The sequence below is a fragment of the Typopeltis vanoorti genome, chromosome 4 (assembly GCF_054136105.1).
Source record: "Typopeltis vanoorti isolate ZY-2024b chromosome 4, IOZ_Tvanoo_1.0, whole genome shotgun sequence".
Lineage (NCBI taxonomy): Eukaryota > Metazoa > Arthropoda > Arachnida > Uropygi > Thelyphonidae > Typopeltis > Typopeltis vanoorti.
The window spans coordinates 19,362,104-19,586,365 of NC_143552.1; the positions used below are offsets into that span (position 1 = coordinate 19,362,104).

The 224,262-nt window shown below is 35.5% G+C and overlaps 1 protein-coding gene across 1 annotated transcript; it reads right to left on the reverse strand.

The window, feature by feature from the left end:
• Positions 1-35,234: 35,234 nt before the first annotated feature.
• On the reverse strand, positions 35,235-223,073 carry LOC150107148 (thioredoxin reductase 2, mitochondrial-like). Its single transcript, XM_090391030.1, has 14 exons — positions 222,957-223,073; positions 213,930-213,998; positions 205,144-205,200; positions 197,767-197,986; positions 185,174-185,252; positions 168,847-168,980; positions 150,492-150,511; positions 138,960-139,051; positions 116,414-116,591; positions 98,086-98,225; positions 91,624-91,719; positions 84,662-84,826; positions 62,247-62,344; positions 35,235-36,551 (listed from the first exon to the last, which is right to left on the reverse strand). Exons 1-14 carry the CDS (start codon positions 223,066-223,068, stop codon positions 36,422-36,424), a joined length of 1,590 nt encoding a protein of 529 aa, XP_090247156.1. The 5' UTR covers positions 223,069-223,073; the 3' UTR covers positions 35,235-36,421.
• Positions 223,074-224,262: the final 1,189 nt, after the last annotated feature.

A 224,262-nucleotide genomic window follows, 5' to 3' on the forward strand; every position in this document is an offset into this window, starting at 1 on the left:
ATTGATCACAGACTCCACACTTTCAGACAATAACATTGTGTTAGGGACCATGAGGTGGCAGGACCTGTTTGCCATCTCTTCACTGGATGTGTAACTTAAAATTAGTGATAGTCTTGGTCCAGCTGTCTCTCTTTCAGGCCTACTTTCTGCCTACTCAGTCTCCAAAAGTTAGGGCTAAAATGTCCTCATCTACTATATATATATAAAGTTCTGCTCATACCTGCTTAATCCTATGGAAATGGCATTTCCTTCCATAGTGTTAGGTGACTCGAAGAAATACCATTATAAGTTTGAATTTAGTTGCAAACTAGAACTTTTTTGTAGGCCTGTCTTCAGCTGGTTCCAATGTTAGTGGTTTTTTTTCTCTTAGAAATTCGGATTCCTAACTCTTATTTCAAAAATTGACTGCAAAAGAATAAAAATAAATAAATAAATAAAGTTATTAAATGTTTAAACCACTTCATGATTTATGGCATTAACTGTAATGACACTATCCCGAGGATATATAGCTGCTGTTCTCTCCCCTCCCCTTCCAGAAAGTCTTGGTTCATCGATAGCTTGAACTCACTGAGTGAAGGTAGAAGGATTGAGACTGCCAACCTGTCTACAAAAAGTTATGTCTAAAGGAGCTCCGCCTATTTACTCTCTTTGGAGAATAAAAGGCATTAGAGGATTTCTTAATATTTATTTATGGAAGCAGGTATTTAATGAGGAAAATATCGCTTTCAAAAACACTACACAAGGAAAATGTACTTTAAACTCTATCTGAAAATCCTTAATTAGGATAGTTTAAGACAGCATTATAGCAGTATGTGACTTAGAATTAAGTTCTGTTTACACAGATGTGTAAACGTTTCTTTATCTCATTTCGTTCATTTTGTATGGTGATTCAACGGCCATGAGCCCCTTTTACGAGGAGGTATGGCACCACCTCAATATCCCCTATTTTTATCCGGGTTCTGGACTGGTATAGCTGACAATTCAGACCTATGGCTGGAGGGATTGTCTTAAGTATTCCTGACTGCATCCGTGTGTGTGTTCACGGGGCCGGTTTGCCTGCTTGCGGGATGAAAACCCCCAGCTAAACTGGTGTGTGTGTGTGTGGGGGGGAGAACCCTGCTGTCCATGCCCAAGACTGGCTAACTTGGCTATGGCTGAGGAAGATCCTTAAGCTCCTCACGTTGTCGACGGAAATCGAACCTAGGACACTCCTTCCCCAGGCATATGGTTATGACGCGCAGTTTATCTTAATCGTTTTAATTTAAGTTATTCACTCTTTGACACTAGTTCTCCCAAATCTAGATGTCTATATTTTATATCCCATTATCTCAATCTGTGCTACTATCAAGTTCTCTCTCTCTCTCGAATAGTCTCCTCACCTTGTGAGCTGTGAGATAAGATCCCTTAGCTTCTGCCTTAGAGCCACTCTACCTTATCATAACTCTTTGATAGAGCCTCCGTAGCTCAGTTGGTATAGACCAAGCCCTTTGGTTGAAAAAACATGGGTTTGATTCCCATCTATGATGTGAGGAGCCTTTATCTGATCTCTCTCTCTCTCAACTAAAGGTGAGTTAGCCAGTCTCATACGAAGGTAGAGGAATTTTTTACCTGGAACTCGGGGTTTTAGTTCCTGAGAACAGACAAATCTGCCAGTGAACACACGCGGATTCACAGTCATAACAATACTTAACTTCCCCACTCAACCCATCATAAGGGATGGGGAAGAAAGGGGGTAAAACTCCATATGAAATAACTCTTTGATCTGATTACCAGACAGCTATAGGTTACCTGGATGTGGGAAGGAGCATTTGAACAACACTTCTTCTTCCCACATCCAGATTATCTGCTCTATCAATTTAGCATTGCAGCAACTATTGCTGAACATCTGTTTTTGTTTTTCAGATCAAAAGTAGCTTTACTACAATTGACTTAAAGGGAGACTTGACTCCTTTTTTTAAAGAGAGAATAAACAGGTAATATAAGGTAAATTTAATGAAATACAGATTTTTTTTCTGAGCTGTCATTATCATATAGGAGCAAGACATTAGATTGCATAATACTGTTGGATGCCTATAGCATCTCAACTACCACTATACTTTGTTTCCATGTGAACCGGTTAAGTTATATATTCCAGTTCCTATTCTCTTGAGACCAAACACCATAACTTTTTGAGCTACTTCAGGCCTACAATAATGATGGTATGGTCTCACACTGGACAATCAAAATCACCTATCACTGACATTCGTGCTTCAATGGGATTCAAATGCACATGTTGTAAGAATGCTGCCCACTGCCACCTCGGGCATTCAGTCTGACCAGTGAGGTTTTTTTTTATTCATTGTTAAGCACTTCAAGGAGGACTGAGGAATAAGAATTATTGATATACCTGGGCATTTCTAAATGATATTGCAGATTACTTAAGGAGGATATCTTTACTCATGTTGAAATGTTATATAACAGAATAAAAAAGTGCAGATCGAATGAACAATTATGAAGAACTCCATAGAAAAAGGATCTTGGATTTCATTTCAGATGACTAGAGTATTATCTAAGACATTTGGCTAGGAAAGCAATCTTAAAAAAAAAAAAAAAAAAGCACTTACTACAATCCAGTGGCGGCTCGTGGCTACTGTATACGAAATATACAGTGTATTCGTATTTATCCAAACACGTATACACTGTAAATACAGTGTATACGTGTTTGGATAAAATATCAAAATTATGGTAAAAATTAAACATGAAAAAATATTGTTTATTATCGATAAAATTGTACAGTATGGTATAATTCAAAATTACTTAAAAATAAAATATATTCTTCTTGTTTTGTTTCATGAAAAAATAGTTTATTATCTATAAAATTATGCAGTTTAGTATAATTCAAAATTACTTAAAAATAAAATCCATTATCATAACCCCAATAATGTTCTAAAATAAAAACTGTAATAAATGTTATGTCTTTAATTGTAATGTCCAAATATTTAAAGAGACGGAGTAAACACGTTAAGCACTACAAACACTCTATTACTGCCGCAAACTGCATGTAAACAACAGTGGAACTGCGCGACGGACGGTGCCGCATTACGCTAATAGCTTGCATCTCACTATGATGTACATATGCTTGTGCGCGTAGCAATATGACACTGTGGTAAACACAGTGCTGCTAGCATCCTTCGCCCTATAAGAATTGTACAGGATTGTTGATGATAAAATTAAATATTACAAGCAAATATAAATAAATTAATAAATATATTTATATATCGAGAAAAATTGGGGGTACTGCAGTTCCGCAGTGCCTATGCATGAGCCGCCCCTGCTACAATCTCTTCCATCACTTATTTGGAAAATTAAAACTGGACAAATGGGATAAAATTCACCATGTTTGAAAACCCTTTTAAGGCAATTAATAAGCTATATAAATCAGTAACACTATTACTATTGAGTGTAGGACAACAAAATACCAACAGCCTTTTTCTGGAATGTAGATATTTCATAGAGTTTTAAATCTTTTTCCAAGTCAATCAGTAGGTTTGTTCCAAAAGACACCCGAATAATGAAGAAAAATTTGTGAATTTGCAGTTGAACAGCTACTTCTCCTGCATTTCAAAGGATTTAGTAGAGCGCAAATGAACAGCAACCATGGAAGCATTTGTAGAAGATAGAACATCTGGCTTTCCAACCACTAGCATGTTGACATAAATTCATCTCATTGAACCACTGAAGGAACATCTGCTTCCCAGCCAGGTCTTTCATCAGTAGCCCAGAGATGCAAATTACTGGGTGCAAGATCTGGATCATTCTGCAATGGTCCAGAGCCTCTGGTTGTAATGACAAAAACACTCAATAATCAGTTGGCAGCATGGCACAGCATTCAGGGAAACCTGAACTGCACATACATCAATAGCGGGTAAGCCTACTTGTACTCCTGATTATATTTTCCACCCTTCTAGGGCACACTCAGGGGTGGCTCGTGCAGAAGCACTGCGGAACTGCAGCACCTCCCAATTTTTCTCAATATATAAATATATTTATTAATTTATTTATATTTGCTTTTAATATTTAATTTTATCATCAACAATCCTATACAATTCTCTTATTTTGTATAAAAAATGATGAAAATCCATCTCTTGTAGCACTTAGGAGGGCGAAGGACGTTAGCAGCACTATGTTTACCACAGTGTCATATTGCTACACGCACAAGCATATGCATGTCATAGTGAGATGCGAGCTATTAGCATAATGCGGTACTGTTCATCGTGCAGTTCCACTGTTGTTTATATATATATATATATATATATATATATATATATATGAAGTTTGCGCCAATAGTAGTGTTCGTAGTGCTTATCGTGTTTACTCCGTCTCTTTAAATATTTGGACATTACATTAAAAGATTTAATTGTAATGTCCAAACATTGTAAATCCATTCCTTTAATTACAATTAAAGGAATGGATTAATTTTGAATTATATTATGCTGTATAATTTTATCGATAATAAACAATATTTTTTCAAGTTTATTTTTTTTTTAAATTTTTACCATAATTTTGATATTTTATCCAAGCACACATACACTGTGCTTACAGTGTGTATGTATATTTCGAAAGTTGCAGCACCCCAACGATTTCAAGCCACGAGCCACCGCTGGGCACACTCTACCCTGATTTGTGGTGCACACTGATCTGGTTCAGGCCTAACATTTTAATTCATTCTAGAAGTTATTTGGGTTCAGACTGAGCTGCATAGGTCACTCCTGTTTTTCTATGTCACTTTCTTCAAACTATGTTGCAATATCACCTGTAATATTAACAGGCTTCACTGTCATATTGAGGAGAAACAGCTTGATTGGACAATAATTAAGGAGATACAAATCCCTTGTTGTTCAACTGCCAGTAAGCAAAACTCTAAGATTGAGAACTACGAATCTATGAGTTTGATATATACCGAAAAACTATCGGCGAATTTAAGTGTAAATGACCACTTGGTAGTACAACACCAAGGCAACTCGAAGCAAAGGTGGAGCAAGCTCCCTCACTATCCTTGATATTTTCTCATAATGTGAAAACACAGCCCCTAGGGGATGTAATACTGTAATTACATTATGAGAAGAGGTCACTACCCAGACCGGTTTCAATATTTTTTGAGGTCTCATCAGTGAGTAGGTAGACCTGGAAGATAAGGTTTAAGTGAAAAGAACTTACATATCTTTACTATACGAATGCCATAAAGGTGTGTGTAAGTTCTTTTCACTTAAACCTTGTTATCTTCCAGGTCTACCTACTCACTGATGAGACCTCAAAAAAGGTTGAAAGCAGTCTGGGTAGTGACCTCTCCTCATAATGTAATTACAGTATTACATCCCCTAGGGGCTGTGTTTTTACATTATGAGAAAATTACTATTATTACGGGCAACTCCAGGGAGTCATTGGACTCATCGAGGGAGGCCCCAAATCATATTCATCACAACTATTTGACATTCATACAGTATCTATCATACCTCGCCTTAAACTCATTCACTGTCACAGCATCCACCACAGACTCAGGGAGCGCATTCCACTCATTCACCACTCTAAAAGTAAAGAACCCAGCTCTAACACCTTTACTAACCACACTTTTGCCCAGTTTCCATGGATGTCCAGTAGTCCTCCCAAAACCAGCCCTGTTCTCAAAAATATCTTCTGAATTAATTTTATAGAAACCCTTCAGTAATTTGAATGTCTCAATCATATCTCCCCTCCTCCGCCTATCAACCAATTTTTGCAACCCACAAATCCTCAACCTGTTCTCATATGGTTCATTCCACAGACCTGCTATCATCTTGGTCACTCGCCTCTGGATCCTCTCCACCTCCTCCCCATCAAGAAGAAACCTAGGTGACCAAATCTGAGCACAGTAGTCCAGATGGGGTCTTATCAAGGCTCGATACAGAGGAACAATAACCTGCTTGTCATCGTATTCTTCAGCAACCAAGTGATTTGATGAGCTGTTTTGGTCACTTTTGCAATGTGTCCCCTAAATTTCAATTCCTTATCTACCAACACTCCTAAATCTCGTGCCTCATCAATTTCCTGGAGCACGGTTCCACCAATGCAGTAAACTGCCGCCAATCTTTTCACCCCAAAATGCATAACCTTACATTTTGCCACATTAAACTGACATCCATTCTCCTTAGCCCAGACCTCCAATCTATCCAAATCATCCTGCAAAATTTTGACGTCATCTGCATTCACTATTGCCCTACCCAACTTCGCATCATCCGCAAACAAATGAACTGTTCCTCTCAGATCATTTCCTATATAATTTATGAACAAATTAAACAGCAGTGGTCCAAGAACAGATCCTTGTGGCACACCACTAGTCACAGGCCATCTTGTGGACTCTACTCCCGAGTAAACCACTCTCTGATATCTCTCCGTCAACCACCCTCCTATCCATCTCACCAACCCTATGTCCATTCCCATATGCTGCAATTTACTGATTAGAATTCCATGTGGAATCGTGTCAAAGGCCTTGGCAAGGTCCAGTAGAATCACCGTAAACCCATTACCCTTATCCAGTTCAGCCGTCACTGTGTTATAATACGTGAGCAAGTTACTGAGGCATGACCTACCTTTCACAAAACCATGCTGTCCCCGATACAGTATCCCATTTTCTTCTATCCAATCTTGTATTTTCCTCTTGACTATTTTCTCTAAGACCTTGACAATGATTCCTGATATGCTAATCGGTCGGTAATTTACTACAGCAGTCTTGGAACCACCTTTATGCAGTGGAACTATTTTCCCCTCTTTCCACCCGCTCGGGACTAACCCAGACCCGAGACTCAAATTAAACAAAATGGTCAAGGGTACTGACAATTCTTTAGCTGCTTCTCGTACAACACGAGCTGGTATACCATCCAATCCCACAGATGTATTGACATTGAGGTTATGCAATAGACTACTAACCTCCACTTCATTAACCACAATTCCCGTATAATCTACTGGTTTATTTGTTTCTGCAATGTCACCACCTGGATGATATACTTTTGCAAAGTGCTCACTCAGTAACTCAACTGATTCAGTTATCTCCCTACCATCGGCATTCTTTAAAATCAATCTGCCATGTACATTTTTCCTTTTACTTGCTACATATCTAAAAAACTGTTTAGGATTCTCTTTAGCCTGCATGGCCAATGTTCTTTCGTAATCCTTTTTTGCTTTTCTTACCACACTCGTCACCCTTCTGGCCTGTGCTTTATACCGTTCATGTGCCTGCCGGTCACCCTTCTCCTTAAATTCCCTCCATAGTTGTTTCTTTTTTTGCAACTCAAGCTTAATGGTGTTATTCATCCATTTAACCCCTACTTGATTTATTATTCGGACTCTAGGTATACAGTCAGCCATTGCTTCATGCAAGCACTTCTTAACTACCTCCCATGCACTATCAACTTCTAGTCCTTGCAGTTGTACATGCCATGGCACTGAACCAATCAAACTCCTAAGCTTGTCATACTTTCCAGCCCGATAATTCCACATGTACCCTGTCTTAATTGAAAATTCTACACCTTTAGCCACCTCCCAAGTTATGACCCTATGATCACTCTCACCGATTGGTGGCAATGTGGTCATATTTGTTACAGCCAAATCCTGAGATGTAATTACTAGGTCAAGCACTCTCTGACCCCTAGTATTTTCCATTACATGCTGTCACAGATAGTTATCCCTTAATAACCGCATAAAATCCAGTTCCTTCCTCCCGTGTGTCCTCTCCTCACTCCAATCAATGCGACCATAGTTGAAATCTCCCATAATAATCACCCTCCTTCCACCCATTTCTTCTATTTGCTTGTGCATACTGTCACCACCATCTTTTCCATCACCTGGTCTATAGCAGCACCCAATTGTATATTTAGTTCTGCTAGCCACAATCTCACACCAAATGGCCTCAAATGTGCTCTTTTCTCTATCCTGCAATTCAACTTCTATTCTCCTTGGCTGGAGCTCATCAGCTATCATCAACAATACTCCTCCCCCCATTTTATTCTCTCTGTCATTCCTGAACACACTATACCCATCACATTCAATCCCACTAGTTATATCATCTACAGTCAGCCATGTTTCACTAATACCTATAACCTGTGGTCTGGAAGTGCCAACCATGGCCAAAAACTCTTCCTTCTTGTTCCTAATACTCCTAGTATTAGTGTACATGAATTTAAGACCCCCATTAGCCCCAACCCTACCTTGATGCCTTATATTAACTATCCCACTCAGATTTGTTGTCCTTATTTGCTCTGGCATATTATATTCATTCTTACATTCAACTGCCTCCATAAGGACTGTATCTCTACTCCCCCCCCTTAACAAATCTAGTTTCCCTGAATTTGCACATCCACTACATTCAGCAACACTTTCTCAAGTCTTCTTACACCGTAACCATTCAAATGCAAGCCATCCATCTCATATAGATCCTTTCGCCCATCAAACTCACTCCACACATCCACAAATTCCACACCACTCGTCATACATAACCCACGCATAAAGTCATTTGCAATTATAGCCCTCCTTTTAAACATTTCACTGTCAAACCGTGGCAAAAGACTAATCATTCTAACTCTCTCACTCTTTTCTTTTGCTACCTCAAACAATTCATTCAGGTCTTCTATCATTTCCATTTTATCTCCTTTCAAATCATTCGTACCTGCCACAACAATCATTTCTTTCACCCTTTCCTTTTGCTCTCTAATAGACGCAGTTACGTCCTTTATGGTCGCACCAGGTTGGTACGATTTTGTCAAATCCTCTACTAACACACCTCGTACTAACGAGTCTCCATACAGCACTCTATCCTTCATTTTGTTCATGTTCACATTCATACGTCTATTTTTCCTGTCATACCTTTTATTATTGGTTGGTTCATTCAGTCTACTTTTGTTCATGCACTCTAGCTGCTGTTTTGCTCTTTCTATCGCACTATTCAACAACGCGATCTCACTCAATGCATCTATCTCATCTTTTTTGTTCTCTGAGAAACCATTTATACTATCATTCACACTTTCTACATTCACACTCTCACAATTTTCATGTACAACCTTGTCGTTTCTTGTCATATCCCTGTTTCCTTCATTCTGAAGGTTGACAAAAATATCACACTCACGATCCGAAATACACTTCAATTCTGCATTCTCCCTACATTTTCTACACACATTCAATCCTTTATTATCATCTAACCACACTCCGCAAAGCGTACATTTCACAGCTAGTACACTGACTCATTTCTTTTATGCTACCGTTCTTTGATAACGATGGCGAACCTTCATTACTGGCCGCCATTTTCCTTCGCACAGGTGCCATTACTTATCTGTGACGTGTTTTGTCAAATTATACCCTAATCTTTAATAATTATTCAATTAATAAATAAGAGGAAAAAAAGTACAAACATCAGAACATTTAAGTACTAAATATAATTAAATAAAATGAAATATAACTAAATACAGTAACTTAGCTTCGTTTTGTCTTCCACCGTTACGCGTTCGATTCCGACAGTACCAAAATATATTATATCGCGACAGCAACTAACTTCCAAAAAACAACCACTGAAGTACACTCGTATTCAGAGAAACAATTTAGCACTGAAAAACGGGGAAAAAAGCGGACTATTCACCGATTAAAAATCACTTTCTTCTGCACAGCTCAAATTCACCGCCACGTGCTACGGCGACGCTAGCGCCACCAATATGATAGCCACAAATATCAAGGATAGTGAGGGAGCTTGCTCCACCGTTGCTTCGAGTTGCCTTGGTGTTGTATTACCAAGTGGTCATTTACACTTGGATTCACCGATAGTTTTTCGGTATATATGAAACTCATAGATTCGTAGTTCTTGATCTTAGAGTTTTGCTTACTGGCAGTTGACCAAAAAGGGATTTGTATCCCCTTAATTATTATTAAGGATGCCAGAAAAATAGCCGTTTGGCTATCAATTTAAGCTTGATTGGACATTGCAACTAAACTTCAAAGTTGAGATGATATACTCAGGAAAGAATTTTCCAGGGGTATCTGTATGATATATCCATCTGGAAAAGGTGAAGCATGATTCGACCACTATTGAAATGACTAATAATAGATAGAACAAACATTTTTAGTGCACAGAAATGTATATCCAAGATTGATATTGGAATGGTATGGATTTGTGGGAACTCAATTAACTGGATATTGTATATTCAATCTCAGTAGGGAAGCATGCCTTAATGTTTTTCCGAATGAGCTACCAGGCTTTTCAATGGAATTTCTTTACTAACAAGCATGTGCAAATAATCATGGAGCAAAATCTAATTTTTCCAGACAGGCATCTGATTATGCGAACTTATGTTACTTATTAAATTTACTCAATCAGTTAAGGAATTTATCCTTGAGCAGCTAGGATGAACTCCTTAACTGACACACCAAATGGCATGGGAGTGTTTCAAATGGATGGGACTTGATCCATTGGCAGATGGATCCAAACCATGGGGTCTGATGGCTACCTTGACAACTTCATGCTTTTGATGCTGTGTAAGTATTTTGGCATTGACCCTTGCATGTAGGGCTAATTCTCCATGCTTGCTACGCAAGCTCATTAATTTAGAAAGAAGTAATATTTATTTGTTAATAAATGCATGCTTTTATAAGCATTCCATTTAGGCTTTTATTTTTGTAGACAGAAGACGTCTTAAGCTTGCGTGGCAATAATTGAGCTTTGTGTTTTGTATCGAAGGCCGATGCTTGCTCGTCTAGTTAAAGCTACCTTGGCTTGCTCGGTTGTAGGCACTTCCAGGTCCTCACAGCAGCACTACGATTTCATGCGTGCACATAGTCATTTCATGTCGTCCCATTCTGTTGCTTAAACACAGGCCATAGTGAGCTTCAGCCAGCCTTTACAAGTGTGCGTGTTGCTTGAGAAAATTAAGTTACAACCAACTTTTTATCATGATGTTATTGACCAGTTCATAAAGAAGAACTGTAGGGTAGAATTTGTATTCAAGTAGCTAAATTGAAAAAGATAGATTATCATTTGTAAAATAAATGTATTTCTATGATTAAATGTACATAATTCTCGTGGAAAGGCTTAGACGTTGGTTATGCATTTTCACTATATAATTTAAGGAAATTACAACGTACTAGGATATACATTAAAATAAATTTTAATATATTTCAATATTTCGGCAACGTCACGTTGCCATTTTCAAGAACTTATGTACAAGACACGTGCATGCAGGCACAACAAAACAGTAAGTGAGGAAGAAGTAGGAAGCTATTATTTCTCCTAAAGTCCTGAGTTGTGCCCTCTAGCAGGCAATGTTGGTATTCTTGGGCGATTGGGCTGAAGGTCTTCTGATGTAGGTTTCCCAAATTTGAGGAAGTCTCATGCAGCCAAATTTGTTGAGGTTAGGATCGTTTCTTAGGGCTGAAGCTGATTCCATGAAAAGCCTTTCATATCTGTATTTGCTATGGTGTATTATCCTGGCTTTCTTCCACCGTATTCTATGGCAGGTATCCAGCGCAAGACCAGAGTGGTTGTATTGGTGAAAACAGATGTAGTCCTTGTGTTCTGAAATTCTGATATTTGCTGTCCTGCCTGTTTGGCCAAAGTAGGACAGCTTACAGCTGCAAGGGACCTAGTATACACCAGGTAGGTCTAGGGGGGGGGGGGGAGGTTGGTCTTTAGTAGAGCAGATATGGGATGCCAATTTTTTATATGGTCTGTAACAAGAAGTTATGTTTTTTAAGTTTTTTGTGATTTTTTCCGAGGTGCCTGGGATGTAGGGTATGGTGATGGATTTAGAGTAATCCTTGTGAGGGGGGGGGAAGGTTGTGGTTTACTGGTTTCAATATTTTTTGGATTATTTTTTTTTTGGGGGGGGGGTTTGCCATTGACTGAGAAAGTGTTGAGAATGTGGTTTAGTTCTGTGGTTAGGGCATTGTCATCCGAGCAGATAAGTTTAGCCCTGTTGTGTAGTGTCTTAATGACTCTATATTGTTGTGAGGGGAGGTGGTGGGATTGTTGGTGAATGTATCTGCCTGTATGGGTGGGTTTTCTATATACTGAGAAAACCAAGGTTCCATCAGGCTGGCGGGTGGACTAGTGTGTCTAAGAAAGGAATCCAGTTGTTTTTTTCCTCTTCCATGGTGAATTTGATTCTGGGGTGTTGGTTGTTTAAGTGTGTTAAGAAGAAGAGGAGTGCATCAGAGCCATGTGGCCAAATAGCAAATACATCATCTACATAGCGAAGCCAAACGGTTGGTTTTGTGGGGCAGAGTTTAAGGCGTCCTCTTCAAAAGTCTCCATATAAAAATTAGCCAAGGGTGGGGCCAAATGTTTAGCTAGTATGTATGTGGGGGAATCATTGATTCCCCCACATACAAACTAGCTAAAAATTAGCATACCAAACTAGCTAAAATACAAACCAGCTATAATCAATTGCTTTTAGCTAGTTTTAGCTAAAAGTAATTGATTTTAGCTAAAACTAGCTAAAATCAATGTGGGGAAATCATTGATTCCCCCACATACAAACTAGCTAAACATTTGGCCAAAGCTCTCTCACATTATACTGGCAACACACCTTCATACATAAAAAACTCAGCCCACTTCAAAGCCAGCATAGAAAACTTTACACTCAAACACACTGACATAATGGTCAGTTTTGATGTCTCCTTCTTATTTACAAATGTCCCACTCAAAGAATCCTTAGAGCTAATACAAGCTAAATTTCCTCCCGATATCACAGCCCTATTTCAGTTCACAATGAACTCAGGCTATTTTGTTTGGCAAGGAAAATTCTACAAACAAATAGAGGGGACAGCCATGGGTTCTCCATTCTCCCCACCCTTGGCCAACTTTTATATGGAGACTTTTAAAGAGGAAGCCTTAAACTCTGCCCCACAAAAACCAACCGTTTTGGCTTCGCTATATAGATGATGTATTCGCTATTTGGCCACATGGCTCTAATGCACTCCTCTCCTTCTTAACACACTTAAACAACCAACACCCCAGAATCAAATTCACCCTGGAAGAGGAAAAAAACAACTGCATTCTTTTCTTAGACACACTAGTCACCCACCAGCCTGATGGAACCTTGGTTTTCTCAGTATATAGAAAACTCACCCATACAGGCAGATACATTCACCAACAATTCCCCCCCCCCCTCACAACAATATGGAGTCATTAAGACACTATACAACAGGGCTAAACTTATCTGCTCGGATGACAATGCCCTAACCACAGAACTAAACCACATTCTCAACACTTTCTCAGCCAATGGCTACCCCCCCCCCAAAAAAATCCAAAATATATTGAAACCAGTAAGCCACAACACCTTCCCCCCCCCCTCACAACAAGGATTATTCTAAATCCATCACCATACCCTACATCCGAGGCACCTCGGAAAAAATCACAAAAATCTTAAAAAACATAACTTCTTGTTACAGACCATATAAAAAATTGGCATCCCTTATCTGCTCTACTAAAGACCAACCTCCCCCCCCCACCAGACTTACCTGGTGTATACCAGGTCCCTCGCCCCACTGTAAGCTGTCCTACTTTGGCCAAACAGGCAGGACAGCAAATATCAGAATTTCAGAACATAAGGACTACATCTGTTTTCACCAATACAGTCACTCTGGTCTTGCTGACCATGCGCTGGATACCTGCCATAGAATATGGTGGAAAAAAGCCAGGATAATACACCGTAGCAAATACAGATATGAAAGGCTTTTCGTGGAATCAGCTTCAGCCCTAAGAAACAATCCTAACCTCAACAAATTTGGCTGCATGAGACTTCCTCAAATTTGGGAAACCTACATCAGAAGACCTTCAGCCCAATCGCCCAAGAATACCAACATTGCCTGCTAGAGGGCACAACTCAGGACTTTAGGAGAAATAATAGCTTCCTACTTCTTCCTCATTTACTGTTTTGTTGTGCCTGCGTGCACGTATCTTGTACATAAGTTCTTGAAAATGGCAATGTGACGTTGCTGAAATATCGAAATATATTAAAATCTATTTTAATGTATATCCTAGTATGTTGTAATTTCCTTAAATTATATAGTGAAAAAGTAAATGTACATAAATTTCTAAATATATAGTTTTAAATGGTCAGTAATTCCTTATTCCTCTAATCAAACTCCAATCACACCTCTCACTCCCTGAATGATAACAAGAGCAAGCGTGAATTTTAAGACCAGCATTCGCCCTTGCTTGCATGTCTGATTTTCTGACCCTCTTCCCTTAGGCTAGCTGGGGATTAAAGATGGTTGAATGCCATACTGTTGAAATGACTAACAATAGGTAGAATGCCAACATTTCTAATGGACAGAAAAGTATATTATGTTGAAAAGTATTTGGACACCCTGCATGCCATGCAAATTTCGGATCCTACCACATGTAAATATTCAGGTAGTGTTTTGCACAAGTCTGGTAATAAAAGGTAGTATGTACTGCATGTTTTGCACTGTACATGATGTCAAAATGTCATGGTAAATTGAACCAACAGACTTCCAATGTGGGATGGTAGCTAGGTGTCACATCAGTGGTCTTTCTATTTGTGTCATTGCTACTCATCTCAGTATACTGAAATCCGCCATTGTTTATGTCATTTGTAGATGGAATGTTGATGATGCTACCACACCAGGAAAATGCTCTGGGAGGCTACCGACACTCCCCAACCGAGATTGATGAGCTGTCTCGGAATGTTTGAGCATCTTGCACGTCAACCTGGAAAATGCTGCAGGTAACTCTCTGCAGACAGTTCCAGTACTGACAGAGGTACCTGCAGCATTTTCCAGGTTGACGTGCAAGATGCTCAAACATTCCGAGACAGCTCATCAATCTCGGTTGGGGAATGTCGGTAGCCTCCCAGAGCATTTTCCTGGTGTGTATTTGAACTAGTGTCTTTCACACCATTCCTGGACTGTAGATTGAAAAAAGGGTTGTGAAGCAATGAATCATGTTTTTCAAATCTTTTGCTCTGATGGTCATGTTTGGATTTGGAGATATCCTGGGGATCAGTTCCAGCAGGACTGCATCATTCCAACTGTCAAATTTGGTGGAGGGGTGTTTCAGTTGGATGGGACTTGGTCCATTGGCAGACATGTCCAAAGGAAGTACTTTGACATCTGATGGCTGCCTGGACAACTTCATGCTTCCAAAACTGTGGAAGTACTTTGGCAGTTACCCTTGCATATTTCAGCACGACAGTGCTCCATGCCATACTGCATTGCTTATCCAAGACTTGTTTCCACAAAAAACTTCGAAGCATTGAACTGGCCAACTCAATGTCAAAACCTTAACCCCATTGTACATCTATGGGATGAATTAGAATACCAAATTTGCTAAGAGGGTGGGGGTATATTTGTGGAAGGAATGGAAGAATGTTTCTGTTGCAATGGAGGATAGTTGCTGTCATTCAGGCCAAAGGTGATGGTCCCCTTTGGTAATGTAATTAAAATGCATTTACTGTGATTTTCTGTGAAAATATTAGTGGTGATGGTGGTGGGTAGTAGATGCCATTGGTGTAGATAATGCAGTCAGTTCACTGTAGTTATTATTATTAAAAAATTATTATTATTACATGACACCTCCAGGGAGTCCAATGATGCATTTAGGGAGGGCATCTCCACCACTCAATCTAACAACTACAACAAACTACTACTACCTTCATCATCTACACCAATGCCATCTGCTGCTGACCACCACCACCACTATTAGTATTTTCACAGACAATCACGAACATCAATGCAGGATTTGAACCTGCAGCCTTTTGCTAATCAAGTAAATGATTATTATACTTGATATGCTAACCACTCATCCTACAAGGCTGGCAGTTGGTGGATTGAGTGGTGGAGAGTTGTAGAGTAGGTACCCTCCCTCAATGAGTCTTTGGACTCCTTGGAGGTGTCAGGTAATAATAATAATATTTGGAAGTTCATGAGATGCTTAAGGACCTGTTAGAACCACCAGTAATTATATATATATATGACTTGTAGTGTTGACTCGGAATTGGGATATGTTCATGCTTTTTATATACTGACTGAGATCCGAGAATTAGAATAAATAATGCAATTTATTAAAATACACAACATGTTTCATCGGGGTAGCCGACTTCTTCAGGCGTGATAGAACATAGAAAACCAATAAAAAACACTGTAAAGAAACATTGAGTCACTATAAATCCATAAATTGTAAAATTATAAAATCGACTATAAACTACAGTCATTTTGAACTGGAGCTACAGTCCGTGTTAAAGTTCTATTGCTAGAAACCTGTGCGCATGTGATTTCACGAGCAGTAGCGCACTCAGGATTTAATCTTGGAGGGGGCCGAGCACTCGAGATTTAATCATCGGGGGGGGGGGGGGGGAGTACTCATGATTTAATCTTGGGGAGGGGGCAAGTTGAGTAGACGATTTGAGAATGCATACGACCTATGACTGAGCATCTGCAGTGATTGCCAATACATGATACCCGTGATATCTTCTGGCCCAGCTCGGGCAAACGAAGTAGCGCTCGGTCCTCAAGAGCACTACTTCATTCGCCTTGCTTTCACAGCGGCCGGGATTCCAGAGAGCTATAGGGTATTCCCACTTTATGTGGCTGCTAATTCATAAGTGGTATAGAAATAGAAGACACGACACAACATAAATTTAAAAAAAAATGAATATTAATTAGGAAAAGATTTTTGGAAATTTTTCTAGTGTTTTTTCCTTTTTTTGGGGGGGGGGGGGGGAGGGCAGGGCCCCTGGCCCCCTCCCTGGGTGCGCTACTGTTCACGAGTGCACCAATATCTGACAGCACTAAAAGAGCCAGGCAAATTATAGCTGAGGTTACTGTTTATATGAAGAGGGTCCATGACAATCTCTTTAGACTCGATTATGCGGTGTTCTACCTCGTCGTGGCATATATGCAGGTTTGAAGTTGTTGTCCAGTTTCAGATATAATATATATACGTAGAAAGTATTTTACCTTGGGTATAATAAATGTTAAAGATACCAAGCTATTTTAAACCTGGTTTTACTCCATTTCCCAAGTAAGCAAACAGACAAACAAGTCAAGTTTGCGCCTGCAAGTGTTGCAAGTCTAGCTGATCCTACACGTAGTGCAAGACCAAGGCAAGTCATGGTAAAAGTAGAATAAGCTCTGATCACTAATCTTAATATTTACCCTTAATACAAAGCATCATACATCTCCTGGAGGAGATGTATGATGCTTTGTAGTAAAGGCAAGGGGCCACTACCCAGACCGGTTTCGACCTTTTGAATAAGTGAAATAGGTTCTAAAAATAAGACGATCTCGAGAGATCGCCCAACTCCGCGTTGTTCCACTCAATGACAGGCTCACCCCGTCACCGAGAAGAACTTCTCAGCATTGGCTCTACCCAGTGGCAGGCTCGCCCCACCACCACCAAGCAGAGCCATAATCTCAGCGGTGGCCCCACTCAGAGACAGGCAAAAACCTGTTCCCAAGCAGAGCCTCTCAGAACCCAAGCCTCACCCGCACTGGTTTCGACCTTTATTGAGGTGTATTAAGTAAAGACCTCTCTAAAAATTAGGACGATCCCTAGACCACTCCATAGTGGCCAAAAGACCGTCCAACTCAGCGTTGTTCCACTCAGTGACAGGCTCATCCCATCACCAGCCAGAGCCATAATCTCAGCAGCGGCACTACTCAGAGACAGGCAAAAACCTGTTCCCAAGCAGAGCCTCTCAGAACCCAAGCCTCACCCGCACCGGTTTCGACCTTTATTGAGGTCTCATCAGTGGGAGCCAGGTTAGAAATACCAAGATTTTAGTAATACAGAGCTTATAAGTATTTTACCAGAACAAGTTACCATAAGGTGTTTTAACCTTATTAAATAAAAATCTCAGGAGGAGATATAAATGTAGAAAGTATTTTATCTTGGGTATAATAAATGTTAAAGATACCAAGCTATTTTAAATCTGGTTTTACTCCATTTCCTAAGTAAGCAAACAGACAAACAAGTCAAGTTTGTGCCTGCAAGTGTTGCAAGTCTAGCTGATCCTGCATGTAGTGCAAGACCAAGGCAACTCATCTACATTTATATCTCATCCTGAGATTTTTATTTAATAAGGTTAAAACACCTTATGGTAACTTGTTCTGGTAAAATGCTTATAAGCTCTGTATTACTAAAATCTTGGTATTTCTAGCCTGGCTCCCACTGATGAGACCGAAAAGATGAAAAGACCACTGATGAGATAAAGGCCCCCTTGCCTTTACTACAAAGCATCATACATCTCCTCCATGAGATGTGCTTTGTATTAAGGATAAATATTAAGATTAGTGATCAGAGCTTATTCTACTTTTACCATGAGTTGCCTTGGTCTTGCACTACGTGCAGGATCAGCTAGACTTGCAACACTTGCAGGTGCAAACTTGACTTGTCTGTTTGCTTTCTTGGGAAATGGAGTAAAACCAGGTTTAAAATAGCTTGGTATATATATATATATATATATATATATATATATCTGAAACGTATCTTCTGTTAATCTTATGGCCTAAACAGTCATTTGCATATACCATGGCATATACCATATACCATGCCACTTATGCAAGTTCACTCTGAAACCATCCAAGGAAACTTAATAAAACTATTGTAAAATCAGTGCATCAAAAAATCAAATATTGTGTCATGATAATATCTGATTTTCTAGTGTATGCCAGTCAGAAAATGCTAGAAAATGATAAAGATAATTACTCTATTTTTTTTTAAGTGCATAAATAAAAGCTGTTAAAGGACTATATATATGTGAATAATTGGAGAGTGATATAAAAGTTTGGAACTAAAAATTGAGATCACATCTAAAAAGAGAAACAGAATGCATATTATACCTAGAATTGGATTACACATGGTTAGTTTTTATTACTTACCACGTGTAATCCAATTCTAGATATAAATACTCAATTGCTAAATCCTCATTGCTCTGCTGTCCATCATGCTTTTTATAGCATTCTGTTTCTCTTTTTAGATGTGATCTCAATTTATAGTTCCAAACTTTTATGTCACCCTCCAACTATTCACATATATGTAGTCCTTTAACAGCTTTTATTTATGCACTTTAAAAAAAAAAAAAAGAGTAATTATCTCTATCATTTGCTAGCATATATTCTCACTGGCATACACTAGAAAATCAGATATTACCATGACACAATATTTGATGACTACTACCCATAACTTTCTTCCAAATTGGTTTCAGATTATTTCTTAGCTCTCCCATTTGATTGTTCTTAACATGCCAATGTTTTAAAGCATTAACAGACATATCTTTGTCTTTTCCCAAATCTTTTTCTGTTATTTTTACTAAAACACTTGATTACTAATTTTTCATTTCTTATTATGTTCAGATGATCATACCATCATAGGGTGGTTTCACTTACACATTACTGAATATTAATAATGTCAAGTACTTTTCTGATATCTTTATTTCGAATATGGTCCTGCTATTGATGCTACTGCTTATGGTTTTTCTCAAACTCGTATATGGACTACACTTTTGACTGTTTTATTTCTAACCTAACTCAAACAGATAACTGAAGTTGGTTTGAATACCATCTACTATACTGCCAGCTTGATCTTTCAGCTAATGTCACTCCTGTCTTCCTTTTCAACAGTGTAATGAACCATTTAAGTCTAATACTGCCATCACTAGGTGTCTTCAGGTGTGTCTGTCATAGGTTGCATCTCATGTGTGATAAAATGTTCATCCAGCTGTCTTAGATCTTTTGTTACGACATCCACTTGATTGAGCTTGATGTCTTCCAACAGGTCTTTTCAATTTTATGAAAAAAGTACTTAAATGGTCATCTGCTCCCCAAATATGACCAAATCACTCAATTCTCTTATAAATGATGATACATTAAGTCTTTCAATTAACTTCCACATCAGTCTTACTCTGTTATCTGTTTCTATATTTAATTTGTACTTTTTATAAATTGGCAAAATGAGAGCTTTACTCCAACCCATATAGAATTTATCATTAAAAAAAAAAAAAAACTTATATCTTTATTTTCATCTTAATTTTACTGAAGTACAAGCAAACATAGACTACTTGTATAGAGCAATTAGCTTCACAAGATGTATGTGATTGCATAATGGATACTTCCTCATCAGACATGTATAATGGTATACATTATGGTGAGTCAGAACTAAAACTAATTTTGATACTGAAAGCTAACTCATTGACACAAGTGATTTTTCTGTATTGTAATAGCATGGCATATTACCTTATCCTAAACATGAAGAACTGAAATTAGGCCTGTAATAGTAGGTGATGATTAGGATACTGAGCAACTTGATGTGACATTATCTTGTCCATTATGTACAATTCGCCTAATTATAACTGTCTGCTTATGCCTGTAAAATATCTTTACATTTAGGCTAACAATAGGTTATAATAGAGCAAATAACTTCAAATTGCTCTGTATCCAAGACATATCCAAACATTTGTTTTTTACAGTTGGTATGATAGTTAAGAAAAGAAGAATATGATTTGTCATCTATAATATATTTCCTAACCTAGAGAAAAAGCTTGCTGCTTCTACTCCAGCTGTCTTTTCACATTTCAGGTTTCTACCTCAATTACTAATACGTTTTATACACACTTAACTGCATTCTTCTTGGTTATTTTTTTAAACATTTTTATTTTTTGTTACTTCATATAATAATTTTTCAGAGTAATTACTCCAGATATTCAAAACATTCATCTCTTTAGTCTTTTTATGTCACCTTTGTCATCTCATATCTCAAATTCCTTTTGTTTTACTGTTTCTTTCCATTTCCAAACTTTAAAAAAGAAAAAGAAAAAAAAGAAATCTCCAAAACACTGTCATCTTCATGATTTTTAACTTCTGTGTTCTTCCCATGAAGTTTAACTTATTACATCACTTACTTGAAAGTTTATTTTTCACTTGGTCAGACTATAATAAATTTAGTTTAATCCTTTATCCAAGTGTGTGCAAACAAAGTTTGCGCCTGAAAGCATCTTCAGGACTGGGGTAAAGTGGTACAACACCAGGCAACTCCTTGCAAAGGAGGAGCAAGCTACCAACACTCCTATCTCAGTATCTCCCATAATGCAAAACACATCTCCTTGCGGATATATATAATGTTATGCATTAAGGGAAGGGCCACTACCCAGACTAGTTTTTATTGAGGTTTCTTCAGTGGGAGCCAGGCCCAAGTGGAGATACCAAGTTCTGAAACATTTCCCCTACATCAATCCTATAAAACCCTTTAGTAACTTAAATGTTTCTATTATATCTTCTCTTTTTTCGCCTATCAACCAACTTCTGCATTCCATACACCCTCAATCTATCCTCATAGGGAACATCCCACAGGCCACTCATCATCTTACTCGCTTGCCTCTGGATCTTCTCCACCACTTCCACATCCCCAAGAAACCAGACTTGAGCACAGTAATCCAGATGTAGACATATAAAGGTCTTATAAAGATAAATAACTTTCTTTTCTCTACTTCTTAGTGTGTTCTTCAATAGCCAAGTAATCTTATGAGCTAGCTTAGCAACATATCATCTAAACTTAAATTCTCTGTCTATCACCACCCCTAAATTCCTAGCTTCATCTATTTTCTATAGTACAGTTGAATCAATGTGGTGCACAGCTTGTAATCTATTTATCCCAAAATGCATAGTTTTACATTTCTCTACATTAAACTGATAGCCATTATCTTTTGCAATACTTGATAAAGCATATTTAAATCATCCTGAAGGCTCTCCACATCTTGATTCACTATTGCTCTACCTAATTTTGCATCATCAGCAAACAACTGAATATTTCCTTTTAGGTTATTTGTTATATCATTTATGTACAAATTATAAACAGTAGTGGTCCTAGCACTGAACCTTGCAGCACGCCACTAGTCACCAGTAGTCACCCTCTTATCCCCTTAAACAGTGCCATGTCCATCCTCATTTGTTCTAATTTGCATAACAGAGTTACACGTGACACTAGTCACCAGTAGTCACCCTCTTATCCCCTTAAACAGTGCCATGTCCATCCTCATTTGTTCTAATTTGCATAACAGAGTTACACGTGATATTTGGTCAAATGTCTTTGCAAAATCCAGCAGAATCACGTAGGCATTTCCTTTGTCCATCTCAGCTGTTACTCTATTATAAAAAAGTTAGCAAATTATTTAGACACGATGGCCCCCTTCACAAAGCCATGTTGTCCTCTCAGAGTATCATATTCTTATCCGCCAATTCTTGAATTCTGTTTTTGACTAATTTTTCTACACCACTCCTGAGATAGTTTGCTACTACAGTCTTAGACCCTCCCTTATGTAAGGGAATTATTTTGCCCTCTTTTCACTCCACTGAAACTCTACCAGAGCTGAGACTTAAAGAGTCAGCAGAGACTCGGGTGCAAACTTTGTTTGCTTATACTTGAAGGATTAAACCAAGTATATAATTTCTTGTTATCTTTAATTTATAGTATAACCAAGTTGAAAAACTTCCAACAACATGAGACTTAAAGAGCCTAGTTAAAGATATTGTCAATCCCCTTGCACATTCCTGCAAAATGTGAGCTGATATCCCATCTAATCCCACATCTGTATTTACATCGAGATTCTTCAATATCCTAAGAACTTCCAATTCATCCACCTCTCTTCCCACATAAGTCTCTGTCACATATGTAACAGCATTAATCTCATTCACATGGTAAACCCTTGCAAAGTGGCCACTGAGCAACTCAATTATTTTATCTGCTTCTTTCACCTTATGAACGTCAGCACTTGTTCAGGTTAATCTTTCTCTTACTTGGCACATAACAAAAGAACTCTTTGGGATTTCCTTTGGACTGCTTGGCTAGCTTCTGATAATCTAATTTTGCCTTCCTTGCCATGCTGGTCATCTTTCTTGCCTGACCCTTGCTATTCATGAGTTTGATGGTCACTTTTCTTCTTATATACCCTCCACAGAATTTTCTTTTTCTGAAGCTCATGCTTAATGATATTACTCATTCATCTAAACTTCTACTTGATTAAGCTTCCTCTAGATCAGCGCTACCCAAACTGTGGGCTGTGGCCCCCTTGGGGGCCATACGTTTTGTTGAGGGGGGGGCATGAAATAATGAAAACAAATTTAAAATGTTTTAAGACTAATTAGATTTTTTTTAATCTTAAGAGAAACATATTTAATTTTTATTATTTCTTTTTTGTTCTTATATTTGAATGGAAAAAAATCACACATTGGTATTGGTTCACAAATTTTGCTTCTTGTGTATTTTGACACTTAATGAATATTAGTAAATATATGCTTATTCATATAAGTTTCATTTCAAAGGTATTGATAAGAAGCACAAAAAAGATTACAAATGCAAAATCTTGAATATAAATTGTATTGAATATAAATACAATAAATATTATAATATATGTCTGTATTAAGATTTTTTTTCGATGGGGGCCATTAAAGATTTTAATTTTTCTAAAGGGGGCCTTGGCATCCATAAGTTTGGGAAGCACTGCTCCAGATGACCCTTAACTATCTCCCATGCACTACCCTTGTAGGGTTTTATGTCATGACACAGCTTCAAGCTTCCTACTGAGCTTGTCGTAATCACCTGCCTTGTAATTCCACATATACCCCTTCTTGACAGATTATTCCTTGTTTTTTACAATCTCCCAAGTCAAGACTACATGGTCACTTTTCCCAATCAGAGGCAATGTGGCACCTTAGTTTACGAATAGCTCTTCTGATCCTATGACTGAGTCCAATACTGGTACACCTCAAGTCTCTCCATCACATGTTGCCTCAAGTAATTATCTCTCAGTAGGTGTATATATTTCATTTCTTTCCTGCCACGTGATCTCTCTTCCTTCCAATCCATATCCCCATAGTTGAAGCCCCCATACCAATCACTCGACCTGCACTCATACTACTTTGCTGATGCATATCTTCCAGATAATCTCTGAAACTGCCCTAGCCTATAGCAGCAACCAACTGCATATTTTATCTTATTGGCCTTGATCTCACACCAGACTTAAAATGAACAGCCACCCTCCTACCATCTCCTATTCTTTTTTGCTGCAATTTGTCTACTATCATCTGCAGTATCCCCCCCCACACACACACATCCTATGTTCCCTGAAAATACTAAACGCTTCACATTCTGTCCATGTAATTACATCTGCTATTATCCAAGTCTCGCTAATGCGTATAACTTTGTTGAAATTGCACTAACCAATGCCAGAAACTCCTGTCTTTTGTTCCTAATACTCTGGCATTAGTATATAGAAACTGTAGCATCCCCTCAGGCCCTCAACCATCTTTACTTCCTAAATGGACTATGCTATTCAGTATTTTTGCTTAAGAGACTAGATTCCACACTTGTGGGTCCTTCTTACACTCACTCACCTCATGAATGTCTTCACCCTAATTGCTTAAGTTTCCTGAATTTGCACTTCAGCATACTAGGTGAACAAATCTCTCTCAAGACACCAAACCCATTTAGATGCATCAGCATTATACAAATCCTTCTCTCCATCAAACACAGGCCATAGGTCCACAAACTCTACATCAGGGGTGGTCAACCTTTTACATGCCCTACTCCAATTTTTTCGCATACTGGTTCAGATGTGTCATACAACTCTTGTACCCTTAAAAACTGCCTGTAAAAATATGTTAATATAGATATGCTATATTTACTTGTATTTATTAGAATCTACTCATAGATTTTCTATGCATGATTTTACTTTGTCAAACATGCCTGATCCTCTTGTTTTTCCATGAAGCCATTCAAAACCAATAAATTTTTCAAAAATGTTAAAATTATAATCAGTTCCTCTTATAAAAATACTTAACTGGGCTAGCTACATCACGTATGTCAGCAGATTTGTCCAAAGCTAAAGAAAAGAAAGTACAAGCACAGACAAGGTCTTTCAGTTGCTCAGATCATGGCTTTTATTATGTGAAAAAGTGTTTTCACAAACAATCCACAATGGTTTTCTTGATGAATTCACTATAAATAAGAACAGATTTTCCCACTGTTCATTGAATTCACACTTATTATTACCTTGTTTTTCTTTGGCACTGTAATGGGGGTAAATGAATGTAAAAACAAGGCTTAATTTTTGAAAAAGTACAAAACCACAAATGTTCACAAAGCACAACTCCATAGTGCACAAGTATCAATTGTAAACTGACTGACAAAAACTTGCTGGAGCTATCACTTGGGCCTCAGGAGCAAACAAGTGACTATGCAAAAGATGTGCACAAACAATAAAATCGCTAAAAATAATGACTAAGTTTTAGCTTTTTTCTACAAATCGGTTTTTGGTTAATATTTTTTTGCACAAATAAGGCCTACATTTTTATTATCATTGGGATCCAATGCACCACTTTTGGTGCATGTGCCATAGGTTGACCATCCCTGTTCTACATGATTACTTCTGCACAACTTCCATGTTGATTCGTTTGCCATCAACACACACCTCCTCACACTTTGCCCCTATGGCACATGCACCACTTTTGGTGCATGTGCCATAGGGGAAAATACATCGATTGCCTTAGTATCCGATAATGCAGCATACATATCCTTACATCACTAAAAACACACGTAATAACCACAGGAATGACTATTTAATACTTGCTCACGAACATAAATACTTGCTCACGTTTTATAACACAATGACGGCTGAACTGGATAGGGGTAATGGGTTTACAGTGATACTACTGGACCTTGCCAAGACCTTTGATAGGATACCACATGGAACCCTAATCAGTAAACTGGAGCAGATGGGTATAGATATAGGGTTGGTGAGATGGATAAGAGGGTGGTTGAAGGAGAGATATCAAAGAGTGGTTTATTCAGGAGTGGAGTCTAAAAGACGTCTTGTGACTAGTGGAGTGCCACAGGGCTCTGTTCTTGGACCACTGCTTTTCAATTTGTTCATCAATGATATTGGAAAGGATCTGAGAGGAAGTGTTCACTTGTTTGCTGATGATGCAAAGTTGGGTAGAGCAATTGTGAGTGCACAAGATGTCAAAATTTTACAAGATGATTTGGATAGTTTGGAGGACTGGGCTAGGAAAAATGGATGTCAATTTAATGTGGCAAAGTGTAAGGTTATGCACTTTGGGGTGAAAAGAATAGCAGCAGTATATCGCATTGGTGGAATCATACTCCAGGAGATTGATGAGGCCAGGGATTTGGGAGTGTTGGTGGATAGGGAGTTGAAGTTTAGGGGGCACATTGCAAAAGTAACTAAAACAGCTCACCAAATCACTTGGCTTCTGAAAAATACTTTAACATGCAGAGACGAACAAGTTGTTGTTCCTCTGTATCGAGCCTTGATAAGACCCCACTGGACTTCTGTGCCCAGCTATGGGCACCAGGGTTTCTTCATGATGGGGAGGAAGTGGAGAGGGTCCAGAGACGAGTGACCAAGATGATAGCAGGTCTGTGGAATGAACCTTATGAGAATAGGTTGAAGATTTGTGGGTTGCAGAAATTGGACGATAGGCGAAGGAGGTGTGATATGATTGAGACATTCAAATTACTGAAGGGTTTTTATAAGATTGATCCAGAAGATATTTTTGAAAATATGACTGGTGGTGGGAGGACTAGGGGCCATGCATGGAAGCTGGGCAAGAGCGTGGTTGACAAGGGTGTTAGAGCTAGGTTATTTACTTGGAGAGTGGTAAATGAGTGGAATAAGCTTCCAGAGTCTGTTGTGGGTGCTACGACCGTGAATGAGTTCAAGGCAAGGTATGATAGATACTGTGTGAATGTTGAATAGTTGTTCTTGACATGATGTTAGGGCCTCCCTCGATGAGTCTGTCGACTCCTTGGAGTTTCCCAGAACAATAATAATAATAATAATAATAATAATAATATTTCATCCCAAGTACCTTGAGACATCATCAATACAGTAGTTTCAACAATACTATGAATAACATACAGTTAGGGCACATGATTACAATGGAATCTCAATATGCATGCAGTAACTTGTTATAGAAGTAAATTAAATATAACTGAAAAAAAAAATTGAAAAAAATAAAATAATTTATATATATATATTATATATATAAAGATTATTTTACACAATTTTATATGACAATTTCCCATACTTTAGGAATAGTAAGAACATCGTTGCGGTTTAAATTTGGTCTGTGTAGTAGGGCTTCAGCACTTTCTTTATATAAACGTTCATTTATTTATATAAAGATCTGTGTAAAAGTTTTGACTTCTCCCAATGGATCCTATGGTTTGGATTTTCAACTCTGTGTTGGGAGAGACCAGATTTCTGCAATTTGAAAAGACGAATGTGGTCTTGATGTTCTGAGATGCGTTTCTGAACAGACCTACCTGTCTGACCAAAGTAAGACAATTTGCAGGAGCATGGGATCTCAAAAACACCAGGTAACATCAGAGGTGAGAGTTTGTTCTTAGGAGAAGGTAACAAGTTATAGATTTGGTTGATAGGTTTGTAAGTAGTGGCAAAATGTATTTCTTCATAATTTTTGAAAGACATTTGGAGATGGCATTGATGTAAGGTATGGGAATCCTATGGACTTCTCTTGTCTGGGTTGATGTGTGGGAAGGTGACTGATGTTTTTTGAGTTGTTTTAAGATTATATCCATTTAGTATAGCTGTATTTTTGATTATTTCTAGTTCTTGGTTTAGAGAATCTTCAGAGGAGCAGAATTTGTGCACTCTGGAAACTAGTGATTTAATGATACCAAATTTCTGAGATGGATGATGAGCGGAAGAATTGTAAATGTAGCAACCTGAAAATGTAGGCTTGCAATAGACAGACATGGTGATGGAACCGTCTTCTTTTCTTTGAATGTGTAAATCCAGAAAGAAGATATACCCTGTGGAGATGAAATATTTACGAATTAAATAGTCATTACTGTGGTTATTACATGTGTTTTTAGTGATGAATTCACCACAGGCTTCATTATATTAAAAAAAAAAAAAAAAACATATCCTTACAAACATGTATAATGCAATGCATTATGGGAAGGGTCACAACCCAGACTAGTTTCAACCTTTATTGGGGTGAAAAAGTAAAGGGTTGCTCATCACAGGCCTAGAGTAGTTAGTATAGGGGTGCAAGAGAGCCTGATAGTATTAGGAGAAAAAAAAGACAGAATGATAGCATGAGAGACAGAAAAGACCTCAGCTCTTTTATATCATCATATAGCCAAAGGCTATCAGTTTTCCTTTTTCACCAATCTCATATAGATGAACAACCAAAAAAACCAATTGAAACTAAAGCACAAAGATGACTGATACTCAGGTGGTTAACCACCTTGAGTTGGCCTTCTCTACCTGGGATTGTTCTCCAGTCATCCCTGCAATTGACTATAAGACTACATTGAATTAAGAGGATGGAACTATTTAAAAATCCTCTCATAGCAAGAATAGACAGAATTTTATCCCCCCCCCCCTGGTGAATATTGCATAATGTGGGTGGTCTACACCATCTAGTCAAAAATTTGATATCTACTAGAATGCTTCTTTCTAAATACAAAAAACATCTGATGGAACAATAACATTTCCATAATACAATATTATAAAGCATTTGGATGTCATATTGCAGGTTTTCAAATCCATGTTTTTTTCTAACCTTCCATAAATGGTATTTTAATTCATTAATTATAAAAATCAAAATTCTCTTCCCATTGCTGACAGGTGGTGGGTACTGTAAAAAAAAATGTGGAACTTTGCAGCAAAAGAGATTAAAGATTTCTTTATACCAAATTTTACTTTTTTTAATGGAAAGAATGTCAATTCTTTCCATTAAAAAACTGCTTTCCAGCCAAAAGGCTGTGGGTTTGATTCCCTCCGTGGGCATGGATGTTTGTGACGGTCTGTGGAAAAACGTGGTGGTGGTCGGCGGTAGATGGTGGTGTGGTTGCGGTCAGTTGGTGGAGACAGAGTTGTAGTGCAGGTGCTCTCCCTCGATGAGTCCTTGGACTCCCTGGAGGTGTCAAATAATAATAATAATAGTTGAAGAAATTCCTTTTTAACTTCTTGGTATCAGCTAGACCAAAAAAATTGCAGAGATTTACTATATAATTGCTTTTCTTCAGCTTCTGTGATATCTGTAATATTTATTATGTATAACTGAGCAGGAAAGATTATGGTTTTGAGTACTACGGCTTTTGGCCCTATTTTCCGGTCTTCTAACATTTCCAAGTTCTTGTATATAAGTTCTTGGACTGGTAATATTGGGTAAGTGGAGAAGGAATTCCAAGTATAATGAGGGGGTTCAAAAGGAATGCCACCAAGATCCCACTTTCCATAAACTTTTAATTTTGTCTTGTCTTATCTGCATTAATAATTAATCTGCTGCTTTTGCTGAATTTTTCCAAAATACCAAAAAAAAAATATATATGTGGCATCATTATCCTTCAAAGTTCCAACTACATCATCGGCATATGCTAATACCTTATTTGCCTTTTTTAGTTAAAGGAACTGTCATTCCTTGCACAGCATGCATATTGTTGACTTGTTGTAAGAAAGGTTCAAGAACCAATGCAAACAGCAGTGGACTGAGAGGGCAACCTTGCTTGACTCCTTTGATAACAGATAGCAGTTTTTTACCTACCCCAATTTGCTGGAGGATGTGAAATAGAAAGGGATGCCAGACATTATCGAATGCTTGAGTAAGGTCTACTGATTGCACCAATCAATTGCTTTTTCATGTTAACTAAGCAGATTAGATCACGTAGCAAAAATAGATTAAATTCTACTGCTCGTACTCCACACACCTGCGTGCTTTTAATTATATATTTCATTCCCACTTTGAGCCTGTTATTGATAATGTGGAAAAATATTTTGTAGTCAGTATTAGATAGAGAAATAGGTCTGCAGCTGCTGATTAAGGTGTGATCTCTATTAGGTTTAGGAATGAGGATAGTATGGCTTGCTACAAATTCAGCTACTGATTAAGGTATGATCTCTATTAGGTTTAGGAATTAGTATAGTATGGCTTGCTACAAATTCACTTGGTATGTGTCCTGATGAGAGAAAGGAATTAAATAGTGTAACTAGAATGAGAAGTATAAAATCCCAGGCCTCACGATAAAGTTCTATCCCTTTATTGAGGTCTCTTCAGTGGGAGCCAGACCCAGAAGTGATACCAAAGTTGAAGTAACGCACAAGTCATATTTCCATATACAAGTAGTCAAAAGGCCTTATTATTAAAATACTCTGTATTAGAGCTAGATGTTGAACATTTTTTACTTGGTTGTACTATAAATTATAAATTAAAGATGCCAAGAAATTATATTCTTGGTTTCATCCTTTATCCAAGTGTAGGCAAACAAAGTTACAATGTAGTTTCATGAAGTAATTAATTTCATGACTGGGTATGGCTTCTACTGATGAGATTAACTATTCACTTTTGTTCAGCTTGCAAAATAATGACTTGATTGTAAAATCATACAAAAGATCTGATTGTTTTACAATCAGATCTTTTGTATGTTCCTTGTAAATCTTCCTGAAGATGGTCTCAGTCAAAAAAGCAGTGAAACACAGAAGAATTATATAGTTTTTAAAAATCTACAAGTTCAACCTATTGTAATTATTTATATAGTTGATAAAAAATCCTCATATTGGTTAGAAACTTTACATGTTAACAGGAATCTTTAATTTAGTTTTCTTTGGTTTTCTAATGGCTTTGCTTTTCTTCAGTAATTTTTATATTTGAATCGTCAAGTTCATCATGAAAGCTGCTCAGTTTTGTTTACTTTTAAAATTTTTCCACACATATTTTTCTGTGTGATAATCAGTATTATCCTGCTCAAAACTAAATAATCATTCCTATTTCAGGTATTCTGTATATTCTTACATCCTGAAGACATTGCAATCAACAATTACTTATTATTTCGTGGTGGGTGTTCTCTTCATGTAAAGTTATGCATGTTTATATTGTTTAGTAATTACTAGTTTATGTCCTAAACAGAAATCTAGCAGTATGTATATATCATTAACTTTTTCTCCAAATTATTGAAAGAAAAGTTGACTCTCATTCCCAGACGAGTCTTTGACTCCATGGGATCTTGGGTAGTAATAAAAAGGGGCTTAAAAGGCTTCATTTCAGAGAAGTAAATTAATAGAAACAGGGAATATTATAAATCTATTTATTTCATAGCTAAATATATAGAAACTTAGAAAGTTGTGAAAAATATACCAGAAAATAAGATAACCCTCAGTCTTGGATTTGCACTACTTAAAAGACAAGCTCTATTCAGAAAGCCTAAGTATTTGCTTGTTATTAGTACTTTTAGGTTTCACTGGCTTGACTTCTGCTTCAAATTGTAATATCCCCAATTTCTATTAATGTACTTCCCTGAAATGGACCCTTTCAGGTGTTTTATTACCACTAAATATATAGTTAATCGTATATGTTCTTTGTAATCTATCTGAAATGTGATGGCAACAGTGCTCTTGGATTCAAAGAGATCTGTGTTCGATTCTCTTTATGGATAAAGTGGAATTTTTATATAGTTTTTTTTTTTTTTTTCCAAAATAAATTCCTGTTACCTCTAGATAAGATCAACTAATTTATCTAAGTTTTCAGGAGAAAAAAAATCCCTGCCACCTCCACATAAGATCAGCTAACTTAGATAAATTAGTTGATCTTATCAAGAAGTAGCAGGAATTTATTTTTTGGAAAAAAAAAAAAAAAAACTTTAAAAGAGAATTGAACACAGATCTCTTTGAATCCAAGAGCACTGTTACCATGACATTTCAGATAGATTAACAGGGGCAGGTAATATTTCAAGTACAACATAAAATATTATACCATAGTTAGGAAAGTTTTTTAAGTAGCAATAAATTGCAAATTTCTGTTTAAAATTTTGCCTTATTAAATTAAAGACACCAAGTAATTATATTCTTGGTTTCATTCTTTATCCAAGTGTAACCAAAAACAAAGTTTCCCCGTGAAGTCACTTCACAACTGGACTACTTGTATATAGAAGCCAATGGCTTCACATCGATTGCCTTAGTATCCCATAATGCAATGCACATATCCTTACAGGCATATATAATGCTATGCATTATGAGAAGGGCCACTACTCAGACCGATTTTGACCTTTGAGGTCTCATCAGTGGGAGCCAGACCAGTCTGGATTGGATTGGCCTTTCCAATAATGCATAGCATTTACATGTCTGTAAGGATATATACATTGCATTATGGGATACTGAATGAATCAATGTGAAGTCATTGGCTACTATATAAATTGTGAAATAACTTCATGGAGAAACTTTGTTTACTTACACTTGGATAAAGGACGAAACCAAGAATATAATTTCTTCGAATCTTTAATTTATAGCTATATAATTTATAACCAAGTGAAGAAACTTTCAACATCTCTAATCCAGAGTATTTTAGTAATAAGGTGTGACACCTTTTGACTACTTGTATATGGAAATATGACTTCTGCATTACTTCAACCTTGGTATCACTTCTGGGTCTGGCTCCCACTGATGAGACCTCAATAAAGGTCAAACCTGGCTGAGTAGTGGCCCTTCCAATATTGCATAGCTTTATACATGTTGGTAGGGATATTAAGACATCGATACAAAATTAATAATGGAAAAAACTCACGTACAAAGATTTAATAGTATAATTTTCGCCTGTGTGTCACAGGCATCTTCAGTACATTAAGCTCAAATTAAACAATAACTGACAATTACAAAAAGCGCCACCTAAGTAGTTGGTGTAAGATAACTAAAAAGGTCAATAACTTTCCTAAAAATAAAAAATAAATAAAATCAATACAATAAAAAGTTAGGAAAGATTAGCTGATTTATAAATCAGCTAATCTTTCTTAACTTTTTATTGTATTGATTTTTTTATTTTATTTTATTTTATTAATTTTGTATCGATATGTCTACTCACGGTATACCTCTTTTAAAGGATATTAAGACAATCGACATGAAGTCATTGGCTTCTATGTACAAGTAGCCCAGTTGTGAAGTGATTTCATGTGGAAATTTTGTTTTCTTACAGTTGAATAAAGGATGAAATCAAGAATTACCGTTTTTTCGCCTTATAAGATGCACTTTTCTTTGGACCAAAAATTTATCTGAAAATTAGGATGCATGCTATAGTGTGTCTTATACACTGATGTGTTTTCTAATGTATGTGCAGTTATGGTGTGTCATTGCTTTTTGGTAATGTGTGATCAGTTTGAATAGTTGCATGGTTGTTAACAGACATGCATTTAAACAATTATCACTACATTATTACATTTATTTTTTTTTATAACCCATGGATTTTACGAAGCACAGACATAGCTATATGATTGAGTATGCAAAAAAAGAATTGCAATAGGGCAGCAGAGTGACACTTTGTGCTTCTGCCTACAGAAAAAATGGTACGAAGTTAGAGGAGACAAGAGCAGAAATTAATAGGAGCAAATTCTAAAAAATACAATCTCCGCAGAAAACTGCAAAATGGCCAGAAATTTTAAATTAATTAAAAACTTGGATAATGAATCAAAGAAGATCAGGTTGTTGCATATCTATAAAAATTATTATTCAACAAGCAAAATTATTGGCAACAGAAAGAAATATCGATTTTACAGGATCGTCATCATGGTGCTTTAGATTTATGAAGAAAAATGATTTATGCATGCGTGCAAAAATTAAAATATCGCAAAAATGCCAGACAAATTCGAAAATAAAATTCAGTTTCCCAGATTCATCATAAATGTTAGAACAAGACAGTTTTGAACTTGCACTTTCACAGATAGCTAATATGGATTAAGTGCCTCTGACTTTTGATGTGCCCTTGAACAAGATTGCTGACACCAAAGGGGAAAAAAACATTGTTTAAACTTCTGGTCATGAAAAAAAACCACTATGCTGTGTGGATGGAACAAAACTGCCACCTTTTTTAATTTTTAAAAGAAAAAAAAACAATGCCGAGAGAAAAACTTCCCAAAGGAGTTTACATTCATATTCATCCAAAATGATAGATGGATGGATGAGGAAGGAGCGAAGTTATGAATAAAGAAGGTGTGGTCCAGATGTACTGGCAGTTTACGTCAGACACCTGCTTTGTTAGTATGGGATCAGTTTAGATGCCATAAAACCGAAGCTGTTATTAATGAACTTCGCAAAATGAACATAAAAACCCAGAGAGGTGAGTCCTCCTGTAATCCCAGGAGGACTCACCTCTCTGGGTTTATGAGGAAAAAATTAGTCAATTGGATGCATCCTTCTAATTTTGAGGAATCATTCACAGGCAAGAGAAAGAAGGCCACAATTTTGCACACATGTGAATGAGTAAAGAGTTCATGGAATGAAGTGAAATCCGAAATTATTATGAAATCTTTTCAAAAGTGTGGCATTAGTAATTCTCTTGACGGTACAGCGGACGGCTTATTTCAAGACAGCAATGACTTGTTTCTGATGAAGAATCTAGTTCAGAAAATTTTGAGAGTGAAGATGATGAATAAAGATTTAAAAAGATGAATGAAATTTATAAAAATTTTGTTTATATTGTTATATATATACATTACATATATTATTTGGATAAGAAACCAAACCAAAGTCTCTGACATCATAGGAAGAGTGAAACATCTGAAGTGGCAATGGGCTGGGCATATTGCTTGAAGGCAAGATCAATGATGGATAAAAGAAGTACTGGATTGAATTCCACGAGAGGAAAAACGACCACGACGCTGACCTAAATCACGATGTATTGATGATATCATCAGATTTGCAGGAGTGACATGGGCAGACAGATAGTTTTGGAGTAATCTTGGAAATGCCTTTATCCAGCAGTGGGTTAATGATGATATATATTATTATGTTAGATTTTTTAAAAATTGTTTATCTAATAAAATGATAAATATATGTATTAAAATTAAAAAAAGAAAAATTAATATTTACGTGTAAAATGTGATGCAGAATTTGTGCATCTTATACTGCAAAGAAGTTTCTTCCTAAAATTCAACATGAAAAATGTGATGCATCAAATACAACAGTGCATCATATATGGCAAAAATATAATTTCTTGGCATCTTTAATTTATAGTATAACAGTGAAAAACTTTCAACAGATTAAAACTTTTTTTTAAATAAAAAAGTAAATAAAATAATAAAAACTGCTTATTATCTATAAATAGTAATTCTTCATACCACAGGTGAGATGAATGAACAAAGAAGAACTGCCTCTAAAAAATTATATGACTAGCTCAACATAGAAAAGCAATGGTAAAATTGTCAAGCAATTTTTATATATAAAATGAATATACATGGTTCCACAGAATATGCATCAAGGTAAATTCTAAGTTCCTGGTATCAAATAGTTATATATACATGAACATGAAAAACAGAATATTTTTTTTTAATACATTAATCAAGGCAATATAAAAATTGCTCAAGTATTATTTCCAGTTCTCATAATACATTTAATTGATAAAAAGGCTGAATAAAATTATACTAAGCAACTATAACTCATGAGAGTAGAAATAATCTTCAGTCACATTTAGCCATTATTAGGTTTTTAAATATGACATCATACATATCCACCCAAAAATTATGTAATATAAATTATATATACCCTTGCTTGAAAAAGGGGGTCTTTATTGACGTCCATGAACTTTTTCAACTTAAAAGAAATCACAACTTTTCCTCTTTTTCTGTTTAAACATTATGCTTCCAACAGCATTTTATAACCATTACATATTAACACCTTTAATCAAATTAATATAAGAGGTTATATATCAGACATTTTGTAGATGATATTTTTTACAATTCAGTTCCAACATTAAAGGAATATCTTTGTGTGCAGAAATCTTCACTCACAAAGCAAGTGCATCTTTAGTACAACGGATTTTAAAATTAGATAGTAATTATACTCAAAATTAGTAAAGGTATCTCATTATGGTCCATACTTGTAACATGGCTTAAAACAATGTTACAAGAAATTATAAATTTCTTTGCAAACTACTTGGAAAATAATAATAATAACAAAACTACAAAATTTTGACCAGCCTACATATCATTCTCATCATTACTGTTAAAACATAAGACAACACTGCAGTTTCAAGAAATATTAGAAATGCTGTTAAGTATTATTGAAGTTTGAAGATTATGCAAGACATTCATCAAATAATATGTTTCCTTCTCTAATCTTATGTACAGCCATCGTATAGTAAACTTTCACTATAGTTTTCCACTATAGATTAGTAAGCTCCCTCTAGAAGAGCAATGATGTTATTAGGCTTTTAATAACATGGATACTTTCAGAGTCAGTTTACTATAAACATGGTGTTTTCTAGAGTGAAAGTTGACTCAAAAAAAATTATGGAAGATTTTGTAGAAAGATTTCTTTAAAATCATCAGCTAGATTTTTCAGTAATAAAGACCCTCCTCATGCAATATGCAGGGAAGATTTCTTTAACCTCAGCATCCAGTTACTGTAGGATCTTGTCCAGATCGTTTTGATATGTTCAGTTTGACTATTTCTTCTGCAACTGTTGGATGAATACCAATAGTCTGGCTTAGCTGCTCTTTTGTTAATCCACACCTAATAAAAAGAAGTAATATTTAAAAGTAAATTCAGTTCAAACCAAGAAAAATGTGACCTCATTTTTTGCAGTTACTTTTAAATGCTACACATATGCAACTAACTAAACTTATTTAATATATTAAATCATTTTGTTGAAAGTTATTTCACTTCATTATACTATAAATTAAAGATGCCAAGAAATTATATTCTTGGTTTTTCATCCTTTATCCAAATGAAAGCAAAGAAAGTGTGCTCATGAAGTCACTTCATGACTGGACTCATTGTATATAAAGGCTTATGACTTCACATCAATTGCCTTAGTATCCCATAATGCAACACACATATCCTTACAGACATGTATAATGTGATGCATTATAGGAAGGGCCACTACCCAGACCGGTTTTGATCTGTATTAACGTCTCATCAGTGATAGCACACAGAAGTGATAGCAAAGTTGAAGTAATGCAGAAGTCATATTTCCATATACAAGTAGCCAAAAGGTGTCACACCTTATTACTAAAATACTCTGGATTAGAGATAGATAGATATTGAAAGATTTTTTCATTTGGTTATACTATAAAATAAAGATGCCAAGAAATTATATCTTTTGTTTCATCCTTTATCCATATGTAAGCAAACAAAGTTTGCATGGAAATATCTCTAAGGATACGTGTGCTTCATTATGGGATACTAAGGCAATTGATATGAAGTTATTAGCCCCTATATAAGTAGCCCAGTTGTGAAGTGACTTCATGCACAAGTTTGCTTACATTGGATAAAGGATGAAACCAAGAATATAATTTCTTGTCATTTTTGCCAAGAAATTATATTTACATTAAACCATCTTTTCAAATCTATAGAACTTAAATGTATATCCTTATTATGTTCTCATGATAACTGGTTTTCTGGTTGTCCATCCGTGTATTGCTTGAACCCAACATGTTATTTTATCTGGGAAGAATGCTCAGTAGGTAAAAACTTTACTACTAGCAAATTTGGAAATTTCGGGTCAAATATTACCTAATTAGTCAGTTACTTTTTAAAATTTCTGCTTTTTTTTTTTTTTTTTTTTTTGTCATTTCAACTACTGATATGCACTACCTCTTGACTGCATTTCGAATATTTTCTATCTCTTCCTCGTCACCACTTATCTCATGTAACAATTTTTTTTTCAGGCAATTACTTTGGACATCTAGAATATCCTTATACAACTTCAATTCTGCCATCTTTATTATCCAATTCCCATTCCCTCTAGTTCTAATATTTTTAGTACTCTCCAAAACATTTTAAAATCTTTGATATTTTCTTCTAAATTTGTCTACACTTGTTTAACTACTTTTATACACGTTTTAGCTTTCTTATATTTTTTTTTCCGTTCTCTAAGAGAACACATTGAGTTAATTTCCAGAAACACTTGAGCAGCCTTTCCATGATTTTACTTCTTGAACAAGTAAATCATGTCCTGCCAGGTGAATTACTTGAATTCCTGTTTTCAAATTTCAACACCCCCCACTATAATAATTATTGTATATTTGGATGTACAGTTCACCTATGAAAGCTGTTTGACCTTGATTCCTTTTGTAAGACTTATTTTTTGTGTGTTTTTTCTGTATGCACATCTTTATGTTTAAATATTTGTAATGACCAGTGTATGTTCCAAAGAGAAATCCAGCAAGTACTTAGAAGTATTATCTTTGCTCTTTTTATCAAACATTTGTATATTGCCTGAGATTCATTTCCTACTATACTGTTCAAGTCGCCAAGGAGAAGGAGCTTTCCTTTTTTCTTTAGGTTTGCTGTCCCCTTGTAGTTCTTAAATTAGTTGCCTTAAAAGCTAATGATGACTGCCAAATGCTTTACCCATGTTTGCTACAATATCTACACATACACTAACATGATAATTTTTTGAGAAAGATCAGTTCTGGAGGGGTTTAAAATTTCAAACTGAACTGTGTTAAAAATGTATGAAAATTACACAATATCTGCAATTAATTTGTTTGAGCCTTCTGAAAAGCAGTACTGATTTCAAAGAAAAAGTTAAGGATCTGTAATAACAATCTTCTTTGATGTTGACATCTTTATTCACCAACATGCTACTTCAAGAAACTCCTAATTTCTTACATTTCCTGAATATATTAACTGAATATATTATTCAGGTGAATATATTTATTGCACTAATATGAACATATTATTGCAATGAATTATTTATTGTAAATAAATGTGTTTATAGAGCCTGTGTAGCTCAGTGGATGTGGCGTTTGCACACCACCGCGCTTGGCCGCACGAAGGAAGGCTTGGTTTCGAGTCTAGTCGGCGACTAGAGGAAATTTTTCTAAGCCTTTTTTCGACCGGTTCCCGAGTTAGTCGATCTCTGGCACGGGCAAGCAGGTTTTTCCTCCCAGAAACTCGGGTTTTTCGTCCTGTAAACTCAAGAAAATCGACCGTAGAACCCACATTATTTCAGACATTAAAAAAATATATTGTGTTAGGGTTAGGGACCACGAGATGGCGGCACATTTGAGCCGTCTCTCTTCACTGCGTACCGCTTAATTAGTGATAGCCTTGGGCCATCTGTCTCTGATTGGGTACCAGTGGAGATTGAACTGCCCACTCAGTCTCCAAAAGTTAGATAGGGCTAAATGGCCTCGCCTACTCCTGTATACGGGAATAAAAAGGCGTTAGCTGTTTTTTTTTTTTTTTTAAAACTGTGTTTATTTACAATAAACACAGGCTATTTAACACTTGTAAAAAAAGTTATACAAGCAAACAGAAAGAACCTGAGTAGTCCAAGGGGCCAGAATACTATTTTATGTAATTTCTAAGTATATTTCCTCCACCTCACATCTGGCTTTGTTTTGTGAATGAAATCTTTATAGTGTGGTCACACTCAGAGACGGAATTGCTGCAATTTTTAAATAAAATAAACTCCTTACACAACTATATCAAGTTTACTGCTGAATGTGGATCAAATAGCTGCCTTAATTTCCGACATTTTAATAACCTGTACTTCAATGGCCAAATACATATTTGTCTTCACATCATCATCCGTTACTAGAGGGACGTAAGGTGTGTAGTGTTGGAAAAGAGCTCTGGAAAAGATAAGTGTATTTTGAGTAATAATCAGCAATATTTCTTGAATTTTAGTGTTGTACTATTTATTTTTGAGAACAAAGTTTGTCTGCATGATTGCTGGTGTGATTTATTAACACAATGGTGGTACTCACAAGGGCATCGACCGGTGCAACTAGGTGAACGCTGCAAAAATTAAGTGGCATTAACAACATAGACTTTTTGAAATTGATTCGCTGTTGTGAGTGTAGTATGTATGTATGGTGGAATGTAAGGGATGTTTTTGTGGAGACAATGGATGGGAGATAAGGGAAGGTATGGATTTGTAGGAAGTGCAATATATTATTTAAACCACAAAGCAATGAATGCGAAACAGACTGAAAAGATAAAAGATGGCATAAATGAAAGAAATGGAAATAAAACAAAAGCTAGTGAAACTGAGGGAGTGAAAGAATGCTCTAAGATGTAGAAGCAAAAAGTTAGCGAAAGCAAGAGTTTAGTGATAAGGGAGCAAAAGAAAGAAAGTATGAATGAGGAAACGTAAGTACAGTGCAGCAATATGAGAGGTTGTGAGGCTATGGGAGTGACAGAGAGTGAAACTGTCAGAATGTAGAATTTGATGAAACAGTTGAATAAAATGAAATGAGGAATATGAGATATTTAGTGGAAACTAATGAAAGTATGCAAAAGAATTAAACAGAGAACTAAAATGGAAGGAGGAAACTCTCACAAATGACCTTGCTGTTATGCATGCCTAGTTTAAAAAATGGAGACTACAACCAAACCAAAGTAAAATTGAAGTGTCAACATTCCATCCCAGCAATAAACTGGCACATGATGAGCTGAACATCCGATTTGCAAATTCAGTTCTACACCATAACAAATATCCTAAATACCTAGGAGTTACACTTGATCGCACCCTATCATATAAGAAACATGCTGAAAACACAGCTGGAAAAATAAGAACTAGAAACAACATCATCCAGAAATTATGTGGCACTTCTTGGGGTGCAGCAGCAACCACATTAAGAACATCCGCACTCGGATTGGTTTTTTTCAGTGGCAGAGTACTGCGATCCAGTTTGGCTCAATAGCTGCCATACCAAACTAAATGACCACCAGCTTAACACCACAATGCAACTTATCACTGGAACCATAAAACAACTCCTGTTTACTGGCTCCCAATGCTGAGTAACATAATACCACCAAACCTACGAAGACACGATTCTCTACTATGAGAATATGATAAAACACCCAGAAATACTGAATTGCCTATACAATGACATACTAGAGCTACAGCTCAACAGACTGAAATCAAGAAAGCTCCCTCTCTATGAAGCTAAACACCTGAGAATGGCCAACTACAATACCAGAGAACAATGGAAATGAATGTGCACTATAAATATCAATGCCCAACTCCAAACTTGGTTTGATAGGCATTGTCTCAACATCCCAGGTATGGAACTGAGCTGAAAGAAATGGATAACACTGAACAGGACTCGCACTGGACATGGAAGATGTGCAAGTTCTCTGTACAAGTGGGGAAAAATTCCCTCACTGGAATGTGACTGTGGGCACCCGAATCAATCAATCCACTACATTTCTACTGAGTGCAGTCTTCGTGCATACACAGATCAAAGAACAACTTCCTGGAGGCGACAATGCCTGTTATAGACTGGATCAGACAACTTGATCTTAACTTATAAGTGTTTTCTTTGCTGAAAATACAAGTGTCTTTGTTTTATTCTAATTGTTTGTCACTTACTTTTTACATATTTATTTTGACTTATGTAGATTGCCATACTTATGTAGTAGGAAGAGGGGGTGATGGAGAAATTATTGGCGAACATGGCTTAGGCACCAGAAATGACAGAGGAGATCGCCTAGTCCAGTTCTGTCAGGAAGAAGATCTAACAATAGCAAATACCTGGTTTAAACTTCCACCCAGAAGACTGTACACTTGGAAATCGCCTCAAGATAACCAACGTAACATTGTCCAAAATCAAATTGATTATATACTGATAAATAAAAGATTCTACAGTAGTATAAAGAGTGCAAAGACTTATCCTGGAGCAGATATCTCATCAGACCACAATCCCATAGTTGCAGAAGTACGTCTTAGATTAAAATCAGCTAAAAAATCACAAAAGAAGAAAAAGAAAATTGATGTAGAAAAACTGAAAGACCCGAACATAAATAAAAGTGCCAAGACACAGCTTAACCTGCGATTACAACAGATTAACATAGAAGAAAATAAAAGTGTGGAATCTCTTTGGAATAGCTTAAAGAATGCCATCGTAACAACAAGTATTGAAGAAGTAGGTTATGTGAATAATATAAAACAACAGGAATGAATGACAGATGAGATTCTTTCTCTTATTGATACAAGAAGAATGTACAAAAACAAAGACCTAGCCAGGTATATAGAAACACATAACATCATCAAGAAAAAAATAAAAGAAGCCAAGGAAAATTGGATGAAAAATTTATGTACTGAAATTGAACTGCTTCAGAAGAAACATGATAATTTCAATCTGTATAAGAAAATCAACGAAATTTCCGGAAAACTGAGGAAAAAGCAAATAGTGTCTCTAAGAGACGAAAATGGAAAAATAGTTTTAGAAGAGAATAAAGCACAGATTTGGATAAAATATGTAACAGAACTTTTCAATGATACTAGACAGAAGCCTATAAATATAAAATATAACATTCAAGGACCAGCAATCATGAAATGCGAAATAGAGAATGCTATACGAACAAGTAAAACAGGAAAAGCCAGTGGACCAGATGGTGTGCAAACAGAATTTTTAAAATTAATAGAACCAGATAACATCAAACTTCTTGAAAAACTATTTAATGAAATATATGAAAGTGATGAATTTCCATCAGATTGGCTCAAATCTACATTTATCACTATCCCAAAGAAATCCAAAGCGAATTCCTGTGGTGACTTCCGACTTATTAGTCTAATGAGCCAAACATTAAAAATATTTTTGAAAGTAATTCAGAATCGCATTTATAGAAAAAGTGAAGAAACTCTAAGTGAAACACAATTGGGCTTTCGGAATGGTTTTGGTACTAGAGAGGCCCTTTTCTGTACCCAAATATTGATACAAAAATGCATAGAAAAACAGAAATCTGTCTTTATGTGTTTCATAGATTTTGAAAACGCATTCGACAAAGTCAGACACACTAACTTAATAGAAGTCCTTCAACAAATAAGGCTAGACGAACAAGACATAAGACTAATAACAAATCTGTATTGGAATCAGTCAGCTACCGTTCAAACAACATTACCACCAGTGATATTAACATCAAAAGAGGAGTGAGACAAGGATGTGTGCTCTCACCACTCCTGTTCAACATATATGCAGAGGTAATCTTTAAAAAAGCATTGGAAGAATGTTCAGAGGGAATCACAATAAATGGAAAGATTGTTAACAACCTACGATATGCAGATGACACCGTGCTAATTGCCGATAACATTATGGATCTCCAAAAACTCATTGACAGAGTATACATAGAAAGCCAAAGAATGGGAATAAATATAAACATCAACAAGACAAAATACATGATCATCAGCAAACATCCAGCCTCATCAATGAAACTGACACTCAATGGGAAAAATTTGATCAAGTGTCAAGATATAAATATCTTGGTTGTTGGCTTAATGAACAGTGGGATCCAGAAATAGATATAAAGACAAGGATTGAAGTTGCACGGCAGTCCTTCATGAAAATGAGAACACTATTCTGCAATAAAGACATGGAAGTCAGATGCCGAATGCTGAAATGTTACGTGTGGTCTATTCTGCTCTATGGAGTTGAAACATGGACATTGAAGGTGACAACCATCAAGAAAATCGAAGCCTTTGAGATGTGGCTATACAGAAGAATGCTAAAGATATCATGGACAGAAAAAATTACCAATGAAGATGTCTTAAAATCCATTGGCAAAGCTAAACATCTTGTACAAATAATCAAGAAATGAAAAACATCATATCTCGGCCACATCATGAGAAACAGCAAATACCAACTTCTACAAACTATTTTGGTAGAAAGAATTGATGGCAAAGGAACTAGAGGAAGAAAAAGAATATCATGGTTTGACAACATCAAGACGTGGACAGGAAAGAGCAGTGCACAACTGCTCAGATTAGCAAAAGACCGCAGTTTGTTCGTCAAGATGGTCGCTGACCTTCGATAGAAGATAGCACAATAAGAAGAAGAAGAAGATTGCCATATGCTAAATAAATAAATAAACATGCAAAAGAATAGAATGAAAGAAAAAAAGGGTAAAAGAGGATAGCAGTTTATGGAAATTCCGCACCGGACATTTCCGCACAGGTTTAGATAAAGAGTAAATCTATTCTGCTATCCTGGAGGAAGAATAAACAGGATAATTCAGGCATTGGACATGAGGAGAAAGCATGCTAGAGAACTAATAATACTTGTGGGGACAAATGCTTTAAGGAGTATGTAAGGGCAAATATCAGGAGGTTATTGAGAAGAGTGAAATAACACAGTATAGTGGGAAAGGTTATCAGTGTGTTGCCAGGGTATGATGATGATAAGTTGAGACGGAGCTGGAATCATGAATGGTATGCTAGCAGAGCTGCGTGAGGAGAAGAAAGTACAGTTTGTGGATGTATCACATATGTTTGAGAGAAGAATGGAATTATACAGGTATGATGGGTTGCATTTAAATGGCTTTGGACTGAGTGTACTGGAGAAAGTGTTGCTAGATGGAAGTATAGTGTGTATTGCATGCAAGAGATCTAAAATAAGAGATGAAGTGAAAGATCAGGAGAGTGGCATTGAAGAGACAGAAGTGCTTGTCAGTGGAAATGATGGTAGTGTAAGAGAAGAAGAGAGAACGGGAAAGCAAGAGGAACAGGGAAATGAGAGGGAGCCTGGGAAACATGGTGTTGGGAGAGTCATCCTCATCAAATTCTTGACATGTACCCTCAAGGGGTGTTTAGGATATTATGATTTAGGATATCATATCCTATCTTACATCATTACTAACTTCCTATCGACAGTCTTCCTCCAAATCAATCTGTTATCTAATATTTCCTCTCCCATTCTGATTAAGTGACCATACCATCTGCTAACTAAAATCTGATTAGCTCTGCTTACACACATTCCTGGTTGATAACAATATCAACTTCTTTCCTAATATCATCGTTCTTAATATGATATTGCATTGCCATTGATGCCATGTGTTCAAGTCCCCTAATTTTTTTCAGTACTCTCATATCTGTGGTCTCTAGTCTTTGGTCAAGTGTTTTATTTCTTACTCAGCTCTCAGATCCATAAGTTAAAATTGGTTTGAACACCATCTTGTATAGAGCTAATTTAGTGTTTTGACTAATTTCTCTATTATTCCATATAAATTTATTCAGTTGACTTCCTACCATTTTGGCTTTGTTGACTCTGTTGTCTATTTCCATATTTACCATATTTTTCAGACCATAAGACACACCTTTTTACATAGAGAAATTGACTTAGAATTGGGTACGTCTTGTGGTCCAAAGATAGGTGATACCATGTAAGTCTTGGATTCCCATGTTTTCGATGCAAGCCAAACACGCGTCTCGCTGCATATGTCAGAATCCCTAATTTATATATGAAAACTTTACCAGTGTCAACTGCAGTTAGTGGGCGAGTGTATGCAGTGTTTTGAATAGACGAGACGATTATCAAGTCTTTTAAAAAATACTGCATAAGTTATGCAATGGATGGTACTGAAGACGACTTAGTTTTTAAAGAGAATGATAACAATAGTTCAGACAATAATTTGGGGTATGTCTTATGGTCTGAAAAATATGGTAATTTACTGTCTTCACTAAAAACTGTGTCTAAGTAGCTGAAATGTTTTATGTATAGGTTCTCCATTCACTATGCAGTTGATATTTTCAATGTTTCTGCCCATTTTCATTGTCTTGTTATTACTGATTTTCCATACTAAATTTATTACAACAGTTATTCAATTTCTTGCAGACTGGTACTGGATTTATTTAAAAGTATAACATCATCTTGCATAAAGTAAAGAGCTAAGATTAACATCTCCAATTTTGATATCAGAATTTAATATCCCTTTCCCTCATAATGTGATCCATATAGATAATGAATAACAGAGGGGATAATGTACATCCTTGTCTGACACCAGATTTAACATTAAACCATCTTCCTGTACTTCAATTCTAACTGCTGACTTACAACTCAAATATAGAGACTACGTAGCATTTTGAATAGCTTTTCTCTTGGCACCTTGTCATATGCCTTTTGCAGGTCTACAAAACTTAAATATAGATCTTTGTTATATTCTCACGATTTCTCAACTAATTGTCATAAAGCGAAAATCTGATCCTGACAGCCTCTATACCTGAATCCAAATTGTTCTTCACCAAGCTTCCTTTCTACAATCCTTCTCAAGTATACTTGTATAAATATTATCAAGAACATTCAGTAGGGAAATACCTCTGTAATTCTCACATTCAGTTTTATTTCCCATTTTTTATATGGGTACTATGATAACTATACTCCAATCATCTGGAATTCATCTCTCTGTCCAGGCCTTCTGAACTATGCAGTGCAGCCACTGTAAGACTTTTATACCTATATAATTAAGCATTTCTGGTCGAATATCATCTACTCCTGCTGCCTTTCCACATTTAAGGCTTTTGATGGCTTTTTTTCTACTTCAAGTATGAATATGTATTCCTGACTGCACACCTGTAGAGTGTTCTTTACCACTGCTTGTTTCATTTGGCAATTTTTCGAAGTAATTGCTCCAGACATTAACAATATGTTTTTCTACAGTTTCCATGTCACCTTTAACTTTCTAATTCCTTTTACAGCACTCTTTCCTTTATTTCTGATATTTTTCAACAGCCTCCAGAATATTTTGCCACATTCCTGATATTTATTTTCTATGTGCTTGCCAAAGTCTTCCCATGACTTTTGTTTAGCTAGTTTTACATAGTGTCTCTGTATTCTCTAAGTGCACAAGCTGACTTATTTCTCAGGAACTTTCAATATGCTTTCTTCTTTTCCTTAACTGCCTCTTTAACTTCCAGTGTCGACCATGGAGTTCTGATTTTTCTATCCTTGCAGACAACCTCATCACATGCCTCTCTGGCTGAATCAATCAATATTTTCTTCAGGGATTGCTACTGAATCTCCATGGTTTGGTTCCTGTTCTCAAACTCTTTCATTTTTTCTTCAATAATGTTTGTGTATTTTAATCTAAAGTTCACATCTGAGAGCTGCTCAACATTTATTTACTTTAAAACTTTCTTACATATTCTTCTTTTCAATACGAAATTCAATTTTATCCTGCTCAAGACTAAATGGTGATCACTTCCAATTTCAAATCCTCTGTACACTCTAGTGTCCTGCACCAGTGAGAAAACATCACTATCAACATTACCAATAAGACTTTTCTTATTCCTTGCCTCTTCTCTCCATGTGAATTTGTGCACATTTTTATGTTGGAACACGGTGTTAGTAATAACCAGTCCATGTCTTGAGCAGAAATCCAAAAGGTATTTGCCATTATTATTAGCTTTGCTCTTTTCTCCAAATTTTCCCAAAATATTTTTGTATGTCTGACAATCATTTCATACTCTGCTATTTAGATCTGCAACAAGGACAAACTTTTCTCTTTTCTTTGTGTCATCTGCTTTTTCTAAAGTCTCAAAAAATTCCTCCACTTCTAGCTTAGTAGAACCTTCTGTGGAACCATAGGCCCAAGTAATTCTCATTGTTCAGTTCCCCATTCTGATATTTGCCCTCATCACTATATTTGATATTGCCTGCCATTCCAGAAGATTAGCCTCGTATTTTGTTTTGAATATAGCTACTCCATCTTTTCCCTGATTGTTATTGCCTGAATATAACAATTTGTATTTATTGCTTAGAAAGATCTCACCAGTTTTTGCTTTTTTTACTTCAGTCACCTCTGTTATATCAATCCGGTACTTATCCAATTCCTCAACCAGCTCCATTTCTTTGATATTCATGCTTCTTATGTTGATAGTACCAATCTTGAATGCTGGTGATGCTGAGTTCGGGTGTGTTTCTGGATTTGTTCCAGTATCTGACTTTTTGCTGTTCATTTTGTTTCCTTGGCAAAAACAACGAGGTCCTTGTTTAAAAGGACAATGCCCCAGCCAGCATGAATGGATATTGAAAATAGCAAGTGAATGTGTTTTTGGAGATGGAGTATATTGCGATGTGGGTGGGAAGTTGAGACAAGGAGATATATGTGGTAAGTGGTGATAAACATGATGGAAGTTTTTCACTTGGCAATGCTACCAATTATATATTTGGTTTAATCCTTTATCCAAGTGTAAACAAACAAAGTTTGCACCTGAAGTAGTTTCAGGACTGGGGCAACTCATGGTAAAGGTGGTATAAGTTCTCATCACTTGCCTTAGTATCTCTCATAATGTAAAGCACATCTTCTTGCAGACATGTATAATGCTATGCATTATACATGTCTGCAAGAAGGGCCACTACCCAGACCGGTTTCGACCTTTATTGAGGTCTCATCAGTGGGAGCCAGACTCAGAGGTAGTGATACTAAGGTGGAAGTAATGGAAAAGTCATATTTACCTATAAAAGTTGCCAAAAAAACTTCCATCAACTTATCTCTAATTCAGAGAATTTTAATAATAAAGTGTGACACCTTTTGGCAACTTGTATAGGTAAATATGGCTTCTCCATTACTTCCACCTTAGTATCACCACCTCTAGGTCTGGCTCCCACTGATGAGACCTCAATAAAGGTCAAAACCGGTCTGGGTAGTGGCCCTTCCCTTAATGCATAGCATTATACATAGGTAGGAGATACTAAGGCAAGTGATGAGAACTTATACCACCTTTGCCACGAGTTGCCCCAGTCCTGTGGAAGTGGCTTGGAGAGGACTGGTTATAGACCTGAAAATTAACTGTTGTGTTTGTTTATGAATGCCAGAAGCATCAGAAATAAGGGGGATGAAATGATTTCAGTGATTGAGTTTATTTTCTCCAAAACCATCGGAATAAGTGAAACATGGTTGAATGAAGATGATATCAAAACAGGAATAGAAATGGAAGGATACAGTATTTTTTGTGAGGACAGAAAGAGCAGTAAGGTGGGGGGGTGTGTGGGGGGTGCTGGTGATGACAGAAGAGGAATTAAGTCCATATAAGGCAGCCATGAAAGAGGGAAACAGTGGCACTGGTTATGAGGCAGTGTGATATGATGTGGAAGTTGACAGGAAGACATCTTTAGTTGGATGTTGCTATAGTCCAGAGAATGTGGAGGATGGTGATTATTAAGGGCGATTTTAATTATGGCAGTATAGACCGGAATGAAGAAATAGCATTTGGGAATAAGGAAAATGAATTTCTCGAGTTCTTGATAGATACTGTATTTACTTGAATATAACTCACAACCCAGATTTTACTTTACGAAAAAATAAACGAAAAAGTTTCACATATACCTCGCACGCACACAAAAAAAGTTTAAATACGTTAACGTTGGGGTGATAATACCTCACTCCCCCCACGATAAACAACATGCCCTCCCCAACAGCCACTATACTGCAGATGCAAGAAAAACAACTAGTTTTATTGTATTACTGAATAAGGTACAGAGACATTTGCAGTCTGTGTAATATATTTCTCAACTAATAGTGCAATTAGAGACAACTGGGATAAAAATGGCAGTAACTAATGAATCACGTCCTCTCCCACAGAAACTATGCTGTATAGACTCAAGCAAAACCATATATTGCACCGGTAAACACAGTATCTAACTAAAAACTATTGTCCAATTTTTCAATTACATATAATAAGTGTTTGTTTGATTGCATTTGAAATTTTCAATGTGATCATTAAGACAGATCACAAAGGCTAACTTCAAATAAAATTTTACCTCAAATTGAAACATGCCATGTAATATGTTGTGAGTCTGCCTGCCAGCTCACTGCGGAAGCTGCCATGCAAACAAGCAGCAATAAAATTTAACCAAAGGGCTGAAGCTTTGTGTGAGTTGAGCTAGCCCACGACATGGAAGTGGTACACAAACGGTAATGAGAAGTTCTGTTGGAACAATAAATAAACGGCGAAACACCACCCCATCATGAATGTGTTAAAACTAAGAAATATATAGTGAATGTTGTTATGGCAGTTTCAGATATTAAGGAATTCGGTTGAAGAGCATTTCAACTCAACTGTTGGCTTGCCTTTGTCATTTGGTAGCGTGTTCTTTTGTTAATATTGCACCAATCATACGCATGTCTTCATAGCTTCTCTATCTCTACTAGTCTACCACTGTTGCCTGTTTTGCAACAGTGGTAGGCCAGTAGAGATAGCGAAGCTTTCACTTCTCGTTAGTCATTTGTGAAGGACTGTTCATGACGTATCTCAAGTCTTGTAAATTAGTAGTAATTTTTGCTTGAAATAATGGGAAAGAAGATGACGCTATTTGGACTTTGACAATGCACACAAGAAAACTGCTCTCGAGGCCGGAGGTAGCGATAGCTAATAGGAGATGCTTAGTAAGTCCCATTTGCAGTTTTTTCTTGAAAACTTTAGTTCCTGGAAAGTCCCGCATCAGGTACCTGAGGCAAATAAAGCCCACCTTATTTAAAATTTGAATAAGTTAGACAATTGTTTAGATTAATTGAAACAATAGTGTTCATATTAAAGTTTGTATTATCACTAATTAAAAAAAGCACAAATAAGAACAATTCTTGCAGTAATTTATATTTTAACCAAGTCTTGAAAAAACACCTTGTGTGGGCCTTATTAAACCATAGTAGTTTAAGGGCATACAAATACGCCACATTTTTCTTTGGTGAGACCAACACACTCTTTATGGTACTGTTTAAGACAGTGTGCATTGCCTCATATCAGCAACACCACCCATCTTTTGACACTCTGTTTGTTCCTTTATATATTTTTTTTGGTTCTTCCTGTTTTTTAGTGGCAGCTTTCTCTTTCTTACTATCCTTTTCTTTGAAAAGATCTTTGATGACTTCAAAGAGTTCTTTGTTTTTAGATTTGCCAATGGAATCTCATCATCGGGGTTATCTGAATCACATGATGGAGGATTAGAACATGTTCTTACAGCTCGAGCAGGATTCAAAAATTGAGCTTTAAGTTTAGAAATTAGGTTTCTCTTTAAAAATAGTTTCAACCAATCTTTTCCTGTGAGGCTACTTTCTTTATTGAAGTTATTCCTAATTTCATTTTGTTCGCAAAATATAAAAGTTTGCCTGCGTATAGCTTTTGGAGTTAAAGGGATGCCAATTGAAGCAAACTTTACTATTCTTTCTACCAAGTTCTTCTCTTGTTCTTTTGTTAGCACAGTATTTCTTCCTAATCTTTTCGTCGTCTTCTCTGTCTTTAAATGGTTTCTCAATGTTCTTCTAGGTACTCCATAGCGTTCTGATGCTGCACGTTATGATAGTTGTCCTCTTTGCACAGCTTTTTTCATAGCTGCTTCTAGTCTTTCATCAGTCCAAAGACTCCGTTTCTTCTCAACTTCTGACATTTTCAGAGGCCTTTAGCAATAAAATAAGTAACTATTATGAGCAATCACCAAAAAATAAAATCATAAATTATAACAGTTTAATAAGGCCCATCAACAAATTTACTGGGCCTTATTAACCGCCGCAAACTAGATTAGATCAGATCTATTTTCACGTAAAATATGAATTCAAATCAATTAAAACATTTTTTATCATAAAACTGAATGTTGAAAGAACAATTTAAATATAAAAACAATGTGAAAAGAACAATTTAAATATAAAAACAATGTGAAAAGAACAATATTTTAAATTAAAATTTATGAATTATTGCGGCGTAATATTATTAAACGGGAAGACACAACCACCTCCCACAAAGGTCTAGGTCAAACTGACACAATATAGTCTACACAATACGGCGCCACTGATTTGCCATTGCTTATTGTGTCCTCTGTGGTGTGTGTAAGAAACCAAACCGCGCAACTTACCGTAAATGTGATTTTTTTTAAACGGGCTTTATTAGACACTGGGCCTTATTTGCCTCAGGTACCTTATATCTCGTACCACAATTTTTTAGCTTTAATTTTATGGAAAAAGTGCGAGTTGTATTCAAGTAAATATGGTAACTATCTCAAGCAGCATGTAAAGGAGGGTACTTGGGGATCAAGAGTTTTAGTATAATAACTTTAGTTTAATCCTTTCTAAACTTTCAACTTTCAACAAGAATTTTAGATCTGATCATATCATCAGATAATGTAATTGTGAGTGCGGTTTCACACTTTCCTCCAGTTGGTGAGGTAAGGCCTCAAATAGTCATGTTAGTTATGCCATACATCTTAATAAGTTGAATCCAGTAACATCTGCCACCTTTATGCCTCTAAATGGATGTGGATACTCTTTTCATATAACCAAGGAAGAATGCAAACTTTGTAGTGTCTTAAAAGGTGGTAGTTAGTCAGTTTATAGCAACCAAATCCTCTGCCTACACCTTCGCAATGGTAAGTCTGTTAAAATCCTTTATAGAAAAGGACAAAATGAATTTCTCACCTGGTATATCACTATTTTACTTAACATAAACCTGAAGAGGTCAAACCATGTTTTCATTCTAGGGATGTGTCCAGGTTTTCTTTTTGTAATGTCTTCTACCATACAATACAAGAAATGTTGTCAGTATCATGTCATGATTGGCAGGGTTTCAACATTTTTTTTTTTTTTTTTTTGAGAGTACAACTTTAAAAGTTAGCAAAACAATAACTACAAAGATAATAAGCCGAAAGGCTATTTTTACCGGCGAATTTGTTAATTAAGAGGGAGATGTTTTTCGGCATTGAAACTCTACGGATGTCGATGGATTTCGACCCGAGTTTCGTACCCGGCTATAAAATAAAACGGGATTTAACATCTCCCTCTTAATTAGCAAAACAATATTATTGCTATCCTTCTTATAGGCATGCAAGGAGTCCAAGTGGGTTGATGCTGTCAAACCCATGATTTGTGGAAGTGATGAATTTTCTTTGTATGTATGGCTCAGTATATATGAGGTGCTACCCAAAAGTTCAGGGAATTTGAACAGCACATGAACCAATATGCCAACAGCCGGCAAACTTGAGAAAGAAGCAGCATTCTTGGATTACATGTTTAGTTACAGCATCATGTTTAGTGTCTGGGTGATTTTTTTCTGCAACTGAAATGGGAGATTTTAAGGAGAAAATAATCTGCATCAAATTTTGCTTCAACCTCAAAAAAACTGCTGTGAAAACCCACCAAATGCTTAAGGAAGCATTTGGTGATATCGGCCAAAGCTAAACATTTTTGCTTTGTCTGATAACACTTCACAGATGGACAAACTCAAGGACAGATGGAATTCCTTCCTCAATTCAAACTGTCAATGGCAAGTTTGAATGTGAGGTTTTATAATGGCTAAGGGAGGGGGTATTGGAGCATTCAGTGCAAACGTCCAGACAAGTGAAAGAACAATGACTGGGTTCTCTGACAGTGTGCCCACACATCACTTGTTATTTGACAGTTCTTGGCTTCCAAAACATGACAGTCATTCCCTATTCAGCTATTCGCCTGACCTTGCCCCTGTAACTTTATCCTGTTCCCTAACACGAAAGAAATTCCAGCTGAAAGGGCATTGTTTTGACAAGATCCAGACAGAGTCACAGAAGATACTCAACACAGTCGCACTTGAAGACTCCCAGGGGTGCTTTTGTCAAATTCTCTGAACTTTTCGGTAGAATTTTGTATCTCATCATTATATATACCATGCTAGTCCTAATTTTAATTTACCAAATACCTTAGTGGTTTGTGTCAAATATTTCCTTGTTAAGAGAGAAAATAGACTACAAGCAGGGGGGGGGGGAAGAAGCATACTCTGACTTTTATTTTTTTTAAGGTGGCATTTGGACATGTATTTTCTGACTGTTAGTGTCTCCTAGCATCTATTTTTGATCTTTGCAAAAAAACTGCTTTACCTAATTTTATCATTCATTCATTTGTTGACTCATTCACCCCTAGAGCCACTCATCATTCTGAACTTTATGATTTTGTTTCTTTAAATCATTACTTTCCATAATCCAATGTTCACAACTTCAACTGGCATCTTTTCTCCAACTGTTCTGATCAAGCATAAGGAGATACTGGGATATTATTATCAGTGATCCCACACAAATTGTTCATGTCTACCAAGAGACCAGGCAATATTCACTACTCTCCTATTACCCTAACTGCTCAGTACATTGTCTTGCTGTTTTGTCCTCTTGACAATGCCAACCTGTTATCAGTTTCTTTTTCCAATGGAGTATTACTCATACTATAATAAATTTAGTTTAATCCTTTATCCAAGTGTGTGCAAACAATGTTTGCACCTGAAAGCATCTTCTTCAGGACTGGGGTAAAGTGGTACAACACTGGGCAACTCCTTGCAAAGGTGGAGCAAGATACCAACACTCCTATCTCAGTATCTCCCATAATGCAAAACACATCTCCTTGTGGATATGTATAATGTTATGCATTAAGGGAAGGGTCACTACCCAGACTAGTTTCAACCTTTATTGAGGTCTCTTCAGTGGGAGCCAGGCCCAACTAAATTTATTAGAGTATTACTCATATAGTCTTCTGAACATTATATTATATTATATGATGCTATAACAATGTCAAATGTAATGATCTCTGCAGTTTCTATTCTGCATTTCCTGGCTGGACTATTATTTGATTCTACTAATTTAAACATTTTAAATGATCACTGAAACGATTGTTACAGGTCAACAACTATTTCAATTGTTACATGTGTTGAGGTGAATAAAGGAAATAATAACTATATAGTGATGCTGCTGGACTTCTGCACAGGGATTTGACAAGATACCACATGAATCTGTGTTACATAAACTGGAGCAAATGAGGATAGATGGTGAGTCGGGTAACTGACAGGCATCAATGAACAGTATATAAGGAATGCAATCTAGAAAAAAAGATAGGTGACTACTGGTGTACTGCAGGGTTCATTATTTGCTTCTCCCTGCTGTTTCGTACAACATTGTTTATGATTTAAAGAGAAATATTCATTTATTTGCTGATGATGCAAAGCTAGAAAGAGAAGCAAATGATGATGATGTATTAATCCTGCAGGATGACAAACAGACTGACAGTGCAAAGGATAACAGCTGCTGCCAAGTTTAAGGTATGCGCTTTGGGACGAAGAGATCACAAGCTGTGCACCACACTGATGCAAATAAGCTGCAAAACTGATGAGGCCAGAGATTTGGAAATGAATGTGAACAAGTTGAATTTTAGAGAGCATAATGCAAAGGTAGCCATAATAGTACACCAGATTGCTTGCAAGCTGGGAAGAGATATTATTCCCCTTCATAAGGCTTTAATAATTATGGTCATATTTGGACTGCTCTGTTCAAATCTGGTTGCCTGATTCCTTGAGGATGAGGAATGGTGAAAAAGAGAGGACATAATAGAAATAAGTTATTACAGGAGTTTTATAGGAATGACTCTAAAAATTCAATTCTTGACAGAAAGGGAAAGAAAACAAGGTTCATTCCTGAAAATTATGGAAAAATTGGATTAGGATGTTGCTGTTAGGACTATAAATTTTTTGCTGGGAAAGGTGGCAAATTAGTTGCCAGAAAAGACTGTGCGTGCTTCATTAGCAAATGAGCAAAAAGTATGATAGATATTGTGTGAATAATGGTCAGTATAGACCTCCTGCAATGAGTCTCAACCCCTTGAAGATGCCTGAGAAAATAATAATGTCAAGAAACATTTATTTTGCATTCTAATTTCAATAAGTGTTTGGTTCTGAAAGAAATGTGCTTTGATTCTTTGGATATGAATGAAGTATAATTACAATTGGTTTTTTATTAAAATCTTCAACTTCCTTTTGTGCTTATACTATATATATATATATATATATATATATATATATATATTAGGGTTACCATGTAATTTTATGAGCTTGGTTATTTAACTCCTAATCCCAAGTAAGCAAACAGTTAAGTTTGCACCTGAAACATAGTTCAAGTCTAAAGATGGTACAACATCAGGGCAACTTATTGTAAAGGTGGGTAAAGCTCTGATCACTATTCTTAGTATTTCCCATAATGTAAAGCACATCTCACTAGAAGATGTATACTGCAATACATTATGGGTAGGATCGCTACCCAAGTTAAAAAATTAATTACATCTATATCTCCTCCAGAGATTTTTATTAAAAATAAAAACACCTTGTAGCAACTTGTATAGGTAAAGTTGATAAGGCTCTGTATTACTAAAACCTTGGTATTTAGGGTCTAGCTACTCACTGAGGAGACCTCAAAAAAAGTTGAAACAGGTCTGGGTAGTGACCCCACCCAAATTTATTGCAATATACATCTTCTAGTGAGATGTGCTTTACATTATGGGAAATATTACGAATAGTGATCAGAGCTTTACCCACCTTTACAATGAGTTGCCCTGGTGTTGTCCCATCTTTAGACTTGAACTATGTTTCAGGTGCAAACTTAACTGTTTGCTTACTTGGTTTTAGGAGTTAAATAACCAAGCTTATAAAATTACTTGGTAACCCTAATATACAGTATCCATTTTTTAATATAAGTTAAAAAATGAATTACATATATATATATGCCTTACAACCAAGTTATCAGTACATCAGAGAGTGACAAAAGCAAGAAATTTGCATCCTAATCCATTGTGAAGGCTACTGGACAATTTTTTTCCTCCTGTTTTCACATCAGTTGCATCCAGATGGTTTTACTGTTCTACTGCATCATGAACCAGAGCAAAACCAATCTCCTAGCATTTTATCTCACCTCTGATGGACCAGCTAAAAGTTCTCATACCATTTTAAACATAAGAATATTCAATCTTTCTGATTTTTTTTTTCTCCAGAAAGAAATTAGAAGAATCCGGTAAAGTCTAAATATTTTCTTAGTTTTGATGGAATTTTTTAACTTATTCAAAAAGTATGTGCTCCCAAGTTGACTATTTTACTGCTTATATCAACAGCTTAGAAATCAGCACATACTAAGAAGAGTAACAATTTTTAAAAATCCAATTACTTTCCTATTTTTCCCTCGCTCCAAAATTTTCTAAGAAATTGTTTAAAAGTTAATTTTCATTCCCTTGAAAATAAATAAATAATCATAACTTTGGATAAACACAAGAAACTAGTTCTTTCATTATATAAGTCAAGTGGATATTAGACCCAGCATTATTTCAAAGCCAAATGTAGAAACTATGAAAGTTTCATAAGGTAAGTTGACAAGAGAGCTTACGGGAATACACTTCTCATTGTTGCCTTAGTATGGACTACTTAGAAGACATAGACACTGCCTAAGCGTCTATATATTCACCTTTGATTAGTCCATTTTGATAAAGTTTCGCTGACCTGACAGCTGTTTCGAAATCACAACTCGTGAATGCTGGGGAGCGTATTCCCGTAAGATCTCTGGCCAACTTACCTTACGAAACTTCCATAGTTTCTAAATTTGGCTTTGAAATAATGCTGGATCTAATATCCACTTAACTTATATAATTTTGCATTGCCGAACCTTTTGGCTCTTTATTTTAGTAATTACTTTTATGCACCAACTGAGAGTTTGCTTACAAAAAATCCATTTCTCTGACATTTCAAGTTCCTTAGTACTGAAAGAGAGTTTTTGCTCTCTTAAGGTTTCTATCCTGATCTCTGGGGAGAACAAACCAGTTTGAAACAGCTGTCAGGTCTGTGAAACCATATCAAAGTGGACTAATAAAATACTAATACATAAACACTTGGGCAGTGCCTATGTCTTCTAAGTAGTTCATGCTAAGGTAACTCGTGAATGCCAGGGAGTGTACTGCCGTAAGCTCTCTGGTCAACTTACCTCACGAAACTTTCAGAGTTTCTGCATTCAGCTTTGAAATAATGCTGGATCTAATATCCACTTGACTTATATAATTTTGCATTGCCAAACTGAAGCCTTTTGGCTCTTTATTTTAGTAACCAGTTCTTCCATCTTTCATTCCAGGCATTACTTGACCACTGATAATCCTATATACTGTAAATCCATCAAAACCATGAAATACCATTCCTACATATGGACTGCAATAACAGTGCATGTAATGATGTGAGCAGTGGCAATATGCCATCCGGTTTACTGAGAGATAACTGTGCATTATTCATTCTGTATAAGTAACACAAGTCAAAATATTTCATTAAGATAGACTAAATACAGACATTTCCGTTCACATATCATGAATCATCATTTGTATAAAACAGTTGGAAATCAAAAAATGGAATGAGAATGGAATCTCTCCTTACATACATTCATGAGACAGCCAGGTAAAAAAAATAAAGTATTTTTAGGATCAGTTGAAGTGTGCTTGCATGTGACAAAAATTGAAGCATATGTGTACATGTAATAAAAACATATAATTGAACATTATTAATGTAAATAACTATTTGGGAACATTGATCAAGTGTAAACAGATAAGTATTTTAATACCGACTAGTTTCACCAAACTTAAGCTGTTGGCATCGTCAGGGTACAAGTTAAAAACAACACACAAGACATATCAGGCCTGTCATCACATTTCTCCATAACAAACCACATCATTGAGTGGGACAAAAGTTGTACCCCTTAGAAGAAGACTACCACTCTCGAATGTTTAAAGAAGCAGCCACAGATAACCTTAACAGGAACCAAGGTTTAATAATACTTCCAGAGATATGGAAAACCCTAATTAGATTTCTGAACACATAAGAAATGAACTTTAATGCTAACTATAGAACGTTCCTTAGCAACAACTGGTAAATCATGTACACGCGATACGTGTATTATTCACGTTCAATGCTATTTTAGTTTGTAACTATAATTTTTAGAATTTACAGTTAAGATCTATTTTGTTTTAACCTCAGTGCTTGTACCCTGATGATGCCAACAGCTTAAGTTTGGTGAAACTAGTCAGTATTAAAATACTTATCCGTTTACACTTGATCAATGTTCCCAAATAGTTATTTACATTAGTTCTGTGATTAAGAAAATACATGCTCATTAATTAAACATTACCGTGCTTAATAATAATTTCCTAGATTTTTGGCATGGAGAGTCAATTGTTAAGGTTGAGATTTGGGTGATGCTGAAGTACTTTGTAACTTTCTTTAAAGAGACACTCATATTTATGGGAACATTTATATAGTAATTTGGCATCATTCCAAAGGATCCTGTGTGTCTAGTATTAGTAATCCCATGTTTAACTGATTAAAGATACCAAGCAATTTTATAAGCTAGGTTTTAATCCTTTTTTCCCAAGTGAAGCAAACAGACAAATAAGTCAAGTTTGCACCTGAACGTAGTTCAAGTCTGAGGCAACTTGTAGTAAAGGTGGAGTAAGCTCCGATTTTCCCCCTAATGCAAAGAACATCCCCTTGCAGAGATGTATGATGCTATATTAGTCTGTTATATGTTGGGACTTCAGTATTGTCAGATCTTATATTTATTTGGCTTCGGAACTTCTAATTGCATCATTCATAACTTATTTTAATGGTATCACAAAACCAAACGAACTAAACTATAAAAAAAGAGTTTATTAACTGGCTTATATTTTGCTGGATTTCCAACCAGTGTCTTCAGAGAGCATTTGCTAAACAAACTCCTATCATTTGGTCTGTCCCAGGACTTCTGCAGTTAGATTGCCAACTTTCTGCCTGGAAGTACACTAAGTGTGACAGTGGGTGGTTCCCTATTCTTTCACCATTTAACTAATGATGGCATGTTTAGATAAAATCTATAAGCTCTGTATCACTTCAACCTTGGCATTTATGGGTCTGGCTCCCACTGACGAGACTCAATAAAGGTCGAAACCGGTCTGGGTAGTGGCCCTTGTCTTTAATGCATAGCATCATACATCTCTGCAAGGGGATGTGCTTTGCATTAGGGGGAAATACTAAGGAAAGTGATCGGAACTGACCCCACCTTTACTACGAGTTGCCTCAGACTTGAACTACGTTCAGGTGCAAACTTGACTTATTTGCTTCACTTGGGAAAAAAGGATTAAAACCGAGCTTATAAAATTGCTTGGTATCTTTAACATAGTATACCCAAGTTAAAAAACTTTCTGCATGCTCTACTGGATCCAGTTTGTTCCATTTCTTGGAGGAAAAATAAGATTGGTGTTCAAAAAACCATATAGAAACAGGTTGGCCTACAAATTATTCTACTTTGTACAAAGTAGAATAATTTGTAGCTGCATGGGATTGAATGGAGACTCCATGTAACAGAAAAGATGGAATTTTATATTTTGGACATGGTATCAATGAGCTAACTGAATTTGTAGCCTTGAAAGTTGTGGAAATGTTAAACCTCTTTAAGGTGCAAGCAATTAACCATTAAATACCTTTAATGTACGGGATGGCAATTCTGTGCAAGTCTTTTCTTCTAATGGAGGGTGGAGAAGAATGGTTGATAATCTTCTCTACTCTTTTGGGATTATAACCACTGAGAATGGCAGTTTCTTTAATTGTAAAAATTTCGTTGTGAAGTAGATCAAACAAAGAACAGATAATATGAGTTCTGGAAAGAAGGCATTTAATAATGCCATATTTTTGTGAGGGATGATGAGCCAAAGTCTAATGATATACTGACTCAAAAAGGAAGGTTTGCAGAAACATGCTGATAAGGAACCAACCAATTCTCTTTTTATAAGAACATCCTGGAAAGATATAGTTCCGTTTGATTCAAGTCCCATAGTGAAATTGATTATGTGAAAGGTTATTGATTTTTTGTAAGAAGATGTCTAGTTGTTCACATTAATTATTCCACACAGTAAAGACATTGGTCATATAGTGAGGCGATGTTGAAGGTTTTCGATTATTTGGATTACTCATCAAAATTTTTTCAGTTGTTCTAAACAAACATCATCTCCAACATTGGAGATATTGGAGACTCCATTATAATACTTTCTAATTTGTTGATAAAGCTTTTCATTCCAGCTAAAATATTCAGAATTCATGATGAACTTGAAGAGGTCTAGAATATCCAATGGAATCTTAGATTATAAAAATTCTAGGGTGTCAGCTAGAGAAAAATTTGTAAAAAGTGAAACTATGTCTAGTTAATCTGCAGAGTGAAGTCTCAAATCTTTAATAAGAAAAAGAATGTAATTTCACACTTCCTAGATTTTACTACTACCCAGAGTCTATTCAGTCACCCGCAAAAGGATCATGCATTTTGTACCATGGGTAGGTTAAGAATTTTTTTCCCCCTATTTTTATCAATTTGATTTATTTTTGCATTTTTAATTTACTTACACTGTCTAGAAATCCTACTCTCTATAGACTTTTTTTTCACTTTAGGCCTGTAAGTGGGGTTGTGGTCTCACACCAGCTGATGAAATTCATCTTAAACCTAAAGGCAATCACAAACATCCATGCCCCACAGTAAGATTCGAACCTGCAACCTGTTGGTCGGAGAGCGGGTACATTAACCACTCAGCCAACCAGGCTAACAACACTAATACTACATTTCTTCCAAAAAACAGAATAAATCAAGTCTAGTAGAACATGTGATTACTAATACTAGCCACAGGATCTTTGGAACGATGCTAAATTACTACAGCAACGTTCCCATAAATATGAGCATCTCTTTAACACTTTCATTGCCAAGCTGAAAATTGGAATTTCGTGTGGTGGCCAAATTTTTTTTATTTTTTTTATTTAGTTAGCGACGTCCACGCGATAACGCGTGACCGGCCGCTCAGTGAGAACTCGCATAATGCGATATCGCATGATTGGCAATGAACATGTTAAAGAAAGTTCTGAAGTACTTCAACATCGCCCGAATCTCAGTCTTCGTGATATGGACTCTCCATGCCAAAAATCTGGGAAATTATTAAGAACTACACTGTTTAATTATTTAAGTTTTTATTACACATTTCACCTTTTTTTGAAAAAATCACACGCATATTTCAATTGATCCTAAATAGTATTGGTTTTTTTAACCTGGATGTCTCATATCTGCATATAAGGAGAAATTCCATTTTCCATATACCTTCATTATTGTTTAATATTTTATGATTTCCAACTGTATTAAACTGACGATGATCCATTGTATGTAATCTATCTTAAATATTTTTCAACTGTGTTGCACGTACTACTTAGAAGGGGGGGGGGGGTCTGGAAAGTTCTGATAAACACTAGAACAAAAACGAGATTAAAGCAACTGACATAAATACAAGATAGAACATTGAGGATATAAGAACATAAGTTACCTTCATAACTCTGCTTCTAGTATGTTCTTTTTTGTAGTCATATCAGTTGCTTTAATATCATTTTTGTTCTGGGTGTTTATCAGAGCTTTCCAGTGCCTCCCCCCCCCCCCCAATGTATACAAATATGCCATTAAGCACCCACACAAAATGCATAGGAGGCAAAGGACTTTATCTAGGCTTGGAGGGGAGAGTCCAAACTTTTCACTACCTTGAAATGATTTCTTCAAATATTTTAAACTTTGGAAAATGAAAGTTCTTATCACATTTAGAATTTCTGTGAAGGTGCAAATAGTATCTATAGTTCAATTTTTGTATTTTAAACATTTTAGTTCATTAAGCTTAGCATATCATCTCACTTACTTCATTGCTACTGAAAATCCTTGAATAACTTCTCCTGCAGAAGGCCCAGTTATATGAAGACCAAGAACAGAATGAGGATACTCTCTTAAACATATAGCCTGAAACAAAAGACACAATAAAACCTGTATTAACTGTATATTAAACATTGCTCATACATTTAAGATTAAAGAACAATGCAAGAAATAAATAATAAATAAAGATACAGTATAGCATCATTCCATAGATAACTAGGCAACTTAAACATCATAACTAGGACACTAGCAAAGCTTTTTCAATCAGCTGCTTTTACTTAAATATATTAAAGTTCATTATCAACTACTAGAAAAATGCAACTCCAATATTTCTTTAATTTAACTAATGTCTATTCCATAGATGGTCATCCCATTCATGTGTCATTTCCTATCTAGGAGGTTGACTACGATGATGTGACTCATGATTAACTACAGATGTAATGACATGTAGTGAGGACCCTATATCTTCCACATGTAAGTATTCATGGCTGTAGACCCGTGTGTATTCACAGGGCCGGTTGCCTGTTCTGAGGGATGAAAAACTTGAGTTTCAGAGAGAAAAAAACCCTCTACCTCTGTATGAGACCGACTACCTCACCTTTAGTTGAAAGAGACCAGATAAAGGTTCCGCACATCATAGACAGAATCGAACCCAGATCTTTCTGACCAAAGAGCTTCATCTATAATGACTGAGCTACAGAGGCTCTGAACTGAAAGCCATTTCATACACAATTCCAGTAAATTTCACTAGCTTGGAACACCAGACTCAGGATTCAAATTGACCAAGTTTGAAAAAACTTACAGGTGGAAATGAAAACTAAAACTCATTCAACACTCTAATTAAGCTATGTCAGAAAGTTAAAAAAGTTAAATTCACCATAAATGATCTTTAGGTGGGTGAATAATAAAATATTAAACTACAGAATGGCCATAATATCTTTTTATTTTGCCATCCCATCTTAATGATAGTATTTACTGTGCAGTTCTTTCTGCTGTTTCTGATGTTCTCTCTGTCAAGCCCATTTACTGTCTTTTATTATTCTTACAATATGTATTATTACCTGTGTCCTTATCCACTGATTCATTTTCTGTGTTATTACCAGTAAAAGCTCTTTCCATGTTTGGTTATTATTTTCATTCTCTCCAAATGTTTATTTTATTTTTTTAAAGCTCCAAGTTTCACTATCTTATGATGCCTGGGAGCACAGACTTATTGTAAACCATTCTTTAAAAATATTTTAATAATTTTTTTACAAATAAAACTCGTTTATAAATAAAATTCATTTAAAAAAAGAAAACTCATTTAAAATGCATAATTATATATTTGTATAAATTTATTTATAATGTGTTATAATACAGTAATATAGATTTGAGCCTCCACAGCTCTGTTGTCATCATGAAGCTCTTTGGATGGAAAGACCTGAGTTCAAATCCCATTCAAGATGCAAAAAACTTCATCACACCTTTTCAAATTGAAGGTGAGTTAGCCAGTCAGTTTCATACGAAAGTGGGAGGGATTTTCCTCGCAGAAATTGAGATTTTTCATCCAGCATAACAGTCAAAGCTGGCTTGAACACGTATGTACAGCCAAAGCTAACCACCCTTCATAAACACTACCAGGGTTCTAAGAAGCTAAGTTAGTTATGACAGGCCAGTGAGAACCTAACATGAAAAAGAAGATGAAATTATAGATTTAAAATCGAATAAAATTTAATGCTTTTAACATTTTTTATTCTCACTTAAAAGAAAAAAAACAACAACATGAGTCCTCCATTGGTCTTATTCCAATCCCAAAACTGGAAAAAGGAAGTGGATCAGCCAAATGAGTGCAGAAATACTGACCATAAAAAATGAAAAATAAAACATAAATGACCAGTATGATTAACAGAGGAAGATTCTATATTCTCTTAAGCATATAGCCTGAAACAAAAGACACAAAAAAACATTCATATTAACTGTATTAATCTTTTAACTGCTGAGAACGTATTATTACGGGCTTGGAAATACACATCTGCTTTGCTGAGCCTATATATGTACGGTTGGTGCTCTTTATATATTTTGATTAATTTCTACATAAATTAATGTGTGTAATTTGTATAATCAAGTGGACACCCCCCCCCTTGATTATGCAAATTTTATAAAACTATTATTGCCATTTTTGTGAGTGAACAAGTGTATATCAAGAATGTATGATGCTCTGGACCTTACTTCAGTAAGAATTTTAATTGATTTTATTTATAAATTTTTTGCAAAATTAAATCAGCACAATTAAAATCTGGGAAATGCTTTCATAGACCATCTGCAGATCTACAATACCAGCATTATGATATTTTCTATGAAGTGATGTTATGCTATATCTATATTTATTTCCTGCATTTAATCTTAAATGTATGATTAATGTTTAACCCTTTAACTGCTGATTTTATATTCTACTGACAATATCAGTAAAATATAAAATCAGCAGTTAAAGGGTTAAACATTAATCATACGTGTTGAAAGTTTATTTTTCACTTGGTTAGACTATAATAAATTTAGTTTAATCCTTTATCTAAGTGTGAGCAAACAAAGTTTGCACCTGAAAGTATCTTCAGGACTGGGGTAAGGTGGTGCAACGCCGGGCAACTTGTTGCAAAGGTGGAGCAAGCTCACAACACTCCTATCTCAGTATCTCCCATAATGCAAAACACATCTCCTTGCGGATATGTATAATGTTATGCATTAAGAGGAGGGTACCACATTATAGTCTAACCAAGTTAAAAATAAACTTTCAACATCTTTCTCGAAATCCAGAGTAATTTAATAAAAAGGTGGCACACCATTTGGCAACTCCTATAGGTAGAGATGACCTTGCTAATGCTTCTGCCTAGTATCTCCACTTGGGCCTGGCTCCCACTGAAGAGACCTCAATAAAGGTCGAAACTAGTCTGAGTAGTGGCACTTCCCTTAATGCATAACATTATACATATCCGCAAGGAGATGTATTTTGCATTATGGGAGATACTGAGATAGGAGTATTGTGAGCTTGCTCCACCTTTGCAACAAGTTTCCCGGTGTTGTACCACCTTACCCCAGTCCTGAAGATACTTTCAGGCATAAACTTTGTTTGCTTACACTTGGATAAAGGATTAAACTAAATTTATTATTAATCATACATTTAAGATTAAATGCAGGAAATAAATATAGATATAGCATAACATCACTTCATAGAAAATATCATAATGCTGGTATTGTAGATCTGCAGATGGTCTATGAAAGCGTTTCCCAGATTTTTCCTATGACGGAACACTTCACAAATTCTGAAATTTTCACGGAACACCTTGGTTATTTTGTAATGTATTAATAATTAATTATGGCATAATCATAAAGAGTAGGTACATTTATGTATACGGTATGACATGTTGACAAATATAAAATTACATTAAATCAGTTATCAATCACTGGACTAATGAAATTGTATAGCATATTATAGTTTCCTCAGGCCAACATCATTAAATTAATTTGTGCTGATTTTCATTGACATATCACATTCCGATCACCAAAAATTTATAATATTATTATAAGTACTTATGAGTGAATGCAGGCTTTTTCTCCTGTGTGCTGGTAATTTTCCCCTCCTATACATCCTGGAGATGTCACTATCTGTTGCATCACAAACACCTTCAATAAGAGATTTCTTTACACCAATATTAAACAAAGTCCCTTGTCTCTTATTCATATTAAAATTTAAATCTGTATGCCTATTACTTTTAAAAAATCACGGCACTATGGTTTCGAAACAAGCACTTTCACCCTCCTACAATACGAACTTGCGAAGAAAGTATTCTGTATTACTAGATTTGAGAACTGCATACAGATTACCTCATCATCATCATCAAATTCCTGCCATGTATCCTCAAAGGGTGTACAGGATATGATAGTACTACATGAAAAAAATTACATCATTATTAATTTCCTATCTACAATTTTCCTCCAAATCAGTCTGTTACTTGTCAAGACTCCAACATTATCAGATCTTATATTTCTATTGTCTAAGGCATTTTGTACCATATCAATCCACCTATATCTTGGTCTACCTCTAGGTCGTTTTGCTGCCAACCTGGCAGAGAACACTTGTTTTGCTAATCTTTCCTCGCCCATTCTGTTTAAGTGACCATACCACCTGAGATTAGCTCTGCTAATGCATTCCTGGATGCTGACAATGTCAAGTTCTTTCCTAATATCCTCATTTTTAATATGATATTGCCATTGATGCCATCTGTTCACGCCTATAATCTTTCTCAGGACTCTCATATCTGCAGTCTCTAGTCTTTGGTCAAGTGTTTTACTTCTGACCCAGCTCTCAGATTGAACACTGTCTTGTATACAGCTAATTTAGTGTTCCGACTAATTTCTCTCTTATTCCATATGAATTTATTCAATTGACTTCCTACCATACCAGCTTTGTTGATTCTGTTGTGTATTTCCATATTTAATTTGCCATCTTCACTAAAAATCGTGCCTAAGTAGCTGAAATGTTTTACTTGTTCCACAGGTTCTCCGTTCACAACGCAGTTGACATTTTAAACGATTCTGCCTATATTCATTGTCTTTGTCTTTTTATTGCTGACCTTCATACCATATCTATTACAACAGTTATTCAATTTAGTCAGGGAATCTTGCTAACTTGTAGGGGATTTATTTAGAAGTATAACATCATCCGCATAAAGCAAAGAGCTGACATTAACATCTCCAATTTTGATATCATGTTTAATACCACTTTCCTTCATAATGTGATTCATATAGATAATGAATAACAGAGGGGATAATGTACATCCTTGTCTGACACCAGATTTAACATTAAACCATCTCTCTGTACTTCCTTCAATTCTAACTGCTGACTTACAACTCAAATAAAGACTAAGTATTGCTTGATATAATGCCCCACTGACACCATATAACTGCAGCATATTGAACAGCTTCGCTCTTGGCACCTTGTCATATGCCTTTTCCAAATCGACAAAACTTAAATACAGATCTTTATTATATTCCCATGATTTCTCGACTATTTGTCGTAAAGTGAAGATCTGATCCTGACGGCCTCTATTTGGCCTGAATCAAGCTTGCTTTTCTTCTACAATTCTTCTCAACCGTTTCTCAAGTATACTTGTATAGATCTTGTCAGGAATACTCAGTAGGGAAATACCTCTGTAATTCTCACATGCAGTTTTATTTCCCTTTTTATATATGGGTACTATTAGAGCTCTACTCCAATCATCGGGAATTCGTCCCTCTGTACAGGCTTTCTGAACTATGCAATGCAGCCACTGTAAGACTCTTATACTACCATACTTCAGCATTTCTGGTCGAATATCATATACTCCTGCTGCCTTTCCACATTTCAAGCCTTTGATGGCTTTTTCTACTTCAAGTATGGATATATATTCCTGACTGCATGCCTGGTCAGTATTTTTTACTGTGCTGTCACCACTGCTTGTTTCATTTAGCAGTTTTTCAACATAATTAGTCCATACTTCAAGGATATCTTTTTCTCCTGTTTTCATATCACCTTTATCATCTCTAATTCCTTTTACAGCACTCTTTCCTCCATTCTTAAGCTTCTTCAACAACCTCCAGAATATTTTGCTGCCTTCTTGATATTTATTTTCTATATTCTTACCAAAGTCCTCCCATGACTTTTGTTTAGCTAGTTTTACCCAGTGTTTAGCATTCTTGCATTTGTCTCTATATTCTCTAAGAGCACAAGCTGACTTATTTGACAGGAACTTTTGATATGCTTTCTTCTTTTCCTTCACTGCCTCTTTAACTTCCTGTGTTCACCAGGGAGTTCTGATTTTTTTATCCTTACAGACAACCTCACCACATCCCTCTGGCAGAATCAATCAATGTTTTCTTCAGAGTTTGCCACTGAATCTCCAAGGTTTGATTCCTGTTCTCAAACTCTTTCATTTTTTCTTCAATAATCTTTGTGTATTTTAGTCTACAGTTCACATCTGAGAGCTGCTCAACTTTTATTCGCTTTAAAACTTTCTTACATGTTATTCTTTTCAATATGAAATTCAATTTTATCCTGCTCAAGACTAAATAGTGATCGCTTCCAATTTCAAATCCTCTGTACACTCTGGTGTCCTGCACCAGGGAGAAAACATCACTATCAACAATAACATAGTCAATGAGACTTTTCTTATTCCTTGCCTCTTCTCTCCATGTGAATTTGTGCACATTTTTATGTTGGAACATGGTGTTAGTAATAACCAGTCCATGTCCTGAGCAGAAATCCAACAGATATTTGCCATTATTATTAGCTTTGCTCTTTTCTCCAAATTTTCCCAAAATATTTTTGTATGTTTCACAATCATTTCCTACTCTGCTATTTAGATCCCCCAACAAGGACCAACTTTTCATTTTTCATTGTGTCAGTTGCTTTCTCTAAAGCCTCAAAAAATTCCTCCACTTCTACCTTAGTAGAACCTTCTGTGGGACCATAGGCACAAATAAGTCTCATTGTCCAGTTCCCCATTCTCATATTTGCCCACATTACTCTACTTGAGACTGACTGCCATTCAAGAAGATTAGCCTCGTATTTTGTGTTGAATACTATGGCTACTCCTTCTTTTCCTTGATTGTCATTGCCTGAATGTAACATTTTGTATTTATTGCTCAGAAATATCTCACCAGTTTTGGTCTTTTTTGTTTCAGTCACCCCTATTATGTCGATCTGGTACTTATCTAATTCCTCAGCTAGCTCCATTTCTTTGCCATTCAGGCTTCTTATGTTGATAGTACTGATCTTTAACTCTGGTGATGTTGAGTTGGGGTTTGTTTTCGGATTTGTTCCAGTAGCTGACTTTTCGCTGTTCGCCCTGGTTCTCTGGCGAAAACAACAGGGGCCTTGTTTAACCGGGCGATGCCCCAGCCGGCATGAAATTTTGTCATGTTGTACCATCATGTTTTATTTTGGTTTAACCAATAAGAATACAATTTGGTTGGCTAAATCCCAAATTGTCAGCCCATCCTCGTTCATTCAGTATCCAAGTAGATACTCAACAGGGTGCACCACGAGAAGGTGAAGATTGGATATTAGGTCAGAAGCTCTGGTCGGTTCTACGCATTCCTTTAAAGACTATGTGGAGGTCTCCTCTCAGTTATACAGCTTTGACCCTTAAGCACCCCTACAGACTACCTTGATCTTCAATTTCAGTGGAAAAATTTTCTTTATACTTCCCTGCTGATTGGTCACTAACATTTGCAACACAGATGTTATTTCGTTCAGTTTTGAGAACAGAGGATACACCACCCATTGTTGTAATCGGCTTGCAAGCAATTTTTATGACCAGTCATAAACAGCGGTATTCCCTTTCCCAAATTACTTTCATGTTTAAAAATATACGACTTGGTCGCTGACATCAAGGAACACTTATTCACTTTCTGTAGAACACAATTTGGGAAACCCTGGTCTATGATACCAATCAAACAATAATCTGAGGTGGAATGATAAGTTAACCACCAAAAGGAAAGTGAAACTAACAACATGTATTGTCAACTGAAACATGTTCAAACACTATGGATGATTGGATTATCAGAGATGCTATGAATACCACCAGGAAGGATGGGTTGAGCTGAAATAACCTGATTGGAAAATGATGCAAAACATGAAGCAGGAGTTAGATTTCTTCTTGGTAAGAGAGCTAGGCAACATTTTAGATTTCACTGTTATGTTTGCTGAAGTTAATGAACTGCTGTCTATAAAAGGTGTTTTATTTTATTTTTAATTTTTTTTATTTTTTAAAGGAGGTAAAGATTAAATAACTAAGGATTTAGTATGAGTGGAATTAAGACAGATCCATATGTCATGTTTGTTAGTTGCTTATATCCTCTGAAAATTGCTGAAGGAAGAGTAATTATGTATGTTGTGGATAACACTTGGAAAAGTAAAGCAATTTTCCAAACTGGTTGACCAAGAAGTTAAAATACCTGCTTTCCAACCAACAAGCTGTGGGTTTGAATCACACCATGGTATGGATATTTGTGATTGTCTTTAGGTGGGAGATGAATTTTGCTGTCCAGAAAAAGTTTCATATCTGATTTCTAGAGCAGCATTTCTAGACTATGTAAAAAATACTCCTAAGGTACTGATATATATTTGTTTATAACCTTTGTAAGTAAGAGACATAATAAATTATTCGTCACCATTTTCTTCCTCTCAACAATTTCTTCAAATCTGTTATGTCAGGACTTCAGTGTTGTCTGATCTTACATTTTGCTGTTCAAGGCACTACTAACTGCATCCATCTGCCTAGATCTTGGTCTTCGTCCAGATCTTCTTCTGCTATCATGTTTTGCTAACCTTTCTTCTACCATTCTGTATATACATTGGTTTTGTTCTGCTCACCAGTTCCATTCTAATATCAGCTTTAATATGATTCTGCAAGTGATGCTACATGTTCACTTCCCAACAAATTTTTTTCTCTACTTTCATACCTAGTCTTTAATCTTCAATGTTTTATTTCCAATCCAGCTTTCAAATGCATGAGTTCAAACCTATCTGAACACTTTCTGTATATATTGGTTAGTGTTTTGTTAATTATATTTAATTCCATACAAATTTATTAAACTAGCTCAGCCAGCCACACTACCTTGTTACAGTAGTCCACCACTATGTTTCAAGACCCCCAGTGAAACCGTGGATAGTACCAAACCCTATATATATATACACTCAGGGGACCCTGTAACCCCTAGAGAGCGCGTCCCCTGGACGGCGGATAGGAGAGCCCACCATGTGTGTGTGTGTGTGTACATGCGCATGCGTGTGTGTATATATATATATATGGTGGGGTGGTCCGAATATACTGAATAAGGACTCGTGGACCAACAGGGCCATAAGGAGCAATCATCTTGATTGTAAGGGAAGCGACATTCCCATGGACTCCTAGCTGGATCTATCCTCTCCTCCTTCTACTTTGAGGAAGATCCACTTACTTTAATCTTTCCTATAAGGCCTCATCAGCCAACTCTTCTTACTTTATGACCCTTATGCTATTAGCATAAGGGTCATAAAGTAAGAAGATTTGGTCCCCTGAGTACACGAGGGCCATGGGGTCTTTTCATTTCTGGCCTTACAACTATGCCCTCTCTATAAACCTTACTATATTTCTTCTATAATCTACTCTTTCCCCTTCAATATACCCTATTCCTCCTATGGGTTTAAATTCGGAAGAAGGCTAGTTCAGAAGCCTTAAGGTAGCAGCCCTACCACTGAACTATTCCATCGTCAGGCTAGTCCCCTAACATGGAGAACATAATCCTACTTGTAAGCTGACAAAAAAAGATAATTGGATTGAATCTATGGGAAACGACCCTGGAATGGAAAATGGAAAACGAAAATGGAAACGACAAAATATAATACACATAGCAAACTGGAATGTAAGAGGAATAGCATATAAAGAAATAGAATTAGACCAGTTATTAAATGAAAGAAATTTTAAAATAGCAGTAATCACTGAAACAAAAAAGAAATTAAAAGGAACTATGAGAACTGAAAATTTTAATGTGATATACAATGGAGTCAACAGAGACCAAAGAGCACAAGCAGAGTCATGATTTGGATTCATAACTCCCTTTCAAAACAGTTAAAACATTATAAATTATGGAATGAAAGAATAATAGAAGCTAGAATAAAAATAGATAGAGGCTATTTAACAATAATTGGTTTATATGCCCCAGAAAGAAGAGAAAAGGATAATATTGATTTTTATAATCAGCTACAAAACATATATAATAAAATAAATAAAAATGATTACATAATTTTAGCAGGAGACTTAAATGCAAGAATTGGGAACATGAAAATTAATAATAATATAGGAATACATGGAGAACACACTCTAAACAGAAATGGTAAAAAATTGATTGAATTTGTAGTTTATAATAACCTAAAAATAATGAATTCCTTCTATAAACATAAAGACATACATAAATATACTTGGGCAGCAAGAGGATGGAAATCAATATTAGATTATTTCATATTAAATGAAAAGACATCAAAATTTTCACTAGATGTTAGAGTTCACAGAGGATATGAAATAAGCAGTGACCACTTCCTTGTTAAAATAAAATTAAGATTACCACCTAAATGGCTACAAGTAACAAGAACAGAAAGAAAAATTGAAACATTTGTTTATAAAACTAGACTATTGAATGACACAAATGTACAATGGCTATATGAACAAAGAATTAACCAATATCTAGATAAAATAAAACAAAATGAAGAAATAGAAATAGAATGGCTTAATATAAAAACGATACTAAATGCAGCAGCAAATGAAAGCTTAGGAAAGACCAAAAAATTCAATAAAAGAAAAAACTGAAGATCTGGGATGATACAATCAAAGAAATAATCAAAAAGAAAAAAGAAGCCTATCACAAATGGTTAAGCAGTAAAAGATTAGAAGATGAAATAGAATATAAAAGAATAAGAGCCATAGCTAAAAGAGAAGTCAGAAAAAGACATAGAGAATCATGGAATAAATTTGTTTCTAATTTAGAACATGATTTATATAAAATAAGACCCAATGTATATAAGATTTTGAAACACTTAAATGCAGATACCAAAGAAAACATAAAATTAAACACTGAATTGAAATTAGAAGAATTTCTAAATTACTACACAGAACTGTGGACAGACAGATATTTTAAAAAAGACAACTGGCAAACAATTAATGAAAAGGAAATAACTGAAGAAGAATTAGAAACCAGCCTGAAAGAAACAAGAAACGGAAAATCACCTGGAGAAGATAAGCTAGGTTCAGAACTATATAAATATGCGGGAACAAGATTCAAAGAAAGACTCTTATTATTTTTAAATAAAATTTACTCAACTGGTATCTCTCCAATAGAATGGAAAAAAGCAATTGTGATTCCTATCTTTAAGAAAGGTAATAGAGATGACCCTAAAAACTATAGAGGTATCAGTATACTAAATTCCTGCTACAAAATATATAGCAGAATCTTATATAACAAACTAATGAAATATTCCGAAAACTTTATTCTAGAGGTACAGAATGGATTTAGAAAAGGACGATCATGTATAGACCCAGCCTTTTGCCTAAAATTAATAATAGAGAAAAGAAGAGAATATAATTTAGAAACACATATTGCATTTATTGACTTTGAAAAAGCATTTGACAAAGTTAAAAGAAACATATTATTTAACATATTAAAAGAAATATTTAACAAATACCAAATAATATCCTAAAAGCTATCACAAGTATATATGAAAATAATCAAATACAAATAAGATTAAATCACGAGCTATCATATACAAGAGAGATAAACCAAGGGGTCCGACAGGGATGCCCCTCTCCGCAACTCTTTTTAATATCTACTTAAATGAAATAATAATAAAATGGAGTAAAAATTTACATCAAGGAATTAAACTTTCACCTACAGTTAACTTAAACACTCTCCTCTTTGCAGATGACCAAATAATAATTACAAATTCCGAAGATAACTTACAGAAAGCTATTTTAAATCTAAATGAGATATCCAAAGATTATGGTATGATAATATCAATGGAAAAATCAAAAACTATGGCCTTTAAAGGACAAGATCCAGCAAGAACTAAAATAGTAATAGATAACAAGATCTTAGAACAGGTGAATTCATTTAACTACCTAGGATGCATGATCACATATGAAAATGAAAAAGATATAAACGTAAAAATTGCAAAATATTTAAAAATATTTAAACCAAACCTAGTTCAAAAACAAACCAGGCTAAAAGTATACAATACATTAGCCTTACCGGTCTTAATGTATGGAAGCGAAATCTGGACAATAAAACAAAAAGACAAACAAAGATTAACAACAGCAGAAATGAAGTTGATGAGAAAAACTACAAAGTATACCCTATTTGATCACAAAAGAAACGAAGATATGAAAAAATTAAACCAAGAACCAGTAATAGAAAAAATTAAAAAATATAAACATAAATGGATGGAACACATTCAAAGAATGAAAACAGAAAGATTACCAAAACAAACCTTAAAGTACAAGCCATTAGGAAAAAGAAAACTAGGATGTCCTCTTAAACGATTCAACGATGACTTCTAAGGCCGGAACAGGCCATGCTAGGCCTAAATCCTTGATACGTATGATGATGATGATATACACATTATGTTTTTTTGCAATACATAAAGTTTAATTTATAAATTAGGCACAGTTAGAGATTAACAACAATAATAACAATATACTGTAATAAAAGTTATGTGAATGGATCTCAGCAACTTCAGCATACAATTTTTTTTTCCTTAGGAAAGTCAAGAACTTTCACCTTTTCACTTAAAGGAAGCACTTTATGGCTTCTCTTTGGCATATCTGAATTACTAGCATCACTACTCATGCACTTTGGGGCCATTGTTAAGTAAAATAAGGGTCACTTGAACACAAGCACAAGCTGATAACTGAGATGGCTACCAAGTGACTTAACAGGCAGGCAGTGTATACAGCACATCGTAGATATGCTGGACAAAGGTATAATTCACGTCCAGGTGAGGTGACACAGGATTTCATCACACTACTCAGAACAGTGTGCAATTTAAAACATATGAACTGTTTATTTCTGGAATTTTCCATTTAATATTTTCAGAGTGGAGTTGACCATGGGTAACTGAAATCATGGAAAGCAAACCAGCAGGTAAGGGGGTAACTACTGTATATAATATTATCTATTTCCATATTTAATCTGCCACCTTCATTCAAAATTGTGCTATGGTTTACTTGTTCTGAACCTTCTCCAATAAGATGGTAGCCTATGAATATGAATTCCATGTTTTGCCTTTTTTTTTGCTGATTTTCTTAGCAAATATGTTTCACAGTTCTTCAAATTTAGTTGAGTCCTGAAGACCTGCAGTAGATTTAAGATTATAAGTGAATGTAAGAATGACCAAAAAAGATGGAATCTAGTCTCTCCAGTGACAAAATTAAATAATTAACTGATATAAGGAAGACAGGTCTATGGATGGCAATTCTTCATTTGAAGCAAACTGGCATGGCCAATAGGAGAAAAAACACAGCAAGTTGCTTTAATTGCTTAAACATGCATCAGCAAATTAGTACAATGAGTAATTATGATGGGAGACTAAGCTAAGGAGCCATAAATTGGATTCGAAAGAGCTGTGTTTATTTATAAATGCTAGGAGCATCAGAAATGAGGGAGATGAAACTGTTTCACTGATTGTAAAACATAGTTGGATGAGGATGATATCCTGACAGTAACAGAAATGGAAGATATCACAGAGATAGAAGGGAAGAGGAAGTGCTGCTAACGACAGAGAGGAATTATGCCCACATAGGGTAAAGATGCAAGAGGAGAAACAGTGGCAATGATTTTGAGGCAGTATGGTATGAGATGGAGGTTGACAGGAAGAGATACTTAGTTGGATGTTAATATAGGCCTGGGAAATGTGGATGGTAATGATGAAGAAATGTATAAGCAACTTGGGTTAATGAACAAGGGAAGGGTGATTTTAATGATGGTAAGATATATTGTGATGAAGAGATAGCATTTGAGAATACGGAAAGTGAATTTCCTGAGTTCTTGACAAATAACTATCTTAGGCAGTATGTAAAAAAAGGGCACACAAAGATTGAGTGTCTTAGATCTGATCATGAAACAATGACTTGGGTGGTAGCTAGCCATATAATGACTTCTGTGAGGATAAGATATGTGAAACTACAAGGTTGATGAAAAGAGTTTGGAGCTATGGCACAGACGGAGATATTTAACAGCATCAGTGCGTGAATATATTCCAAAGGTCACTGAATAAAGAAAGTTCCAAATAGATAAATTAAAGGATTAAGCATGAAATTTGGAAGAAGGCACTATGGAAGCAACACAAGATGAATAATGGTAATAATCAGTTGCACAAAGAGTATAAAGGGCAGGCCAGGAAGATGACTTGATAAGAACAGCAAAAGTACAGTATGAGCAGAGATTAGCAAATGGGCCCTAGAAAAATCCTAGGAATTTTGTTTCGATATGTGACGAGTATAAGGAAGAATGATTATGGCAAGATGATGTTAATGGATGAAAACAGTAGATTGGTAACTGCTGCAAAGGATATAGTTGAGGTATTCGATGAGCCATGAGAGGATGAACCATCAGGATGGTTCATCCTCATCACTGAAATAATGAGAAACTCATGTGTAGAGGAAATAGGAGATGACTTACTGATGAGTAAGCAAAGGTACATGAGGAGTTAAGTAAGCTTGATGTCAATAAGGCAATAGGAAATGATGACATATCACCACATCTTAAGGGAATGTTCCAGGGAGTTAGCATTAGCATGGTTTGCCTGTTTAACAAGTCTTGCAACAGCACAAGTCCCAAAGGAAGGTAAACTGTTCCACTTCACAAAGGTAGTGTTAAAAAAATGTTTTACCAATTTACTTATGTACTATAATAAGGTGATATATATATTGAACATGGGAGATGCATATAAAGTGATATACTTTGCAAAGACTTTTGAGAGATCGTTACACAACAAGTTGGTAATTAAATTGAAGTAGATGGGATTCGATACCAGATTAGTGAGTTTGACAGATTAGTGAATTTGGCTGTCAGAGATGTCAGCAAGTTGTGTGGGGGTGCTTTATCTGATAGTTATTTTTGATTTTTATGGCACAAAGACATGAAAGGTCATACTGTGCCAGGACAGATTAATGCAGCACATATGGTAAACGATTAGTACAATCATAACCATCCATGTCCCTAGCGGGATTTGAATCTGCAGCCTCTTGGCTGGAAAGCAGATATGCTAACCACTCGGCCAACCAGACCAGCTGCATTATCCTGAAAGAGGACAGTCACTATTGTATGCTGCAGAGTGTTTGGAAGCCACATCATTGTTTACCTTATATATTAATGATATTGGGGAGGATGACAAGAACTCAAGTAGATGTTGTGGCCTTACAAGAGGATTTGAATAGATTGCATGTATAGGTGGGCAAGTGAGTGGAATTATCAATTCAATATTTCAAAGTGTACAGTTCTAAAATTTGGTTAGCAACAATGGGACCTCCTTCAAAATTTTGTCCACCAGTTTCATAATTTAATTCTCTTGCCTGTTTTCAATTATATTTAAATTGCATATGTTTTCTGGCAAGTGTACATGTTATCAGATAAAAAAAAAAAAATACTTCCTCTACATGAGACTAGTGAACTTACCTTTAGTTGCAAATCCTTTATAAGAGATTTTCACAGATTGCTACAGGAATCAAAGTTATGTCTTCCAGCAAAATGACAATTTTGCTATTAGCTGCATTACATGCACTGCTTTTAATTCCCTCATTTTCACTAATAGGATTAAAGAATAATTTGGTCAAGTGCCACTAAGACAGATGAACTGTTATTAAATTAAAATGTCTGTGTTATAAATATCACTTTTCTGTAAAGAGACACTATGATGACAGGATATGAAAGATTTGACAATAAATCTCACATTTTTTCCATCTTTCAGGGAAAGAAAAAAAAAAAAACAGTAGATGATTGCTGAAACAAACCCCCAGGTACCAGAGACACAGTTCATTGTAACAGAAGGTTTGGCACAGTGAATTTAGGGTAAAAATATTATCCTTGCGCATTCCCTTAACACAAAACAAAAGAAATTGCAAGAAATAAAGAAAATTGTAAAAAATAATCATAATTTAAAATTCTGAACATTTTTACTTATTATTTATGTTAGTACGTTTATTAGTTTTAGTTTCATAACACGCATTGTAGGCACTTGAGCTGTGCCCATTATTGATGTTATTTGGTTAAAATGAAATGTAAAGCAGTTAAAAAAATTGATGTACTTACCAGATTTTAATAGTTGTGTTACTTTAAACAATATTTTTGTAGTTTACAATATTATATGTTGTGTTTTATGAAGACATTCTCTTGTCGCTAATGGAGACGTGTCAACCATTATATTTAGTTTCTCACTTACCAGTTTCACGGAGTGCGCATGCTCGTCGAGAAGTTTGACGTGTGATTGACAGCTGACAGACAGCATTCGGTATTGCAGTAACGGAGAGTAAACAACACAGCGTTCGGAGAGAAAATTAAAACACGGGCCGGCAGATATTGAGGTTCAGAGGAACCTAAGTTTTTTTTATGTGACAGTCGGTGGAAAATTAATAGTATATTCTGAAAAAGGAATCGTGGAACTATGAAGTTTCAAAGTGGAATAAGTATTGACAAATAAAAGGAAAATATTGTTATAGATCGTTTTAAAAGGAATATTTGAGGAACGCTAATTGGAAGATTTATAATAGATTCCGAAAAGGGAATCATAGAACTGTGAATTTTTTAAAGTGGATTAAGACTGTCAATAAGCATTAGTGAATAAAAGAAGAAATTGCTATTTACGTTCTAAAGGAATGTTCGAGAAAACTCTGATTAGGAAGTTTCATCTGTATTAAGGACGTCGGATCTAACTATTATTTCTACTAAAAAGGAGACAGAATTGAGTCAGGAAGAATTAATGTGTGCTACATGAGTGATGAAAAAGGATCCTGTGAAAATGAAGAATAAAGTCATATCTTTGGAAAAGGGCCTCGACACAGAGAGAAACTAGCTATGAACATTTTGTCATTGTGAAAACAAAGTGTTTAGTCTAGTCTTAAGTGTAAGTTTATTTTTAAAAAATGCCTTGGATCGAGTTAATTCTGTAGTTATAGTGTTACACCTGATATCTTAGGAATATAGTATTCTCAGCTATCATGGTGTAACATGAAGAATAAATATCATAAATTAAAACCCCTGCATAAAAAAAATGAATTATTTAATGGAAAATTTCTTGCATCCAGTAATATGTATAAAACATAAGGGTTGTTGTTAAAGTAGCTGATAAAGGAAGGAATGTATTAATATTGTAATATGACTTAAAATAAGGAATTCTAACTAAATAAGTAGCTGACAAAGGAAAGTATAGATTAATATTGTAATACGATTAAAAATGAGAGAGTTAAGTAAATAAGTAGAAATGGGTGAGTCATAAAATACATTATATGAGAGATTAAGTTATTAAGTAGAATTCATAGAAAAGGTTTGAAAGGGGATTAAGTCAGGCTAGCACAAGAAAAGCAAAGCTATCACTTAGGGCCGATCCCCAGATTGAAACATTGAGAACGGGCTTGCCGATCAAATGACGTTTGGCGAGAAAACGCCACCCTAATTGGTCAATGATTAAAAAACAAGTAGAAGGAGGAGAAAGGAAGTAAGAAAAGGCACCGTTAGGGGAGCAGCTATAAAAGGGTTGGTAACCCCCTGGGGAGGATTCTTTTTGGATAGTCGCTTTTGGCCTTGGAGTTTGGTTTTGGTTCCGGTGGAGTTCACGGGGTTTTCCTGAGTGGCGAAAGGGGTGATATCTCCTCGTCACAACACGGAAACGAAAGTGAGCGGGATTTCGATTCCCATTTTCCCGAGTAGGAAGCAAAGGAAAAATTGCCATAGAGTCCTAGAAAAGGAGGGATCTTCTTCGTTTTGACGCTAGTGATAACTACGCAAAGCAGAAAGCTGTAAAGAAATCGATGTCCTCATTGCTGATAGTAGAGCAAATATATGTGTGTTAAAGTATTCCAGAGTTACGAGAAGTTATACCAGAGGTTCGTTTGGAAAAGAATAAAGGCCCATACGAAGAGCTCAAGAAAGGTACTGTAAATCATAACCTATGTTAGCTAGAAATTTGTCTGTGAAAAGTATTGTGATTCCAATACAGAACTGTTGAAGTTATACTAGGACTTTAGTATATGATAGAATGTGTGTGTGTGTGTGTGTAGATTGACTAGTGTTAAAGATTTGTGAATGATTTAGAGTCCTAAGGTATTTTTGCATGTCTATTATATTGCACAAGATATTTAAATGACATAATTGTGTGTTAGTGCAAATAACGGTATAACGGAATAGTGTGAATTAAGTAATTACGTATCCTAAGAATTGAATGCCTAATGTAATGTATAAAATAATTGAAATGTCACAAGTATGTGTTAGCAGTGAATAATTTGTTAATCTACTTCAGTATGAATAATCAGATAGTGTGAATTGATCTAATTTGTTCACATCAGGTGAATTTATGAATTAATGTGTATGGCGGCATAATCACAAATAGCCATATTGCTTGTAATGATTTAATGTTAGTCTATAAGTATTTTAGTTTAGTATTTGAATTGTACCATGTTTAGAAACTTAATAAACCTTTTGTTCAATGATAAAAGAGTTGTCTGATGTTGCTAATCCAATGCACCGCTTAAAATCATCGTACCTAATCACGCGGAAAATTTAATGTTGAGGAAAGAGATTAAGAGTCACGACTGCAATAATATTTAAATACTAAGAGATATATTCGAGATTGACTTTCTCCCTATTTATGACAACATAAATGGTGCAGTTGATAACCACTTGAAAATATTGTACTTAGTCACATGGAAAATTTAAGTTGAGAATCGAGTTAAGTGTCACGACTGCAATAGTTACACTTTCAGATATATTTGAGTTCTTTCTCCTTGTTTATGTATGTAATATCCTAAACTAAGTATCCCAAAAGGCGCAGTATAAATACAAATATTAGGGGTACTACGGGGAGCAATAACTTAGATATTGGTATAAGTTTTGGTAAAATCCCGGGCATAGAAGTTAGAAGAAAATAGATAAAAGGAATTCGTAAGATTAGAGTAGAAATCGTAAATTGGGACACAATAATAGTTATGTAAAGTTGTTTGAAGTGTATATATATATATATTGTTTTTGTTATATTAAATGTTTTTTTTTTTTTTTTGTATTTTGGTCTTGAGTCAGTGATTTATTGATTTTGAAAGCAATAGTAAAAAAGAGGTCATTGCACCAATCGGAGTGAACCCTTGTGCAATAAATAAATAAGGTACACTCCGAAATAAAAAAAAAGAATTGTTGAACAGAGATCATCTCTATATACAGGATTAAAATAAAAAAAAATCCTATATTTAAACAATGAGGCGGCCGGTAGGATTAATATTATGATAATATCCTCTATATAAAAATCTCTTTCTATAACAGGTAAAAATATTATCCTCCCGCATTCCCTTAACATAAAACAAAAGAATTTGCAAGAAATAAAGGAAATCACGAGAAATAACAACACAAAAGAAATCACAAAAAACATAAAGAAAATTGTGGGAAAGAAACGAAGTGTAGGCGGAACAAAGGAAATCGGCCAAAAAAACAAAAGAAATCACTAGAAATATAACAAAAGAACTTGCGAGAAATAAAATAAATCACCTGAAACAGAAGAAAGGAAATGGTGAGAATTTGTACACTGATGACAGAGCACAAAATTTGCAGAAACCTACAGCACAAAAAATTACAAAATGACAAAATACAAATGCAAACAATAATGGGAGACAAAGGAAAGAATGCAATTATTAAAATGAAAATCCAGAATTAATGTTAAATTTTGAAATGTCACATTAGCTTTAATTAACATCACTTACCTGAAATCATTATTATTATCATTACACCTCTATGGAGTCAGCAAATTCATTGTAGGAGTTCATTCAACTGACAACATATTCCCATAATACGTTCCATTCACTCACAAATCTCATGTAAAAAATATACTCCTCACACCCCTCTTCACCACACTATTATGCAATTTCAAGGGATAGCCTCTCATTCTACTCTTTTTTGTAATTCCCTCTGGTTTAATCTGATAAAATCTCTTCACTAGCTTAAATGTCTCTATCATATTACATCTTTTCCTCCTATCTGCCAAACTCTGCAATCCCCATTCACTAAACCTCTCTCCACAGACAGCATTCCAGAGTCCTGATATTGTCTTATCACTCTTCTCTGGACCATCTCTAATGTTTGCACATCACAATGAAAACCAGGTGACCAAATCTGATCACAATAGTCCAAGTGTGGTCTGATCAGTGCTTTATACAGTGCCACAGCCACCTCCTTATCCCTATATGTTGGTATACTTCTTATCATAGTGGTGCTACACTGTGCAGTCTTCATAACACTTGCAACATGCCTTCTAAACTTCAGTCCACTATCAACCATCACTTCCAAATCGCGAATCTTATCTACTTCCTGCAGTACAGTGCCATCAATATAGTACACAGCCTCATATATCCAAGCCTTATCAGCCAAGTCGAAAGCCTATCAAAATGTTTCTGAAGGGAATTAACGTTAACAGTACTACTTATAATTTGCCCCAACTTTGCACCAACAGCAAACAACTAAATATCTCCAGTCAGTCCACATAATATATCATTTACAAACAAGTTAAACAGCAGGTACCAAAGAATATAGCCCTGGTCACACAACTGGTTACCCTCCATTTTTGAGAGACTACTCTATCATATGCAACTTGTTGCTATCATTCAGAGAACAATCACCAATCCATCTAACCAGTATACTGTCTATTGCCATCTTCTGCAGCTTATCGTGTGGATCTATTAAATGCTTTTACAAAGTCCAAGAATCACTCTATATGATTCTCATTTATCTAACAGCTATCTTATCATAAAATGAAAGTAAGTTGCTGAACTAAGATCTACCCTTTACAAATCCATGCTGACCATCACAAAGAATACTGCTGAATCTTGTATTCTATTCCTAACAAATCTTTCCAAAACCCTAACTACAACTGGTCTAAAATTAGAAACCTCTGTCCTAGAATCATATCTGTGGAGTGGTACTAATTTACCTTCTTTCCACTCTTTAGAAACCTTACCCACTGCATGACTCATTAAATAATCAGGTCAAGTGCATATCTAACTGTTGTGCACATTCCTTAAAAATATGTGATGTCATCCATTTCTGCAGCCTTATTAACATATAACCCAATCAACAACTGGTATACTTCTAATTCTTTCACTTCCAATTCTCCTAATATTTGTCTCCCTTCTACATATTGCACAGTATGTTTACACCAGTACAATATAAGCTGATAAAGTGCTCATTCAACAGTTCCACTATATCCTTTGTGACTGTCATTCTGCTGCCATAACTATCCACCAGTGTCAACCTGCCATAATTATTCTTCCTCTTGCTTGCCATATAGTTGTAAAAATTCCTTTCAATTAACCTTGGCCTGTAGCGGTGGAAACAGATGCAATCCTGGTGCTGTGATATACGGATGTCAGCTGTCCTACCTGTTTGACCATAGTATGAATAGTTGTATGATCATAGTATGAATGGGATATATAGTATTTCTTTGATTCATAATTTAAGTTATGAAAATTGTATGGGTAGTAGTCATTTGAGTCTGTGCAGTTTGCCGAGTGATTATGCACTTTGCAACCATAACTACAACTGGTCTTTCTTGGGAAAGGAGTGTCCTGCATTCAATTCCCGTTGCTGACGTGAGGAGCTTAGGATCTTTCTCAGACATAGCCAAGTTAGCCGGTCTTGAGCGTGGACCACAGGGATTTTCCTCCTGCAACCAGGCAAACAGCTCAATGCCATATCTCGATGACGACTACAGGCATCGTGTATTTAAGGAAGCCACAATAGTACTAATAACCGGCAGAAACCTCAACAGAAATCAGGGTATAATTCTCAACAGTTCGTGGAAAAACTTGATCCTCTCTCTCAATCAATCTGAACTACAGCTAGCCAGTAATCACATTACAAGTCTACAACAAACACGCATGCGTGATAATGAATAAGAACAATAAGCCATCTTTGTCACGCGAAACGTGTAACCATAGATACTAGTTTGGTTTACAACGTTTTTTATGTTCCTTTTAATTTGCATTTACTTTCATATCTCCGTAATACCTTGAAAAAGCCAGACAGTTTGCTGGCGAAACTGGTAGGTTTTAATAAATGTTTATTTGTAAAATACTGGTCTGTATTAATAAAAGTGTATTTCTATCTATAAAAAACGACCAAAAATGTATACCTTGAATATGTCAGAATATGTTTTCAGTAGTTCATTATGAAGATTTCAGTAAATGATAATTTAAGCTAATTAACCTTTCAAAATTTAAACATGAATTTTAGATTTTCATTATTGCATGCTCTTCTAGTTCTTTCTATATCTTTCTCCTATTATTGTTTGCATTTGTACATTTTCACATTGTCATTTTGCATGCTTTATGTATGATTCCTACCAATCATTTCTAGTCCATCCTCAATGTATGATTTCCTGTTTCCTGACTGCGATGCCATTTTTGGGGTGGGAAATTCAGTTCACTATTGTGAAGGTTTTCAGCATTTACTGCTTGTAATAGTGAGCTTAAAACAACGTTGGTTCTATGGAACTTAGGCCAGGGACTTTTCCATCCTGTGTTATGGTGCATGATTTCATTACGACAACATTCACTATAGCATGCGCCTACTGTATGTAAAAAAAAAGGCTAATAGACATATAATAATTACCTTAATATAACAATGAGCTGAATTTCTTTCGGCTACTGTGTATTCTAAAGGCTTGTAAAAGGCATGATATACTTCTATTTTATTCTCTGTATATTGTACAATGGCATTTTCTTCTGTCATTCCAACACAGCCATAGTCTAATGGTGTAAATACAGTTGTTGCTACCTAATAGGGTAGAATTGCAAGATTTATAATGAAAAACTAAGAACATTTCAAAAGAAAATAGATTTATTAGACTAATGCATTAAGTTATATACATATCTGTGATGGTTTAATAGATTTAGATAACACAATAGGTAAAGAAGTACACTTTTATTTCATTTCTGGTTATTAAGAAATTCTTAAGGTAGAGCAAATAAAATGTATTCAAAAAAGGCACCTTATAAAGAAACAAGTAAGGACATGTGGAAATACTCAAACTAGTATAATGATTTCATCCCGCAGTTGATGAAGGGCAAGCTAATGAAAACATTTTGCATTAGCTTGCCAATCAGGCAAATATCTCACTTGTCGGGTGCAATTGGTTTGGAGCCACAGTCTTCTAATATATTTTCAAGCAAAGTGGTAGGTGGACACTAGGCAATTCCACATGTAGTCAACTTTCACAGACTGATAAATGCACTAACTTATAAGTAGTTAAGGTATCTTCTTTAACACTGGCAGTTAAGAAAAGAGTGGAAATTAAACATACACATTAACAAATGCTTATAAACTGAACACGTCCAGGAATAAACACACTATGATATATCACATAACCATGGCTCCAAACAGGCTGTTGTGCATAACAGTGATAAGTGAGTTTAAGATTTTTCAAGAAAATGCACACAACAGACAACTGCCACCATTTGTGGTCATAAATCCTAACAGGTGTACAAGGGTGAGATAATACAAGTTTACCATCAGTTTTTGAGTTTTAGGGTTAAAAATTTGAGTTTATGGGGGTGGCAAAAAATTGCCTTATGCCAAAGATTGACTCACTCAGGAACTGGCTGAAGGAAAGAAAAGCTAGAGAAAGTTCCTCTAGCAATTCTTTCTTATATACAAATATACAAGGACAAGCTGAGTTACATTACACACAGTAAGCTAAAGAAACAATGATTTGATCACCGGTTATTCTACTGGCATGACCTCTAGTGAAAAAAAAAAAATTACAAATTAATTAATTATTTAGAAACTACATCAAAGCTAAATTTTATTTAAGATAACATAAGAAAAACATTCTTTCTTATAGATAGTCTTCTTTCAGTAACAATGATCTCCTGTTTTTAACATTACAGTTGTTATTTTAGATTTAGATTCTGGATTATCTACAGTCCTGTTTATAGTTAAACAGTATTTCTCTCTAACTCTTAGAGAGAAATCATGTTGGAGGCTTAATGGATTTTTTACAACACTCAAAAAATCCATTAAGCCTCCAACATGATGTCCTCACAGCACTTAAGCCTCTACACACGAATTCTTAGAGAGAAAGGTTCCATGGGTAGAATATGTGCTTTCCATATGCTTGGGATTTTTAGACCATCATTATTGTTCAGACTGGGGTTCCTTAAATTTGCGTTCATACCATGTTTTAGTGTGATGTAAATAACTGGTTCTTTTCCAGTCAATTCTATGTCAAATGTTCAGGGCATGATCAGAAAGGCCAGCTTTACCATTATTATATTTAATGTATGTTCTTTTTGTCTGATAGGAATTGTGCATCCTGTTTCCCTTATATATGGTATTTTACAGGTGCAATAAATAAGGTATACCAGGGTGGGCCAGCAGAGGGAGTGGGTCTTTGGATGAGTTGAGTAAGCTTTTTAATTTTGCAGGAGGTTTAAAGATGCTTTGAGGTTGTATTTTTGTAGTATTCTGTTTATTTTATCTGATGTCCCTTTAATGTAAGGAATGGTTATAGTTTTATTGTAATCTGGTTTTTCTTTGTTTTTTATTAAGGTCTTGTAGAGAATTTTATTAACAGTGTTTTGGCTGTAACCATTTTTTAGAAAAGTATTGCTGATAGCTTTAAATTTAAAGTTATCAGCAATACTTTTCTAAAAAATTGTTACAGCCAAAACACTATTAACCACGCTACCGGCCCGGACGTATATATACGTCCAAATATCCATGGATGCAAAGTGCATATTAAAATTGTAATATTGTAATACAATTAAAATTGTAAAATTGTAATTGATATTACATTGAAATATGTGATGGATACGAAGCGTATAAGGATGCGTATTTGATCCATAATGGCTGGTAAGGTGGTTAACAAAATTCTCTACAAGACCTCAATAAAAAACAAAGATAAACCAGACTGCAATAAAACTACAACCATTCCTTACATTAAAGGGACATAAAAGTATTGCTGATAACTTTAAATTTAAAAATATTAGCAATACTTTTCTAAAAAATTGTTACAGCCAAAACCCTATTAACAAAATTCTCTACAAGACCTCAATAAAAAACAAAGATAAACCAGACTACAATAAAACTTTAACCATTCCTTACATTAAAGGGACATCAGATAAAATAAACAGAATACTACAAAAATACAAAATTAAAAAGCTTACTCAACTCATCCAAAGACCCACTCCCTCTGCTGGTCCACCCTGGAGTATACCATATTTATTGCACCTGTAATATACCATATATAGGGGAAATAGTATGCACAATTCCTATCAGACAAAAGGAACATACATTAAATATAATAACTATGGTAAAGTTGGCCTTTCTGATCATGCCCTGAACACTTGACATAGAATTGACTGGAAAAGTACCAGTTGTTTACATCACACCAAAACATGGTATGAACGCAAATTTAAGGAACCCCAATCTGAACAATAATGATGGTCTAAAAATCCCAAGCATATGGAAGGCACATATTTTACCCATGGAACCTTTCTCTCTAAGAGTTAGAGAGAAATACTGTTTAACTATAAACAGGACTGTAGATAATCCAGAATCCTAAATCTAAAATAATGATTGTAATGTTAAAAACAGGAGATCATTGTTACTGAAAGAAGACTATCTATAAGAAGGAATGTTTTTCTCATGTTATCTTAAATAAAATTTAGCTTTGATGTAGTTTCTAAATAATTAATTAATTTGTAATTTTTTTTCCACTAGAGGTCATGCCAGTAGAATAACTGGTGATCAAATCATTGTTTCTTCAGCTTACTGTGTGTAATGTAACTCAGCTTGTCCTTGTATCTTTGTATATACTCCAGATGATGATCTTAATATGAAGATCGAAACGTCGAGAAATTAAAAGAATTATTTATAACATGGTTGTAAAGTCCATAATTTCTAAAATGAATTCCTCTAGCAATGATTAGAAATGAACTTATGTCTTTATAAGAGCTAAGAAAGTAAGTGCCATTTGCATAGACCTACCCAAACACTAAAAAAAAAAAATTAAAAAAAAAACTGAAAACCAATTAGTTTTCCTATACTCGAAGTTATAGTTTTATTTTATTCATATTTTAAGGATAAAATACGCATCCTCATAGGCTTCGTATCCATCACATATTTCAATGTAATATCAATGGTATTACAATTTTAATATGCGCTTCGCATCCATGATAATCTTGACGTCTATAGACATCTTGCCCGGTAGCGTGGTTAATATACACTACTAATAATTCAACTCTGCATATTTCATCAACAGTTACAAAATACACTAACTGTTGCTGTACAACTATTCCAAGTTACCATGTCACACCTGAATGATTATGCTGTGGTATGCTAAAGATAAAATCATGTATGCAACTACCCTCTTGCTGGTCATATACCATTATGACAAAATCAGTGATAATACAAAAACTGATGTTTCTAATAGCTGCATGTGCTAAAAGGCACAATAAGTAGGGTAAAATATAATATGCCACAGAATTTTATTTATGTGAATAAAACTGATGATTAAACTGAAGCTCCTCTTTCAGATTTTTAACTCATCAACTAAAAATTCTCATTCATTAAAGGTGAGCAGATGATTTTTTCCCCATCCACCCTGATGCCCTCATTGGATGACTAATTTTTTTTGATTTTACTAGGGAGGAAACACTTTTCCAAATCTTTAGTGGTGGCTTGCAGCCAAACTGTTTTTCAAATTAGGAGTATTTGGCAGTAATCTGAAGAAATTTGGCTGCAAGAAACTGTCAGTGTTCTCAGACTGTCATTCCTCTTCCAAAAACAGCAGCAAAATTGGCCACCCCTGGCACAAATAGAGATATTAAGGATAGCTTAAGAATTGTACCGTTACTTGTATCTGTGTTTTTGTGATCACATTACAACTGCTGGACTCACTGGCTGAGTGGATGTTGTGTCTGCTCACAAACATAAAGGCTTGAATTGACAAAAAAGTACTGTGTTTGATCTGCAGACTGGATTCCTTAAGGCACTAAATGCACTACATATTCAGACCTACAGGTTGGAGTGATATATATAACTAGAAGTGAATATTAGTTTAAAAAAGGTTTTTACTTCTTTGCCTGTGTGCAAGAGGCAAATGGTAGGTAATCATTCAAACCCAAACCAACAAATTAATAAGAAATTGGAAGATATACTGAATTAAAAGTAACAAGTTGGTGGTGGGGGGGGCATTATCAGCATACAAATAAATGCCAGTGATATTAAAAGTAACTAAATGCTGGTCAGGAAGTCTGACCAAAATGATGGTTAAATTTGTTAATCATTACAATATACTTCACTATGTGTTAATAAGAATCTCAAGACTAGAATTTTTGCTGGCCTGGTTGGCCAAGTGGTCAGCATATCCACTCTCTGACCAATGGGCTGCAGGTTCAAATCACACCATGGACATGGATGTTTGTGATTGTCTTTAAGTTGGAGATAAATTTCACTGCTTGATGTGAGACCACATAGCCAAAAGTGGAAAAGTGAAAATTTTCCACTTTTGGCTATGTAAAATAAAAAAAAAAAAAAATATATATATATATATATATATAAAATTATATTAAAAAAAATTTAAATCCTTAGCCCACTCACAGGACTAATATACCATATAGGCTTACAACCTTTTGTGAGTGGGATCAAATTAAACAAAAGGCCTTTAGACTATTTTAAAATCTGAAGCAGCCTAAAGGTCAGTTATTTGATCTACTTTGCTATCTGTTATTCCATGATCCACTTTATCTTATTTCTTGGTTCTTAAGTTTTCAGAATCTCTCCCCACCCAGAGATTAGATTCATTTACTTATTGGAGATTCAATTATGGATAAATCATTTAGAATCACTGTAGTCTTGTAATCACTAATGTAGTTATATCTGCATATAAATTAAATAAGATTAAATAAAAGGGCAGTTAGTTCTGATGAAATTCCACCCACTGTGATCCAGAGATGTGCTCCTAAACTAACACTTGTCCCCATCATCTATTCACTAAACTATACTCAGTGACATCCACCTTTCAGCATGGAAGAAAGCTCATATAGAACCAGTTCTGAAAAAAGGAGTTACATGTTTACTATCAAGCTAGTGACCCTTTTGATCTTACACCAGTTCTGTCTAATGGAGAAGGTTATCAATGTTCAGCTTCTTCAACAACTTGAGAACTGCTAATTAGTGACCACCAGTATTGATTTTGCCACTCCAGATCCACAGGAGATCTGGCATATGTCACTTACATTTGGAGTCATTCCATGGAAAGGTTTGGAGAAACCTGTGCGGCTCTCATCTCCAAGGTTTTTGATAGGGTCTGGCATTGAGGGCTTCTCAACAAGTTACCATCATTTGGATTGTCTTCGTCCTTGTGTAAAGGGATTGCCAGTTTTCTCAAATCAATTCCTATGTGTAATGGTGGATGGTCTTCTCTCCTCAGACTTTCCTGTCAATGTTGATAAATGACAGTCCCCCAAGGCTCTGTCATTTCACCCACCCTCTTCCTGATTTATATAAATGACCTGCTCTCGTTGATTACAAACCCTATTCATAGTTTTGAATGTCTGAATTGATGATAGCATGCTCCACTTGTCCTACTCATATGACAGGCCTTGAGCGCTCAAACATCTCATGCTTCAAGATCTATAATAAGTGCTCTGAACACTAATCTTCACAGAATCTGTGATTAACATGAAAACAACCTGGTCAACTTCAATGCCTCCAAAATGCACGTTTGTTTTTTTGTAAAAAAAGACCTGAGATCTTCTCTGCTTACTTTTGATAATGCTGAGCTCAACAGTCAAAACCAAATCTCTCTTCTCAGACTGACTCTTACTCCAAACCTTTCCTGACAGCACTTCTATAGCATCAATAGCTTCCAAAAAACTGGGAAACCTTTTCTGGTCAAGATGGCACTTCTCTGCATAACAGTTACTTACTCTGTACAAATCCCAAATCTGACCAACATTGGAATACTACTCTCATGTATGGGGTAGTGCACCTAAGACCTCCTTAAAATTCTTGATGCTGTTCAGAAAAGGGCAGTCCAGTTGATAAATGACACTTATCTTATGGACTCTCTTCAGCCACTATCTCAAAGAAGATCAATTTCTGCATTGTGTCTCTTCTACAGATATTTCCACGGCCATCGTTCAGCAAAACTAGCACCCTGTATGCCTCATATTTCTACTGGATCTACAGACACTTATACTACAGCTGCTCGGCATCCTTTTACAGTCGAGCTGCAAACTCACCTAACCTTCTACTCCCAGTCATTTTTCATTCCTTCCACCTCAATTCTGTGAAACATTCCCCCTCATGAAGCATTTCCAAAAGATTAAAATCTTCAGCAATGCAAGAAGAATATCAAACAGATTACTGTATTACTGACCCCTCCCTCACACAGCATCTGAGCTGTGTGAGGGAGGGGTCAGTAATGCCATAGGCTATTCTGCCTTTCATGTATAGGATAAAAAGCTAAATAGGTCACAACACAGACTAAATAAATTAAAGATATTTCCACATATAAACAGTGTTTTACTAAATAAAATAAAAAAAACAAACATAGTTTTCCTTACATTTTTATAGTCCATGTGTTCTGAAGCACCTCCAAATAGCCTTTGTGCCAGTAATTTTCCTGCTTTTATAGCAACAGGAGTTAATTCTGGTTTGCCCTGTAATAAGATTATAGATCTGTTCAATTCAGTTATTACAGTAGCAATGTTATCAAAAAATATAATTCAAGAACCTTTTTGCATCCCAGAGTTTAGCTCAGAATTCTGATTCATTTTAGAATCAGGACTGTGACTGCAATTATTTGATTGTTATCTAAATTTCAGAGTTCATCTTAGACTCATGGCTGCCTTGAGCCTAAGATATCTTTTTTCTTTTTATTTTCTGCTAAATTTCAGAATGTTAGTTGTTTTTTTTTGTTTTTTTTTTTTGATTATGCTATAAGAGAATGGTTAGTTGAAAAAAAAAAGTGATAAACTTCAGAAATAGGTATAACCTTAGTGAGAGAGGTTACTACTTATATAGATATTTTATGCATATAATTAATAAATATCTGAAGCTGATAAAAAAATCATATACAAAGTCAGTTTCATAATAGATGCAGAAGTCTATATTATGACATCGCTACATCACATAACATCATTCAGGCATATTGTCAGAATGATATTATGTAATGATCATTTGGTATAACTACCTTCCAGACAGCTGGCAATAACTTTAATGCTGATCGGAGAAGCCAGTTACGATTCTTCTGAATTTTCTTTATTTACTATAAATATTTTGTCATTAATTCTAACTGCAGACGGTTCTAAATGTATGTGCTTCCTTCAAAATATGACCCATTATTGCTTGCCATATACTGAGGATTACTTGTGTAACAATCAGCAACACTGATGGTCAAAAGTAAAAATATGCAAAAAGTTTGGAAACTTATTAAAGAAAATAAAATACTTATAACTTAAAAAACTCATACAAGTTAACAACGATGGTTGAAGCCATTATTTTCCTTTCACATATTTTTCTTTTTTCTTGGAAGAAATACAGAAAAGTTGCTACCTCACCCAAGTTTTCTTTTTTTATGGAATGCCACTCTCAGCCCTCATGTCCTTTGGCAACCACAATGATGTCAAATGGTTTGACCTCCATGTTTTCACTCTTTCTTCCTATGGCTGGACTTGATTACTGATTTTCACTTTCCTAATCCACACATCAGCACTGACTAAATCACTAAAATGATTCTTGGTGGAATAAAGGTTTAAGAGAGTCAAGGATGTGGGGTGGCATTTAGGTCTGGGGAGGGGTGTAATATCAGTGATGATAGACAGGAATGGATAGGGAAGAGTGGAGGAGTCATATCCAATAAATCGGGTTAGTGGGACTTATTACAGAAACAAAATGAGCTAGTGTGTATGTTTACAAATGCTAGAAGTATTTGAAACAAGAGGAATGAAATTGTAGCATTGATAGAGTTCATTTGCCCAAAAATTGTTGGTATAAGTGAGACATTGTTGAATAAGGATGGCATTCTAACAGGAATAGATGGAGGGATATGTAGTCTTTCATGAAGACAGACAAAGCAAAAAGGTAGGAGGAATATTACTGATGATAGCAGAGGAGTTGTGCCCATCTATGGTGGAGATGCAAAGAACAAATGCTTACAGTGGTTTTAAAGCAGTATGGTGTGAAGTGGAGGTAGACAGGATGAAATGTTTAGTAAGGTGTTACTATAGACCTGGTAATGTAGAGGACAGTGAGAAGGAAATGTTTAGGCAAATTGGTCTGGCTAATAAGAAAAGAGTGATCATTATGGACAATTTCAATTATGGTAATATAGACTGGAATGAAGAGACAGCATCAGGAACAAAAGAGAATGAATTTGTTTAGTTTTTAATGGATAACTACCTTAAAAGTACATACCAGATTTCACACATGGATCCCACTGGTCATGGATTTGATTATCTCATCAGAAAATATTGTTGTAAATGAAGTGTCACATCTTCTTCCAATTGGTGAAAGTGACCATGAAGTGATCACTTGGGTGGTAGCTGGCCATATCAGGACTTTTGTGAGAAAGAGTTATATGTGGAACTATAAGACAGGTGATTATGACAAATTCAGGAGGCAGCTTGCAGCAATGTCATCGAATGAGGAATTGTAGGTGAAGGAAACCAAATGCTGCTTGGTCTATTCAGGGAAGTACCTGGCAAAGGCAATGACAGAGTATATTCCAAAGGTTAGGAGATTAAATAAGGTAGGTGTAAATGGATGACTGAAGAGGTGAAGCACACAATCTGGAAGAAAAAGGCATTATGGAGGCAGCACAAGATGAGTAGAGATAATCAGTTAGATGAGGAGTACAAAGAACAAGCAATCCTAGGGAGTTTTTTTTATTCTTCCAGCAGAAGGAACAATGATTATGGGAGGATGATGTTGGTCAGTGATAATGGGAGAATGCTAAACACTGAGGATATAGTAGAGGTGTTTAATGAGCAGTTCATTAAACTATTCCATCCTTGAGATTTTAACATATTGCAGAACTTGAGAGCAGTGGGAATGGCGAAGGAACCACTGATGGTGAGTGAGCAGGAAGTATATGAGGAACTGAGTAAACTTGATGTCAACAAGGCCATGGGACTTTGATGGTATATCACCATGTCTTGAGGGAACGTTCCAGGGAATTAACAACAGCTTTAATGTACATTTTTAATGAGTCTTAGATTAGCCCAGATCCCAAAGGAAGTGGAATGATTGTTCCGCTTCATAAAGGGAGTGATTAGAGTAAGGCTTCAAATTATAGAACCAGTCTGCTGGTCTGGAGTTGTGGTCAAGGAGTTGGAGAAGTTGGTGAGGACAAGGATTCAGAACTGGGTGGACAGCAGAATTCTCTTTAATGGACAGCATGGGTTTGCTAAAGGAAGATAGTATTTTAGCAATCTGCTTACTTATTATAACAAGGTGATGAATGCATTGGACAAGGGGGATGCATATACGATCGTATATTTAGATTTTGCAAAGGCTTTTGATAGATTTCCATATGACAAACTAGTAGTTAACTTGGAACAGATGGAATTGGATAGTAGATTAGTGCATTGGATTGGAGATTGGTTGTCTGATAGGTATTAGTAGGTTGTGTATGGGGGGAGGGATATCCTAGAAGAGGAAAGTCACTAGTGGCATGCCCCAGGGATCTGTTTTGGAGCCATTGTTGTTTAATTTGTATGTAAATGAGATTGGAATGAACTTAAATAGTGATATACAGTTGTTTGCCGATGATGCAAAGCTGGGGAGAGTTACGATAAGTAGAGCAGATGTTGTAGTTTGCAATCTAAATAGACTGAATGAATGAGTGTGTGGGTCATCAGTTTAATGTTGCAAAGTATAAGGTTATAAAATTTGGAATGCAAAGATGGGGATAGCAGAGTATAGCATTCGTTGGGATATTTTAGAGGAGGTGGAGGAGATGAAAGATTTGGGGGTTATGGTGAATTTGGACTTGAAATTTAGTGGACATTTAGCTAACATTGTAAAGACAACACAGTGGATTATGGGAATGATGCAGAGAACACTGATAGAAGTAAGGATGTTTTGATTCCATTGTACAAGACTTTGATCAGGCTGCATATAGATTACTGTGCACAGATTTGGTCACCAGGTTTTCAAAAGGATGATGAGATGCTAGAGAGGGTTCAGAGACAATTAACTAAGCTGGTTTCTTGTCTCTGGAATGTGGAATATGAGGACAGACTGAGAGAATGCAAATTACAAAGCCTAGTGGAAAGAAGGAAGAGGGGGAGACATGATCGAAACATAAGTTGATAAGGAGAGTAGCATGGATGAGAGTTTTCATAGAATATCTGGAGATGGGAGGGGAAACGAGAGGCCATCCCTGGAACTGTATAAGGTGGGGATGAGAAGTAGATGTTTTGCATAAATAGTGGTAGGTGATTGGAATGCACTGCCTAAGAGTGGTGATGCAGGGACAGTGAATGCATTTAAGTCAAGGTATGATGAGCTGTGTATGTGAGAGTGGGACCTCCTACAATGATTCTCTTGACTCCATAGAGGCCTGTTGATGATAATAATAATGGCCTGCCATACTATTCAATCCTTAGTTCACTAGCAAGCACAACAAGGCAATCTAAGTAAAAATTCTGCAAACCATAACCGACACAAAACAAAAAAAATCAATTTATCCGGTCTACACTGCAGCTTGCAACAGCTGCACAAAACATCCCAGTCGTGCTTCCACTTTTTTCACATTAAGGCAATACAGCAGAACATTATTCAAAGACAAAAAGACAAAACTGACCTCCTGACATAATTTTCTTCTCCTTTCCAAACTTCTGCACAGATGAACTAACCAAATCAATTCTTACTATACAAGGACAGAAAAGTGAATATCTCGAGAGGAGATATTCAGTTTGCTGTCCTTATATATGAATGATGTCTTTCACCAGAAAGATACCATCTCTCAGTTTTCTGAAGTATTTTTCCTCATACTGTTTTCTCCAAGGAATGCAACCTAAAATACATCCTCTCTAATTTTAACTGCCCTCTCCCTAGAATTAATTGGTCATGACTTTGCCGATGCAACTAACTTGCTTCTTAATATTCCTAATATTAAAAAAAAAAAAAAAAAAAATCTTGCTAATTTAATATTTTAACATAAATACACACACTTATTTTTAATCCCTCCATGAAAATATAGACTACTGTGGGTGAGCAAAGATAAAATAATTTGATTTCCCTGCTCTGTAAACTTTAGGCCTCAATAAGCAGGATAGTGGTATCTCACAGTGGATGATAAAAAAACTACAACCTAAATATTTATCACATTTACCACTTCATTTGAAGGTACTATAATAGCAACATGCACTGTTACCAAATAACAATGCCATACAGTATTATTAAAAGATGTCAAAGTACCCATGATACACAAAACACAATATGCTGTAATACCAAAAGTATTAGTGCAATTTATGAATTATTCTGTTTTAATTTTTTTCTATATCCATGGTAACTTATAGTAATATATAAGAAACTAATATATACATGAGGAATATATTTTCATCAAGACATTCTCAAAATATTCAGCTAGTAGTAATTTAACCCTTTAACTGCTACGGTCGAGTTAACTCTAGCATGGAAAAAAATGGCGACCTTGCTACAATCGAGTTAACTCGATTTCAATGGTTGGTGCGCCTCCCATATTCAGACAATTTTTTAGTATGGAAAGAATCATCATAAGATATTCAAACTTCGCGGGTAGGTTCCTCCATCTATTGCCAACCAATTGAAGTTTATTTGACTTGGATTTCTGTCCTTCTGTGACGTCTAAAGAGAAAAATTTGAACTGGTGCAACTAATCATATTAAGCGCCTCCATAACACAATTGGAAGAACGACAGTACATTGCGCTCTTCGATTGGAAAAGGCCTACGTTCAATTCTCGTCATGACGGGAGGAACCTTCATATATGGACTTTTTCAATCGAAGGTGTGTTAGCCGATCTCATACGGAGGTAGCAGGGTTTATTCTCCCAGAAACTTGGGTTTTTCAGCCCGCATACAAACAAATCGGCCCTTCAGAACACATGCAATTTACAGACAAAAAATACTAGTTGTGGCAGAGGGCAGTAGATGGCATTAATGTGGATGACTGGTATTAGAGGTTCAGGTGGAGACTGAGAGTTGTACAGTAGGTGTCCTCCTGCGATGAGTCTTCAGACTCCTTGGAGGTGTCACAAATAATAATAATATGCAGCACGATGCATAAACCACGTGACTGCGGGGATTTCCGGGATGTTACAATATGGCATCTACCAGTAAATATCCGTGTTATCTTACTGATGATCAAATTGATGAATTGTTAACAACAAATGAGTCGGGAGAAGAATTGTCCGAGTTAAGTGAATTGTGTACTTCAGATAAAGAAGATCCTGGTGATTCTACATAAATTAATGTGTGAAATTTGCATAATCAAGTGGACACCCCTTGATTATGCAAATTTTATAAAACACTATTATTGCCATTTTTGTGAGTGAACAAGTGTATATCAAGAATGTATGATGCAGTCCAGACTTCTTACTTCAGCAAGAATTTTAATTGATTTTATTTATAAATTTTTTTCAAAATTAATTCAGCACATGGGACAATGTCAATAGAATATAACGTCAGCAGTTAAAGGGTTAAAGAAGACTGATTTTCACTAAAGAAATTGAAATAATTTGTGGAACAACTTTGGTTAGTATTAATTCTTCGTGGAAACTTTTGACCAGTTCGTGATAGCAACCAACTAGAATTTTGTAGCATTCATTCTTCAGCTGTAAGTGTTAAATTTCTTTGCCTGCACAAACTTGCCATTACATGCCAAGTATCTGAATAGATATACACTCAGATTTAAACTTTTCTTAGTTAATGACAGGATGAAGATTTATGCACTTCAATGTCATTAAGTATGCACACAACATCTAATTTTTCTATATGATAATAATAATAGTGATAATATCTAAAGAAAAAAAAAACTTACATATAATACATCACCAACAGCATATATATGTGGAATAGAAGACTGTTCACACCCTTTACTTCCAATAACTTTCTTTGTATTACCATCAAGCTTCACTCTAATTTCCTCCAAATTCAGATTTTTGGTATGTGCTTCTCTTCCTGTTAGGAGAATATTTTTGCACGTATTATGTTATTAAATTATTATCATAATCGATAATGCATAGGTATATAGATAATACATGCAATGATCACACACTAATGTAAATCTTTCTTCATGAACATGTCATAATATTTTGGATTAAAGAGGTTTAGTGAAACTTTAAAGTGAAAACATCTTTAAATATCAAAATTGAAAACAAACTGAAATGCTATCATATATCATCACATATAACACAGAAGCATAATATATTTGTCATATGAGAAAAATATATAATTACATTCCTTAAATCCATAAAAATGTCACTTTGTGAGAGACTTTGTGTATACAGTGAGATCTAAGTATACAAAGAAATGATATTAGACAATCTTATAATAAAGTTGAATTTCATAATAACATTTTTTATAGTGACACCATTCATGTTCATAGCAAATGAACCTGAAGCCAATTTGGGCATAAAAAATACTGCAGATATAATTGTTCTACTTAATTTTGCCATTATAATGACCCAACTGAAACCAAAATGAAGGAACTGTTTTTTTATTTAAAAAAAAAAGGAGAAAAAAAGACATCTTAAATACCAAATTCCATTAAGTCAGAGAAAAATTATCATTTTAAATTATTTTGCTAATATTTTCAAGAGGGAGAGGAGACTTTCATCGACCAGTCTTGAAAATGAATAACAATGAAAATACAGTTGGGATAAGGAAAAAAGAAAGAAAATCAACTAATCTGAAATTTAAGGCTTATTTTACTTTATTTTACTGTTCCATATGCAGATATGGTCAAACATTATTATTACTGCATGGGTACCTCCATGTAGTATGAAAACTCACAACAGACCCTGACAATCAATTCAACTCATTCACCACTCTCCAAGCTAAAAAAAAAAAAAAAAAATCTAGATCTCACATCATAAACACATTTTTACTCAATTTCCAGGGATGACCCCCTTGTACTGCTCCTCGTCCAAAATGCAAAAGTATTTCCTTTTCGATCACATCCCTGTTTTTCAACACTTTTTCAACTTTTTTTGCAAAGCCATCATTCGCAACCCCCAGCCTTCAATCTATCATCATAAGGTGCATTCCACAGGACCGTTTTCCACCTTGGTCACTCACCTCTGAATCCTCTATACCACCTTCCTCATCCCCAAGAAATGCAGGTGTGCTGAAATCCAAATTTAGCCATATCAAGGCCTTACAAATGATAGCATCCTTATATCCTTGTTAGTGTACTCTTCAATAACTAAGTAATCTTATGAGCGACCTTGGCCACTTTTGCAGTATATCCTTGGAACTTCAACTCCCTGTCCATAAAAACACCTCCAAATTCCTAGCTTTATCCATTTTCCAGAGTCCATTAATGTGTTGCACAGCTTGTTGTCTTTTCGTCCCAAAATGTATAACCTTTACACTTTTTTACATTAAACTGGTTGCCTATACTGTCAAGTCTATTTAAATCACCCTGCAAGCCCCTCTACATTGTTTTAACTAAAACACCCACACAATTTTTCATCATCAGCAAACAACGGAATTTTTCCCTTCAAATCATTTATGTACAAATTAAACAGTAGTGGTCCAAGCGTAGAACCTTATGACACATCACTAGTCACCTGTTTTCTCCTGGATTCTATTATTCCATATGCTATTCTTTGGTATCTGCTAATTTGCAATCTTATATCCATATCCACCCCCATTTGATCCAAATTTGTGCAACAGTCTCATGTGGTAACTTATCAAATGCTTTCAAAAAATCCAGAAGTATTATCATGTAGTCATCATTCTCCATATCCAACTCCTCAAATGTCACTCTAATATAAAAAATAATAAGAATAAATAATAAATCAGTGATTTAGAAAATTACTGAAGTATGTTATACCATTTATAAAGCCATGCTTTCCCCCTCTCCCCACAGAGTGCCACATTCTTATCTTGAATTTTTTTTTTTGACCAACTTTTCAATACCTTTACCATCAACTCCCATTCCAAGTCTTCTGCACCTTCTTGTAATACAAGAGTGGATGTCTCATTTAATCCCATGGCTGTAAATATGCATTGCACCAGAAGGATTTTTTAATTGTTCACATAAAATTTAATTCTGAAACAGTTCAAAGTGAATTCTCATCTGTCAACATTTCTGTATATTAATTTTAAAAAAGTGATATGTATCAAAAGTTATAGCATGGATAAAACAATCACTTGTTTATGGAATCCTTTCCTGAATAATGAACACGTGGTTTTGACTTATACACTTAGTTTTATTTCCTAATTTTGCAATTGATGAACTAACTGATAAATTTTAATACATTATTAAGAAAGAGAGCTCCAGGGAGTCAAGAACTCATTGAGGGAGGCCACATTTAACCTGCACCAACTGTCATATCTGTTCTTCAATTCATTTACACTACTTGCACACTCAACATCTAATGGCAACCCATTCCAATCACACAGCTAGACTCACATAGAAAAAAATCTAGCTCTCACTCCCTTCTTGATGGTATTCATTCAAACTTCCAAAGTTGCACTCTCATCCTTTCCCCCATCCTCCATAAAATGAAAAATTCCATCTACTGAAATTCTGTATGATTCTTTCAAAGGTTTTTAAGTCTCAATCATAAAACCCATCTTTCTCCTGTTTGCTGGTGTCTGCAGTCTACAAATTCTCAATCTGTCTTCATAATCAATATTCCACAATCCTGATATGATTTTAACACTCTCTCCACTGTATCAGAATCACCACAGAAACCAGGAGACCAGACCTGCCCACAATAGTCCAAGTGAGATCTTGTCAAAGCCTTGTATATGGCCCTTGAACTTTCTCTGTCTAATAAAACTTCAAGATCTGTAGCCTGATCAGTTTCTTCTAGCATAATCCCATCAATATAATATGACACAGAATATCTAATCACACCAAAATGCATGACTTTACATTTACTGACATTGAACTGACAGACATTTTCACATGCCTACAATACCAGTCTATTCAAACCATTCGGCAAGTACTACATATCAACACTCTCCTGATTACCCTACCCATCTTTTCATCATCAGCAAACAGTTGTATGTCACCTGTCAAATCCTTATCAATGTCATTAATGTATAGAATGAATAATAATGGACCAAGGACTGATCCATGTGGTGTACAACTGGTTATCTTAAATTGTGCAGACTCGCATTCCCTTACCACTTATTGATATGTTAGTCAGCCATCCTCTTATTCATGCCAATATTTTATAATCCAATCCCATATTCTCAAATTTATACAATGGTCTTCCATGCTGTATTCTGTCAAAAGCTTTATCAAAATCCAAAAGTATCATTGTGTTCTAACTCAATGTTAACATTATTATAGAATATGAGCAAATTACTCAAACATGACCTTACCTTACCATTCATTGCAAAGTATGGATTCTCTGCAAACTTGTTTCTGTATGCAAGCCCTAACCAACTTTTCCAAAATCTTCACCACCACTCCAGAGATACGGATAGGTCAGCAGTTATTGACATCAACCTCTGCACCACGCTTTCCACTCCTGTGGAATCTTCAATGTTCTGAGACTTAAATTATATAACCTGGTCAAAGGAGTAGCCAGTTCACCTGAACACTCTTTTTGCATCCATACTGATATCCCATCAGTCCCTATTGACAAATTTTTATTCATTTTGTGCTACAGCTCTAATACATCCTCCTATTCATACATCTGAGTTTCTTCATCTGGTTAAGAAGTACTAGTCAGCACAATGTTACATATACCAGGTTGATAGCTTTTAGAAAAATGGACACGCATTAGTTCAATCATTTCTTCTGCATCTGTTACCTGCATACTATCTTCATTCAGCAGAGTTATTCTTTCATATTCAGTTCATTCTTCCTTTTACTTGCAGCATAACAATAAAATTCTTTTGGGTTGTCTTTAGCTTGAAGAGGCAGTTTCTTTTTATACTCAGACTTAGTTTTCCATACAACAGTTGTAACTCTTCTGGCTTGATTCTTACACTTCTTCATAACTGACTTCATTTTTATGCACAGGGTATTCCTTCCACATTATCCTTTTCTTATGAATCTCTTGCTTAATAAGACTACACATCCATTTTACTCCCACCTATTTATTCTTTAAACACTAGGGGATACATTCTGATATTACATGATATAAGTATTTTTAAAACATTTCCCATGCACTGTTGATATCCTTCCAATCCAACAACTGATACCATGGCACAGAAACCAGTAAACACCTCAGCTGGTCATAATTTCCTACTTTGTAGTTCAGGATATAATCTTTATTGAAAAGAACATTCATAAACTTACCCACTTTCTAAGTAAGCACTACATGATCACTATCACCAACCAGAGGCAAAATAGTTATGTCTTTAACTGAACCCCCCCCCCCCCCGACACTATAATCAGATCTAACCCTCTTTGCCCTCGAGTTCCTTCTGTTGCATGCTGCTTGAGGAAGTTGTCTCACAACAGCTCGATAAATTCGGTTTCATTCTTCTCATGTGATTTCATAGCTGTCCAATCAATGTTTGGATAATTAAAGTCCCTCATTATGATTACTTGTTTCCCACCATCATCTTTATTTAGTAATGCATTTCTTTGTCACTAGCAACCAATCCACTGGGTCTGCATAACACCCAACTATGTGTTTGATTTTGTTAGACTCCATCTCACACCAGATGGCTTGAAACTCACTGCCACATGAAAAACTGCTACTAGTATTGCTTCTGACAGCCAGGTCTCATTAATGTCAACAAACTGAGGTCCCAACATATACACCATGGCAACAAACTTAGCCCCTTTGTTTCTTTATACTCTTTGCACAGACATACCTGTATACTTTTTTGCATAGTCTTCTCTATAGTTGTAGTCTGCATGACACAGTTAGCAAACTTACAGATTTCTTATCTAGTTCCTTACTTATGCAGACATTCTTGAACATGTTTTATAGATCTGAACTGGATGAACATAAAATCGTTCTATCCTCATAATCATTTCCATGATGATGCACATTTCCCATCATTAGCACAGCTATATAACATTGTCACTCTTGCATAAGTAAAGAACTAAGTAAGAACAGAAATCTTCAAGTTTGTAAATTGTATCATGCAGAATACAACTATACATAAATGTATACTTTGCAAATGGTCACTAGTTTTCCTTAGATGTGTGTGTGTGTGCGCCAGACTATACCTAAGAGCTCAGTACTTTTAGCAAACATATATTAAGGCTTAGTTTATGCTCATAATTAGGCTTAATGGATGCACAAGAAAAAAAAATTAAACACAGGTTTAGGTTTAATAGTTTATTTTGTCTTTCTCACAGAGATGTCTTCCAGGAACACACAAAAAAGCACATAATAAGTGAAAGATGTTAAGACTAAAAGCCTTAAGAGAGGCTTAACCCTTTATAGGTGCTGGTCTAATATGTCTAACATTGGCTCAGACACATTACTCTTTCCTCCTCCTCAACAGCCAGTACCTACCTCAAAATTCAATTCACTACAGAACAAATGAAAATAACAATGGTCTGTTTATTCTAGACACATTAATCACAAATCTTCCCATTGGCTCTCTTTCAAATCTATCAACATAGGTAGATTATTATTATCTGAGTCCTCCAGGAAGTCAAAAATACAATCAAGGTAGCCAACAGCACCACTTCAAAAAAAAAACTGTGGAAAGAGTGCAAAGAAGAGTTACAAAGATTATATCAAGATTATAGAATGTGGACTGAGGACAGATTGAGAGCAGGTGGACTGTATGAAATCTGTCCTCAGTTCACATTCTATAATCTTGATATAATCTTTGTAACTCTTCTTTGCACTCTTTCATTTTTTTCTTCTTATCTCACACTTAGTCAAACTCTAATTACAAACTTAGGAGACCAAATCTTCACAGTCCAAGTGCAATAATTTCAAATACAACATAACTCCACTTATCAATTTCTCTAAGCATAATCCCATAAATATATGCTGTTGGAAATCTTGTCATGCTAAAGAGCACAATAACTGTACACTTACTAGCAATGAATTGATGGATACTATAATTTGCACACATTTCCAGATTATTCAAATCATTTTGTAAGTGCCAGATATCAGTAGCATCTCTCTCTCTTCCAATTTTGCATCTTCACCAAACAACTAAATATCTGTCAGATCCTTTCCAACATCATTAACTTACAGATTGAACAACACCAATGGTGCAATGACTGATCCCCATGATACGCCACCTTCATCCATAATATCCTCTTGCTGATACTTGTCCTAACCACTCATCCTAATCATAATTTATACTCCAATCCCATATTCTCCGCTTCATGAAACAGAAAACCTTTTGTGGTATTCTATCAAATGCCTTAGCAAAATTCAACAGCATCATAATGCATCCATTCCCTTTATCTAACTCAGCCTGTAAGTTTATTATAAAATATAAGCAAACTGCTAAAATATGACTTCCCCAAGCTGTTCCTTGCAAAGTATAGCTTATCTGTCAACCCATTTTGGTATGTAAGTTCTCACTAACGTCTCTAAAATCTTCACCACCCCAGAGATAATGATAAGTCAGTAGTTAAACATCAGTTTTGAACCACCCTTCTACAATGGAACAATCATACATTATTTTCATTTCTGTGGTATCTTTCCAGAGCTGGAAATATATGACTTGCATTACTTCAACCTTGGTATCTCTTCTGGGTCTGGCTCCTACTGATAACATTTAATAATATTCATCTTTGGGCTTGTTTCCTGGGGAGTAAATCAGTTCTGCTTGGTGATGGGTTTTTGCCTGCAGCTGAGTGGAGCCACCACTGAGTTTCCTGTCCTGGAGTGATTCAGGTCAAGTGTGATGAGTTTAGCAGTAAACTTTCATGGTTACTCAGTGAGATTTAGAATGATCTTGTAGATCACTCAAAGCTTTTGGAGATGTACTCTCACACTTTAACAGTACCTCAATAAAGGTTGAAACTGGTCTGGATGGTAACCCTTACTGTAATGCATGGCAATATAGACACCCAAAAGGATGGGTGCTTTGCATATGGTGGCGCTGTTGTAGGAGTTCAAATTTCTTTAGGTGTTTGCTTTTTACTTTTGTGAATTCTTTTTTTGCTGCGACTTCGGAGATGTGCTGTAGGACAGTCCATATTTCAGGATTTAACACGTTTATTAGTTCTTGTTGTAGAGCTGTGATAGAGCTGTTTAGCTTACTAAGCTTTATGCGAGTAACTGCGATTTGTTCTCAAAGAAGCGCTAAACTCGCCCATCGATAAATACAATGTGCCTTTGCCGATTGCAACTTTTCTTTGAATTTCAGAAAAGATGGAATAATATCGTTGTCGCGGCATCGTTTAGGGAAGGCTAACCTGTTCAATATTCTGGACAATTTCAGTTTCAACTTACCGAACCGTCATGCTTTGTAAACAATATCTTCTCCGTGCAGAATCATCAATCTCACGAGTATCCACGATCTTCCGCCAGCAATGGCCAATAACGTGCGACTAGATATAGCAAGTATTATAAACAAGGCTAAGCCTCCAAAAAGCAATATGCCACGTAAGCAAATAACTGCCCTAAAAAAGTTATATAATAATAAAAATATTATTATTACAAAAGCCGATAAAGGAAATGCAACAGTTATCATGAATAACTGCATTTTTCTGTTATACTTTTCTTTATTCATGAAGAAGAGTATAACAGAAAAATGCAAGATCTCATATGTGACAGTTCCACATATCAAATTATACATCGAGACCCTACGATGTCGCAAAAGAAAAAAGTCCAAAAATTATTGAAAAAAGTGACATCGTGGCCCAAAGAAATCATCAGGAAAATAAAACCAATTCATGTTAAAACACCCGTATTTATGGATTACTAAAAATCCACAAAACTAATATTCCCCTATGCCCCATAGTTGATAGCATAGATAGTCCCACATATAAACTGGCCCGGCATTTAGCTAAGTCGCTTTCCCCCCTTACTGGCAACTCCTCTACTTTTGTAAAAAATTCAATCCATTTCAAAACACTGGTTAAAAATCTAATCCTAAAAGATTCAGACATAATGGTTAGTTTCAATGTCACCTCCTTATTTACCAATGTACCACTTATAGACACTCTTGATTTAATCAAGTCTAAATTTCCCCCAGATATTTTTGAATTATTTCAATTTACCATGAATGCAGGTTACTTTACATGGGGGGGAATTCTACAAACAGATTAATGGTACTGCTATGGGTTCCCCCCCCTCTCTCCCCCGTTAGGTTACTTTACATGGGGGGGAATTCTACAAACAGATTAATGGTACTGCTATGGGTTCCCCCCCCTCTCTCCCCCGTTAGCAAATTTTTACATGGAACACTTTGAAAACAAAGTACTTATCACAGCTACATACAAACCACAAGTGTGGTTACGCTATGTAGATGATGTGTTTGCCATCTGGCCCCATGGACAAGACACTTTGGATGCTTTTGTCACCCACCTAAACAGCCAACACCCCAAAATTCACTTCACAGTAGAAAAAGAATCAAATAACTGTTTACCATTTCTTAACACATTAGTCACCCGCCTTTCAGATGGATCACTATCTTTTTCTATTTACAGAAAGCCTACACACACAGGAAGATACCGACATAAACAATCACATCATCATCCAGTCCAACAGTACGGCATTTTAAAAACACTTACACACAGAGCCAGAGCCATTTGTTCTAACGATACAGCTCTGACCACTGAACTCCAGTACCTGCGCCATACGTTCTTAGCCAACGGCTACAATCCCTACAAAATAGGTAAAATACTACATAGGCCCATTACTCTGCCCTCCCCTAATACACAAGAATACAACATGACCATTTCTATTCCCTATATCAGAGGTACATCGGAAAAGATAGCCAAAGTATTGTTGAAATATGACCTTCGCACCACCTTCAAACCTCATGTCAAGCTTGCAACTCTGATCTGCTCGCCTAAGGATAAACTTCACCCTTTAGCACACCCAGGAGTGTATGAAGTTCCATGTGACTGTGACGTGGTCTATTATGGGCAAACAGGAAGATCAGTGAACATCCACCTGGAAAAACATGAAAGATACATTCGCTACTATTACTATGGCAAGTCGGGACTGGCAAACCACGCTTTGGACACTCCTTCACACAGGATTAGATGGAGGAAAACGAATGTGCTATTTAGGAGTCGCTATAGATCTGAAAGATTATTTTTTGAGTCGGCAATGGCTTTGAAGAATTCTCCCAACCTTAACAAATATGGTTGCATTAATTTGCCAAAAATTTGGGAGACGGTTATCCTAAGAAAAACTCCTGGATAACTGCTGTTATCCAGGAGTTTTTTTTTGTTTTTTTTTTCGTTAGAGGGCACCAAAAAATAGGACTTTAGATCTTTTGTCTTTTGCAATTATATTGTTTCACTCACTCACTGTCGCGTTTACATGTGTGTTGTGCTCTGATGATGCTGAGTTGAAAATCAGTGAAATATAAGCGTTAATAAAACATCTTGGTTGATAAAAGTGTTTGTGGTGTTGTTAATACCGTGAAAAATAAGTCATGAATAAACCATCAACACCTAAGCTTATCTGTTAAATTTAGTTACTGATTTAAAACATTTTACGAAGTTATTTTTTAATGGCATATAGTACTACACTATTTCCATGTACACTATGTTCCAAATTTGCCACCAAAATTTATCATGTCTGCTAATTACATAGCATTTTGACGATCATATCTCGTGCCTCCTTTGCAATTGTTTTCCTTACTTTTTTTTATTTTCAAGTATATTCCCAGCCTTTCATCATGAGTAAAAGAATTAGTGAGCAGAAAAGTGGAAGTGTGAAAATGATTTAAAAAGTAATCCCATTGGAAGAAAAACTTGAAATATTAAAAAAAAAAAAAAAATGAACAAGACAAGTCCAGAGCAAAGATAGGACAAGAAAACAAAAATGGGTGAATCAACTATAGAGCAATTTTACGCAAAGCTGCTTGAATACAAAGAGCAAGGTAAGGTTGCTTCAAGTCCATCAAGCATGCACTTGAAATAAAAGTATCATAATGATTGAATTAGAGAGACTTCTTTCTACATGGATTGAAGATTGTAAACAAAAACGGATCCCGCTAAGCACTGACCTTATTAAATCAAAAGCATTAAGTCTCTCTGCAACCTTGAAATAAAGGGCTATCAATGAAAAGAAGAATTCCATGCTAGTGCTGAGTGGTTTGAGCATTTCAAAAAGATAAATAGCCTACATAATGTTCTGATCACAGGTGAAGCTGCAAGTGCAGATAAGGAAATTATCTAGAGATTTTTGAAGGAAATTGTAGAAGAAGGGGACTATTGTGACCAACAATATTAATGTCGATAAAACCAGCCTTTTTTTTGAAAGCGAATGCCTTTCAAGACTTTCTGGCCAAATCAGAGAAATCTCAGCTTGGTTATAAAGTCACAAAGTCGAATGAAATTACTGCTAGCAATATGCGAGCTGTTTGAAAGTACATTCTTCCACATTGTGCAAATGATCTTAGAGGCTTTTCAAATGAATTTAAGTTAATTAAATCTCATTCTGAGAAAATGAGTGATTCCGACCTGCTAAATTATATGCAAAGCAGGAAGATCCTGAAGAATATGAAGAAAATTTAACCACTGACAGTCGGCCAAAAGTGATTTCACAGAAACAATTTGAAAATATTTTTCGTACAAGTTTTTAAGCAGCAATGCTTAGAGGCAGACCCTGGTAAAGAGAGAAGCAGTAAAATTTACAGAAAACTAGAAGAGGCAACAGGACCATACCATCAGTTGTATGAAAAAAAGAAACAGAATAATAAATTTATATTCTGAATATGTTTTACTGTCTTTCATCTTCATGGTTTTACTTTAACTAGGCCCTGAGACATATCCTAATTCTTTTATAAAAAAATTAAGGATCAAAAAAGAAATTTGAGGAATGAATTATATACTTTTTCCCATAGGTTATTATATTCGATTAGCGTGTTTTCGATTAATGCATGTCATCTGCATTTTAAAGAACGCATTAATCAAGGGATTGCTGTAATTTCTTGGCATTTTTAATTTAAATGCTTCCCTTATATAGTATATCATCCTATATTGTGAAGGTTTGTCTTACATTGTATATCATCTCATATTGTAAATATTTTCTTGCATTTAGTCTTAATTTATTTGTACTATGCATTAATATGGCATACTATATTAAATATTGTAATTCTTATCTGTATTTATCTGGTCTTTTATTGTGCTCTATGCACTGCATTATACTATGTGTTAACATTAATAGTCAATTAAAAAAGCAACAAGGGCACCATCAGGATGAAATTCAAATTAAACAAGCACTAGTGATAGACCCTGTCACTAGTGCTTGTTTGTATAGTATAGTAAGTTTGTATAGTAAGAATGTAAACTAAATGTCAATAACAGAGGCATGATTTAAGTATACTTTTAGGTCATAATGACATCTTTTAAACATGTTATATGTATATAGAAAATGAAAGAAACTACCTATGACAGGATGTATGAAGAGTAAGTCTAAACCTGGATTTTTCTAAAACATGAAGCATTATTCTCTCTGAAGAAAAATGCAAATTTTTTATAAAGTGTGATAAGTAAAAATCAACCATTGCCCAAGGCAAGAAAGAATGCTAGAAACAATGTTCCCTCTAAGCTGTGTGCATGTGCACATGCATACTGGTCAAAAAAGGGAGTGCAAAAAAATGCCTAGCAACTGTATGCACAAATTTTTGCTTTCAGAATTTCTAATTTACAGTCAATAATATTTGCGTATACTATAAAAATGAATTAAATATCATACTTGTCACTTATTTTATTTAGTAATTTCTCCAATATCTCCACTGCAACAGTTCTTCAATATTTAAATCCATGTAATTTAATGCTCACAATTTTACAGGTTATAGCCAGGTAAACAAAGGGCAACATTAATATGATAAATATTACATTAGAGATTTAAGTGTGTTAAACTTTAAACTCTCAAAATGTCATCGAAATTACAGTGGAAAAGAACTGCAAATTCACTTGAATTTGAGTGCTAGACAAATATGTTAAATGGAAATGCTCATGTTGCTGTGAAATTAAGATATTGTAGCTTGTGACTTTCACTATTGTGAGCACACTGCAAACATTGAGTCTGGGACAGAGAATCTTGCACACACAAAATGTTTTTCATGTGCATGAGCCAGCAAAAATTAGAGAGATATTTTCCATGATCCTACCACCATTAGTCAAATAAATAGGTTAAAGTCATAAGTAGTCATCTGAAAAGTCATTTGAACAGTGACTGCTATACAACACTATTCCAGACCTTCTGGATGATGAAAAAACATTGTTGCAACTCTCCTACACTGTATTAATTTTCAAAGTCTACAAAGTAAATCTTCCATTAAGATCCATCATTGACTGCATTAATTCATCTTGTTAAAAAATCACAAAGCATCTCTCTAATTTACTCCCAGACTTCACAGGTAAATCCATATCCTTCATATTTATACTCCAAAGAAAAAAAATCTTGAAGCTTCGTTTTCACCCTGATGATCTCTTAATAATCAGCCTGCTGGATATCTCTCTCTTTGCAAAGTGTTTCCTTTAAAATGAAATATTAGAATTACTCCAACAAGAGGTTTCAGAGATACTCTCCATCTCTTCAAACTACGTGTCTAAACAAGTTTTACCAGCAAATATCAATGGTTAGTCCTCTTACTCCTATCCTCACAAGCTATTTTATGGACAATTTGAACAGTGACTGTTATACAACACCTATTCCAGACCTTTGATACAGATATGTGGATGATATTGTTGCAGTAAAGCATGGTTCACTTTCTGAACTTCAAGATTTCATTACAAAGATTAATGCTGTTCATCCTTTCATACAGTTTACTTTTGAAATAAAAAAAAAGATTATAGTACATGGTATCCACATTGGACCTCCCTAGTTTCAATGTGTTACTACTTAAGTGTATGGACCATGGTGTGGAAATTGTACAAATGAGAAGGAACACTTATCAAGTTTTTGTAAAAAAAAATCAGTACACTTTCACGTGTGTTCCTTTAGTAGCACACACAATGTCAAGTCGATAGTCTATCTCCAACCAGGTTTTCTGAAGCATGTCAGGGGCGATGGAGGACGCAGCAGCAGAAATACGATGTTTCAGGTTCTCTAGGTTGTCCACTTTAGTTGTGCAGACTGTATCCTTCACATATCCCCACAAAAAAAAAAAAAAAAAAAAAAAAATCAAGTGGGATAAGATCCAGCAATCATGGTGACCAGGGAATCGGTCCTCCATGTCTGATCCACCAATGAGGGAAGACCCTGTCAGGAGTTGCACAGTCCTCCAAATGCCAGGGTGGCAGAGCACCATCCTGTTGAAAGAGAATGTACGGTTGCAAGTCTTTCAGCTGTGAAAAAACAAAACTGTCGAGGTAAATCATTTCGTCGATATTGCTTTAATGGTGGAGCAGGGTATATCTGCAGTTCATGTGACTCTCTCTCCTAACAGATTTTGTCGGGCTTTGTGCAGAGGTCTCACGAATCATCTCTACCTTCTCTTCTGACATTGGCTGCTTCCCTCCTCCACGTTGTTTCAAAATATTTCCTGTCGTTAGGAAATTTTCTTTCCACAAACAGATACTCTTGGAGTTGGGTGCTGTCTCTTTGTACACATGACAGAACTTATGCTGCACTGCTTTGATTTCAGCTCAGCTAACCACCACACAATTCTGGGTGAAACTTGTAGAGTCTTTTGTAGAGTGAAGACAGTAATGATACATAATAGGACAAGGAAATCTTAAGTCACAGAAGGTCAAAAAGAGGAGATTGAAGAGTCAAGATTTTGCATTTTCTCACAAGAAATGTGTTATCTGGAGAAAGTGGATTTTTCTTGTGGCCTATCTTGCCAATATAACAAATTCTGCAAGCAAAATAGATTTTGTAAATCTCTGGTTTCTGTAATGATGGATAGAGTGGCTTCAGTAATCATAGTATAATGGATACTTTGTGTAGAGAAGTGAAGGCAAGTTTATTTTGCAAGATCTAGGCTCTCCTGTCAGTAATTTTCCAGCACACACCCTTGTTCCAGATGAAATCATGTAATGTAGTTTGGATAGTTATGTTGGACATGGTGGTTGCAGTTGTGATATGATGTTTGCTAAAAAAACAGGTGGCCAGGCATGAATGCTTGCAGGTGGTAGTGTACATCATTTAAGTTGGTATTTATGCTGTGAATGTAGAAGTGGATGTAGGGATAATTTATTTATTTATTTTTTTTTTTGTGAGGTTTTTTTGAAACTTTTTTGGGGAAGATTTTTTAGGGGGCTTTGTTTTTTTATTTTAACATTTTTTTATTTTAACAACAGTGTCATTATACCTATTTAAGTTTACTTTTGTGTTAAGTGTTACATAAAAAATATGACTGACAGGAGAGTCTAGATCTTGCCACGACAAAGACAGGCCATAAGAAAAATCCATACCAGGGACCACCATACTAACAGAATGCATAAATCACGTTAAAGTTTCCACAAATTGAGGGAGGAAAGTGTTATTGGCAGCATATCTGCTTTCTCCAGATAACACAAATAACAGCAAATTGGAAAGCTATGTAGTAAAATTTGAAAATACATTGGAAATGATTTATTTGCCCTCAGTGCAATAAAATCAGGTTAATATCCAACCATATACGGTCTGCTTTAGCAGAGATGAGATGTGAATGGCATCAGCCATTCACATCTCATCTTAAAGGTGCCCTGAGAGAATACAGAGAAAAATGTTAAGATATGTGTAAAAAAGAGTTAAACAGAAGGCATACGAAAACACTGATAATAACATAGAAGATAACTATAATAAAGAAGAACTGAAGGAGATATAACATGATTTGGTGTAAAATCAGGTGGATGTAAAGACAAGCGTGCATGCACACTTGTCTTTACATCCACCTGATTTTACCACTACTGTTCATCATTGATGTGGATCCCATTTAAAAGAAAGCATTAAACCTGATATCAGAGGAGATATTTTTACTCTTTACTTTATATTTTAGCTCTTTACTTTATAAAGAGAGTGTTACTCTTCAATAAATTCAGTACAAGTCAGAAATTTGGCGACTCTCATTAAACTGAATAACTGCCATACAAAACTGGTATGAAAAATTAGAAAAGTTGTTTTTGTGGCAAGCAAAAGAAGAATTATTACAGAAGGATAACTTTAATGGATGCTGATAGTAGGGAGGTAAAAAAATAAAAAAATAAGAGAACTAGTTGAATTATTGAATTACAGGCACAAACATGAAAAACAGTAACTGTATTCTTGATGAGAATTTACAGAAAAGTAAAATATTTCAGCTGTGTAAGCACAATTTTGGGTATGCTTGTATAACAGAAACACTAAATTAGCAGTAGACACAAACCCAGCAATTACAAGAGAAAAAGTTTTCAAACCATTTTGAACTTATGGATCCAAGATTTGGGTTAAAAATAAGAGTTGATCAAAGATAAGAGACTGCAGATATGAGAATTCTAAGAAAAATTAAGGTGGTGCATAGACTAGGATCACTTTATATAGGAATCATAGTAAAAATGAAGATATTAGAAAGATACATGATATTTTCAGCATTCAACAATGTGTGAGAAGACCCAGTCTCAGGTGGTATGATTATTTAAACAGAGTAGTAAAGGTTAAAAAAAAAAATGCTAAGATGGCAGAAAAGAGCCAGAGAAAGACCAAGATGTAACATGGCCTAATGTAGTTCATAGTGCCACAGAAGACCAAGATGTAACATGGCCTAATGTAGTTCATAGTGCCACAGAAGACCAAGATGTAAGATACGAGAGTGAGCTGAAAAGTTGTGATAATCACCATGAAGGAATTGAGGTGAGGTGTCTGACATAACCTAAAAGAAAAAGAACTATCTATCCCAATGGCTTTAACAGGCCTTTAAGGCCCACAACCTTCCAAGCATGCTTAGATTTCGTAACCGAAATACGAGGATAGAATGGTCACTCCTATGCCTCAAGGTATTCTTGGCTGTATCCCTGTGTGTTCACGGGGCCGGTTTGTCTGCTTGCGGGATGAAAAACACCAGATAAACTGGCGGAAAAAACCCTACTGCCCGCGCCCAAGACCGGCTAACTTGGCTATGGCTGAGGAAGATCCTTAAGCTCCTCACGTCTCCGACGGGAATCGAACCTAGGACACTCCTTCCCCAGGCATATGGTTGCGAAGCGCAAAGCCACTAGGCTAACCGCGCGGACAAAAGAAAAAGAACAAATTATTATAATTTGATGAAACATGGGAGTTAAAGTGTTTTAAGATATGCTCTTTCTTGTGGTTATATCAGTTGCTTTAATGTCATTTTCATTCTAGGTGTTTATCAGAACTATTCAGGTCCCCCCCCCCTCCCTCTCATATAATACTGGTGTGTTGACAAACAACAGATAAAACTGTTGACAGGAAGCAAGTAATAAACTTAATCATTGAGGATGCATATCAGAAATATGATGACAATGATGATTAGTAGCTCATGAGCAGTTTGGAGTGGAGGCAAGAAGAGTGAACTGAATGGAAAGAGGACAAAATCAGATTATGAGAGGAAATTAACCAATCAAACCAAAGGATATTCAAAAGTTTTTTGTGACAAGTAAAAGAATAATTATTATAGATCGATAACTTTAATGGATGCTGATAGTGGGGAGATAACAAAAAAAGTGAGATAGTTGAATTATTGAGTGTGAAGGTGTATCATCTAGACTGAGAGCTGCATTGGCAGATGTGACAGACAGATAAATACGAGATAAATAAATTCGTACTTAGGATATTATGAAATCACTACACAAATAAGAGCTTCCATAGCTCAGGTCTCTTTCGACTAAAGGTGAGTTAGCCAGTCTTATACAGAAATAGAGGGTTTTTTCACCTGGAAACTTGAATTTTTCATCCCTCAGAACAGGCAAACTGTCCCATGAACACACACACACAGATCTAGAGTCATAAAATACATACATACTTAATCCCTTATTAGGAGGGCTCAATCTGTCCTAAGGGATGATGGAGGTAAGGGAGAAACCCCACATGAATAAATAAACTACACAAATACAATCATGGAACTAAATAGGATATAGGAACAGTATGCTTTAAAATAGTTTAGTTGCATTACATAAAGGAGACTATGAGAGAAATAGCAAATTACAGACTATCTGTATCCTGTGGGGGGGGGAGGTGTTGATTACATTACTAGAAAAGTTGATTAAAGGCAGATTTTAGAAAAAGGTGGATAGAAATAAGATACTTAATGAGGTCATTATGACTTCATGAAGGATAGGTCTTGAATCAGTAATTCACTTGCTTTCTTTTTATTTTTTTTTTTCATATACTTTCATAATTAATATGGCATCTTCACTAAAAATTGTGCCTAAATCACCCTTAGACAGAATTTTTCCTTCTTTATATTTTTTTTAAACTTGTTCTATACGTTTTCCCATTGATGTTCACCATACCTTCCTATATTCATTTTTTTTTTCCCCTTTATATTAGCTGACTTCACTAATGATCCAAAAAAATTCCTCCACTTCTTCCTTTAGCCCCTTCTGGGACCATAAGTACAAATAAGTATCAATATCAAATACTCCATTTTGAAAAGTCTGCATCACTTTATTTGAAACTGTCTATCATTCAAGAAGCTTAACAAGACTGTTCTTCTTCTTCTTATTATTATTATTATTATTCAGGCCTCCATGGAGTCAAAAGACTCACCGTGGGAGGTCCCTCTTAGGAAACACAAAGTCTATCATTCTTAATAGGTAAATCACAAAGTTATCAGGATATGTTATACACAAACATCCACAGAACCCACAACTGTTGGCTGTGGGTTCAAATCCTACCTTGGGCATGGATGTTTGTAAAAAAGCCTGCTCTAGATGAGCACGACAGCTCTTTGAGTTTATAGGGCTTGTCTTGAAAAAAAAAAAAAAAGTTTGTCTGACAAATGCTATGGTCTGATATGGATGAAAATAATATAATTTCTTGTCAAGTATATACCACAGGACTCAGCTCAATGGTAACAGTATGGAGGTTTAATCTAATTTTTTTTTTTTAATCTGACAATATGGCATTAAAAAAGAATACCTATGAAAAATCAAAAACAGACATATTTTAAATGAGATTATTATTTACCTACAGCAAACATAACTGTGTTAAACATATCCTGTTTTTCTTCTCCATGTTTATTCTTCCAAGTCACTTTCAAGTGCAACTCTCCAGTAACAGCTGTTTCGACCCTTACAGGTACTGCTTCCCACAAAAATCTTATTCCTTTATCAGCCATACTGTCTGTTACTAATTTTACCATTTCCTGCAGAATATAAAAAAGCAATTATTTTTAAGAAAAATTATTCTTAATTCCCAATTACAGTCAAATCAGTTTTTTTTTCAAGTATATCTGAACCAGGATATATATAAATAATCTGCATCCTGCTAATGATTACCATCTGGCACACAAGAAGATATTGAGAAGTTGGTTTGAATTTATACAGCTATTTTTTAAAACCATCAGTGACATGAGTGCACATGTACACATTTTCAGGCATCACCACAAATTGCATACAAGAGTTTAGGACACTCACATGAGTACCAAATGTGATCAATCTGTTGCTTAACTATAGTATATTATTTATATTTTAGTTCCTATTTCTGATTTACTACATTGCTACTTTTGCATTAAAGCTTTTTCTGATACAAGAAAAATTGAACAAATCAAAAACTACGAACAGTACGCTATCTACTAATAATTGTCCAGACACTTTAGCAATTTACAATTGATACCAGCAGGTGAATCCTAATATCAGATATGTCCATCTCCTGCACCCTTTGAGGAAGGCTTTCCACCAATGTGCAGCAGACAGGTGGAATTTGTCTCCATTCCTCCATTAAAACTGAGTTCAGCAACAGATTGGGGATGTGCTACTCTGGATCTCAATCACTGCTCCAATTCATCTCACAGTTGTTCAATGGGGTTGAGAGGTCAAGACTCTGCGCAGACCAGGGCGGTCGTTTAACATCCATCTCTTCATACTATTCCATAACAGCTGCAGCTTTGTGGCATGGGCATTGTTGTCTTGATAGTAACACGGGTCTGTTCCATAAAATCTCCACAGTGTAAGCAGCACTGATTATCCAAAATATCAAGGTACTGAGCTGCCTTCATGGAACCACAGAAAACCAGTGGTCCCACTCCAAACCAGCTGATTACTCCTCCACTGCTAAACTTTACTGTGGATACAACAAGCATTCACCAGGCTGCCTTCCACACCCTGCCAATCAGACTGGAAACAGGTGAACCTTGATTCACTGCTCCAGATTACTGTTTTCCACTGGTTAATTGTCCAGTTCATATGCTCTTTGCACCAGGCCAGATGAGACACCTTGTTCGTTTGTGATACCTCATGTACCACTGCTCTTCCATGGAAACTCAGTAAATGGAGTTCTTTTCATACAGTATTAGTACTCACCATGGTGTTACTGGCACTCTGGAATTCATCACGGATAGTCTGTGCTGATTGTAGCCAGTTTTTGTATGCCACCCATTTTAACATTCTCCTGTTCGTGGGTATTTTCCTGCACTAATGATGCCAGAACGTCTCCACTGTTGATTTTGGATGCTCCAGTTCAGTGGCAATGGCACATATGGACATGCCAGCAATGTGACAGCCTATGATGACACCTCTCTTGAAGTCGCTGAGTTCATGTCATATTGTCATATAGTTCGCCCACCATTTCTAGATCCCTTGTTGGATTTGTGCCAAGAATAGTCGATTCATGCTGAAGGGGAGAAAGAAATGAAGGATGTACGAATTGGTTGCCAACATGCGAAATCACGTGCTTTCTTGTCTGTCGCTGTACTAGTACTAGCTTGATTTTTGTTGTTCTCTTTTTGCATTATTTTTTTATTATTAATTTGTATGATGGATCCAGTACAGTCAACAAGGTCTATTGTTACACGTTTCAGTAGCTCTTGCAAAAGAATATTGAATAATGTGCTGACATTCTGCAAAAAAGAATCGTCAGAAGGCCGTCTTCTTGTTCCCCTTTCTCAAGTCATAAAACGTGCAAGTGCAATTGCGGGCGTATCGGGGTCGACTGTTAAAAGAATTCGTAGGGAATCAAAAGGTGAAGGTAAGCCAAAATTTAAATCTCCTAAAAAAAAAAAAAAAAAAAAAGCGCCAGAGTAAAACCATCAAAACCGTAGCTTTGAATGATTTTGATGTAGACGTTATAAGAAGAGCTATTCACGAATTTTACGTATTTGAGAAAAGAGTGCCAACTGTTCCGAAATTGATTCCTGTGCTTAAAGAAAAAATTAATTTTCCTTGGAAAAGAGAAACTTTAAGGAAACTACTTCATGAAATCGGATTTTGTTTTAAAACGTCCCAGAATAAAAGGAAACTTATCATGGAGCGAAGTGACATTGTTTTATGTAGAACGTAGTATTTGCACGTATTAACACTCTACGTACATTTTTCCAACTGTTATACAAGCAAAATAGTTACACTTTAAAAACAACAATGTTCGTAAAAGAAAAGCTAAATTTTCCGACCTGTAATAATAAACAAACTCAGTTTGTTTATTATTACCTCCCAGAAGACAGACTGATTACCCTATTATCGGAATGGATTCTCCTTTTTCTGACATGCACAGTAGTTTCGAGGGACCTCAAATCGGTGGGCGAATTATACCACTTATATTTAACTGCTACGATGAAATACTGCTTCCTGCTACCTGTACACCAGTTTTTATGTTATTAACAAACCTGGAATGTTACATAACTTCAAATACCAGTGGTGTCCAGACAATTATTGGTAGATAGTATGTTAGACCAGCATTTCCTAAACTATGTTCTGCAGAAAGTGAATAAGTGTTCCATGAAAAATTACCAAAATTAATATGAGCCTGGAATGGTTTTAAATGCTACGACAAGTTCAAACATGTTTGAAAATCAGGTGCTCCTCACTTTGTGTGTGGATTGTGCTATTAAGGCCAGCATGCAATGGCCTTGAGTCAGTCGCCCGCAGTTGCTGACGCCTCTGAGCATGAGTGAAGTATGGAGGTATCTCTTCTAGGAAACGTGCAAGGTCAATGCAATGTGCTGCAGCTCGGCACACCTGTAGTGTGCTCTGTCGCATTTTTGCAATGAGATACAGCCTGCTGCAGCGATAGTGTGTGTTTAGCTTTACATTGAATACGAGAATGATGATACTCGACTCTAACCAAGGTGTTCCATTAAAATTTCAGGATTTGTGAAGTGTTCCATCACAGGAAAAGTTTGAGAAACGCTGTGTTAGACAACCATAGTTATACAACAAGAAGGATCCAGTGATGATGATGCATTTTTTGGGACACCAATGTTCCAAATACCACAGCTATTGACATTTCTATGAATACATCAACATCTTGTTTTTTATCCCTCCCTATATATGTGTATATTTTACTGTTAGTTCACCCCCTCCCCACTGGATCCCCTCCCACTACATGAGGTCTCCAGTAACTTTTCACTTTGAAATCTAGCTCTGGTGATCAAAAGAACTCTCAATTATACAACACTTACACATAATGAAAAATCAGTGTTCTGGTCCACACATCAGAACATCCAAGGAATTTTGTGTGTGTGTGTGTGTGTAGTATGTGGCCTCCCTCGATGAGTCTCTGACTCCCTGGAGGTCTCTCTAAATATAATAATACTGCTATTCATTAAGATGTAAATTAATTATTCAAGAATAATTAAAGAAGCCTTTTGGCTCCCTATTTTAGTAAATATTCAAGAATATATTTTACTCATACTGTACTCAGCGCACCTAACTTTAAAACCTCTTACTGAGCACAAAACAACAGCTTTTTGATATTATAAACAATAACACATTATCTTAACTCAGATAATAATCCTTATTTAATAATAAAGCTACTGGAAGAAATCTTGGAACACATCCCAACTCAACATCACCTGAGTTTAAGATCAGTACTATCAACATACGAAGCCCTGAATGGCAGAAATGGAGCATGCTGAGGAATTGGATAAGTACCAGATTGACATAATATGGGTGACTAAAACAAAAAAGACAAAAAAACTGGTGAGTTTTTCTAAGCAATAAATACAAAATGTTATATTAATATGTTATATTATAAAATGTTATATCAAACAATAACAATCAGGAAAAAGAAGGAGCAGCTAGAGTATTCAACACTAAATACAAGGAAAATCTTCTTGAATGGCAAACAATATCAAAAACAGTGATGTGGGCAAATATTCAGAATAGGGAACTGTACAATACGACTCATTTGTGCCTATTTTGGGAAAATATGGAGAAAACAGCAAAGCTAATAATGATAGCAAATACATGTTGGATTTCTGCTCAGAACATGGACTAGTTATTACTAACACAATGTTCCAACAAAGAAAGATGCACAAATTCACATGGAGAAAAGATGCAAGGAATAACAAAAGTTTCATTGACTATATATTATTGTTGATAGTGATGTTTTCTCACTGGTGCAGAACACTAGAGTGTACAGAGGATTTGAAATTGGAAGTGATCATCATTTAGTCTTCAGCAGGATAAAACTGAATTTCATATTGAAAAGAAAAATATGTAAGAAAGTTTTAAAGTGAATAAAAGTTGAGCAGCTCTCAGATGTGAACTATAGACTAAAATGCACAAACATTATTCAAGAAAATATGAAAGAGTTTGAGAACAAGGACCAAACCTTGGAAATTCAGTGGCAAGCCATGAAGAAAACATTGATTGATTCAGCCAGAGAGGCATGTGGTGAGGTTGTCTGCAAGGATAGAAAAATCAGAACTCCATAGTGGACAAAGGAAGATAAAGAGACAATGAAGGAAAAGAAGAGAGTATTTCGAAAGTTCCTAGTGAATAAGTCAGCTTGTATTCTTGGAGAATACAGACAAATTTAAGAATGCTAAACACTGTGTAAAACTAGCTAAACAAAAGTCATGAGAAGACTTTCGCAAGAACATAGAAAATGAATATCAGGAAGGTGGCAAGATATTCTGGAGGCTGTTGAAAAAGCTCAGAAATGGAGGAAAGAGTGCTGTAAAAGGAATTACAAATAAAAGCTGGAAAAATATCCTTGATGTATGTAGTAATTACTTTGAAAAACTGCTAAATGAAACAAGGAGTGACAGCACAGTGGTAAGAAACACTCAACAGGCATGCAATCAAGAATACATATCCCATAACACAACTCTGTTGTTTTCTATCTATTTCTGTCTGCAGACATCAGTGAACCAGTTGAGTGTAAGAATGTATATAATGTGCCCGAGCCAGTACGAAGGACAAGAAATCAGAATGGGATAGTTAGTATAACACAGCAAGATAGGGTGGGACAAATGGACCTCTGCATTTCATGTATACCAATATAGGAACAAGCAGGAAGAATTTTTGGCCTTGGTCAGCTCTTCCTGGCCACAGGTTATTGGCATTAGTGAAACATGGCTGACAGAAGATGATATAGTTAGTGGGATAGAATGTGTAGGGCAGGGTGTTCAACCCATCGATCGCAGAGCGATTTTTGGTTGATCTCTTGTGTATTCCTTCTTACTTACAAATTTAATTAAAACTGAAAACATAATATTTTATTTATCATTATTTTGTATTATTTTTAATTCGCTTTAAGTGTATTGCTATTGTTTAATTTTCGTTAAAATTGTCAAATCAGTAATTTTCTTATAAGTCCAGGTAAATGAATTAATTTGGATCAGTGGAAGTCAAACAGCGAGCTGAGCGAATACAATTATAAGCAAAGTGTAAACACTCGATTGTAGCATAAATATTAAATATTCCAAAGCACATTACATCGCTTTTTTACTTAGGTTAAGTCTCATGTGAATATTGTAAAAAATAAACTTTGTTTGTCTCGGTATAGTTTGTATTAGATGTTTTTGTAAATAACTCTTTTGAAGCTAACTGTATATACTGTTTTAATAAGAATATGTTGGAGTGTTAAAAACAAAGGCAATGTTTTTGTCACCGAAGCTGTACATGGCGGCATTAGAAAGATTGTTACTGAAACTTGTATGTATGAGAAAGGCTTACAGGCTCTAAGTGTAAACATCTCCGAAGCCAGTCAGAAAGAGTTCAGACAACTTTTCGATGGCCGGCAATTTACAATCAAAACAAAACGGAGGAGAACCAAAGGCGTGCTGTACTTGAAACCTAAGATGAAAGACTCATACCGATTCTTTGGGGGTTGCCAAACTTCATGCGAGATCTCAGAGGAGGCCTAATAAAATGAGACTGAAGCAAGCAGAAGGGGTCCCGGTTCCAGAATTGCTGTCAGAGAGGAAGCCCTGGTCCAGAGTCGCCATCAGAGAGACTGCCCGGATCCACGTTGCTTGAGAGAGGAGTTTCCCGCTTCCAGAAAGGAGCTTCTGGGTTCGAGACGTCACTAGAGAGAGACTACTTCTAGTCCGCAGACAAGGTTTCAAATTGCTGAAAGGAAGAGTTCCAATTGCCAGAGAAAAGTTTCCAGGCCAGAGAAGGATCCACTTAACAGTTGGTGGAAGTTCTAGCTGTTGAAACGGCAGTAAAAGAAGGTAGTCGTCCAGGCATTTTTGACAAGCCCAAGCAGAGGAGAAAAGGCATGGCAAATTTCCCAAAGCACCTTCGTTCGTAAATTTTTCTTTTCACCGAGGGAGAGTAACCTTTCGTCGGAGCTGAATGAGCCCACATCCTGCTACGTTGCCGATGAGATGCAGCCGAGCCAAAATTTCCTGAAGAAGATCTGAGACTAAAGAATTGCCATAGAACTTTTAGTGAAAGACTTTTGACTGAATGTGAGATACAGAGCCTTTGTAAGTTCAAAACTTTTATATAATTCCTGTTATAGTTGATACAAGAAAGACTTTTAAGATATATATGTTTAATAGTGTTAAGAAATGTCCATAAGAGAATCAATTGGCATGTTAGAGGTTGATATCAAATGTGTAAAGATAACTTAACACAGATTTAGGTAACCTCTTTACGAGTAAGCTTAGAGAGTAAGTAAAAATTTGTAAACGGAGAGTAGGTAACCTTATGTATTAAAGAAAGTATTTAATGTTGAAGAAAGAAGGTTCTAATTTTTGCGAAAGAGTTTTTATAAATGGATAGAGAAAGCAATCTCCCTAACGTTAAAATTGTGTATATTTTATAGTAATGTAAATAATTGTCATTTGACTTTCTTGTTAAAAGAGTGTTGCCTGTTTGTTTATTTACAGCTGCACTGTTTCTAAAATAAATCGGACTTGTTGAGTGGGAATCTAAGTGAGTTCGCCAAAGCGTGAAATTAAGAAAAAGAATAGACCACGACTGTTTGTGAAAGTTTTAACGTAGGAATTTGTGTTAGAGAAAGAGAGAGAGAAATCTACCAGCCGTATATTTGAGTTCTTTTTGGTAATCAAAGATATTAGTGGCGCAATCTCAATTCTCAATTTCGAAGAATTTCCACAGTTAAAGTCAGGTTAAACATAGCGTAATTAACACTCAATTCTTCATGCATTGAAATAATTCAATATGATAGTCCTTACCAGAATTAGTTCCTAGTACATCAATTATGTTGTGAATATACTTCTAAAATATATTTATTTCACTTAAGAACACATTTACAAGACTTATCCACAGTTACAACTAAAACACTATTAATCGCACTTTAGAACTCTAGACATCAACTGTAGAACACTTTAATTATCCTTGTTATCACTCATTAAACAATTAAACACTGTGCAGTTCTCCTTAGGGCAAATTAGAAATAAGTCGTAATTCTAGACCAACTGGGTTTATTCAGAATTCTTCACTGAACGTCCAGCCTTTTTGTATTATCCGATCACGGCATTAATTTCTTTTTATTATTACTGCTGACTTCATCTTCAGCTAACTATAAGATTCACTTAGTCTTTGCTCGCTTATAAATATTATTCCTTCTAACTTCTGCCCTTGAGAACCTTTCATTTACTTCCACTTCTCTAGTTTATACCCTTGCTTCCTTTCACTTCAAAAATTCCATCCCAACTCCCCGTTACCTTTTATTTATTTTTTCTTTATTATTATTCTTCTCCCAGCTCACGCTCTGTTCCACTCGCGCTCGTTTACTTCATGCGTTTCCATGACAACAAATAAACGTAAGCATTTTCATTAATGTTATATAAGGCTATACTACACTGAGTTAATAAAAACACAATAAATAGAATATTAGAGCTACTTAATCAACTCTTTCATTTCGTATACAGATAACTATAATAATATTCACGTTACAATATATACATAAGATATAATAAATTACACACATATTATTGTTTAATAAATTAATAGCTGATTAAGTTCAGAATAAATACTTAAATAATAATTCTTAAATAAGGAGTAATAAATAACTTTTATACAAGTCATGATTAACATATAATAAGTAATGTTAAATGTGAATAAAAAAAAACAAAATACACAACATAGTTTCATTCACAATTTAACAACAGCATGTAATGGAAAATACTAGGGAGTTGAGAGTGCTTGACCTAGTAATAGCATCTGAGAATTTGACTGTAATGCATATGACCATGTTGACACCTATTGGTGAGAGTGATCATAAAGTCTTGACCTGGGAAGTGGATAATTGTGTAAAATTTTCGATTAAGACAGGGTACATGTGAAATTACCGTGCTGGCAAGTATGACAAGCTTAGGAGATTGCTTGGTTCAGTGCCATGGCATGTAAAACTGCAAGGGCTGGATGTTGATAGTGCATGGGAAGTGGTCAAGGAACATTTGCAGGAGGTTATGGCTGACTGTATACCTAGAGTTCGAATAGTAAATCATGTAGGGGTTAAATGGATGAATAACACCATTAAGCTTGAGTTGCAAAAAAAGAAACAACTGTGGAGGGAATTTAAGGAGAAAGGTGACCTGCAGGCACACAAATGGTATAAAGTGCAGGCCAGAAGGGTAATGAGTATGGTAAGAAAAGCAAAAGAGGATTATGAAAGGAAATTAGCCAAGCAAGCTAAAGAGAATCACAAACAGTTATGCTGCAAGTAAAAGAAAAACTGTACATGGCAGAATGATTTTAAGGAATGCTGATGGTAGGGAGGTCGCTGAATCAGTCGATATAGTGGAATTACTGAGTGAGCACACTGCAAGAGTATATCATCCAGGTGGTGACATTGAAGGAACCATTAGTTTATATGGGAATTGTGGTGAATGAAGTGGAGGTGAATAGTCTGTTACAGAACCTTAATGTGAATACATCTGTGGGATTGGATGGTATAAAAGCACGGATCTTACATGAAGCAGCTAAAGAACTGTCAGTGCCCCTTGACTATATTGTTTAATCTGAGTCTCGGGTCTGGTTTAGTCCCAAAGGGGTAGAAAGAGGGGAAAATAGTTCCACTGCATAAAGGAGGATCCAAGCCTACTCTTGCAAATTACTGACCGATCAGCATATCAGGAGTCGTTGTCAAGGTCTTGGAGAAAGTAGTCAAGGGAAAAATACAGGAATGGATTGATGAAAATGAGATACTGTATGGGGGACAGCATGGTTTTGTGAAGGGTAGATCATGACTCAGTAACTTCCTCAGGTTTCATAACACAGTGACGGCTGAACTGGATAAGGGTAATGGATTTACAGTGATACTGCTGGACCTGGCTAAGGACTTTGTCAAGATACCACATGGAATTCTAATCTGTAAGCTAAACATATGGGAATGGATATAGGGTTGGTGAGATGGATAGGAAGGTGGTTGATGGAGAGATATCAGAGAGTATTTTACTCAGGAGTAGAGTCCAAACGACATGTGACTAGTGGTGTGCTGCAGGGTTCTGTTGTTGGACCACTGCTGTTTAATTTGTTCATTAACGATATAGGAAAGGATCTGAGAGGAACGGTTCAATTGTTCGCTGATGATGCAAAGTTGGGTAGGGCAATAGTGAATGCAGAAGATGTCAAAATTTTGCAGGATGATTTGGATAGATTGGAGGTCTGGGCTAAGGAGAATGGATGTTAATTTAATGTGGCAAAATGTAAGGTTATGCATTTTGGGGTTAAAAGATTAGCAGCAGTATATCACATTGGTGGAACTGTACCCCAGGAGATTGATGAGGCCAGGGACTTGGGAGGGTTGGTGGATAGGGAATTGAAGTTTAGGAGGCACATTGCAAAAGTGGCTAAATCAACTCATCAAATCACTTGATAAGATAAGACCCCATCTCGACTACTGTGTCCAGATTTGGTCACCTAAGTTTCTTCTTGATGGGGAGGAAGTTGAGAGGATCCAGAGGCGAGTGACCAAGATGATAGCAGGTCTATGGAATGAACCTTATGAGAACAAGTTGAAGATTTGTGGGTTGCAAAAATTGGTTGATAGGCAGAAAAGGGAAGATATGATTGAGACATTCAAATTGCTGAAGGGTTTCTATAGGATTAATTCAGAGGATATTTTTGAGAAGAGGACTGGTGGTGGGAGGAGCAGGGGACATCCATGGAAGCTGGGCAAGAGTGTGGTTAGTAAGGGTGTTAGAGCTAGGTTTTTTTTACTTTTAGAGTGGTGAATGAGTGGAATAAGCTGCCAGAGTCTGCTATGGGTGCTATGACAGTTAATGAGTTTAAGGCAAAGTATGATAGATACTGTGTGAATGTCGAATAGGTGTGATGGACAGGATGTTTAGGGCCTCCCTCGATGAGTCTAAGGACTCCTTGGCCATCAAAAGCCTTAAATGTGGAAAGACAACTGGAGTAGATGATATTCGACCAGAAATGCTCAAGTATGGAGTTATAAACGTCTTGCAATGGCTGCATAGTTCAGAAGGCTTGGACAGAGGGACGAATTTCAGATGACTGGAGTAGGGCTCTCATAGTACCCATATACAGAAAAGGGAAATAAAACTGAATGTGAGAATTACAGCGGTATTTCCATACTAAGTGTACTCAAGCATACTTGCATAAATGTTATTTCCCAATAAGATTTATGCAAGTATACTTGAGAAATGGTTGAAAAGGATGGTGGAAGGGGAGTTTGGTGAAGAACAAGCTTAATTCAAGCCAAATAGAGGCTGTCAGGATCAGATTTTCACTTTGCAAAAATAGTTCAGAAATCATGGGAATAAACAAAGATCTGTATTTAAGTTTTGTAGATCTACAAAAGGCATATAACAAGGTGCCAAGAGAAAAGCTATTCAAAACACTACAGTTATGTGGTGTCAATGGGGCATTATATCAAGCAATACTTTGTCTTTATTTGAGTTGTAAGTCAGCAGTTAAAATTGAAGGAAGTACAGGAAGATGGTTTGATGTTAAATCAGGTGTCAGACAAGGATGTGCATTATTCTCTCTGTTATTCATTATCTATACTGATCACATTATGAAGGAAAGTGGTATTAAACCTGATATCAAAATTGGAAGTGTTAATCTCAGCTATTCACTTCATGCAGATGATTGATGTTATACTTTTAAATAAATCCATTACAAGTCTGCAAGATTCCCTGACTAAATTGAATAATTGTTGTAATACATTTGGTATGAAAATCAGAAATAACAAGATAAAAACAATGAAAATATGCAGAAGCATTGAAAATATCAACTGCATTATGAAAGGATAACCTATAGAACAAGTAAAACATTTCAGCTACCTAGGCACAATTTTTTGTGAAGATGGTAAATTAAATATGGAAATAGACAACAGAATCAACAAAGCTGGTATAGTAGGAAGTCAACTGAATAAATTTATATGGAATAAAAGAGAAATTAGTCAAAACACTAAATTAGTGGTATGCAAGACAGTTTTCAAATTTAATTTTAACTAGTCCTTATAGACTAGAAACCACAGACCATAAAAAGTGCCTTAGAAGACAGAAACATAAGATCTGATAATGTTTTAGTCTTGACAGGTAACAGATTGATTTGGAGGAAAATTGTTGATAGGAAGTTAGTAATGATGTAAGGTTTTCATGTACTATCATATCCTGTACACCCCCTTGAGGGTACATGTCAGGAATTTGATGATGATGCATCAGGAAATATAAAGGATATAACAATGGTTTTTCTTCAACAGTATCATTGTTTAACAATAATTACATGGTTGATAAATAAGGTTTTTTAAAAAACTAAAATATATTTATTTTTAGCTTTTTTTCTCTATGTATTATGCACCTGATGAATTGATGAATCTTCTAGAAAGATGAAACGAGTAGTACCTTTGGAAATAAATTAGTTATTTTTTATTTTATCATTCAGTTATACAGTCGTGAATTATTTTTGTTTATGTACATATATATATATACACTCAGATACTATTGAATTAGGGATAGCTACCTAGTAATGTGTTGGACCCCCTCTGGCCCTGATAGTAGCTGCCACACGATGAGACAAGGACTCCACAAGCTTGCAAAAATGTTTCACAGGCATGCGACCCATGCATCCTCAAGAGTTGTTCATAAGTCCCAAGTTCAGTAATGATGAGACACGGGTCCGAACACTCTGCTTAACAATATCCCAAAGATTTTCGATGGAATGTAAATCAGGGCTTCTAGGTGGCTACTTCATTACTGTATTTCAAAGTCAACAGAATGCTCCTGAAACCAAGCAGTAGTCTGCCTGGACCTGTGAGATGAACAGTTGTCTTGCTAGTAGATGCCATCTCCATTGGGTGCATGATAGACATAAATGGATGTAAATGGCCAGCAATGAATTCCACATACCGGGATGCACTGAGAGCCGTTGGTATACATACCAAAGACATCCAACTAAAAACACACCAAGCCATCACTGAGCCACTACCAGCTTGTACAGTTCTGACCTGACATGCAGGATTCATGGCTTCATGGGGTTGTCACCATATCCTCAGTCTCCCATCGGCACTATGAAGTTTAAATAGCAATTCATCACTCTCTACATGTTGCCAATTTTCAGTCATCCAGTTTCGATGATCTTTAACCCAGGAAGGGCATTCAAGCGCAGTGTTGTGACATTAGAAGTGAGACCCTTGTAGGTCGGAGCCTCCTGAAGCTGAGATGATGAAGTGAACATTGCAAAGTCCTTGCACTGACTTTCCGGCTGGAACCCTCAATCAGATGGGAGGTGATTCGAGATAATGTCTGGCCTCTATTGGTCCGTACAATGCGAGTCAGATGGCAAAGGCCATAATCATTCAAGGCTAGTTGCCATGTGCAGTTTGTCTAGCTGCTTGTTTTTTTTTTTTGTTTTTTTTGCCAGAATTTTCATATTCCTGGAACACTCTTGAAAGTGTCATACGAGAAAGCCCAAGGCACCCATGATCTACCCTCTGTCAAATGCATCTATATACTGCGCCTTTCCCATTACACTTCTCACAACAAATTCTTGGGAAAGCCAATGCTTACAGGCTAAGTATAACCACAGTTTCGGCCATGCAAGCAGTCAAATGCAGGAGTTGCAGTACAAAATTTGCACAGCATCTCTTATCCCTAATTCAATGGTACTTCAGTGTGTGCATTTATATATTATTATTATGGCATCCTCCATGGAGTTGTACATAAGACATAAAACACAGTTATGACACAGAGTTCTATTTCTTATTCTGAAATTAAATTTTAACAGCCTTTTAGTACAAGTGACTTCTATGCACTATTTTTTCTCAGTTCATAAAACTGCTTCTACTTAAGGAAACTGTTCAAAAAGTCTTCTGACCTCCTGTTCATTTTTTGTGTTCACCATAAATAAAAATTACCTCATCTCTGATCTCCAAATTCTAGGTAAATATTCACTTATGTATTCAAATCTCAACCAAAAATAAATAAATGTTTTCGATATGAAAACAATATGTTCACCAGTTGTAACATTTTATTTACAACATAAACTACTGAACTTATACTATAAAAACAAAAGAAAACTTAGGTTACAACTTATTTGTAGAATTCTTATCTAAGTTTAATAAATTTAGTTTAATCCTTTATCCAAGTGTGAGCAAACAAAGTTTGCGCCTGAAAATATCTTCAGGACTGAGGTAAGGTAGTACAACACTGGGCAACTTGTAGCAAAGGTGGACCAAGCTAACATCACTCCTATCTCAGTATCTTCCAAAATGCAAAACACATCTCCACTTCTGGGCCTGGCTCCCACTGAAGAGACCTCAATAAAGGTCGAAACTTATGTATAATTCTGATGGAAGGAATCGTGAGATTCTGTGTGTAAGAGTGACAATTATTATTATTATTATTATTATTATTATTATTAAACAAGACCTCATGGAGTCAAAGACTCATCTAGGAGGTCCTTTTATCTCACACACATCTCATCATACCGGGTCTTAAACACATTCAAACTCCTTGCAGACACCACACTCTCAGGCAAGGCATTCCAATCATTCACAACTCTGCACGAAAAAAACCTGCCTCTCACTCCCCTACTCACACCCTCTTTATACAGTTTCCAGGGATGACCTCTGGTTCTCCCCTGATCTCCCACTATTCGCTGTAGAACTTCTTCACCATTGATCCTATAGCAACCCCTTACCAACTTGTAGGTCTCTATCATATCTCCCCTCTTCCTTCTCTCCACTAGTCTCTGCAAATTACATCTTTTCAATCTTTCCTCATACTCGACATTCCAGAGGTCAGAAACTACCTTAGTCAGTCGCCTTTGGACCCTTTCCAACATCTCCTCATCCTTCTGAAAACCAGGTGACCAAATCTGGGCACAATAGTCCATGTGTGGCCTAATCAAAGCCTTATACAATGGAACAAGAATCTCCCTACTTCTACACGTCAGTGTCCTCCTCATCATTCCCAGAAGTCTTTGTGTTGTCTTCACAATTTTGGCGATGTGACCCCTAAATTTTAGATCCTTATCCACTATCACTCCCAGATCTCTTATTTCCTCTACTTCCAACAATATATTCTTACCAAGCATAAATTCTGCATCCCATCTTTGTTTTCCAAATTTTAAAACCTTACATTTTGCAACATTGAACTCACACCCCCATTTGCTTGCCCAATCACTCAATTTATTCAAGTCTTCTTGCAAGGCCACAACATCTTCACTACTCTTTATGGTTCTTCCCAACTTTGCATCATCTGCAAACAACTGAATATCTCCATCCAAATCTTCGCCAATATCATTAATATACAAGTTAAATAGTAATGGCCCTAAAACAGATCCCTGAGGCACTCCACTAGTGACTTTCCTTTTCCTGGATATTGCACCCCCATACACAACTTGTTGATACCTATCAGATAGCCAGTCTCCAATCCAATGCACTAATCTAATATCCAACCCCATCTGCTCTAGTTTGACTGTCAACTTATCATGAGGCACTCTATCAAAAGCTTTTGCGAAATCCAAGTATATTACTGTGTATCCTTCTCCTCTGTCCAAGGAAGCAGTCACTTTATTGTAATAAGTAAGTAGATTACTAAAACACGACCTCCCTTTAGCAAATCCATGCTGTCCATCAAAGATTATACCATTGTTGTCAACCCAACTCTGGATTCTAGCTCTCACAAGCTTCTCCAACAACTTAACCACAACACCCGACACACAGATAGGCCTATAGTTTGATGCTTGAGTTCGATCACCTCCTTTATGAAGTGGCACAATCTTGCCCTCCTTCCACTCTTTAGGGACTTGACCAAGTGCAAGACTCGTATTAAAAAAATATGTCAAGGCAGGTGTCAACTCTCTGGCACATTCCTTCAGAATACGTGGTGATATATTATCAAGTCCCACAGCCTTATTTACATCTAGTTTACTCAACTCCCCAAACACCTCTTGCTCACTTACAGTCAGTCTCTCCTCCCCATCATCAACTGCTCTTAATCTCTCCATGAAGTCACATTCACAAGATTGAAAGATCTTTATGAACTGCTCATTAAGTATCTCCACCACACATTCTGCAACAGCTGTCTTTATACCATTTCCTCCAATCAATGTCATCCTTCCATAATCATTCTTTCTTTTGCTGGCTACATATCGAAAGAACTCCCTAGGATTCTTTTTAGCTTCATTAGCTAACTGCTGTTCATACCTCTCTTTAGCTACTCTCACCAACCAAGTCACTCTCCTTGCCTGGTCTTTGTAGAACTCATGAAATTGGTTACTTCCACTTCTCTTATGCTGCCTCCACAATGCCCTTTTTCTCTGTATTGCATGCTTAATCTCTTTATTCATCCATCTCACACCTAACTTATTTAACCTTCTCACCCGTGGTATACATTTAGACATTGCATCCACTAAATATTTTTTGAAAATCCCCCAAGCTGCATTGATCTCTTTTCCAGCTAACTCCTCATTCCATGCTACACCTGCAAGCTGTCTCCTGAGCTCTTCATAATCACCCCCCTTGTAGTTCCACATATACCCTTTTTTCACAGGGGTCCTTGCACTGCTGGCAACCACCCAAGTAATCACCTCATGGTCACTTTCACCAATTGGTGGATGATTTGATACCTCATTGATAATTACATCCTCCGATGAGATGACCAAATCCAAGACCCTTAATCCTCTTGTGCCCTCTGTTACATACTGTCTGAGGTAGTTATCCCTCAAAAACTCAAGAAACTCATTTTCTTTACTTCCAGTTGCTATCTCTTCATTCCAGTCTATATTGCCATAATTAAAATCACCCATAATGATCACCCTTTTCTTATTTGCTTGGCTTATTTGACTATACATTTCACTATCACCACCATCCACATTACCAGGTCTATAACAACATCCCACCAAGTATTTGATTCTATTCACCTCTATCTCACACCATACTGCCTCAAAACCACTGGCCCCATTTCCCCCTTGCATCTCTACCTTGTATGGACATAACTCTTTCTCTATCATCAATAGCACTCCCCCTCCCTTTTTACCCCTTCTATCCTCACGAAACACATCATACCTTTCCATCTCTATTCCTGTCAGGATGTCATCCTCATCTAACCATGTCTCACTTATTCCGACAATCTCTGGGTGCACAGACGCAATTAGTGCAACCATTTCATCCGCCTTGTTTCTTATACTTCTAGCATTGGTATACAAACACAACAACTCATTTCTGGATCTACAGCTAGTTCCACTGATACCACTCACTCGATGTGATCTCTCCATGCTGGACTGGGGCCATTTCCCTTTCTGCTTCTTCATTTTAGAACCCTTTGCAATTCCATCTGTTTCCTTTTGATCCCTGATCATCCCATTACTTTCCTGCCTACACATTCTCTCACCTCCTCTTGGAGCATCCACCTTTCTCACGCTGTGTATCCCTGTCCACCCTGAGCCTCCCCGTTTCCCTGCTCCTCTTGCACACCCATTCTCTCATTATCTATACTCATACCACTCACTTCCACATTCATTTCCACTCCTTCAATCTCTCCTGTCTTACTCTCCTGCTCTTCCACATCACTCCCCTCTTGATCTGATTCATTCTCTCTATTCACTTCTCTACCTTCCAGCAGCAGTCTCTCCAAGCGACTCACACCATAACCACTCAAATGCAGTCCATCGCTCCCATACAGCTCACTTCGTCCCTCAAACTCATTCCACACATTAACAAACTGTACTCCCATCTCCTCACACATTTCAGCCAGAATATCATTCATAATCCTTGCTCTCCGCCTCATTTCACCACAATCATACCTAGGCAACACACTGACCACCCTTCCTGTCACACTATTCTCCTTTATCTTTCCAAGCAGTCTCCTGACATTCATTTTGACATGCTCTTTGTTCTCTCTCAAATCATTTGTTCCAATTAATACAATTAACTCTTTTGCTCGTTCCCGCCTCATGTTCAATGCCTCAATCACTCTACTCATTTTACCGCCTGGAAAACATACCTTGTGCATTTTATCCTCTAGCACACCTTTAATAATGGAGTCGCCATACAACGCCACTCGCTCATCTTTTGTTAACTCTTTCATGCCATCATGATTTATTTTAATAGTTTTGACCTGCATTCTCTTAATTTCATTCCGCATCCATTTCATTTCTTGCTTCATCCAATCCAATTCACCTTCTGAACCTCGCGACACATTCACTCTATCATTAAATCTTTCTAACTTTCTAACTCTCGACCCTCTCTTCTCACTTTCCCTCTCATTCATCCTTCTTTGTTTCCGTACTTTCGGTCCAACATACGTCCAACTTTCACTGTCATTCTTCTCACTTTCACTCTCACATATCTTTCTTTGTTTCCGTACTTTCGGACTAACATGCGTCCAACTTTCGCTATCATTCTTTTCACTTTTACTGTCATTCATCTTTCTTTGGTTTAGTACTTTCGTTCCAACATGCGTCCAACTTTCGCCATCAGTCATTCTTTTTTCGCTATCATTCATTCTTTCGATTTTTTTTACTTGCGGTTTCTGCACCACGCCATTTCTACTTTCATTCGTTCTCTCAATTTCGTTTCTTTCCGCCTCACTTTCGTCCCTTTTAACATCCGTTACGGTTGTCAAATCGCTCTTTTTCTTTTTTCCTGATTTTTTAACATTTTTTCGCCTGTCTTTCTCGCCATTCTCTTTCAAACGTGCACTCACGACACAATCGGTACTAGCACTTTCTGTCATCAACTTCATATTCGCATTCATCAATTCCTCGTTCAGGTCACATTTCGCACACACCCTTCTTCCATCCGCACTAAACATCCACAAATCATTTATGTAATCGAAGGAATACATATAACAGACCTCACACTTAACGAACCTACTGAAATCCAAATTAAAATCATGGAATGACAATGCAGCCGCCATTTTTTTTTCTCTGCAGGTTACTAGGTCTAATTGGGACAATGTTAGACAATGTTAGATAATTGTGTTAATGATAGGAATGTTATTATTATTATTATGGAAATGATTATGAAGAGAGAACAATTCTGAATTTATCCGGTTTGGACCTAATCAAGCATGTGTAATGATGCCTGCATAAGCATGGAACTAGAAACTAGATATGAACAAAGATCTGCAAGTTGTCGAACTGTGTCATGCAGTCCATAGATGAAAGTGTATGCAAAAGAGCATGCACGTAATTTATTATGTATGTACAGGAATGCTAGGAATATCAGAAACAAAGGAATAGAGTTTGTTGCCTTGGTTAATATACTGGGACTTCATGTTGTAGGCATTAGTGAGACTTGGTTATCGGAAGCAGATGTACTAACTGGTATCGAATGCAAAGAGTACAGCATTTTAAGGATGGGTATACAGGATAGGACAGGAGGGAGCATGCTGCTAATGATATCAGATGTCTTGAATCCAGTTAGAGTTGAGACTTATGACTGCAACAGTAGTAATAATTTTTCATGTGGCAGTAAGTGTGAAGCCATGTGTTGTGAGGTGGAGTCTAACAAGAATAAATACACAGTAGGGTGTTGTTACAGACCTGGTGGATCAGTTGCCAGTGACGAATAAATACATCAACAAATAAATATAATGGATGAGAAAAGAGTAATCATAATGGGGAATTTTAATTATCCAAACATTGATTGGGTAGCTATGAAATTGCATGAGAAGAATTGATTGAGCTGTTGTGAGACAACTTCCTCAAGCAGCATGCGACAGAAGTAACTTGGGGTCAAAGAGTGTTAGATCTGATTATAGTGTCAGAGGTGTAGGGATTTCAGTTAAAGATGTAACTATTTTGCCTCTGGTTGGTGATAGTGATCATGCAGTGCTTACTTAGAAAGTGGTTAAGTATGAATGTTCCATTCAATAAAGATTATATCCTGAACTACAAAGCAGGAAATTATAACCAGCTGAGGTGTATACTGGTTTCTATGCCATGGTATCAGTTATTTGGATTGGAAGGATATCGACAGTGCATGGAAAGCATTTAAAAAATACTTAAATCATGCAATATCAGAATGCGTCCCTAAAGTTTGAAGAATAAATAGAGTAGGAGTGAAACGGATGTGTAATCTAAATAAGCAAGAGATTTGTATACAAAAAAAAATTAGAATTTTGGAAGGAATATCGTATGCATAAGGATGATGTGCGTTATGATAATTATAATCAGCAAGCCAGAAGAATCACAAGTTTTGTATGGAAAGCTAAGTCTGAGTATGAAAAGAAACTGGCTCTGCAAGTTAAAAACAACTCAAAAGAATTCAAATTGATTCATTTAACAGTCTTTCAAAGTAATTACTCCAGAAGATATACCTATCTTCAGTTTTCATGCCATGTTTATCATCTTTGATTCCTTTTACAGTACTCTTTCCTCCATTTCTAAATTTCTTCAATAGCCTCCAGAATATTTTGCCACATTCCTGATAATTATTTTCCATACTCTTACGAAAGTCTTCCCACAAAGACTTTGGTAAGAGTTTTGTTTAGATACACATAGCTTAGCTATCTTACATTTTTTCTCAGTATTCTTTTAGGGCATCTATTGACTTATATGCTAGGAACTTTTGGTATGCTTTCTTCTTTTCAAGGACTGCTTCTTTAACTTCTTGTGTCCACAATATTGTTCTTATTTTTCTATCCTTGCAGACAACTTCATCAGAATCTGGGAAAGTTGTCTGTAAGCTGAATACTTTCCTAGCTGAATCAATCGATGTCTTATTCAGTGTTTGCCACCGAGACTCCAAGGTTTGGTTCTTGTTTTCAATTTGTTTCATTTTCTCTTCAATAATGTTTACATAGTCGAGTCTACAATTTACCTGTAAAAGCTACTCAACTTTAATTCTTTTTAAAATTTTATTACATACTGTTCTTTTCAATGTGATATCCATTTTTATTTTGCTTAGTACTAGTAACAGTCACTTCCAATTTCAAATCCTTTGTACACTCTTGTATCCCGAACCTGAATGATGATACCACTATCAACAATGATAATGATATCATCATGCTGACAATAATAGTGATTATGTTCAAACATGGTGTTAGTAATGAGTAGTCTTTGTCTTTTGCAGAAGTCCAGTTAATACTTACCATTATTATTATTAACTTTGCCCTTTTCTCCAATTTTCCCAAAATGTTCCTATGTGATTGGTGGAATTCATTTCCTACACATCTCCAACAAGGACCACTTTTTCCATTTTGTTTATGTCAGCTACCTGTTCTTATGACTCAAAAAATTCTCCACTTCCTCCTTAGAAGAATCTTCTGTGGGACGATAGGTACAAATAAATTTCATTGTCCATTTCCCCATTTCAGAGTTTGCCCACATAACTCTACTTGAAGCTACTTTCAAATCAAGAAGTTTATCTTCATGTTTGGTGTTGAATGCTATTACTACTCCTTCCTTTCCTTGATCATTGCTGCCTGAAAATAACATCCTATACTTAGTAAGATCTCACCTGTTTTTCTCTTCTTTGTCTCGGTATTGCCAATTATGTCCATGTGTGATTTTTCCAATTCTTTTGCAAGTTCAATTTCCTCTTCATTAATACTCTTTATACTGATGATTTCCTATCTTCAGTTCTTCTGATGCTGGGTTTATTCTTCTTCTTTTAAATGTTGAGTTGGTGCTTGCTCCAGTAGCTGACTTTTCAGTGTTCACCCCGGTTCCTTGACAAACTGGAAAATTTGCTTTTATTTGTTTAGAACAACATAAGTCATTAAATATCATGAGCCTGAATGAACAGTCTTGACTTGCTGAGCTTGCTATCTGCTCTATACATAAGGAGGGTCTGCAAAGTTTTCATAAACACCTACAACAAAAATTATATTAAAGCAACTGATATAACCACAAGAAGAAGAACATATAAGAACATAAGTTAATTTCATAACTATGCTACTAGTGTGTTCTTTCTTGTGGTTATATCAGTTTTGTTAATATCATATTTGTTCTAGGTGTTTATCATAACTTTTCAGATTCCTCTCATAGAGTTCACTGGAACAAGAGATGGGATATCCTTCATAAAAGTCATTTCCTCATAGAATGTCTTTATAAAGAAAAGTGTGAAACATTACTTAAACAGATCAGATGGTCTACGCTTGTCCTCTTTATGGGAGATAGAAAAGATTACAGGATTTAAAATGTACTAACTTTTATATATATATACATATATAAAACTAGTGCTCGGACTCAATTTCAAACACAACTACTACTTGTTCTAAACTCTGTGTTTGTCTAAAGTACAATATATTTTTTTAAGATATTGTTTTCTCCATGGTACTGTATTCACCTGACGAAGTCAGCATTCTGATGAAACTAGTAGTGAAACCTTATTAAATCTCTTATATTTTTTCACGGTGTTTAAGTCAGTTAATAATTTTAAACATGTCATTAAACTAAGTCAATTATTCTGTAAATAAATATATATATATATAAGTTCGGAAGTTATTGACTATTTTAGTTGTTTTACATCAGCTACTAAGGTGGCACATTTTAGAATTGCCTGTGATTGTTTTTTCCGTAGGGTTTTTTCCGCCAGTTTATCTGGTGTTTTTCATCCCGCAAGCAGGCAAACCGGCCCCGTGAACACACAGGGATACAGCCAAGAATACCTTGAGGCATAGGAGTGACCATTCTATCCTCGTATTTCGGTTACGAAATCTAAGCATGCTTGGAAGGTTGTGGGCCTTAAAGGCCTGTTAAAGCCATTGGGATAGATGTGATTGTTTGAATGCCATTCAGTAATTCTATATTAAATATGCCTATGAAACTTAGGTGAAAATGCTACAAATAAATTAAGTTTTCACACGAGTTTTCCTTTGTTTTTAGTTTATTATTACTATGTCAATTCATATTCCAATATTGAAACTACTGAACTTATTTATATTAACCTGATCAAATCCTCTAAGACACAATGAACGAACCATTGTAGTAGTATCATATCCTAATCCTGAAAGAAAGCCTGCACATTCTAAGGCAACATCTAATTAGAAAGTTAAGTTAAATCCACAAAAAAATATGAAAAGATTGAATAGATTACATAATATATTGTTCTAATCTCTGTGTTTGTCTAAAGTACAATATATTTTTAAGATGTTGTTTTCTCCATGGTACTGTATGCATTCCGATGAAACTAGTAGTGAAACCTTATTAAATCTCTTATATTTTTTCACGGAATTATTCATCATAGTCCAAAATCAGAAATATTACAGTATATTTGTTTGAATTTATTTTTCTTCTTCCTTTTCCTCAATGGTTTTTATTTCTTATTATCTTCTTCTTCCTTTCCAGGCTTATAGGCCAAGTGGACTGTTCCGGACTCAATTCCATTTTTTAAAGGGTCTTCCTCTGCATTCAAGTACCTATTGGGTGATAATTTAGAATTTGTTTAGGTATTCTGCTTCTATTCATTCTCGGTATGTGTTCTTTCTTATTTCTTATTATCTAATGCTTAAATTAGAAATTCTGCAGGAAGTCCATTTGCATAATGCATAAACACTTATAAGTTGGGCCATATATTATTTTGAGAGACCTGCAGGTAGTTAGGGACTCATCAAGAGTGTCCACATATTACCTACACAAGCTGTTATATCTGTTGTTGAAAGTTTTTTCCACTTGATTATACTATAAATTAAAGATGCAAAGATTCTTGGTTTTGTTCTTTATCCAAGTGTAAGCAAATAAAGTTTATGCGTGAAGTAACTTCATAACTAACTGGCCTACTTGTATATAGAGGCTGATGACTTAGCATCAGTTGCCTTGGTATCCCATAATGTAATGCATATATCCTTAAGAATATGTATAATGCTATGCATTATGGGAAGAGCCACTACTGACTACTTGTGTGTGTGTGTGTGTGTGTGCGTGTGTGTGTGTGTGTGTGTGCGTGTGTGTGTGTGTATTATTCATAAGCCGCCTGGTTGGCCAAGTGGCTAGCGTATCCATTCTCCAGCCAAGAGGCCGCGGGTTCGAATCCCGCATAGGCATCGATGTTTGTGATTGCCTTTTACCATGGGAGTAGTAGACCCAAAAAGCTCCCTCAATGGGAGAGGCCTTCACTCTGCAATGGGTAGAAAAATAGGCTGTTCATCATCATATATGAAAACATGACTTCTGCATTACTTCAACCTTGGTATCACTTCTGGGTTTGTCTCCCACTGATGAGACCTCAATAAAGGTTGAAACCAGTCTGCATAGTGGCTCTTCCCATAATGCATAGCATTATACATGTCTGTAAGGATATGTATATTCTGACTTTCCTGTTCTTTTTTTGCTCATTCAGCAACTCTCTTTCACATTGCCTCTCACCTCAAACACATCGATCCATTTTCCATATTCTGCTGCTCTAATAGTCCAAATCTTATCCATATAAGCATCAAGATCATTTTTATTTTTATAAATCTTTTTTCTTATGTCTTTACTTAGCTTGCTTTAAAATGACCTCATTTTCTTTAATATTTCTTTTGCTATACAATTCTTCATGTTTCTAACTTAAATCTAAAGTTCCTAGGATATATGAACCATTTCAGTTGTTTGATGTTGTAATCTTTAATCTCTATTTTGTTCTTTTGATCCTGTCACCATTATTTTCATTTCTGCTTCATAATTGTACTGACTCCATATTCCATTTTAAGGGTGAATCAGAGTGCACTACCCTGTTACAGCTTTCATTACTTTTGCAGCTGTTTCATTTTCCCCCATTTTTTTTTTTTTTTTTTCAAGTTTGTGTACAGTTTCTTAATTATCTACATATGATTCTGATTTCTTTCATTATTTCAAAAAAGTATGTCTATTATTCAGCAAATGCATGTAAATAAATCTGCATGCATTTGCAATGAATAAAGGACATACTTTTTTGAAATAATGAAAGAAATCAGAATCATCTGGAGGTATGAAGACTAATGATTCTCACCTTCTATCTAACAATTTCTGAAAATGCAAAAAGCATATCCACAACAATAAATCTGAATTAATTTCCGTCTTGACCGTGGATAGTGGACTTTACCTGCTGACATATTCTGAAAAGGTCTAACTAGTAGATCACCTGTTTATTTATAACAGAATCACTTAAATTTCCTATTCCCTTAAAGGTTAATATGACTGGTGCTTGTGATGACTGAAGTAAAATACATAATGTCTAATTTTATGCCTAGCTAAAAATATCTCTCAGTAATTCTCTGAAATGTTTTTACATAACCAAGGTTAATCGAATCTTTCCTTTAAGGCCCATCATTACCCAAAAATAATATATAGTCATAAGTTACTACTTATTGAGGAGTCATATAGTCACTATTTAGTTACAAGTGAAGTTAAAATAATACTTCACTTGTGACTAAGTAGTACTCAGTAAGTATATTTGTTGTTATTGAATTAGAAGAGACAACCTGTCAAAAAGGGTGACTAGTTAGATAGCCAGTCTCACACAAAGACTGGCTTTTCCCTCCCAGAAACTGATTTTTCATCCTACAGAACAGGCAAACAGTCCAGAAGGCATGCAATTCACAGGCATAAGATACTGGCCTCATAGCCTTAGTTGCATCAGCCATAATTCTAAATAACAACAACAGCTAGTTAGTAATAAAGTACAGTGTTATTTTTTTTTTGTAATGATTTTCAGTTTGTACTCATGCTTTACTACTTACTAAGAAAATATTCCTGGTACTATCAGCAACACATCCTACTCCTTCAAACTTGAGAACCTCAGGAATGAATAAACTACAGCATATGCATTGACAATGCCTAGCCCTTACTGTGTGGAGAATGATAGCAAAAAGGTGCACAGTGTGTTTCATTTTCGGAACTTATATTCCATCATCAATTTCCTGATATGTACCCTCAAGGGCTGTTCAGGACTTATATTTTTATCTTAAAATTTATGATAAATAATTTTAATGGTAGTGTAGTGTGTAATGTGTAATATTACACATTACACATTACACATTATGTGTAATATTTAAATAAACAACAATCCATAAATTTTAAATAGCTAGTAATGCCTGTTCTTGAAATCATGTTAGCAATCTGGATTAATGATCAATCATCACAAACTTCCTCTACAAATTATTCTTTAGATGAATATGAGGATACCAGTTGTGCAGTTCTAAAGAACTGTACATACATGGGTATCAGAATCTTTCTCTACATATTCAGTGTTCGTCCTGAGACATTCATAATATTTGTTCTGCTTGCACTAGCTAATTTTTATATCAAACTTATATCTCACACATCACAAGCTTATCTAAGAATTATGAGATCCATCCTTCATATTCTTAAGCCAGAGACAGGGGTTCATGATTCTATTTTTTTATCATACAAAAGTCATTTTTCTGAAAGGAAATTTTCCTCAGAACTCTCATATCTATGGTCCCTAGTCTTCAATAACAGTTTTATTTCTATGCCAACTTTCAGATCCATTAGTTAAAATCTGTTTGGTGTTGGTGCAAACTTCTTATTCCATAATAATTTTTTCAAATGCCGCTCCACCAAACCTGCTTTGCTTTTACTATTTCAGATGATCTAACTCTTAATTCTACCAATGGCACTAACATACAATAGGTTTATAATCTTTTGTAGGTGTGGCATATACAGCTCTCTTTTTATTGCTGATTTTCATACAAAATTTGTGAAAGAAATATTTTTTCCTTGATATCAGGTTTGACACTTTTCTTCATAACGTAATCCATGCAGATGAGGAATAACAGAAATAACATGCATGCTAAACTTGCATTACAGCAGATTTTAAATCACATCATTTTCCCATATCTCCTTCAATTTTAACTACTGACTTTCAACAACAAAAACCATCTCATTTACATATGTCTGACCCACTTTTCTCTAAATTTAAATAAGATACCCTCATGCAGTCTCATGATTTCTCAACTATCTTAAAGTAAAAACATGATCCTGAGCGCCTGTAAAAATGGATAGAAAAATGTTTCCCCTTCAACAATTTTTCTTAGTTTCTCCTCAAAAATACTTGTATATATCTTCTCATACACTCTGTAAGAAATTTCTCTGTAATGCCCACATACAATTTTATTCTAATCAAGGATTCAACCTTCTGACAAATTATATATTTATTTAGTTTAATCCTTTATCCAAGTGTAAGCAAACAAAGTTTGCACCTGAAGTATCTTCAGGACTGGGGGAACTTCGTGGCAAAGGTGGACTAAGTTCGTATCACTTTACTTAGTATCCCATAATGCAAAGCACATTTCCTTGCAGACATGTATAATGATATGCATTATGGGATGGATCACTACCCAGACCGGTTTCGACCTTTATTGAGGTCTCTTCAGTGGGAGCCAGACCCAGAGGTGATACCAAGGTTGAAGCAATGCAGAACTCATATTTCCATATGCCAGTTGCCAAAAGGTGTCACACCTTATTATTAAATATGCATTATGAGATACTAAGGAAAGTGATGTGAACTTAGTCCACCTGTGCCACAAGTTGCCCCAGTCCGGAAGATACTTCAGGCACAAACTTTGTTTGCTTACACTTGGAAAAAGGATTAAACTAAATATATAATTTATAGTCTAACCAAGTGAAAAAAAACTTCCAACATCTTTCTCTAATCCAGAGTAATTTAATAATAAGGTGTGACACCTTTTGGCAACGGGCATATGGAAATGTGTTCTGCAACCTTGGTATCACCTCTGGGTCTGGCTCCCACTGAAGAGACCTCAATGAAAGTCAAAACCGGTCTGGGTAGTGACCCTTCCCAATAATGTCTGCAAGATGTGCTTCTGACAAATTTGAATTATGCAGCATTTTTGGACAATTATCAGCTACTCCAGCTGCCATCTACATTTCAGATTTTTGATGCCTTTTTCCAGTGCCAATACCAAAACATATTCATGACTGCTATATTTTTCTAGATATCTTCTACCTCTGTTCTATTACTGCTTATTTCATTAAATAATTTCTTAAAGTAATTACTCCAGACATCCAGAATATCCTTATCTCCAGTAACTCTGATTCCTTTTAGAGTGCTCTTTTTTCCCTAAGCTTTTTCAATAGCCAACTTTTTTGCCACTTTCATGATATTTATCATCTATATTCTTTCCAAAGTTTTCCATGATTTCTGTTTAGTTACTCATAACAGAACTTTCTTTCTTTTTTGTCTTCTAAGAGAACATGCTGCATTGTCTTCATGTTTAGTGTTGATTACTATTCTTTCCCTAATTACTACAGACCAAATAAATCTCAGTTATTATTTAAAGGTATCTCATGTGCTTTACATCTTGGTGAAACCGATTGTCAGCATGGTATTTCTGTAATTGCTCTGCTAGCTCCATCTCTGTTGCATTCATGCTTATTACACTGATGGTGCTCATTTTAAATTCTGCTGGGTTTCAGCATGTACACTTAGATGACTTTCATTGTTTCCTCTTTTCCCAACAAAAGCAATAGCGGAAGGGCCTTCTTTCACTCAGTGACATCTCAGCTAGCTTGACATTTGATTACATCATACCACCACCACTGTATATGTGGTTTAAGCCAAATCCAGAACACAGTTTGGTTAAATCTCAAAACTCATCTTCATTAACCTATGAGAAACTCTTCAGAATAATGTAAAACAAAAAAGGTGAGGACTGAACAGACAGAAGCCCTTATTATTTCTCTGCATATCTCCTCCCAAGTATCTATCTAGTTTCATCTTTAAACCTTGTGAGCAAGAAAATATACAACTGCATATGTTTTATTCAACAAGTTAAACCAGGTCCGGGGCAGAGCTAACTACTACCGGATGCGTCCCCAGGTGGCGGATCGGGGAACAGCCTTCAGATATGGAGGCTAGCTGCGATATAAGCAGAGCAATCTGGCGAATAAGCAGCCGTGGACCAACAGCGACTGAGCTATCAGGGCGTGGGGGAGCAGAAGTGGCAACTCTGTTTCACTTAAAACCTCACAAAACCCAATGACAACTCGGTGACATGGCGAGTAGTGCCGCCATTAAATAAGCACCTGCTGGGGTCACTGCCCCTGACATTGGGAAGCAGCATTGTCAGTACTGACACAAGGGTGAAGCCAAATGATGACGGAAAAGCTTGTGATCAGAGATTTGCAGATGTCAATATGATTATACTGTGTACATCTGTAATACTGCGGAGCAGAAAGCAAACGGAGAAACTACTGCTCTACCTTATCTCCACAACAACCACCATGGCGAGCAAACCCTTACAATTGGCCCCAAGTTCCTGGCGTCCCTTAAATGGGACAGGGATGCGAAGAATCTCCGGGCTCAAAATGGTGTCCACTTTTAAAATTGCAACTTGGAATGTCAGAACTCTGTATGAAGCTGGCAAATTAAGAAATGCCACAAGAGAAATGAAGAGGCTGGGCATCCGGATTTTGGGAATTTGCGAGACAAGATGGCCAGGATCTGGAAAGTGTCAACAAGATAATACGACAATGTATTACTCTGGGAATGATGAGAACAAACATCGACATGGCGTAGCTGTAATAGTAGATGAAGAAATCAATAAATCAGTAATAAATTGGATTCCATTTTTTGAAAGAATAATGCTGTTACAACTTAAGGGAAACCCTGTTAACATAAATATCATCCAAGCTTATGCACCCACAGCTGACAAAAGTGAAGAAGATGTTGAAGAGTTTTATGAACACCTAAAAGAGATTAAAAACCTAACAAAGAAACATGATATAAACACAGTGATGGGTGACTTCAATGCAAAAGTGGGAAGAGGGGGGTGATGGAGAAATTGTTGGCAAACATGGCTTAGGCACCAGAAATGACAGAGGAGATCGCCTAGTCCAGTTCTGTCAGGAAGAAGATCTAACAATAGCAAATACCTGGTTTAAACTTCCACCCAGAAGACTGTACACTTGGAAATCGCCTCAAGATAACCAACATAACATTGTCCGAAATCAAATTGATTATATACTGATAAATAAAAGATTCCACAGTAGTATAAAGGGTGCAAAGACTTATCCTGGAGCAGATATCTCATCAGACCACAATCCCATAGTTGCAGAAGTACGTCTTAGATTAAAATCAGCTAAAAAATCACAAAAGAAGAAAAAGAAAATTGATGTAGAAAAACTGAAAGACCCGAACATAAATAAAAGTGCCAAGACACAGCTTAACCTGCAATTACAACAGATTAACATAGAAGAAAATAAAAGTGTGGAATCTCTCTGGAATAGCTTAAAGAATGCCATCGTAACAACAAGTATTGAAGAAGTAGGTTATGTGGATAATATAAACAACAGGAATGGATGACAGATGAGATTCTTTCTCTTATTGATACAAGAAGAATGTACAAAAACAAAGACCTAGCCAGGTATACAGAAACACATAACATCATCAAGAAAAAAATAAAAGAAGCCAAGGAAAATTGGATGAAAAATTTATGTACTGAAATTGAACTGCTTCAGAAGAAACATGATAATTTCAATCTGTATAAGAAAATCAACGAAATTTCCGGAAAACTGAGAAAAAAGCAAATAGTGTCTCTAAGAGACGAAAATGGAAAAATAGTTCTAGAAGAAGAGAATAAAGCACAGATTTGGATAAAATATGTAACAGAACTTTTCAATGATACTAGACAGAAGCCTATAAATCTAAAAGATAACATTCAAGGACCAGCAATCATGAAATGCGAAATAGAGAATGCTATACGAACAAGTAAAACAGGAAAAGCTGGACCAGATGGTGTGCAAACAGAATTTTTAAAATTAATCGAACCAGATAACATCAAACTTATTGAAAAACTATTTAATAAAATATATGAAAGTGATGAATTTCCATCAGATTGGCTCAAATCTACATTTATCACTATCCCAAAGAAACCCAAAGCGAATTCCTGTGGTGACTTCTGACTTATTAGTCTAATGAGCCAAACATTAAAAATATTTTTGAAAGTAATTCAGAATCGCATTTATAGAAAAAGTGAAGAAACTCTAAATGAAACACAATTCGGCTTTCGGAATGGTTTTGGTACTAGAGAGGCCCTTTTCTGTACCCAAATATTGATACAAAAATGCATAGAAAAACAGAAATCTGTCTTCATGTGTTTCATAGATTTTGAAAAAGCATTCGATAAAGTCAGACACACTAACTTAATAGAAGTCCTTCAACAAATAAGGCTAGACGAACAAGACATAAGACTAATAACAAATCTGTATTGGAATCAGTCAGCTACTGTTCAATTAGACAACATTACCACCAGTGATATTAACATCAAAAGAGGAGTGAGACAAGGATGTGTGCTCTCACCACTCCTGTTCAACATATATGCAGAGGTAATCTTTAAAAAAGCATTGGAAGAATGTCCAGAGGGAATCACAATAAATGGAAAGATTGTTAACAACCTACGATATGCAGATGACACCGTGCTAATTGCAGATAATATTATGGATCTCCAAAAACTCATTGACAGAGTATACATAGAAAGCCAAAGAATGGGAATAAATATAAACATCAACAAGACAAAATACATGATCATCAGCAAACATCCAGCCTTATCAATGAAACTGACACTCAATGGGAAAAATATTGATCAAGTGTCAAGATAAAAATATCTTGGTTGCTGGCTTAATGAACGGTGGGATCCAGAAATAGATATAAAGACAAGGATTGAAGTTGCACGGCAGTCCTTCATGAAAATGAGAACACTATTCTGCAATAAAGATCTAAACATGGAAGTCAGATGCCGAATGCTGAAATGCTACGTGTGGTCTATTCTGCTCTATGGAGTTGAAACATGGACATTGAAGGCGACAACCATCAAGAAAATCGAAGCCTTTGAGATGTGGCTATACAGAAGAATGCTAAAGATATCATGGACAGAAAAAATTACCAATGAAGATGTCTTAAAATCCATTGGCAAGGCTAAACATCTTGTACAAATAATCAAGAAACGAAAAACATCATATCTTGGCCACATCATGAGAAACAGCAAATACCAACTTCTACGAACTAATTTGGTAGGAAGAATTGATGGCAAAGGAACTAGAGGAAGAAAAAGAATATCATGGTTTGACAACATCGAGATGTGGACAGGAAAGAGCAGTGTACAACTGCTCAGATTAGCACAAGAGCGCAGTTTATTCACCAAGATGGTCGCTGACCTTCGATAGAAGATAGCACAATAAGAAGAAGAAACCAGGTCCCCAACTATGCTATAAAATTCCATTGTGCCACTGTGGGGTTAAAATTGAAACTAGCATACATCCATAAATTTAAATGAGAAACTCTTCAGAATTTAGTGAAAAAGGGTTTTAAGATTTTAAAGACATTTTCAAATTATCTACTATAGTTTTCTTGAAGATGGGCTGAGTTCATCTAATTGAGTCCATAAAAAAACATCCGATCTAAATCAAAAAGTGACTATATCTTCATGCTGGTATTAAGCCAGAAGGCATTAAACCAACAAACTAAAATAAACTGTCTAGAAGTGAACATGAAACCATCTAGGCATGAACCAATGTGGAAGACTCGGGGTGTGCCATCCATATTACCTTGGAGGAAAGGCCAAGCCATTCCTTTGAGTAGTACTAGGAACAACTAGGTGGTAGACAAGTTTCATTGACTTGAAATGGCCAAAAACCAAATCTGGACTCCAGAGCAAAGTTCCTTCTCACAATTATCCTGTTTCTTCTGGCATGCAGTATAAGTGATGTTTTTAGTGCTGTGTCAGACATCATGGAGAGAACGACATTTTTTTTTTCTTTTAGAGAGTAAAATGGGTTTTTTTGAGAGCTTTAAAATGGTTATTCCATAGATTGGCCATTAAACAGTATACTAGACCAAGTCTAATTAGCCAGTGATTATTCTTGTATCACTATTCTGTTAGGTGTGACTGGAGGGAGTACTAATAGTCACAGGGGAAGGGACTTTTGAGGTCCTATGTACTTTGTAACCATTCCTGTATATTCCATGTCCCTCCCAATTTCAACTCACTTTAAAAAATCATGAAAACCCAAGTAAATAGAAAGATATTACATATGAAAAATGGCAAAACTCTCAAAACTTTATAGATTCGCATAACAGAGATATGTAGTCTTTGTTTCAATGACAACTCTGTTTATTTCCAGCTCCAATCTACAACATCACATCTACTTTTCTTAACAGCTTCTTTGAGCACTGCTCATCTCAAAAACCAGCATTTTTGCATATGTTTATCCTGAATGTCAGAGAATTTAGACTTGCAATTGTTTTTGGTTAAAAATCTCCCTCTCTTTGCCTCTAATTCTATTAAATTCATTTACTATACATATCTCCTAATACCCCAAATCTATTCTGTGCTTTCTTTTTTTCAGATGTAGATGTAAATGTTTAAATATAGGTATTGAATGAGTAGCTATCAGTCTGGTGGGTACCATAAAAGTTTACTAATGCCAGAAGCATCAAGAATAAAAGGAAGCATTGGTATATGCAAACCAGACAAAAATTATTAGCATTAATAAGATCTAGTTAATGGCCTTGCAGGACTAGAATGTGACAGATATAGAATGCTTCAGAGAAGACAGAAGGAAAAGGGGGAAAAAAAGGAACTGTTGTTAATCACAGCAGAGCAGCTCAACTCAAGTGAAATTGATATGAGATTCTTGGTATAAGTTGAGGCCAGTATATTATTTTCTGTTAATTGAGTTTTTTCTGGCTGATTTGCTTGTTTTGTAGAATGAAAAACTGCTACATCTGTTATGAAAATAGCTAAATAACTTTCAGCTGAAAAACTTTCAGAAAGACTTTCACATCCTAGAAGGAATTTTGAATGCAGCTCTTTCTAATCAAAGGACAAACTGATGCATTGCAACTGCAGCATGAAGATAAATGGAGAAGGACTATAAATTTACACAGGTAACATAGCTTGATGGTTACAAGATAAGACAAAAGTCATTTTAAATATGGAGACAAAACTGGAAGGAAGAAAGAACAGGCAGAAGAGAATGAAAGAGAGATTGGAATTTTTGTTACTGAGGGAAAACTATATCAGATAGTACATGAGATCTTGTGCTGAAAATATTAGGCATAGAGATAAGTTCAACATAATTCTCACTAACTGATGCTATAAATAAGGTGACCCAGATGCCTAAATTGGTAAGAGTGACTATGCAGTTCTGACTTGTGAGGTGCCTAGACATGTGAGAGTTATGGTTAAAATGGAACACAAGGATAGAACTACAGGGATGTTTCCCTTCCATTTACATCTAACATTATATATGTTATCATAACTAGAACGTACACAAATCATTTCTCTAAAATTATACTATCTACTCGTGTGGACAGCCTTTATAACTAGAAGTAATTAAAACATCTCAGAAATAATAAAAAAGAAAAATCATATTACATTTATTTTATATTATATTATCATACATTTAATTATTTATACAAAGTGACATTATTTATCTAGTTTCTTCAATAACATTCATTATGTTATCATAAAGGATACAACTTCCACCAATGACAAGCCTGAAAAATTGATATTATAATTTCAGTGATCTGCAAAATAAATATATATATATTTGTTTCTGTTTACATTTACTAACTCTGATAGCTAATAAACTCAAATGAGTTTATTAGCTATCAGATTATTTGTTTACTTTCTTCTAATATGGATAATTAGCAAGCACAGAATATTTCAGAAAAGATGCTCCAGTTTTAATTTGTATTTTACAAATTAAAGACATCTCCTACAATAGGACCAGGGCCAGCGCTCTCTCTAGCCACGTTCTCTTCTCTATCCACTCAGATGAAGGCCGCCAACACCTCGTAGACTGGCCTCAAACTTCTAATATCCATGTGTTATGATGAACTCGAAAGAAAGATTATCGAATCTAGAGAAATATCGCTCGATTCATCCCATATTAACAACAGCCTTAGCTACAATTTTTCTGACACACACACACTGCCACTGTCCAGTATTGGCGCACTCGTGACAGCTCACGCATGTAGTCAACTTCAATTGGAACTCCAGCACCCATTCCTGTTTTAAAATGTACTATTGTGTTTTATACTAGATCTGTTGATGTAATTTTATCTTGTCTCTGTTATTTTATATAATTCTTTGCCTGTGATACCTGAAGAAGTTGATTTATTCAATGAAACTAGTAGTATCTTAACATTAAACCTTTTCTTTTTCATTCTCGGTATATAGTCATTCAAACTAACCGCAAGGTAAAAGAGGGTATAAAGAAGATGAGAAGATGATCATTAACTCGGTTAACATACATATTTTTATAAAAAATTGAATGACTAGAACCAAAAATTTAAGAAAAATAAATAAAAATCACTGGTCAGAGCAGAAAAAATATACTCTTATATAAAAAATATACTTTTATAAAGAATTGAATGACTAGTCATTCAATTCTTTATAAATATATATATATATATATATATATATACAGGGCTCCAGAAATACAATTTAAATCTACTAACCATACAAAAATTTTACTTGACGAAGTGAGACTCACTTTTCATGATGCACTACCATGTGATCCGGTCCTTGACTAGACTTCCAAGATAATTGGATTTTTTAAACAACAGTATTAAAAAAGCATCTTTGTTACAAAAATGTTCAAGCATTTAATTTCTTCTTTCTCATCCATCAGAACAGATTGAGTCTCCCTATGATGCCACCTGGCCCTATTTTTCCAATTTCTGTCATCTGTGTGAAGCTCGATAATTGTGACTTTCCTTCAGAGACTATAGCCAGTTCTTTTTGGTCTGCCTCTTGATCGTCTTCCTCCAATGATTTCATTCAAGACTATATTTGGTAATCTTTGAAAAGACATTCTCTGGAGGTGTCCAAACCATCTCAATTGCTGTTTAAGAATTATAACTATGATGACTTCTATATAGTTTAATTCATGTTTCACTTGCTCATTTGTTTTTTGCTCTGACCAGTGATTCTTATTTATTTTTCTTAAATACTTCATTCAAATGCTTTGATTTTCTGTATTTCTTTCTGACTGAGTGTCCATGTCTCAGCTCCATAAAATGCTGTAGGTATAATAATGGTTTGATAGAGTTTTACTTTGACTTTTTGAAATGCTGTTATTTTTTCATATTTTGTTTAATTTATTCATGTTAGACCATCCTTTGTTAATTTAAATCTACTATATTTGAACACTGCCAAGACATGTGAATTGCTTTACTTTTTCAAGTATATGATTTTCTAAGTTTATTGAAATTTTTTCATCTATTCCTATTTTCATTGTTTTAATTTTGCTTAAATTTATTTTCATCCTAAAAATTTCGCATTCTTAAATTTCAAATTTCTACTGTTTTTTCCATTTGTGCTTTAGATTCTGCAAGAATAATAATGTCATCTGCATAGTTAATATTTGTTCCATTTATTTACTGATCTGGTTCTTCAGCTATGGATCTGGATATTTCTTCAAAATAAATAGCAAATAAATTTCGTAAGAGTGTCCAACCCAGCAAGACTCCTTTTTCTACTTTGAATTTGTCTGTTTTTCTTTTATTAAATTTTACAGTTGCTTTGGTATCTTTATAATAATTCATAATAAAAATTTGTAGTTCTGAATCTAAATGTCAGGTTTTTAAGATGTTTATGTCAATGGAATCAAATGTTTGCTTGAAGTCAATAAAACTACAGTATATAGGTAAGCTATATGCCTAGTAATTTTCAGCCAGGATATTAACTATAAAAATATGATCAATAATACACCTTCCAGGTCTGAAGCCTACTTGACCTTCTCCTATTATCTCATTCATTAAAGTCTGGATTCCATTTTGACTAATGCGTGTGAAGATTTTGTAGCTATGACTAAGCAATGTTATGGGTCTATAATTTTCACACCTTTGTTTATCTCCCTTTTTGAAAATTAGTATTATGTTGGCTATCTTCCAGTCATCTGAAATTTCACAGTATATAGTATTTGGTTAAAATGTTCAAGCAGAAAATTGATGGGTGCTATGTCACCATATTTCCACAGTTCAGAAGGAAGTTTATCATAACCAGGTGATGACTTAAAAGTTCATTTGTTTTATTGTATTAAAAATTTCTTGTATTATAAATGGTGCTCTTTCTCTTTTCCCTTAGAGGATCTTGCAATATTAATTCCTAATTTTTTTAACCTTGAATTATTCCAGTTTCAATATTGATTTTCATTTTTAGTGGTGTGTTTTGGGGTGTTTTTGTTAATTCTTTAATAATTTTAGATAGTCTTGCTATCATTCTTTTTATTGTCTTCTTCACACATTTTTGCTTTTTCTTCGAATCAAGTGTTTTTAGCAAAATCTGCACATTCTATCTATTTTGTTTGTCCATCTTTCATAATGTTGCTTATTTTTCTCTGTATTTTCTCTTTTCAAAGTATTTTTTGCAGCTCTTTTTTTTCTTCTAAATTTTCCAAAGTTTCTGTGGTTATCCACTCATTATTTGATCTAATTGTTGTACCAAGTGTTTTTCTTACAGCATTTACCATAAATTGCTCTGTCCATTTACCATGTATTTTTACACTGTCAAAGGTTATTTTTTTAACTCTGTTTCTATTATGTTTCTGTAGTTGTTTTGTATAGTTATATTTTTCAATTTTGTTATGTTAATAATATTGCTTAGGGTCTTTGGCTTGCTATTTTTAAATTTCAACTTAATTTTTGCAGCTAGTAATTCATGATCAAAATCTGCTTTCTTCAGTGTTCTTACATTTTGGATTCATGATTTCCAGTTATTTTTAATCATACCAACTGGAGATGTCCATGTGTATTTCTGTGGTGGTTTATGGAAAAACACGGTGTTTAAGATGAATAGATTGTTATGTTTACAGAATTCCAGCAGTCTTTCACCTTTTGTTTCTCTTATCCATCCCAAATTTGTCCATCACATCTTTGGCATTGAAGACTCCCACTAGTATTAGGATGTCATTCTTGTTTGTTTTGCCAATGAGGTCTTGTAGTTGCTGGTAGAAAGTATCTAATTCACCATCTTCACGTGACTGATCTGGAGCAGAAATCTGGATAATTAAAAAAAAAAAAAAATCCTTTTTTCTTTTCCTTTTAATCTAATTGTTATAATTCTTGGACCATGTGGTTCTAGGGCTAAGATGGAGTTATGCAAACAATTACTGACTTAATATTGTGACTCCCTCTCTGTGGACGTTTATCTCCTCTTCCTGAGTAAAGCAGTTCTCCATTTTTCAAATTTACCACACCATATCCTAGCCAGTGTGTTTTAACAATATACCTATTATATCCACTTGATCCTCTTTAGCTCTTTCTCCATTAATTTGGTCTTTCCTGGTTTAAGAAGAGTCCTTATGATCAATGTTAGGAGGTAGATTATTTTTTTTTGAGCTGACCACATAGCATATTTCTCAATTGTTTCTCTCTGTTGCATTTGCCTTCTTAGCATTAGCTGGGCATGGTGAGAGAGATGGCAGACTCCACCGCACGAGAAGAACAAAGTACAGGAAAGGTTCACCCCTAGCCCTCAAATACTCTAATAGGATTGGGGTAAGGAGTAAGAATAAAAGAAAGAAAGGTAGGGAACAGTCTATAAATAATATAACAGATGGATATTATGTGAAGTTAGGTATAGTGCAGCATCAGATACCTCAGGTTTTCCACTTCTGTACTCACTAAAGTGAGCCCTTAAGCGTTACTAAGGCATTTAATTACACTAAGCTACTTCATGTTGTGAGCTGTGAAAATAAGCTTAGAACAACACTATATTATGACTGCACACTACTTACGCAATAAAGGTTTTGAAAGAATATGACGTATAGATGTATTACAGTGTTTAATTGGATCATGCCAATTTTTGTTTTACCAGTTTATTTTGTTAATGAATTATATTCTATGAAATTTCAACTATTTTTTTTTTTAAATAATAATTGTCTATTAAATATGTTGTGCATACTGTATATGTGTGGAAGATTAATATTGAACTATATGAATGCATTAATTTGATTAAAAATTTATTTACTGGAAATGATAACTGTAATTTAATTTAAATTTGTTCATAATAAGAAAAAAAAATTTACTTGTTTTGCGATGAAAAACTGGTGTTCTTACACACATCATGCGTGAGAGTTACTGTAACCACAACATGTAATGATGGCTAATTTTTCTTGAATCCTGACAAACAAAATCAGAAAGTGTGATGCATAGTGGTGCATGCATGGAGTAAAAAGAACACTAATACTGTTATGAGAGAAAGAGGATTTTTGGAACTTGATAGTGAATATTTATGAAGTCTTTCACACAGAAAAAAAAACATTATCAATTATTTTATGACAATGATAACAGAACAACTATTGGAGAAAGAAGTTGGGTAGGTTAAGTTTTTAATGACTGTTCATTAGTCTTTCGTATTGAAAAGAAAAAGTTCTGAACCTTAATGATGATTTGCTTGCCAGTTTTCTCTAAAACCAGCAACCAAAATTACAAGTGTTTTTGTGATTCTTTAAAAGGGAATGCTGTAGTATTCAAATTAAGGATTTCAGATCCAGAATTTTTATTCCCAACTCTCTGGATATAAATGACAAAAAGTGTCAAGTATGCAAAGAAAATAATGTATTTCGAATGCATTTAGAACAAGACAGAAAACTGACTTACCGCTTATCTCTGATAACTTGCCTATGGCAAGTGGATTTCTGGAGCCCTGTACATATACACTGGTGTCCAAAAACCTAAGAACGAACACTATTTCTGAAGATTACAACTGCAAATTGAGACAAATCAGCTTGTGGCAATTTGTATAGCTGATGATTTCAAGTAGAAAGTGGCTACATATTCAAATTTTCAAATCACATGGTAGCACTCAGCAAATAGAAGGCAAAAGGCTGCACTAAGCAAATTGAGTTTTAAGGGAGCTCTTTTCATGAAGGAATCAAGTTGCAAATTTGGATGTAATGTCTCAAAAACCATCACGAGATGATTTCATGCAGGGAAGAACTATTGGAAAACTTGAAGAAGGCTGCAGAATTATTTTATATTGCCAGAGTTTGGAATCTCACATAGCATTGTATCCAGGCTGTGGGCAGCATTTCGAACCAATGGTGTGTGTTCCAGATGTTTGTTAACAGGTTCCCTTGCTCTACTACACAGTGTGAAGACAGATTTTTGGTTATAGCAGCAAAACGTAATTGATGCACCACAGCAGGTCAGCTTGCAAGGCAGATCCATTCAAGCATGGGTACATGAATATTTTGACAAATTGTGGCAAATTTGCAACAAGTAAGCCTATACCTGCATCACTTTATCCACAGCTCATCTTAGAGCACATTTTCAATAGTTTTATATCCATAAAAATTGGACAAGACACCAATAGACTAATGTACTCTTTACAGATGAGAGTTATTTAGTCTTTCCTTTGATTCTAGATGACATTTGATCTGGTAGGAAAGATCTGCTTACCATCGCAAGAATGTTCTCGAAAGGGGATAGATATAGCAGTGCATGGGGTCATGGAGTGGAGAGGCAATTTGCTTAATGGATACACTGAGCTACAAGTGCTGGAAAAAAGGGACTATGACTGGTGAACGATATTGCAATGAAATTCTTCGATGTCATGTTCGATTGTTCCATGGTGCTGTAGTCAAAGAATTCATTTTTATGGATGACAATGCCACACCACATCATACATAAGCAGTGGAGATGCTTCTGGAGACTGACTATATTATTGAATCTATTGGCCAGCATGCGCCCCAGTTCTCAACCCCACAGAACTCATTTGGGATGCAGTAGGGAGATGCACTGCTGCTTGAAATTCCTCTCCTGAAAACAAACAAGGCTTTATCCTTGCTCTGAAGGAGGAGTAGGCCAGTTTGTCTCAAGAACTCCTGAATCACTTGGTGCTAAGCATGGTACGACATTGTGAGATCTGCACATATACTCAAATGTCTCTCCACATAGTTTTCTGTAAGCATTGTACATTAATTCCTTAACTACGTCCTTAGAAAATGTGTTACTTTTGCCATACAACACATTTTTTGTGTAATATAATATATTAGTATGCCAGCAATAAATTTATGTCCACATATGGCTGCTGTCATGAAAATTTTTCCATATACAGGTAAAAATATAGTTTGTCCTTAGCTTTTGGACACAAGTGTTGTGTGTGTGTGTGTGTGTGTGTGTGTGTGTGTGTGTGTGTGTGTGTGTGTGTGTGTGAGAGAGAGAGAGAGAGAGAGAGAGAGGGTGAGAGAAACCCACACACAAGAGGCTGCTAAGCATGCAGCTTAGTTAAAAAGAAAAAGGTACCTGGTGATATGTTCTTTTTGAGCTGGTGATATGTTCTTTTTACTTGGTAGTGATAGGTCAGTGAACCTAATGTATTAAGGGAAGATGCAACAACTTTAGCTCACTTCTTCAAAATCACTGTTAACATTAGAATACACAATCGCTGAAACCTTTGGTAACTGGAAATCATAAGCTACCAAGAAGAACACACTTAACTAGCATTCTAAATAACTATATTCATTCAGGTTGGGCATGTTCTGGATATTCTAACAGACTCCAAGATTAAGATTTTCTTAATTAGCTCTCTTTGTGGGGCACCTGTTGGTGGTGGAGGAGACCTAGCAGTGATGGTACTGGCTCTTTTCATTCTTCTTCTTATACACTATCCTGCCTTACTGCTGTGTTTGCTGTGCAGTGCAAACTATTGACATCCAGAAAGAGGGAAGCCTGGCAATCTTGGATTATTTTGGCCTCTGCTTCCACAAGATGAGCAATCCTGGATGGCCTGGCTAGATCAATCAACTAGTCAACTTACCTGCGAGAGTCAACGGTGTTGTAGTAAGTCTCCCACCCAATGGTCCAGGCTTAGTGAACAAAGCTTGCTGTGGTGCTGGTATAGCATCTGGGGTAGCCATGGCATTCCTCTCTGGAGTGCAGTCAATGCTCCCTGCCCACATTGGCTCCATGGTGGGTGGCAAGCTCTGGCACCAACAAAATATTTGAGCATGAATTTTTCATCCTCAAATTTTTTAGTGGTGCTCACAAAGTCCCAACCAAATACTGATACTACAGATACATCACTTGATTGCAGAAGTAAAAACAAAAGATGTTATAATAGTATAAAGGTACCACTTCTTTATTCAAAAGGGTTTAGATGGACTGGCAGTATCTCTCAGAACAGTTAAAAAACTATGATCTGATGATATCTTTGTGGAAACATCATGTCAGCAACACTCAAAAAAATTACACAGTGCAACAGCAATGGGTGGAATATCAATTACAGTAACACCTCATAAATCACTAAACTCTTCTAGAGGAATGATATCAGAATGGGATCTGATATGTAGAGATGTTCACTTCATTACAACCAGGAACATTATCCTTACTTCTGATACATCTAAACTTCCAACATCTGTAAATATATGGTATCTTAACTGTCCTTTTTAGGCTGTATATCCTTCATCCACTGAGATGCTTTAAATATCAGAAATGCGGGCATGCCCAAACTGCTTGCCATGGCTCTTCCACCTGTGTGCAATGTGATAGTAAACAGCACAATAATAAATCTTGATCTGCAAAGAAAGCCAAATGTGTCAACTGTCAGGGAGATCATCCAGCTTATTCCCATACATGCCAGAGGTGGAAGGATGAAAAAGAAATACAAAAAATAAAAATAACAAAATATATCACATCAGGATGCAAAGAGGAAGCTAGCTGCCACCACTACCACACCCATCCTGAAATCTTCTTATGCTGAAAAGGTGACAATTAAAAATATATTATCAACAGCAACTCAAACCCATCGGTTTATTCCACCATCTTAGAATTTCTCCATACATGAACTTTATGATCATGAGTGCTTCTCTGTGGAATTCATCAGTCATTCCACCTATGAACTCATTTCTGAAACAACTCCAAAAATTAGCCCATTTCACTTGTCATTAAAATTAAGGCAAGGATCTCAGCTAAAGATAAACCACCAGATACATCCATAAAAATAATGGATACTTCTCAATCCACTGAAAGTAAGCTAAACTCACCAAATAATCCTGACACATCAGATGACATATTAAGCATTTTTCCATATGAGATGGAATTGGCTTCATACTTCCCTAAATCAATAGATAAATATAAGATTGACAAAGGTAAGCTCTCAACATCTAGGAAATTGGACAAGCTTACAAATCCAAAAACAAGAGAAAAAGTTGATTATTTTGCTGCAGAAACACAAACCTTTCTGTTTCTGTCTGAAGGAAACATATTTAAAACCCAGTGAGGATCCAACCTTAAGGCATTTTATTGTTGTTCATGAGGACAGAACTTGAGAGGGTCCAGCTCATGGTGGAGCAAACCAAGCTTGCGCCTGAAAACAAAGTTTTCAGGCGCAAACTTGTTGCGCCGCAAACTTTGTTTGCTCACACTTGGATAAAGGATTAAACTAAATTTATTATATTCTAACCAAGTGAAAAATAAACTTTCAACATCTTTCTCTAAATCCAGAGTAATTTATTAAAAAGGTGGCACACCATTTGGCAACTCCTATAGGTAGAGATGATCTTGCTAATACTTCTGGCTGGTATCTCCACTTGGGCCTGGCTCCCACTGAAAGACCTCAATAAAGGTCGAAACTAGTCTGGGTAGTGGCCCTTCCCTTAATGCATAACATTAGACATATCCGCAAGGAGATGTGTTTTGCATTATGGGAGATACTGAGATAGGAGTGTTGGTATCTTGCTCCACCTTTGCAAGGAGTGCCCTGGTGTTGTACCACCTTACCCCAGTCCTGAAGATACTTTCAGGTGCAAACTTTGTTTGCTCACACTTGGATAAAGGATTAAACTAAATTTATTATGTCCAGCTTAATACAACACTGGAACAGTAGCAATTCATATATCTGTGAGATTTCTTATTACAGTATGTTCCATTTATTTACCACCAGCTTGTGAGTTAAATGAAATTGCAATTGATAATCTTATATTGCAATTTCCTCAACCATGCGTCTTGTGGATGACTTTAATGGACACAACACTCTTTGGATAGTGCCAACGCAAATGGACAAGGTCATATCATTAAGAGAATGCTCGACAACTGTGACCTCTCTCTTCTTAATAATAAAATTAATACATTTTTGTATATGCCTACCCATTTACGTTCTACTTCCCTGACATCTTTTCAATGATCATTTGGGATGATGAAGAGAACATCTATGGAAATGATCATTTTCCTGTTATTTGAACTGTCTTCACAGAACCATGTTCTCCTACACAGATGACTATGTGAAAAATGGACCAGGCTGAGTGGAATACTTTTTCCCATCTTGCAAAATTTAATACTGAAACAGTCAGCCAAACACCTATCAATGAAGGAGTGAAGTACATCACAGATTGTATTGTACACTTCAAAAGTCAAAATTCCAGTGATGGAATCCAGAATGTCAAGCAACCAAAAAAAAATCTAGACAGAATATGGAGTATATTTTGTAGATACCCAACCACATCAAATCCAACAGTCTTTTTATGTGCCTCCAGCCAAAGCACATTATGTGAGATGTCAGAGTCAAAAACCATCTTGGATTCAATTTACATCATCGATTAATGAAACAACTAGAGCAAAAATTGTGCGGAATAAAATCTGGAAAATGAAATGTAGATATAGAAAGCACCGGTTGTCTATCTTGGAACATAATTATGGATGCATTTGTTGTTAAACATAAAGCTACTGCAGACACTTTGAAATAATTTTGATAGAATCTCAGGAACAGCTTCTATCATTCTGAATTTTTAATACTGAAAGAGCACAAGAGAAACAGCTGCTAAACTTTCTACCAACGTGCTAGAGCAGAGCAATCAGTCCTTCATTAAGGAGAACTAAAAAGAGCTCTTCTACTCTGTCATGCCAGTGCAGTAGGTCCTGTTAACATCCATTATGAGATGATAAAACATCTTCCATAATCTTCCATGGATCTCCTTCTCTTACTATACAATAGAATAATTAAAGCGTTTCTTGATTCTTGGCATAAGTCCATTGTCATTGCCATCCCAAGACTTGGAAAGGATACAACACAAGCAAACAATTATTGACATATTGCTTTTACCAGCTGTCTTTGCAAGATATTGGAAAAAGTGATAAATGCAAAACTCTCTGGTTTTTAGAAAGCAACAAACTTTTTTTCAAGTCCACAATGTGGTTTTCCTAGACACCAATTGACATTGGGCCATTTGTTTTGTTTAGAAACATGCATAAAATATGCTTTCCTAAAATGAGAACATCCAGTTTTAGTGTTCTTTGGTTTGGAATAAGCTTATGACAGAGCATGGAGATAGGGTACATTAAAATACCTCTTTAATCTTAGTCTGAGGGGTACCTTCCTATTTTTATTAAAAACTTTCTGTTAAGTCAAGTCTTCCAAGTCCAAGTGGGAAGCATGTTATCTCAGTCATATCATCAAGGGGTTCCTCAAGGTTCTGTCGTAAGTGTTACACTCTTTGCTATCAGAATTAATTCAATCACTGAAGGGCTTCCTCCCACACTAAGCAATGCTCTTTACATCGATGACTTCACCAATTACTGTCATTACAAAAGCTAACTACAACTAACCATGTCTCTGCATGGACTCTCAGTAATAAGTTCAATTTTTTAGCAGAAAAAAACTGTCTGTATACACTTCTGCCAAAAATGCACTCCTCACCCACATCCTTAGTTAAAAATGGGACAAAATATTATTCCAGTAGCACAAGAGACCAAGTTCTTGGAACAAAAAAACTCACATTCATCAACTTAGGGACAAATGCAAAAAAAAAAAAAAAGCATCAAATTTCCTTTGCAATCTATCCTCTACTGAATGTGATGTGGATCGAGATTCATTGCATTGTATTTATTATGGGCTTATACATTCAAAGCTGGATTATGGGTCTCAACTCTATGGTTCTGCAAGGTAGAATACTGTCCAATAGTTGGATCCTATCTATCATCATGTCATATGGTAGCTACTGATGCCTTTTGCACACTGCCAACTCAAAGTCTTTATGTTAAAGCAAACAAACTGGCTCTATTAATCACCTAAAACAGTTGTATCTTAACTATGCCCTAAAAATACTCTCTTGCAAAGCATCCTACTTGGATTAGTCTCTTTTCTGTTCACCGAGAGGTTGAATAACACATAAAAACACATAAAACTTCCATACGTCCTTTTGGTATGTGTGGATAGAAAAATAAGTATACCATGGTGGACGTGATGTTAAAGAAGGCTGTCTGGGATAAGAAGAAATCATGCAGAAAGTTCCAAGCAAGTAAATCAGCATATGCCCTAAAAGAATACAGAGAGCTAAACTATGTGTAAAAGCAGCTAAAGCTAAACAAAAGTTATGGGAAGACTTCAAATAAATAATCTGGAGGCTATTCAAAAAGCTTAGAAATGGAGGAAAGAGAGCTGTAAAAGGAATCAAAGATGATAAAGGTGACATGAAAACTGAAAATAAGGATATTCTGGATGTCTGAAGTGATTACTATAAGTGACTGCGAAACAAAACAGGCAGCGACAGAACAGTGGTAGAAAATTTTCAAAAGAAATGAGAGAGAGAGAGAGAGAGTGCGTGCTCTCTCGCATACATACTTCAGGCCAAAAAGATCATCAAAAACTTAAAATGTGGAAATAGAATGGATTATATTTGACCAGAAATGCTCAGATATGGAGGTATAAAAGTTTTGAAATAGCTATACCATATAATTCTTAGGGCCTGGTCAGGAAGTCAAATTTCTGACCAGGCCCTCAAATACTCCTCTCAGGTATGACTTGAGAAGAGACTGAGAAAAATTGTGGAAGAGAAACCTGGAGAAGAACAAGCTGGGTTCAGGCTGAATAGAGGTTGTCAGGATCAGATTTTCACTTTACAACAAATAATTGAGAAATCATGGGAATATGACAAGTATCTGTATTTAAATTTTGTAGATCTGATAAAGGCATACGACAAGAAGCCCAGAGAAAAGCTTTCCAAAATGCTACAATTATATTGGGTAAATGGAACATTATATAGAGCAAGTTGTCAACAGTTACAATTAAAAGAAATACAGGAAGATGGTTTGGTGTAAAATCAAGGATAAGACAAGGATGCACATTACGAAAGAAAGCCGTATTAAACCTGATATTAGAATTGAAGATATCGTACTTAGCATCATCTGCATCTTCATGCAGATGATGATGTACTCCTAAACACATCCAGTGCAACTTTCCAGAATTCCCTAACTAAACTGAAAAATAACTGTAATTTGGCATGAAAATCAGCAATAAAACAACCAAAAGTATGAAAATAGGCAGGAACATAAAAATCTTCAGCTGCATTCTCCATGGTGAACAAGTGAAATACTTCACTATTCAGGAAGTTTTTAGTCAAGATGGCAAATTAAATTTGGAAATAGACAACAGAATAAGCAAAGCTGGGAGCCAGTTGAATAAATTTATATGGAATAAGAGAGAAATTAGCCAAAACCAAACTAGCAGTATACAAGACAGTGTTCAAACCAGTTTTAAGTTATGGATATGAAAGATGGATTAGAAATAAAATACTTGATCAGACTAGAGAGCAAGTAAGAGTTCTGAGAAAAGTTAGTGAAGTGAACTGATGTCATCAATGGCAGAGTCATATTAAAAATGAAGATATTACAATCTTTACATTGTTAGCATTCAAGAATGTATGAGCAGAGATAATCTAAGTTGGTATGGCCACTTAAATAGAATAGGTGAGGAAAGCTTAGAAAAACAGGCATTTGATGCCAAAATAAAAAAATTAAAAAAAAAAAAAAAAAGCAGAGGAAGACCTAGGTCTAGGTGGATTGATTCAGAAAGAAGTGCCATAGAAGCAAGAAATGCTAGATATAACAATATTGGAGAGCTCATAAATAATAAACTAATCTGGAGAAAAATTGTTGATAGCCGATTAATAATAATATAAACTTTAATCATGTAACGTTGTCATAGTGGCCTCAACATCTCTTAAAGGTATATACCATGAAATCGATGACTTAACATTGACTTTACAGGGGTGGCCTCTTGTGGGAATGAGTGATTGGAGGAAGGGGGACGATATGGTAATACTGAGTTCAGTGGAGTCTGGAGGAGATAATGATAGGTATAGAAGCAGTGATGTTTTTATGCTTTATACTAATGCCAGGAGTATCCCGAATAAAGGAGATTAATTGATGTTGCTGATTGCATCAGCCTGGCCAAAGATTATTGGGATCTCTGCAACGTGGTTGACAGAAGATGATATAATAACAGGAATAGAAGAAGCAGGGTACAGCATTTTTCAGCAGGGGAAGGGAAAACATGGTGGTGGAGTGCTGCTTATGATAAGTGATGACTTATGACCTCTACGAGTGATGGCTTTGGAAGGCAGTAACACTAACGGTTTTGAAAGCATATGGTATGAGGTAGAGGTGGACAAGACAGGATATTTAGTGGGATGTTGTTACAAGCCAAGGAGCACAGAGGGTGGGGAGCAGGAGATGTTTAGGCAGTTGAGCTTGGCAAGTGCAAGAAGAATGATTGTTATGGGAAAAAAATTGGACGTCTGCTTTTTGCAGATGACCTAGTTCTGCTTAGCTCTTCCACAGATGACCTCCAGTGGACCCTGGATAGGTTTGTAGCTGTTTGTGCAGATGCCGGAATGAAGATCAGTGTGGCCAAAACTGAAACATTTGTGGTCTCAAGACAACCATCCCAGTGCACTCTAAATGTAAGTGGAGTCCCAATGAGACAGGTGGAGAAGTTTAAATACCTTGGGTCCAAATTCACGAATGATGGAAAATGGGATGTAGAGCTAGATACTCGAATTGGCTTAGCAAGCTCAATACTGCGGGAGCTTGGCCGTTTGGTAGTATTGAAGCGGGAGTTAAGCCAGAAGGCAAAGCTGGCTGTCTTCAATACAGTCTATGTCCCCATCCTCACCTATGGTCATGAGAGTTGGGTAATGACCGAAAGAATGGAGACACGAATCCAAGTGGCTGAAATGAGGTTCCTTAGAGGGGTTGCGGGGATGACAAAACTCGACAGAGTCAGAAGCTTTGCAATTCGGGAAACCCTCAATACTCGACCGCTGCTTCTCCATGTTGAGAGATCACAGTTATGCTGGTACGGGCACCTGGTCAGAATGCCACAAGAGAGGCTCCTTCAGCAGGCACTCTTTGCCAAGCCAGAGGGTGGGAGGCCATGTGGAAGGCCAAGGACTCGCTGGATAGACTATATCCAAAACCTTGGGTGGACACGTTTGGGAATCCCACCAGAACACCTGAGCTTGGTGGCAGAGGATCGTGACCATTGGAAGCTCCTCTTGCAGCTTTTGCCCCCACAACCTAATTAGGAAGAGTGGGCCTTGAAGATGTATGTATGTATATATCAGAAGAGCTGATAACTGGGATGACATCTCTTACCCCCCCCCCCTCTGTTCAAGAGAGTGACCATGTGGTTTTGACTTGGAAGATGAATAGACATGCAGGAGTATCAAAACAAAAGGGAATATATGTGTAATTATAAGGCAGGTGATTATAATAGTCTTAGATATCAACTTGGGGCAGTTCCATGGAGGGCAGAATTGGAAGGCCAGGATATCATTAGTTTGGGAAATTGTGAAGGAATATTTGTTGGCAGAAATAGTAAGCTGTATTCCATGAGTGAAGAAGAGGACACAATTTGATGTAAAGTGGATGACAAACAGGAACTGCACATGAAAAAGAGGTTATGGAAGAGATATAAGGAGAGAGGTGGAGAGCAGATGCATGAAGAATATAAGACTCAGGCCAGGACAGTGACTAATATGGTAAGGAAGGCAAAACTGGAATATAAGAAGAGACTGGCACTAAGATCCAAAGATAATCCTAAGGAATTTTTTAGCTATGTGGCCAGTAGGAGGAGAAATGATTGTGGAAAAATGACATTGTGGGATAAAAATGAGAATAGAGTGACTGATGTAGAGGACATAGTGGAGTTGTTCAATAAACACTTTATTGGAGTATTTCATCCTGGAAAAGTAAGTTTTAATACTAGAGGGGATAGGGCAGGTTCGAGGTTTAGAGGTGCAAGATGAGAATATGTTCCAAATACTGAGTACCCTGGATGTCAGTAAAGCTGTAGGACTGGATGGTATTTCATCATGGGTTTTGAGAACCAGCTCCGTTGACCTGGCTTTTCAATGAAAATCTGGCTACGGGAAAGGTACCCAAGGAATGGAAGGAAGATAAGATAGTGCATAAGGACAGCAGCAGATTGGATGTGTCTAACTATAGGCCAGTTTGTGTTTCATCAGTAGTTGTTAAGATCTTGGAGAAATTAATGAGGGACCATATACAGCATTGGGCAGATGCAGGTAATTTTATCTGTGAGAGTCAACATGGATTTGTTAAGGGGTGCTCTTGCTTTAGTAATATGATTGCCTTTTATAATAAAGTGACAAGAGCAGTTGATGAGGGAAAGGTATATACTGTCATTTTTTTGGATTTTGCAAAGGCATTTGACAGGGTGCCACATGATAAGCCGATATTCGAGTTAGTCAACTGGATTCAGGATTGGCTGTCTGATAGGTATCAGAGTTGTGTATGGTGAGGCAGTATCAAGGAAGCAGAAGGTTACAAGTGGGGTCCCCAAGGACTCATTAGTGGGACCTGTATTGTTTAACCTTCATTGATATTGTTTAATATCAATGACATTGTCAATGGATTGCAAGGAGATATTCAATTGTTTGCAGATGATGATGTGAAGCTGGGAAAGATTATTAATAATAGTGCAGATGGGCAGCCCTGCAAGAGGATTTGAATAAACTAGACAGATGGGTGAATTAATGGGGGTACCGGTTTAATGCAGCAAAATATAAAGTCTTGGAGTTTGGGATACATCGATGGGAGGCTGCATACTTGATTGGAGGAGCTGTGCTGGAGGAGGTGGGGGAGACAAAAGATCTGGGAGTGATGATTGATAGAAAGCTGAAATTCAAGGAACATATTGCAAAGGTGGTGAAGGTAACCCAGAGGATTGCTGCAATACTGAGAAGGACACTGACCTGCACAGATAAAAGAGTTATCATTCCATTGTATAAGACCTTGATCACACCACACTTAGACTATTGTTCTCAAATTTGGTCACCAGGATTTGAAGGGGATAAATTAACTGTGGAAAGAGTACAGAGGTGGATAACAAAAATGGTTTCAGGACTGTACTATGTTAGTTATGAGGATCGGCTGAGGGAATGTGGACTGCAGAGTTTGGAAGATAGAAGAAGGAGAGGTGATATGATTGAGACTTTTAAACTGTTGAGAGGTAGTTACAGAGTTGACACTGAGGAGTTCTTTCACTTAGTGGAACAGTGGGAAGGAGCGATGACAAGGGGCCATCCCTGGAAGTTGCAAAAGGAAGCTGTGAGCAAGAGGATGAAGAGTGGTTTCTTTGCATGGTTGAACCGTGGAATGCATTGCCTGATAGAGTGGTGAGAGCAAGAACGGTCAATGAGTTCAATGAGTGGTATGATATTTGTGTTTCCTAGGAAGGACCTCCCACGATAAGTCTTTTAACTCCATGGAGGACCGAATAATAATAATAATAATAATAACTGCAGTAATTATACAGCAGAGTTGCATGACATTCAGTTTGCACTTGTGCATATAAAAGAAAAATGCTACCAAAAGTGCATAATTTATGCACTCATTGAGTTTTTACAGGCCATCTCATCTCTGTGATAATCTACATCCAGTGCTTTGTGGGGTTTTACAACTGTTGTACAAAACGAAGGCCCTTAATTTTAATGTTTGATTGTGCTGAATTGATGAGAGATCAATAAAAATTTTACTCATCTAGATGAGTCATACACCCAGGTAGATGTTATCAGACTCAGCAAAATTACATTATGTGTTTTAACTTTTTAAAAAGAATTAATTTATTTAAACACATATGATTATGAATTATATTTTTGTGTAGATAGACTGAATTGCTTAATTTATATATATTTTTTAAAATTTGCTTTTTGTACAGTACATACTATTTACTAATTTATCACCTTATTACTATTAATTATTACTTTCTGTACTGTTTTAATGTTTGCTTCGACACTGTCCTTGCTGTCCATAAATCATTCAATCAACAAATCTTAACTGGCTATAGTAACTTAATTTTCTTAAAAGGAATTCCCTCCCCCATCATAAATGACAGTTGGGTATAGAATATCCACAATTAGTAATGTTTAGAAATCATGATACAAGAAGTTTTCAAGAAATCCTTGAACAAGTTCATGAGACATTTTTAAGAAGTCATTTACTGTGCGAATTTGGAGTTGCAGTTTCTCCATCTCTTCAAAATAGACTGTAGTATAAGGCTGTGCTGTTGATTGTTCAACATGCAGCTGAAATTAATACACAATCCCACTTTGAATTCACTCCATGTATGTGAAAAAGACAATTTCCTTTTCACATGCTGAAAATATGTTAAGGACAATTTTCACAAAAAGTAGCATTCCACATTTTAGGGAATACGAACAACCACAAATGTTGAATTTGGTGTTATGGTTTACCTACTAAATATCAAGATCCCTATTTTCCCAAAGCAAATATGTATGACATGCATTTAGAAACAAAGAAATTATGCATGTTTTTCTCTATAGAGGAAACCAATTATAATTTTTTTTTTCAGATGGGATAGAAAATTTTCTTCTACCATAACTTGACAAAGTTGTGACACTTTGTCAAGTAGACGAGACATCTATGTTTTGAAAATGTCCAATAACTTTATATGCCACTTTCTACATGAATTTATTAAAAATAAATTTTAATCATTTCTTAACATTAAAATAAATTTAGCTAACATATGTCGTAAGAATTTTGAAGCAGTAAACCAAACTTACGTTTTTCCAGGAGGTCTTGAGAGAAAAAATATATCATCACTTGTAATGCCATATTCCTTAGCTCCTGGAACATTATTTGGATACTTGGGTCTTCCACCTACCGCTATCACAAAGTATTTTGCTGTCAATTTAGTCTGAAAATTCAATTGCATTTAAAATCTTCATTGCAACTTACTGACAGTGTAAGCAATCAACCAATATGAAAAATTAGTTTTATCTTTTTAAGAAATTTCGATAATTACCTCATTATGCTGCAATAAGTGTTGAAATAACGCTGCACAAGCAAAATAGTTATTCATATTCATTCAAATTCAATGCATCAATTTTTCTTTCAATAATTTTTTTCTTTCGAGGTATTAAGATATCCACATTCGTTTGTCAATATAAACAGACAAACAAACAGCACCTAAAAATAAAATAAACTGAACTACTAGCAGAGAAGCCCAATTGAAATTAGGAGTTATAAAATTGTCACCACACTTAGTCAAAGTGATTTATAGCAAGTGACACTGTAGCAGACCTGTTTAATTTCTGGAGGTTGTTAGTGACGTAAGCTTAGGTAACATCTCCTGTGACCCTGTCATCTATGAAAACAGAATAAGATATCACATACAAAAAATTAACTAGTAAGTGTTCACCAAATTCAGTAAATTTGGGTGAATAGTGAACTTAAGAATAAAAATGTATCTGTTTTAAAATTGAGTTAGCATACTAATAAGAATAAAAACTGAAAACTCATGTAGGAAATTTCGATATTTCATCATCAAATTCCTGACATGTACCCTCAAGAGGTGTACAGGATATTATGATAGTACTACATGAAGAACTTACATCATGGCTGACTGTATACCTAGAGTCCAAATAATAAATCAAGTAGGGGTTAAATGGATGAATAACACCATTAAGCTTGAGCTGCAAAAAAAAGAAACAACTGGGGAGGGAATTTAAGGAGAAAGGTGACCGGCAGGCACATGAACGGTATTAAGCGCAGGCCAGAAGGGTAACGAACGTGGTAAGAAAAGCAAAAGCAGATTATGAATATCATGAGCCATGCAGGCTAAAGAGAATCCCAAACAGTTCTTTCGATATGTTGCAAGTAAAAGAAAAAATGTATACGGCAGAATGATTTTAAAGAATGCTGATGGTAGGGAAGTAACCGAATCAGTCGATATAGTGGAATTACTGAGCAAGCACTTTGCAAGAGTATATCATCCAGGTGGTGACATTGCAGGAATGAAAGAACCAACAGCTTGTATGGGAATTGTGGTGAATGAAGTGGAGGTGAATAGTCTATTACAAAACCTCAATGTCAATACATCTGTGGGATTGGATGGCATACCAGCTCAAGTCGTACGTGAAGTGGCTAAAGAACTGTCGGTACCCTTGACCATTTTGTTTGAGTCTCGGGTCTGGGTTAGTCGCAAGGGTACAAAACCTCAATGTCAATACATCTGTGGGATTGAATGGTATACCAGCTCAGGTCGTACATGAAGCGGCTAAAGAATTGTCGGTGCCCTTGACCATTTTGTTTGAGTCTCGGGTCTGGGTTAGTCCCAAGGGGGTGGAAAGGGGGGGGGGAAATATTTCAACTGGATAAAGGAGGCTCCAAGACTGCTGTTGTAAATTACCGACCGATCAGCATATCAGGAATCATTGTCAAGGTCTTGGAGAAAATAGTCGAGAGGAAAATACAGGATTGGATAGATGAAAATGGGATACTGTATGGGAGGACAGCATGGTTTTGCGAAGGGCAGATCATGCCTCAGTAACTTGCTCACGTTTTATAACACAGTGACAGCTGAACTGGATAAGGACAATGGGTTTACAGTGATTCTACTGGACCTTGCTAAGGCCTTTGACAGGATACCACATGGAATTCTAATCAGTAAACTGTAACATATGAGGACGGATATAGGCAGTGGTGAGCTGTAAGGAGTTCGCACGAGTCCTTTGTTAAATTTTTCTCAAATTTGCAAGCTCCTTGTTCTTCTTGTTTAATAATCTCGTAGAACTAGAAAATACCACTGTGAAATTTATACATGCTACTATAATTGCTACTTCAAATTCACATGGATTTTCTGATAACTATATAAAAAATCATTTCATTGCATTTTGTTCTGATGGAGCTAGTGTAATGTTAGGAAACAAATCAGGTGTTGCAATCAAACTTCTAAGGCTGTGCTGTTTTAGGAAATTTCCCAACGTTGTGATTTGGCATTGCACTCATCGTTTACACTTAGCATTAGACGATTCGATAAAAAAACATTAAAGAAATAAATCATTTAAAAATATTTATGGATAAATTATATGCTTCTTATCATCAATCACCAAAAAATCCAAGAATTAAATACAATTGCAAAAGACCTCAGTATCGAAATTTTAAAGATCGGCCGTGTGTTTGGACCACGATAGGCAGCTTGCAATTTACAAACGGCTCATGCTTTGTGGAGAAATTACCCAGCTTTATGCAAGGCATTTTGCATCGAACGATAAATATAAGAGCCCACTGGATATAGGATTGGTGAGATGGATAGGAGGGTGGTTGATGGAGAGATATCAGAGAGTAGTTTACTCAGGCGTAGCATCCAAAAGACGGCCTGTGACTAGTGGTGTGCCGCAGGGTTCTGTTCTTGGACCACTGCTGTTTAATTTGTTCATTAACGATATAGGGTAGGATCTGAGAGGAACAGTTCATTTGTTTGCTGATGATGCAAAGTTGGGTAGGGCAATAGTGAATGCAGAAGATGTATAAAATTTTGCAGGATGATTTGGATAGATTGGAGGTCTGGGCTAAGGAGAATGGATGTTAATTTAATGTGGCAAAATGTAAGGTTATGCATTTTGGGGTGAAAAGATTAGCAGCAGTTCCACGAATATATCACATTGGTGGAACTGTACTCCAGGAGACTGACAAGGCCAGAGATTTGGGAGTGTTGGTGGACAGGGAGTTATAGTTTAGGGGGAACATCGCAAAAGTGGCTAAATCAGCTCATCAAATCACTTGATTGCTGAAAAATACTTTAAAAAGCAGAGACAAAGGCTATTGTTCCTCTGTATCGAGCTTTGATAAGACCCCGCCTATACTACTGTGCCCAGATATGGGCGACAGGGTTTCTTCTTGATGGGGAGGAGGTGGAGAGGATCCAGAGACGATTGACCAAGATGATAGCAGGGCTATGGAATGAACCTTATGAGAACAGGTTGAAGATTTGTGGGTTACAGAAATTGGGTCATAGGTGGAAAAGGGGTGATATAATTGAGACATTCAAATTACTGAAGGGTTTCTATAAGATTATTTCAGAAGATATTTTTGAGAATAGGACTGGTGGTGGGAGGACTAGGGGGCCATACATGGAAGCTGAGCAAGAATGTGGTTAGCAAGGGTGCTAGAGCTATGTTTTTTACTTGGAGAGTGGTGAATGAGTAGAATAAGCTGCCAGAGTCTGTTGTGGGTGCCCACGACTGTAAATGTTGAATAGTTGTTCTTGACATGATGTTAGGGCCTCCCTCGATGAGTCTATGGACTCCTTGGAGTTGCCAGTAATAATAATAATTACTACCTTCCTATCGACAATTTTCCTAAAAATCAATCTATTATTTGTCAAGACTCCAACATTATCAGATCTTATATTTCTGTCTTCTAAAGCGCATTTTACTGTATCAATCCACCTATATCTTGGTCTTCCTCTGGGTCTTTTTCCTGCTAACCTGACAGAGAACACTTTTTTTGCTAATCTTTTCTATTCCATTCTGATTAAGTGACCATACCACCTGAGATTAGCTCTGCTAACACATTCCTGGATGCTAATAATGTCAAGTTCTTCACTAATATCCTCATTTTTAATATGATGTTAAAACTTGTGGTAACCCCCAAATCATATATATTCAATCTCACAGTGAATGCCACTGAGTAGGATGACGTTTAGGTACAAATGCACACAAGGCTATTTGTACCTAAAATATTAATGTGCTTATGTGAATACCCATGGGTTCTAAAAGAAGTGTATCTAGCCTAAAAGGACTAAGAAAGTGTGATGACATTAAATGAGAAAAATGCCAATTATAGATAAATATCAAGAAGGGGTCACATACAACCATTGGTCGCATGTTTTGTATCAATGAAAGTACCACACGATGCATAAGGAAACAAGAAACCGAGATTGGAGAGGTGGTGTAAACTGGTGAAAGTCTTATTACTAAATATGCAGCTTATGTATGTGATAAAGTGATGTCAAAAATGGAGAATGCACTGTTTATTTGGATCAAACAACAGCACAAGATTACAGGTGAGGCTACTTCAACTGATCATGAGGTGTTCTAAGGCCTATTCTACACAACTCAAGAATCTTGTCAAGGAGAAGGGATATAAACCTGAACAAGTTTTCAATGACAATGAATCAGCATTATTCTGGAAGAAGATGCCTCAGCACACCTATATAGTTACTGAACAGAAGAAGGCCCCAGGATTTAATCATGAGGTGTTCTAATGGCATGAGACTGGATTATGCTACTAGTTTGCAGCAATGCAGCAGGCCATATGATAAAGCCTGGCCTAATTTTCTAAGAGCTCTTGGGTTCTGCTTGCAGAACCCAAGTGCTCTTAGAGAATGTAACAATATACTGCCTGTGTAATGCAACAGCTTGGATAACAAAGAACCTCTTCCTGAGGTTCTTTGTTATTCATCCTCAAAGTCAAGGAATACCTAGAGAAAAAGGAACTTTTTTCATTTAAAGTGCTGGACACCCAAGTGATGCCCATGTCCATGCAAATGAAGCCCTTGAGATTGTTTTTCTATCCCCCTCACTTCTCTTATCCAACCACCCAATCATGGGATAATCAAGGTCTGTAAGACTAACTACATGAAGAGGTGTATGAACCAAATCATTTTGAGTTGGGGCTTAAAACAAGTTTGGCCTCTGAGAGTAAGGCTTTTGGATTATATAACTCTTGGCCCATCCATGGTACTAATAATCACAAGCATACAGACTTTTGTGGGCAGGATTCTCTCCTAGAAATTTTTAAGTTACTTACATTATTCTACATAAGTGTAGAATAAAGTTAGTTACACACACATATATAAAAAAAAAAAAAAGGTTTAAACAGGATAACAATTCTTATAGAATGAAATGCCAAGGCCACTTAAACAGTATCAAGGAGACAAGCTATTTTGTCAGGACTGCATAATTAACTTTACATTATGACTAATCTTGTGTCAACAATTTCCCTCCAAATTAGTATATCACATGTCAGCACTCCAATATTATCAGATCTTATATTTCTATCTTCGAGTACTTCTGATTGCATCAGTCCACCTATATCTTGGTCTTACTATGGGGCTTTTTCCTATCACCTGTTCTCCTAAACTTTCTTTTTTCCATTCTGTTTAAGTGATCATAACACCTGACATTTGCTCTCCTCACACATTTCTGAATGCTAACATTAAATTTCATTCCTCATGTCTTCATTTTAAATATGATTTTGCCACTGATGCCATCTATTCACTCCCCATTTTCCTCAAACTCATATCTGTGGTCTCTAGTCTTTGTTCAACTGTTTCATTTCTAACCCAACTCTCAGATCCATAAGTTAAAAAATTTAATGTTTTAACTAATTTTGCTCTTATTCCATATAAATTTATTCAACTTGTTCCCCACTTGAGACATATATGCTATTTGTTAAGAAATAAAGAAAAAATTCTATTGCTAATGTTAGCGAAAATTTAATTACCAGTACCAACAACAAGTAGCTGAAAAAGTCCAAGTGCAATTTCTATAGTACATGTAACAGAATAAAACAACAACAACAAAAAAAAAAAAAAGAACTTATTTGTTAACTGCATGTATTTTACTGAAAATAAGAGCCAACAGGCTTCACTTCAGCGAAGTAAAATTATTCAAAATTAAGTGGATATTGAATACCACATTATTTCTAAGCCGAATAAGAAACTCAAAGATAGGAAATCTAATCTAAGAGTTTCATGCCGAATATAGAAAACTATATAAAGTTCAGTGAGTCCAAGCATAAGCCAACACCTGGTAGTGCAATGCTAGGGTGGCTCGTAGTAAAGGTGGAGCAAGTCCGATCACTGAAGAAATAAGCTCTGACTATTGAAACCTTAGTATTACACCTAGGTCTACCTACTCACTGATGAGGCCTCAAAAAAGGTCAAAATCGGTCTGGGTGTGACCTTCTCTCATAATGTAAAACAGTAATACATCTCCTAGGAGCTGTGTTTTACATTATGGGTAAATAGTAAGAAGAGTGATCGGAGCTTGCTCCACCTTTACTAAGAGTCGCCCTAGCATTACACTACCAGGTGTTGGCTTACGCTTGGACTTGCCGAACTTTATATAGTTTCCTATATTCGGCATGAAACTCTTAGATTAGATTTCCTATCTTTGAGTTTCTTATTCAGCTAAGAAATAATATGGTATTCAATATCCACTTAATTTTGAATGCATATATTTTTTTATTGTGATAAGTTTACCTGACTTCATGTGATTACTTTAAAAAAAAAAAAAAAAAAAAAAAAAAGAAAAAAATCAAATATAATTGTACAGCATTAAACTCCAAAGTAAAAAAAAAAATATATAAATAAATAAATAAATAAAAAAAAAGCAACAATTGCCTTCTACTGTTTGCAGCTTTATGTTAAGTGACTGTCATGTGCCCAGCTTGAGTCCAAGGTACATCAATGATAGAAATTCATGCATTTGAAATTTTTTCCCTCTGGATACTTGCAGTTAGCAATGGCTATTGAAGAGTATCATGTGAAATGCTCTATAACTGAACAAAATATGACATGGGGGTTACCACAAGCCAATGCTGAAAGTTCTCTTGGAAGCAGTTTACGAATGCAGGCATTCTAATATTGGACACTGTTTTTGATTCGTGTTTTCTGGACATATTTTATGTGACTAGCTGGTAATAATTGTTACATTGGATGCTAATTAAAATTTTAAGTCTAATATCATTTTCTGTTCATTTTTTAATATTTGATAAATATTTTAGGGTTCAGTCATTGATGATGTTTAGTAGGAAAGATATAGTTCAAATCTGGTGTAGGATGTTGAGCACCTTTATGAGAGCTTTTCAACTAAAAATATGGTACCTAGTCTTGTATGGAGTTGGTATGGTTTTTTTGAACTGGAAACTCTGGGTTGATAGACAAACTGGTTAGAACAGGCATTACCTCCAAGGGCCAATGTAATAATAATGTAATTGTAATAATGATTGACAACATTCAAAATGGGATAAATTTCTTTTTGAATTTGTTTTTGCCAAAGTAATAATTTCTGTTTGGAAATGTTAATATTGTCAAATAACATGGCAACTACTTGATGTTTGCCAGGTCCTTTATCCATTGATCATTTTTTAATATTTCACATTCATAATATTTTGATTCTAAAAAAATGGTAATTTCATCCAGCAATTCGACGAATCGCTTCAAAACTTTATGACTGGAAAGCCATCTAATTTCTGTATAATAAAGTAGATGGCTACATTCACTTTCTATATCTTCTAGAAAGTTACTAAACTGGAGATAATTAAGCCCATGTGCACAAATATAATTTACAATTTTACTGACATTTTTTAGGACATGTCCAATATTTAAAACTTTGAAGCATAGTGTTTGCTGATGAATAATGCAATGAAAATGTTGAAAATTATTATTACCTTGTTCTTTGCATTTTTCTTTTAAATTTGTAACAACTCCTTTAACAACACCAGTCATGGCAGGAGTACCATCAGTTGCAAGACAAAACATCAACTCCAGCGGTTGTATCATGCATAGGAATAATTTCTAGGTTCTTCACATACTTTTAAGTTCATATCACATCCACGAATAAAAACAGCTAGCTGAGCGATATCCTGTCAATTGCAAAGGAATAGGTCTGAAATGTTGGAATTATTGATTTTAGTTGATTCCTTAAGTTCCTGGCTACATCATCGATTCTGCTAGTAATGGTATTTCGAGATAAGCTTATATTTTTAAATTTCTTTAATTGATCAGGACACAACACTTCAACTGCTTTAATAATACATTCACGAATAAATTCCCCTTCAGTGAATGGTTTCGACTTGCTCGCAATTAAATGTGATAACAAATAACTGGCTTTTATCATAGCTCTATTATCTTCAATAGGTTTGGTAAATACACTTTGTTGATTTTGAAGTGTCAACTTTAATTCTGACAATTTATCTTCACGAAGTTTCGCAACATATTTTTCATAGTTTTCTTTATGATTTGTATCATAATGTTTTTATGTAATGCTGTAAAGAATATTATATTCTCTGCAACTGCAATAGAGTTTCTACATATCAGGCATAAATTTTTTTTTCCCCTTGTATACAAAAATATTATAACTCCCATTTTTCTTGAAAACTACGATGTTCTTTTTGAATTAATAATTTTTTACTCATACTGGTTGAAGGTTTCGACATTATTTTTATAAATTCTTTATTAATTATAAAGAATGTCGAAACCTTCAACCAGTATGAGTAAAAAATTATTAATACACTTTCTTACGACTTGAAAATTGCTAATGACTAGCCTCTGATTGCTGTGGTCAGCGGATGTATACATATGTAGACTTGCTCATTAAAATTCAGTAAAATTCGATATTTATGCAGTGGTGTAACAAGATTTTTTTAAATGACAAATAGAACATTATTTCCTTTAGAAATTGCAGAGTACTTTGGTTAATTTTTAAGAAATGTTAATTTTTTAAATATGTTTATTTAATTCGGTGTTGTCAAAAGTTAAATACCCATATTGGTTACAAAGTTTGGCAGGCAGCATGTTACTTGTCAGCGGGCCTCATGCAGCCCACGGGCCACGTGTTTGACATGCCTGGGTTAGAGGATACATCCATATCAGAGATACACACTCTTTGCAGACAAGATTAACTGCTCTTATTATAGTATTAAGTTTCTAAGAAGTCAATTTACTTAGTTCTGATAGGCCATTAAACCTAACAGGTCAGCAAATGAAATATTTTAAATATTAAACTATTTTTTAGAAAAAGTCTAAAACACTAAAAACATCACATGGTCATAATTTCATTTTGTTTGTAACATTTAAAATAAAAAATACATTATTCAATGCATTAAAAAACAATGTAGTACATCAAAAATGTTTCTCAATTCACTGGTGTATATGCTGAGAACATGTAATACAATAACAAACAGCAAAAAACTGAACTGCATTTGAATCATTGTCTGGAAATTTAAATTCAAAGCGCAGACATCATTTACAACTGAAATGTCTAATAAAATGCATGCAGTGTCTCCAAAGCGAATTATATGAAATTTAGCTTTTGTATGGGCTACATTCAAAGTTCTGGTTGTTTATATTTATGCATACAGCATTTCCAAATTCACTGCTACTTTTGGAGAAATAATTTTGATAGATAATTTGAAATTTCTAATTAGAATTCCAAGTTTAATTGCGTAAAAAAAAAAAAAAAAAAAATGACACCTGCAAATTATACATGTGGGTTACTTCAAGCAAAAGCTTCACTATTCACAGAAGATCATCTTAGACATAATAAAAATGAATCTATGTAACAGAGAAATCAATGTGACATTGATAAGCTAGGAAATAAATGTTTAATAACAATTGTTAAAATTTAAATACAGTAGAATCTGCTTATTGTGATCGCAGAAATATTATCAATCGGCTATTGTTATCAAAATCAGTCGATCCCAAAACACACCATTTAAAATGAATTAAAAATAATCCATCTGCTATAATCAAAGTTCTGGTTATTGTTATCAAAATCCTGGAATCCAGGATTTTGATAACAATATTTGATAACAATATTTGATAACAATTTTGATAAAAATCCAGCCTTTTGCATCTCAGAATTCTAATAAGGGTTAATCATGAAAAAATTTGACAAAGAACATTTGTTGAAATCTGATTTTTTTTAATCTTATTCTTCCGTAAATCTTATATCTTCCAGGAAAATGCAGGTTGGTAATCTTAATCTTCCATAAATCTTAAATCTTCCAGGCAAATTTTTTTATAAATCTTCCAGGTGGGGTATTTATACAGTCTAATCACAATTAGACTATAAATACAGTCTAATTGTGATTTTTCGAGTTTATTTGCATGCTCTCTTTCAGTAAGTGAATTTGACTTTAAGTGCTTGTTAAAACCGTCCTTAGCATTATGACATGCCAGAAGCAAGTAAAAAATGTAAAGATTTATCTTTTCAAGAAAAGCAAAGAATTTTTTTGGAGTGCTATGATAAGTTGCCCAAAATCAGTCAGCGTAGTGTGGCTGTATATTTAAAAATTTCACAACCACTCTTCTGTAAGATCTTAAAAAACAAATCAAACATTGAAACTTCAGCTCTCACTAATGAGAAGAAAGATCAGAAGAGATCTCGATCTAGTAAGGATATTAAAGTTGAATCAGCATCAGTGGCAGCTCGTGGCTTGAAATCGTGTGGGTGCTGCAACTTTCAAAATATACATACACACAGTAAGTACAGTGTATACATGTTTGGATAAAATATCAAAATTATGGTAAAATTTTTTTTAAAAATTAAACATTAAAAAATTTTGTTTATTATTGATAAAATTATACAGTTTGGTATAATTCAAAATTACATAAACATAAAATCTATTCTTCTTGTTTTGTTTCAAGCGAAAAGGTCAATAACTTTTTCCTTGATGTTTGTGTGACCGTCAAAGAATTTTTTCTCTATTGAAATCATTGCAAGTGCATTTAACCTATCCTGAATCACAATGCTCCTCAGAAATGTTTTTATTCTCTTTAGTGTTGAAAAACAGCGTTCAGGCTATGATGTAGTCTTATGAATTGTCAAGAGAATTTTTATCAATACAGTAATTTCACTAAGAACACAATCGAAATTATTTTCTGTTATAAATTTTAACAAGTCAATTAATTTACAATAATCATGCATGTTGGGTCTACTGTAGAATACTCGAAGTTCAGTTTCAAGTTTTTCTTTGTTGATCATGGGATATGTTTCAGTGGTCAATTTTATTTCTTCTGTAGGCAATTTATTCTTAAAATTAGCTAATTTATCCTTGTTAATTAATTTAACAGCTAGTAAATGTTTAGTGAAAAAATATCTTTCATTCATATCAACACATATACAGAACTTATTTCTTGAGGTTGCATTTCTCGTACTTAAGGATCAAAGCTGTATAACTGAGAGGAGACCTCCACATAGCCTTTAAAGGAATGCGGAGAACCGACCAGGGCTTCTGACCTAATGTCCAATCCTCACCTTCTCGTGGTGCACCCTGTTGGGTATCTATCTGGATAATGAATGAACGAGGATGGGCTGGCAATTTAGGATTTAGCCGACCAAATTGTATTCTTATTCGTTAAACCAAAATAAAAAATGATGGCACAACATGACAAAATTTCGTGCTGGCAGGGACGTCGCCCGGTTAAACAAGGCCCCTGTTGTTTCTGCCAGGGAACCAGGGCGAACAGCGAAAAGTCAGCTACTGGAACAAATCTGAAAACAAACCCCAACTCAACATCACCAGAGTTAAAAATCGGCACTATCAACATAAGAAGCCTGAATGGCAAAGAAATGGAGCTAGATGAGGAATTAGATAAGTACTAGATTGACATAATAGGGGTGACTGAAACAAAAAAGACAAAAACTGGTGAGAACTTTCTGAGCAATAAATACAAAATGTTATATTCAGGCAATGACAATCAAGGAAAAGAAGGAGTAGCCATAGTATTCAACAGAAAATACGAAGTTAATCTTCTTGAATGGCAGTCAGTCTCAAGTAGAGTAATGTGGGCAAATATGAGAATGGGGAACTGGACAATGAGACTTATTTGTGCCTATGATCCCACAGAAGGTTCTACTAAGGTAGAAGTGGAGGAATTTTTTGAGGCTTTAGAAAAAGCAACTGACACAATGAAAAAAGAAAAGTTGGTCCTTGTTGGGGATCTAAATAGCAGAGTAGGAAATGATTGTCAAACATACAAAAATATTTTAGGAAAATTTGGAGAAAAGAGCAAAGCCAATAATAATGGCAAATATCTGTTGGATTTCTGCTCAGGACATGGACTGGTTATTACTAACACCATGTTCCAACATAAAAATGTGCACAAATTCACATGGAGAGAAGAGGCAAGGAATAAGAAAAGTCTCATTGACTATGTTATTGTTGATAGTGATGTTTTCTCCCTGGTGCAGGACACCAGAGTGTACAGAGGATTTGAAATTGGAAGCGATCCCTATTTAGTCTTGAGCAAGATAAAATTGAATTTCATATTGAAAAGAATAACATGTAAGAAAGTTTTAAAGCGAATAAAAGTTGAGCAGCTCTCAGATGTGAACTGTAGACTAAAATACACAAAGATTATGGAAGAAAAAATGAAAGAGTTTGAGAACAGGAATCAAACCTTGGAGATTCAGTGGCAAGCTCTGAGGAAAACATTGACTGATTCTGCCAGAGATGCATGTGGCGAAGTTGTCTGCAAGGATAAAAAAATCAGAACTCCCTGGTGGACACAGGAAGTTAAAGAGGCAGTGAAGGAAAAGAAGAAAGCATATCGAAAGTTCCTGGCAAATAAGTCAGCTTGTGCTCTTAGAGAATACAGAGACAAATGCAAGAATGCTAAATACTGTATAAAACTAGCTAAACAAAAGTCATGGGAGGACTTTGGCAAGAATATAGAAAATAAATATCAAGAAGGTGGCAAAATATTCTGGAGGTTGCTGAAGAAGCTTAGCAATGGAGGAAAGAGTGCTGTCAATGGAGTTAGAGATGATAAAGGTGACATGAAAACGGAAGAAAAATATATCCTTGAAGTATGGAGTAATTACTTTGAAAAACTGCTAAATGAAACGAGCAGTGATGACAGCACCGTGGTAAAAAACACTGACCAGGCATGCAGTCAGGAATACATATCCATGCTTGTAGTAGAAAAAGCATCAAAGGCTTAAAATGTGGAAAGGCAGCAGGAGTAGATGATATTTGACCAGAAATGCTGAAGTATGGTGGTATAAAAGTCTTACAGGCTGCACTGCATAGTTCAGAAAGCCTGTACAGAGGGACGAATTCCTGATGATTGCAGTAGAGCTGTCATAGTACCCATATATAAAAAGGGAAATAACACTGAATGTGAGAATTACAGAGGTATTTCCCTACTGAGTGTTCCTGGTAAGATCTATGCAAGTATACTTGAGAAACGATTGAGAAGAATTGTGGAAGAAAAGCTGGGTGAAGAACAAGCTGTATTCAGGCCAAATAGAGGCTGTCAGGATCAGTTCTTCACTTTACGACAAATAGTCGAGAAAGCATGGGAATATAACAAAGATCTGTATTTAAGTTTTGTCGATTTGAAAAAGGCATATGACAAGGTGCCAAGAGAGAAGCTATTCAATATGCTACAATTATATGGTGTCAATTGGGCATTATATCAAGCAATACTTAGTCTTTATTTGAGTTGTAAGTCAGCAGTTAGAATTGAAGGAAGTACAGAGAGATGGTTTAATGTTAAATCTGGTGTCAGACAAGGATGTATCCCCTCTGTTATTCATTATCTATATGAATCACATTATGAAGGAAAGTGGTATTAAACATGATATCAAAATTGGAGATGTTAATGTCAGCTCTTTGCTTTATGCGGATGATGTTATACTTCTAAATAAATCCGTTACAAGTCTGCAAGATTCTCTGATCTAAATTGAATAACTGATGTAATAGATATGGTAAGAAGGTCAGCAATAAAAAAGACAAAGATAATGAAAATAGGCAGAATTGTTTAAAATGTCAACTGCATTGTGAATGGAGAACCTGTGGAACAGGTAAAACATTGCATATACTTAGGCACGTTTTTTAGTGAAGATGGTAAATTAAATATGGAAATAGACAACAGAATCAATAAAGCTGGTAGGGTAGGAAGTCAATTGAATAAATTCATATGGAATAAGAGAGAAATTAGTCGGAACACTAAATTAGCTGTATACAAGACAGTGTTCAAACCAGTTTTAACTTATGGATCTGAGAGCTGGGTCAGAAGTAAAACACTTGACCAAAGACTAGAGACCGCAGATATGAGAGTCCTGAGAAAGATTAGAGGCGTGAACAGATGGCATCAATGGCAATATCATATTAAAAACGAGAATATTAGGAAAGAACTTGACATTGTCAGCATCCAGGAATGCATTAGCAGAGCTAATCTCAGGTGGTATGGTCACTTAAACAGAATGGGCGAAGAAAGATTAGCAAAACAAGTGTTCTCTGTCAGGTTGGCAGCAAAACGACCCAGAGGAAGACCAAGATATAGGTGGATTGATACAGTACAAAGTGCCTTAGACGATAGAAATATAAGATCTGATAATGTTGGAGTCTTGACAAATAACAGACTGATTTGGAGGAAAATTGTAGATGGGAAGTTAGTAATGATGTAAATTTTTTCATGTAGTACTATCATATCCTGTACACCCCTTGAGGGTACATGGCAGGAATTTGATGATGATGATGATGCATTTCTGATGTCACAATTGTCAATAACCCCAATAATGTTCTAAAATAAAAACTATAATAAATTTTATGTCTTTAATTGTAATGTCCAAATATTTAAAGAGACGGAGTAAACACGATAAGTACTACAAACACTCCACTACTGGAGTAAACATATAAACAACAGTGGAACTGCGCGATGGACAGTGCCGCATTATGCTAATAGCTCGCATCTCGCCATCATGTGCATATGTTTGCGTGCGTAGTAATATGACACTGTGGTAAACACAGTGCTGCTAGCATCCTTCGTCCTCCTAAGTGCTATAAGATGGATTTTTATTATTTTTTATACAAAATAAGAGAATTGTATAGGATTGTTGATGATAAAATTAAATATTACAAGCAAATATAAATAAAATTAATAAATATATTTATATATCGAGAAAAATTGGGGGCGTTGCAGTTCCGCAGTGCCACCCTTGATCAGCATTAAAAATTTGGTTTAGTAATGTTTGTGAAAAAGATGCTTCGATTAATGGGCCTTTGATGTGTCAAAAAGCAGAAGAACTTGCAAAAATAATGGGCAAAGAAAATTTCAATGGATGGTTTAACAGCTGGAAAAAGAGAGAGAATATTGTGTACAAGTGTATTCATGTTTAAAGAAAGTGTGCTGATTTTTTATTAGCCTCATGCGTGGTTTAAGACCGAGTGGCCAAAAATATTGCTGAATATTCTCCTGAGGATATATTTACAATGCAGACGAAACAGGACTCTATTTTCGTGCAGTGCCTGAGCATACTATTTTTGTTTAAAAATTAAATTACTAAAGGATTTAAATCTTCAAAACAGTGAGTAACAGTTCTTTGTTGTGCTAACATGAAAGGTGAGAAACGAAAGCTCCTAGTGACTGGAAAAAGTAAAAACCCTGGTGTTTTAAAGGTATCAAAAGTTTGCCTGCTGACTACTGTTCTAGTGCAAATGCTTGGATGACTAATGACATTTTCAACAATTGGTTAGTTAAGTGGGATCTTAAATTAAAGAGAAAAATTGTCTTGTTAGTAGACAACTGCACTGCACACAAACAATTTATCATTAAAGAACATCAAAGTAATTTTCTTGCCTTCAAACACTACATCGTTAATTCAACCATGGGACTAAGACATCATACAAACTTTTAAAGCTTATTATTGCAGGGAAGTTCATGCATTTTAAGACAAACTCTGAAACTCCTTCTTACTGAAATGATATTCCAAAGAATTTGAATATCTTACAAATGAAACTTTTGATAAAATCCAGACGGTATGTCAAAAGAAGAATTTGAAAATTGGTTGGATATTGATAACACCTCGAATTGGTGGCTACAATGTCAGGAATATGTCAAGCTACTTCCGATGAGAACTTTAAACTAATAGAAGAAAAAAGTGAATCTAATACAAGTATAGAAGAACAAATTTTAGAAGCTCCTCCAATCAATGCAAGAAGCTCTACAAATACTTCATCGCAGTGTGCAACTAGAGCAACAAACTTCGAAAGGCATTATGAGTATGAGCAATTTATTCATGAACTACTATATTCAAAGACATGACAGATAACACTAGATTAGTTTTTAAAATAAATTTTATGTTGTTGCTTATTAAAAAGTTGTTTATAATAATAAATTAAATAATGTTCATAACAATAAATTGAAATAAATGATGCAATTTTTTATATCCTATGCTTAATGTTATCAGCCAGTTATTGTTATCGAAAAGTGACTGTCCCAATGATCACGATAAATGGCATCTACTGCATTTCAAATAAATAAATTCATATAGGTTTAAGAAATTTCAAAACCTCACAAATGCTTACCTCTTTTCCACTCTTTGATTTCAGTCTGATGGTGTGTGGATCACAAAATGAGCCAAATGCATTATAATAATCAACATTCCTAATGAAAAAAAAAAAAAAAAATTAACAAAGAATTTTTCCATATCCATTATTCAATAAATATGTAATTGTATTGTAGAAATATTGATGTAATCAATAAAAGATTTATTAATAAACTGTACATAAATATGCAACACTAACAAATTATATGATATACAGTAATATACCATAAAATTATATACAGTATTTACCTGACCACATCAGGATGGTAATTGCTATTCTGATAATTTGAAGGGTTGGATAATTAAAGGACAATTACATGGTGCTGTATCAGAAGTAGGATGACATGCAAGGATCATTTTGAAGATCAGACAAATTATAGATTACTGCACTTTCTGCTGTTTTTTTAATGGTGGAATAGTTTGATAACACCATAATGACAGTTGCCTGGATAAGGAAAAATAACTGAGATAACAACACTGATTTATTTACTTTTCTGAGGAGTGATAAAATAGCACACTTACCATTTCATCAGTCTTCAAAAGATACAAAAGATTAATGTACAATGCACAATTAAAATGAATGCCAGCTTGGTTGACCAAGTGGATTTTACCCTACTCTCCAGACAATATACTGTGGTTTAATCAGTCAGTAAGCAGGAGATATTGAGCTTGCAGTGAGCAATAAAAAATGTCTATCCCCTAAAGACACATACCAATAACCATGTTTACTGGAGACTTGAAACAATTATGTTTAATGTAGAGCAGTGTTTTTGGATTATCTAGACCCCCCCCCCCCCTTAGCTTACCTATGGTGCTAATTTACTAGAGGTTTACAATATTCTGGGGTGGAATTCACATTGAAAATGTTCGATTATTTGAACTGCTCTTAACCAGATAGAGAGCTCAGTTATTTGACTTTTTTGTAGCTAATTACCAATACTTAGCTTGCTAGATAATTTTTATATTTAATGTTGAATCAGTTAAGACCATGAGATAAGCAAATCTTCTGTTGATTTCATGTGTTCGTTGGCCAGCTTATATGCTTGCAGAATGAGGTGGGAATGGAGGAAATCACTATTGCTCTTCTGAGAAGCCTATCATTAATTTATTGAACAAAGGATAAAATTATCCATACATTACAGCCAAATAAGCAAATAAATGTTTGCACTATTGAAACCTTCAAAGTTTCAATAGTATACAGAACTACTTAAAAGGACTTTTATTAGTTATTTGATTCAAAGTTCCAATGACCTAAGTGATGTTTCAAACTAAACTAGCCTACACATTTGCTATAGGCCTTGCAGCCTCTTATGTGTAGAAATGACATAAATGGCCCTGGCAAGTCGAATATTGCCAACTTAAAACCATATCTTCCCCAGTGTGACAAAATGCAACTAGACCTCTAGGTGACTCAATTGCCCAGTGAAATACCAGTGCTGGATTTATCAGAGGTAAACATGGTTATTGCCAAGTTTAGTCTCAATGTAGGGTACCCAGTTTCTATTCCCCCCCTCCTCCCTTTCTTCACCTAGGGAGCATCATCTCTGTTCAAGGCTATAGAAGCAATTTTCACAGAATGGCTACTACATTTATGCACAGGACAAAAACAGTCGGTAATACAAAAGCTTCCCAGAGTATAGCAACTTGCGGGGGGGGGGGGGGAGGACTATCGAGGCTATGCTGGGATTGGAGTCTGGGCACTCTCTGATGGGAGTTATGTCCATAATTCCTTTACCAACATGTCCCTGCACTATATATATTTCCAAATATTCCATTATCATAAAAGACAGCATAAAAACACTATAGTACTGCTGCACTTAAAATAAAAGCAAAAAACTTTAAATAGTAAAAATACAACAAAAAATTACAAAAAAATTAAAAATGCATCAGCAATGTGTTTGAAATACACTGCTAATGTTAGTTCACTTTTTCACAACTCTGACCATAGCCTTGTCTATGTTTATTTTTCTACAAATTGCACCTCACCCAACCAATCTCAGCCTCATTCTGTCACTACAACTGCACCAAACAGGGTGATAATACTCATGATTTCCAATCTTTCTCACAGTGTAATTATTGCTTCCATCTCCAGATCCAATTACTTTCTCCAATCTAATAAGTCAAATTATTCCTGCTTGGATGAGTGCTTTTATTCCTAACTCCATTCAAAATTTTTCAACCCCCACCCAACCCTGGGTTTCCAACATATGACAAAACAGTCCAAGAGAAAAATTCAACATATTCTCACTGGCAGTTTAAAACTCCAGTTCCTCACTCAGTCTATGTTAAAAATTCTGTGCACTTCAAATCCTGCTTAGCAGACATAATCCTTAAAGATCCCAACATTGTGGTCAGTTTTGATATAGTCTCCTTATTCATAAATGTATCCCTAAAGAAATTTGAAAACTTATTTAGGCTCTCATTTTCCCTAGCATAGTAAGCTTTAGTCATTTGTACCATGCACCCTGGTTATTTTACTTGGGAGGGAAAAAAACTACAAGCAAAATGACAGTTATGGGTTCCACCTCCAATACAAATCTGTTCAGCCAATTTGAGGAAATGGCACCTTAAACTTAAACCATGTCAGATCCCCAGGACCCTTCCATGTATAGTAATTTAGATGATGTTAGAACCAAGTATTAATTATTAAATCATTTTCGTCACAAAAGCCAATGAGTTTTTTTACCTTGGTCATTTCTTTCTCTCTGCCCAAAATTTCCCATTATATTTTCAGATCTTACATTGCATTCATGTCACAAATCACTATCAAAAAATAATCTGTTTTTACTGGTTTTAATACATCCTGGATTTTTTCATATAACTTATAAATTTTGTTATCTGGATAGTCTGAAGTAGGGGAACATATATCTGTAATATGCATAAGTTCAAAGCTGTGGCTTTCAGCTTAATCATAAGAAATCTGCCTGAGACAGGCCAGAAGCCATTTAAAGATTTTGAAGTGTAACTGTCCATTAAAATTCATGTTCCACTTTCATGTATGTTTTCACCCACACTATAGTTTACTCCAGATCCTGTCCACCTAATCTCACTCATTCCAAGGATGTTGATGATCATTTATTCTATTTCTTGTTTTATTTTGTAGCTTGCCTATTTGAAATAAACTTACATTCCATGTTGCTATGCATAGTCTGGTTTTCCTAATTTTCAAAGTAACAACATCTGACATTGGAGGTCTTGAAGAGTTTACTCCAATCTCGTCATTCTGGCTTTTACTTCTGGAAGTAATCCTAACCTCCTGTAGTTTGAAACAGGTCACAGGGTCATAACCTGATCTTTATCTAACTTTTCCTATAGGTGCACTGTCATTGTGCTCTTGTTATAATACATGGTGGGTTCCCAGGTCCTTCCATGCAGGCTGCACATATGCGACTAACAAATTTTGTCTTGTATAACTCTGAGGGAATCCTCATCCCTTTCTACACTGACTTCACTGCAGTTTTGTTCTTCTGAGGAACTTGTCCACCACTCCACCAATGTAGTCTTCACCGGTTTAGATTTCGCCATTTTGAAGCCTCTTATGGACCTTCATGGCTACCCCCTAGTAGCTCGGGATGCATAAGGCAATCACATACTTACCCTGCCTTCCTCCATGACAAGGGTATACTAAACTGGACTTGGAAGGACACTACTGGCTTACAACTCAAATACAGACTATGCATTACTTGAAACGACATCCCATTTTTACACCATACAAATTGTAGCATTTTAACAGCTTCTCTCTTGACATCTCATCACATGCTTTTCTAGATCTACAAAATTCATAGATCTATTGAAGACTCATATACTATCTGTTCTATAATACAGATCCTTGTTATACATAGTCTATATATATATAATATATACATATATAGAGTCACTCCATGATTTCCCAACTGTCTGAAAATTTAATCCTGACCACCTCTAAATTGGCCTGAACCCAGTTTGTTCTTCCCCATACAAACAAACCCAATACAAACATGTTTCTTCTTCCCAAGTTTTTTTAGCATGTTTGCATAAATCTTAACCCTGAAACACTCAGTAAGGAAGTCCTTTGTAATTCTCCTATTCTGTTTTGTCTCCCTTTTTACAGTGGGAACTATGGACTTTACTCCAATCATCTGGAATTCGACTTTCAGACTACACCTTCTTGACTGAATTTATTGTAAAACTTCTATACTTTCAGATTTGAGCATTTCTGGTTGAATATCATCTACTTTAATGTTTTTAATGGCATTTTCTACCACCATAAGTATTGATATGCACTCCTGATTGCATTTCTCTTGCATATTTTCTAATCTTTCGGTAATCATTCAAGAGTAGGTGTAAGAGAATACCATCAAAGAGCAAGGGAGAAAGGAAGGGAAGAAAATGGGAGAGACAGCAAAGGACAGGAAACTGGAAAAAGATGACAGACTGGAAGCAAGGATAGATGTGAGAGGAAGGAGGGAAAAACTGCAAGCTGTAAGAGTCAGGGATGCCAGTGAGAGAACGATGAATGAATCTATCTGGAGTGTCATGTATGGATATTCGATGATTCTGGATGTGCAGAGTAGAGTGCCAGAGGAGTGCTTGCCTGGTGGAAGGATAGAATGTGGCAATGGCAGTGAAGCATGGAGGAGATGACAGTAAAGGTTGGGATGAATCTCATGCTACACGATTCACACCACTTGAAAGGTAGCACGAATTGTGTAGCCCAAGATTTGAGGCTGATGTTAGACATAGTGCAACACACTCACTATCCTTACTCAGACTATGCCTGAGGAAAGACAGTGAGTGTGTTGACTCAGTATGATAATCCGGAGTGGAGGAGAAGAGCAGTGATGACAAATGAGATGATAGCAAAAATGCGCAAGAAAAGGGGTCTGGAATATGTGGAGTACATCTGAGGGTAGAAGGGAGCTGTATGCAAGAGATAGATTGCATTTGAATTCAGATGGGCACAGGCATTAGGAGAGACTGTTGTTTTCTGGGTAAGTGAGTGTGTTGGAACAGGGAAACTAGAACTGCACAGGTGGAATGTTGCAGGGATGGCCTCATGTGGGGGACAGGGCTGCCACTCCTTGGGATTTTTCCCAAGATCTAGGGAATTCAGCCACTATCTAGGGATCTAGGGATTTTTCCCAAGATCTAGGGAATTCAGCCACTACCTAGGGATCTAAGGATTTTTAATAAAAAAACTCCCAAAATCTTGGGAAATTTGAACAAAAGTTTGAATTTTAATATTTTTGTCATATTTTACTATTATATTCACAATTTTTTTTTTTTTTTTTTGATAAATCTGATAAAGAAACCGTTTCTGCTCTGTTCTGGTTTCGTTTTCCCTTTCTTATCACACATGTTTTACATCGTTACATATAGTGCAACCTCTTGCAGTGTTATCGTAGAGATCCTTGTGCTTGTACAGTGTTTGACAAATTGTTTAAATTATCAATATTTTTACTTATTTTCATATTTATGGTACTTTCAATCCACCCATATGGAGCCATCAAAGAAAAAACAGAAGTGGTATTCTCAAGCATTTAAAGAAGATTGGTTAAAATATCCTGAATTAAAAGATTGGCTACAGCAAAACGTGAACAGCAAAGATACCAGTTACTGTAAGTGTTGTAATATTACATTTAAAAATGCAAACAAATCTGCGCTAATAAAGCATAAAAATTCAGCCAAACATAAAAGTACTTATCAGTCTGCTAAGTCGACAGCTGTTATTACTCAATTTCTTAATAAGAAAGCGTCAACAGAGGATAAACAATTAGCTAGGAGTGAGTTAATAATTGCTAGCTTCTTTTCTGAGCATAACGTCCCATTTTCTCATGTTGATCATTTTGAAACGATGTGTAAACACACATTTCCGGATAGCCAAATTGCTGGAAAGTTGGCAATGAAGAAAACTAAACTTTCTTATGTTATTCAGGATGGAATATCATTCCATGAAAAGTCTCAACTTACCGAAATATGCAAGAATCAAAAATTTCAATTATAACAGATGAGAGTACAGATATCTCCATCACTCAAATCTTGGCTGTTGTTGTACGGTATTTTGATACAGATAAGAAAGATGTAGCTGATGCATTACTAGACATTGTATGTGTAGAAAATGGAAGTGCTAAAAGTCTTTACAGTGCTGTCAAAACTCTTCTGCTGGATCATGGCATTCCCCTTAGCAATATCATTGGGTTTGGTAGTGATAACTGTTTCTCCATGATGGACATTAACAGTGCATTTCAGAAACTGTTGAAAGATGACGTCCCATCTGTTTTTGTGATGGGTTGCATTTGTTATTCATTTGCTCTATGCGCTAGTCATGCAGTCAGTGTTTTACCCTCGTACTTAGAAGCTTTTCTAAAGGATTTAACCTCCTACTTCTCCCGCAGTGCCAAGCGGCAAAGAGATTTGGTACTCATTCAAGAAGTTGCTGATATGGCTACACATAAAATTCCCAAACTTGCTCAAACCAGGTGGCTGTCGAGGGAAAAAGTGGTATCAACTATTTTAGAACAGTATGATGCATTAGTTCTATGCTTTCAAAATGAATCAAGGACAGATAAAATTGACAATGCCAAAAAAATTTATGATACGCTTACTGACCTTGGAACCAGACCAATGCTTTTTTTCCTTCAGTATATTCTTGAAAAAGTAAATACACTTAATATAGATTTTCAATCAGAGCATTTCAGGTTACACCAACTATTCCTAAATGTATCAACAGTATCTCAATTTACTTAGTTGCTTCATTAAAGATGAGATTTTAAGAGCAGCTAAATTATCAGAAATTGATCCAAGAAACCAAAACAACTATAAAAATGTCAATGATATTTACTTTGGTGGTAGAGCAATGGTGCACTTAATTAAAAACCCTTTCAAAGATAACTCTATTTTGTTGAGATTTAAAAATGACTGTTTAAAGGTTCTTGTTCTTGTGGAACTTTCCGGTAGTTCGCAAATAAAGAAAAGATTTGTCTTCAAAGAAGACAGCATTGCTGCAAAATTACGAATCTTGGACCCAAAAGTTGCTAGTGACCCTAGCCAGTCACCATCTACCATTATTCCTCTTGTTGCTCAATTCTCCTCACTTGTTGATGATATTAGGTTAAATCAAATAGATGATGAGTGGAGAAGTTATCGTCTCATAGCATCAGATCTACCAATTCCTAAAGATATTGGCATTCATTGACTGACATAAAAGATGGCAGGAATAATAATAAATATGGTTTACTGTCATATTTTATGACAAATCTTACTATTCTGCCGCATTCATCTACATGCATGGAGCGAATTTTCTCACAAGTGAATTGTATAAAAACAAAATTAGCTAATTCATTAAAAACAGAAACTGTGAGAGACAGAACCTAGCAAATCAGTGCTAAGCGAGACAAAATGCAATGTGTACTTCTTGGGAGCCACCGAAAACATTAATCAAGGAGTTGGAAAGTCACACAGTTCATGATAGATATAAAAATCGACTTCATACCGCAAAGCAGCAAAGGGAATGTGATCAATTACCAGAAGATATTAGCGAAGAAGAGGGAGGAAATGTCAATTAAAGTAAGTTAAGCATGTATTCTTCGTATAATATAAACTTATAATTTTTTTTTAAATGAAAGTATTTTAATTTATATATATTTTTATATTTTAATATATTTTTTTTTTATATAGAATATATTTTTCTGGTCAGTTAGTAGGTAACTATTTAAATGTCAATTTTTTGTATTTTATATTATGTTTTTAATTTATGTGTAATGTTTTAATTAAACCATGCAGAATTATAAATTAATAAAGGAATATTTAAGTGCATAGTTTGAGTTTTTTGCATATTTAAGAGCATATTTCGGATGTTTTAAATGTTTTTAGTGTAGATACTTGGACGCATATTTTGCACTTTTTTACGACCTAAAAATCTGAGCCCTAGTTATTACTACCTGGGGAATTTTTTCCTAATCTGGGGAATTTCGAAAAATGTGAGTGGCAGCCCTGTGTGGGGATAGTGGCTTGAAAAATGAGGACAGTGTACACTATATTAGAGCCAGGTGGAGTATGAGGGGAATAATAATGGCTATAAGAAGGCTGGCAATACATTAGTTTTTCTGTATACAAATGCTAGACGCATCAAAAATAAAGGGAATGAGTTTGTGACATTGATTGACTCAATCTCTCCAAAGGTCGCTGGTATCAGTGAAACTTGGTTAACTGAGGAGGATGTTCTAACAGGGATAGAAATCGAAGAGCACAGCATATTTTGGCAGGTTAGAGAAGGTAAACATGGTGGTGAAGTGTTACTCATGATAAAAGATGAATTGTGAACTCTCAGAGTGAAAAATCTCAGTGGAAATAACACTACAAGGGTGGTTTGTAAAGTTCTCAGCCTCAAACACAGATGGCAACAGTATTGGCAAGTTTTTTTTTTCTAAGTTGGTACATCTGTCATAAGAATCCATGTGAAATTGCAAGTCATTCTATCAAGTAGTTTGTTTTATACAGCTATCTGAAGCAAAAGTGCTGTCTGTATCCTTTGAAATGGATAAAACTAAGTATTATGATTATGCGGTTATAAAATTCTTTGTAAAAGAAGGTTTAACGCCAAAAGAAATTCATTCGAATTTCATAAAAGTTTATGGGCACTTTTCTCCTTCGTTTTCGAAAATTAAGAAATGGGCTGCCGAGTTTAAACATGGCCGTACCAGCCTTGAAGATGATCCACGTGAAGGATGTCCAAAAAGTCCAAAAAGTGGATGACCGGCAAGTCAATCAAAGAGCGTGAAATTGCTGAGACTATAGTCATTTCAAAAGAACGTGTACAATTTATATTTTGCATGAAGAATTGCAAATGAAAAAGCTTTGCGCAAGATGGGTGCTGCACTCGCACAAAAACGCACTTGCATGAAAATCTCTGAACAGTGCTTGAAGCATTTTAACAAGAATAAAACTGATTTTGTGCATCGATTTGTTACTATGGATGAGACTTGGATTCACCATTACACACCAGAATCCAAACAGCAGTCAAAACAGTGGACAGCAGTCGGTTGTTCAGCACCAAAGAAGACAAAGTCGGTTCCATCAGCAGGAAAGGTCATGGCATCGGTATTTTGGGATGCTAAAGGCATTTTGTTTATTAATTATCTTGAAAAGGGTAAAACAATAACCAGGGAATATTATTCCCATCTTTTAACTAGACTAGATGAAAAAATTTGTGAGAAAAGACCCGGTTTGCAGAAGAAAAAAAATCAACTTTCATCAGGACAATGTACCTGTCCAGAAAGGTGTTTTGGCAATGGGAAAATTAAGGGATCTAACACTATGAATTGTTGGAACATCCATCCTATTCCCCAGATTTGCTCCCTCTGACTTCTCTCTCTTCCCAAAACTAAAACTCTTCCTCACTAGTCAGCGTTTTTCTTCGAATCAAGAGGTGATTGCAGCTGTAGAGAGGTATATTGCAGATCTTACTGAGAACCACTACAGGGATGAGATAATGCCACTGGAGCATTGCTGGAATTAATGTATTAGTCTTAAGGGAGATTATGTTGAAAGATAAAACTAATTTTGCAATTATAAATTCGTTTTTTCATTGTTAGGCCACGAACTTTTCAGACCACGCTTGTAATGGCACTGAGAGTATATGGTGTGAGATGGATGTTTATAGGACAAGATATTTAGTGGAATATTGCTACAGACCAGGGAATATAGGTAGTGATGAGCAGGAAATACTTAGACAAATTAGTTTGGCTAAGAGATTAGATGGCAAAGAGTGATCATTATTCGGAACTTCAACTATAGTGATATAAACTGGACAGAGGAGCAGCATGCAGTAATAAGGGAACTGAATTTTTGGATTTCTTGAGGGACAAGTCTTGGGCAGCATGTAGTGCAATGACCACAAGGATCAAGAGTTATGAATTTGTTCACAGCATCAGAGGATCTGATTGTGAGTGAGATGGCATACTTTCCCCCAATTGATGAGAATGACCATAAATTAATGAATGAAAGAATGAATGGTCCAGAATTGGTGGATGAATAGACATGGGGAGGTATCAAAAAAGAACAAAGTTATGTGGAATTATAGGACAGGTGATTCTCATAAACTTAGAAACCAGCTTGCAACAGTGCAATGCATGAAAGAATTTAAAAGAAGAGAGGGTCATTAGTACATGGAAAATATGTAAGAAAAAACTGTTGATGGCAATGACAGATTGTATACCATGAGCAAAGAAGAAGATAAAGCAATTTGGAGTGAGCATATGGATGACCAAATGAATAAAAGCAGGATTGCAGAAGAAAAAGAGATTATGGAAGGCATATAAAGGGAAAGGTGGAGAACAGTTCCATGAGGGACATAAGGCCCAGGTTAGGAAAGTGACTAATATTTTAAGGAGAGAAAAAATTAGAATATGAAAGGAGACTGGCATTACAATTCAAGGAGAATCTCAAGGAATTTTTTTGCTTTGTGGCGAGTAGTAGGAAAAATTATAGTGGGTGGATTATCTTACAGGATGGAGATGGGAATCAGGTGATCAAAGCAGATGACATGGTTGAGCTATTAATGATCACTTTATTAGAATGTTCCATCCTGGTACTAGGAGGCTTTATTCCTAGAAGGATAATTATTATTACATAACACCTCCAGGGAGTCCAATGACTCATCAACAATGGTACCAACTCTACAACTCTCCATCTCTACCAGTCACAACTACCTTCATTATCTACACCAACGCCATCTACTGCCGACTACCACCAATAGTATTTTCACAATCACAAACATCCATGCCCACGGCAGGATTCGAACCCGCAGCCTTTTGGCTGGAGAGCGGATACGCGACCCACTCAGCCAACCAGGCCGGGCAGTATGAGGTGGTGGGTGGTGAACTGTTAGAAGTGAATGAAGAGGACATATTCCGAATACTGAGTACACGAAATGTCATTAAGGCAGGGGGACTAGATGGAATTTCATCATATGTTTTAAGGTAATATGCTACGGAACTGACTGTGCCATTAACTTGGCTGTTTAATGGTCTTGCAATGGGGACAGGCTCCTAAAGAGTGAAAAGAGATGGTACTATCATTACTACCCTTATGTAATGATAGTACCATTACATAAGGGTAGTGGTCGAATGGAGGTATCAAACTATAGGCCTGTTTGTTTTTCTTCTGTAGTTGTTAAGATTTTGGAGAAATTGGTAAGAACTCATACAGAATTGGACAGATGTGGGTAATATTATTTATGCAGATCAGCATGGATTTGTTAAAAAGGCACTTTTGTTTTAGTGATCTGGTTACCTTTTACAATAGAGTAACAAGACCAGTGGATAAAGGTAAGGCATACCTGTTTTTTTTTCCCCCAAGGCATTTGACAGGGTGCCACATGACAAGTTGATTTTTAAGTTGCATCGTATGGGTTTGGATATCAGTTTAGTGGATTGGATTGGTGAATAGCTTTCTGATAGATATCAGAGTTGTATATTAGGGAGTAAGTTAGGGAGTAGGTTACAAGTGGAGTTCCAGAAGCTCACTCCTGGGACCATTGCTATTCAATCTTCATGTCAATGATATTGTCACAGGACTACAGGGAAATGTTCAGTTGTTTGCAGATGATGTGAAGTTTCGGAGGGTTATTAGTATGTCTTGGCTCTTATTAATATGTAATTTTTCTGTGTGTGCAATAAGGAGAGATGTGACACAATCCTAAATAACACATTTTTATTTACTCTCATTTTGCATTCACAGACTGTACCGTTCATTGTGCTGTTCTTCTTGGTATGCCAAAAACTGCATGCTTTGCACAGTGTGTTCAACTGCAGAATGCAGCTAGTTGGGACTGATGTTGTGCACATGATGTATTATGCTGTCGTTCAGTGCTGGTAAGTTATCAGGATGATCCCAATAAACCCTGTCTTTGAGAAATCCCGAAAGCCAGAAGTCACAGGGGGGAGTGAGATCAGGTGAGCGAGGTGGTCATGCAGTGGGAAATGCACAGTTGATCACTGTGGCTTCTGAGAAATGTTCTCGAAGAACCTTCTGTATGGATCAATCGATGTGTGAAGGAGCCCCATCCTGCATGAAAATAACTGAATCCACACACAGATATTGCTGTAGCACAACAGAATTTTTTATCATATCACAATACCTCTCAGCAATAACTGAGTAGGTCACAGGCAAATGTCCTCGAAGAATGACCCAATGATAAACAAAGCTGTAGACCTGCACCAGACAATAACTTTGGGTGAATGCAAAGGAATTTGTACCCAGGTACAAATTCTTTTGTACCTGGGTATGCATGGCTGAGTATGCATACTGCTAAGTTATGTGATGTGCAAATTCCATGCATTTGGTGTTTATAATGTCCCTAGTTGTGAATGTTGGAACTACTTTTTTCTTCTCAGTTATTGCTTCTGCATGGTGCACAATGTAATTCTGTAAAGTTTTGTAGCATTTGGATCACAGGATGGTGCTACACAAGGTGATACTTTAATTTTGATAACCCTGTACATAGTACAAACATACTCTATACATGATGTTCATAATAAACAATATTTTAATCATTTGTGTAAAAACAAGCCCAAAATGAAGTGGACTACTTACTTTTGTTTTAGTTGCACTCGGTGTCCCCAATTTAATGATTTGACATGGTTATTAACTGCTGCACATAACACTTCCCATTTATGTTCAGGATTTCCTATTACATTCCATCCATATTTCTTAGCATCAGAAAATGAATCTTTCAGTAAAGATGCATGATGAAAGAGTTTTTTAGGAATACAACCAACATTTACACAAGTCCCACCTAGACCCCATACAGAACCTACAAACAAGATTAAAAGTTTTCGAGTTACTAAATATACTTATAAGAACATGCAGTTCATAACAATATAATATTATTATTAACATCTGATCTCCATGGAGTTAGGGACTCATTGTGGGAAGTACACAGTATCACACAAAGCTCATCCAATCATGCCTTAAACTCACTCAATGTGTCTACATTCAAAACGCACTCAGGCAAATGCATTCCACTCACCAACCACTCGCCATGTAAAGAGCCTGCTCCTCACTGTTCTTCTCAGACTCTCCTTATACAGTTTCCAGGGATAGCTTCTTGTTCTACCCCCCCCCTTTTCCCATTCTATGAAAAAACCCCACATTCTAAAGACCACTGACCACCTTTGTAAAGCTTCTCTGGACCCTTTCTAACATATCATTGTCATCAATGAAACCTGGTGGCCAAATCTGTGCACTATAATCCATATGAGGCCTGATCAAAGCCTCCTATGCAATGTGGTTCCTGAATTTCAGGTCCATGTCTACAACCATTCCCAGATCTCTCATCTCCTCTACCTCCTTTAAAGTTTCTCACCAAGTGTATGTATGCATCCCATTGTTGCTTACTAAATTTCAAAATCTTACTTTGCAACAGTGAACTGACAATTCCACTTACCTGCCCATTCATGCAATCTATTCAAGTCCATCTGTAAGGCCATAACATCTGCTTGAATCTGCACTGCTCTCCCCAATTTTGCATCATCTGCTAACAGCTGCATATCACAGTTAAACCCATCCCAATATCATCAATATACAAACACTGAACAACAATGGTCCCAAAACTGATCCCTGGCACATCACTAGTAACCTTCCTCTTTCGGGATACTGAACCTCCATAACAACTTTCTGATACCTATCTGATAGCCAGTCACCGATCCAACCCAGAAGTCTGTTATCCTATCCCATCTGTTTCAATTTATTTAACAGCTTGTTGTGTGGCAGTCTATCAAAAGCTTTTGCAAAAATCTAAGTATATCACCATATATCCATCTCCCCTTGTGCAAGACATTAGTCTTGCACAAGGGAGATGTAACCTTGTTATAGTACATAAGTAAGTTAGTAAAACATGATCTCCATTTAACAAACCCATGCTGACAACTGCAGGGAATACTGCTGTTATCAACCCATTTCTGTATCCTAGCTCTCTCTCTCTCTCTCTCTCTCTCGTACCTTCATCACAACTCTAGATATACAGATTGCCTATAATTTGTAGCCACAGCTTTATCACCACCTTCATGCAGTGGAACAATTTTACCTTCTTTCCACTTTCTTGGAACTTGTGCTGTTGTAAGACTCATTAAATAGGTATGCCAATGCTACTGCCAATTTTCTGGAATATTCTCTTAAGAAACATGGTGATGTTTCTTAAGAGAATATTAAGAAACATGGTGATGTGTCATCAAATCCTATTACCTTATTGACATCAAGTTTATTTATTTTCTCATATACGTCCTGCTCACTCACAATTAAGCCATTCTCTTCTATGTCATCTACACTTAAGTTTCTCATGATTTCACCCTGATACGGATGAAACCCCTAATAAATTGATCACGTGAATACCTCAACAATGTCTGCAGCAGTTATCATTCCACTATTTTCATCCATTAACATCATCTTATCATAATCATTCTTCCTTCTATTTGCCACATATTTTAAAAAAAACTCTCTAGAGTTTTTCTTCATCTGATTTGCTAATTTCTGCTCATATTGCACTTTTGTTAAACTTACTAACTGAGAGTCACTCTCCTGGCTTGCTCTTCATACTCATCATGTAACTGATTATTACCATTATTCATTTTGTACTGCCTCCAAAGTGCCTTCTTCCATATTTTATGCTTAATCTCCTCATTTATCCATTTTACACCTACCTTATTCATCCTTTTGACCTTCAGAATACATTCACACATTGATGCTGTTATGTATTTCTTTTTAGTTCCCAAGCAGCATTTATTTCTCTACTGCTCAACTCGTCATTCCATGCTATAGCTCCAAGCTGTTTCCTAAGCTTTTCTAATCGCTTGACTTGTACTTCCACATATAACCTTTCTTCACAGAAGTCTGCATATAGTTGTATATGTATTCTAGTGTTTCTCTTGCCCCCCTCCCTCCTCTTTTTTGTACTAAAGAGATCAAAGAAAATTTGTATTTAGTACAAAACTACAGTAACCAAAAGATTAACTTTTAATATGCAAAAATAGAAAGATGTAATCACTGAAAGAAAGATAGAGATCCTCATATTGCCTGTTATTACAGTAATGGCATATTATAGGCATTCACTAATTCAATGGCTATTTCAGGTCTAATTCTGGACTCAGTCACATGTGTTAAAAGTAAATGCCTAAAAATAATCCATAAAAAATAGTAACATGCACTCCATCTAGAAAAGGCATTCATTCAATTGGCATTCAATTCCATGCTTTGCTATCACACACTGAAATTTGATTTCATCAAAATAAATCTTTTGGAAGCTTTTTCTTGTAACTGAATATCAATCTTGTGTTTAATTTATACTAAATACGAAAATTTGACAAGGTACTCCAATACCCAGTCACAGTGTAATATATAAACAAATTATTAAAGCATCAACTGACATATATGAGTGAACACTAAATTATGGTGAACACTAAACACTATATTATCAATTTTCTCCTCTACACATGCTTGTCAGTCATTATTTTTCGAAATGAATTTTATAAAAGACAGTTTAAGAAATAGAATGACTGATGAATCTCATTCAGCGTGTGTATTACTAACACTGACAAAATATGAACCTGATATAAAGCATTTGGCATCTAATGTACAACAGCAAAAATATCATTAATAAATTGATATTGATAAATTAATAAATCGATAATAGGTTGATATTGATTTTTATATAACAATATGTATGCCAAATTATGAGTTCATTTTATGAAATTCTATGTTAATTTTTAAATTTGCCTCAATAAAATTCTGCAATTAATTTTGTATTAATTTTTCCCCTATTAAAAACTTCACGGCACGTCAGCAATTTGATTTGTAAATATTTGGCACATCAGCAACTCAATTTGTAAACTTTTGGCACGCACACATAAAAAGGTTCACCACCACTGTCGTACAACATAGTGTTAAATAGGGAAAAGTGCATTTAAAAACAGGTGTTTTTAATAATTTTAAGGAGTTTTTTGATTTTAGTTTATGATTTTATGAACAAGTATATGCATGTACTGTCATGGCAATTGTTTTATGTGACATTACTTGCAAAACATCTTAAAAAATATATTTTGTAAACTGGTTTTTGGTTATCCGACATCAAAGTTTTTCTTCCATAGCAGTTTTCAATCTATATTAGATTTATTTATTTTCTAATATTATCTATTTTAGATATATTTTATCTATCAGGTAAGTAATTTTGTTTTAATTTATTAACTTATTTTATAATTAAATCTATCGTATTTAATTCTAGAATATGACTAGTCATGAGAGAGATTATGAAAGAAAATACCCAAGTGGGCATGAAAAACGAAAGCAAAAACAAGAAAAAGCGGCTGAGGAATGTCAAAGAAATTCACTGTTTAAATTTATGAAGTTGAACTCATATATTTGTTCAGATATATCAGTTGATAACGGGATTTCTAAAATAACTACAAACAGTTCTTCGGATTCAACATTAATTAATAATGAGAGCTCTGAAATACTCAAAAGAAGCAGAGAACATGATGTGTTTGGTCAAACAATGAGTATTGAAGATTCTAAAACAGAGACACCAGAGGAAGGTGAACTATTTACTATTGATGATCCAGCAACATGGCCCAAAATTTTGAACAATTCAACACTAACACAAATTGTACAACGTGGTCCACCGTCTCCTTCGACTGAAAATTATTTCCAAAAGATGACAATAAAAGGTGTTTTTGGACAGCTCACTATGTTAGGACAACTGAAAATAGAGAGAAGCAAAACAGAAGATGGCTTGTATATTCAAACTCTTCCAACTCTATTTTTTGGTTTTGTTGCAAATTATTTTCTTCTGATGATAATTTTTTATCTAATAATGGCTTTTCTAACTAGCGACATGTAAGTGAAAGATTAAAGTCGCACGAATGAATCCAGTGCACATGAAATGCATGTATTCATGGAAACAAATGGAATGTAATTTAAAAAATCATAATACAATTGATCAGACAAATCAAAATGTCATAAAATTTGAAGCAGAATGATTAAGAAATGTTTTAAGACGAATAGTAGCAGCAATTCTTTATTTATCCGAACATAATTTAGCTTTTAGAGGTAATTTTGATACTTTGTACACAGCCCATAATGGTAATTTTTTTGGAATCATAGAATTAATTAATTACTTTTAAAAGATCGTTTAATGTGATGTTCGGAAAAAAAAATTATAGGTAAGAAACAAAATTCGTATCTATCACCCATTGTGCAAAATGAATTAATTGTTGATATGGGAAACAAAATTCAACAAAATATTGTAAATATGATACGACAGGCAAAGTACTATTCAATAATTCTCGATTGTACTCCTGATGTTAGTCATCAGGAGCAAATTTCAGTAATTTTTATATTTTTACATATATTTGAAGCAGATATTGAAATTCGTGAACACTTTTTGATGTTTTTAACAACTAATGACACTACTGGTAAAGGTATATATGAAAATATAAAATCACATTTGAATAAATTAAATCTTAAATTGTCAGATTGTAGAGGGCAAGGGCATGATAACGGAGTGAATATGAAAGGAGTATATAAGGGAGTCCGTGCTTACATTTTAAATGAAAACGAAAAGGCATTTTATACTCCTTGCGCCTGTCATAATTTAAATTTGATTTTAGGAGATGTTGCAAAATCATCAAGTATAGCAATAAATTTTTTCAATGTTATACAAAAAATATATACATTATTTGCTGCCTAAAATTCACATTGGGACATATTAAAGAAATTTGTTAAACAATTAACTCCAAAACCGTTATGTGATATGAAATGGGACTGTAGAATAGAATCAGTTAAAGCTGACCATTTTCAAATTCCAGAATTTTTAAATACACTAAAAGAATTATTTAAAACTGCATCAGATAATACTATCAAAGTGGAAGTGGTTTCAATATATGAACAAATAGATTCATTTCAGTTTATACTAAGCCTTGTAATTTGGTATGCGCTTTTGTCAAAAGTTAATTTAGTAAATATTACAAAATGCAAAAATTTCCATAGACGTAGCAACTAAGCATATTAAAGAGTTAGTGCAGTACTTTGAAGAGCAGAGAATATCAGGATTTGATAGGTGTTTTGAGATTGCTAAAGAACTGTCAAATCTATTAGAAATAGAAATTAGATTTAAAGAAAGTCGAGTACATCGAAGAAAAATATTTTTTATTATGAAACGCCTGATGAATCACACATAGGGGATAACAAAGATAATTTTAGGATAAATTTCTTTTTTGTAATTTTAGATACTGCTCTACAATCTGTCAAAAAAAGATATGAATTGTATGAAATTCACCAAAAATCATTTGGATTTCTTTATGATATGAAATTAATAAGAAAAATGACAGAAAATGAATTAAAATTTTGCTGCAAACAGCTGTTTCAAAAATTAAATACAGATATTGATGAATCTGAATTTTACAATGAATTAATTATTTAAAAAAATATTGTTCCAGAAGATGCACCATTAATATTTTAAAATTCATAATTGCAAATAATTTGTGGGATATTTATCCAAATATTACTACAACATTTAAAATATTATTGACCATTCCAGTTACGGTCGCATCAGCAGAAAGGTCATTTTCCAAATTAAAATTAATAAAAACCTATTTGCGATCTTCTATGTCTCAAGAATGTCTGTCGTCCCTGGCAATATCTATAGAGCACGAAATTGCAAAAATTTGAATTTTGATAGCGTTATAAATGATTTTATTGATAAGCGCTGAATATAGGTAATAAAAAGGAAAGTCATAAGTAAGTTACAAACAAAAACAGAACAAATTAAATGGAAGTGATTGGTTTCATCACTAGTTAACAGCACAGTCTAGGATGATGACAGCACATGTAGTAGACATGTATGCTTATGTTTTGTCCCTGTTTTCAGCACTCTAAAATAGCAACTGTGCTGCTCAAGGAGTGTACAACTATTGAACAGTATGCTGCTGTTGTGCACTTCTTGTGGACAAAAGACCTTCCTGTAAAGGACACTCATAAAGAGACATATCCTGTTTATGGCAAAAAGTGTTTGTCGTGTTCAGCATTTTCACAGTTAGGTCCAGAATCATCTAAGACAGCAGATGGATAATGATAAATAGCACAGCAAGTGCAATAGACTGTTCTCATGGTCAGCATATAGCATAATGCTTGATCTTTAAATTTTCAGAAAGCATGCACACAGTTTGTGTCCACAGAACTGAGCCCTCAGTTCAAAATGAACCAAATATGTATAGCCTTCCAACATCTCTTCCACTATATGGATAAAAGAGAAAACGTGAAACAAGCTTGTAAAAGGAGATGAATCATGGGTTCACTGCTACTAACCCAAATCAAAGCATGCCTCAATGCAATGGAAATGTCCAACTTCAGTGGCAAGCAAGAAGTTACGCCATCAGTCGGAAAGCTTATTCTTATGGTCTTTTGGAATTCCCAAGAGTATTGTTTGGCCCACTTTCAGAAGCATACTAAATCAGAACTATGAAATTTTATTGAAGCTTCAGATGTAATTCCCCAAAAATGTGTAGGCTTATTGACAAGAGGAATATTGCTCCTGCATGACAATGCAGGAGCAATATTCAGCTACAGGAACCCTGAAGAGAATTCAAGAACTTCAGTATGACTCCTTCAACATCTAACTTACAGCCCCTACTGACTTTCATTTGTTTAGCCAGCTGAAACAGCACCTTGGAGTCAAAGATTTTGTTGATGATCAGGACACAACAGACAAAAGAATTCTATGCTGCTGGTTTTGAAGGACTGATAAAATGATAGAATAAGCATATACATGTTGAAGAGGATTATGTAGTGAAATGTTTTTTATAAGGTTTATTGATTTCGCTTTTAGTATTTTTTATTGCTATTTGTAACTTACTTGTGGACTTTTCTTTGTACATATGCATGCATCCTTCTCTAACTAAAAAGATTCAAATCCATGCTTACCTTGAGGGGATGGCTCCACATAATCTAGAACAGCAACTTTCTGGCCAAGACCTCCAGCTGCAGTATAATATAAAAATTCTGATTGAAATTAGAAATAAAAATGAGAAGTAAATCATTGTTGAATAGCAGTGAAGCAACAAAAGTACTTAAACATTTAACTCTGATGAACATATTATCTTGCTGGTGGATATATGTTGAACATTAACATATATACATGTTAAACATTTCTCAAATCTCTAAAAAGAGAAAATGTATTTAAGGAATTTCTACAACTATTAAAAAAAAAAGTTATTTAAAAATAGGTTCATGTAATTTAATTCAGTAATTATACAAACTAAAAACAAGACTGCTGTTTCCACAACCACATACATACTGCCGTATAAAGCTTTGATTAGGCCACATATGGACTATTGTGTCCAGATTTGGTCACCTGGTTTTCTAACCTCTGGAATGTCGAGTATGAGGAAAGATTGAGAAGATGCAACATGCAGAGTCTGGTGGACAGGAGAAGGAGGAGGGGAGATATGATAGAGACCTACAAGTTATTAAGGGGTTGTTATAGGATCAATGCTGGAGAAGTTCTACAGAAAATAGTGGAAGATCAGGGGAGAACCAGAGGTCATCCCTGGAAGCTGTATAAGGAGGGTGTGAGCAGGGGAGTGAGAAGCAGATTTTTTACTTGCAGAATTGGGAATGATTGGAATGTCTTGCCTGAGTGTGGTGTCTGCAGAGAATTTGAGTGTGTTTAAAGCACAGTTTGATAAAAGGACCTTCTAGACGAGTCTTTGACTCCATGGGGTCTATTATTATTGGGTAATAATAATAATAATATAAAGGTGAAAAACATTTTAAAATGAAATGTAAATACCCATAAAATTTATTAACAGTCATAGTGTACACTGCATAAGCTGTATCCATGTAATTCTATTTATATTTTTGAATGCGTTTTCTGATTATCATTCTGCTGCTCATTGTGGACTATGAAAGTTTAAAGATGTATTTTGAAATCAAATTCACTTTCAAAAATTATAAGGTCTAGAACAGATGATCAGCCTTACTTGTAAAGAGAAGCTAAAGGTCAGTAAGCCATAAATAGCCTCACTTTGAGTTGTTTCTGGTCATACACTTTAAGCTTGAGTAATAATGAATTTGCTTTCATTAGACAGTACATCACTGAACTTCAGCAGTCCATTATGAACAGTACAGTGACAGTCACAAGAAAACACATTTAAAAAAAAAAAAAAAAAAGAATCAGTGCATGCCATGCATGGAACATTAGACTTGTGGAGGATGAAAAAAATAAACATTTTTTTCATAATTAAATCCATCCAATGTATAGTAGCATAAACAAGAGTAAATCTCGCAAGCAGTTTCACTGGCATTTTGAGTCAGTAATAATGTTGGCATCCCCAGAACAAATCATAGCAAAAACATCCCACTTCCTTTTCTGCAACTAATACACTGAATTTGTATAGTCCTTAAATGCGCCAAGCTCCTTTCAATGGAATCATTTATAAAATGTCTTGATTAATCAAAAACTTAGTTGCTGATTCGACTGCTCTTGGATGCATAATTTTCATAGTCAAACAAAGTAAATGAGGTGGAGTCACTCAGTGATGTTCTTTTTGACAGCAATAATATTAATAACAATAATACAAAGCTGTTCAATTGAATACTGTATTTAAAGTCATAATTTGCTGATTTATCAAACCTTGTAAGTAGACTGTCTTACATATCATCTTACATTTAATGTAAACTGTGCAAGTGTAATAGTCAGTGACTGGTGCATTTAAGGACTATACCAAATTCAGTGCATTACCAGCAGCAAAGTAAGAATTCAGTGATTGCAGCAAAAGATCTAACCGTGCTATTAAACTCATGGGAACATTGATAACCTGGTCAACTACTCCATATTGTTCATATCCATGCCTAATTGACAACTTTGCATAAATAGCAATCTAGGCAATATCAACTATTCTGTGACTAAATTCAATAGTGGAAGGATGCTACAGATTATGGCAGGTATACAAAACCATTAATCGCACTAAAAGTTGGAATCTTGCTTTCGATTAGATGGTGATGACAAATATTACAAAATTTAAAAACCATAATAACAATCCTCTGCCTTTTATTCCCTTACAGGCAGTAGGTGAGGCTGTTTTAGCTCTATCCAACTTTTTATCATTAATTATAAACTACATCCAGTGAAGAGATGGCTGACAAGTACTGCCATCTCGTGGTTCCTAATGCTAACACTATATTTATTGTCTGAAATAATGTGGGTTCTGTGGTTGATTTTCTTGAGTTTATCATCTGTTTAATTGCTTGAGTCTTTCACTGATGATTTCTCTAGAATGTTAAGTACCACTCTTCACAGGATCCAATTTACAGGCACAAACCATTTTTAATGTTCCTGAAGAGTCTTAATCTTATTTAAAATATGGTTTTATTTAAAATTCTTATTTAAAATATGTAAAATGCAATGAAAATAAAAACTAATGCACCATATAAGCTATGAAACTATGACACATTTGAGTACAACAAAGACAAGAATCCCATTCACTGTTAACTCAGTGACTGCAACACAAACTACCATAGCAAGCAATTCAATATTTACATTATGGAAAATTATGGAGATAACGACCGTGTTAGAGCAAAACTTTAGTTTAATATAAACCAAAATGAACACTTGACATTTCGATCTTCATATCAAGGTCATCATCTGGAGCATACACATATATACAGAGAAACCAGCTGCACTACAATCTACATGGTTTGCTAAAGTTACTGATCAACCGTTACAATAATTATTGGCCTTACCTCTGATGAAAAAAAAAAAAAAACCTTTACTACATCAAAGCTAGAGTCCTATTATTATTATTATCTATTAGGTTACAAAATTAAATTGGGCTGGAGAGCAACATGTTTATATATACAGCGGTATCTCGCTAATCCCAACCCTCCAGTAATCCGAACTGCGGTTTGAAAGAAAAAAGTTTTATTTACTATGTATTATTATTTTGTGTACTATTATTTTTATTTAATAATTATTATTTTAACTATTATTATTTATTTTATTACAGTATTTTTTTCATACTGTCGATTGTACGGTTATACTGGAGGTCTATTTTGATTTATTGTGTGTTCATGTTTGCTTTTTCATACTGTACAGTACGTACTGTATTGTCAGCATGAATCACAAATATACACAAAAAGAGAAGAGGAAATTCAAAACGTGCATAATTTGGTTAAAAATATAAATCCAGATGTTGAAATTTTACAAACATTCCTGTTTGTGAAATTTCAATGTTTACCTGTAATCCATTCCGCAAAGAATGTTATGGAATGGATTACAGGTAGAACCGAAAGTGAATTTGAAATCAAATCAGATGCTGAAATTATAAATATGATGCCTACAGAATGAATTAGAAGACGAAGAACATGACGATGAAGAACTTGAAGAAAAAAAGTAAAACATGAAGAGGCAGCTGACAGTTTTAATATGTGTATCGAATGTGCTAAGCAGAATGATATGCCATTCCACAAAAATCTGTCGCTGATGCAGCTCAGAGAAGAAGCATTCGAAGAAAGTTTAGCTTCCAAGAAGCAAAAGAAAATCAGTGACTTTTTTTTACAAAGAAATAAAAAATTTTTTGTGTTATTTTGTGAAACTTTTTTTTGTCTTGTGTACAAGAAAGTGATATTTTTTATGCAAATTAAGTTACGTACTGAACTATGCAATTTTATTAAATCAGAATCCTCAACAATACAGGTACATACAAATTAAATTTTTTACTAAAATAAACTTGTGTATTGTATTATTTTTTGTTTTACATTACAGTACAGTAGCTTTTTTTTCTATCAGTTACTTCATTTACAGAATTAAATTGATGCACCATTAGAATCTCATTATCAAGAGATGTTGTCAAGAGACAACAATAACTAGTGTTATTGTTATCTCTTGGGAAAAATTCGCTAATCTGAACCTTTCGCTAATCCGAACGAGCCCGGTTTTTATTAGTTCGGATTAGCGAGATACCACTGTATATGTGATTATACATATAAATTTCAACCAACTGGTATGGAATAATTTCGAATAAAAGCTGAAAATTGTTTAAAGTCCTAAAGTATGCTAGATATTAAGTAGGCTGAATATGTCCTATCCAAATTCTTGGAATTTTTATGCCATCATTATCGTTGAGTTAGGGTGGTTAATCAGAGTTTCACAGGCTTCTTTAAATTTTCTTTCACACCAGGTTTTTGTATGAAAGAGCAGGTACTTTTCCAATCAATTTGGTGTAGATTGTTGAAAGCATGATCTGAGAGGCCTGCTTCACCAAAATTGTTATATTTAATGTGTCTTTTGTATTCTTTTTTACATATAGGGATTGTATGTCCAGTTTCACCAATATAAGGTAAGTTACAGGTGCAGTAGATGCAATAAACTCCAGGATGTGCCAGTGGGAGGAGAAGATCCTTAGTGGAGAAGAATATGTTTTTTAATTTTATAGGTGGTTTAAAAGAAAATCATTAAGATTATAATGGTGTAGGATTCTATTGATTTTTTTCTGATAATCCTTTAATGTACTTCAGAATTTCAGAAAAGATCAATAGAATCCTATACCATTATAATCTCAATACTACTTTTAAACCACCTATAAAACTGAAAAACATATTCAACTCCTCTAATTTCAAATCCTGGAGTTTGTTGCATCTACTGCACCTATAACTTACCTTATATTGGTGGATGTACAATCCCTATATGTAAAAAAGAACACAAAAGACGCATTAAATATAACAATTTTGATGAAACAGGCCTCTCAGATCATGCTTTCCACAACCTACACCAAATTGATTGGAAAAGTACCTACCTTCCATTATTTTAAAGCTGAATAAGCAACTCGAAGATCGAAATCTAAATGATTCATGCCAAAGAAAGTTTGGCAAGTCCAAGCGTGAGTCTATGCCTAATTCAATATTTAAATCTTGCTCTTCTTATTTTGTTTATTTCCTGTTGTCATCCTTTCCATCGCATATTTTCATGTTTTTCATATTCAGTCCCTTTTTTACAGATGGGTATGAGAGCTCAACTCCAATCATTCAGAATTCAACCCTCTGTCCAGGTCTTCTCAAATTATTCAGTGTTCCACTATAAAACTTCTATATCTCCATATTTGTTATATGTGTCCTGAACTCATGCCCATTCCAGTTGCCTTTCCACATTTCAGGTTTTTGAAAGTTTTTTATATTTCAAGTATTGATATGTATTTGTAAAAATAGTCATAATTTAAAATTCTGAATATTTTTACAAATTGTTTATGTTAGTACATTATTAGTTTTGGTTTCATAATACGTATTGTCAGCACTTATGATGTGCACGTTATTGATGTTATTTTGTCAAAATGAAATGTGAAGCATTTAAAAAAAAAATTATGTACTTACTGGATTTGGGTAGTTGTGTTACTTCCAGAAATTTTATTGTGGTTTATAATTATTAAGTGCTGTGTTTTGTAAAGACATTCTCGTAACGTAACGGAGACAACACATCAGCTAACTTCTTGCTTGCCACTTTCATGGAGTGTGCATGCTCGCCGAGGAGTTTGATTGGTGATTGACATCTGACAGAGAGAGCATTCAGTATCGAGGTAACGGAAACAACAAGAGAGCATTCAGTATCAAAGTAACGGAGGATAAACAAGAGAGAGCTATTGGAAGTTTAAGAAAGCAGGCCGGAAAAATTTTGTTCTTAGGAAGTTAAGTTTTTATGTCACAGTCGCGGGCATATTAATAGAAGATTCCGAAAAAGGAATCATTGAATTGTGAGCCTTTAAAGTGGAGCAATTAAGACTGTAAATAAGTATTGGTAAATAAAAGAAAATATTGCGATTGACATTTTATAGGAATGTCTGAGGAAACGCTGATTGAAAATTTCATCTGTTTTATGGACGCCAGATCTATCTGTTATTTCTACTAGAAAAGGAGATGGAATTTAGCAACTTAGATAAAACAGTACAAGAAACCTTTTTTTGCTGATACAAAAATTAACAAAAATTGAACTGCATGAGTACCTATATTTCAGTAAATTCAGAATATCTTACTTCAAAGTCAGGAGGAATGTGTGCTACATAAGGGTGATGAAAAAGGATTCTATGGAAAAAGAAGAAGAGAATGTTATATCTCCAGAAAAAAGCCTTAACAAAGAAACTGACTATGAACATTTTGTTATTGTGTAAACAAAGTGTTTAGTCTAGTAGACATGATTAAGTATATGTTAAACAAACCAGTAATAGAATGAGTCAGAGAATGGATGGTCTCTAAAGTGTAAGTTTATTTTATTAATTTTATTTTATTTTTGTTTTATTAAATGTGTATATTTTGTATTTGGTCTTGAGTCAGTGATTTTTTGGATTCTGAAAGAAACAGTTAAAAGTCATTGCACCAATTGGAATTGAACCCTTGTGCATATAAATCACTCGGAAACTAGAAATAATCGTTATAGAGAAAATCTCATAACAAATGAGGATAGATAATAAATAAATTAATAAATAATCCCCCTCTTTATAACAACTGGTAACAGAGATCAAATCTCTTTATAACATATTCCTGATTGTATTCCTGCTGAGCGTCTTTTACCATCATGCTGTGACTGCTTATTTCATTTAGAAATCTTTCTTTCAAAGTATTTACCCCAGCCATCCATAATTTTTTCAGTTTGTGCATGCTACTTTTATCATATCTCATCCCTTTTACAATAATATTTCCTCCATTTCTAAGCTTTGTGAATAGCCTTCAGAATATTTTGCCAACCTTCCTGATATTTATTTTCTTAGCTCTTACCAAAGTCTTCCCATGACTTAGCTAGTTTTATACAGTGCTTCACTTTCTTACATTTTTCTCTGTGTTCTCTAACACAGTGACTTACTTGCCACAGACTTTAGATATGCTTTCTTCTTTTCCTTAACTCTTTCTTTAACTTCCCAAGTTCACCATGGGGTTCTGATTTTTCTGTCCTTGCAGACAACCTTATTACAAAACTCTCTGGCTGAATCAACCTGTGTTTTCTTCAAGGTTTGCCAACGAATCTCCAAAACTTTGTTCTTGTTTTCAGACTCTCATTTTTTTCTTGAATAATGTTTGTGTATTTCAATTTATTTCACCTCTGACTGCTGCTCAACTTTGATTCATTTTAAAATTTTCTTACTCTTCTTTTTAATATGAAATTTGATTTTATCTTGCTCAACACTAAATGCAGATCACTTCCAATTTCAAATCCTCTGTATACTCATGTTCTGAACCAGTGGGAAAACATCATTATCAACAATAACATATGAGACTTTTCTTATTGCTTGCATCTTCTCTCCACGTGAATTTGTGCACATTTTTATGTTGGAATGTAGTGTTAATAATAACTAGTCCATGTTCTGAACAGAAATCCAGCAGGTACTTACCATTATTAATAGCTTTGCTCTTTTCTTCAAATTTTCCCAAAACATTTCTATATGTACGATAATCATTTGCTACTCTTCTATTTAGATCTCAACAAGGATCTTTTTCATCATGTCAGCTGCGTTCTCTAATGCCTTTAAAAATTCCTCCATTTCTTTCTTAGCAGAACCTTCTGTGGGATCATTGAAGGTTCTAATATGGAACCATAGGCACAAAAAAAAAAAAAAAGTCTCACTGTCCAGTTCCCCATTCTGATATTTGCCCACATCGCTCCACTTGATATTGCCTGCCATTCAAGAAGATTATTCTCATATTTAGTATTAAATACTATAGCTACTATTCCTTTTCCCTAATTTTTACTGCTGCTTAGAAAGATCTCACATGTTTTTGTCTGCTTTCTTTCAGTTATGTCAATCTGGTACTAAAAAATAAAATAAAAATTAGTTACAATTTTTTCATGAATACTGTTTCAAGTAAAAAAAATTAAGAGGAAATTCAAAATCTTTTGGTGTGGCTATTTGAGGAGGTCATTTAGCAATTTCTTAATCTAATCTTGTTAACCTCTTTCTCTCTGGGGGGGGGGGGTGAAAACAGTATAATATTAAATTAACAAGTGTAGCATCATATTCTCTAAGCTTTTTAAAATTAAATTAAATGAATAATGCATTTAAAATACATACTGTGATACGATCTCAAACCAACTGCATCTAGCATTTGCATTTTAAAATCTCACATGTTACAGCCATAATTTTTTTTTTCACTGAAAATGTTCCTCAGTTTGCATAGTACATTTGAAAAAAAATTGTTTTCGACAAAAAGTGAAAGAAAGACAAGGTATACAAAAGCCACTGGAAAACTGAAAGTTCTAGGTCACTGTACTGCAACCTAACTCAAAACTTTTTAAGAATTCAAAATAAATACTCTTTCATTTTCAATTGTCTGAGCGGTTAGCCTAGTGGCTTTGCACTTCGCAACCATATGTCTGGGGAAGAAGTGTCCTAGGTTCGATTACCGTCGGTGATGAGAGGAGCTTAAGGATCTTCCTCAGCCATAGCCAAGTTAGCAAGTCTTGGGCATGGACAGCAGGGTTTTTCTCCCAAATATATCTGGGGTTTATCATCCTGCAAACAGGCAAACCAGCTCCGTGAACACACACAAGGATACAGTCAGGAATACCTAAGACAATCCCCTCCAGCCATAGGTCTGAATTGTCAGCTATGCCGGTCCCAAACCTGGATAAAAAATAGGGGGATTGAGGTGGTGCCATACCTCCATGTAAAAGGGGCTCACGGCCATTGCTCACCATACAAAATAAAAATAATAATAATTTTCTGATTTACCTTCCTTAGCACATGAAAGTCCACCAGATCCTCCACCAATCACAATTAAATCATAATCAAAAGATTTGCCTGCAAGAATCAAAAAACCATCATTTAATGATATGACTCAGTTAAAATGTATGATAATATCTGCTTTTGTAGATACACTTGTAAATGCCAAAAGTTATTAGCTTACAGGAAAATTACATTTTATCATGATCAAACTGTTGTTTAGTTTTCTATAATGTTGTATCAAATATACAATCAGTTTCAATATATCAATAGCCACTAATACATGTAGTAAGCAGAAACAACACCTTCTTAATTATTTTATTTCCACTGCAAAAGAATAGTCATGTCATAAGTTGAACTAGTGCAAAACTGAGATAATACAAAAGTGAGTGTGAATGCTTGTGCATTACCACTCATGTGCTGAAATAGAATGTGGCTTCCAAACAACATTATTTCAGCAATTGCATCTCTTTCTTTCTCTCTCTCTCTCTCTCTCTCTCTCTCTGTGCATGTGTTTGTGTGTGTACAGAGAGAGAGAAAGTTGATTAATGTCAAATTAATAAGCATAGCAAGGCATTCATAATACCAAATAGCACATTATAACTAACCTGAAGCATAGGAATTAGCATCCTTAGAGTCTGAAGCCATTTATGTAAACATATGAGAATAAACTAAAACTATTTAACAATTTTTTTTTATTTGACAACAGACTGTAGATATCATTTTAGAATATGCAAATGAAAGATGAATCTTTAATCTGCTTTCCATGAAACAGAACTATGCTTTACATTTTAGAATTCCATCTATCTAGCCCTAGAATTCATTAGTTTAATGAATTTCTGCTTTGCAATTAAAGTTGATGACCCTAATTTTGATATAGATAATTTTTAATGATTTTAAACAAAATTAAAAATAAGAATTTAAAAAAAAAAATTGGAAATGAAAATTTCATCCAACATGGTATTCTTGACTTGCCATGAAGTTATGATGCAGTAAGTTACATAGCCAGTGTTTACCAACCTAAGGAGAAACTTATGACACAAGGCACACTATGGATCATGGATTGTAACTGTTTACATAATTAAAGCACTTAAGAGCAATTTAAATGGAGTTTGAGAATTAAAAATGTTTGAAAATTAATTTTGGACCTGTCTGCTTATAATCCTTCATAGCTCATGATCAATAATAAATTATTTTATTAACTCCATGGTTATTTAGGTTTTATTTATTCCACTTACCAGTTTCAAGTCTGAAATTAATTTTCAAAACTCTTATTAATTCTCAACTTCAACTGAAGTGTGTATTTATATATTCCAAACCTCTTTGTTTCCATAAACAAAATATCAATCACTCTAGGAATATTTAAACAGGCAAGAAAAACTTCTAACAACAATAGTCAACAGGGATCTGAAACTTGGAACAGAGATTTTCTTTTCTCTCAAGTAAATTGTATTCACATGTTATATGTTTAATTGACATAATAGTATTACAGTTATATAATTAACAGTATAAGTGTCATAAGAGCATAATTAATACATTAGTATTAACAGATCAGTATAAAATGAAGGAGAAAAAGAAAGAAAAAAATAAGAGGGAAAGGATAATACAAACAACAGAACAAAAACTCACAAGCCAGTAATGAAGAAAAAACTACAAAACTCTTTTTTTTATAATTATGGCACAAAATAAACTAAGAGAAATGGTAAACATATAAAGTGAGTTTCATCAAATAATGACAATGATAGTAATAAATGGATGATGAGATGCTGAGGTGGTGTAATCCTACTGAATTTAAAGCTAGAGTGAGCTTTTATGAAGAGCAAGCGATTAGCACAACCTGTTTATGCTATTGTAAATCCAAGAGATGGAAGGAGAGCTATAGGAAGACCAAGGGGATGGTGGGATGATGAGATTAAAGATGTAACTGGAACTTAGTGGAATAGAATAGCTCAAGATAGGTCAGACTGGGGGAGACCTTCCTTCAGCAGCAGACAGAAAATGGCTGACAATGATGATTTGTACTCCAGGAGGTTGATGAAGCGATTGTACTCCAGGAGGTTGATTGATGAGATTTGGATGTGTTGGTGGATAGGAAATTGAAGTTTAGGGGGCACATAGCAAAAGTGGCTAAATCAGCTCATCAGATCACTTGGTTACTGAAGAATACTTTGATGAGCAGAGATAAACAAGAGTTATTGTTCCTCTTTATCGAGCCTTGATAAGTAAGACCCCATCTTGACTACTGTGCCCAGATCTGGGCCCCTGGGTTTCTTCTTGATGGGGAGGAGGTAGAGAGGATCCAGAGGCAAGTGACCAAGGTGACAGCTGGTCTATGGAATGAATCTTACAGGAACAGGTTGATCAGTTTGTCTGATTGATAACCAAATTTGTGGGTTATGTAGAAATTGGTTGATAGGCAGAAAAGGAGTGATATGATTGAGACATTCAAATTACTGAAGGGAGGGTTTTTACAAGATTAATTCAGAGGAAATTTTTCAGAACAGGTCTGGTGATGGGAGAACTAGGGGCCATCCATGGAAACTGAGAAAGAGTGGTGAGTGGTGAATGAGTGGAATAAGCCAAAGTTTGTTATGGGTGCCATCACTGTAAATGAGTTCAAAGTAAAGTATGATAGATACTGTGCAAATGCCAAATAGCTGTTCTTGATATGATGTTTAGGGCTTCCTTCGATGAGTCTAAGGACTCCTTGGAGTTGCCCGTAATAATAATAATAATTTATGCTGTCTGGCATTTTTATGAAGAAAGTGTTCATGTCTGTTAATTGTGGTTTCTATATTTTGTGTGGTATGGATGTATTTTTTCATCTACTAAGCATGTTCATACAACTACACAGTCTGTGTAGCAGATTGCTATTATGTATAATTTCTTGGTAACAGTGCAGTTTGGTTATTTGGCATACACTGATTGGAAAGAAGTCATAGGACACCCTTGCAGTTGACTCCTGTGCTTTCTTCTTATGGTATCACTGATTATTGACCTGTGATAGCCCAATTTGTCAACAATTTGCCGAATGAAGCTGCAACATGGCATCCTATCACAACACTTCTTTCAAACTCTGTCAGTTGCCTTCTCTCAGCAATTTCACCCAGACACAGTCACAATGAAGTGGAGCATCATATTCCTCCAGCTTATACCGGCTATAAACATGACTTGTTACATAACATGATGCACCTTGCCCATGTGCAGCCCACCATATTCACCGAATGTGACTGTAGGGTGCTACAAAACATAGCATAAAAATTACATTTGTTGGCTGACACATTGAATGTGGAGTTCCACATTCAATATGTTGCATTGAATTGCATCGACTAGAAAACAAATTGGCACAAAAACATTCAGAACCAAGGCTCACAACATGATTTTCAATGGTACGACTGCAATACAAGTCCCACATTACCCAAACCAACATATCAGTGGTGGTGCAAAGTGTGTATGTACAGTAGGAGGTGAAAGCTTGGAAAGCTGTGTTATGAAGTGACAAATCACACTATGCTCTCTACTGAGCAGATGGACAGGTGTGGGTGTGGTAGATGCCCAATGAACATCTCTTACTAGAGTGCATAATCCCAACTATGAAATCTGGAGGTGGTGGTATGATAGTATGGTCCTGTTTTTTCTGGTTTGGCCTCAAACCTCTGTTTATGGTGCCACGAACGCTGAACTCGGAGAGGCATCTGATTCTGTACAATGTAATGCTTCCTACTTTGTTGTGTTTCTACAGAACTGACCATCATCTCTTTCAACAAAACAATGCAATATGTTATGAGGCTGCTGCTGTAACTGCATAGTTTGCAGACACGAACATCACCACACTTGACTGGCTTCCATGGAGCCCTGATTTCAATCCAAATGAACATCTGTGGGATGAACTGAAGTGTCAGGTGAGGTCAAAGAATGTCTGCCACACATCAGTCCAGGACCTCATTACATGCTTACAGGAAGAATGGTCCAAAATTCTCATTGATTGCTAGTGTATTATTGTGGAAAGTATCTCCAGTAGGATTGCTGCAGTCATCACAGCAAAAGGAAGTCCTACATTTTATTAAGGTGGATGCCATGGCTGTTTGTTCATTACACTATGGTATTCGTTGACTTCTTTCAAGCAGTGTATATTAAGGCCTTCATGTGACTCCTGAAACCAGTAGCACACTCAGGGTTTAATTTTGGGGGAGGCCCGAGTTGAGTAGATGATTTGAGAATACACACTATGCATCGCATACAACACATGACTAAGCATCTGCAATAATCGCTAATTCATAAGTAGTATAAAAATAAAAGACACGACACAACATAAATTAAAAAAATGAATTTTATTAATTAGTAAAAGATTTCTGGAAAACACTGCCTGAAACAATGCTCTGAATTTTCTCTAATTCTGATAAATAATTATTTGCAGTATTTGTACCGACTTTCACAGTACCTAAGTACTGATCACAAATTTTTCCAATATTTTTTTATTGTTTTAAAATGTTAGTTGGCATAATTTATTTTGCTTGGAAGAAATTTGCAACAGTGATGCAGAACACAGTATTCTGCACATTTAGTCACCACACACTAAATGATATTCAAATATTTAAGATAACTACATAAAGGCCAAATATTCACAGCATTTGTTATGGTTGGGATTCTGGGGCAACTACAGCTGTAATTGTCCACATATACAGTGAGGCTATATGGTATGTGATTCTAAGGTTTTCACAATTAGCATTTGCACTCAAGTGTTATTATAACTGTATTAGAATTGTGATATCTGTGTGGACCATTAGTAATGCAGTGTTCATATATATGATGTTGTGAGGCCGAGATGTGAATATCAGTTAGCATATGTTGAATAGAGTGAGGGATAATATTGCACCTTGATGTATTTGTATACCCTGGCTATGCTTTGTACTTGTGTTCTGTTTGAGAGAATTTCTAAACCAGATATGTAGCACTCCTCTTATTCCAAAGTATATTTTAGCCAGCAGTATTTCATGAGCAAGTGTTGTGTGAAAAAATTCACTATCCTTATACTTCTTAATCAAAAGCTTAATCAAAAGTCAAAAAAGTATAAGGATAATGAAGCTTTGTTTATTGTATCTGTAATGTCTTCTAGTAACATGGTTATGATTTAGGTTTACTAGAAATATACTGCTTTTGAGGGATGATACCATATTTCTGTAAGCCATTTTGTCTTCTTGGGTGCATTAATTTAAGAATTTTGGAGGTGACTGTAGGTTAGTTATTTGTCTTGTTTGAAAAGATGTGTCATGAACAAGTTATAGTTATTGTGGAATAATACTACTATTGTTAAATATTGTACTCAAAAGTCTCAGAAGTACAGGATTTAGTTGTTCAAAATAATGTACTTTGTCTATTCCTAAACTATTCCTTCAGCTTTAGTTGTGAGAAAATGTCTGTCAGTTCCAACAGGGAGACAGGTGAAAAATACAAATAAATAAATTTGTATTGTGAATCATTGAAAATTATCTTTTTTTGAAATGTGTGATGTTTTTGAAGGTACAGTTGAATGATTTTGCTAGTTCCTTTTGGTTTATGTATTTGATGCTTCTACTGATAGTATTGCATGGAAGTTTGCTTGTTATGAGTTACTAAGTTGATCACTAAATTGAAGCAAATGGGATTGGATAGGTGAATGGTTATCAGAGAGGTATCAGCAATGGTATCATGGGGGGGGGGGGGGTACTATCTTGAAAGAAGAAGTAGCTGATGGTGTGCTGCAAGGGTCAGTTTTGGAGCCATTGTTATGTAATTTGTATATTGACATAGGCTTAACTGGTGACATACAGCTGTTTACAGATGATGCAAAACTGGGGAAGGTGATGAGGAATCAAGCAGATGTGGCCTTACATAGGAGGACTTGAACAAACTGCATGAGTGGGAAACAGTATGGAACTGTCAATTCAATGTTGCTAAGTAAGGTTCTGAAATTTGGAAGGCAAAGTATATACTTGGTGGAAAAATTTTGGAGGAAGATGAGGAGACAAGAGACCTTGGGGTGGTGGTACACAAGGATCTGAAGTTCAGAGGTCACACTGCACAAGTTGTGAAGACATCACATCACAGATTATGGCAATGATGCGAAGGACCTTAACTTGTAGATATAAGTGGTTCTGGTTCCATTGTATGATGCCTTGATCAGGCCTCATATGGAATATTGGGCACAAATTAAATCCGTTGGTTTTCATGGTGATGAGGATATGTTGGAAAGGGTTCAGAGATGACTGACAATGGTTCTAACTTGCTTTTGGAATGTGTGATATGAGGACAGATTAAAGGAGTGTAGTTTGCAAAACCTTGTGAATAGGAGGAAGAGAGGGGATATGATTGAGACATTGAAGTTGATAAAGGGTTGTTACCAGGTTGATGTAGAAGAAATTGTTTGTGGAATAGGGAAAGGGAGTAGAACAAGAGGACATACCTGAAAGTTGTATAAGGAGGGTGTGAGTGGGGGCATAAGAAGTAGGTTCTTTGCATGGAGGGTATTGTGGTGAATGCAGATACATTGAATGAGTTTAAAGCATGGTTTGATCAGCTTGGTGTGTAATGTTGTTTGCCTCCCATGATCAGTCTTTTGACTCCGTGGAGGTCTGGTGTTAACAATAATAATAATATGACAAAGTACTAAGAGAAAAGCTGTTAAGAACACTACAATTATATGATTCAAATAGGTTTAATATTATATCAAGCAATACATAGTCCATATTTGAGTTGAAAGTCAGCAGTAAGATTGTAGAAAATACAGAAAGATGGCCTAATGTAAATAAAGTGCAAGGCAAGGGTGCATAACTATCTCCACAATACAGATGATGAATTGAATTGAATTATGAAGGAAAGTTTCATTCAGCTTGATATTAAAATTTGAGATATTCAACTCAGCACTTTACTTTATGCAGATAATGTTATACTCGTAAATAAATTAGCACAAGTCTTCAGAATTCCTTAACTAAATTAAATATCTGTAACAAACTAGTATGAAAATCAGCAATAAAAAGATAAAAACAATGGAAATAAGTAGAGGTATTGAAAACGTCAGCTGCATCCTAAAAGGGAAACCTACAAAAGAAGAAGAAGTAAAATATTTCAGATTTACTCACAAATTTTAGTGAAGATGACCAATTAAATACGGAAACAGACAACAGAATTAGCAAAGCAAGTATGATATGGACTGAACTTAAATTTATATGCAATAAGAGAAAAAATTAGTCAAAACATTTTGATACTATATAGAAAGAAGAATTCAAACCAAATTTAACTTATGGATTTGAAAAATAAAATGGTTAATCGAAGACTAAACATCACGGATATTAGAGTTCTGAGAAAATTTAGGGAAGTGAACAGATGGTATATGGCAGAATCATATGAAAATGAAGATGTTAGGAAAGAACTTGGCATATGATATTGCCTTTTTGTGTTGCAGTGCACATTGGCCTATGGATCACTGCCTACCATGGGAAGCCCTATCAGCAAAAACTTGCAATTCTCCAGCCAGCATAACCAACTTTTCTGAAGAGTTCCCCTCCCCACCAAACTGAGGTGGGTAAGAAGGTGAAATATGGTCCAAACCAGCTTTGACTTTTGATGATTAATGTTCACAAATTACTGCTGGCCTGGTTGGCTGAGTGATTAATATACCCACTGTCCAGGTAATAAATCCTTGGTTTGAATCCCACTGTGAGCCTGTGATTTTCTTTAGGTATGATATTATACTCGACACTAAATTATGTTACTGTTTTAATCCTTTACCAAAGTATAAGTAAAGTTTCTATCTTCAAGACTAGGTGGGCGATTAATTTCATTGCCTGGTGTAAGATCACCAGTTCATTTACTGGAGCCCTGAAATAGCTTGAAAGAGTTCTATGTCTGGATTATGTAAAAATAAATAAATAAATAAATATTAGCCTATCTAATGTACTATGGGTTTGCAACCTTTGTGGGTGAGTCAATTAAAAAAAAAATAGATGATTTGGAATTTGTGCACTCTGACTCCAAAGAAATACATGTCTTATTTTATTTGTATTTTAATTTTTTTTTTTTTTTCAGCGCTGTGGAAGGACTAAAGACTCACATTCAGGAACTTTGTTCAAACTCAAATACAGCACCTTCCAAAAAGGTGTTGTATTTGAGTTTGAACAACAAAGATGGGGAAAAACCTGATGAAATTGAATGAAACTATTTAAAAATAAGGCATTAACGAACCTGTTCTTTAAAATCAGACTCAAATATCAAACTCAAACTTTTTCAAAGGTGATGTATTTGAGTTTGATCATGTATATCAGGCTATCATCTGTCTAAAGACTTTCATAAATATCTTTTGATTGGAAAATTGAGAAAATATCCACGTTATCTACTTGGCCAACCAGAATGGCAAATTATTATTATTGGCTGGAGAGGGGATAAGCTAGCCACTCAGGCCAGCATATGATACAGATATATATTATTTAAAGAAAATGGCTAGGTTTCATGTCAGATACACCTTTCCTGATTTTAAAGATCAGGTTCGTTAATGCCTTATTTTTAAATAGTTTCATTTTAGCGTTTCATTCAATTTCATCAGGTTTTTCCGTATCTTTGTTGTTTGATCACTTGAGGTTCATATCAGATTCGGAGCGGCTATTGTAAAAACTGTATATCTGAACAGCAGTCTCCAAACTGCATTGATATTTTACGCTAAAAGAGTTCACTTATTAAAATCAGTCACGCTAAAAAAAATAAGTGATGGAAATAAAAGTACAAAGTATCATTCACTGCAACAGTGGCTATCCAGCCAGGCATCATTTTCTATTCAAAGAGCACAGGTTTATTAAGAAATTTATACAGCCTCTCCTCAGGGTGCCGCACCTCTGCCACCCCAAAACTGATTATGTATTTGTGCATTTTCGGATAGTAGAAATTCTATAACGAGATAGCAAAGGTAGAGTGTGCACACTCCGTGATAATATTTCAAGCCATCCAAACTACGGTTACGATTTCATTTTATAGAAACTTAAGAAAAATACACATTTACTTTCATACCTGCTGAACAGATATGTCTCGCTTTACCCAACTCTAAAATTAACTGATTGCGATGTTGATTAAAAAAGCGACAGAAATTTAACAAAGATTCCATTCGAATCAACTGAAACATCGTACGAATTAATTCTTCGTACGATGAATTAGCACGCTGAAAACACCTAGTGGCAAACATACAAAACCTACGAAAAATGATTCAAATAATTACTAAAATAAAGAACTAAAAGGCTTCATTTTTTTATTATTATTATTATGTGACACCTCCATGGAGTCCAAAGACTCATCGAGGGGGAATGTGTCAAATGCATCAAACGATTGAACCCCTTCCAACTACTAACCGCGCTCAAACTTACTTAACTTTTTGCGTGAGCCATTAGTACCAATCGACCAACCATTTCGGTGAACTTGCCTTATGAAACTTTCATAGTTTCTACATTCGGCTTTGAAATAATGCTGGATCTAATATCCACTTGACTTATATAATGTTTCAAATAACAAACAAAATACTTGAAAAACTTTTTCATTACTACAATAATTGATTTCTTTCTGTAAGTAGAATTTAATCTCTATTATTATTATTATTATTATTATTATTATTATTATTATTATTATTATTATTATTATTATAAAAATCAGCTAATGCCTTGTTATTTCCGTATATAGGGAGTGGTCAAGGCCATTTAGCCCTATCTAGCTTTTGGAGACTGAGTGGGCAGTTCAATCTCCACTGATACCCAATCAGAGATAGCTGGCCCAAGGCTATCACTAAATAAGCGGCACGCAGTGAAGAGAGAAGGCTCAACAAGTGCCGTCATCTCGTTGTCACTAACCCAAACATTCGTATTTAATGTCTGAAATAATGTGAGTTCTACGGTCGATTTTCTTGAGTTTATGGGACGAAAAACCCAACTTTCCGAGAGAGAAAAACCCGCTTGCCTGTGCCAGAGATTGACTAATTCGGGAACCGGTCGAAAAAGGCTTAGAAAAATTTCTTCTAGTCACCGACTAGATTCGAAACCAAGAAATCTTCCATAGTGCGGTCAAGCGCCGTGGTGCATTATTATTATAGGAAGATTGTTCATTTCAGGTTGTCTGGGTGTGATATAGTACAATTGTACATTAACGACATAGGAAAGAATCTGAAAAGAACTGTTCAGTTGTTTGCCAATGATGAAAAGTTGGGTAGAATCACAGTTACTACAGATTACGTCAAAATTTTGCAGGATGATTTGGATAGATTGGCAGACTGAGCAAAGGAGAATAGATGTCAGTTTAATGTGGCAAAGTGTAAGGTTGTGCATTTTGGGAT